Source organism: Myotis yumanensis, unplaced genomic scaffold (assembly GCF_028538775.1).
Source record: "Myotis yumanensis isolate MYYU_CA2020_CCGP unplaced genomic scaffold, mMyoYum1.0.hap1 SCAF_7, whole genome shotgun sequence".
In the NCBI taxonomy this organism is placed as follows: Eukaryota; Metazoa; Chordata; class Mammalia; order Chiroptera; family Vespertilionidae; genus Myotis; species Myotis yumanensis.
In genome coordinates this window covers 72040895-72267851 of record NW_027223758.1, presented here as the reverse complement: position 1 = coordinate 72267851, position 226957 = coordinate 72040895, and the positions used below count along the sequence as shown (strand labels likewise).

At 46.5% G+C, this 226957-nt stretch overlaps 4 protein-coding genes, 1 non-coding gene and 2 pseudogenes across 21 annotated transcripts in view; 2 read left to right on the top strand and 5 right to left on the bottom strand.

The window, feature by feature from the left end:
• Positions 1-840: 840 nt before the first annotated feature.
• On the bottom strand, positions 841-128106 carry ZHX3 (zinc fingers and homeoboxes 3). Of its 7 annotated transcripts, none has more exons than XM_070420967.1 (5): positions 86585-86966; positions 79656-79764; positions 62985-63104; positions 10005-13002; positions 841-8064 (listed from the first exon to the last, which is right to left on the bottom strand). In XM_070420967.1, exons 4-5 carry the CDS (start codon positions 12853-12855, stop codon positions 8054-8056), a joined length of 2862 nt encoding a protein of 953 aa, XP_070277068.1. In that variant the 5' UTR covers positions 12856-13002; positions 62985-63104; positions 79656-79764; positions 86585-86966; the 3' UTR covers positions 841-8053. The 7 variants fall into 7 exon arrangements, 6 of the variants coding, with proteins under 6 accessions (XP_070277068.1, XP_070277070.1, XP_070277067.1 ...); XR_011472197.1 differs by lacking the exons at positions 79656-79764; positions 86585-86966 and adding an exon at positions 110597-110788 and having other exon boundaries at positions 842-1403; positions 1766-8064; XM_070420969.1 differs by lacking the exons at positions 79656-79764; positions 86585-86966 and adding an exon at positions 127981-128106.
• Positions 37663-38979, bottom strand: LOC139013510 (U6 snRNA-associated Sm-like protein LSm6 pseudogene; annotated as a pseudogene).
• LOC139014818 (U2 spliceosomal RNA) lies at positions 99623-99784 on the top strand (annotated as a pseudogene).
• An 818-nt stretch (positions 128107-128924) lies between the features above and the next one.
• Positions 128925-145377, top strand: LPIN3 (lipin 3). 9 transcript variants are annotated; one of them, XM_070420951.1, is made up of 22 exons: positions 130768-130787; positions 131179-131290; positions 132536-132677; positions 132783-132981; positions 134119-134214; positions 135200-135480; positions 135668-135751; positions 136288-136408; positions 136577-136850; positions 137630-137729; positions 137867-138027; positions 138414-138507; positions 138600-138669; positions 140195-140287; positions 140365-140408; positions 141182-141320; positions 142237-142385; positions 142567-142653; positions 143158-143310; positions 143461-143575; positions 143652-143755; positions 143958-145377. In XM_070420951.1, the coding sequence occupies exons 4-22, from the start codon at positions 132790-132792 to the stop codon at positions 144100-144102; spliced, it is 2502 nt and encodes an 833-aa protein (XP_070277052.1). In that variant the 5' UTR covers positions 130768-130787; positions 131179-131290; positions 132536-132677; positions 132783-132789; the 3' UTR covers positions 144103-145377. The 9 variants fall into 9 exon arrangements, with proteins under 9 accessions (XP_070277060.1, XP_070277054.1, XP_070277055.1 ...); XM_070420959.1 differs by lacking the exons at positions 130768-130787; positions 131179-131290 and adding an exon at positions 128925-129054 and having other exon boundaries at positions 132536-132598; XM_070420953.1 differs by lacking the exons at positions 130768-130787; positions 131179-131290 and adding an exon at positions 128925-129082 and having other exon boundaries at positions 132536-132598.
• Positions 144726-151115, bottom strand: EMILIN3 (elastin microfibril interfacer 3). Its single transcript, XM_070420960.1, has 4 exons — positions 150949-151115; positions 149455-149577; positions 147999-148219; positions 144726-147720 (listed from the first exon to the last, which is right to left on the bottom strand). The coding sequence occupies exons 1-4, from the start codon at positions 151113-151115 to the stop codon at positions 145934-145936; spliced, it is 2298 nt and encodes a 765-aa protein (XP_070277061.1). The 3' UTR covers positions 144726-145933.
• A 27862-nt stretch (positions 151116-178977) lies between these two features.
• The window catches only part of CHD6 (chromodomain helicase DNA binding protein 6), a 178978-nt gene continuing 130998 nt past the window's right edge, over positions 178978-226957 (bottom strand). For 2 of the 3 annotated variants that reach the window (XM_070420947.1, XM_070420948.1), the window contains exons 24-37: positions 225922-226011; positions 223183-223286; positions 220619-220748; positions 218737-218797; positions 205048-205108; positions 204194-204410; positions 200927-201135; positions 198247-199827; positions 194571-194722; positions 193969-194175; positions 192540-192992; positions 190345-190536; positions 189308-189427; positions 178978-182278 (exon numbers count right to left, since the gene is read on the bottom strand). In XM_070420947.1, the coding sequence (XP_070277048.1) occupies positions 181382-182278; positions 189308-189427; positions 190345-190536; positions 192540-192992; positions 193969-194175; positions 194571-194722; positions 198247-199827; positions 200927-201135; positions 204194-204410; positions 205048-205108; positions 218737-218797; positions 220619-220748; positions 223183-223286; positions 225922-226011 (4474 nt within the window). In that variant the 3' untranslated portion in view covers positions 178978-181381. The remainder of the gene's footprint in view (positions 182279-189307; positions 189428-190344; positions 190537-192539; positions 192993-193968; positions 194176-194570; positions 194723-198246; positions 199828-200926; positions 201136-204193; positions 204411-205047; positions 205109-218736; positions 218798-220618; positions 220749-223182; positions 223287-225921; positions 226012-226957) is intronic. The other variant, XM_070420949.1, reaches the window with a different exon arrangement.
• LOC139014732 (U6 spliceosomal RNA) lies at positions 182842-182948 on the bottom strand. Its single transcript, XR_011472290.1, has one exon. It is a non-coding gene; the product is annotated as a U6 spliceosomal RNA (small nuclear RNA).

Below are 226957 nucleotides of genomic sequence, written 5' to 3'. Positions count from 1 at the left end.
GATGGACCTGGAGAGTATTCTGCTCAGGGAAATAAATCAGGCAGAGTAAATACCATATAATTTCACTCGTGGAATCTAATGAACAAAGTAAGCCAACAAAAATACTCATAGGTACAGAGAAGGACATGATGGCTGCCAGAGGCGAGGGGAGTTGGGGGACTGGGTAAAAGAGGTGACGTGATTAAGAAGTACCAATTGGTAGCCACCAAACAGGCACAGGGATGTAAAGTACAGCACAGAGGATATAGTCAGTAACTGTACGGTGCCCGGTGGGTACTTGAACTATCAGGAGGACCACTTTGTAAAGTATAGGATTGTCTGGCCACCATGCTGTATACTGGAAACTACTATAAAATAATATTGAATGTAAACTGTAATGGGGGGTGGAAAGGTGGTAGCGGGTGGGACTTAACCTGGGCTCTCCTGATCCATGTTTCCCAGCTCCAGATACTAGTGGACAGGAGAGAGCTTTCCTGATCAGTGAAGGGAGAGTCTGTGCTGGCGGTTAGGGGCGTCTGTCATCCTTGCTGGTGACAGCCTCTTTAATTGCCATCGTGCTGTCCCTCCAGTTCCTGAACACGAGCCTTTCTGGAGCACCCCTGCGGCGGCCTGGCCCTGGCTCTCCTGCGGCACTGCCTCTGCTCCCACTGCAACCTCCTGGTCCTGCTTCCTGGAAGGGACAGGACAGCCTCAGTCAGGCACATTCACACATCAGTCTCAGCTCAGATGCCTCCAGACTGACCTGATGGTTCTTGGTTGGCCCAAGAGGCCCAGCAAGGGATAGGGGTGAGGGGAGACCCTCAGTTGGGAGGGAATGTCTTACTCTCCAAGCCCAGGGTTGGTAGCTGTCTCCCTACACTGTGCCCACAGGCCATGTCCCTGCAGTCCCGCAGCTTGGGCTGGCTGGCTGCCTTCCACCCACAGTCATGCATCACCTGGGAAGCTTCTGAAAAACTGGTTTCGGGGACCCTCGCCTGTATTTTTCAAAAGCTCCCCAGATGACCTGAATGAGTGGTCAGGGCTGAGAGCAGGGCAGGAAGAGGAAGTCGGTGGTACCAGGGCAAAGGCAAGAAGATGTTCCTTTGCAGGGTCCTCTGCTCCTGGCTGGCTGGCAGACTAGGGACAAGTAGACGGTTCAAGTGGCCGGCCTTGACTCACCCGGTGGTCACATGCACACACAGCACCGCCTCCACAGTCAGACTGTCCCAGCTTGATCACAGGACTCGGGTCAGAACTCCTTGCTCTAAAGGCTGCCCTGGGGGGGAGGCAAGAGCCGTTTCGGACCTGCTGAGAACACTGGCATTGGTAAGGACCTGGGGCCATGCACATCCTGAACATCACCTGAAGGCTGGGGCTAGAAACTCACTTGTCTTTCCACTTGAGCCCATCTCGAACTTTCAGTTCTGTTGAGGAAAAAGTATAAGTCACATCAGGTTATCGCATCAAACTAGCTCATGGAACAAAATGAGGCCATGCTTCCTCCACATTTCAGTTACACAGTCCAGCCCTGACTCAGTCTGAGGACCCTCCTCACTGGGTCTTCTCTGATAACCTCTAGAGCACTCATGCCCAGATGTCAGTCGGGTTTTGTTCGCTGCCTGGAAACCCACAGCCACCCCTTGCTGGCCACCTCTCCCAATTCCATCCACAGTTGTGTCCCAAGCAAGCCATTGCCTGAGTCTGCACCCACCCTGGGGGTCAGCTGAATGGCCTCAGGTTCCACACCTGTGTGGTCTAGCTCCCAGGGTGCCCTCTCACCAGATACCTGATGACTCCCAGCTCCATTCAGCCTCTATCTGGGAATTTCTAAAATGCCGGATTTCTGCCGCGTAGAAGCCGAGCATGAGCAGTGCAGGAGAAACTTCTGAGTGGGTCCATCCAAGCTCACAGCCGGCCTTGCCCACAGAGTGAATCCACAGATGTGAAGTGTTTTTAGCTTTTTTTTTTTCCTGACTCCCCCACAAAATAAAAGTCAGCAGATGTGAAATGTATTTAAATTTTTATTTAGGAACAATTGAAAGATTTGAAGTACCATTTCGGCCCATTTCAAATTGTACAAGCAGTTTTTCCCTGTTGCCTTCTCTTATCCACATCCACAGATACAAAATCTAGGAAATGTGCAATTTGCATCTTAGAAATAGCAGCATCCCTACAGGGACCTTGTGAGCCTGGAGACGGCCCAGTGCCAGCCTCGCCTCGGCACAGCCATGGTCCAAAGGCAAGTCACAATCTCTGTTAAAAACATTCCCCTGTGGCAGAATCCCGTTCCACCCAGGCCTAAAGGACAAAGCAACAAAGCGCCCCTCTCCGTTTTCGCTCTCACAGTGGCCACCGCAGGCCGTGGGACCCCTCCTACACGGTTTGGTAACGTTTTAATCTGCCTCCGGACAAACAGAAACAGGGCAGCTGCCTCTTAGCACCAAGGTGATCACTTCTTCAGCCATCTCTGGGAGACAAGAAGCGAACCAAAAGCAAACTGGTCAACAGTCATCCCCTCCTCACTTCTCAGCAGCCCTCTGGAACAAAGGGTTTGTACAGAGTCCAGAATCTACCCGACAGTAGAAAACCTGGAATCAGGACCTTGAGGAAGGAATCTGCAGGCCTTTGGCAAACTCCCTGAGTTCCACAAAGACTGTGCGCAGTAAACTTTCAATGAACAATGGCTGGCAGGAGAGGGGAAGGTTGGCGTATTTTCTCTTTTTAAACTATGGCCCAGTCTGGCCCTCCTGACGCAGGTGCTCACCTCTCCCCTGGCACTGGCCGGCTTCACTGCGCAGGGCCGACCCTGCTGGCTCCCTACTGGGGGCAGGGCGGGGGCAGGCTCCCCTCCTGGCTCTGGGAAACCTGGGGCTCCCGTAAACTGCAAGAATGAGACAGCTGTATGGGCAGGAGCCAGGGGCAAGTGACATTCTCTCTCTTTAAACACAAATTGCAGGATTAACATGTACCCTGTGGGGAAGACGGAGCACTTGAAGCTTTTTATGTTCAGTGACTGAACAGCCTGTGTCATCCCAGAGAGTTCACTGCAGCCCCAGCTACACTGAGTACTTTTAAACCCTCCACTCGTCATGGAAAGAACAGGAGTTATAAAGCATTAGCAAAGAGAAGCTACTAACACACTCAAGTGCTCACGTGTGCACACACGCCACCAGAGCCACCTCCTGAAGGAAGAGGCACTAAAATAGGTAAACACTCCCTCTCAGGAAGCCTGGCTAACCAGCCGCCCCTAGTGGACAGCAGGAGAGAGGAGAGAACCACAGCCCCATCCTAGGGCCTGCCCCTGTGCTCACCTCCCTCCGCTGGGCCTGGCTCAGGCCTGAGCAGCAGCAAGGACCAGGTCCTGAGGGCTGAGAGCCTTGGGGCTGGCGACAAGGCAGGAACTACATGTTCTTTGTGGATCCTTGCAGTCCTGCAAACTAAAAGATCTCATTTTTAAACTCCAGGTTGCAGGTGCTTGCCCTGTCCATATGGTAACCAGGGTCTACCTCATCCATCCCAGACTTTGGGTCTCTACTCCTGCTCCAGATTTGGGGGCAGGTAGAATGCTTGGTTCCTGTGGGATCCAGACTGTCATGTCTCCAGTCTGATGAAGGACTAGGGCCCCACTCAAAGGAGAGGCCAGGTTTGCAGGCAGGTCACAGAACAGCCAGTCTTGACAAGTGAGCTCAGGACTAAAGAACCAGAGAAGCAGACTCTCTGGGACTAAATGCTCTGTGTCTGTGCTCCTCTCAGCTACGTGCAGATGCTGGGTCAACCCAGAGAGAACTGGGGTGAGCCCCCGGTTCCAGTGTGACCAGCACTGGGGACACATAGATTCTAGCAGAAATGAATTCGAACTGTAAGCCTCTGGACTTGCAGCTGAGCTGGGGAGCAAGCCAAGCAGCACCCACAAGAGCCACCTGCATCCAGTCACTCGGCCCAAATCCAAACCCACCACTTTTTTGCAAGGTCGCCCGCAGTCTCCTCAGCCCTGGTGCCGCAGGGCGCAGCATCATAAATGGGCCAGAGAAGCCAGCAGGGCGGGCACCTCAGACAAGCCTCGCTCAGGGAGGGGACTATGCAGAGAAGGCTGGGCCTCCACACTCCCTTTCTCAGGTGCTGGAGCTTTGCTGAGGAAGGTGCTCCCCGGGGCTGGGCAGGAGGCTGGGCGGCCTGTGCTAGGGACAGGCAGCGGAGGAAGCCGAATCAGAGGTCCCTGCAGAGGGAGGGCTCCAGGCTGGAGTGAGGAGAACTGAACCCTACTCACCTCCTGGCCCAGGCTGGCTGCTGGCTGTGCAGACCTTGCATATCTAGAGGATTTTTTTTCTCCAACACAACTGAGCCTTGCAAAGCAGTGGGATACATAAAGATTTAAATTTCACACAAAAGGTGAGTCAAATGATAACCTGCCCCAGGAGAAGTCTGAGCAAGGAAAAGGGGGAATACTTGAGGAAAAGCCCAAACTCCAGGTTTGGTTTTATTTAAGTTTTTCTTCTTGGCTTGTTCTCCTCTCCCACAGAGGGCCTTTATCCACTTGGGTGTGGTGTCTGAACTGACAAGCTGCTCCAATCCCCAATTTTGGTCCGAGAAGAGAAAGGAAGACGAGGCAATAGGGCCCAAAGAGGGCAGCACAAGCAGGAAGCCATGGGAGAGGATGTGCAGAGCAAGGCGAGGCCCAACCAGAAAGGGCAGTGCACCTGCACGGAAGGCAGCCTGGCACAGATGTCCGAGTCAGAGGAGTCACAGGACCACTGACCGAGCCACATCTCAGCCTGGAGGACACATTGAAACTCCCTGGGGGGACAGCTTCCCACGGCCAGCTGGGCCACGGCCATTAGTACACGTGGGAGCCTATAAGGCACCACCTAGCCCTCTGCTGAGCCCCCACCTTTTGTTTCTGAAGAGCAGGGTGCGGAGGCCTCCGGTCGAGGCGCTTTGGTCCACCTCAACAGCTGCAGGTCACTCGGCCAAGAAAGGAGCCCTAAGCCCCCGAATCTGCCGAAGCCCAGTGCTGGCCACCACCCCACTCGGCATTCTAGTTCAGGAACCCGCGACTCCTGGAGAAGGGACCTCCTCCCAAACCAAATGCTCCTCAAGACTCAAACAAGTAATCAAAATATGCAAACTATATGTACCATAAATCCAGATTTCCTGTATCAGGTGATGGTCTGGCTTCACCTCTTAAAACCGGATATAAACCTCACTGTAAAAATTATAATAAACCAAACATGGATAAGACATGGGCAACTAGAAAGAGTGAAATACTTGACTGCCTCTGACGAGTCCAAGTGCATGCAGAGGACCAGGGAAAGATTAGTCACCTTACAAAACAGGCTCTTCCTCTCAAGACACTAACCCCACCCCACCTTCAGCTCTGCAGCCCACAGACTGCCTTCTGCCGTAGCGGCGTCACAGAAGCTCCCCCTTCAGTCGTGTGCAAAACCACCGCGATCTGTCTTGTGGCAGGGCCACGTGCCCCCGGCACCGGGGTATAGTCCTGATTTCTGGGCTATTTCTCTGTGCCCAGTTGGCTATGTTTACGGTTCTGCACCAAAGCCTTGGGTACCTGAAATATCCTTTTAGGCACCTGCTTGATGTCCCGTCTCTCTCCCCATCATGTTTGATCTTTTATTCTTTCAAGCGTGAGGCCCACACCCCACTAACCACTCTGGCCCAAGAGCACTGGAGGGAGGCGCTCTGCTCACTCTGGCCCCTAACCTGGGCAGTCTTGTTATTCCTTGTGTGGCCCTGGTGGGTGGACAGGGCCAACAATGTGAGGAAAACATGCCAATTTTTCCACCTTTTAAAGGTGAGTTGGTGCTGAGGTTGGGTTGCTCTGTCTTGCATGAACTTGTCCATCTATGTACTTTATTTTTTCTGTCTTGCTATTTGGATTGTAAATGAAATGTGAATACAAATAACCAAGAATATCCTCTCTACAGACACACCCCTTTGGCCGGTGTGACAAGGTTCCGGGGGTGATGCCGGCAGGGTGTGTTACAGACACTTGGAGATGGCTTCGTGCTGGGCCGCCCACTGCACCCCATGTACCAGCATTCCATCCAACACAGGCTAATTCTCCCAACACCCATGTGCCACCAAGTTCCTCAAGTGTACACGTCAGATGTCCATTTCACGAGCAAAGCATCAAATGAGCATTTATACTGTATATGTGTATACATAAATTAACCTGCATGTACATAAACACTAAAGGAAAAATTCCAGGCATCTGTTCTCTGAAGGAAGGCAATAACTCGTCATTCTTGGCAATTCTATAAAGAGTGCTTTAGAGCTAAATAGCTTCACCCTCCAAAATGGAAAGTGTACAAAAAACAATAGGCTGCAAAGCTTGCCAAATACTCACAAGCCACCTGTTTGAAACACATAAGGGGTGGTACCTATTGGGACAGAGAGGGCAGAAGAAGACACTTCCAAAGAACAAGGTCTAAGGACTTCTGATTTGCAAGGCAAGCCCTCTCCTGGAAGGCCAGTGAAGAACCTGCCTGGTCCAGTTCCTGGGGAGGGGTGGGGGGGAGGAAGGACCATGCCTAACCCAGCACCAGTATTTCTTGCCCAAAGCCCCTGCCCTCTCTCCGGGGTCTCCTCATGCTGCTTGCCCAGCCTGGACCAGGAGGGCGTGCCCAGGAGGTCCCAGTGCTTTGGGAAGCAGGTGGTGTCCAGGTGAGCAGTGCTGCAAGTGACCCTTCTTTTGCCTGCCGCACTCTGTAGCTGCTGCTCTTAAAGCAGCCAGTCCTGGGGAGACAGAGTTTACCATTCAGTACAGCGTTGTAAGCAAGTTTCCCAATGCTTCAAAGGCATCTGTTCCTGTGATTTTTTTCAATAATAATATAAAAAAGAACACGATGGTTAGGCTAATGTAGACAGAGATCTTGTTTCCAAGTTTGCAGATATAAATATAGACCTTTAACACCATAAACCCTGCAAGGACCTGTGCAGTGATGCCCAGCACCCCTGGGCGAGTGCCCAGCACACCAGCCAGGCCCTTGGCATGGGGGCCAGGAGGACTCTGGGTGTTCAGCCAGGAACCCCCACATGCAGGTCATTGTGCCGAAGGCCACCCCAGTTCTGATAATCCCATCCGTCCTCTCACCCCGGGCAGGTGTGGGTCTCCCCTCCCAGAGCACAGGGGGCTGTGCAGTGAGAGAGGTCGAGGGCTCTGAACACAGGCGGTGACCATGCACTGTCGCTTTGTCCCCACTGCTAGTTCTGTTTTCAATTTCCTCTCTCTCTAGGCATGTCTAGATTTTTTTTTTAATGCGGACATATAGTCAGTACATTAGGCTTAATAGCAAATATTTCTTTAGTTGATCTGGAAACTAAAAAGTAACGGTCCATGATTCAAACTTCCATGAACAAAGCAGAATTACTACAACAGCTTAAAAGAGTGGTAATCACATAACCAGTCATTTCTTAAATGCAGTAACGGCAGGTCCTGCACCGATTATCCTGCCAGGCATGCGAGCCGGCAGGAGATTCTACTGGTCTCCACCTAAGGTAGCAGAGAGCACCTCAAAGGTGCTGCCTTCCTTGAGGAACACAAAGGGGCCCGGGCTCCAGATGTGGTCTGAGTGTGTGATTTCCCCTGCCTGACCTGGAAGGTGAGGGAACATGTGGCCCCAGCGATGTCCAGAGAGCAGACACAGGACATTTTCAGAGATGATGCAAAAGACAATGTACTGCTTTGCTAACAAAGTTTCTATGTAATAATAAGTGTTTATAATCCGATGTTTCATTAAATGTGTATAGGCGGACTTGTGTTAAAAATTGGATTCTGTGTCTATGACTATGAAATCTGAACTACTTTATCCACTGAAAGGCAAAGGACAGGTCCTACATTGTGGAAGAACTGACGGAAACTCTGCTCTCCCTCTTGCTTGGTGATGGCTGGCCGGAGGTGACAGGAGGGATCTGGGCTGTCTGTGAGGTTCCAGAAGCTCTGTGCGCCCAGAGGCCGGGTATGGGAATGGATGTGTCAGCAGAGAGTTGGGTGGGGCCCTTCCACGTGGCAGGCAGCATCCCCGACTGGCCAGTCCTTCACAGTAATCGGTTCAATTCAGTCTGTTTCTGAGGAGAAAGCACATGCCTGTCACCTCCATGTCAGCTGCCACGTGTGTAGCCCCCAAGGGCGGCATCACTGGCTTTGGTGACTTCTAAATTCCAATAAGCAATGCCTTCCTGCTAGCCACTCCCTCCTCTGCAGCCTGAGGGCGTGTGAAGAAGGCCTGTGGGTTAAGGACAGGATGCTGGCTAAATCTAGCAGGGACCACTGCCCAACCCCAGGCCTAGGAGCTGGTGTAGATGTCTTCTCTAGGCCCACCAATGTATCCCCTCGGCCGGCTCCCCAGGCCGCTGCCTCCTCGGGAGTCGTGTCCTAACCCGCCTCGTCCTGCCTGCTCCCTTCGGGCTCTCCAGAACATACTCTTCTAATGTAACAGCAGCTGGGTCTAATCTCTGACATGCATTTTACTGATGTCTTCATCTCTAACTTCCAACCCCACAGTCCAAGTCCGTGGGCTGTTCAGAGAGGTCCGTCATCCCTGCTGCTTTCAGAAGCAGCCTGCCTTGAGGCTGCTGACAAGGCCGGGAGAAGCCAGGGGCAGACAGACAGCCCTTCCTGCACCTGGTACCTGCCTTGGATAGAAGAGGACGATGCCACAGGTGCAGGGTCACCCCCGCCGCTCCTGCTCTGTCCCACCCAGGACACCAGCACTTCACTTTCTGGTGGAGTTAGTAGCTGAGGGGAGCAAATGCTTGCAATTCAAACCCATTCATCCCAGTTCCAGGTTAGCTTTCTTCAAAAGCGTGGTGAAATATACATAACAGAAATCCTATCACTTTAAGTGGCATTAAGTACAGTCACACTGTTGTGTAACCACCACCCTATTTCCAGCTGCCCAAGAATATAATTTAGAAAAACTTTAATTTAAAAAAGCAAAAGAAATAGCTTGCTCTAGTTCTCTGCTATCTATGCTGTTTTGTTGGTGAAGCCAAAGCCCAGGTGGCCATTTCCCAGGGGCAAGCCCAGTGCAGGAGATGAGGCCAAGGCAACCAGTCCTGTGAAGCTAGACCTGTCCTTGATGCCCACAACGCTCCCTGGGAGGCCCTCCCTCACAGTGAGGGGCCTCTATGAGGAGACAGAGGGGAGGAGAGGCCTTGGAAAATCAACACCCCATAGTGACAGCCAGTGTGACTTGTCTGTAGCTTCAAGAAACCTGTCTTAGCCCTAGCTGGTTTGGCTCAGTGGATAGAGTGCCGGCCTGCGGACTGAAGGGTCCTGGGTTCAATTCTGATCAAGGGCACATGCTGTGTAACTTTAAAAATTACTTAACTTCTCACCTGGCCAACATGCTCAGTGGTTGAGCATCAACCTATGAACCAGGAGGTCGAGGTTCAATTCCCAATCAGGGCACAGGCCCAGGTTGTGGGCTTGATCCTCAGTAAGGGGTGTGCAGGAAGCAGCCAATCAATGATTCTCTCTCATCATTGATGTTTCTCTCTCTCCCTCCCTCTCCCTTCCTCTCTGAAATCAATAAAACCTGTCTTAAATAAAATACTCTTGCAGAGTTTCCTGTCAAATACTAATACCATGACCCAGCATTTGATTCCATATACATCTAAGAGGGAAGATGAGTTTCCATTACTTCCACATCAGGAAGAACAATTAAAGAGAAAATTATAGGATTTTCATTATTAAAAAACTTCACCATGTATCTAAAGATAATTAAAGACTTTCTTTAGCTAAGAAATGGCTAGAAAAGTTTGGACCTTTGTAGGTTCACTATGTTCCTGTCCCTGCACAAGTTTTTAAGAAACATAAAATGAAATAAACAACTCTCAACCCTTTATCATCTTATGTTCTGAAGATGTCTGCTGCCAGTTACCCCGAAGCAGCTGGGCAACCTTTGAAATAGCAGATGCTCCCATGCAGTAAATCCAGTGCCCACCCATGGGTGCCCCCTCCCCATACCCACGGAGGACAGCCATGACTCCTATGGGCTCCTTACCCAGCTGACGACCAGCCTGGGGACTTGGTATGTCACAGGGCTCTGAGCTGGCCTCAGGGGCACTGGGCTCCCACGACTCACTGTTTTCAGACACCTCTGAATAGGTATCGCCCAGCTCTTTGTGCACTGCTGCAGGGTCACCAGGGCCCTGGTCCTCGCTGCCTGTGTCTGCCACTGCCCGGGTCTCCTCGCCCATTTTCTCAGCAAACCACTGCTTGACCTGCTGGGAGCTCATCTGGGTCTTGTCGCAGAGGCTCTGCAGGTCCTCCTCATACAGCATCTTGTGTGTCACGTAATAGTCTTGCAGCAGCTCCCTGTTGCCAGGGGTGATGACCAGTAACCCTGGTGGGAAGTTGCCCCGCTTGTAGTCTTCGTACCACTTGAGCTGGCCGTTCTTCAGGGCGTACCTGCTGTCGCCGAACCAGCGCACCACCTCTGGCCGTGGCAGGCCTGTCTGGGCCATGATGGAGTCGTAGTCCTGGGTGCTCGGCCACTGCGTCTGCACAAAGAGCTGGCGCAGCAGGTGCCGCTGCTGTGCTGTCTTTTTGCAGCTCACCTTGCCGGGCGGCTGCAGGGCCAGCTTATTTGACCCATCGTCTGCAGGGTCACAGGCGCCCAGCCCGGGTAGCTCGCTCTTGCCATTGGCTTCAGTGACCCGCAGGTTCTTCAGGTTGATCTTGATGGGGCTGACTTTGCGTTCAGCCAAGGTGTGGCTGCTGGGCACTTCTGGGGAGCCATTCTCCCCAGGGACCCTCAGGTCACCGGTCGCCTCCTCTGCTCCCCCCTCATCCCCAGCGGCCTCCTCCTCCTCCTGACAGGCACTCCCATCGGCCTTGGTCTCCTCGGTGGTCACCTTTTTCCGTCTCTCAGAAAACCAGCTGTCGATCTCTCTTCGGGTCATTTTGGTTTCAGTCCTCAGGCGGTCCAGTTCCTCGTCGAGAGGAAGGGGATTTTGTGCAAAACTGCTCTCCAGGGCTCGGAGCTGCTCAGGGGCTCGCTCCTTGTATTTGGTTGGTGTGAAGTCAGGGGTCTGGTGCCAGGACTGTCGTTTGGCAGAAGGGTGGGTGGCCAGGGTGGCTGCCGTTGGGATGCAGGTCCCCTCAGGGGCCTTGGACACTGGGGGGAAGGGCACCTCTGGCACAGAGTCAATGATGATGGAGCTGGGATCCCCGGGCAGCATGACCCGGGAACCCTTCAGGTTCCGGCAGTGGTACCTCCGGTCACTGAACCATTTCCTCACCTCCCTGGTACTTAGGCCGGTCACTTTGGTCAGATGCTCAACTTCACTCTGTCCCGGGAACTGGTTCCGACAGAAGCTGCCTTTCAGAGCGGACAGCTGTTCATGAGATTTCTTATTTTTGTAGATGCTGGCATCAAGGAAGGCTTGGGAAGTGATGCTCGGGCATGCTGTGAGCAATGACTGGGCTGCATTGACCACCTTCACTGCTGATGTCGTGTTTGAACACACAGTGTTAATGGGCGCAACAGTTGGCTGCTTGGGGATAGATGTTACTGCTAGAGGGAGAGATGAACTCGGTGCCTGCAACCCATTGGCCATCAGTGGCTGAGTGACCAGAAGTCCCCCTGCTGTGCCCTCCGGCTGTCCTACAACATGACCTGGGAGGGCAGCCTGGATGAGATGCTGGACGTTGCCAGCATTGGCAACCAGAGGAGTATTCAGAACAGTGATTGTGGGCTGAGGGACAGACTGAATGACTGTATTGAACATCTTTTTCCGGGCATCCTCGATCTCTTCGGGGGACCAACTGATCCCTTGTTTCAGCCTTTGGGCTGTGAACCAGATCTTGAGCTGTTCTTCTGGATACTTGGTAACCACAGTCAAATAGCAGAGCTCAGCTTTGGTTGGGTAGGGGAACTTGTGGAAAGAGTTCTTCAAGAAGCTGTTGGAGTCCATGGCCGCATTGTATGTTGGAATGCTGCTCAAGGGGATCATCACTTTGGGAAGGGACTTGGAGGTGGGCAGTGGCTGGTGGGTGTGGTGCTGGGCATGTGCTGGGGGCTGCTGCTGGAGAGAGAGAAACTGTGCTATACCAGCTGGCAGAACTGGCACTGTCCCCAGCAGGGGCCCATTGGTCGTATGGGGAGGCTTGGTGGGGTTGGTGGGTGCCTGGCTGACTGGAACCGCCCCATTGACAAAGGAGTGGTCCTCTTCTTTTGCCTCTGTTTCCCCAGCTGGTGGGTTTGGTAAGGTCTCACCAACAGGTTGACTGGGGGCGTTTTCCTTGAGCGTATGAATTTTTTTGGCTTCAGCTTTGCCTTTCATTATCTTCATGATTGGAGTTTTGGTGATGATGATTTCGGCTTGTCCATCGGTCCCGTCAGTGCTGGGCTCGCCCAGCGGGTCAGGAGTGCTGGTGCTCTCAGGGACGCTCTGCTCCACGACCACATGATTGTCTGGCTTGGCCACATTCCACAGAAAGCTGGCTTCCCCCGAGTGGCACTTGGCATTGTGCAGAGAAAGCCCCTCAGGAGTTTTTGCCAGAAAACTGCACTCAGTGCATACAAAGGTCGGGTCTTTATTAAAGTCTGTGTGCTTGGAGTTCATGTGTCCCACAAACTGGGTTATGTCCTGGGATCTGAAATCACAGTATTTACAGGAATACAAATAGCCATCCAAAGTGCTCTGATGGCCGTTGGCCAGCGCAGCGCTGTCGGTATTGCTGGAGGCCTGGGCGACCTCGCTGCTGGTGGCAGGCGCTTCTGGGGGCAGGTCCGGTGGGGGTCCTTCGGGCAGAGCCTCGGCGGGCTGGGCCTCTGCACTGGCTTCCTGCAGCACCACGGTCTTCACGGGAATCATGCATGGGGTGGTGGATTTCCGCTTGCTGGCCATGGCGACAATCGCTCCGGGTGATGGCTTGGGGACAGCTTGTCCTGTCAAGGCCTCACAGTACAAGTTCCAGCTGCTGCATGAGGGCCAGAGAGTTTCCAAAGGCAGCTTTTTCAGTTGTTTGCAGAAAGCAAGTTTTCCCTATTAAACCTGAGGAGGAATAAAAAAAAAATGATTAAGATCTCTGAAGCTCTGTCTGTTTCTCAGATGCCCAGACACACTCCACTGCTTGACTTCTATCACTCCTGCCACTCGGGGGAAGCCAGCGGGAAGTTCAGCAGCAGCTTGGATGTCAACTTGGAGTCAGGAGCCCCCCAAATGCTAACAAAATGGTGCCCTGAAGAATGACCTGGGGATGTTCCCATCCCACTTGATAGACTTCAGACATGTGTTTCTGTTTTGTATTTCCCTCTGCATCCATGCATTAAGTAACTCAGATTCAAAAACAAAAATGACAACAATTAAATAATCCTCTTTTGAACCTCCAAATTCATTCTGACCACGTCTGAGTGAGAACAAAAGATCCCAGTGTAGTTCTTGTTTAAATGTTTGGGCCAACCAGGGTTTTTCTTTTCATAGCCTTCCCACATATGAGAACAAGATGACGCCTCTGCCTCGCCCAAGCCAGGCCAAGGCCAAGTCAGCTGTAGGGGGGTGTTGGAGCCGGGCCTCTCTCCGTGCCCTTTCCCTGCCTGCTGCCCTATCAAACACACTCCAGGCAACAGAAGAGGGATCACCTCACAATTACTGGCTCTACCCGAGACTACTGCCACTGGTGAAGCCAAAGGCCATAGGGTCAGGGGATCCACAGACCCAGTCTGTGGCCCCGCCAGCTGCACATTCTCTTTCTGGGTGCAGCAATTTAAAGTGTGGCCTCACCTAGAGTGCACAAACTACACATGACATTGTATTGTGCTTGTTTCATTTTTATTTCTTTCAATGCCTACCTTAAAAATACAAACTCTGCCGAAACCGGTTTGGCTCAGTGGATGGAGCGTCGGCCTGCGGACTGAGGGGTCCAGGGTTCGATTCCGGTCGGGGGCATGTACCTGGGTTGCGGGCACATTCCCAGTGGGAGATGTGCAGGAGGCAGCTGATCGATGTTTCTCTCTCATCGATGTTTCTAACTCTCTGTCTCTCTCCCTTCCTCTCTGTAAAAAGTCAATAAAATATATTTTTTAAAAAAAATACAAACTCTTAAATCTTTGATCCATTTGAAATTTATTTCAAAAGCTGGGGTGATTGATTTGTTTACATGTAAAGTAATTATTATAATAACTTTCTTTTTAAATCCTCCACTGAGGACATGCTTTTATTGATTTTAGAGAGAGAAGAATAAAGAAGGAAAGAGAGAGAAACATCGATGTGAGAGTGAAACATCAATTAGTTGCCTGAGAAAGTGTTTTTGTGATTTCTATCATTAACATAATCCTATCTAATAATAGACAAACATGGTAATTGACCATACCTTCGCTACGCCCCCGTTGGCTAATCAGTGTGATATGCAAATTAACCGCCAACAAAGGTGGCGGCTAATTTGCATACTGCAGGCAGGGCGGGACAGCGCCATCCCGCCTGCCCTGCCATCATTTGGGCCTGCTATCTGTGACCCGGGGCAGCAGGCGTCCATGTGCGACCCGACCCAGGGCGGCCAGGCGGTGCAGCAGCGATCGGCCAGCCCGCCCGGGCGTTCCGTGTGTGATCCGCCCGGGGCGGTGCCCCAACCCCCGGATCAGCCCTGCCGTGTGCGAGACCCGGGGAGGCGGGGCAGGCACCGAGGGATCGGGCCTGCCATCTGCCACCCGGGGAGTGGGCCTAAGCCAGCAGGTGGTTATCTCCCGAGGGGTCCCAGACTGTGAGAGGGCACAAGTGGGGCTGAGGGACACCCCCCACCCCCCTCCCCTGCCAGTGCACAAATTTTTGTACACCGGGCCTCTAGTATCACTATAATCATCATTATCTTTCTTTTAGCAAATGATAATGCTAGCAATGATTAAAATAATAATAATTTTAATACCAAAAGCATGTTATCATCAGTGTTTGGATTTGATATAAAAGTGTAAAGAAACTTAAAATATCTCTATTTATATTCTTAGTGAATAAACACAACAAACTATTTTTCTGTTTGTAAGTCTAATGCTATGATGATAATAAAAAATAATTACTATTAAAAAATAGTGTGAGATAAGGATAAACATACACCCAGGATCTAATCACTGGTCACCATTTCCCCACCAATTTGAAATATCATGCACAAATTTTTTTATACTTAATTTTTAATTGTAAGGATAAAATATCAGTATTAAATGAAATTTAAGAAAATAAAACCACATATAATTTTGTATATCCTTCCATCTAGTGCAAATATTTCACACATTTTAAAACAATTTTTTCAAATTCTCATCCGAGGATATTTTTCCATTGATCTTCAGAGAGAGTGGAAGGGAAGGGAAGAGACAGAAACACCGATTGGTTGCTTCCTGCATGGGCCCTGACCAGGGCCAAGGATCAAGCCCGCAACCCAGGTATGTGTCCTTGACTGGAATTGAACCCAGGACCCTTCAGTCCACAGGCCAAGGCTCTATCCACTGAGCCAAACTAGCTAGGGCTCACACATATATATTTTTTAAAATATATTTTTATTGAATTTTTTTTTTTTTACAGAGAGGAAGGGAGAGGGATAGTTAGAAACATCGATGAGAGAGAAACATCAATCAGCTGCCTCCTGCACACCCCCTACTGGGGATGTGCCCACAAACAAGGTACATGCCCTTGACCGGAATCGAACCTGGGACCCTTCAGTCTGCAGGCCGACACTCTATCCACTGAGCCAAACCGGTTAGGGCTGCCCTGTTTGTTGTTGTTGTTGTTGCTGTTTTCTTAGCAGTTTTATAAGCTTCAAGTCTTATGTTTAGGTCAGTGATTTTCAAATGGTGTGCCATGGCACACTGGTGTGCAGTACTTGACTATTTAATCAGGGGCACTGATCTCTTTTCCTTAGATTGCCAAATTTAAAAAAATGCCAACACAACAATAGTCAACTGGTGTGAATGAATCAATATAATGCCTATTTTTTGTGAGGCGGAAAATATATTTTTTGTTAGTGCCACATAGTTTTAGTAATTAGTTTACACATGCCATGAGATGAAAAAGGTTGAAAATCACTGGTTTAGGTCTTTGAGTTAATTTTTGTATATGGTGTAAGGTAATGGTCCAACCTCACTCTTTTGTATGTGGATATCCAGTTTTCCAGCACCATTTATTGAAGCTACTGTCGTTTCTCCTTTGTGTAGCCTTGGCAGCCTGCTGAAGATCATTTGACTATATATGAAAGAGTTCATTAGACTCAATGTATTGGTTGAAGTGAGTCTATGGATATCTTTATATACCAGTGTCATAAAGTTTCATTGGTCTATGGATATCTTTTATACCAGTGTCATACAGTTTTTTACCAGGTGTACCGGTTAATAATTGGATTTTGTAATCAAAGAAAACATGATAATTTCAAGAGAAACATCAAAAGTGCTTTATTCAAAGTAATGTCCATCGCTAGCTACACATTTCCCCCATCTTTCAGGTAATTTGTGGATACCGTCCCAATAGAACTTTTCTTGTTTTGAGGCAGACCATTCAGAGACCCAATTTTCCACTTCTTCATTCATTTCAAAGTGCTGCTCAGAAAGTGCATGTGCCATTGATTGGAACGTAATCTGAAGGAGCAAGGTCTGGTGAAATCTGCGGGTGGGTTAATACTTCCCAGGCAAGATCTTGTAACATGTCTTTAACTGGTTTTGAAGTGTGTGATGGTGCGTTATCATGAAGCAAAATTACTTTGCCATGTCTTCTGGCACATTCTGGTCATTTCACGATCAAAGCGTGGTTCAAATTGATTATTTGTTGTCAGTAGCGATTAGTATTAATGAATTCACCTGGTTTTAGGAGCTCATAATATACCACAATGCAGAGTATTGTCTTCTTTCCAAAGCGATTTGGCCTTGCAGTCGATGTTGATGGTTGACCTGGATCAACCCATGATTTTGTGCATTTGGGATTCTCAAAATAAATCCACTTTTCATCGCCAGTCACAATTCGATACAAAAAAGACTTTCTTTGGTGCCACTGAAGCAACATTTTACTGATGACTTTATGGTTTTCCATTTGTCTTTTGTTCAGTTGATGTGGCACCCATTTTCCTTCCTTTAAAATCTTTCCCAGTGCTTGTAAATGATCAGAAATTGTTTGCTGAGCAATGTTTAATCTTTCTGCAAGTTGTTTTTGAGTTTGACAAGCATCTTCATCCAATAATGCTTGTAATTGTTGGTCTTCAAATTTTTGCAGTTGACCTGGACGTTCTTTGTCTTTCACATCGAAATCATCACTTTTAAAGCATTTAAACCAGCATTCCCAAGTATCTTGAGATGGAGAATGTTCACCATAAGCTTCCCAAAGTATATGATAACTTTTTCTTCAAAATAAAGTAATGAATTAAAACTTCCCACAAATGCCCTTTTTTGGGGGCATGAAATTCGACATTTTTAAGTGTAAAAATATCTATGATATTAACACCTTCACAAAATCTGACATATGAAGTTTTGAAGCTTGCTGTCAATACAACAAAATAGCATCCATATCAAATCGCATATATATCAACATATGTGTAACTCCATCTATTGAAAAAATATGCATTATTAACCGGTACACCTGGTAAAAAAATATTTTTATTGATTTCAGAGAAGAAGGGAGTGGGAGAGATGGAAACATCAATGATGAGAGAGAATCACTGACTGGTTGCCGCTGGGACTCAAGCCCGCAACCAGGGCATGTGCCCTGACTTGGAATTGAACCATGACCTCCTGGTTCATAGAGCGACACTCAACCAATGAGCCACGCCGGCCAGGTGTGTATCATACAGTTTTGATCACTGTACCTTTGTAATACAGGATTGGCAAAAGTAGGTTAACAGTTGTGAGTATAGGAAACAGTTATTTATTGTATTATATTCCATAAGAACTGTAAACCCACTTTTACCCACCCTTGTATATTTTGAAATCAGGATGTGTGAGGTCCCCAGCTTTATTTTTCTTTCAGAAGATTTTTTCTTTTCTTTTCAGGGTCCTTTGAGATTCCACATGAATTTTAGGATTTTTTTTTCTACTTCTGCAAAAAGAAATGCCAATGGGATTTTGATAGGGATTACACTGAATCTGTAGATAGCTTTGAATAATATGGACATCTTAACAATACTAAGTTTTCCAATTCATGAACATGAGATGTCTATTTGTGTCTTCTTTAAATTTTCAGCACTGTTTTGTAGTTTTTTTCATACAAGTCTTTTAACTCCTTGATTAAATTTATCCTTAAATATTTTATTCTTTTTGATGCTATTGTAAATGAGATCATTTTCCTTTTTGGATTTTTGACTGTTAACAGGTAGAAAAAAAATATTTTTGTGTGTTGATTTTGTGTCCTGCAATGTTAATGAATTCTTTTTTCTTACAGTTTTTTTTTTTTTTTTGGTGTGGAATTTTTAGGGTCTTCTACATATATGATCAGTTCATCTTGTGAACAGAAATAATTTTCTTTCTTTTTTATAGTTGATTTACTTTGCAATTATGTAAGCATATAAACGTACTAGAGGCCCGATGCACGAAATTCATGCAAGGGGCTTGGGTCCGGAAGTTCGTCCGGAAGTTCGTCCGGAAGTTCGTCCAGAAGTTTGTCCGGAAGAACATCCGGAAGGTCATTCTGCTATCCAGTCTTATTAGCATATTACGCTTTTATTATTATAGATTCTTTTTAAAAATATATATATATATTATTGGTTTTTTTTACAGAGAGGAAGGGAGAGGGATAGAGAGTTAGAAACATCGATGAGAGCGAAACATTGATCAGCTGCTTCCTGCACACCCCCAACTGGGGATGTGCCCGCAACCAAGGTACATGCCCTTGACCAGAATCGAACCTGGGACCCTTCAGTCCACAGACCAACGCTCTATCCACTGAGCCAAACCGGTTAGGGCTAGATTCCTTTTTAAACATCCCTGAAGATGAATGAAAGTTAAAATGGTTGATCATAGATCAGCAGCAAATGCAAATTGACAATCCAAATTATAAATAAAATTCTGTTTAGGATATTTAACTGATTCTCCAAGTATAATAATTAAGCTTAAAGGAAACAAATTTGTAGGCTTTTCTTTTAAACAAATGGAGATATTTTTCCTTTGATTCTTTAAGCTTTAATTAAAAACATTTCTCTCTGGCAGGAGTTTGTCAATTCCTTTCATTTGATATCATGATTACAGGATCAAAAATACTTAATTTACTTGCCATTCCCCACCTCATGTTATTCCCTACCCCTACTCAACATATAATTTTAATATTTTTAATAATAAAATACTATTTAGAAATTAAAATCTAATTGACCATTTGCAATAATTGTTTTTCCTATACTGTCTTAATAAATGTTTAAATCCAAACAAGTTTTCTTTACAACACGTTGATAATCACCAAGTTATATGTGAAAAATCTGGTAACTCTGACCTTTTTTCAAGTGTTTAAAAAACACACCAAACTGCCTGTTAGACTGCTAAGTGAAATCCTAAAGAAGACAATGAATGATGCCTTTAACTCTGTTCTAAACAGAGCTAAGTGCACAAATTACCAACATCTTCCTCCAGCAGCTAGAGACACACAAAGCCAGGTGCAGCTACCACCACAGTTCTTCCCCTTTCTTCTTCTTTAATAATTGCTCTCCTAAGACTTCCAGTAGTATGTTGAATAGAAGTGGTGAAAATAGGCATCCTTGCCTTGTTCCTGATCATAGAGGAAAAGCTTTCAGTTTTTCACAATTAGGCATATTAGCTGTGGGTTTTTCCTATATGGCCTTCATTATATTTTGATAATACCTTATATTCCTAGTTTGTTGAGTGTTCTCATCATGAAAGAATGTTTAATTTTATCAAGTGCTCTTTCTGCATCAATTGAGACAATCATATGGTTTTTGTCCTTCATTCTGCTAATCTGCTGTTTTATATTACATTGATTGATTTTCATTTGTTGAATCATCCTTGCATTCCAGGGATAATTTCACTTGGTCATGATATATAATCCTTTTAATGTGTTGTTAAATTCAATTTGCTAGTATTTTGTTGAGCATTTTTTGTATCAATTTTCATGAGGGATATTTGGTCTATAGTTTTCTTTTCTTATAGTATCTTTGTCTCGTTTTGGTATTAGGGTAATGCTGACCTCATAAAATAAATTTGAAAGTGTTCTTCCTTTTTGAATTTTGGAAGCATTTGAGAAGATTTGGTGTTAATTCTTTAAATGTTTGTTAGAAATTTCCAGTGAAGCCATCAGGTCCTGAGTTTTTCTTTGTTGGGAGATTTTTTTTATTATTGATTCAATCACTTTATTATTTACATGTCTGGTCAGATTTTTATTTCTTCATGATTCAGTCTTGGTAGGTTGTATGTTTCCAGGAATTTATCCATTTCTTCTAGGTTATCCAATTTGTTGATGTATAACTGTTCATAATAATCTTTTATAATCCTTTTTATTTTTGTGGTATTAGTTGTACTGTTGCCTCTTTCTTTTCTTACTTTTATTAGTGGATCTCTCTTTTTTCTTAGCCTGGCTAAGATTTCATTGATCTTTTTAAAAAAAAAAACCAACTTGTTTGTTTACTTTTTCTATTGTTTTCTTATTCTCTACTTTTTTATTTTACTTTTCAATTACAGTTTACATTCAATATTATTTTATATTAGTTTCAGGTATACAGTACAGTGGTTAGACAATCGCATACTTTACAAAGTGTTCCCCCTGATATTTCCAGTACTCACCTGGAACCATACACAGTTATTACAATATCATTGACTATATTCCCTATGCCAGTGATGGCGAACCGGTGACACGCGTGTCAGAGGTGACAAGCGAACTCATTTTTTTGAACTCATTTTTTTGATTGATTTTTCTTTGTTAAATGGCATTTAAATATATAAAATAAATATCAAAAATATAAGTCTTTGTTTTACGATGGTTGCAAATATCAAAAAATTTCTATATGTGACACGGCACCAGAGTTAAGTTAGGGTTTTTCAAAATGCTGACAGCCGAGCTCAAAAGGTTCGCCATCACTGCCCTATGCTGTACTTTACATCCTCATGACTATTTTGCATACTTTTGCTCTGATCTTTATTATTTCTTTCTTCTGCTAAGTTGGACTTTAGTTTTTTCTTCTTTTTCTAGCTCCTTGAGGTATAAAGCTAGGTTTCTTATTTGAGATATATTTTCTTTTTAAAATGTAGACATTTACTGCTATAAATGTACTTCTTACTACTGCTTTTGCTGTACCCATAAGTTTTGAAATGTTGTGGGGTTTTTCTTTCTTTTTTCTTTTCTTTTCAAGATGTTTTCTGATTTCTCCCTGACCCACTGTTGTTCAAGAGTGTATTGTTTTATTTCCACATATTTGAGAATTTTCCAGTTTTCCTTTTGCTATTAATTTCTAGTTTTGTTCAACTGTGGTTGGAAAAGATCATTGGTATGATTCCAATTTGTTAAGACTCGTTTTGTGTCCTACCATGTGATCTGTCTTAGAGACTGTCCCATGAGCACTTGAGGAAAAGATGCTATTGAGTGGAATGGTCTGTATATGTCATAAGGCCCAATTGTTCATTGGTGTTGTTAAGTTTAAATTCTCATTCTTGAAAAAATTTAGCAAATGAAGTAAATGAAGGGAAAAAGAAAACAACATCCTTAGATAAAGAATCTCTATCAGAAATCATAGCAAACATTGTACCTAATAGTGACACATTCAAGTCAGGAAGAAGATAAGGATTCCCACTATCATTATTTAACATTATAATGGGATCCTAGACAGTAAAACATGACACAAAAAAATAAATATGAGGAATAGACATAAAAAGAAAGGTGAGATAAAACAGTGTTATTTGCAAATGTGGAGATTATCTCCTGAAAACCTATTATAATAAAAGAACTGAGTAAGATAATGAGGTACAGCCCTAACCGGTTTGGCTCAGTGGCTAGAGAGTCGGCCTGCAGACTGAAGGGTCCCAGGTTTGATTTTGGTCAAGGGCATGTACCTTGGTTGTGGGCACATCCCCAGTGGGGAGTGTGCAGGAGGCAGCTGATGGATGTTTCTCACATCGATGTTTCTAACTATCCCTCTCCCTTCCTCTCTGTAAAAAAATCAATAAAATATATTTTTTTAAAAAGATAATGAGGTATATTTGTAATATACATTAACTTTCTCTTATGCCAAAAAATAATCAATTACAGAAGGAAATGGGATTGGGGGGCAGCATTCATATTAACAACCAAATCTGGAAAAGATCTCAAAATAAACCTTTTAAGACATGTGTAAAATCTATAGGACAATACTAGTAACTATAAAACTTTAATAAGAACAAAAAGACCTAAATAAATGGAGAGTCATAGCATATTCCTAGAGGTAAAATTCAGAATTATATGAATGTCAGTTCTCTCTAGATTAATCTCTAAATTCAGTACAATTATAATCACAATAAAAATGCCATTAAGTTGTAAGATGTTAATGGTAAAATCTAGGTGGTGAGTAGATGGATGTTCACTATAAATTTTTTTCAATATCTCTGTATGTTTTTTTTAACTTTATGCCTTCTATATTGTTTGAATAAATAAAATTAACAGTACAAATTAGGTGGCCAGCAAATGAAATGGGTGTGATTGCTCATTTAGCGGTGGGAGGTTTCAGTATGACATGAACCAAAGAGGTAGGAGAGGGGTCCTGATATACCCATAGATGCCAAGGCTTTGTCAAAATGGAGGCCCTAATTGGTATCACTATCATATCATTTACTTGGCAACCTTCTCTTGTTGAAGTAATTCAACTGGAACAATAAATAATAACCAGGGAGGTGGAGGGAATATGACCACTCACTGTTTTCAAATACAATCAAATATGTATGCAAGGGTTTTGTATCCACACATTCAACCAACTGGGGATCAAAAATGTTTTTTAAAAGTTACATTGTTGCTCACATGTACCCCCTATAGTTAGATCTACAATAGTTGTGCTATACTGAACATGTACAGAGGTTTTTCATGTCACTATTCCCTAAATAATACAGTCTAACAACTATTTACATAGCATTTACATTGTTTTAGATGTGATAAGAATCTAGAGATGATTTAAAGTATATGGGATAAAGATTAAAAGAGTATTTGATGATATTAAATATATATATTAATAAAGTATATGGGAGATGTGTGTAGGTTATATGCAAATACTACAGTATTTTATATAAGGGACTTGGATCATTTGCAGATTCTGGTATCCATGAAGGTCCTGGAACCAATCCCCCAAAGATACCAAGGGGAACAACTGTATCAATTTCAAATCATCAATGGATTTGACCACTTCAATAAACTCTTGACACCCTGAAATCCATAAGGGCACAATTTGATTGAGGCAGAATCCTCAGGAAATGCAAAGTTTGACCTTGAGAAGAGTCCTAGATAGAAACATCCTTTAAAAATGCATATTTGTGTGAAGCTGCATTTAATAGCTGAAAAAATTAGTGACTCCCATGCACTGGAAGTGTCAAAAAGTTGTTCTGGGACCATATGTGCAAAGAAACCATAACAAAGAATCCACCAGGTTCTCATGTGAATTGAATCAAGGCTGAAAGTGATAGAATGCATGAGTACCTTTTAGAATTGATTTCTGGCATGAGTCAAGTGATCTCAACAGTGGTAGTAGCTGGCACTGTGAACCACTGCCAAAAACTCCAAATTAAACAATGGGTTCCATCTCAAGAGACTTCTGAAGTATAAGATAACACCACGTACAAGTGGATCAGTTTGCACTGATGGCGCCACTGCTCTACAAAAAAATAAATCTGAGAAATTTCCATGACCAACCAGGACACTAGATTTTCTTCAATTCCATCACCCAGAGTGCTTCATGGTCTGCAAAGCACTTTCACCTCTTTTGATCAGGCTTCATAGCCTCCTGAATTGGATATTATTGTCCCTTCCCCCATTTTAGCATTGAGGAGCTACTGAGCAAGAAAGGGGAGGTGATATAACCAAAGTCACACAGCAGATTTGTAGTGAGACTGGTATTGTGACTTTAAGTCTTAAGTTCTTTTTCAGGCCACATTCACTCTGAATATCAACTGAATAAACCTATCACCTTTAATTATTTTGACATTTTTTACATGGGCAATTATATTATTTTGAGCCTTCCTACAGAGGGCTCAAAATTTTTAAAGCTCAATTATTCTAGTGTTGTTATTTTTTAAAAATTAAAATGACTTGACAGGGCTATCGTGAGCCTTATTATTTATAACACTTTTGTACAGTCTGAAGAGGGGATGTATTATTTACTATTACCTAGGACTAGAGAACTCTGGTACAGTGGGCCAAGTGATGAGACCAAGGTTAGTCAGCAGGAATCTATAACAAAACTAACACAAGGGAAACTATCTATCCTCAGGGATGTGTGGGGCATGACCTTGGCCGTCCAACAGATCCACTGGCTAGAATCACCAGATTTCCACTGAAACGAAGGCATTTAAAGACTTCAAGTCTGTTTCCAAACCCGAATCCTCAAGTGTCAAAGCAACGCCGAGCCCAGAGCTGGCCTTGTTTTGCTCTCTCAATAAGTAAGGGTCACAATACTTTCTGCACTTCGTAATTACCACTCAGCGGAGGGATCGGGGCCAGAGCTCTCCACTTGTTTTCCCCCCTCAAACAATTCTTGTTTCTGTCAAGTCACCAACAGAAATAGCCTGCTCCAATCAGATGTTATCACCTCTGTAGTGAACACTCATTTATTCTTTCTCAAGCCAGAAAGGTGATTATAATATAAATACAGAGGCCTCAGAACTAAAGGGACTTTAGAGACCACTTGAGATTTCAACCACTCATCTTTACATAAATTATCTTAAAATACCATCAGGTGGTTAGGATACCCTATATTTGAATATCTCTGAAGATAGGGAGGTCGGCACCTATTGAGATAGAAAATATGTTGGAAATGATTCCTTCTTTAAGCATCTCAAAAATTACCTTCCTGTAGGTTTTAATCACTAAATTTAATTTTTTACTCAAATAGAGTTGAGGACTTATTATGTGCTAAGTACTACTTGCTAGGTACTGGCTATACAGATATTTTTTAACAGATGCCATCCTGTAGTCAAAAGCTAATAGTTCGTAGTGGATATCAGGCCATTCATTAATATTCTGGGGTGGGCTCTCCTTTTGGACACATTGGATTTCCCTGTCCACCTGAACTGAAGTATATAACCATTGAAATGTAAGCAAATATGTTATCTCCAGGGGAAAGTTCTAGGAGAAATTTCATGCTTTGGTTCACGATTTACTCTCTGGCCGAGCAACTGGCAATGTCCTTTATTGTGGCTACTCTATTACCCTGGGTCCTAAAAAGGGAGAAAAAAGCTGACCCACAATGTACACACGGTGTGAGCAAGAAACAACCTGTTATTTTAAGCCACTGAGGTTTTTGGCGTTGCTTGTTACTACAGCATAATTCAACCCATCCTACCTGATACAAAGCATAAGGAAAGCCACACAAACAAATTACCCAAACTCAAACATTAAGCCGAGTGTTGTAGTGGAAACATGCACAAGATTCACGAGGGCAGGGAAAGACTTAGCACCCACCTAAGTTTTCTGAAGGGCTTGGGGAAGACCTCACAGAGGGGACAGCCATTGAATTAGAGGCTGAAGGATGAGTAGATACTACCAAGTAGACATGTTGAGAAAAGGGTGCTCTAGACAGAGGGAACACTTTATGCAAGGCCAGAAGGAAGAGAAAACATGTTTGGAAAGTTACAAGGAGCTCAATTTTGCTGGCAGGGGAAATCTAAATGCGGTGGATTTACCGTCAAGCTAATGAAACTGAACTTCCAGGACCCTACACCTTCCAAAGCCTGTATCTATATTTTTATAAATTTATATTTATACTCTTTATACTATTTTTTTTTAACCTTAGGAGGCGCTCCCTTCTAATGTTCAGGTTTCACAAAAGCTGGACCTGCTTTGGATGGGGTGGAAGGCAATAAGGAGGTGATTATAGGTCTATAGAGCAGATCTGTAGACCTCTTAATCTTCCACATGAGACCTTTTTTAACACTTGGAAAAAGGAATCGTGTTCCTTAAGAGTCTTCTTCCCCCCTCCAAGCCAATCATCCTCATTTCTGCATTTGGTGTCACGGTTGGAATGTCTGCACCATCCCACTGCTCTTCTCCAAATGTGCTCTTACCTGCCTATCGCCCTCTTAGAAGTGGTACCTGGATCTAAATCTAAGTCTCCAGATGTCACCCAAATGTATCTGTCACTGTCCTTAATGAAGTTTCTTGGGTTATACTTAACCCTTCCATAAGAGTTGTTACCCAAATGATTCCAGTTAGTTATACTGTGACATTCACCAGAAAAATATGGATCAGTGCTCTAGGATTTAGTTATATAACCAGTATCAGTATCAAAATACAACACATATTGTTTCAGTTTAGGTTTGGCAGACTTTGAGGAAAAAGTTTGGTAGAGAAAAGAAAGATATTTCATTTAACAAATGTTTACTAAGCGCCCATCCTATGCTAGGCCATTGTTCTACATGCTAGAATATGGGTGGGGAAAAAAAGAGCTATAAAAACTCTACCTTCCTGGAGTTTACATTTTAGTTTGAAGGAGAGACAATAAACTAAATCAGGGGTCCTCAAACTACGGCCCGCGGGCCACATGCAAATACAAATATTGTATTTGTTCCCGTTTTGTTTTTTTACTTCAAAATAAGATATGTGCAGTGTGCATAGGAATTTGTTCACAGTTTTTTTTTTAAACTATAGTCCAGCCCTCCAATGGTCTGAGGGACAGTGAACTGGCCCCTGTTTAAAAAGTTTGAGGAGATTACATATGGAGGAGGAATCAAAGATGGCGGCATAGGTAAACACCGGCTATGCCGCCGTAAACAACCACTTCAAAAATACAACTAAAAGACGAACGGACATCAACCAGAACCACAGGAAGGCTGGCTGAGGAGAGACTCTTCAACTAGAAGGAAAGACAACAGCATTCCGAGGCTCAGAGGAGGCGCAGTGTGGAAAATTTAAAGGTACGGTGGTGCGGCGGTGCGCGCGCAAAGCGGGCTGGTGGCTGAGGGCGCGGTTGTCGTTTTCAATCAGGAGGGAGTCTCAGACTCTGGGCTACAGATCCAGGCGAGTCTCTAGGGACCCAGACTCAAACGGGAGAAACGGGACTGTCTGGCTACCATCCCTCCGAGGTTTGCAGCGGTTGCGGGGACAGAGAGGCAGAGTCCCTGGGGACGGACTGAGAGCAGCCATAGCTGCTCCCTCCCCCCGCCCTGTTGAGCCCGCCCCGCCCAAGCCCTGCGCAGAGCCATTTGCCAATCGCCTCAGGCAAAGGCTGGATTAGCGCCTCCCCAGAGGACTGAAGTTTTCCACACAGCTGATTCCTACAGCCAGTCGGCCTGGTGGTCAAATCCCTCTAGTGTTAACTACAACAATTAAGGCTTGGCTAGAACAAGACTGCGCACAAAGACCACAAGGGGGTGCACCAAGAAAGCATAAAAGATGCGGAGACAAAAAAACATGACAGAAATGGAGGATATGGAGCTAAAAATCGCAATTTTGAGGGCTTGCTATAAACTTGAGCAGAGCCTCATGAAAACTAATGAGACCCTCAATGCTACGATAAAGAAATTAGAAAGTAAGCATACACGGACTGAAATAAAGAATATTATACCCAATAGCAGACCAGAGGAGCACAAGAATCAAACCAAAGATTCGACAAAAAACACCCAACTGGAAAAGCAAAATGAAAAAAGAATCCGAAAGTGTGAAGATAGTGTAAGGAGCCTCTGGGACAGTTTCAAGCGGACTAGTATCAGAATTATTGGGGTGCCAGAAGATGGAGACAGCAAGATATTGAAAACCTATTTCAAGAAATAATGGCAGAAAACTTCCCCCACCTGGTGAAAGAAATGGACTTACAGGTCCAAGAAGCGCAGAGAACCCCAAACAAAAGGAATCCAAAGAGGACCACACCAAGACACATCATAATTAAAATGCCAAGAGCAAAAGACAAAGAGAGAATCTTACAAGCAGCAAGAGAAAGAGACTCAATTACCTACAAGGGAATACCCATACGACTGTCAGCTGATTTCTCAATAGAAACTTTGCAGGCCAGAAGGGAATGGCAAGAAATATTCAAAGTGCTGAATACCAAGAACCTACAACCAAGATTACTTTATCCAGCAAAGCTATCATTCAGAATTGAAGGTCAGATAAAGAGCTTCACAGACAAGGAAAAGCTAAAGGAGTTCATCACCCCTAAACCAGTATTACACGAAATACTGAAAGGTATCCTTTAAGAAGAGGAAGAAGAAAAAGGTAAAGATACAAATTGTGAACAACAAACATGCATCTATCAACAAGTGAATCTAAGAATCAAGTGAATAAATAATCTGATGTACAGAATGAACTGGTGACTATAATGAATCAGGGACATAGAAAGGGAATGGACTGACTATTCTTGGGGGGGAAAGGGGAATGGGAGATTCGGGAAGAGACTGGACAAAAATCGTGCACCTATGGATGAGGACAGTGGGTGGGGAGTGAGGGCGGAGGGTGGGGCGGGAACTGGAAGGAGGGGAGTTATGGGGGGGGGGGGAGAGGAACAAATGTAATCTGAACAATAAAAATTTAATAAAATAAATAAATAAATAAATAAATAAAAATAAAAATAAAATAAAAAGTTTGAGGACCCCTGAACTAAATAAACAAGTAAATGAAGTGTGAAAGGGTACTAAGTGCAATGGAAAAAAATAAAGCAGGACAGGGGACAGTGAGTGTGGTGGGTGGGAAAGGGATGAGGCTGCAGGTTTAAATATGGTGGTCAGAATGGCCTCACTGAGAACGGGCAATGGAGCAGAGACTCGGAGGTGAGGAAGTGAGCCAGCTGGATGTGTGGGAGGGAGGAGCAGTCCAGGCAGAGGCACAGCTGGTGAGAGGACCTGGATGGGGGAGTGAGTCTGGTTTGTTCAAAGCAGAGCAAGGCCAGTCCAGCTGAGTAGCAGTGGTCGCAGAGAGAGCAGGAGAAGACAAGGCCAAAGAGGTGAGAAGGCTGACTGTGCAGAGTCACTGTAATGACTTAGGTTTCTCTGAGATGGGCAGTGCCATGTGAGGGCTTGGAGCAGAGGCCTCACATGACCGGATCTGTGGCCTACAGGACGCCCCTCCTGGCTGTATTGAGAATAGACTGCAGGAAAAACAAGTGGAGAAGCAGGAAATTTGTCAGGAGGTTATGGCAGCAACCCAGGCAGGAGATGATAACAGCTTGGACCATGATGACAGAGATGGCGGTAAAGAGAAGTGGCTGGTTTCTGGATACATTTAGGAAGTAGAGCTCACAAGATTTCCTAGGGGACTGATGGAGCGTGTGAACAGTGTATCCATAGGGGAGCTTTGACTGGAAGAGTTTTAACCTAACCAACTGAAAGCATGGCATTGCCATCAAACAAAATAGGTTTGAACCTGCTAAGTCAGGTCTGTGCTAAGACTGGATGGACCCTTTCTAGGTGAAAAACTGGACTAAGCAGGCTTGGTCAGAAGCATTTCAGAGGACTAATGGGTCAGGCTGCTAATAAGCAGGGGGGCTGTGCAATGCCAATATTCCCAGTGAAAAGACTCTGGTCTTTGCCAAAATCTGCTTGAACCAAAAGAGAAACTGCAGAAAGAGTGGTAGGGGGAAGGCTGGGAGCAAACTTAGGATACCTTGACCTTGAAGCTACACCCTCAGAGGTGTGAGACAGCTCCTTCCAAAGTCAAACACATTCCGCTAAAATGTATTTGCATCCTAAGTACAAAAGCAAAGTACTTTATTTAATTTAAAACTAAAAATTAAAAAGCAATATAAATGGTTTGTTCTGAATATGGTTTTACATCTGAATTACATTTGGTTTGTTTTAATTGAATTTTCCCAGTGTGGGCCAGAGAGTTTATAGGCTAAAATAGCTTGAAGGCTAGTGGGCCTGCTTGAACCTCCCAAGAACACTCATTGAAAAGGAACTCTGGCTCTCTTCTGTGAATACAGCACTCCTCTCCTTCCAGGCTCAGTTTGCATTGATGAACTTCTTCAATGGCCTCAATACAAAGCCCATTAAGATTTTACACAAGAGAAAGGATGCTCGATTTCACTCACAGTAAGAGAAATACTAATTAAAATCACTTTGATTCTCTTTCTTTCACTCACTTTGGAAAAGCTCAAAAGGTTTGACAATATACTTAGCTGACAAGGGTTTAAGGAAATAAGGCATTCTCACACACTGCTTGTAGGAGTGAAACTTGGTAAAATCTCTATTGAGAACTATTTTTTAAGAGCTAACAAAATTATAAATGCCCAATCTCTTTGATTCTGCCTTTAGGAATGTAGCCTACAGGTATACTTGTACATGTGTGCATTCAAGCATGTATAAGGTAAGCCACTGGCAACACTGTGAAAGCAAAGGCTTAGAAATAACCTAACTGTCCACAAAGAAGAATGAAATAGTATGCACCTGTGAAAAAGAACAAGTGAACACTTTTTATATTGCTATGGAGTCATCTTTAAGATATCTTGATATATTTTTAAAGCAATGTATACATGTGCTTATGTATATATACACTTAAAATATCTCTAAACAAATACATGAGAAACTAGTCATTGCCTCTGGAGGGGGGGTGGGGGCAGAGAGACAAAAGCTTTTCCTTGTGAACCTTTTTAAATTCTAAAAAGTTATAAATGTTCTATGTATTAAAAACAAAATTTGAATAAATATATAAATGGAAAAAAACATTTTCCAAAGTATGTGGGTTGTTATTACAAAGAGCAACAAGTGAGAAAGTGAGTGGCTAATGGAGTTGAAGCAGAGATCCTGAAAGAATATGTGACTGGGGTTGAATACTAGGTAGAACTTTACATCCAAACTTCTAATAAATACAGGTGGGCTTTGGGTTTCACTTCTGTAGTGCTGCATTTGGGCACTTCATCTACATCTAAATATAATCCCTACAACTAAATATATTCCTTCTGCCTTCAGCTTACAGACATAGTTTTAAAACAACATAAGAGACATCCACGATAGAGGAAGGGGACAATCCATGCAGAGCAATCTCTTTCCCATTAAAAAACCCTACCACAACCTGTTATCCAGTCTCCATTTGAGTGTCTCCATGGTCTGAGACTCATTATCACAACTATTACAGAGCTCCATTCTTACCTGGACCTGACTCCCAGGTTTAGATCTGTCTTTAAACTAACATAAAACAAGGCAACACTCTTCACTATGTGATCAGTCCACTCTCTTTCTATATATCAGCCTGTCTGTCACAAGTTGACGATCGTCATTTATCCTTCAGTATTCACCTCTGCATTGTAACCATTCTGAATTCATTCCACATTCTCTAGTGACCTGTTCTTTGAATATATTTTAACTTGTCCATGTCGCTCTCAAAATGTGGCAATTAGAACTGAACCAGCATTCAAATGTAGCCCAACTGGAGAGAATTCAATGAAAGCAGTGTTTTAATCATTCTACTACCACTAGTAATACCAGAAATCTATCTGGGTAGAAGTTCTATTTTCTTTTTCTCCCTGCACAGATGAGGAATTTGAGACCCAGTGGGACAAGGGAGCACTGCTGGAATTTGGCAGCACTGGGACTCTTTCATCACAGGGCCATGTGGGGACACATTTACACACACTCATTTACAATTCTGACAGAGGAGTTCTGGGCTTTCTTCCCCTTTGGCTCTTTGAACTCTACCTTCTTGTCTTAGGAGGGAATGTTTGTTTCTTGTTCTTTGTTATAGCCATGCCACAGGGGATCACTAGTGGCACACGAGGTTCTTGCTGACTGCAGAAGGCCTGGGTGGAGATGGCATCTGGGACCCCTCTATGTCTGTGACACCTCACTCCCTAAGTATCACAGCCCTTGTGAGATCTTCTTCGATCACCCTTGTTAAATGTCTAGGTCGGTCTCCAAACTCCACACTGATTAGTCATCCTCTATCACAATTCCCTGATTGCTTCTCTACAGCATTTATCAGAATTCATCACTGGATCTTTATTTGCTTCTCCTACTTACTGTCTGTCACCCCAGTTAGCTCTGTAAAGTCAGGGCCTATATCCACATTATCCTCAGCATCCAGCACAGTGCCTAACACATAATACAGTTTTCCCTGAATGAATTGTATTGATTTCAGAGAGGAAGGGAGAGGAAGAGAGAGATAGAAACATCAATGATGAAAGAGAATAATTGATCAGCTGCTTCCTACACCCCCCTCACTGGGGATAGAGCCCGCAACCTAGGCATCGGGAATTGAACTGTGACCTCCTAGTTCATAAGTTGATGTTCAACCACTGAGCAATACCAGCCAGGCCCATTTTTAAGTGTACAGTACAATAGTGTTAACTACATGCACAAGTCTCCAGAACGCTATTCATCTTGCAAAACTGAAACTCTATATCCATCTTAATATATAAAAAGCCAGGGGCCATCACGACCGAAACAACTGGATGAACGACCAAACAGCAGGCTGCGTGGGCGACAAGGCCAGCAGGGGGGTTAGTGAGGGACGACCAAACGACTGAACAGCAGGCTGTGTGGGGCGACCAGCCCAGCAGAGGGGGGCAGTTGGGGGCGACCAGGCCAGCAGGGGGGCAGTAAGGGGCAACTAGGCCAGTGGGAGGGCAGTTAGGGGCAACCAGGCCAGTGGGGGGGCAGTTGGGGGCAACCAGGCCAGCAAGGGGGACAGTTAGGGGCAATCAGGCTGCCAGGCAGAGGCGGTTAGGGGTGATCAGGCAGGCAAACAGGTGAGCAATTAGGAGCCAGAGGTCCTGGACTGTGAGAGGGATCCCAGATTTGAGAGGGTGCAGGCTGGGCTGAGGGTACCCCCCCCCCCCTTGTGCATGAATTTCGTGCACCAGGCCTCTAGTTGAACAATAACTCTCCTTTCCCCTCCCCCACTCCCTGGCAACCATCATTCTACTTTCAGTATCTAAGAGTTTAACTGCTTCAGATACCTCGTACAAGTGGAATCATGCAGTACTTGTGTTTATGTGACTCGCTTATCTACACTAATAAAAGAGAAACATGCAAATTGGTGTCACTCCACTATGCCCACCAGCCAATCAGGATGAGTATGCAAATTAACCCAACAAAGATGGCAGTTAATTTGCATATTCAGGCACGGAGTGAAGACTGAAGACGGCTGAAGACTGTAGAGGCTTGGCTTCTCTGCTGCAGCCAGAGCAAAGGCCTGGGTCCTAGGTGCCGGAGGAAAACCGGTGCTGGCAGCCAAGGGAAGGAAGGCCTATTGCACGAATCTCTTCATGCAATGGGCCTCTAGTTTCACTTATAATAATGTCCTCAAGGTTCATCCAAGTTGGACCATGTGACAGGATTTCCTTCCTTATTTTTTTTATAGAGCGAGGAAGGGAGAGAGAGCGAGAGAAACACTGATTTTTTACTCCACTTATTTATGCATTCATTGGTTGATTCTTGTATGTGCCCTGACCAGGGATTGAACCTGCAACCTTGGTGTATCAGGCCAACACTCTAACCAACTGAGCTTTCAGGCCAGGGATGGGAGAAGCCCTTCATTTAAGGCTGAATAATATTGCATTGTATAGACTACATTTTCTTTATTCACTCATCTGTTGATGAACATTCAGGTTATTTCCATCTTTTGGCTATTATGAATAATGCTGCTATGAACATGGGTGTGCAAATATCTCTCTGAGGCCCTACATTCAATTCTTTTGGTTATATATCGCATTTATGTTATGCTTCCCACCACCCAATGATGCCAGCAGAGCAGCACCAGTTATAGAAGTCATATTTGTCTTCAAATTATTTTTACTCTTGTCACCAAATTATCTCCCTCTCAAGTTTGTTTCCTAGTCCTTTCCAATGTTCTCCAGGTTCCTCTATTTTTAAGTGAATTCCACAGGTCAAATTTCAAATTTATCTCCTTGTCAAGAGGAAAGGAATCTATTAAACCTTTCCTTCTCCCTCTGTTGGAAAATATCCTAGGCCTGAGTAGAATGGTGCTACAGAAAACCAGGGCACAGTGCCCTGGGACGGTGCAGGGCTGTGGCACTGCCTCAGTTGGCCCAGGACAGTTTTAATAATGTTCACTTTATGAGTAATGTTTTGAATGTTGTTAGTATTCATCAAGAAGTTATAAGTTTCCCTTGACAAGTAAGATTAACTGGCATTCACTGGGTTTATCAGCCTTGTGACTTAGAGCTAGGATATTTCTATGCAAATCCACTTCCAATCTTATGATGCCCAACCAAAGGTACCAACTGAATTTGATTAAAAAAAAATTCCACATTTTTCCAGAACTCTTCAAGATCAGGGTCACTTTCACATCATTGTCCTGAGCAGGGCAGCAGAACAGAGGTGTTGAACACCAGATGGAAGACATGCTGGAGGTCTCTGGGGGTGCTCAGCTGTCTCATGAGGAATCTTAGGGTGCCAAGGTCACCCAGGGGTAAGGAGGAATAATAGACCTCAGCACCTGAGCCTTCTCTATTTTATCATATATAATAAAGAGGTCATATGTAAATTAACCCTCACGCGCTCACAAGATGGCTGCCTATGACCAGGCCAGCAGGGGGGTTAGTGAGAGACGACCAAACAACTGAACAAGTAGGCTGTGTGGGGTGACCAGGCTGGCAGGGGGGTTATGAGGGACGACCAAAAGACTGAACAAGCAGGCTGCGTGAGGTGACCAGGCCGGCAGGGGGGTTAGTGAGGGATGCTCAAACAACTGAACAGCAGGCTGTGTGGGGCGACCAGGCCTGCAGGGGGGACAGCTGGGGGCGACCAGGCCATCAGAGGGGGCAGTTGGGGGCAACCAGGCCAGCGGGGGGGCGGGGGGGGCAGTTAGGGGCGACCAGGCAGGCAGGCAGGTGAGCGATTAGGAACCAGCGGTCCAGGATTGTGAGAGAGATGTCCAGGATTGGGCCTAAACCGGCAGTCGGACATCCCCCAAGGGGTCCCGAATTGGAGAGGGTGCAGGCTGGGCTGAGGGGACCTCCCGCTCATGCACGAATTTCGTGAACCGGGCCTCTAGTAAACTGTAAAGTCAATCACTTCACAAAAGTAAGAGTAGCTATGATTGTGTAAAATATAAAATTTCAACAATTATTTCTTCATAACCATTGTCAAACCAGGAATAAAGTACACATATATCCCTATTCCCACCTTAACCCTCTCCCTACAATATGGGAGGGCACACATGCAGGCACACCACTGATAACACTCAGGAGAGTTTGGGGAGATGTGCCTTCTGGTTCAAATTGGTAAGCATATTTATTTTCTTTCTATGAGATTTCAGGAGCCTAAATAAAAAGTTCCTAAGTACTTCTTTTGATATGAGAATGGACATGATGCACCTACCATCATAAATTTGGTAAAAGTTATATTTATTTGTTTTTAAACAAAAGGAATGCTTTAATATTATGTGTTGTTTCTATGATAATCTTGGACAATAAATTTTCATTTGACTTTACTTAAAATACTACTTAATGTTCATAAGAATAGAAATCATCCTCTTTCCAATTTTAGTATATGTGCTGCCGAAGCGAGCACTAGAAATCATCCTCTTAACTGGCCCTCTCCCTTTTCACCTCCCCTCTCCCCCGCAGAGCCAGCCTCCACCATCCCACTTATTTAACTTCCTTGCTCAGTCAGTCTTTGGCACACTGAAGGCTCCATTTCACCCTCCCATTCTGCCCAAACTACTTGCACCAAGGTCACCAGTCAAGTGGCCCTCTCCAACTCCTTGGCGAGTCTCAAAGTCATTCAGGCCCCAAAGGAGGTTAAGACCCATGCCTCTAAAAGCTCTCTACAAGGGAGCAAACTCATCCCTGCCAGGGCTTTGCAATCTCCTGTACCCAAGTGACCTCCAAATCACCCTGAACAGGCTTGAATTATCTGCCAAGCTCCAAATCCATCACTTCCAACTGCCACTGGTCCCTGTAGGTTTTTAAAAACTACACACACAGTTTTTGCCTCCTTACTTAGGCATTCACCCCTCAAGAAAAATAAACCTAAACAAAATAAGCAAAACGAAAATTCAGCCACCATGTTCTACTGCCTAGATCTTCATCTCACTTCGCACCATGTATACAGATTTCCAAGCAAGAGATCCAATCTCCAAATCACTCATGTGTCCTTTATGCAGCCCTCATGTCTTTCTCTTATCCAGCTGCCATCACATCCTATAAATCTAAGAATGTTTCAAATCGGACCTCTCATCTCCATCCATGTGAGACACAGTCCAAAGGAGCCAGACAGGCCTGGTTTATATCCTGATTCTGCTACCTATGAGCTCTGGAACACAAGCACAGTACTTGTACCTTCTATGTCCCCCTTTCTTCCTCTTTCTAAGTGGAGATAATAGCCTTCATCTCTCAGAGCTCTTGCAAGAATTATGATACAGGTGTGAGTGCCCTGACTGGTGTTTCCCAGTGGTCAGAGTGTCAACCCGAACACCAAAGGGTCACAGGTTCGATTCCTGGCAAGGCCACAGGCCACATTCTTGGGTTGCAGAATCGTCCCCAGCCTCAGTCAGGGTGCGTGTCTTCCCAGGGAAGGCAACCTATGGATGTGTGTGTCTCCCATCGACATTTCTCTCTCCCCCCCTTCCCTCTCTTCCTTCCACTCTCTCTAAAAATTAATAAAAAACTATATTTGGGTGAGGATTAATAAGCAAACAGAAAAAAAGATATGGGTGTGAGGGGTGCAACATGCCTGACACATAGCAAGTACACCACAGGCAATGGCTATTGGCTTTATCCTTGTGTCTTTTACCATAATTCAGTCCTTTGTTGGTTCTGGCTTGAAGTCCTACAAAAACCCTTCAAGCTCCCAGCCCTTAGTTCTTTCTCCTCTTCCGTCCATCTCTAACATTATCAACAGAGTCAACATCCTCAAAAACAAATCTGTTCATGTCTCCTTGATTTAAAGAATTCCTACTTCCAATCAGAAGATTCTATTCCTATGCTGTTTGATACAATAGCCACTAGTCACATGTGGCTCTTCAGTAATTCAAGTGTGGCTTGTCCAAATTGAGATGTATGATAGGGTAAAATACACATTAGGTGTGAAGACTTAGTATGAAAAGGAGTGTAAAATATCTCAATAATTTTTTAATAGTACAGAGTTCTTTATTTAAAGAGGAGCAGAACAAATGCTGATCTGGTATCTTTTTTAAAAAAAAATTTTTATATTCTGCACACTGACATAGAGGTAAAAGAAAATGACTGAAACTTAAATATGAAAGAATTTTTTATAATTAAATCCACAATTTTGTACATTTATCTTATTCATGTGTCACTGAAAAATCAGCAACTATTATGAAATACAACAAATTATATCAAAAAGAACCCCAAAACTTTCATAACAAATTATATCAAAAAGCACCCCCAAAATTTCATATATATCCAAGTATGAAAAGCACTATATTCTTTTAAAAATATATATTTTTATTGATTTCAGAGAGGAAGGGAGAGAGAGACAGAGATAGAAACATCAATGATGAGAGAGAATCATTGATTGGCTGCATCCTGCAAGCCCCCTACTGGGGGTAGAGCCCACAACCTGGGCATGTGCCCTGTCTGGGAATCAAACTATGATCTCCTGGTTCATAGGTCGATGCTCAACCACTGAGCCACACTGGTCGGGCAAAAATACTACATTCCTGATGTTTTCACGTCCTTCTCTTCTGTGTGCTCATGTATCACACATTGTTTCCTCGGATAAATGCATCCCCATACTTATTCTTCAGTTGTCCATTTACATATTCTTCCCAAGACTATTTTTATGCAGCCATCCAGGCAAACCAGGCCCCTTCGATAATCCACTCAAGAATTTAGTTTTACCACCACTGGTCTTCAGTGATTTGCTTTAAGAAGTCACTGAGGGTTTGTTTCCACAGACTCATTGTGACAATCCTGATCAGAAATCTCCTGGCTGGGACCTGGAATCCCCACTCTAGGCGTCCCACAAGCCTGGCTTCTGCCAACAATGGGATAAAACCCTGCTCTTGTATTTTTTAGATCAGCTTTTTAAATCAATATGTGTGGGGGGCCACTGGCAAGCACATAGGCCATTTTTAAATATGTCGGCTGAACCTAGGGTTCAGGCAAAGCCACGCCCTGGAGGCGTTCCTAGCCCAAAGACAAGGACGTCAATCAGTCTGACCTTTCCAGCCCAGGTGCTAGCTAGGGGGTGGATCTCACTATGTCGCCAGAAACTCAAGGCCTAACCAGATGTGATATAACTTCCTGTTACTTCGAGTAAACTCGCGGTTCAGGTGCTGGCGCTCTGTTCATCTATCAGAGGTCAGATGCCACACCCAGGTCCAGCTTTTCCCTCTATTTCTGTCTCAGTCTCGTTTTTCATTCTTCCTTAACCCTCGTCGTGTTCTACTCAAGATTCTTGTACCCCCACGTTCTCTCTTTCGGCTCTGGTCACGGGAAGAGAGAACATACCCCCATAAATATGCTTATATTTTTTGGTAGTTTCTAATTTTTTCTTAGTCCCTTTACTCATGCCTCCTTTCTTTCTTTCTTTTCCCATCTGAAATTCTATGGTCTCAGAAGTACTTACATCTTTTTTTTAGAAGGAAGGGGTTTTTAAAAAAATATTGTGGCAAAATACATATAAAATTTGCTCACTTAACCATTTTTAAGTGGACAGTTGAGTGGCACTTAGTACTTTCACATTGTTGTGTAACCATCACCACCATCCATCTCTAGATCTCTTTTCATCTTGCAAAGCAGAAATTCTGTACCCATTAAATAAGAACTCATTCCCTCTCATCCCAGCCCTGGAAACCACCATTTTGCTTTCTGTCTATGAACTTGACTATTCTAGGTACCTCATGTAAGTGGAATCATACAGTATGTGTCCTTTAGCGACTGGCTTATTTTACTTAGCATAAGTCTTCAAGGTTAAACCATGTTGTATCAATTTCCTCCCTTTGTAAGGCTGAATAATAGCCCATTATATTGTATATACCACATTTTATTTATTCATTCATCCATCAATGGCCACTTGAGCTGCTTCTATTTTTTGGCTATTGTGAATAATGCTGCTGTGAACCTAGGTGTACAAGTATCTCCTTGAGTCCTTGCTTTTAATTCTTTTGGATATATACCCAGAGGTAAAATTTTACCCAGAAGTGGAATTGCTGGATCAAATAGTAATTCTATGTTCAACTTTTTGAGAACTGCCATACTGTTTTCATAGAAACTGTACCATTTTACATTCCTACTAACTAGGACAAGGGTTCCAATTTCTCCACATCCGTGCCAACATTAGTTATTTTCTGTTTGTTGTTTTTTATAGTAGCCATCCTAATGGGTGCGAGGTGGTATCTTGCTGTGCTTTTGATTTGCATTCCCCTAATGATTAGTGATGTAGAACATCTTTTCATGTGCTTATTAGTCATTTGTACAACTTCTTTGGAGAAATGTCTATTCACGTCCTTTGCCCATTTTTAAATCAAGTTGTATTTGGTTGTTGACTAGTAGGAATTCTTTATATATTCTGGATATTAACCCCTTATAAGATATATGATTTGCTGCCAAACCGGTTTGGCTCAGTGGATAGAGTGTCGGCCTGCGGACTGAAAGGTCCCAGGTTCGATTCCGGTCAAGGGCATGTACCTTGGTTGCGGGCACATCCCCAATAGGAGGTGTGCAGGAGGCAGCTGGTCGATGTTTCTCTCTCATCGATGTTTCTAACTCTCTATCTCTCTCCCTTCCTCTCTGTAAAAAAATCAATAAAATATATATATTTTTTAAAAAAAGATATATGATTTGCAAATAATTTCTTCCATCCTATAGGTCAACTTTCCACTCTATTGAATATGTCCTTTGAAGCACATAAGTTTTTAATTTTGATGTAACACAATTGATCTATTTTTTTTCTTGCTGCCTTGTCTTTGGTATTATATCCAAGAAATAATTGCCAGATCAAATGTCATGAAGCTTTCCCCTTATCTTTTCTTCTAAGAGATTTATAGTTTTAGCTCTTACATTTAGGTCTTTATCTATTTTAAATTAACTTTTGTATATGGTGTAAGGAAAAGGGCCAACATCATTCTAGGTTGCCTATAGTTTCTGGGCACTAGTTGTTGAAAGGACTATCCTTTTCTTATTGAATCTTGTCAAATGTCATTTGACTATATGTGTAAAGGTTTATTTCTGGGCTTTCTATGCTATTTCACTGGTATATATGTCCTCATTAATAATTTCTAACATTAATATATGTTGAAACAATATTTGGGATATATTGGATTAAATAGTTCTTAAAATTAATTTCATCTGTTTCTTTTTACTTTGTCAATGTGGTTCCTAAAATATTTTAAATCACACATGTGGTTTACATTATATTTCTACTGGACAGAGTTGCTCTAGATCAGTGGTTCTCAATGTTTTTTTGGCCATGCCCCACCTAAACATCTCTAAAATCCTGATGCCCACCCTGTGACATATAATTCTTATTATTCAAAAGTGACTTCCTATTCACGTGGAGGAAGCTTAAAAGGCCATTAACTTGCTCTAAACAAGCTTCCAAAGAACATGCCATCCATGAAAAAGAAAAAGAAAAGAACGAAAGGACAGCTGAAGTACTGCGGAAGAAATCACTAAGAAATTAAAATAATAATAATAAGAAGAAGAAGAGATATGAAAAAATAGCAAATAAAGTTTCAAAACATACAATAGAGAACTGAAATGCATATATATTTATATATTGCATATGAGGCCCTAGAACCATAAGAAATGCAAAAAATTCACTGTCAATAACTCATTCTTGAATTACCCCCCTTAAAAATCAAATTGCCTCCCTTGGGGAATGTACCCCCACGTTGGGAACCACTGCTCTAGATGCTCTGAACTTGGGCCATTATGCAGTGTGAACAACAACTGACACCGTGGGATTAAATGATAGTCTGTAAGCCGCCTTCCGTTTGTGTTACTACAGTGCTCAAGGAGCAGGAGAGTGGTGTGGTTGACAATTGAAACTCAGGTTTCAGTCTTCAAGACCTTTTCTGTCTAATACAGCAGCCACTAGCCACATATGCCTATTTGAGCACTTCAAATGTAGCTAGTTTAAATTGAGATGTGAGTAATATAAAGTTCAGACTAGATTTCAAAAAAACTTAGTAGAGCCTAACTGGTTTGGCTCAGTGGATAGAGCATCAGCCTGCGGACTGAAGGGTCCCAGGTTCAATTCTGGTCAAGGACATGTACCTTGGTTGCAGGCACATCCCCAGTAGGGAGTGTGCAGGAGGCAGCTGATCAATGTTTCTCTCTCATCGATGTTTCTAACTCTCTATCCCTCTCCCTTCCTCTCTGTAAAAAATCAATAAAATATATTAAAAACAAAAACAAAAAACTTAGTAGAGCCTGGCTGGTGTGGCCAAGTGGTTAAGTGTTGACCCATAAACCAGGAGATCACAGTTCGATTCCTGCCTGGTCAGGGCACATGCCTGGGTTTCAGACTCGATCCCCAGTAGGAGGCATGCAGGAGGCAGACAATTGATTTTCTCTCATCATTGATGTTTCTATCTCTCTCTCCCTCTCCTTTCCTCTCTATGAAATCAATAAAAACATATTATATATATATATATATATATATATATATATATATATATCAGCAATATGATTATTAAAACGACAATGAGATATCACCTCACACCTGTCAGAATGGCTATCATTAACAAATCAACAAATGACAAGTGCTGGTGAGGATGTATCGAAAAGGGAACTTTGTACACTGCTGATGGGAATGAAGACTGGTGCAGCCACTGTGGAAAACAGTATAGAGTTTCCTCAAAAAATTAAAAATGGAACTGCCATTTGACCCAGTGATCCCATGTCTAGGAATATATCCTACAAAACCCAAAACACCAATCAGAAAGAATATGTTCATAGCAGCTCAATTTACAATAGCTAAGATCTGGAAACAGCCCAAGTGCCCATCAGTAGATGAGTGGATAAAAAAGTTGTAGTACATTTAAACCATAGAATACTATGCCCATGTAAAAAAGAAGGATCTCTTACCCTTTGAGACAGCATGGAGGGACCTGTAGAGTATTATGGTAAGCAAAATAAGCCAGTCATAGAAAAATAAGTATCACAGGATCTCACTCATATGTGTAATCTAATGAACAAAATAAACTGATGAACAAACTAGATCCAGAGACATAGAAGCATGGAATAGACTGATGAATCTCAGAGGAAAAATGGGGGTGGGGAGTGGGTGGGAAGAGATTAACCAAGGAGCTTATATGCATATATGCATAGACCATGGACACAGACAATAGTGTGGTGAAGGTCTGGGAGGGATGGATGTGGGGTGGAGGGGGTCAATGGAAAAAAAGGGGGGCATCTGTAATATGTTTAATAATAAAGATTAATTAAAAATAATAAAAGTTTTAAAATACAATTTAGTACAAAAAGTTTTGTAAAATATCTCATTAATAATTTTACTATATGTTGAAATGTTAACTTTTGATAGTTTGAGTTAAATAAAATATATTATTAAAATTAAACTTATTTTGATTCTTTTTTTAGAGCAATTTTAGGTTCACAGCAAAATTGAGAGCAAGGTATAGAGATTTTGCATATCACCTCTGTTCCCACACATGCATAACCTCTCCTGTTGTCAACATCTCCTATGTGTGTCACATTTGTTACAACTGATGAACCTACATGAACACATCATTACCACCCAAAGTCTACAGTTTACATTATAACTCGTTCTTGATGTTGTACATTTTAAGGGTTTGGACCAATTTATAATGACATGTCAGCACCATTTTAGTATCATACAGAGTAGTTTTTAGTGCCCTAAAAATCCTCTGTGCTCCACCTATTCATCCCTTCCCACCCCTTAACCTCTGGCCACCATGATCTTTTTAATGTCTCAACAATTTTGCCTTTCCAGAATGTCATACAGTTTGAATTACAGAGTATACATAGCCTTTTGGGATTGGCTTCTTCTTTCATTTAGCAATATGCATTTAAGGTTCCGCCATGTCTTTTCAAGGCTTGATAGCTCATTTCCTATTTATTTTTATTTTTTAAAATGTTGCTCCTAGAATTATAAAATGACATATGCAGCTCACATTATATTTCTGTTGGATACCTATTGGCTTGACACGGGCAGTTTTTCAGTCTGGCACCAGCCACTCAAGTTCATGCTTGGCTACACCTAGTTCGCTGCATGCACCCTGGCATACCAGCCTCCTTACCTTCATGTGTACTAGAGTCACGTCACAAGAGCCGCCTTTTAAAAAAATATATATTTTTATTGAACTCAGAGAGGAAGGGAGAGGGGGAGAGAGAGAGAAACAGAGAGAATCATTGATTGGCTGCCTCCTGCACGCCCCCTACTGAGGATCGAGCCAGCAACCCGGGCATGTGCCCTTGATCATAATTGAACCTGGGACCCTTCAGTCCGCAGGCCGATGCTCCATCCACTGAGCCAAACCAGCTCAGGCACGAGAGTTTTCTTTAACTCCTTTATCCCTGAAGACTAATTCATGTTCAGACCCACATCAAATATGACATCTTCAAGGGAGCCTTTCTAAACTTCCACTGTACTTAAGTCACCCTTTACAGTACTCTGCACTCATTTTGTAATTTTTTAAAGCACGTGTTTGACTTTCCCTCTAGATTGTAGATTGTGAACTCCTTTAAGTAAAGAACCATGTTTTGTTTCAGTAGGCATTCATATATGTTGAGTGAATAATGAATGAAGGAAACACAACAAAATTCATATCCTCCAATAAGAGATAACACGTCCACTTACCAGTCAGATAGCACAGAAAACGATCCTAAATGTAACAAACTAGGCTGCAAAAGTATATCAGTCAATAGCTAGATTACAAGCTAAAATTTGTGTTTTATATTAAATCAATACCTTAATAATATTTATAAAGCATGTCACAATTAAGTGATAATAATTAGCCCCTTAATAGTTAGTAGATTCTGATTGCCTTGGAAATATGGGGATTGGCTACAGAAACTGGATGGTTAAAACAACCACATTCCATATCCATTAGCTGAAAGCCCAGATCCCACCAGAATAGAGGCACTAAAACTGAGCCTTTGATGTAGTTTCCAAAGAAAGCCACCAAGATGATTAAAGAGTTGGAAAATGAGATTTATGGGGAATAGCCACAGGAACAGAGACAATTCTGCCTAGACAAGAGAAAAGGCCGAAGGGTGACTTAATAACCATCTTCAATCATTGTTATTATACAGATGATGGTGACCATATGGTCTCCATTTCCATCAAAGAAAGAATACTGAAAATGGACTTAAGCTGCAGCATAAGAAAAGTCTAGTTTTAAAGAAAGAACTTAATGGCTAAGAACTAGTACACAGTTAAACACACCCAAGGAGTATGTAGTGGCCACTTCCAAATGCTTTTATCATGCTAAGAAGGCAGCAAATGGATAGAGTGTGGTTAGGCCTTCACAATCCTTTGTTGAGGGCATATCCTCAACTGGCTAATCTTCAAATGAATCAAGTAACATACAACCATAGGAATGGAAAAGAACTAAAGATATGAAAGTTGAAACACAGCACCCTCTGGTGTACATAACTTTCTTTCAAACAAGGAAGATTCTTAATATATATCAGTATTTCTCAAAATATAAGGTCCAAACCATGATAGAATCAAGAGAAATATATATACCAAGCTGGCCCTAGTGTTCATTTAGTTGCTTCATCCATCTTTATTAGGCATGTACTATGCATTTCCCCCTTTGGTACCAGGAAGGCTCTTACACAAGAAACCTCACTTCTGTAAACATTAAATATGGCTGCTTCCCCATCACTTTTTGAATGCTGCATTCAGTTGGCACATAAACATTTCATGCTGAGGCATGACAATGCTATCCACCAGATAAGTTCAATTTTGTCCTGCATTCAGAAGTACATTATATACAAATGTTAGGGGACACCTGAATTGGGTGCTCTTTCAACATGTCCCCCTCTCTGTCGTAGTGTATACAGCCCTTCCTTACCAATCTGGATCTCTTTGTCTCCTGAATGCCAGCAGCCATTCTCCTAAGCTATGTGCTTAAAAACTTTCTCCATCTACCTTTCTTTTATTTTTAAATACAAAAGACATTCCACCGGCTCAAAAAGACTGAGAATCAATCCAGAATGTTTTGCATTCCTCTCCATATCTTTAGTCATCTTGGTTCTGGGTGGGAGCTTCATTTAAGTGACACACATACTTCACTCATGTGACTCACTACAGTTAAGCAGCTGCTGTGTCCTAGATAAACACAACACAGGCCCTGTGTCTGAGATTCACAGTCCAGTGGGGGAGACAGAGATACAGGTGAAAATAGATAAGTTGAAACTCAGAGCTCTACATACTAACAGAGGAAAAGTAAAGGGCAGTGAAAACACCAGAGAAGAACTATCTTGGCTCAGGACATCCGAACAAGACATAAATCCTGTGGGAGCAGGTCTTAAGGCTGAGAAGATTGTCCAGGCAGAGGACACAGGAGCACACACCATTCTGTGTAAATACCTCAAGGCCTAAAAAATAAAGAATGGCCCCTGGCACATCACCATTTGGGACACTTCCTTCTGTCCCAAAAGTCTCCTTGAGGAGACATGAGAGACACACCTAAACAACCTGACTCCTACACATTATATAGAGAACACACCCAAGTGGCATCAAACAAACAAAAACAAAGCAGACCAGACCCTGGTCTGAGGGAGGTGAGAACAGGCTGGAGTGGAGAGCACTCGGAGACCAGTAGTCTGGCTGGGAAGCTCAAGCAGGTATTCCTCTAACATTGTCCTTGCCAGCTAATCAGTAGCCTTGCCCTGTGCCCATCTCCCTTGTAGCACTGCAGACAATGCATTAACTTGGGTACCATCTTCCCCTTCCACATGACGATGGGCTGAGGCTAAAGATGTATCTCTTTATCACTATGCCTCTATCACTTAACATATATGCAGCTCACACAAAATTTAATGAACAAGCTAAGTGATTAGTTCATATGCATGACTAGGATTTAAAAGAGCAGAGCCCTGGACCTGTAAATCCCTAACACCTTCCTCTATCTACTTCCCTTTGTTTTGTTCTTCCTTATAAGCTATCCATCTTCCTCTGGTTCATGCTTTCCTATCTTTTCACTTTCTCTTAAATCAACTCCTACCCTCTAATTAGGGAAAGATGGCAGATATTCTTGTCCCCAGTTAAGAGTGACCTATGGCAAAATGAAACAACCAAGCCAAAGAGGCAACAAGGAATTGGCTTCTCGCGTACTCAGAAGAATGTAAGATTGCTGCCTCTCCAGGGAAAAAGAGAAACCCAACCTGATTACAGAGCAAAAATAGGTCAGTGCTTGAATACAGCCCTTTCGGTCACTGGCAGCAAACGTTTTTTGCTTCTGACTCCAGTGTCACAAGAAAGTGGCAGCACAGTCTTAGAATAAGGTCTCCACAGCCAGCTGGCCACCTCAGCCTGGCCTTCCCACAGGCATTCTAGAAGCAGCATGCAGGGCCAGGCAACTGCTGGGGAGCCCAGTGAGCCTTTGTCACTGGTGACATGAAATACCAGCATTCATGTTTTGTTTTGAACCAACTGGGTGACAATTCAAGGTTGTCCTTATAAGAAGTCTCTCTCCTTTGCATTCAGCTATACTTTATTTAGGAGGAAAGAAGTGAAAAGAGCTCAGCTAGCTTGCTTATATCGATGTAGAGCCAGCAGCAGCCTCTTTTCCATGAATTACAACTATGAATTATTATAATGTTTTTCTTGCAGCAAATTCTGTGTGTGCATGGCTGAGAGGGATGTCAAAATTGTGTTTCTATGTCAAAACTCTGCTGTGTATTGCTCAAAAAAAATAGGCTGAGAATTACTGATCAAGAATCAGAGCTAGACTGCTGGTGGGAATGCAGACTTGTGCAGCCACTGTGGAGAACAGTATGGAGTTTCCTCAAAAAACTAAAAACGGAACTCCCATTTGACCCAGTGATCCCACTTCTAGGACTATATCCCAAGAAACTAGAAACACCAATCAGAAAGGATATATGCACCCCTATGTTCATAGCAGCACAATTCAAAATAGCTAAGATTTGGAAACAGCCTAAGTGCCCTTCAGCAAATGAGAGGATTAAAAACCTGTGGTGCATCTACACAATGGAATACTATGCTGCTGTAAAAAGGAAGGAGGAACTCCTACCATTTGCAACAGCATGGATGGTCCTGGAGAGCATTATGCTAAGTGAAATAAGCCAGTCAGAGAAAGATAAATATCACATGATCTCACTCATTTGTGGAATATAATGAACAACATAAACTGATGAACAAAAACAGATCCAGAGACAGAGAAGCATCGATCAGACTGTCAAACCTTAGAGGGAAGGTAGGGGAGGGTGGGGGTAAGAGCGAGAGATCAACCAAAGGGCTTGCATGCATGCATATAAGCATAACCAAGGGACACAGACACGAGGAGGGTGAGGACATGAGGGGGGGAGGAGGGAGGGACAATGGGGGGATAAAGACACATATATAATACCTTGATCAATAAAGAAAGGGGGAAAAAAAGAATCAGTGGTAGAATAGAAAAGGTAAGGAAACAGGCATTTGAACAATATGTTTTATTAGCAAATAGCATCCTATATAATAAAACCCTAATATTCAAATCAACCGAACGGTGGAACGACCAATCACTATGATGCACACTGACCATCAGGGGGCAGACACTCAACGCAGGAGCTGCCCCCTGATGGTCAGTGTGCTCCCACAGGGCGAGCACCACTCAGCCAGAAGACCTGAGCCAGGCTCTCAGCTGGTGAGTACAGAGGCGGTGGTGGGAGCCTCTCCCACCTCCACGGCAGCGCTAAGGACTCCTTTGGGGATGTCCACCTGCCCCGCAGGGAGTGGGCCTAAGCCAGCAGGTGGACATCCTCCGAGGGGTCCCAGACTGCAAGAGGGTGCAGTCCGGGCTGAGGGGGCTCCCCTCCCCCAGTGCACAATGTCGAGCACTGGGCCTCTAGTATTTCATAATAGCAATGATTGACATTTATTAAACATAAGGTTCCAAAGGGCTCTGGTAAAGTAATTCTAAGAAAGAGGTTCCAGAATGGTCTATTGATATGTTCTTCTATAAAAATAGGCCTGGCTCATATAGTGTCTGGTGTACATCTTTTCTCTAGATGCAAGATCTCTGAGGTAGGGCTCAGCGCCAGACTATTCTGTTTCTGCAATCGTGATATGCACACTGTGGATATATACATCAATTACACCTGCAGTGTTCTGCTTTACTAGCAAAAAAGGGGGGCTATGATTACAAGGTTCCCATCCAGTACCCATTTTGTTGCATGGGATTTAGTATCAAGTTTTGGTCCCTTGATACCAAAGCACTCAATACCCAGAATGTGTTTGCATGTGTGTAGAACTCATAGGTACAGGGTTTGAAAAGTTAAGCTGAATCTTAATGTTGCCATCTAAACAAAATTAATTAGAATTTATTTTATAACAGAGATTGAGATAAGGCTAAATAGAAAAGAAATGGGTGATAAATAGTTTAAAGAAAGGGAGAGAGAGAGAGAAAGTAAGAGGAGGAAAGATAAGGGGGAAGAAGGAAACACTTACCTAAGCAATGGCTTCACTACCAAAAACATTTTTGAAGAAATGTACATGATGCTTTTAACATCTGTTCATTGTAAAAACACGTAACAGAAACCTATAAATTCAGTAGTTTTACCTAAATTTGTATTTCATGAAGCAAAACCTTCAGATAAATATGAAAAATATTAATATGTAGGCAAGAAATACATAAGTAATTCATGCTTTGCCAAAATGGAGCTCTCTAACCCCTTTCCCCTCCTCCAAGGTAGAAGCTTAGTCCACAGATTAGAATCACTAAAGTACACAAAATAAAAGGAAATGTATCTCCATTTGAATTCTAAGGTACAAGTAATGAAAATCAATTCAAAATGGCTTACATAATAAAGTGGGTTTACCGGCATACATAAGCGGAAAGTCCATAGGTGGGGTCTGATTCAGTTGCTTTATAATGAAAGCAAGGGCCTGTGTGTTTTCTTTTGTTTTTCTCTGTTTCGTTAGCTGCCTCCTAGGGGTAGCTTCCCTAATCACTGCAAGATGCGACAGCAGTCCCAGGCTTTACGTCCCCACCATCCAGGACAGAGAGCGGGTTGACTTTGCGAAGACCTCTTAAAACACCTAGGAGCCTTCTTCCCAAAGTCCTCAGCAAACATTCTGACGGCCTGAACTGGGTCACACAGGCCAGCCCTGAACTAACTGACTGCTAGTCAGCCCTGGGCACTAACTGCTACTGGGTTAATCATTGTGGCAACATGCAGGAGTTATCTGATTGAGTTTAGACAATCAAGACCCATCCTGGAGCTGAGGGTGGGACCAATCCTTCTCTATCAGAAGACATACACACTGTCTGTCTGCTATGGAAGGGAGGGGGGAGTAGAAGAGATGTTGGGATGGGGACAATTATAATGTCCTCCACACCTCACCTGGTACTGAATCTGACTCAGATCTCCAGTATCAAGGGAAAATATGGAAGTGCATTTTGAGTGACACTTGATCATTTAACAAAGACTGATGTTTATTCTTACATAGAGGCAAATTTTCTTGGAGGTAAACTCAAGGAGAAATAGGTCTTGGAACTCTATGTGAGGGAAAATGGGTAAAGGTGAGGAGAACAGGCTACATTTGGAACTATACGTTGAAACACTCAAAAAAGCCATCCTTACGTTGATCCCCCGGAAGGCAGAGGATGTGACAGTAAACCTAAGCGCAGGGCCAAGATGAAATGGTCCAGATGCTTTCCTTTCAAATAATCTAATTTACTGTAAAGAACAGGCACTGACTTATCTTAGACTCCTTCTTATGTATCAAATTTCTAAAAATGAGCTCGTCCTCACATGATGAGTTAGTTGGGTGAGCCCTGTGAATGCTGATGTCCAATGGATCATTTGCCATCTATCCCCTGCCTCTGACCCATGACTTACTCATGTAGTATTTCTTCATTCTTTAGCTGCTGACAAAAATGGAAGGCCAATAATATTTCTGCAGGCCTTAGGACATAGCTGTCCCAAAGATGGAATTAGTTTTCTTTGATGTGCACAGACTTCCTCTCTGTTCTAAAAATAAAGCCATATGTAGGAAGTACGTTTGAAATTCTCTGGGCAAATCCAAGATGGTATTTGCACTGTTGGATATTTATATGGTTTTTATAAACCAGCTCTAGGAGTATATGAACATTGCCTTTGCCCACAGGATCAATAGTCACTAACCTCTAACAGTGTGGAAATAGGTAATATAATGTCTGAACAAAATGTAATACTACTCCCTCTGTGCTGGTCTCCACGTACCAGGAAGTCATGGCAGTGAATGGATGCAGTGTCCCTCTAGTGCAGCGGTTCTCAACCTGTGGGTCGAGACCCCTTTGGGGGTCAAACGACCCTTTCACAGGGGTCGCCTAAGACCATTGGAAAACACACATATAATTACATATTGTTTTTGTGATTAATCACTATGCTTTAATTATATTCAATTTGTAACAATGAAATTGGCGTTCACCACAACATGAGGAACTGTATTAAAGGTTCGCAGCATTAGGAAGGTTGAGAACCACTGCTCTAGTGCCTCAGCAGCCCCTTACAAAGCAGCTGACTCAGGGCATGGTTCTAGGGCCCCAGTGTTCCGAGAGGGGTAGAAATATCTCCTTATAAAACAGTGGGCAGTCAGAAGTGTACGGGATTTCCTCTGCTTCCATGGGATTAGGGGAAAGTCTCAACACTCCAGTACTTCTCCAGTGAATAGGATGTGCTACTGGCCTGGTGCTCATCCTTGTAAGGTGTAATGGTGAGGTGCTATCTGGAATTAAGATTGCTGCCAAGAGTGTAATGGGAAAGAACTCTGTTTTCAGGGTTACATCGGGGACCCTGGATTCATTTTTCAGTTTCAACCCACATTTGACTGACCACTGTGTGCCAGGTTCTGTGCTAACAAATCCTCATAGCTTCAAACAATTCTAGAAAATGGATATTTTTACCTCTATCTTACCTGTGTGGAAGCAAAAGCTCAACGAGGTTATATATCTATTGTCATAGAGCTGGAATGTTATATTTGGGTACCAGACTGAACTCTCTTGAAGTTTATTCCACACTGTGCCATTGACTCTCATAGTGCAGTGTTTGGGGCCTTGGAACATCTATATAATAAAAGCCCAGCGACCATTACAGCGGAACAACCAGAACGACCTGTCACTATGATACGCACTGACCACCTGGGTGCAGACGCTCAACACAGGCTCTAGGAGCTGCCCCCTGATGGTCAATGCATTCCCACAGTGGGAGCGCTGCTCAGCCAGAAGCCATGCTCAGGGCTGGCGAGCGCAGTGGCGGTGGTGGGAGCCTCTCCTGCCTCTGAGGTAGCAGCTAAGGAGCAGCAAGTCAATCGAGTCAAGCAGTAAGGAGTGAGCAGCTGGACGGTTAGGCGCAAGGGGTCCCGGATTGCGAGAGGGTGCAGACTGGGCTGAGGAACTCCCCCTTCCCACGAATTTTGTGCATCAGGCCTCCAGTTATTATATAAGTGGATGGGAATGGTCATCCTCATTATAGCTAAGCTCTTACTCTGCTCTCAAAAGAGATAGAATAAATTAGGTTAAAGGGGGCTATTGGAAGGCAGAGGGTGGTAAGTGTTGCAATGAATGAACACAAGAGGTTTGGAAACCCTAGGGTGAGGATCAGCTCTACTGGACTAGGGACAAGGAAAGACTTCAGACAAGTGAAACCATCCTCTGGGGAGGAAGAGCTTTTGAGGGCAAGAAGAGCCCCCAACACAGACATGAAAGCAGGCAAGCACATAAAGGGACGTATGGGAAATCTCTTAGATCAGGGTTTCTCATCCTTGGTATTGACATTTTAGACCAGATAAATCTTTGTTCAGGGGAGGGAGGGGCTGTGCAGTATAGGAAATTTAGCAATGTACCTCACCTTTATCCACTATATGCCACTAGCACATCTCACCCATCCCCTTGTTGTGACAATTAAAAAAGACTCCAGACATTTGCCTTAGACCAGTGGTTCTCAACCTTCCTAATGCTGCGACCCTTTAATACAGTTCCTCATGTTGTGGTGACCCCCCAACCATAAAATTATTTTCGTTGCTACTTCATAACTGTAATTTTGCTACTGTTATGAATTGTAATGTAAATATCTGATATGCAGGATGTATTTTCATTGTTACAAATTGAACATTATTAAAGCATAGTGATTAATCACAAAAACAATATGTAATTATATATGTGTTTTCCGATGGTCTTAGGCGACCCCTGTGAAAGGGTCGTTCGACCCCCAAAGGGGTCTCGACCCACAGGTTGAGAACTGCTGCCTTAGAGGAAGATGTGTGTGTCAGCATCTGGGGCCTGGCTGGATGTGGGGCCTGGGAAGACTAGTGTAAGAAGGAGAGTCTGTGAACCCCAGACAGGAGAGGGAACAACGTGTGCCCCGGGTGCCCTTTCATCAGCTCCCTCAGCTATGGACTCAGATGACATTAGGACAAATGGAGCCAAAGGTGATCCCACAATGGGGTCGACTGGAAGAATGCCCAGCAGGATCCTGGCTGGGAGTAAAATGTCCACAGGAGGAGAGAAATGACTCTAGGCCTAGGCCATTTGGAAAGGGCAAACTCTTATTCTCTTTTCTCCTTTCAGTAAATTGAAGCAAGAGAGAAAGACACGGGGAATGCTACAGGAGCCCGAATCTTCCAAACTTATTTGGGAGGGATTGAGGGGACCTGGATTAGGAAAAGTGCTGAGTGGACATGTGTCTAGGACTACAGTGTCACCCTTTCCTCCCACTCCTGCACCTCTCATCCTCAGCCTGCTTGCTGTTGCCAGGAAAAGTGGGATACTTACTCCTGGGAGGCTGGAAGGAAAAAGGAGAAAGGGGTGAAAGTGAGAGAATTTTGAGGTTCAAGAGAAGTTCTGACAAGAGTTTACAAAGGGGGCCTTGTTGCTCAGTAAAGAGAATAAAAAGTACAACTGGGCCTGGGGGTTTGAGGACAGTAAAGAGGCAGAGAAATGCATATTCTGGGTAGGGTGCACCACATGACCATTCATTCTGTTTTAGAGCTTCTTATCTACAAATGGTGTGGATATTATCATCTTTTTATAGTAGAGGAATATAAGGTATAGGGAGGCAAGTAATTTGTTTGTTGACAGACAAGGGACCTCCCAGTATGACCACAGGCCCCAGGCATGGTTGGCAGTTCCTCCCTGCTGTGCCTCCTCTGGGCTCCAGAGTGCACAATTTCCTGCTCCAGGTGAGCCGTAGTTGCTTGCTTGTCTGTCTGCTTCACTAGAACAGACGGTCAGGGCTGTGTTTTGGGTTCTGGGTGTCCAGCATTTCCTTATGTGCCAGGTCCAGCCCCCAAAGCCACAGAGGAAGCAAGTAAGAGTTAATACCGAGGAGAACAAAGGCCCGGCCAAGGCCCAGCTGTGTGGATTTACAGCAGAACTAATGAGCACACCCAGTTACATAAGTGCTTCTCCCACTCCACTCAGCAGCCACTGGAGCAAAGCAGGGCTCTTTCTTCCCTGTGCTATATATAATCTCTGTTTTGGCAGGAAGCATGCTACAGTTCCACAGCTCTGTTATAATAGATAGTAATTTTTTCTTCAAAGCCTAACAATTGTTTGTTGTTGTTGTTTTTACTATTGATGCCACAAAGTAATACTTCATTCAGACTTAGCTTAAGATTTAGATACTTTCCCCACATTTTCAGCATTTTTCTATCTCAAAAAACACTTTTTTTCCCTAGTTCCACTTTCAGAAGCAAAGGAAGGGTGAAATGAGATGCTGAAGAGAAGCTTGCCACATTCCATAATTATAGACTTTGATGCTGGAACCTCAAGGCTCCAATCCTAAATGGGATAGTATTTCCCTTTGGTAACTAAATAGGGACTGATCCATTGACCAGAAATATATTTTTGATACAGAGTAGGTCAGGTTTGTTTTTGGTTCTTTCCCATCTGTCTCCTAGGCCCTAATCCTGGAATTCATGACCCCATGAGCATAGAATGAATATTTCATAGGAAGAATCACTCCTTTGTCCTAGGACTTGTTTGAAGGTGGTTTTTGCTTTAATACATGTCTTTTGGAGCCCTGGCCAGGTAGCTCAGTTGATCAGAGCATCGTCCTGATATGCCAAGTACAAGAATCAACCAATGAATACATAAATAAGTGGAACAACAAATCGATGTCTATCTGTCTGTCTGTCGTTCTCTCTCTCCCTATCTTCCTCCTTCCTTCTAAAATCAATAAAAAGCATATCCTCAGGTGGGGGGGGGGGGGGGGAATAGTTTAAAAGCACACATTTACTAAAAATTACCATATTAACTAAAAGCTTTCTAATTCCTGAAAGTCATAGTTTGTTATTCTATAAACTGTTATATATACACACTTACTTGAACATTAAAAAAATTATACATATTTAAGTATATGCAGTCATTTATACTTTTTGCTAATTTGGTTGGGCCCTCCTCCACACCAATTTTCTGAAATGGTGAACTACTAATCATGTATTTGACATTTTCATGGGATGTCAGGTTAAGAAGAAAAAGAAAAATAGGCTTTAAAAATATGAATTGTATCAGCATTAATAGTAAAATCTAAGTATTAGATTAGTATTAGCAGTATTTGTAGGCATAGCTCTTAGAGAGTATTAAGACATTTTGAGACTTGCTAACACTAGTCGGCTCAGATGTAGCAAGTGCTGTTCAAAGTGGCTTGTCACAATGGTTGGAGTCAGATAAACCTGAGTTCCATCCCTGACCTGGCAACTTCCCAGTGCAGGTCACTGGGTCTTGGATGAAGTATTTAACCTTCCACAGCTCAGAATTCTCTATTTCAAACTGGTAATGGTATCAGTGTATACAGTGTAAGGTTCACTGTGAAAAGAAAATAAGATAGTATATGTGAAAGCATCCTTGTGGGGGCATGTTGAGAGTTAAGCAGAAGTCTTGGGCTTCCTGCCTCCTTCCTGGCCCCCTGCAATCCTCATTCACCTTTGTGGACCCTGTGCAAGGATCTGAACACTGTCCTCCTCTCGCATGCAACTGTGGCTGTGACTTCAGTGACTTCTACTGCCTGTAAACACACACACACTTTTCCTCATACAGTCCCCTGCATCACAACCACATGTCTTTTCAAAACACACAGATCATTGTCTTAGTGATTCCTTGAAGGATAAACTCTGCCCACTTTAGCCTGCTGTCAGGTCCTCAGTCCGGTGCTTTCTGAGCTCCTGGCTCTTTACAAACCCTCATCTTCCTACCCTACCTCGCCCAGGCCATGTCCCTGTTTCAAGTCCTAACACAGCCCCCAAAGCCCACAGCATAAACTTCAAACTGCTTTAAGTGGCATTTGAGACACATGGTATCCGGTCCCTGTCCCTCTCGTTTCACTGTCCACCACCCCTTTGCTTCCATACTTTATACCCAAGCAATTATACTTACAGGCTTGGAACTCCCATGCTGTCTCCTCACTCGTCCGTTAACTTACATATGCTCCTCTCTTTGCCCAGAATATCTTCTCCTCTCATCTAGTTGGCAAACTCCTAGACAGTCTTTACACTTCACTCTAATGACTGCACTTCTGTGACTGTCTGTAAAGTACCAACTCTGTGTCTTGTACATTCTAGTTATCACACTTGCCATACTGTAATTATGTTTCATGTTTTCTTATAATTCACTAGACCACCATAAGTGTCTTTTTGGGGGGATGGACCCAGGGCTCAGTCTTACACAGAGCAGTCACTCAGGAAATGGTTGTACTGTTGAACAGAAGAAGCTTCCAGCCTAGAGGGAATGTGGGAATGCGTGCTACAACAGCAGTCTGCGACTGTGAGATGGCAGAGGGAGAATTCTACCACATCCCCATTTAAAATGTTAAAATGTTGGGGACTGCTAGAACTCAGAAAAAGAAACCCTTTAGGTGGTTACAACTCTAATAAGTCAATTACATTTACCTAAAGTCCATGGAACTCAAAAACTGTATTTTTCTTCCCCAAGTGTCTTTTTTTTTTTAATAAAGTTTCCTGTTCTGTGGAATGATCGTGGGCAATCACTTTTGCAGTTTTTGGTGATGCCAGTTTATGGCTATGTTTTTCTGTTCACTGAACTGGCTCATTTCTTCAGGAGAACAAACTGTTCTGCGCTGAAGCAGGAATTGGCTGGGTTCTAACAAAAAGATTCCCCCCACCCCCTCTCCCCGACAGTGTTTTTGCAAAAGACCCAAGTCAATTTATAGCCAAGTAACAAAAGGTCAGAAAGGTTAGTCAAGCAATGGGCGTAATTCCTGTGTGTCACAGCCAATAAAGGAAATGGGTGGGAATAAATAGTATGCAATATTAACCTGAAATTATTTGTGCAAAGCTATTATTGTAAACTATACAAAGGGACCCATGGCTTCCAATATAAAGAATTTCCCACTCTGATTTTTTTAAGGCACATTTACTGTGGAAGAACTGAGATGACCTCGAATTTCTCATCTGTAAGTGGAAAATGTAAAAAAAAAAACTTTTCACACTAATTTACGAAAAATCTTGGTCATTGTTTTACAGCCCTGAAATAGAAATGGTCACATAAAAAAATAAATATTTCATAGTTAAATCACAGTTAAATACAATTTACATGGTGGAATTTAATATAAAATATTTGCCAAAGAAAACTGACCAAAGGGATACACTAAGAAAAGACTCTATAAATATGCTTTAATCACACTGAAAGAGTGACAACTACTGCATTATTCAACGAGCATAAGAACAACAAGAAATGCCTGCCTTTGAAGCAGATATAAAGAACTGACATCACCAGCCAAGCAAGCAGATGAATAACAGCCTGTACTGGGCAGCCAACCAGGCCTGTGGAGTAAGGAAGCCTTTCAGAATCCAAGGCTATTGGAAGCAACCCCTACTCCCACCCAACCCTAGTCGTGATGTCTACAGTACTCACCATTTAAAACAACCTAATCATCCAAAAGATGAATGGTTAAAGAGAACACTGTCATGGTTCAGACAAGATGATGTAACTTATTTCTCTCCTAGCCTCCTTCCTAAGTACAACTATAAATTCTGGAAATAACACAAGAGGCAACCAAAGGAGAAGGTAGCAAAGGGAAGGCGAACAGATTAGAGATCCCAGGAGTCGAGGAACAACATAGCAGCAGGGCATCTTATGACACTACCACCTCCCACCCCCACTCCATCCAACTAAAAAATGTAACCCAGGCCCAGTGTTTCCCAAGCCCCAACCTAGCAACGAAGGTAACCCAGGTAAGCATATCTTTCCCCATGACAGAATGGGAGTTCTGCTGACTATACCAGGCCAGCTGGAAGCACCAACAAGGAGGATAGATCAGGAGCCCACTGATAATAAAATAGGCTGAAAGCACTCTCCCTCCCTGCAGGCCTCTAGGAAGTACTCCTCATCCCAGCAGGATGTAGACTCCCTTCTCTCACCTAGAGGCACTAGGCAGCATTGTCTGGGGAAACTCCTCCCTCCATTAGATAGCATCAGCAGGGATCAGTGGGAGCCCCAGCTGCAACAGATAGCCAAGCAGACCAAAATAGTAAAGGCTCTGAAAAGTAAATTGGCATTGGAATCACAGCCTACAAAAGTAGATACAACCTGTGTGCTAAACTTAATTGGGGTGACTTCCTGCTGAAATAAAAAATTTAAATAGGACCCAGAGTCTCCTAACATAATGGACAAATGTCCAGAATAGAACTGAAAATCATCCAACATACCAAGAACTAGGAAAACCATCACTTGAATGAGAAAATATAATAAACTGATATCAACATCAGGATAAATCTGATATTGGAATTAGCTTACAAAAGATATTAGAGTAACCATCTTAAAAATGTTGCAACAAGTAACTACAAATTCTCTTGAATCAAATGACAAAATAGAAAATCCTATCAAAGAAACAGAAGTTATGAAAAAGAACCAAGTGAAAATTATAGAACTGAATGATACAATAAGAGAAATAAAAACTTGCTAAATGGCCCAGCCAGAATGGCTCAGTGGTTGAGCATAAATCCATGAACCAGGAAGTCAGGGTTCGATTCCCAGTTTGCAGGCTCCATGATTGATGTTTCTATCTCTCTCTCTCTCCCTTCTTGTCTCTAAAATCAATAAAAAAATATATATTTTTTTAAAAACCAACTTGCTAGATGGAGTGGAGATGACCGAGGACAGAAAGTGAACTTGAAGATAGATCAATAACACTTATCCAATATGAACAAAAGAGAGTAGACTGAAAATAAATTAACAGAGCCTCAGGCACTTGTGAGACAACAACACATCATTAGAGTCCCAGAAGGAAAGTAGAAAGAGAGGGGATGAAAGAGTACAGACAGTCTTTGGGTTACGTAGGACTCAAAGTACATCGTTTTGTGGTTAGATCACCATCTCCCATCCTATCTAATAAAGAGGGAATATGCAAATTGACTGTCACACCATCACAAAGATGGCGGCACCCACAGCGGAGGCCAAGTTCCCGTAACGAGCCTTAACGAGCAATCAGCAGGGACCAGACACTGCATGGCACTGGGCCAGGGCAGGGGACCTGAGGCTGTGCGCCCCGCCCAGTGGGGCTTGACAGGGGACCTCAGGCCACACCCCCGACCCCAGCACTGGGCGGGGGACCTGAGGCTGCACCCCCTGCCCAGTGGGGCTTCACAGGGAACCTCAGGCCGTGCCCCCCACCCCAGCGCTGGAGGACCTAAGGCTGCACCCCCCACCCAGCCCCGGGCCAGGGGACTTGAGGCTGTGCCCCCCACCCAGTGGGGCTTGATGGGGATCTCAGGCCGCATCCCCTGTCCGGCAGGGCTTGACGGGGGACCTCAAGGTGTGCCCCCCACTCCAGTCCGGGCTGGGGGACCTCAGGCCGCACCCCATGCTCTGGCCCGGGGAACCTCAGGCCACGCCCTCCGTCCGGTGGGGCTTGACGGGGAACACCGGGCCGGGGGTCCTGAGGGTGCGCTGGGGGACCGGAGGCTGCACCCCCCCATCCGGCGGGGCTTGACAAGGGTGGGGCCTGCCGATTCTTGATCTCGCCCAGTGGGGGTGGGGCCGGCTGGGTCTGGGTCTCACGTGATTTTGAGGCGCCATGGGTGGGCAGGGACTTGCTCTGGGTCCTACAGCATGCCCCAGACTCTGACAGGAGGAAGCTTTTCATATACATTTTACTAATTTTCTTTCATCTCTGACACTTCTATTATAGAGAAAGGGCAAATAGCAATATTAAAATAGTTCCTCTAATTAATCCCCTTTTATTATGCACGAATTTCGTGCACTGGGCCACTAGTTTATTTACAAAAAAAAAAGTTCCGTCATTTCGATGTATGTACATATGTGCTTTATGTTTTTCATTATTTATTTACCACAAGTAAAGGTCAGGAATTGTTATCTTTCTTTTAAATTTTTTTACTGTTTCACTTCATTACTGCTGTGTACGTGCTCCATGTGAGTGACATAGGTGCTTATGTAGGTCGTTCCGACTTACGGCAAAAATCACGTTATGTCACGCCATAGGAACTTATCTCCGACATAACCCAAGGACCTACTGTATTTAAAAAGATGATGGGTGAGAATTTCCCAAACCCGGTCAGGACACACACACACATACACACACACACACACATATTCCAGTGAACCTTTTCTTTTTAATACCACTTGGAGTCAGACACCATGGGCTTAATTAAATCTCAGCCCCACCATGCACTTCAGGCAAGTTACTTAATTTTGCATATTGATTGGTCAGCATCTGTTATTTGCAGATGGGATGAGCAAAATTAAATAACACTTTTTGGAAGAATTATTCAGTAAGGTAGAAATAAAAATTGTATGGCCTATATTTAAGAAAAGCCAGCTGAACACTGCCACGGGGAAGGTGAGGTCTCTCAGTGGACACCTGTAACTCCAGATGCCACATCTGGACCAAGGTGAAAATTGTTCATTGTTGAACTCCTTAAAAACTCCCAATCTCATCTGAGTCAGACACTAGAATTTTTTACATTCTGCCTCAAAAAACACCTCATCTGCCACTTCTCCATCACCGTTGCTACCACCTTGTTCAAGTTCCCATTGTCTCTCACCTGGATGACTGCCACAGCTGCTTTAAAGCCTCTGTGGTGCAGCCCACAGGATACAAACTCAAACTTGTTGGCCAGGCACTCAAGGCACTTGACCAACTGGCCCCAATATCCCTTTGTCCAGTCTCATCTCCAACCGCTTGGTACCTTTAGTTTGATGAACTAGGGCCATGGTCGGCAAACTGCGGCTCACGAGCCACGTGCGGCTCTTTGGCCCCTTGAGTGTGGCTCTTCCTAAGCCTTAGGAGTACCCTAATTAAGTTCATAACAATGTACCTACCTATATAGTTTGTTTAAAATATCTGGCTCTCAAAAGAAATTTCAATCGTTGTACTGTTGATATTTGGCTCTGTTGACTAATGAGTTTGCCGACCACTGAACTAAGGCAATGAACTTGGGTATCTTCAGGCTTATCCATTATCTCACAAAGCCTTACTGGTACAGTAACACTCAGCTCCCAGAATGCCTTCGCTTACTCAACAAACATCACTCCCTCCTCCCTCCCTGCCTCTGTGTCTCCAGGACACCTAACAGTCACATAGATTTTGCCATTGTTGATCTGCATGCAGGCCACCTCTTCACCAGAAAGGGGAGCTTGAAGGCAGGGACAGGCTGTCTTTATCTTTGTATTTCCTGCACCTAGCTCAGTATCAGTTCAGCTTGGCGTGAGGCCTTGGTGATTGTTAAATGAATCATAAGTAGCAAAATACTTATGACTAACAGGCTGATACTAACAAGAATTGATACACTTCATAGAACACATGTAAAACATGAAAGGAAAAAATAATGGGGGTAGATAAGGAATAGGAAGAGTGGATGCCAAAAGAGAGAGTAACTGAGTTTCCATATATGCAAGGAAAGGGAAGTTCCTGGTTTTGCTTTAATAATAGTAAATAAATGTAGAAACAAATGTTATTTTTAGCAGTAAGAGAATTCAAAAGTTTGTTCACATTTAAAATTTGTTTTAAAGTGAAAAGGAAAAAACATTCCATATAACAGAAAAGAGAGAGGAAATATCAAAATTAAGAAATGAATTTTATACAGAAAACATAACAATTGCACTATCAACCATAAGTTAAAGATGATAAATTCACACATAAGTAAATTATAGAATCTTCAAGATTGGTTGAACAGGAGAACAAGCTTTAAGTATTGACAAAAACATTAAAAAAAATAAACACACAACTAAATAATCTTGAGAAACAAACAACCAAAAAAACTTAGAGGAACTTTTTTAAAAAGAAAGGAATTAGATACTTGAAAGGAAAAACCAAAACTTTGGAAGGACCACAAGACACTGGCAGGAGTTGCTGCCTATGGAGGCAAGACATGACCTATGGACACGACAGAATGATGCCAGCAAGAGTGATGTCTCTGTCCAAGTGCTATGAGACAGGAGGCATGCATGAGTATTTAATAGAAGCTGAGGGGATACAGAATTACCTGCACATCTGCATGAGCTTATATGTGAGATAAATTCCTAGAAAAAATGCAATTGCTGAATTAAATGGTATGTACCTTGAAAAGTGAAAGATTAATCTACAAATATCTTAAAGGTGAAACAGAAAAAGCATGATGTATAGAATAAATAAAATGTCATACTTGATAGAAGTGGAATGAGAAAAATGAGGTAAGGTGGAGCTAGGCAAGATACTAGGAATAGACACTGATATAACAGAAAACTGGCTTTGTCCTTCCCATTAACTTTGCCCCCACAGCAGAAACCTGAAGGAGGAGGAGGACAGGAACCATGTGGCTATTTGGGAGGAGATTTTGGGCAGGACTCAGTATGATAATGAGCCTTAGAAAATGTGTGTACAAATTTACTTGCAAATAATCTTGTCTTCTGTTATTTTTAGTTTAGAGGACTAATATACAATGCCATGAAATACTTTTTAATTCAAGCTGCCAACTCAGTTAAAGAATGAGCAAGCTGGAATACATCATATATTCAACAGCAGCCCTACTGTAATCCACCATAAGGCAGAAAGTTCCAGAAGCTAGAATATCCCATGGGTTGGGTGGCCCCAGGCTTGTGGAGGAGTTGCCATGTCTAAGTCAGGATGCTGTGCACAAGCTTCCAGCACTATTACCACCAATGACTCTGACTCAATTTCCTCCACTTTCTTTCCCAAAATTTCTACTCAGTATACTGGAAAAGAGCCCTTAATGTTATAATGAAAAGTTATGTAATGGATTTCCTTTATTTAAAAATATTAACAACAACAAAAACACCTGAATCTTGGGAGTGCTGAATAACAGAATAAATTGAGTTCCCAACTAAATTAATAATAATAAAATTTTGTTAGGGCACATCTACTTCATAAAAGTGAAGGCATGTCTATTTACATTGATTGATTAGCCAGTCTGCTTTGTTTTCAGCATTAAATTTAGCATTGAAAAAAATGTTTACTGTTTCTGAGGGCATTGCTGCCCATCTTGTAGAATGTAACTTGAAAAACTAGTGTTCAAATTAGTGTTCTAGTTTTTCAAGGCAGTTATTTAATAAAACAAAGGTATAAGTTCTACATTTGGATTTAAAGTTGACCTTGGACTAAATCTGCATATCACAGAGACACAACTCTACCTTTATAATACCCAATTGTCAACCTAAGATGTAACAGGTTCCTAGGTGATCCAAGAAATCATATAAATTGCATATTTAATACAGATTTTTAGGCTAATTCAAAACAAATCATGTGGTCAAAGCGCTCAGCAATAAAAATGGAAGGAGGATAAAATAACAAAAAGTTTAACAGCAATACAAGAACTAAATATTATGGCAAATATTATAGCAAGAAACGTGCTGAAATTCAGAAGCATACTATTTACCTGGGAAATATACTTTTTTCTTACTTCATTGGTTTCTTCAGTATCTCTCTTCACTTTATACAGTCCCGTGTGCATCTTTAAAGGTTCACTTGTTGTTGCTTCTGCAGTTGCAATTCAGTCCTGTAAAAGAAGCAGCATATCATCACTCCATGAGAAAAAAGATCAAGTATATTCTAGGAAGCTGAGTTATCCAGTCTCATCAATCTCTTTTCCTAATTCATTTTCACCAGAACTACATACAAACAGATAAGCCAAGGTGGTGGAGAGAGTAAAAAGAGGTCATTAAAATACAAACTAGACAGTTAAAACTACTTAAAATGCTAGTAGAAACTGAAAAATATAAATGGAAATAAGGCAAAGTTAATTGTCTCTTATAATAGATCAGAATAAGATTATTCATTAAAATCTGTAATTTTAACACTCTGCACCAATGAGTTTCCCTCTCTCCCTCCTAGCTAAATTTGAGATGGCTTAGAAGAAATGATAAAATTGACATGTGGCTTTACAACTTCAAGGCTGCACACCTTCAAGGATATGTTCTTTTTCACCACTTTTCCATTCAAAGCTCTGGGGTTTTCCTGGCATGGAATCTAGAGGTACTACAATGTTCTAGGTTGTGTGTTCTAGGCCAAAAAGTATGTTATCTTTATCTTTGTTTCTGACCCTTACCCCTACATTTTCACTTTCTGCCCAGGGCCAATGAAGAACACACAGTGTAACTCTTGGAATAAAAAATAAGACAGCCGAACCGGTTTGGCTCAGTGGATAGAGCGTCGGCCTGTGGACTGAAGGGTCCCGGGTTCGATTCCGGTCAAGGGCATGTACCTTGGTTGCGGGCACATCCCCACTGGGGGGCGTGCAGGAGGCAGCTAATCGATCTCTCTCATCGATGTTTCTAACTCTCTATCCCTCTCCCTTCTTCTCTGTAAAAAATCAATAAAAATATATTTAAAAAAAAAAAAATAAAAAAAAATAAGACAGTAACTATGTTTAAAAAAAAAAAAAAAAGCCCACCAGAGATGCTTCATGTGATCTTGTAATTACTTGGGAAACAGTAAAAACCAATTCTTTTGAGTTCTTTACTTCTTTTCCAAAGCATTTTCTTTGGTTGAAATGTCCACTAGCAGTATAATGGCCTTAAAGAGAATATGCCAGAGGATCTTAGACTTTCAAACAGAACAATGCATTGGTACACCAGAAAGGGTCAGAAGTATGAGTATCTGTAAATGTAAACAAGTTTGCCCCTCAAAAAAGCACCCCTCACCAAGTAGCTCCTACTTATCTTTCACCATCATTCTTACTTCTTTAACATATACATAGCTAGTTCTGATTCTGCCAGGCACTGTTCTAAAGAGCTTTAACTAAATTGACTAATTCTACCTTTATAACAACCCTATGAGGTAGATTCTAGTATTCAGATTGTCCAGATGGGAAAATTAAGGCACAGAAAGCTTAAGTAAATTGTGCAAGGAAATTCACTAAGCGCTGTTCACAGGCAGAGGTTCTTGGGCAAATGTAAGCAGTGTAAGCTGCAGTTTCGTCCACCTATTTCACTTTACTGCTGCCACTGTATGTAGCTCAATGTCTAGTAGAATTAGCTCTCATTGGAAATTTTTCCTAATTAATACTTTATTGAAAAACAACTTTTAACTCTCCACAGCTTAAAGACTGACGTTCTTATTTTAAAAAATTATCCAGTGCACATCACAAAAAGGAAACCATAATTTTATGGAAATCAGAAGCAATAACTATTTTAAGCTGAATACTCACATTCACCCACTACTTTAGCTTATTAGATTTATTCCAGACAGCTTGCTACGCTTACTAATTTCCTTCTAACTTTAAAGTCACAAGGCCTTGGCTCAAGCAAGGCATTTATTCTTTTACTCTCTAGTTCAGGTGATTGGGGTATGATGCTAATGATGCCAGAAGCTGTGGGTTCAATCCACTAGAAACCAATTAGCTTTGTTGGCTTCAAGTCTATAAACTTTTAGTCTGGATGGCATATTGTGGATCCTAAGAGGAACCAGGTGGGAGTGTGCAAGACAGCACAGATACTTCTGCAGGAGGAATGAGTCCACATATAACACTGGGGCAGGAACAGGACGGGGGGAGGGGAGGGGAGAAGCATCAACTTTACTCATAAAGAAAAGCTTCATGATCATATGGACAAAACAGTTCTACCCTTCTGAGTAAGAAGTTCTTCTCAATCTCAGACCTTTTGCCAGAATCTAACCTAAAGTCCCTCCTTCAAAAAACAGTTGTAAGATTTAAAAAAAAAATAAGAAACTAAGGTTTTTAGCTTTTGCACAAGCTCTGCTTGATTGATCTAAAACAGGATTTTCTTTTTCTTGAATTTTTATTTCTGACATCAATTTCACTGACAATAAAAAGTATTTGTGATAGTTTTAGATAGTCACAAAAATCTCTAGCAGTGCAGCATAGCAAATCATCAGAAAAATCTTACTATAATTCCATATGTATATCCTAGATTCTTTTTTTTTAATTTACTCTTAATTTTTATAAAACCAAAATCTGCTCCATCTCCAAACAACATAAAGTTATTTTAGACATGCTTTCTCAAATTAAATAAAGAAACCAACCAATATCAGTCAAGATCAAACTTTAAAACCTAGGGCCTGTTCAAGATATAAATTTTACCAGCTTCTACAAATAAAGATGAAAAAAACAAAACTATATTCCTTAATTGTTATTTTAAAAGAAACCCACTTGGGATAAGCCATCTTCCAATTTTCCTGCCCACAGGTGGAAAGAACTTTCCCAATGTTCTAATACTATAAAGCACATGGGTTCCTACAGTCACAAGGTAACTATGACAGCAAAGCCACAGTTATTTATGAGATCACAAAAACTTTATGATGCAATTTTTAAAAATTGAGGTAAAATTGAAGTAACATAAACTTAGCCATTTGAAATTATACAATTCAGTGGCATTCACAATGTTGTACAACTGTCACCTCTACCTAGCTCCAAAGCATTTTAGTCGCCCATTAAACTCATTAAGCAGTCACTACCATTCCCTATTCCACTACTATGTTTTTTGCCTCTATGGACTTATTTTCCATAATATTTCATATAAATGCAATCACACAATATGTGACCTTTTGTGTCTACCTTGATGACAGGTATTCAAACAAATACTTGTACACAAATGTTTATAGAGGCACTAGAGGCCCGGTGCACGAATTCATGCACGGGTGGGGTCCCTCGGCCTGGCCGGCAATCGGGGCTGTCTCGCCCAGTCCCTATCGGGGCCAGCTGGTGAGGGGGTGGGACTGCAGCAGGTTGGCCAGCCAGCTCGGGGGAGGGACCATGGCAGGTTGGCCAGCCGCAGGAGGTTGGCTGTGGGAGCGCACTGACCACCAGGGGGCAGCTCCTGCATTAAATGTCTGCCCCCTGGTGGTCAGTGGACATCATAGTGAACAGTCAACCAGTCGTTTGGTTGACCAGTTGTAACGGTCGTTTAGGCTTTTATATACTATATAGATTATTCATTTCTGCAATAAAGGCTACCAGGATTCTGGTAGAGCTTGCATTTCCCTGGTTATAGTTTATTTTCATCATCTTTAGTTCCTAGTAGAGGAATTGCTATCATGAGCCTTATATGCTCAATGATAAGAGTAAATTGTTTAACAGGCTTCATAGAATGGTATCATGAGTTATCTCTGATATAATTCAAATCCCTAAAACTGATTATGAGACACTAGCTACTTTACCAAAGACTGTGCTCAAACACACCTGCTAGAGCTTAAAGTGTCAACCATAATTGGGAGGGCTGGGAGGAAGACTCTAAAACTCTTTTCTCTATAAACTAGTGGCCCAGTGAATGAATTCATGCACAATTGAAAGGAAATTAGTTAGAAGAAGTATTTTAATATCACTATTCGTCCTTTCTCTAAATAGAAATGTCAACCAAATTCACGACTGACAATGACAGATTGAACCACACACATGCGATTGGCACCAGTGAGAGCTTTATATGTATCGCGCATATGTGAGTCAACTTAGCCTTTTATATATAGCCGTCTCCAATCTGGGACCCCTCCGAGGATGTCTGACTGCCGGTTTAGGCCCACAGGGATCGGGCCTAAACTGGCAGTCAGACATCCCTCTCACAATCCAGGACTTCTGGCTCCTAACTCCTCACCTGCCTGCCTGCCTGATTGCCCCTAACTGCATCTGCCTGCCAGCCTGACCACCCCCTAACCGCTCCCCTGCCAGCCTGATTAACACCTAACTGCTCTCCTGCCAGCCAGATCACCCTCAACTGCCCTCCCCTGCAGGCCTGATCTCACCCCCAACTGCCCTCCCCTGCCGGCCTGATCTCGCCCCCAACTGCCCTCCCCTGCTGGCCTGATGGCCCCCAACTGCCCTCCCCTGCAGGCCTGATCTCACCCCCAACTGCCCTCCCCTGCCGGCCTGATCTCGCCCCCAACTGCCCTCCCCTGCTGGCCTGATGGCCCCCAACTGCCCTCCCCTGCCAGCCTGGTCACCCCCAACTGCTCTCCCCTGCCTGCCTGATCGCCCCCAACTGCCCTCCCCTGCTGGCCTGATCTTGCCCCTAACTGCCCTCCTCTGCTGGCCAATTTGGTTCTGATTGGTCGGTTTCTATGCCAGTCAGTGTCAAAGCTCCGCCTCCTAGACAGCCATTGGCTCCTCACAGTTCACCCAGATTTGGTTCTGATTGGTCGGTTTCTATGCCAGTCAGTGTCAAAAGCTCCGCCTCCTAGGCAGCCATTGGCTCCTCACACTTCACCCAGATTTGATCCTGATTGGTCGGTTTCCATGCCAGTCAGCATCTCTGGGCCTATCAACGGGGTCTGATCAGAAAGGCAGGGCTGAGCAGCAGACCCAGTGGAAGCCTGGAGAGAAATGGAGGGCGGCTGCTAGAGAGAAAGAGAAAGAGAAAGGCTACGGTTGATCAACAGCTGCCACAGAGGCTGGGGATCAGACCCTGCTTCTCTCTTCAGGCCTCTCTCTGGGCCTGATTCGGGGGCCCCTCAGCAGTCAGTGCTGGGTCACTGCACCTGCAGCCGCAGCAATCAGTGCTTGGTCGCCACAGCAACCCAGCACTGACTGCAGGACTGACTTCCGGTTGGTCGAGCCTCTGGTCATGACGGACCCAGGGTTTTTATATATTAGGATAGAATAAACTTGCTTAATTAGACCTGCTTTCTGATGTAGCTGAACTTTTTCCGGCCCAGTGAAGCACCCCAACTTCTCTTTCAAGTAATTGTCAGCAACACAGCAGTAAATATCAACATGAAGCAAATTATTACTGTAGATCACGCACAGAGAACAAGGGGTAAAATATTTAACTGCAGCAGTGTTTGACTATATTCTGTGCAGTGAGAAAACCTGAAGTCATTTTCAAGGTCCACCATTTCTTATTTCTTTTCAGTCATGTCAAGTTTCTAAGCTTTCTAAATCTCCGTTTTCTGGCTAATGAAAAGAAAATAGGATTCCACCAAGTCTCCTATCTACCTACTCCAGGACTTCTGTGAGGATCAAATGAGATGAGGCACTGGAAAACGCTTCACAGACATTTGGTTAAAGTGTAAAATGTTTCCACCTGGCTATGAAGCAAGTTGTGTTCCTGGGCTGAAGAAACTGGGCTGAAGAAACTGCAAGGAGGCTAGTCACTAGGGAGAGAAAGCCGGGTGTTGCTACGTGACATCATTACCCGGCACCCACAGCCACCGTTTCCAGGCTGGACTGGGCTGCGGGCCGCATTTTGCACCATGGGGTTTCAGCAGCATTGGCTGTGATTTGATGGGCTGTCACTCTGGGGTGGTGGTGGGGCCTGTGTCCCACTTGGGGGAAGCCAAGTGTTGCTTTGCCAAGTGTTGCTTTGTCGGCGCCAGGTCCACATTGCAAATGGGCAGTGCGTGTCATGACAGCTCCTGCACTGAGCGTTGGCCCCCTGGTGGTCAGTGTGTGTGTCATAGTGACCGGTCAGACGGTCGGACACTTAGCATATTAGCCTTTTATATAGAGAGGGGTTTTTTTTGCTAAAGTCTATGAGAGTATAATTGTTTGAAGTTATAAATGTAAATTGGACTGGACACTATCTGTTCTTTGCTTGCACATCAAAATGACAACTAAAGACAACACAGTAACCCAGGAAAAATAACTGTGGCTTTTTCTAAGACTAGCAATTTCAAGGAAATTATATATTCCCCCAAACTAAAAGTCATCTTGAGATCAATAAATTATTAGTCTGAGGGGCAGTGATTGCTTCACTTCCTAAGTTTGGTGTCAACTTTTCAAAGTTTCAGCTTATACCACCTCTCAACACATGGGGCACATGGTCCAAGGTGATCCACTAATATAACAATGAGCTTTAAGAATCAAAAAGCTTATAAATAACTTTAATCAGAAAATACCATCTGGTGTTGAAATAAACAACTAACAACCAAATCCTGGGAAAAACAAATCTAACTCCATGCATTTTGTCATCTATAATGAAACTAAAGGCAATAAAAATATCTTCTGGCAGTTGCTCAGGGTCAGTGCCTTGGCAGAAAATGTTAACTAATGCAAAGTTCTGATGTCTGTTTTGTTTTTTAACCAGAAAGTTACAGTTGAAGAAGGCAAGAAAAAAGGAGGTAAGGAAAAAAACAGAGAAATGGAGGCCAAAAGACAAGCAGGTAAAAACCTGATGCAGTGAGGTAACAGACAAACAACAGTCCAGGGAGGGAGAAAGCTGGCCTAGGGTGATGAGTGGACTACTTGTTGGCTGAGTCTGCCACCGAGCATCAGAAGATCCTTTTGGTAGTTATCAGCAAAGCTGGTCAGTATCTATATCCTATCTAATAATAGATGAACATGGTAATTAACCGTAACTTCGCTACCCTTCCCATTGGCTAATCAGGGCGATATGCAAATTAACTGCCAACCAAGATGGCGGCTGGCAGCCAGGCAGCTGAAGCAAACAGGAGGCTTGCTTGCTACAGTGATGGACGAAGCCAAGGTTCCCCACCTGCCGCTGCCAGCCTCTGAGCTGCACTCTAAGAAACAATGTTGCAATTATAGAAGCTAAACAAACCCCAGAAACCTGCTTTCAGCCAGCCGGGCCTCAGAGCTGGAGTTGCAACAGTGTTTCAATTATAGAAGCCAAACAAACCCAGATATCTGCTTTCAGCAGCCGAGGCCTCAAGCTGGAGCCAAGCCTCAGAGCTAAAGCCAGCTCTCAGCTCCAGTGACAGCGATAGAAGGTAAATAAATCCCAGAATAAAAAAAAAAAAGAAAAAAAGGAGAGGTTGGGATCTTCAGTCACCCGCCAGCCTGAAAACGGCCCTCAGCCCCTCACCCAGACTGGCCAGGGACCCCAGTGGGGACCCCCACCATGAAGAGGGTGTGACCAGCTGCAAACAGCCATCATCCCCTCATTCAGGCTGGCCAGGCACCCCAGTGGGGACCCCCACCCTGAAGGGGGTGCGACCAGCTGCAAACAGCCATCCTCACCCAGGCTGGCCAGACACCCCAGCGGGACCCCCACCCTGATCTGGGACACCCTTCAGGGCAAACCAGCCGGCCCACACCCGTGCACCAGGACTCTATCCTTTATAGTAAAAGAGTAATATGCAAACTGACCCTAACAGCAGAACGACTGGGAATGACTGGTCACTATGACACACACTGACCACCAGGGGGTAGACACTCAATGCAGGAGCTGCCCTCTGGTGGTCAGGGCGCTCTCACATGGGAGGAGCTCTGCTCAGCCACAAGCCAGGCTGATGGCTGCCAGTACAGCGGTGGTGGTGGGAGCCTCTCCTGCCTCCTCAGCAGCGCTAAGGATGTCCGACTGCAGTTTAGGCCTGCTCCCCGCTGGCAAGTGGACATCCCCTGAGGGCTGCCGGGCTGCCAGAGGGATGTCTGATTGCCATCTTAAGCCCAATCCCCCGGGGAGCGGGCCTAAGCCAGCAGGTGGTCATCCCCTGAGGGGTCCCAGACTGCGAGAGGGCACAGTCCAGGCTGAGGGACCCCCCTCCCCACTGAATGCACAAATTTTTGTGCACCGGGCCTCTAGTATATATATAAAAGCCCAGCGACTGGAATTGTCAGCGACTGGAATGGTGGAAAGACTAGAACGACCGTAACAACCGGTGGCTATGACGCACATTGTGAAATCCAACAGACCTGATCCTGGCCCCAATTGGCCCCTCCACCTTGACTGGGGACGGGGCCGTCCAGCCAACCTCCTGCAGCCCCTTCCCCTGGCCGGACCCACCCCTCATAGGCCCTCCCCACCCTGATCAGGGGCAGGGCCGGCCAGCCAACCTCCTGTGGCCCCTCCCTCCAACTGGCCCAGCCCAATGGGCCCCCATTGGAACAGGCCAGCCAGACCCCACCTGTGCATGAAATCATGCACTGGGCCTCTAGTAACATCCATAATAGACTCCCTCTTGACATGAGCTTTGCCACAAATTCTTCTAGAACTGGAAAGCTCTTATAACATGGCAGGTGAAGAGGGTACCCTCTCCTTTAACCCTGCCACTGCCTAATGAGGGCCCTGTCTTCAGCACCCACACAATTTCCCATCCTCTAAGAGTGTTTTCAACATGCTGACTGAATAGCTGTATTTCTCCCTCCACACTTCCTCAGCTCTGTGTACTCAGTAAACCTGAACTCTGTGTCAAGATTCAGGGGACAGGTGGGATAAAGGCCATATTCTCCTTGGCTGGTGGTAGCACAAAGGGAATGTACTCCACGGGGAATGATATAGGGGGTGCTGTACCCTATTCTGTTTCAGAGGGAGACATCCTGGGTCTCACAATTCCTGCTCTTGAATAATATGCTGAGTATCTGAATGTATGACAACCATTTAAGGCTAGGGGGAGTATTTTTTCCAATTACCAAAACATCTGCCCAAAGAGGCCATGGGTTTGTTTTTTTTTTATGTAGCCTGTACTGGAAGAGCAGTGAGGGGCTGCATAGCAAATGCTTCAAGTCATCTGGTGCTCCTTACCCCAGATGCCCAGCAGAAGGAAGCCCAGATGGGCACTTGGTGACACTTACTGCAGAGCCAGCTGGGGAGGAACCATCCCACCCACTCTCTGTCATCAGCACTCAGCATTCTGAGTAACCCTGAACTGCTGTGATAGTTTTCTCTAGGTTTCTCTCTCTTTCTTTCTTTCTTTCTTTCTTTCTTTCTTTCTTTCTTTCTTTCTTTCTTTCTCTTTCTATAAAAGGAGGTTTCCATTAATTTGCAGGCTTGCCACTCTGTGCCCAGGCACTGAACTCCTGAGGCATCTGTCCTGGATTTGGCAGACCCACTTTAGTTTTGTTCTCTGCTCTCTGTGGTGCTCTTGGTTACAAGCTCTCTCCTGGAAACAAGCCCTTAACTGTCAGCAAATGCCTGATTTGCAAGCACTATTACACAGGAAAAGAGAAGCAGGGGGGCATGAAGGGATTTATGGCAAAGCTACAAATTAACCATCCCTGGGTTTAAAATAGTCCAAACCTGGCCTGGCTGGCATGACTCAGTGGTTGACCATCAACCTATGAATCAGGAGGTCATGGTTTGATTCCCAGTCAGGGCACATACCCAGGTTGTGGGCTTTGCTCTATCCCCAGTGGGGGCGTGCAGGAGGCAATTGATCAATGATTCTTGCTCATCATTGATGTTTCTCTCTCTCCCTCTCCCTTCCTCTCTAAAATCAATAAAACAATATTTTTAAAAAATAAAATAAAATAGTCCAAACCTGGGCACATCCTACATGTCTATAAACATGAGGATGAATAAACAAATGGTGGTATTCATACAATGAAATATCACTCAGCAATTAAAAAGAAAGAGTAGGTTTCTGATATATACAATATGGATGAATCTCAAAATTATGTTGAGCAAAAGAAAGTAGACATAAAAGAGAATATGTTATATGATTCTTTATATAAAGTTCTTTTAAAAATCTATGATGGTAAAAATCAGAATAGAGATTACCTTTGGGTGGTGTTTACATAAGTATAAAACTTATTGAACTATACATTTAAAATCTGCACATTTTGCCCTGGCCAGTGTGGCTCAGTTGGTTGAGCATCCTTCCATGCACCAAAAGGTCACAGGCTCAATTTCCGGTTAGGGCACATGCCCAGGTTTCAGGTTTGTTCCCTGGTCGGGGTGCATATGGGAGGCAGCCAATTGATGTTTCTCTCTCATATCTCACATTGATGTTTCTCTCTCTCTCTCTCTCTCTCTCTCTCTCCTTCTCCCTTCCTCTCTAAAAGTAAAAACATTTTAAAATAAATAAATAAAACATGCACATGTTGCTGTATGTATGTTATATCTCAATTTTTATGAATAAAGTTTGAAAGTATTTATAAAAATGGTAAAAAGACAGTTTTCCATCATGTTGTACCTGTGTCTAATATTTTGAGAAAGATGAATGATATTTGAAGTACTCAAATATACTTCTTTAGACAAAACAAAGATAAAGCTCTTTAAAGTAGTATAGAAATTTATATCAATGTATTCACTTAATTCTTAAAACTGAATTACATAAAGGATTTTCTCAAATTTCTCCTACTCTAACATCCAAGTTAAATATTTTAAGCACATATTGAGAATAAAAAAGTATGGTGTAAAGGGAAGGAAGGTAGGAGAGGGAGACGGAGGAAAGAAGAAGGAGGGAGAAACATCGATATGAGAGACACATCAATTGGTTGCCTCCCCCACGTGCCCCAATCGGGACCAGGGATCAAACCTGTAACCTAGGCATGTGCCCTTGACCGGGAATTGAACCTGAGACTCCTGGTCCCCAGGCTGATGCTCTAACCACTGACCACACCGGTCAGCTCTTTATAATAAAGTGGGGGACCACCCACCTAATTGCTAGGACTAGAGGAAGAAGTAATAGCATGACAAATGACAAGGCACACACACACCCAGAACCCTGGAGGGATATTCCAACTATTTAGCAGGACCAGTGATCCTGTATCCACTTGTGCTGAGGGAACTTGCTACAGTTACCACTCTGATCACACAACCAGGGTTCTCAGCCCAGGTTGCATGCACATCAGAAACACCTGAGTAGCTTTTTAAAAATACCAGTTAACATACAAATGGCCAACAGGTCCCGGAAAAGATGCTCAACACCGCTAATCATCAGGGAAATGCAAATCAAAGATATCACCTCACACCTGTAAGAATGGCAATTATATAAAAGACAACAGACAACCAGAATTGGCAAGGAAGTGGAGAAAAGGGAGCCCTTGTGCACTGTTGGTATGAATGTAAACTGGTGCTGCCACTATGGAAAGCAATATGGAGATGCCCCCCAAAATTAAATATAGAACTACCATATGATCCAGCAATTCCACTTCTGGGTATTTATCCAAAGAAAATGAAAACACTAACTCAAAAATATATATACGCCCCCATGTTCATTGCAGCATTACTTATAATAACCAAGATGTGGAAACAACTAAGTGTCCATTGATGAGTGAATGAATAAAAAAAATGTGATATCTATAATGGAATATTATTCAGCCATATAAAAGAATGAAATCTTGCTATTTGCAACAACATGGATGGACCTTGAAGACATTTATGGTTGTCCCAACTGAGAGAGCTGGGTTCTAGTGGGTAAAGGCCAGGGATGCTGCTGAACATCTCACAATGCACAACACAGCCCTCACAACAATGTATATCCAGCTCAAAATATCAATAGTGCCAACGTTGAGAAATTCTGCATTAGATGCCCCAAGGCATCTCAGTCTGCTCCCCAAAAGTTAAGAATTACTATTCCATGGTTTTATTTGCACAATAAAAGGCATAGACAAGAAGTGTTAAGCAGACTGAAAAAAAAAAGTCAATTTGGGATACAAGAAACAGTGTTGATCAAATAAATTATTAAAACTTATAGTTAAATCCTGACAATTATTGATCAAGTAGAATGTGAAGTGCAAAACAACTGCTAATAAAAATTCTTGAAAGGAAATAGGCATAATGTAGAAAATTAATCAGAAACTTTGTAAAACGTCTGGAAACCAAAGGATATGCTGCCAAAACCAAGCGCAATCACATAACTTCTCTTCTCATTAGACAGAATTAGGCTTTCAATGCCTCTAATGAGATCCACTTCTAAATGATAGCCAAACATAAACTATAGAAACCTAGTTCCATTACATGCAGTAAAACCAGGCAAATAAGCAATCTAACAAAATGTACAGCGTCTTATGACCACTTCTAATTAACATTCCCTGAAGATAACTACTTTGATCAGCTAGAGACCGGTACAGGTTATAACACTCAAAATTAACTGCATCACCAAAGATACTTCACAGTTCCTTAGATGTCCTATTTGTGTATGTGTGCACATGCACATGCATGTATGCGTGTGCACAAGCATGACTCATATGCCAATGATGTTCTATACTCTGGAAATGTGGTCTCCCCCTCTCACCTGCATCTGTCCAGCTATCGTACAGCTTGCAAAAGTCCATAATATGGAGCTTCAGTTATTTACTAAATGCAGTTGAATGACTTCCTATAAAAAGCAATTCACCCACTAGTAAGGGGGGTGGGGGAAGGCAAGTACATCTCATGGGGACGCAGTCAATGAACATTAATATAACTTATTCATGGTCACTGTGAGTTAATGACAAACGTGATGAATCACATTCTCCAATCTCTAAACTAGACTCTGTTCAGAACACAATTTTATTTAGAAACAGTACATGGGAAGTCATAGAAAATGAAGTCTTGGGTGGGACAAAGGTGAGGAGAGAGGTAAAAAGCACGAACTTAACTCTCTATACTTGCAGATATTTTGGCTGTTAATAAATATATATATGTTCGTATGTTACTTACATAATTTTGAGGGGGCTTTTTGTTAATCCTCACCCGAGGATATTTTTTCCATTGATTTTTTTAGAGAGAGAGAGTGGAAAGGGAGGTCGGGAGGGGTAGGGGGAGGAGGAGAAACATCTATGTTAAGAGAGACACATCGATTAGTTGCCTCCTGCTCATGCCCCACTAGCGCAGGAATTAAACCTGAAACCCAGTGCCCTTGACCAGGACATGAACATGAGATCCTTTGGTTCATGGGCCGATGCTCTAACCACTTAACACACTGGTCAGGGCTACTTATATAATTTTAAAAAGAAAAGTTATTACACAAAAAACTCCACTTCTCAAACATTTGTAATAGAAAAGTTAGTTCCCCCAAAGTAATGAGAAAATTGACTTGCTTCATAATGTTACAATTACTGAATAAAGAATGCTTATTACATAAGTACTTGAAAAGGGATACAGCTGTTGATCAAATAAATGAATTCATAACATTTATTTGGTACTAACAAGGTGCCAAGAATCAGGCCATCTGAGACTCTCTCCTGCTCTCAGACCACTCACTTTCCCATGCTGACCTCTGTTCCAAGTGCTGCAAGTTCCACCTTACATGCCAATGATCCTCAACTCCAGCTTCCTCTCAACCACAGAGGCACCTACCCACAACATATCTATTCTTGAATGACCCACTGCTCCCAAGCTCACCATGTACCAAACCAGGATGATCATCTCCCTCAGACCGGGTTCATTTCCTTTATTTCATGTTTGACTGCAGCTTTAGAGCCACTCAATCATGAATTTGAAATCTCCATGACGATATCAACTTTTTGCTCAGTGCTACCATCTAACATCCTTTTTTATCTAGAACAGCGACTAGCACACAATAGACACTTAATAAATATTTGCTAGCCCTAACCGGTTTGGCTCAGTGGATAGAGCATCAGCCTGCGGACTGAAGGGTCCCAGGTTCGATTCCGGTCAAGGGCATGTACCTTAGTTGCAGGCACATCCCCAGTAGGGGGTGTGCAGGAGGCAGCTGATCAATGTTCCTCTCTCATCGATGTTTCTAACTCTCTCTCTCTCTCCCTTCCTCTCTGTAAAAAATCAATAAAATATATTTTTAAAAATAAAAATAAATATTTGCTAAATAAATACATGGTTAGAATTGTGTGCTCTAAGAAACTGCAAATTTAGAAAACAAAAAAATAATTGGGGGATATTCCTCCAGCCAATGCCAAAGTTTACCAGAAGGGTGACGAACTGGAAGTTCATAGGCAGAAAAACTGGACTGTAGAAGACAAGTCTTAGATGACCATAATGATATTTGAGGGAAAATAAATTCTTCTTACAGATAGGGCCCCAAAGTTTCCCATAGATAACTACCACTCCTGTCTTACAACAGACAAATTCCCACCTTTACTGGTATATTATATGCCCATGACCTGTGGTCTTTAGTTAAACATTCTCCATCACCAGAGGTGTTGAGCATAGGCTTGGGCATTTTTGTACTGGAAGGTCAACTATCCTAAATTACCTTTACACCCCTTTGAATTTCAGGTCTTTATAATTTTGTTTATTTAGCTGTATGTATTTTGTAATTATTTAACATTAAGGTATTAAGTTGAATGGACACAAACATTTGCAAAACTTTAAGAAGACATCAACACGCTTTTTAGACATGCTAACTGGTAGAACCTAATACTACTGAATATATAACCATTTTCAATAATCAGTAGGTCACTGGTGAATGATAACGTAGTGTTAATTGTGTTGTTCAATGCAATTGTGCTTCCTATTTCAAGTTCATGAATGACTCCAAAGTCACAGTCAAACAGAAGGAAAATAAAGGAGGTCCTTGTTTTATCCCAAATTTGAATTTAAAGGGCTGATTACATCATTGAAATGGATACAGACTGATGTCTTCCTCAGTACATCTCATTTTATTCATAAAGAAGGCATCTATCTTCCTTTGGGTAACATATTAAGGATATGATCTTGTACCAATAAAAGTACTGGATATACCTACAAAACATTCCAAAATTTGCATTTTTCCTTTCAGTAGTTTTAACAATGTTTAGTACTATCACATTTTTGACACAATTCAAGGTGCTGATGAAAGCCTTTTTTTGCCCCCTAGATTACAAATGCCACAGGGAAATGACCTTTACTTGTTCACTGCTATATTCCTAGTGTTCAATAGTATGTTTTACAAATAGTAGGTGGTCAATAAAAGTTTGTTGAATAAACAACTATTCACCTCTATCCTAGTTGTAATTTGATCAAAAACACACTGGGAGGTAGAGGCTGGGCAGAGGGGAGCAAAGTGGGGGAAACAGGAGATATCTGTTAATAGTGTCAACAACAGAAAACAAACACACCTATAGACTGAAAACTGTAATAAGAAGTCCAAACACATTTTTAGCAAAAGCAACAATGGAATAAATAAGGGCATTTCAAGAGGACCAGTTTGAAAAGGGAACACTCAGGTTTGACAAAGTTCTGTTATGGTTGTTGAACAATCTACTAACTCAGTCCTCACCAACTCTGTTATTAAGTTACTAAAACTCCGTAGACTTCCTTTAAAAAGACTAAGTCTAAAAAGAAGTGATGGCTAAATTACAGTTTGCTTTATTGAGTGGTGATTATGTACCAGGTATTGTGCTTGGCACCTGACATTTATTTCATGTAATCCTCACGAACACCCTATGACGCAAATGCCCGTTATCTCCACGTTATTGATGAGGAATCAGACAGAGAGGCAAAGAAACCTGGCTTAGGTCATCCATTGGCAAGACTGTTGCTCTTAACCACTAGGCTATGCTGGCAGACCCAAAGTTTATCTGATCATAATATTGCCATGGCAGCTATGTGGTCCAAATGAGCATGTGGAAAAGTAGTTATAGGCACTCACTAAACATTAGTTGTTTACCTTCCTGTGTCTCCTCTCCCACTTTCTTCATCTAGGGGCCTCTGTCCTGGCTCCTTAGGCAATGTTCCCTAAGTTGTAATTTGGGAAGATAAGCAGTGACCCAATAATTTGCTTCCTCCCTGCCTACAAGTTTGGGGAGCTTTAGGATATTTTGAACAATTTGTGGTATTGTCTGATGCAGGCCACTGAAAAGCAATTAAACTTATTAGTCATGATTGGGGAAGTTAAGTACACTGCTTCAGGTCATGAAGTTAAGCCGTGGAACTAAGATCCGAAACCAGTTCTTTTCTCCCCCCATGTAGTGCTCCTGTCACTACTGAAAGGGGAGTCATATAACCTCAAGATGGGCTACCCACATAAACAAGGAAGATAGAGAACAGAATTCATATAAAATTTAAGAATATGTGGAAGTAGATGAGAGGAAGGCAAATCCAGAATAATACAAATGACTTTGCAAATGGAAGGCTATAGCAGCATCTGTAAGTAGGTTTTGTACTAAACCAAGTTAGTACAGGTTTGGAAAGGCTGAGTGGAGCAATTTTTAAAAATATCTTCTCTTTTAACCAAAAATGCAATAATCATGATAGAAATTACTACATTTTCTTTGTTAATAATTTAGCAAGCACATAGCATAAGTACTACATAAAAGCTGCAGTTTTATAAAAGAAATAAAACATTGGTTAAAAAATATATCTTCTAAACCTGTAATTCTTATATAAACCATCAATTAAAACTAAAATATAAGTTTTGAAAAAATACATTTTAAGCAATCAGGAAAATTTTAATATACTGAGTATCAGATGATATTAAAAAACTTGTTGCTATTTTTAGATATGTTAATGGTACTATAGTTACGGGGTTTAAGTTCTATTATTTAATCACTAGAGGCCTGATGCACGAAATTCATGCGAGAATAGGCCTTCCTTACCCGGGCTGCTGGCACCGGCTTCCCTCTGGCACCTGGGACATGGGCTTCCCTTGCAGCCCTGGCTTCGTCCGGAAGGTTGTCTGGAAGGTCGTCCAGAAGGATGTCTGGTCTAATTAGCATATTACGCTTTTATTATTATAGATTGCTAACACATCCAAGTCATTCTTTTCAACCTGGATTGAATATGAGCATGATTATTTTCACTGAAACTAAAAGCCTTATTATTATCAATGTCAAGACTTAGTTTTTTGCTGCTGTTGTTTTTCTACTCTGATTGACATTTCCTAATTTAATGTCTAGTTACAGGACTCAATTTTATTACATATTTGGAAGACATAGTATTTAGTATTTAGGAGTTAAAATTATCTAAACATATTAATGAACAATGGTGAAGTAATCAACTCACTGAGACTAATAATACTTGGTTTGGCTTATTGTCTTTTTTATGAGTTCTGTTTTGTTGTTTGCTTAATCCCTTCACCTTTTCATTTTTCTTTATGTATACTACTAGAGGCCCGGTGCATGAATTCATGCACGGGTGGGGTCTGGCCGACCCACACAGACAGGGGCCGACTGGGGCCAGGAGGGCAGGGGGAGGGGACTTGGGAGGGTGGTCAGCCGGTCCCACTCCCGATAGGGGTTGCGGGGGGGGGGGGGGGACAAACAGGGCAGGGCCGGCCGGGGGAGGGGCCACAGGAGGTTGAGCGGGCCAATCAGGCCCCGATCGGGCTGGTTGGCCTCCACAGTGCACGTCATAGTGACCAGTCATTCTGGTCATTCCAGTTGCTTGGCTTTTATATATATAGATAATTCAATAAAAATATTTATGTTAAGTTAAATACTGAAGTATTACAAATGAAATGCTAGGATATGTGGAATTTGTTTAAAAGATCAGAAGATGGGGGGTTGGAAGGGGAGATAAGGTGCTCATGACCTCCCTGTGCTGTGTTCTACAGAACTCACTTGCTAATCTATAACTGAAAGGCAGCCAGCTGCAAGAGTATCTTTCAGTTTAGGAATGTAATTTCAACAATGCATCCATTTTCTCCAAATTCCAATAGAACAAAAAAAAATTGGATGCTCCATAACATTTCTTATAAAAGAATTTTATCAGTAACACTGCACTTTCTAGCCAATGTTTAAAAAACTAAGTATTTAGTTTCTCTTTGGGTAACTTTCCGATATACAAAAGTACACCAGATTTATAATTTAAAAAGTGCTCAGTATACATGAGCATTTTATCAATGTCCAGATGACAAGAAACTTGAAAAAATATCAATTATGTTGGATAACAATTTGTTGGGCTGGAATAAAGGGTCAATCAAACATGCACAGAGAGGTCCACAACCACTTCAAAGCTGGTGAAACTGCAACGCTCATGCTTTCTTCATTTACCTAGTGAGATAGAAGATGAAGCTCTGAGTACCTGCATCACACAGTATTTGTTGGGGGCTCTAATGGGACAGCACAACTATCCAAACACTTAAGGGTTTGCACCAGGGGTCCTTAAACTACGGCCCGCGGGCCACATGCAAATACAAATATTGTATTTGTTCCCGTTTTATTTTTTTACTTCAAAATAAGATATGTGCAGTGTGCATAGGAATTTGTTCATAGTTTTTTTTTTAAACTATAGTCTGGCCCTCCAATGATCTGAGGGACAGTGAACTAGCCCCCTGTTTAAAAAGTTTGAGGATCCCTGGTTTGCACTAATGAACAACTGGACCCAAAAACTGTGCCTTACTGCTCAAAGTATGGCCTCATAGGCCTCACAGCATCAGCATCACCTGGCAACTTGTTAGAAAGAAGGAATCTCATGCTGTATCCAGACTTATTAAATCAGAACCTGCATTTTAACTAAATTCCTAGGTAATTTGTATGCACATCACAGTTTGAAAAGCATGTGATTAGGGGATTACTGTCAATTTGGAGGGAGATTTACACAGAGCTCTTCCAGGGGCCTCCCCAGTCCTCATTTATACTGACGACTTAACATGAGGATACTGAAGAGCTCTCATCAAATCCCAAATGATATTAATCTAGAAGGACAAAATTGCACAAGCATCTCTTGGGAGAGACCAGCTTGACAGCAGATCACGTGAAAAGATACAAGTAACCGGGTTTTGCTAAAGAAGAAAAGTAATACACATTTGAAAGCATTACTGCTAATCAGATAATTTCTAGAGAGCTGGATGCAAATCTGGCCACATACAGCAGGGCCTTGACTTACGAGTGTCCCAAACTAACGAGTTTTTTGAGATACCAGCTGTCTCTCAGCCGATTTTTTGCATTGAGTTGATAGAGTAATTTGAGTCAACAAGCTCCTTAATGAGCTCCTTAACGAACTCGGTCTCCAAAGAATTAAACTCGTAAGTCAAGGCCCCACTGTATTTTAACAGAGTAACTGACAGCAAACTGTGGTCACAGACAATGGTGAGAGAATGACTAAAAGAAAGGGATCTGGAGAGTCTATCCTGACAAATGGCTGAACTGGAGGATATTAAATCTGAAGAGGCAACTAAGTGGGGACATTGTAGTTGTATCCACACATTTGAAGGATTGTCTCAAGACAGTTCATGCAAATTAGTTTCTGAGTATCTGTTATGTGCCAGGCACTATGCCAGGAGTTAAGGACACAAAGAGTAAAAACCAGAACTGATCTCTGATTTTCTGAAGACTCCTGACTAGTGGAAGAAGCTTGTCTGTTGCTCCAGAAACCAGAACTATGGCCAGTGAAAAGCAAGTGGAAGGGCAAGGGCACCATACAGGGGAGCTCCTCTGGCCAGAGGGCTCCAGCTTTATAAAAGAGGGGCCAGGTCCCCCAAGTGAACAGAATGGATTCAGAAGGGAATGACCACCTCCCAGGGAGTAGCCCAGGGGACTACCTGGCCAATGCTAATATTACAGAGTTGCAGGATAATAGGGGCCAATATCATAAAGCAAATACAAGATCTGTTCAGAATTAAACTACGTTCAATTTAGCCAAGAACACATTTTTTAAAACTTAATTTAATTTATGATTTCAGTTAAATTTTGTGTGCAAAGATAAGTGATGTCCAATTTCTCTTTTAATAATAATTTTAAAAACAGGATTTAGCCCTGGTCAGTGGCTCAATGGTTAGACCATCAACCTGTGCACAGGAGGGTTTCAGGTCACATACCTCGGTTGCAGGGGGCATGTGGGAGGCAACCAGTCAATGCCTCTCACATCAATGTTTCTCTCTCTCTCTCTCTCTCTCCTCCTCCTCCCCTCCCTTCTACTCTCTCAGTAAAGCAATGAAAAAAATATTCTCAGGTAAGGATTAAAAACAAACAAAAACACACCTTAGGATTTAAATAAAAAATCAAGATTAACTTTTTAAGCTATAACTCTGCTAAATGACTCATTTTAATTATAATCTTGCTTCTCTCAGAAACTCCTAAAACTATTTTAATGTTCTTTTGTATACCTTTGGAGATGCTTATCCTATTTCTGAGAAATTATCCTTAAAAATAACAATTCCTTTCCCTTTGCCAGAAAGAACAAAAGAGGGAGGTGAGAAACTAGATACATGAAGATGCAAATAGACAATGTTTATAAAGAAAAATAATAAATAAACCATTTAAATGTTCAACAAAATTGCCAGTCTTTTTTGTGGCATAGAACAGAATAAATAACAACATCCAACAAATTGGAGAATATTTAAAGGTAAACTAACAAACTAAATAATTATGAAGGCTATATAGTAACATGGAAAAATACTCAGAATGACAAGATAGTATAAATTTGTACAGTTCTAGCCATGTAAAATTTATGCATGCATACAACAAAAACTAAAAGAACAGAGACAATTTTAATATTTAGTTTCTAGAGTGTTACGATTCCTCTCTTTTTTTTATATATATATTTTATTGATTTTTTACAGAGAGGAAAGGAGAGAGATAGAGAGTTAACATCAATGAGAGAGAAACATCGATCAGCTGCCTCCTGCACATCTCCTACTGGGGATGTGCCCGCAACCCAGGTACATGCCCTTGACCAGAATCGAACCTGGGACCTTTCAGTCCGCAGGCTGACGCTCTATCCACTGAGCCAAACCGGTTTCGGCCCTCTCGTTTTTAATTTAAAATTTCAACTTCACTGTTGATTGTTCAGTAAGTACTTTTACAATGAATGTATCAGGAACCAAAATAATTTTAACCATAAGTGTAATAATTTGTACATTAGGAAGAAGTAAAATAAAGAAAACATGTAGTTTGATCTTAATGTTCAATTGGTTCATTGTCTTTTATGAAGCTATTTAAGTTCATAAACAACCAAAATTAAAAGGTAATAAGATTCATGTTATGAAAAGTGCTTAACATTTGTGGAAAGTAAAAAGGACCTTGTACAGCAGCCGCCCATGAACTTTGAGTAAAAGCAAAACTAAATTTCTGGATTCTATTTTGCTCTTCACCTTATTTGATCTCACTTAACATCATTTGTGCCAAGTTGAGTTTTTTTCCTCCTCTTCCCCGTCTCTTCAAGTTCATAGATGTGAAGAAAAAAATACACAGCAGCTCTGAACAGTCCTCCCCTGTTCTCCCAGCAATGCCATGAACTGTGGCTTTCTGGAATGGACTCCAGAGAATGTCAGATGTGAGGGATATCTGGCTACAATCTGTCACCACAGAGATCACCAGAACTGAGCTGATTTAAGGCCAAGAGATTTGGATTCAAGTTTTCCACATCTATAACATGGAAATATTACTTACTCCAAAACATGATTGTGTCATAAGATTTTACTGTTAAGTAAGACCACTGAGATAAAAATATTCCATTAAATAAAACATTTTTGAAGCTCTACTCTAGAGATGGGTTTCAAGAGGAAGAGTGTCAACTGAGAATAAGTTTAACCAGAGACTGAGCCACCAAAAAAAGCTAACAAAACCTTGGGATCATCTATTAGGATCACAAGATATAGAATAAGGAAGGATGTTACATCTGAAGAAACTGGGTATCCAGAGTTTGGAGAGAAGGGCTTGGGAGATGAAAGGGAAGATGTTAGCTGTCTTCAAGTACTTGAAAGGATGTATAGGTTGTATAAGGTGGGAAAGACTCAGTAAATCCAATGGGTCAAAAGTCGCAAGACACAGATTGCAGCTTCCTGTGACAATGTTCTCAGGCTACCAGAGGTCCCCCACATACAAAGAGGAGTTGGCATCACATCAGGAGGCATTCTGGAAAACCCTATGTCATTTCCTATCTGACAGTCTGAAAACCTAATGTTTTGTTTGAACACCACAAATAAACATTTGTGGAATCAATAAAGTACAGCTCATGTGTGTAAGTATTTCTCACTCTGATAACAATAAACCCTTGAGAGAGTATTATGGAGGTCAAATGTAGTCCACTATTACACAGACGTAGCAGACTTATTTCATTTGAGAGATGTCTATAGTTAATAAATAACCCCATAGTGTTTTTTCTTTAAAAATAACTTTTCCCATATAGCTCCTAGAACAATGGAAACTAAGGAGAAAATAAACAAATGGGACATCAAAATAAAAAGCTTCTACACAGCAAAAGAAACCATCAACAAAACAACAAGAGAGCCACTGCATGGGAGAACATATTTGCCAATGTGATATCCCATAAGGGTTTAATCTCCAAAATTTATAGGGAACTCATACAACTTAACAAAAGGAAGATAAATAATCCAATAAAAAAAATGGGCAAAGGACCTAAATAGACGCTTTTTGAAAGTGAACATACAGAAGGCCAAGAGATATATGAACACATGATCATTTGCATAATCATGCGAGAGATGCAAATCAAAACGACAATGAGGTTCCATCTCACACCTGTCAGAATGGCTATCATTATCAACAAACCAACAAACAACAAGTGCTGGCGAGGATGGGGAGAAAAAGGAACCCTCGTGCACTACTGGTGGGCATGCAAACTAGTGCAGCCACTGTGGAAAACAGTATAGAGTTTCCTCAAAAAATTAAAAATAGAACTCCCATTTGACCCAGTAATCCCACTTCTAGGAATATATCCCAAGAAATCAGAAACAACAATCAGAAAGGATATATGCACCCTTATGTTCATAGCAGCACAATTTACAATAGCTAAGATTTGGAAACAACCTAGGTGCCCATCAGTTGATGAGAGGATTAAAAACCTGTGGTGCATCTACACAATGGAATACTATGCTGCTGTAAAAAAGAAAGAACTCTTATCATTCGCAACAGCATTAATGGACCTGGTGAGCATTATGCTAAGTGAAATAAGCCAGTCAGAGAAAGATAAATATCAAATTATCTCATTTGTGGAATCTAATGAACAAAAATAGATCCAGAGACACAGAAGCATTGAACAGACTGTCAAACCTCAGAGGGAAGGCAGAGGAGGGTGGGCCAGGGGGTGGGGGGAGATTGTAAGAGATCGACCAAAGGATTTGTATGCATGCATATAAGCATAACCAATGGACACAGACAGTAGGAGGGTGAGGGCATGTGCTGGGGGCAGGGGGGAGTGGCTGGGGAGAGGTCAGTAGGAAAAAACAAGATATATGTAATACTTTAAACAATAAAGAATTTAAAAAATAATAATAATCAGCCCAACACTACATCAAAAAGACTCAAGTGCCCTAGCTGGTTTGGCTCAGTAGATAGAGCATCAGCCGGGGGACTGAAGGGTCCCAGGTTCGATTCTGGTCAAGGGCACATGCCTAAGTTGCAGGCTCAATCCCCAGAAGGGGGTGTGCAGGAGGCAGCCAATCAATGATTCTCTCTCATCATTGATGTTTCTATCTCTCTCTCCCTCTCCCTTCCTCTCTGAAATCAATAAAAATATATTTTTTTAAAAAAGACTCAAGTAACCCTAACCAGTGCTGCTAAGTGGTTAGAGCATTGACTCACGTACAGAAGGGTTATAGGCTTGATTCCCAGACAAAGGCTCATACCTGGATCCCCAGCCCCAGTCAGGGCACATGCAGGAGGCAACCAATCAACGTGTCTTTCTCACATCAATGTCTGTCTCTCTCTCTCTCTCTTCTCTCTTCTCTTCTCTTCTCTTCTCTTCTCTTCTCTTCTCTTCTCTTCTCCTCTTCTTCTCTCTCTCTCTCTCTCTCTCTCTCTCTCTCTCTCTCTCTCTCTCTCTCTTCCTCTCTCTCCCCTCCTCTCCTTCCTCCCTTCTACACTCTCTAAAAATCAATGGGGGAGGGGGAAGGAAAGGCACAAGTACAACCAAACAAACAAAAAAAGACACAAGTACAATCTGTAGCATTTGATTAATGAAACTAAGGTTTTGTTTAGTCAAAGGAATCTCTGCTTTTCACTCTGTTAAGCTCAGAAAACTAAACACTGAAAAAAGAAATCAAGAAAGATTCTAAAAATCAAACCACTGAGAAGAAAGTGATTCAACATTTTCTTTGTTCCACCTGCCAAAAAAGATAAAGTGGTTTGGAACTGAGAGAAAGACAAAAACAAAGAATTTAAAAGAGTTGAAAAAGACATGTGAAAGAGAAGCATGAAAGTTTGCTGACATTAACCACCCAGAACCTTACTGAAATTCCAGATATGTGACATATAGTGCTAAGTGTATGTGTACTGCACTGTTTCTACATATTCTTTTCCATTCATGAATAAGCTGGTTAGCAGGAGGGAAGGCTATAAAAGCAGAAGCTCATCTTTCTTTCAGCCCATTTGCTGCTTTCCACAGCTATCACAATTCAGCCCAGGAGAACATTAGTGCTCATCACCATGGAGGCAATTGTAATGTCACAAGCCCAAAATTGTGGAATCACAAATCAAGGACCATGTAATACGTTTTGGAGTTGGAGTGAGGGAGTTGGAAACCAAATTACCAAGCAATACAGGTCTTTGGAAGCTTTTCTAAAGCAATTAATATTCTTAAATTCTCAGATTTTTTTTTCCTTTCAAAAGATGGAGACAATTACTAATTCTCTTGAGTTAAATTAATTCCTTTGTTCAAAGAATATATTATACCACAATTCACAGCCCTCAAACTCAGTGAGGAATGAATGCTCTACTAAAAGACATACAATCAAGTGTAGATACCTTCATTATAAAGTGAGGCTTTCATCTGAAATGGAGAAAGCAATCTTTGTCCTAGATCACTGGGTATTTCATTGTAATCCTATCCTTCAAGTACTATTAGACTGGGGAGACAAATAAGTAAACAGGGTGCTAAGGGTGATCATATCCACTTTATGCTCCAGGAGAAATGAAAAGGGAGGAGAAGCGGCGCCTAACCCAGTCTGAGGGGTCAGGGAAAACTTCCTGGAGGAGGGGGCATCTGAAATGAAGCTGGAAAGGCAAATAGTCTTTGGTCTGATGAAGAGGGGGAGGGTTCTTTTTATTCAGAGAGGCACAGAGGAAATCCAGGAGGACCAAGGTCAGAAGCCTGAGGAATGCTATCATTCAGGGCTGGCCAGAGGACTTGGGGTCCATAAAAGGGCCAAAGGATGAGGGAGCAGAGACACAGAGGGCTAAGGAGGAGAGCATTTCAAGGCAGGAACGGTTCACGTGACTAGATGCCAGTCAAGCCAGGCAAGGGCCAAAGGCCTAGACTTGGCTAACCATAAAGAGACTCAGGTGCCCTTTGCCCAAGACATTTCGGAGAAGTAGCAATGACAGAGGCCAGAGCACAGAGGGTTGAGTTGAGGTGAGGAAGTAGAGACTGTGGATAAAGCTACTCACAGGAAGCTTGTCTAAGAAAAGGGAGTGAGCTAACAGGAAATACAGGATCAAATTTTCTTCATCAACCTGAACCTCTCTGTTCTGAGCTCTTTTTCCCTCATCACTACATTCAGTATACTCTGTAGCCTTCCATACAACAACCAGATTGGTCTTTTCAAATTGTAAATTGTACCCTCTTAGCCCCCACTCAAAATGGACAACGGTTTCCTGATGCCCTTATGTCGTGGCAATATGTTCTTGTGTGATCTAGGCCTTGCTCCCCTCCCTAGCATCTTCTCATGCAATGCACCTCCCGCTCCTGCTGGTTGTGGACCAATCTGGTCTTCTTTCAGCCCAGAAACCTTTTCAGCACATTTCTGCCTTAGGATCTTTGCTCAGGCTGCTCCCTCAGCATGGAACGCTCCTCTCTTACTTTCCCTCCTCCAACAAAAGCTGCCAGAGGGTGAGTCACTTATAAAGAAACACACCATAGTTCCTCCTCCACCCTGTGCTCAGGGGTTCCTCAAACCAACTCCAGAGTCCACGTTTTCCAGCTCTCCAGGTGGGATACATCCTGGCTCTCACTACCAGGCACTTTGACAGCAAAAGACTCAAGACCTAGCTCATTTCTCTGCTGCCTATTAGTTGTGTGGCCTTTGTCAAGGCACCACCTAATCAGTTTTCTCATCTTGAAAAAGACAAGGAACGTCTGCTCCCCTTTCCCCACCTGATGTTATGAAGCTCATTTCAGAAGGTATGTAAACACCCCAGTTCTCACCCACCTATCTCCCCTGCCCCAAGGACTTCTCCCACATTTGTAACACTTGCCTTCACCAGAAACCAGTCCTAGGCCCTTCAGCCCTGCCCAATCTGTCCATTGAGGCAGGAGGAGGTAGCCTCTCTGTTTTGTCCTAAGGCTGCACCCCGCCCCCCCACCCCCATCATTCTGTGCCCACTAAAGCCCATACACCCAATGCATTTCCCATCTAGGTTTGGTGAATAAGAGCCTCTGACACAATCCTCCACTCTTTCTCTTCCCCCAATTGCTGGCTGGACATCGATACCCAGGGCAACCTTGGAAACCATGGTTTGAAGATGGCCTAGCATCCATCAGTTGGACCCCTTCTACTCCCACTGCTGACTGCATTTTAAATAAGCGTGAAAATGTCTTCGGTTTTAAGCCACCAAGATTTCAGCAGGGTTTATCTGTTACAGAAGGTAGCATTTCTCTGTGTAATACAGGCTGAATTTAGATCTTTTGAGGGAAGGGGGAGGACTTTAGTGGTAAAGAAGAAAGTTCACACAAAAGCCTGGAGCCAGAATTACTAATGGCCTGATGACACCAGCTCCATTTACATACTTCTTATCATCTTCAAAGTAATTTAAAATACATCTTTTCATATGATATAACCATCAGCATCGGTACTTTTTAAATTTTCATTATAACTAACAGTTTACAAATGAAAAAACAGACTTAGAGAAGTTGAGGTATGTCTAAGGTCCCATAGCTAGTAAATGGAGGACCAGAGCACTCCTGACTCTCGGTCCAATGGCATTTTCACTATAGCATCTAGTCTCTCAAAGCCACCTTCTAGTGCTACAGCAGAGGTACTCTTGGCTGAAATATAAGGGTGCTATAATGAAACAAATAAAATAGGTAGTCTGGCAGAATTGGTTAAAAGCTGGTTGTTGAGGACTTTATAAACGTCAGACTGTGGAGTATAACTTACATTCCACAGACAATGGGAACAATAATCAGCCTCCACTTTCAAGCCCCACAGCAGTAATTTTATACCTTCACCTCTGTCTTCAAAGACCTTACTGCACCATCTCCTCTTGGCTATCAGTTGCTGCCAATAGTTCACTTTCCAAAGAAAATAGGAGCTTTTATGAGGGCAAAATTTCCAGCCCCCTACTTTCTATAAACACTGCTGTATCCCCAAATGGCCTTCTTTTTTTCCAGGCCAAGTGAGAGAGGCATCCCTCCCCTGGAAATGCTCCTAAGCATCCCCTGTGCAAGTCCCTCCATCCATGGAGGAGACCTAGATCAACCACTGTCCTTTTTCTCCCTTGAGTCTGACTTCTTCCTTTCTTCTAGCTCCATTTCTTCAGACTCTGAATAGTCCCTTTTATCCTAAAATCATCCCTTCCTCAAGAAGCCCACAGGCCTCCTTATCCTACGTCATAACTGAGCTTCTTTAACAAACAGCAACAACAAACGCATCTTTCCACTTCATCACCATGGATTCTCTATTCCACCCTTTGTCATGTACCATGACACTGAAATAGTCACCTCTAACAATACCACCTAGGAGCTTAAGTTCAATGTACAGATTCCAACACTTCTCCCAACCTCTTCATGGCTGCACTCCCTCCTTCCTAAAATCCTCCCCTGTCCTGACTTCTCTGGCCCACTCTCTCCTGATCTTCCTCCTGTCTACTCCTTTTTGGTTTCCTATTGGCCTCTATTCCTCCACCTCTCCCCTAAATGTTGGTGTTTCCTGAGGTTCCACCTTGATATCTCCTCTTACCTTACATTTTCTATTCTCTAATTGAAATCATCCACAAACATAGCTTCAACTGATAGCTACACATTGGTGACTTGAAAACTTGTCTGTCCAGACCACTCATGTAAGTTCTCCATATCCTGGCTTCATTTGCCTGCCAGTATCTTCATGTGGATTTCATGGGCATCTCAAACTCAACGTGGCTAAAACCACACTAGGCATCTTGCTTACCATATTTATTCCTCCTTTTTCTGTACTGATAATGAGAGCATTTATTGAGTATTATATCAGTCTAAGTTCTCCAGAGAAACAGAACCAATGGGAGAATATATATATATATATATATATATATATATATATATATATACATATATATGATATATATGTGTGTGTGTGTGTGTATATGTGTGTGTGTGTGTATATATATATATATATATATATATATATAAAGATTGACTTATTTTAAAGAATTGGCTCACATGACTATAGGGACTGGCAAGTCTGAAATCTATAGGGAAGGCTAGCCAGCTGAAAATTCAGGCAAGAATTAATTTTAGGCTCGAGCTGATCCCCCACTCAAAAGGGCATTCTGGAGTCATGGTCTGGCTCTCTCCCCTCCAACTCCCCAGCATCCTACACAATGCCTGACACACAGCAGAAGCTCAAATATTGGCTAATGGCCAACCAGGTAGAAAGTGAAATGCTATTAAATGAGAACGGTACAAAAGGATGAGGAAGGCACTGAATCATAATGAGGAAAAATCGGGAAACCTGAACAAAGGCTGTGCTATAAATCAAGACATGACCTGCTGTGGCATTCACTTGCCAGAATTCCCTGACCACTACACTTGTGAATGAATGACGATTATCATGTAGACAGAAGAACTTCCATTCTGATACAGTCAAACCTCATTTCTCAATGTCTCCCATCTCAAACAATTCGTTCACAGAAAAAATGTCGGTGTGGAACCAAACTTAAATTAGCACAATTTTAAAACATAAAGAGGCCATTGAATGCTAATGTTGCTAAGGGTGTGAAAGAAATAATGATCACAGACAATTAAAGAGGTAGAAAAACTGTTGTTGATTTGGATAAACAAAAAACAGCCAGTGACAGCCATTTCAGAGGCAGTGATATATGAACAAGCAAAGCAACTGCATGAGGACCTGAAAGACATCCCTGGACCGAATGCTAGAAGTGATTTATTTAGAGCTAGTAGGGTGGTTCGATAAACTTAAGAAAAGAGGTGTTTATTTATAGATTAAATAAGAAAGGTTAAAACAGGGAATCATTTGGGGATCTGGAGTGGATTAATTCAATTTACATTCTTTCAAGGGGGGGAGCAGGGAAAGGATTAGGTTTTTGAACAAATCCCTTCTCCAACACCCATCTGGAAGGAATTAAGTTTGAGAACTGAAGTTCCACTGTACTTTATTTGAATGTCTCAACCACTCTGTGAAGCTAACATGGCAAAGAAAAGGCCACATTTCATGAGTAAACTGAGGTTCAAAAAGCTGTTCTTGTCTAGGTTGCTAGAGAAAACATCTACAATGAAAGGTCTTAGTTCTTCAGTAATATGCAGGTAAGAGGGGCCATAAAAATAACAGGTCAGAAACACAAGGGAACCATGAAATTCAAAGCTCCTTATGTACCTAAATCTGCAAGAACTAAAGATATCTTCTAGCATTTACAAAGGATACCTTTTATTTTAATTATGGTTCAGATCAATTTTTTGTCTTACTGCACTATAATTCCATGGTATGTATTATATTGTTAGCATTGTCATATTTTCATTGTTGTAGTAATAAATTTCTGGTTATAAAATAAATATCTAGAAGCACTGTTTTCTGAAATAATGCCAATATGTATTAAATCTACAGTTCTTTAGGGAAGACTAAATAGACTATTTTAATCGAGACACCCCAAAATAGCTGGTTTTCTTATTTATTAGTAAACATTAGAATTAGTGCAATATTAAAAGATTTAGTCCAAGTATTTGGTGATTCTCTGAAGCTACATGGCATTCTCTGAAGCCACAAAGTAGTACTGGAAACCCTCCACTAGCTATTCCAATTAAACAAGGCAGGGCTGATTCCCATCATCCCCCCACCACCACTCCCCTTATATTTGCGTCTATAGTAACTTGACTTTTTCAAAGCTCTTTCTACATAGTATCACTTAACTATTATAAAACTCTTATAAACCTTTTCAAAAGGTTTTATTCCAGTTGACAGAAAATAAAGGAAATGCCTAAGGACATGTAATTGATAAAAGGCAAAAGCAGGACTAGAGGCCAGGCCTTTCTGCCCCCTGGACAGTAGTTATGCTATACCAGTAAATCTATCATGGCTCCTGGCCATGGAGCCACCAGATTATAAGTGGCCTGAAGCCAGAGAGACCATGTCTGACTTGCTCCCCACTGGTGTCTAGCATAGTACCTAACACATAGTAGGCACACAATAAGTGCATAATTGGTGAGGAACTGAATTCATTTTCTTAAGAGCTGCATGGTAAAATAGGGCATATAGCATTGCCATATATATTGGCTTTTAAAATGCTATTGGCGCCAGTCAGAGAAAGATAAGTATCACATGATCTGACTCATATGTGGAATCTAATGAACCAAATAAACTGATGATCAAAAATAGACCCAGAGACATTGAAACGTTGAACCTCTGCCCTAGCCGGTTTGGCTCAGTGGATAGAGCGTCAGCCTGCAGACTGAAAGGTCCCAGGTTCGATTCTGGTCAAGGGCATGTACCTTGGTTGCGGGCACATCCCCAGTGAGGAGTGTGCAGGAGGCAGCTGAATCGATGTTTCTCTCTCATGGATGTTTCTAACTCTCTATCTCTCTCCTTTCCTCTCTGTAAAAAATCAATAAAACATATTTAAAAAAAGAAAAGAAAAGAAAAAGAAACGTTGAACCTCAAAAGGAAGGCAGGGGAGGGTGGGTGGGAAAAGATCAACCAATGACCCTATATGCATATATGCTATGTATAACCTGTGGACACAGACAATGGGGTGGTGAGAACCTAAGTTGGGGTAACGGGAGCAGGCTGGAAGAGGTTAATGGAGGACCTATATGATACTTTCAACAATAAAGATTAAAAAAAATAAGTATGCTACTGGCATTATCAGTAATAAACAAAAGGGAAAATACTGTATTATCAAAATACGTGATGATTTCCAAGATATCCAGAATTCTGAGCCAGAACCCCATTTCAGCACAAAATGTAGAGGTGGTATGTTTTCCATTTCCTGGAAAATTGTGTTGAATTGATGGAGCAAATGGAAGATTGAAAATAGAAAATAGATCCTTAACAGGAGAAGGGAAAAAATGCAAGATGTCAGGCATAACAACCATTTGCAAGGCTGGCACAATGGTCCAGCTGTAGCTAACCCACCATGGCAAGAAATGGGATTGCTAAAGGAGAGATGAGTCACCCAGAGGGCCACACGTCAGCAAGAGAGAATCCACTCTGTGGTAGGGAGATATAGCTTTAAAGCAGGACAAGCCCAGAAACAAGGCACACAAAGGCTTGGGGCGGAAGAGTAACTGTGGGCACAGCTTCACAGCCTTCCTGTAAACCCCTCTTGCTTAGCTAGAGTAAGGGAAACAAGGAGCTGGCCCCCTTCCGTTTATTATGGCCCCAGCCCACAGTGCTCTCCTGCCCTCACTGCCAACTATCCCTGAGAAAGATACTCAGAAATGAGATGGTGAGTGTTGAAGAGGCCTCCTACCCTGGCAGACTATTCCTTTCCTATGAAGGCCTCACCAACATCACTTAGAAATCCATCTTTTTCCAATTTCTAAACCATATATCCAAATATTACCTCCCATTATCATTCTGATTTTCTATTCACCACCATTTGAGACATTCACTATGGTCCCAAAATTATTTTTAAGGGCTTCCATAAAAGCCCTTCTCCATCATACTTTCCTTAATACTTCATATGTTAATTTTAGAGACAAGTTATCCAAAATAATTGAGGAATGAGGCATTCTTAATGAGTGAGTTATGTAGATAACTGAAAGCTAATTCATTAAGCACCAAAATAAAGAATGCATTAGTAAACAGAGAATATAAAATATAATAATTATATATTAAATCCATAATTAAAATAAAGGATTTTATTTTAAACAGAAAATATAAAATATAATCATTCAAAATTCTTGCTAAAATAAAGGATGCCTTAGTAAACAGAGAATATCTATATATATAAAAAGCTAAGTGTCCGTCCATCCAACAGGTAGCTATGATACACACTGACCACCAGGAGACAGATGCTCAACGCTGGAGCTGCCATGATGCGCACTGGCCATCTATAATAATAAAAGTGTAATATGCTAATTAGACCGGACATTCTCCTGGACCACCTTCCAGACAAAGCTGGGGCTGCGAGGGCCGAGCCTCTTGCACGAATTTTGTGCATCGGGCCTCTAGTTTAAAAATAAACAGCACCACAGACCTGGCGCCAACAAACCAACATTCAGCTTCTCCCAAGTGAGACACAGGCCCCGCTACCACCCTGGAGCGACACCCCACCAAATCGCAGCCAACGCTGCCAAGACTCCATGGCCAGCCCAGAAATGGTGGCTGTAGGAGCTGGGTAATGACGTCACGTAGCAACGCCCAGCTTCCTCTCCCTAGCCGACTAGCCTCCTTGGAGTTTCTTCAACCCAGAAACCAAACCTGCTTGCTTTATAGCCAAGTGCAAACATTTTACAGTTTAACCAAATGTGTGTGAAGCGTTTTCCTGTGCTTCATCTCATTTGATCCTCACAGAAGTCCTGGGGTAGGTAGATAGGAGACTTGGTAGAATTCAATTTTCTTTTCATTAGCAAGATGCAAATAGCAATCATCTACACTAATAAAAGAAAAACATGCAAACTGACCATACCTTTGCTATGCCTTAAGCCACACCCACCAGCCAATCAGAGCAACTATATGCAAATTAACCCAACCAAGATGGTGGCCGGCAGCCACGGAGCTGGAGCGAGCAGGAGGCTTGGTTGCCCCAATGATGGAGGAAGCCAAGCTTCCCACCTGCCGTGGGCGGCTCTGAGCTCCACTCAAAGCAACAAAGTTTCAATTATAGAAAGTAAATAAACCCCAGATACCTGCTTTCAGCCCACTGTGGCCACGGAGCTGGAGCGAGCAGGAGGCTTCCCTCCTGCCCGCCCTGGCTGGCTCTGAGCTCCTCTCAAGGCTACAAAGTTTCAATTATAGAAGGTAAATAAATCCCAGAACAAAAAATTAAAAAAATAAAAAGGAGAGGCTGGGAGCTTCCGTTGCCAGAAAACAGGCCTCAGCCCCTCACCCAAACTGGCCAGGCACCCCAGTGGGGACCCCCCACCCTAAAGGGGATGTGGCCAGCCTGAAAACAGCCATCAGCCCCTCACCCAGGCTGGCCACACCCTCATGGGGTGAGGGTCCCCACTGGGGTTGGGGGGAGGGCTTGACCAGCCTACAAACAGCCATCAGCCCCTCACCCAGGCTGGCCAGGCACACCAGTAGGGAACCCCACCCTAAAGGAAGTGTGACCAGCTGCAAACAGCCATCAGCCCCTCACCCAGGCTGGCCAGGCACACCAGTAGGGACCCCCACCCTGAAGGGGGTGTGACCAGCCTGCAAACACCCATCAGCCCCTCACCCAGGCTGGCCAGGCACCCCAGCGGGACCCCCACCCTGATCCGGGACACCCTTCAGGGCAAACCAGCCGGCCCCCACCCATGCACCAGGCCTCTATCCTATATAATAAAAGGGTAATATGCAAACTGACCCTAACAGCAGAACGACTGGGAATGACTGGTCACTATGATACACACTGACCACCAGGGGGCAGATGCTCAATGCAGGCTGCCCCCTGGTGATCAGTGCGCTCCCACAGGGGGAGCTCTGCTCAGCCACAAGCCAGGCTGATGGCTGCCAGTACAGCAGTGGTGGTGGGAGCCTCTCCCGCCTCCCCAGCAATGCTAAGGATGTCCGACTGCAGCTTAGGCCTGTTCCCCGCTGGCAAGTGGATATCCCCCGAGGGCTGCCGGGCTGCCAGAGGGATGTCTGACTGCCAGCTTGGGCCCGATCCCCCAGGGAGTGGGCCTAAGCCAGCAGGTGGACAGCCTCCGAGGGGTCCCAGACTGCAAGAGGGCATAGGCCGGGCTGAGGGAACCCCCCCCCCCCCCACCAAGTGCACAAATTTTTGTGCACCGGGCCTCTAGTATTAAAATATTTCTTCTAATTAATTTCCTTTCAATGTGCACGAATCCATGCACCGGGACACTAGTCAAATATAATCAATCACTCAAAATTCTACCCAGCCTTCAAGATGCAGTCTGATTACAATCATTCCCTGAAAGCATCCTCTGATCCACTCACCACTTCCACCAACTGCCAGAAATAACCTCTCTTTTGTCTGTGGCCCTACATTTTGATTGCATCTCCTTTGTAGCACACCGCATGGTCTGCTTGAGGTCAGAGATTTAAATGCACCTTCTGACTTTCAAAAAAATAAGTTCCTTGAGACCAGGGAACCTCTTTCTTAACCAAGGGGCCTAGTTCACAGCAAGCGTACAAACACTTCACAAATGGGATACTCTATCTAAAGTGATTCAAACACTATAAAGAACACCAGAACACAGCTGAGCCTTCAAGGGTTCCTGAGCGCTGTAGGGCAGGAAAGTGGGATAGATATTAGAGAACATGTTACTATCATTAAAATACTCATTGGCCTCTGGTTCAGTATTTCTCAGGTTTAGAAGAAAATGTTTTTCTAACAGTGAAAAAGTACTCTGAATTCCTGGGGTTTTTTTCTAAAATAGAATTACTTTTTTAAACACTCAACTTGCAAACTGAAAGTTCTGGTTGAACTGGCATTGCTAACCCTCCACTGCCACATTTTTTAGGTCTCAAGACGTGCATTCAAGTGGCTCCCTGCACTTCACCAGGGAGATGAGACAGCGAGTGGAAGGATGTGGTAAGTGACAGGAATATAACCAAGATGCTATGCCATGTTTGGCACTGCGTACACCAATTTGAAAGCCAGGCTTCTCAGGACCAGCAGTGCTAAGAGGAAATAAGAAATGGAACACATGATAGAGCAAATTAAGTTTTAGGCTCAAGGTCCATAGCAACCACTTGTAGCAGGGCTGACAACATTCTTTTCTTAAGCCCTAGTGTTTCGTTATGACACACAGAGTGGTAGGTATAGTTTAAGGATTCTAAATACTTCAACTCAACTCAAAACCTCCTTACTAGCAATAGGGGATTCTAAGTGGTCAGCCAAGGACGGCTAACTTTCAAGATCCCTCTCCAGCAGCTACTGTTTTGGAGGATTCCTCTTTCTTGTCATGAAAAGGAACTGAAGTTTCTTAGTGAAAATAGGGAGAATGGGATGGTAGGATTACTGGTATTGTGATATTAAGTATCTAATCATATACACAGCCCCTTGGGGTTTATAACTGCTCTTGTCTTTGGTTTATCACTGAGTAAATTTTTTTTAAATGAAGAGAATCTCAAAATTTGAAAATCCATAATTAAAATGAAACATTTTAATATATTTTCTCAGGAAATGAAAAATAGTATTTGTTAGCATACAACTGCCTTAGAAAATTTAATAAAATAGTTTATGAAACACCTACAGAAGTGTTCATTTGGTCAAAAAACCCCACTACTTTAATCACAATCAAACATAACTGAAACACACTGAGGGCTTACATTAAGCTACAAACGACAGGACGTGCCCAGTCTGCCTGAGAGAAGGAAGGGCTGGGTCAAGGCAGCCACAGCACAAGCAGCAGAGAAACTCCCATGTCCTCCTTCTGGATGCACTAATTGTAGAAGTCACGGTCAATCAAGACAGCACACTCACTAGCACTGTTAATGCATAATGCATAAGATGTTTCCTATACAAATCAGACCCTATATTGATACAATATAAAAAAGAGGGGAGTAAGTCAGATCAGTTTTCTGGTGAACACAGCGGGCTTACAGAAAAATCCAAACTCTGATGGATCTTTGATGTGGATCTTATGAAGAAACCAGTGGAAATTTCAGAACATAAATACCAGATAGCTGGTGGTGGTTTTGAGGATAGTCTTGATTGGAAGGTCAAAGGATCCGGATTATGGATTGGAAGATGGTGTTTCCATAGCTACTGTGTGTCTATCTATCTATTAGTCTGTACGGTGGCTCCAAAATCTGATTAATGCCTTCTTCATTTTTGCCTTCCAATCTCCTCCAAGTGTGGCTATAAATGAATTCTAACATGGAAGCATCGAGAAGGTGGATTTTGGAAAATCAAGTTCCTAACATTACCCACACGGGAGAATGTCTCCAACTCTAGATTTTGTTGGCCCATCACAGATCCCTCATCTTAAGTCAACATTTATTCACTAAATGCCAGTCAATAGGAAGGACAAAAGGCAAAGGGCCAAATACGAAAATAATAAAGTATGTGAAACTATATTCTTTCATAAACTTGTCATACATAAAATTTATTTCAATTATTTATTAGTACGGGAAACAGCAAAAGGCTCCTATTCTAAGTACCCGCAAAAAGGAGCTTTGTTAGAGCAAAAGGTAGAATATACATAATGAACTAAGGGTATAAAAGACTGCCACAAGGTCACTAGGAAAATCCAAATACCAACTGTCCTTTTTCAATACCCCTTTAACACAGAATAAAACATAAACAGACATTTAACCTAACTGCATATAAAATACATTTCAATTTACCTATAAATCCAACAGGCTTCAAAATGGAGAGAAAATATTATTAAATAGCTGTAGCTAATCGCTTCTCGGCCTTTTGGCTAAGACCAAGTGTAGTATCTGTTCTTATCAGTTTAAATAGCCCTAGCTTGTTTGGCTCAGTGGGTAGAGCGTTGGTCTACTGACTGAAGGATCCTGGGTTCAATTCAGGTCAAGGGCACATGCCGGGGTTGCAGACTCAATCCCCAGTAGTGGGAGTGTAGGAGGCAGCCGATCAATGATTCTCTCTCATCATTGATGTTTCTATCTCTCTCTCCCTCTCTCTTCCTCTCCAAAATCTATATATATTTTTAAAATGTAAATATCATTAAATGTTTTCAGAAAAAGCAGTACCTATTAATCTTATGTACTATTGTTGAAAGACAACTCTCAGAATTATCTCACATGAATATTCATTTCTGAAATTAGTAGAAATTCACAGTCCAATGATGTACTATGGAGGTTCAATAAACATTACATTTATAACATTAATAAGAACTCTTTCATGTTGAAAGTTTTCTGGCACATTATACACGCATTAATTTCTATCAAGCTTTCTCCTTGGTAGAAATTAATTTCTACTTCTTTACATTTCTATTTTTTTTTCATATGTACTGGTGTGGGCCAATTCAAGTCTTCCTTATACTGTTTACATTCAAGAGGTTTTATCCAGTGAGTCTTTTCATTGTTGGAAAGAAACTGGGATAACTTAAGCCTTTCCCAAATTCTGCAATTCTATTTGGTTTCTCTCCAGTGGACATTGTCACATGTCTTCAAAAATCTGTGTGATAAATGAAGGCTTTTCCACATTCCTTACATTCATAGGGTTTCTCTCCAATATGAGTTCTTTCACATTTTTGTAAGGAACTGGGGTCTAAGTAGGCTTTACCACCTTGTTTACATCAAAACAGTTTCTCTTCAGTGAGATTTCTTTCATGATTTTGAAGATCGCTGGGGCACCTAATGCTTCATTACATTTTTTAAATTAATAGGGTTTCTTTCCAGTGTGAATTATTTCATGTTTTTTTAAAGATAACTGAGACAACTAAAGGCGTCACTAAATTGTTTATATACATAAGGTCTCTTTCTTCAGCATGAATTATTTTGTGTGTAAGGAACTGTGATCTCTATAGGTGTCACCACATGGCTTACATTCCCAGGGGTTCTCTCCAGTTAAGTCCTTCTGTGTCTTTGGAAGGTGCCATAATATCTGTAGGCTATCCCACATTCTTCACACTCAAAGGGTTTCTGTGCAGTGGGATTTCTTTCATGTATTTGAAAACTTTGATAGCATCTGATAACATCTGATGGCTTTCCCACATTCCTTACATTCATAGGGCTTCTCTCCAGTGACTTTTCTTTCATACCTTTAAAATTTTCGATAACATGTGAGGGCTTTTCCATATTCTTTATGTGCATAGGGCTCCTCTCTAGTGTGAGTTCTTTCATGTGTTTGGAAACCTAGATGAGAACTCAAAGTTTTACCCTGCTGACATTCACAGGATTTCTCGCCTGTGTGAGTTCTCTGGTGGGTAAGGCACTCTAACACATGTAGGCTTTACCACATTGTTTACATTCATAAGGTTTCTCTGTAGTGTAAGTTCTGGCATGCATTGGAAAACAACTTTACTACTTCTTTACTACATTTTTTACATTCATGGGGTTTCTCTCCTGTTTGAGTGATGTGTTGGGAAAGTTTGATGATATCTAGTATAGATTTTCCCATATTGTTTACATTGATAGAGTTTCTCTTCAGTGTGGGTTCTTTCATGTATTTGAAGTGAAGTTGAAGAACTTAAAATTTTCCCATATTCCTTACATTGATAGGTTTTCGCTCTAGTGTGATTTCTTTTATGTTTTTCAAAACACTGGAGATAACTGAAAACTCTCCCACATATACTACATATATATGGTTTCTCTCTATAATTCTGATACTCATATGGCTTATATTCAGTTTGACGTTTGATGTGCATATTATGAGGTGAATAAAGACTTTTCCACACATACTGTGTTCCCATGGTTTTACTCCAGGAAGAGTTTTCTTATTCAGAGAAATTTAGAATAAGACTGATGTTTTCTTCACATTGACTACCCTCTTTCCCACCACACATTCTCTCTACTATATAACTTCATTTCTAGATTTCTCGGGTCTCCCTGAGTCCTTCCTACACAAATCACAATGAGAGAGAAGCTGTGACACAGCCACCAGAGCCACAAAGGGTGGGCAACGCGTAATCCTCAGCTCAGTTGGAGAGAGAAGGGAGTAAGTAGTTTTTTAACCGTTTGAGTCCCTTTCTCGACATAAAATAAAACAAGCGCTATCACGCTGTTTGGGTCTTTTCGTACTCATTTAGAGAAAGCGCGGTTGCGCTGTTTGGGATTCTTCGACAGTGTTTTTTCAATACCCCCTGGGACTCAAACGAATCGTATGTTTTCTCAACATAAAATCTCAGCAGTGCGATCGCACTGCTTGGGACTCAAACGGTTAATCTAGTGTCTTCAGAAATAGAATTGTGTCACATGAATTAATTTTGTGGATAACTGAAGCAATAAAATATGCAAGCTTATGTTGAAAAGGTTCCTAAATTGCATTACTTCCTTCTGAGCCTTCTGAACTAACCAAACCATAATTTGACCTATTATTGTTGAACAGGATAACAATTATGATTAATTACTGCATTCAGAGACCACTGAGGCTAACGAGACTGTTTCCTCTACAATGAATGTTCCCAAACTGCTATACTTCAAAATATTTCTGCCTCTGTCATCACCAGCTAGCTGTCTCTTCTTGCTTTTGTCAGTGTGTTTGCCTCTAAGGAAGGGCCCCTTACTTCATAGCTTCTGATATCAGATAGACCTGGAAAGACAGTCTATTAAGGGTCATAAGAGAAGGCTCATTTCCATGTCTGAAGCTTCAGACCCACACAGTCAACTTCCAGGCACCGTGCTCTTACCCACTACAGCTACATTTCCCTCCTTGACTTCAGTCACCTTCACTGGGTTCATTCACTTCAGTCATTCAGGCCAGTGGCAAAAACCAGGAGCCTGTCATATCCAGTAATTAACTGATCCAACTCTGAAATATTCCACTCACATGTCCCTCCCTAACCACATCCTCCTATTACTCCATCACTCCAATGCACCCATTCCTCTACTTCATCAATACCTCTGGTCCTTTTCTCCTCCACATCCAGCTTAGACATTTTTACCTTATCATGTTAATCACTCCCAGGCCAATGGCCTCGGTTCCTCTGCTCTACTGTCCTTCTGCTGCTCACCCCCTGCAAACAGCTATCCTGGCTCAATCCAACTGTATGCCTTCTTTGCTCCTAAAATCAGGCAGCTGCGTGCTATGGTGTCCCAATCAATCCAGGGTCTCCTACCTCAACGGAGCCCTACACACTACCCATAAATAATGGTTGTTACCCTAAGGTCACTCTTCCTCTTCCTGACCTCAGTTATAAGTCAAATCTCCTTGTTTTCTCTCTGAACTCTTCCCACTTTTAGCAGAAAATCTCACCCTCTGTTTCACAGAGATGAAGGAAGCCACCACACTGGCACTTGCTTATAAGCCCAGAAAATGCAACTGTGCCCAGATATTCCATCATAAGGTCTGTCAAATCCACTGCATCTGTGCCAGGTCAACTGCTTGCTTGGGTATTTGAAGTAAGCTCCCGGTGATTATCATCACTGAAATAAGTAGCAATGATGGTGAGTACGTTTGTGGTGCAAAGTATAAAAATAATCAACCTCTCAAAAATAGCCAGCCTCTCTAAAGATCTCTTTACCTTGAGAATGTAGTTTAAGAGAGGAAGGAGTTTAATAAGGAAAGAAGGAAGGAAGGAAGGAAGGAAGAAAGGAAGGAAGGAAGGAAGGAAGGAAGGAAGGAAGGAAGAAAGGAAGGGAGGGAAGAAGGAAGGAAACTGTTTTAACTACAAACATTTAAGAAGTTTAAATCCAAACATAAAGTTACCATGCAGCAAAAGAATAATTATAAATCCCAAGGCAAATCATTAATTCCCTGATAATTTTAATAAATTCAAAACCAGAGTCAGTGAGATAATATTGTTATGATCTTTTTGTCACACTTACCCAAACTGTAATTTGTTGATGGGGCTACACAAGTCTTTTTTTTTTTGGGGGGGGGGGGGGGCTTTTTTTCCCTTCTTATAATATTAATAGCTAACACTGATTGGGTTTTTTGTGTGTATAATTATGCTCCTCACAATGACCCTGTGAGATAAGAATTATTCTTTTTCTCCATTTATAGCTGAAAAGACAGACTTAGATATGTTAAGTAATTTGCCCAAGGGTTTTCAGCTGCAAAGTGGCAAAGGTAAAATTAAAACACAGAGCCTGAATACAAACTAATCTATGTGCTTTGGCAGAGTAGTTATTATCAGAAACTTCCCAGGAAATGCAAAATCCCAACCCAAGCATTCTTATTTTTTATACTCCAATGTATGCTTAGAAACAAAACGACGAGGAATCATCAAATATTAAGATTATGGCATATTTCCTATTCATTCATTTCTACTCCATACATATTAGAAAGCATAATGAGTGAGAGAGACATTTCTATAGTCAGATTATGTAGATTCAAATCTTAGCTCCAGCACTTTGTTAGCTATGTAACTTTAAAAATTACTTAACTTCTCGCCTGGCCAGCATGGCTCAGCGGTTGAGCATCAACCTATGAACCAGGAGGTCGAGGTTCGATTGCCAGTCAGGGCACATGCCCAGGGTTTTGGGCTTGATCCCCAGTAGGGGGCGTGCAGGAGGCAGCAGATTAATGATTCTCTCTCATCATTGATGCTTCTATCTCTTTCTTCCTCTCTAAAATCAATTTAAAAATATATTTTTTTAAATTAACTTCTCTAAGCTCAATTTTCTCAACTAAAAATAGAAATGCTAATGTAATAACCATCACTACCTTAGTTAAGGGTTCTCTCAGATATTTAGAGATATGCATGAACACACCTTAGTAATGGACCTGGCACAAAGTAAGTCTCAAAAGAAGTTAGCTGTTATAATATTAATATTGTTCAAAAGGTATCAAGGTCCTGTATCTACTGGATTCTAAGCAGGGCACGGGGTGCCAGGACTGTACCATCAACAATCCAAGGCTTCCCCTGCCTATTAGATCTTGTGTCTATCAGGAAGTAGACAATAAAGAAGAAAACACACATATAAATGAAACTAGAGGCCCAGTGCACAAAATCATGTGCGGGTATGGTCCCCAGGTCTAGCCTGTGATCAGGGCCATCTTCCCTGGCTGCCAGCAGCCACCCACTCGGGTTCTCCGTTCGCCATCCAGCAATGGGAGCCTGACAGCTGGGGGAGGGACCGAGAGGTCAGCCACACACTGGCCCCACTCCCACTGCCAGTGGCCCTCTGTGTGTGGGGTGATTGGCAGGGCGGGGGCCTTGACCTGGTGCCACCCGCATCCCCTGCCACCCACCCCTGGTCTCTGTTCACCATCGGCGATCAGAGCCTGCTGGCCAGGGGAAAAGGACCAAGAGGTGGTCAGTGCACCTCATAGTGACTGGTCAAGCGGTCATTCCAGTCGTTCTGCTGTTATAGTCGCTGGGCTTTTATTATATAGGATACTTGGAATTTTGGCTAAGCAGGAAATGCACATGTACTGAGAGAAGGGACAGTGGGGAGTTACTATAGAAGCAGTGATCAGGACAGGCCCCCCAGTGTTTGAGAAGGCTCTATGAGAAGAGGGGGGCGGAGGAGGGAGTGCTGGACAGAGGGAAGGGTCTGTAGAGGGACTTGGCATATTTAAGGAACTGACAGTACTCCAACCTGATACAAGCATGGCAAGCTGGAGAGGAGGCAGAGCGGGAGACAAGGCCTGACATCTCTGAGTAAGAAGTGTGGATGTGGGCTAAGTGCAGTGGGAAGCCACTAAGCAAGAAGCTAATGTGATCTGGTTTAGATTTTTAGTAGGATCACCCTGGCTGTAGAGGGGAGAATGGGGTAGAAGAAGGTAAAAGTGGAAGTTAGGAGAGACCAGATAACAGGTAGAGGCAGTCACCCAGCTGAGAGAAGATGGTGGATAGATTAGGAGGGTGGAGGGAATAGAGGATTTGCGCTATTCTGTAGACTAGGCCACGAGGCCACACGGATGGATTGAATGTGGAGTGAGGAATCAGGAAGAATCAAAGATGATTTTCTGGCCTGAACACGGAGTGAACAGTAATGACAATGAAACAGGGAAGGCTGGGGAGAGGGGAGGAAGGGGCCAGGAATGAGGAATTCTAATTTGGAAGTTTAAGAGGAAGACTGAGAGATCAATGTTGGATATATGTGAACTTTGAGATCACTGTGAGGCAAGCAAGTAGAGATAACAGGAAGGAGGTAGTTGAAAATGCAAGTCTGGAACCAGAAAAAGGTCCAGGCGGGGTGGGGGGGTGGGGGGGGGGTGTAACTGAGGGAGTCATCTGCATCCAGAGGGTATTAAATCCTGGGAACAGATGAGATCATTTAGGGAGAGAATATGATCAGAGAAGGGAGGTAATCAAATGAGAAAAGAGAAGAAATAATAAATCAGGTTGGTAATCTAACACTAATCGTAGTAATGTTAAAAACACACAGAAAAATTAAAAATAAATTATTAACATATTACCTTTAGGCTTTTAAAAGAAAAAAAATTCATTTTGGATTTTTCCCGAAAGTTTCTGTATATTGGAAGCATAAGAAAAAAATTTTTAAGCTCTCTGTTTGGACTATATTCAGAAAGATCCTTTTCCTTAAGAGCAAAAATAAGATTTTTTTTTTTTTTTCAAAAACTCACTATTTGAAATTCAAGGCTTTAAAAAGCTTACTCTCACACTGTGTCCTCTCTGTAAACGTTCTACCTTAAGATACAATTTTTCCCATCCTTATAATAAAAATGCAATTATGTGTTTTACTATCAATGTCTTTTCATCCTGAAAGATGAAACTGGTCCTTTCAAACAGTCCAAGAGTCATATGAGAGGTATAAAATGCTCAAGAGATCAAGAATTTATTTTAAAATGTTAAAAAACTTAAGTGTACTTTCCCGGCCATCCAAAAACCGATAAGCAAGGAGCTGAAAAGGATAGAATTCCCAGGAAAAATATGTAAATATAACAGCTACTCCTCAAATGAAAACACATAAAAGCTGTAATTATATCTCTGGGTATTTGTTAACCCAAAAAAACTCACCATGCTCTTGAGGCTTATACTGTCACTAAGAACTATCAAATTGAAATCATAGTTGTAAACATAACTGGGATATTTTACATGTTTAAAAGATTTCCAATGTTTCACAAGGGATGATGTATAAGAAGGAAAGTCAGTAACATTTGCCAAAACTGTTCCTTCCCTCATTGTGAAATTAAATCAAGACTGAAATTCTTTTTTACAATCATAAGACTCACTTTGTAAAATTCTTCTGTTCAGATAAGGAGAGGACTAGCCTGACTTGTAAGGAATTGTTATTCCATTTCATGATGTAGCTATGTAAAAGCCTAGGAGGCTACCAGGAAGGTCACATGAATTGATGGATAATGAGCATTCATTCATTCATTCATTCATTCAACAAAATATTGATTAAGCACCCATAAGTGTCAGGTGCTATTCTGGGCCCTGAGGTTACATCAGTGAAAAAGTCTCACATTTAGGGGTTAATGGGGGAGCCAATAAAACAACAGGTAAATACATATGTATTTGCCAAGTGGTGTAAGTGCTATGAAGATAAATAAGTAAAGTGAGTTGAAGGAGGGCTGGAGAATGAAATGTATATTACCCACAATGATCAGGGAAAGCCTGATGGTTATACCTGAGCAGAGACTTGAGGCCAGCACCATGATATCCAGGGAACAGAGTTCTAGATAGAGGAACAGCAAGTGCAAAGTCATTGAGGCTAGGGTATGCTTGAAGTTTTTAAGGCATAGCAAAGAGAACCGTCCAGCATGGCTGAAAGTGAAGACAGGGAGATAGCCTGACAGGCAAGAACTTCAGATTTTACTTTAAAATGAGAAGCTGCCAAAACCGGTTTGGCTCAGTGGATAGAGCATCGGCCTGCGGACTGAAAGGTCCCAGGTTCGATTCCGGTCAAGGGCATATACCTGGGTTGCGGGCACATCCCCGGTGGGAGATGTGCAGGAGGCGGCTGATCGATGTTTCTCTCTCATCGATGTTTCTAACTCTCTATTTCTCTCCCTTCCTCTCTGTAAAAAATCAATAAAATATATTTAAAAAAAAAAAAAAGATTAAAAAAAAATAATAATAAAATAAAATAAAATAAAATGAGAAGCTATTGGAGTGCTCTAACAGAGGTTCTAACTTTTTAAAAAGATCACAAAGGGAACACAAGTTCTTACTCATAAAAACAAAACAAGTAGATAACTCTCAATCTATTTATAAGTTTTTAAAAAATACAATAAAACAATCTTATAGTATGGTAGCATTTTGTAAAAAAATACTCACACATAGGAACAAAAAACTAAAAAGATAAATACTGTGATTTACTATGGTTTGTGGGATTGTGATTTTTTTTTCTTAGGTTTTGGTTTTTCTAGTTTTCTGCCTTACACATGAATTACTTTTGAAAATTTAAATGTTATCTTAAGGGGGGGAGCACTCCCACTGTGAGACTGCCTTAGTCTGAAATTTTAATTATGGGAAAAAAATAAATAAATAAAGCATGGGAAACATTTTCTCCAAAAATTACTCGACTTTCTATTCAATGTTTGCCTATAATGAAGCACTGCACAAATCAAGCGCTGTTCAATGTATCAAGGTCACAAAACCAACTTGGTTAATATGTTTATCATTACACTAGAGGCCTGGTGCATGAAATTCGTGCATGGGAGGGGGGCTGTCCCTCTGCCAGCCTGCACCCTCTCCAATCTGGGACCCCTCAGGAGATGTCCAACTGCTGGCAGTCGGACATCCCTCTCACAATCCGGGACTGCTAGCTCCTAACCACTCACCTGCCTGCCTGCCTGCCTGATTGCCCTGTAACCTCTCCTCTGTCAGCCTCATTGCCCCCTAACCTCTCCTCTGCCAGCCTGATTGCCCCCTAACCTCTTCTCTGCCAGCCTGATTGCCCCAACTGCCCTCCCCTGCAGGCCCGATGGCCCCCAACTGCCTTCCCCTGCTGGCCCGATGGCCCCCAATTGCCCTCCCCTGACAGCCAGATGGCCCCCAACTGCCCTCCCCTGACAGCCAGATGGCCCCCAACTGCCCTCCCCTGCCAGCCTGGTCACTCCCAACTGCCCTCCCCTGCCGGCCATATTGTGGTGGCCACCTTGTGGCAGCCATCTTGTGACAATGTGAGGGTGGCCATCTTGTGATGATGTGAGGGTATCCTGTGAGGGCACGAGGACCACCTAGGCTTTTGGCTTTTATTAGTATAGACAGTAGCTCTGTCCTCTAAAGCAACTTTGATTACCATCTTTCCAGGGCAGCAATAGAAAGCCCTTTTCATTAATTTCTTAAGACTCTTTGATACTATTTTGCTGCTTCTGGATTTTTCCACTGTATGTCTCTTAGAAACAAATTAAGCCAGAATAAGTTGTTCCAGCTAATAAAGTGTACTTTGGGTTCTTTCCCCGTGATTGAGAATTCTCCAGCAAAATACCAAATTGTTTTAGGACGCATTTTCTCTGCAATACTAGGTTACTACAAATAAAGAGCATCAAGATAACAATATACAAGAATGTGTATAGTCCTAACTGGTTTGGCTCAGTGGATAGAGCGTCGGCCTGCGGACTGAAGGGTCCCAGGTTCGATTCCCGTCAAGGGCATGTACCTTGGTTGCGGGCACATCCTCAGTGGGAGGTGTGCAGGAGGCAGCTGATCGATGTTTCTCTCTCATTGATGTTTCCAACTCTCTATTCCTCTCCTTTCCTCTCTGTAAAAATTTCAATAAAATATATTTAAATAAAAAAGAATGTGCATAAATGGAAACTACAGGAATCCTTTTTTAAAGCAAGGATAAGTGGGGGTCTCATGAGTAAATTACTATGTGTCCACATAATTTAATACAGAAAAGAGTATATGCCCTCCCTACTCCTTTACACACACACACACACACACCCCCATCATTTAACAGTTTCTCCCAGGGCACAAACTCAGGACAATCACTCCTCAGAAATGCAAACCACTCAACTCAAAGTGACTCAGGCTCTCAAACACTTTGCACCTGAGCGCCACATCCCACCCACCACTCCATCACGTTCAACAGGCTTCTCTGAATGAAAATCCCAAACCGGGAAGGTCTAACTGGCCCCCAACACCGCTCACACGCCACGCGCGGCATCCGGGAACGCGGCGCCCGGGTTTCTGTCTTCCCGAGGCCCAACCAGGGTTCCAGGATTCAGGATCCTACTGTACCCCAACGGGTCGAGTCCGGATTCGTCTGCCTCCCTAGTCGAACTGGCGCTCTTTAGACCAGAGGCAGTGGCCGGGCCTTCCCCGAAGGACACGCGGGCCGGCGGGAGTCGGGGCAAGTGGCTCTGACCTCCCAGCATCTCCGCCTCCCGTCCCGCACTCCCCTCCCTGCTCTCGGGCGCACGTGTCGCCCCCCGGCGCACCCTCGGACACGCACCCTCACACGGGCGGGCGGGCGGGCATCTGCGGACCCCCACTTTCCCTCCACACCCCCCTCGTTGCTCCTTTCGCAACTGTCTGGGCGACCTGAGCTACACTGAACCCTAGGAGTGGTGGCACCCCACGCCCCCAGGACGCCCGAGCCTGAAGCTGGGGGAGGGGGTGATGACAGATGGGCGAAGGGCGGGGCTTCGGGGGGAAGGGGCGGAGCCTCCCAGCATGGAGGTGCTGGCGGCTGACAGTAAGAGTGGGGCAGCAGGCGGGAGGGGTGCGCGGACACTGCGGGCAGGGCCGGGGGGCCAGACGTGGCGGGAAGGAGCTCGCGCAGACACAGGGGGCTGACAGGCAGAGACACACACAGACACGGGAACTGACAGTCGCGGGGACACACGGGCCGGCGGGCCGGCGGGCCGCGGCAGGCGCTCACCTGGCAGCGGCGGCGGCGGCGGCGGCGCCCGCGGCCGGGCGGCTCTCACCGCGCTCCGGGCCTCTCTCCTGGCGGCCGGCCGGCCGGCCGTCGCAGGCCCGGCTGAGGCGGCGGCGACGCTGGAGCCGCAGACTGCTGAGCGGCGGGGACGCAGCTGCACTAACCGACTCCCGGCCGCTCGGCTCGGCTCGGCCGTACTCGGAGACGCTCGGCTCCGCTCGATCCCGCTCGGCTCAGCTGGGGGCGTGGCCCGAGGCCCCCCGCCCAAGTCGCCTCTGGCGCCGGTGGGCGGGGCTTCCATGCGAGCGCGAGCCCCCTGACGTACCCGAGACCAGACCTTGCCCCGGGCGCATGCGCGGGCTGCGGTCCTGCTCTGCCCCGCGTGGAACTTGAGGGGGTTGGTGAAGAAGGGGACAGGGGCGGATGCTGCGGCCCCAGAGGTTACCGGCTTTTGTATTCCATATCCTGGTCTTTCTGGAGGACCAGCTAAGGAAGGCCACACCAAGCTACACTTTGAAAAGGATGTGGGCAGGGGCCAGAGGCCGTCCCCGCCCTCTCCCCCACCCCCGTCCAGTGTTTCCCAGCTCGCGTCACCGTGGGACTCCGTCTTTCTTTCATCCCACCAACAGGCGCGTCACTGCAGTTTTGAAACTCTTCTGTTTCCTAAACAGGACAACAACTCCTCATAACTGCTTTCCTAACGTTACATTTTCAGGGACTTGAAACTTGAAAGCATCAATTAGCCCCCTCATAGAATAATGCTGGCCCTTCTTCACAGCTTCTGTTGTGTAACCTGTAACACCTGGGATGGGAGTGGGTCTTTTCCTGAGTTTTCCTCACATGCTCCAGGCACCGTGTTTGTTATAGAGCCCAAGTCTGCAGCAAATGTGCTCAGGAAGTGGTCCCCACCTCTAGGATCTAGTGATTAATAAACAGCAAGAGCTCTGCAGCCTGACTAACTGGGTTGGAATCCCAGATCTGCATTATACCAGCAGATGAACAGTTGGTGGAGTGACTTGGGACGTGCTACTTAATCTCTCCTCCGTAAAGGAGCTATGAAAATATTAGTACCGAAGCCAATAGGAATGGTTGAAAGGATTAAATAACAGCACAGGTAAAGTTTTCCACACAGTGCCTGTTGTTGAATAAGTAAGGCTGGCTTTAACTTTAGTTTACTTACAATTTTCAGAGCCTGAAAACCAGTCGACATATACGAAGGTGGGCCAAAGTAGTGAGTATGCGAAAATTTATTTTTGTATTATGTATTTTTCTATATGAACTGTAAACCTACTTTTGCCCCCCACACACACACACTCACAAGGGCTGAGCAATATGTCAAACTTGACATGTACAATGCCAAACTGAAAACTGCTCCTCAACTTGCTCCTTTCACAGTCTTCCCCACCTCAATGAAATGTCAATTCCTCCTCCTGGTGGCTCAGGACAAACCATTGGAATCATCCTTGACTGGTCTCTAGTATCACATTCCACACGCAATCTAGCAGCAAAGCTTGTCAGCTCTCCCTACAGTACCCTCATCTTCTCTTTCCTGGAGTATTGCAATAACCTGCTACCTGCTCTCCCTGAATTCATTCTGCTCTCATGGCTGCTTGTTCTCAAGCAGCCAGAGGGATTCTGTTGAAACCTAAGTCAAAACATATTTCTCCTCTAAAGCCTTCAATGGCTTCCCACCTCACTCAGAGCAAAAACCAAAGTCTTTTTTTCAAGGACCTTCAAGATTCTATGTGACTGCACCCCTCCGCTCCCCAGCACTCTGTGTCTCCATCCAATCCACCCCCTCACTCCATTCCAGCCACACTAGCCTCTTTCCTGCTCCTAGAACATGCAGGCCACCTCAGGACCTTTGCCCTTGGTATTTCTTCCCCCCAAGATATCAAAAAGGCATGCATCCTTACTCCAAATATCTACTCAAAAGTCATCTCCCCAGGCAGGCTGGTGTGGCTGAGTTGGCTGAATGTTGACCCATGCACCAAGAGCTCATGGGTTCGATTCCTGGTCAGAGCACATGTCCCAGTTTTGGGCTCAATCCCCAGTAAGAGGCCTGCAGGAGGCAGCTGATAAGTGTTTCTCTTTCTTAGATGTTTCTATTTCTCTCCCTCTCCCTTCCTTTCTCTCTAAAATCAATTATATATAGATATAAATCAACTCCCCAGAAAGACCTCCCAGACCACTCTACTAAAATATCAAGTCCCAACCCCCATCACTCTCTCTTTCCTCATCCTACTTTATTTTTCCTCATGGCCCTTATGACCTGAATATCATCTGTAATGTCCCAAGGGCAGGAACTTTGTGTTCTAGCATCTGGAGCATGGCCTGACATGACCTGAATATCATCTGTAATGTCCCAAGGGCACGAACTTTATATTCCAGCATCTGCAACATGGCCTGACATGCTCAAGCACTCAATAAATATTTGTTGAGTGAAAGTATATATGGAATGTGTTGTTCCAAAGGACTCCATTTACTCAACCAGCTTATCTGAGCATGTGCTCTGACCCAGGCCCTGTGGGATGCAGAGGTAAAGGAGGCACTCTCCCGACCACTGAGAACTCAGTATTTTGGAGGAGACAGACATGTAAAGAAGCGCTTCTGGAAGAAAGTATGTCACGCTCTATGGATATGCCCACTGCTTTGGGAAGTAGAGAGAAGGACATAATTAATACTACATAAGAGAGTGTGGAAAGGCTTCCCAGAGGAGGTGACATTAGGCTGGTTCTAAAGAGATGAGGAGGAGGAGACTCCAGGCAGAGGAAACAGCATGCACGTAAAACCAGTGTTGGGAGGTTTGTCATAAATCTCATTTACCAAGAAGGCAAATTATTATTTTTTAAATAATTTAAGAAGATTCCAGGTGGTTCCTATAATGTCACCTGCACTCACTCACATTCTGATGAGCTTTCTCAAGCGGGAAAGAAACTGTCAGAAGTATAGTTGAGGCAATAGAGTTACAACCTGAGCTCCATTTTATTGGAGTGAGCTACACCTGTGACTTTTTTTAAGGTCAGGGTCCAGAGGCAAAGAGCATGTATCATGAGACGTTTACTGGCTGCAAGTACCAGTTACCGATCAGGCCAGTTTAAGGAAAATAAAAGGAGAACTTAAAGCTTAGGGTGGGGGCAGGAGGGTGGTTCTCTCAGGCCAAGGCCAAGAACCCAGCTGGACTTCTGAATGAATTAGAAGCAGAGCAAGGGTTACCAGTAGGACCATCTCTCTGCAAACTTGTTTTCTCTGATTCATGATAATAAAATGGACATATGTCTGCCAGCCACTCCCAAGTACATGACAATTCCAGAGAGAGACTAAAAATCCCTAATTGTTCCAATTTCCAAATCCCAGAAAAGAGGTTCTCATTGCCCCAACTTGAGTCAGGTGCCCCCTCCTAGTTCACCAGGAACCCACCCCTGTGGATCAGGACCACAAAAAAGGAATTGTTTGGGGTTGAGGAGATATCTTAATAGAACTCCCTCATAGAACTATTAATTTCACATATTGGAAAAACATCTGGGAGACATTTGATTGTGACACAGGAGATGATTATTGAGTTTCTGATTTCTGCTTAGTAGGGAGGCCTCTATAGGCAGCAATCAAAGCAGGAAGTTGTTCTTTTCCCAACAAAAAGTGGACAGAAACTGGGGTGGTCTCCATAAGTCCTCTGTAGTGGGTATTCTGATGGCCTCCTGTGGTAGTTGATATTAATACCAGCCACCAAATATTTTAGGGTTCGCTTGTGAAACACCTGTTAGGATTGTACTTCTTTACATCTGGGAGTCAGGAGTGGCCATGTCACTTTTATGATGGTCAATAAAGTATGAGTAGAAGTATATCACTCCTGGATCCACATTTTAGGAGCTAGCAGGCTATTTTTTGTTTTCTCTTTCCCTCAGTAACAGCAAAAGACAATGCTTGAGATAGTTGTAGTTCCATCAGCCGAGGTCCTGGAGTGAGAAAACGTGGAATAATGCCCCTAGATGACCCATAGTGGATATGTAGTATTAGCAAGAAATAAACCTTTGCTGTTATAAAAAAAAATCGTGCTTGTTTGTTATCACAGCAAAACCCAGCCTATCCTGAGAGATGCATCTTCCTAACATCCAGTCTATCTCACCCCCCATTGTACAGCAAGACAATCTGAGTGGGAGGGACCTTCATCTCCCACATGGGTGTGGACCCTAAGCCAGTTGAAGTAATCTCATGCACCTTGTATTGGTTGCTCCAGAGATAGCCCTCTTACCCTGGCCTACATCTATCAGTACCCAATATTCACCTCATTGTACTAGTTGCATAAAACCTCCACTGTCTCCCTGGATGTCAGTAAGGAGCGATTTGCTGCTGGCAGCTACTTTGTGACCAGGAAGAGAGTCAGCCTAACGATGACACCAGTGCATGGAAAAGGAAAGGGCAGATGAACTGAAGAGAAACAGAGCTGGGGTGCTGATCAAGGCTTACCTGAATCCATCTACCCAATAAAGTTACCTAAGTCAATAAATTCCCTTTAGCATTGATTCTCATTTGACTTGGATTCTCTTATACTTGAAACCAAAAGCATTCCAACTGTGACTGTTCACTGCATACTTCTGAGCAGTAGCCAGTGCCATTAACTCACAGGTGGGAAGGAGTCTGAGCTATGAACAAGTGCAGGAAGAGAAGCTGAAAATTCTACCTGATTTATATGCCAGTTCCTTATCAAGAATGAGTATCACGACGCAGGCACAGCACAGAGAAGGACCAGGATAAGGCCTGATGTCAGAGCCTGTCTTCTGCTAGCACTCACAGCTGGGGTTCTGCTGCCTCTATGGGCAGCCCAGCCCAGAACCCCCGTCCTAACACAGGGTGGGACCTGGAATCACATCTTATTTTCTAAACATGCAGTTTCTGCTGGACCAGAGATGAGTTTGAATGTCCCTGAGCTCTCCAAGCTCAAGGCAGTGTCTGTCCCCACCCACTGCTCTCCAATAAATATGTATTGTGCACCTACCATGTCCCTGACCCTCTGTTAGGTTCTGGATATGCAACAGTGAATAAAACCAGAGACCTTCATGGAGCTTACAGCCTAATAAGTAGGGCAGATATTGGTCAAATAATCAACAACATAAATCTTACATGGTGCCGTGTACCATGAGATCCGGTGGGGGGCGGCGGGGGGGGGGGGGGGGGGGGGTGGAAACCTTGGAGAATTTAATGCTGGCAAGCCTGCACTACCAGATTTTCAAGTCAAAGAAAAACAATTCTAGGTGGAAACACAGAACTATAGGACAAAATGAAGATCACAGGAAACAGTATATATGTGGATAAATATGAAAACTACTTTACTTTATTTTTTTATTATTTTATATATATATTTTATTGATTTTTTACAGAGAGGAAGGGAGAGAGATAGAGAGTTAGAAACATCGATGAGAGAGAAACATCGATCAGCTGCCTCCTGCACATCTCTTACTGGGGATGTGCCCGCAACCCAGGTACATGCCCTTGACCGGAATCGAACCCGGGATCCTTCAGTCCACAGGCCGACACTCTATCCACTGAGCCAAACCGGTTTCAGCGAAAACTACTTTAACTTTTAAAATAATTACTATTGCCGAAACCGGTGTTGCTCAGTGGATAGAGCGTCGACTTGCGGACTGAAAGGTCCCAGGTTCGATTCCGGTCAAGGGCATGTACCTGGGTTGCGGGCACATCCCCAGTAGGAGATGTGCAGGAGGCAGCTGATCGATGTTTCTCTCTCATCGATGTTTCTAACTCTCTATCTCTCCCTTCCTCTCTGTAAAAAAATCAATAAAATATATTTTTAAAAAATAATAATAAATAAAATAAAATAATTACTATTTAAAGCAATAACAATGTATTTTGAGATTTGTAACATGTAAAAGTAAACAATATAACAGAAATATCATAGAAGGTAGAAGCAATAAAGAGAATTATACTGTTATGAGGTTCTTACATTGTCGGGAAAATTGTAAAATACTAATTCAAGTTATGCTGCAATAAGTAAGGGTGTATATCATAATCTCTAAAGTAAGCATTAAAAACATAAAAATGGTTTATCTAACATTCCAGTGGAAAAGAAATTGAAAGCAAGGCTTCAAAGAGATAGTTGTACACTCGTGTCCATAGCAACATTATTCAAAATAGCCAAAATGTGGAAGCAGCTCAAATGTCCATCAATAGGCAAATGAAAAAACAAAATGTAACATACTCATACAGCGGAATATTATTCAGCCTTTAAAGGAAGAAAGTTCTGACATATACTACAACATAGATGAACTTTAAAGACATAAAGCTAAGTGAAATAAGTCAGTCACACACACAAAATAAAAATAAATAAGTGAGTCACAAAATACAAATACCCTATTGCTCCATTTATATGAATTACAGGCATACCTCAGAGAGATTATGGGTTCAGTTTCCGACCACCATGATAAAGTGAATATAGCAATGAATTTTTTTGGTTTCCCAGTTCATATATTTACACTATCCTATAGCCTATTAAGTGTGCAATAGCATTACATCTAAAAAACAACAACAATGTATATATCTTAATTTAAAAATACTTTATTGCTAAAAAAAAATGCTAACCATTATCTGAGATTTCAATGAGTCAATCTTTTTGCTTGTGGAGGGTCTTTTAATTTGTAAAAAAAAAAAAAATGCAATATCTGCAAAGCACAATAAAGGTATACCTATATCTAAAGTAGTCAAATTCATAAAAACAAAAAATAAAATGGTGGTTGCCAGGGGCTGGGATGGGGGGAGGAATGGGCAGTTTTTGTTTAATGGAGATAGAGTTTCGGTTGTGCTAGCTAGATGAAAAGTATTCTGGAGACCGACTGCACTGAAGTGGGAGTTACTTAAAGCTAGTGAACTGTACACTTAAAATGGCTACAATGGCACATTTTCTTATGTGTATTTTATTTTTTTATGCTTTTATTGACTTTAGAGAGAGAGAAAGGGAGAGGGGGAGAGAGAGAAACATCCACGAGAGAGAGAAACATCAATTGGCTAGCTCCTGCTCACTCCTTACTGGGGATTGAGCCCACAGCCTGAGCATATGCCCCCCACTGGGAATCAAACTGGTGACCTCTAAGTGTATAGGACGACACTCATCCAACTGAGCCACATTGGCCAGGGTTTGTTATGTGTATTTTACAACAGTTTTTTAGAAAAATTAAATGGAGCCCTAGACAGTTTGGCTCAGTGGATAGAATACTGAAGGGTCACGGGTTTGATTCCTGGTCAAGGGCAAGCACTTTGGTTGCAGGCTCAATCCCCGCCCCGAATGGGGTGCATTTGAGAGGCAACCAATTCATGTGTCCCTCTCACATCGCTGTTTCCCTCTCTCTGTCTCTCCCCTCTCTTCCACTCTCTCTAAAAATCAAAGGAAAAAATATCCTTGGGTGAGGATCAACAAAATAAAACAAAATCAAATGGAGAAGATAAAATGAAACAATAATATATCCAAAAGAAGTGAGAAAAACAGGAACAAACACCAGGTAGTACAAATAAAAGACAAATAAAATTATAGCGGAAAATGATTTGGAACCATACCTGTAATTATGTTAAATGTAAGTGGACTAAATACTTAATAAAAAGAAAAAGTTTGACAGGCTGAATTACACAAACAAACAAAAAGACTCAACTATGCAAAATTTATAAGAAACACACTTTAATTTAAGGACGTATAGGTTGAAAAATTAAAAACGGAAATATAGCTAACATTTAAATAAGAAATATTATCTACCTTATACAAATTCTATAAGAAAATAAGGGAACAATTCCCAATTTATTTTATAAGGTCAGCATAATCCTACTACCAAAACTTGGCAAGAATATGACAAGAGAAAATACCACAGTCTAGTATCTTTCATGATCATAAATACAACAACCTTAAACAAAATGTTAGCAAATCATATACAGCATAAATAAAAAGGATAATAAATAAAAACCAAGTGGAGTTTGTCCCAGAAATGCAAATCCGTTTAACATTTTAAAATCAACCAAACACTTTAACATAATAAAATAAAAAATAATTTTTAAAAAAATATAGTTTATTGATTTTTTACAGAGAGGAAGGGAGAGGGAGAGGGATACAGAGTTAGAAACATTGATGAGAGAGGAACGTCGATTCAGCTGCCTCTTGCACGCCCCCTACTGGGGATGTGCCCGCAACCCAGGTACATGCCCTTGACCGGACTCGAACCTGGGACCCTTCAGTCTGCAGGCCGACGCTCTATCCGCTGAGCCAAACCAGTTAGGGCTAAAAAAATAATTTGATCATCTGAATAGGTAATTTTAAAAAGTACTTGCTAAAATTCAATACCTATTCACAATCAAAAGCTTTTAGCAACCTAGGAATAGAACTTCCTCAATTTGATACAGGAAATATGGGGGGGGGGGGGGGGGGGACAAAAACACCAAAGCTGGAGCTAACATCGTCCTTAATGGTAAAATATTGAACACTTTCCTCCCTAAGGTCAGAACAGAGCAAGGATATCAGTTGTCACCACCTCTAATCAACATTTTACTCTATGTCCTAGCCAGGACTGTAAGGCAAGAAAAAAAAAAAAAAGTCATAAAGATAAGAAAAAAAAGTAAAACTGTCTTTATTCAAAGATAATATGATAGTGGAGATAGGAAATCCTAAGAAATCTTAAACTTTTAGGACCAGTAAATGACCATCTTAGACTGGCTGCTATCATGAAATACCACAAACGGGGTCTTATCAACAATAAAAATGTATTTCTCACAGTTCTGGAGGCTGGAAGTCTGAGATCAGGGTGCCACATGGTTGGGTTCTGATGAAGGCCCTCTTCTGGGTTGCCAATTCAATACTATCCCAAAATCAACCTTATTTCTATCGTCCAGCAAATGTCAGAAAATAGTTTTTAAAAAGAATAGTCAAAATAGTTTTGAAATAACAACAATAACAAAAAATGCCAAGTACAGACAAACCTCAAACAATTCACTTCTCGACCCGACAACCCTTTCATGCTGATTCCTGTATGACCAATCATGCATGTCTCAGGCAACAACAAAGGGGAGAATGCACAGGTATGAGTCAGTTTACCACTAAACCTTATGTTGTTAGCATCTCAGGAAATTGTGCTGTGAATATTTTTGTGGGCTTTTTTCCCTTTTGTTGCTGATTATTGTTAAATTTTCATTTTTTAATACATTTCATTTTCTTTCTTTAAAATGTATTTTTATTGATTTCAGAGATGAAGGGAGAGGGAGAGAGAGATAGAAACATCAATGATGAGAGAGAATCATTGATTGCCTCCCCATGCCCCCTACTAGGGATCAAGCCACAACCTGGGCATGTGCCCTGACTGGCAATTAAACCTTGACCTCCTGGTTCGTAGGTCAATGCTCAACCACTGAGCCATGCCAGCTGGGCCGGTTGAACTTTATAAAAACTGAACATTAGTTGTTAAATATCTGTTCATTTTAATACACATAGATCTACTTCACACTTGGAGAGAAGGGTAATGCATATATTTATTATCTTGATTGTGGTGATGGTTTCATGGGTATCTTCACGGTGTGGGGAGCAGGCCTAAGCCATCAGTAGGACATCCCCTGAGAACTCCTGGACTGTGAGAGGGCACAGGCTGGGCTGAGGGACCGCCCCCTGCTCCAGTGCAGGAATTTTTGTGCACCGGGCCTCTAGCCATAAATAACCTCCTCCTTGTCATCATGTATCTAAGCAAACTTTCTTCAAAATACAGTTCAAGGAATGAGGTTGCTGAACAACATGCCCGAGTCAGGTTTCCCCATGCAGCCCGCTGCAGGGGGAGTCCCAGTTTCTTCACTTGAGTTTCTGACCCTTTCCTGCTGCAACAAGACAGAGGGCAAGGACTTAGGTCCATGGCATCCCCCTTCAATTTGGTAGCGTCCTCATGGTTGCTGACAATGAATTCTTCAGGCACATGGCTGTGGCCATTCCGCAAGTGTGTAACAAATGAAATGTCTTTATTTTTTACTTGTTTTTTTGTCCTGTTTTGAGGGACGGATGCAGGTTAGAGAAAGGAGCTCTATAGCCTGTCTTTCAGGGCACGCCCTGGCGGCCTTCAAAGGTCCACCTACAGGAGGGAGCTGGGCCTCAGGGCTTAGCCAGGGTTTGAAGCAGCCAGGAATGCAGCGACCCAGCTGGTCGCTCAGGAACACCTCAGTGAGCAAGGCTGCGGGGAAGGAAGTCATTACACAGACAGCTGGGCTACAAAAAACAAAAATACTCCACACACCAAACTCTACAAAGCAGTGTGGCTGGGTGCCCCATGACTCAGCGGGTTGTCTGCCATGTGGCACACAACCCTCACCCACTGCTGGCCACTCCTCTGAGCAGCTTGGAAATGACTGGGCGGGGGCCCTGGGGAAATCCATGACTGTCTTCTCTCTCCACCCTCTCTGCTCTGCCATTGCTACCCTCAGCAGCTCCCTTCTCCTCACCCCTTCCTTTTTCACCCTTTGGCCCCTAAAATAAAAAATGGCTGGAATTTAGTATTTCACACCTGATGGAGACTTTGTGGGGACACTGAGGTCAAAACACTGGCAACCGCCCTAGCTGGTTTGGCTCAGTGGATAGAGGTTCAGCCTGCGGACTGAAGGGTCCCAGGTTCGATTCTGGTCAAGGGCACATGCCTGGGTTGCAGGCTGGATCCCCAGTGGGGGGCATGCAGGAGGCAGCCAATCAATGATTTTCTCTCATCATTGATGTTTTTATCTCTCTCTCCCCCTCCCTTCCTCTCTGAAATCAATAAAAATATATTTTAAAAAAACACAAACAAAACACTGGCAACCTACTGATTCAGATAGATACCAGCAACAAGTCATACCACCTGGGCAGGGGCCATATCACCTGGAGAGAGGCCGAGGAAGACAGACGGCAGCAAGGGAGACTTCAAGCCAGAGGCAAGACCATCAGAGATGCAGATATTTACTCACTAATCCTGACTGGAGACCTACTCTGTGCCAGATACAATTCTGAGAATAGAAAGGTGCAGACAGATCCAATGTCTTGTCATCCTGAGAGCTACATTCTCCTGGGGGAAGACCCACAAACACCAAATACCATAAATTAGTAAATTAGGTAGCATCTGAAAAGGTGATAGGGCTACCAGAAAAGATTAGAACAGGGAAAGGTGGATGGGAGGGGTCAGGGTAGAAAGGTGACATCTGAGTCATCTGGAGGTGGTGGGGGAGTGAGCCATGTGGGTGTCCAGGGAAAGAGCATTCTGGGTAGAGGAAACCACCAGGGCAGAGGGGGCAGTGTGCCTGGTATGCTTGAGAACCAACCAGGAGGTGAATGTGGCGGCTGCAGGCAGTGAGGGGGAGGTGAGTGGGAGATGAGAGCAGAGAGGTGGGAGACTGGGAACCACTGGTGGGTTTTGAGCAGAGATCTAACCAGAACTGACTTTGGTTTTAACAGCGTCCCACTGTCAGGTGGCTCTGACCTCAGAGTCTGATGCAAGAGGAATACAAAATGAAACTACTGAATGTGGCAATGGTTTCCATGGGTATCTACACCTGTCAAAATTCAAATGCACACTTTAAACACGTGTGGTTTACTGAACACCAGTCAGACCTTAATAAAACTGGGAAAGTATGGAGCTTTAAATCTGTTACTATTTTCCCCACTTGATTCCCTAAATTCTATCCAGGCTGTTGTGTGTACATCTAAGTCGTAGCTGCTCACTGCTGTGTAGAAAGAAGTCTTGCCAAAGACATAGAATTGTATGAAGTCAATGAGAGTGATGCTGGGAACAGCTGGAATCACAAAGCATTGGCAGTGAGGGACTGGCAGTGTTAGAAAAGGACATCTCAGGGCAGGAGTTTCCAAAGAATGATTTAAGTAAGAGATAAGAGAAGCCTTTGGAAAAACCAAAGGAGCCCAGAATTATTTTTGGATTGTTATGCTTTTGAGAAAATACAATACTACATAAAGGATGTTATACCATGCAATCATACAATTGCTCCTTGCTCCCAAATTATTTAAATTATTCTTGGGTCACACTAAAAATTAGGATAGGGTGGCATGCATAACCAAAATTTTATTCAGTATAGGCTAAGATTTTGCTCAGCATATTTTTAAGTATAAGTTAATAACTGGTTTTCTTTTCTTCATGTATAACAATGGTTCCTACTTCACCAGCTTGCTTGTTATAAACTTCAAATAAGAGCATTCACTCACTTACACATGCAACTAATGCTAATTGTGGATCTCCTTTTGTGTACCAGGCACCAAGTGAGGCTTCAGGTTACAGTGATGAGCAAAAAGTGCTCTTGTGAAGACATAGCTTTCACTGAATGGTATATATAAGACCCACATAAAACACTAAGATGAAAAGACACATAATTCTATGAGAGCCTATGTAAGGGAAAGTCAATCAAGCCAGAAGGTGTGTTAATTAGCTATTACTGTGTAACAAATCACCCAAAACTTAGAAATTTTGAACAAAATACATGTACTAGAGGCCCAGTGCATGAAATTTGTGCACTCGGGGGGATCCCTCAGCCTGCCTGCACCCTCTCACAGTCTGGGAGCCCTCGGGGAATGTCCGACTGATGGCTCCAGGGAGCAGGCCTAAACCATCAGTCGGACATCCTTAGTGCTGCCAGGAGAGGCTCCCACCACCACCACTGCACTCGCCAGCTGTGAGCCTGGCTTCTGGCTGAGCCTTGCTCCTCCTGTGGGAGCACACTGATCACCAGGGTGCAGCTCCTGTGATGAGCATCTGCTCCCTGGTGGTCAGTGCGCACCATAGCAACCGGTTGTTCTGCTGTTCGGTCGGTTTGCATATTAGCCTTTTATTATGTAGGATTATCTCACTATTTCTATGAGCCAGGAGTCTGAGCATGGCTTAGTTGGGTCTTCTGCTTTGGGACTCACAAGGCTGCAATCAAGGTCACAGCCAGGCTGCATTCTCATTTGGAGGCTGAACTGGGGAAAAATTGCTTCCAAGCTCATGCAGGTTGCTGGCTGGGTTCATTTCCTTGTGACTATAGGACTAAGGACTCTAGCTTTTTGCTGGAGGCTGCCACAGCTTCTAGAGACCACCATAGCTCCTTGTGAGCTTCCTACACCTGGCTGTTTACTTCATCAAGTCAGCATGGAGAGTTTCCAGAGCTAGTCTGTAACATAATCACGGGAGTGACAGCTGACACCCCTGCCATATTCTATTGGTTAAAATCAAGTTACAGGTCCCGCCCACACTCAAAAGGTAGGGATCACACAAAGGCATGAAGACCAGGAGGCAGGGATACAGAGGGTCACCTGAGAGTCTGTCTGCCACTGAAGGCTTCCCTGAGGAAGTAAGAATGGAGCTGGGATCTAGTACGACTAGCAATGTTATGTCGCTCTCCTGATCAACAACCATCAGTTGTTCCTCAATGCCCACGGTTTTGCCCCAGATTCCAGGCCAGGCAGGCTATCTGCTTGTACTCACTTTCACTCCAGTATCCATGCCTTCATTCACCACTTCCACCCACTTAGGCTGCCGCTGGCTCTCTTGTATCTCCTCCATCTACTTAAAATTCAAGGCTGAGCATAAATTGATCCTCCCTAAACAATATTTTTGAACATATATTTCAACGAAGAGCACCATGCTAGACCCTCCTTGAATTGGAAAGCATAATGACGCATGATCCTGAATGCCAGACGCAGAGTGGGGAGCAGAGGGTAACCTCAAATAAGAAGAGGAAGAATAGAAGGTTCCTTTGCTGAAGGTCAAGTTCATGGGGCAGTTGGTAAGTCCTACGGGGACGTTAGATGCACAGAAAGCTCCACTTCATGCAATGCTTCATGATCTTTCCGTATTCTTCCCTAGGCTGGAAATCACCAGCTGGTTCCAAAAGGTTTCGGTCAAACTGACGTTTTTCTGGGAAGGACAGTTGGAGCCAGGAACTGCCCACCCGCAGCCCAAGCTGCCAGGCAACCTGGCCAGGCTGGCACCGGAGGCTTCTTTAGAAGGAGTAGGGAACAGCACAGAAGTCTCCTGCCCTCCAGCCCAGGATTCCCCGGCCTGCGGCCCAGAGTCTGGCTTCCTCTGGCCTGCGGCAGGGGGCGGGGCCAGAGGGGGCGGCTCTGCTTCCTCAGCCCTCAGAATATATTAGCCTTGGCCCTGCGACTCCAGCTTTGGACCCACTGCTGCGATAGGGGTCTGAATCTTTGCAGATGTCGTGAGGGCAGAAGCAGCCTGGATCTAGAGGTAGGGGAAGGCCTGGCTCCCGGAGTCCCCCTGCCCACCTTCCCCCTGCCCACTCCACCTGGAAGCCAGAGGGCTTTTTCTCAATACCCATTAAAGCTTCATTTGCTCTGAGCACCTCAACACCATCAGAATCCTTCCCCACCCCACACTCCCACCCACCTAGCTTCACTTTCCATCCTCAACAGTGAACTATCCCCAGGACCTTGTACAAACTAGACCCTACGACTGGAACATTGTTCCCACCTTTCTTCACCAAACAAATGGCAATTTTTTTTTTTCAGGCTTAGACATCTACTCAGGTGTGGGGCGCGGTTACGGTGTTTTGGCCAGGTTCAAACCTCGGACTAATGAAAGGACAGGGTCCTCTCATTGCCACGTGCAAGTCCCAGCTGGAGGGCAGAGCCCTCCCAGCACAATCATAGCCAACGGCTGTGGTTGTAAGCTTGAACCTATGGTCCAAACACGTAGCCCCACATGCCTTGTGCTAGAGTTCCGGTGCATGTAGTTGAGTGAGGTTGAAACTCACGAGAATGCTGTAAACAACGTGATCACGCCCCTACTTTGCCTCGTGGCATCTGCTATAAAATAAAGACACGGCTTGTGGGCGCTGTCCTTGTCTCATCAGGGAGGCAGCGTCCCACTGAGACCCAGCTTTCATTCTCTTGTCTGTCTTTCCTTAATCCTTTCACATCACCCTTGGTCGTGCTGGCGTGGCACACTCAGGAAAGCTTGACTTGACCCCTCCCATCCTGCTATGGGCTCCAGGGCTTGGCCCACCACAGCTCTCATATTTTCACATCATAGTCACCTGACTGCCTGTCTATTCTTGTCTTTCTTTTCCTTCTTCCTCTCCTTCCCTCCCCCCAAGCCTGTCCTGTGGCTGCAGCATCACCGGTGTCTGGCCCAGGCATGGTACTGGGTAAGACCATAAACACCTTGCCTGGTGGTCCTGTATACCTCTGCCTGGATTGGGGAGACTCCGCAGCCGCTTCATGTCTTAGAGCAGCGGGTCTCAAACTACAACTGGCATCTGAATCGCCTGGTGGTGGGTGGGGGCGGCACTTATAAAATACAGATGGCTAGGCCTCACCCCCAGAGTTTCTGCTTCAGTTGGTCTGGAGTAGGGCCCAAGTTTGCATTTCTAAGAAGTCCCCAGGTGTGGCTGCTGCTGCCAGCCCAGGAACCAACTTTAAGAATCACTTTTCGCAAGCGTGTCAAACCCACCGGCTGCGAGTTTGACATGCTTGAGAGCATCAGTTTCCCCATGGCTAGAATAGGATCACTGCTGTTCCTCCCTAGGTTTTGTGAGAATCCAATGAGACAATGCAAATGAAGAACCCAGCATTGTGCCTGGACCCAAGAAAGTGTTTGCAATTGCTAATGGGAGAGGGCAGGAGACATGCCAAGCAGGGAAAACATGAGCAAGAGCAGAGGCAGGAACGGGCCCAAGCAGGGCAGCAAGGCTGACAGAAGGGCCAAGGCCAAGCACAGAGGCCAGAGAGTCCAAGTTGCACGATGGAAGCAGCTGGGAGCAGGTGGAGGCTGAATGTGGCAACACTGGGCAGGAGGCTGTCGCCGGCAGCAAATTCCACATGCTGGGTTCTCCTTGGCTATTTGGCCAGGCACTGGGTTGCCAGGTTTAGCAAATAAAAATAAAGTCTGTCTTTAAATTTGAATTTCAGATAAACAACACATAATTTTAGTATAAGTGCACCCCAAATATTGCATGGGACACACACTAAAAATAAAACACCTTATGTTATTTATCAGAAATTCAAACTTAATGAGGCATCCTTTATTTTTATTTGCTAAATCTGACAACTCTAGCCAGATACCAACTGCTTATCACCCAAACCCTGAGCCTGCATGCTGGAGGGAGAAGGTGCCAGATCCCTCTGCCTCCCTTCCTACCTTCACCAAGGCCATCAGGAGTGGTCCAAGCTGCAGGCCTGGGTGAGAGGGTCCTTTCACCTTATGCTGGCTCACCCAGCAAGAAAGCAGCGGGACACAGTAACTAATCCTTGGGCCTGACTTAACGACGCACAGAAGACCACCTAGTTCCATGGAGAAGGAAGTGCCACCTACAGTTATGAGTTAATTAAGAAACCAACAGTTGCCAGTAGCAGGGGCCCATCTGGTGAGTGTACTCTGAGAGAGGAGAAAATAGCCTCTATCCGTCACCCCAGAAAGGGGCAAACACAAGCACCCATGGCAGAGTGGGCCCGGCCTCATTCAGTTCATGTGGGCATTATTCTCCCAGAGGCCGCCTCCGTCTCCCCTGCCTCATAATCACCAAATTTCTGATTTATAGTTCCAGAAACAAGCCTGTCAGAAATACAATTTCTGCAACAAACTTTATATCAACTCCCTCCACCCAATCTAACAAGAAACAATGAAGACAATTTGACTTCCATCTTTTAAAAAAATGCCATAAACATTATTGAATGCTTAGTGTGTGTGCTGTGCTGTGTTTAGCATTTTATTTGGCCCAGTAGTTCTCAGCCTTGACTACACATTACAATCACCTGGAGAGGTGTTTTTTTTGTTTTGTTTTGTTTTTGTTTGTTTTTTAATTCCAGTACCCCAGACATCGGTACTTGCACTGGACACAGTGATTCCAATGGGCAGTCACTGACTTTATTCATTCTGTTTAATCCTCACAATACAATCCTGAAAGGGAGGTTTTATCTCCATTTTGCAGATGAGAAAACTGAGGCTCGAAGAGGAGTAACTACGCATCTGTAGCCACAACCTCTGACCTCTCCTTCCTTCCTCCCTTCCTAGGCTCACTGCAGGGACTGCCGATGTTTCCAGTATTTCACTGTTATATATAGTAGTTATAGCTAACGCTTCCACAGAAAGGTTTGTGGCATGGCACTGCCCTCTGGCCACTTTGAGATAGCTCTGCTCCCAACAGGCTCTTCTGAAATACCAGCCAAACGCTGCCTGGGTTCAGGACTGACACCAAATGACTTTTGCTAGAGCAAAGACAACGGAGGTTCCAGCCAGGTCCTGTCCTCTTGGGTCACAGAACCACGGCAGCCAGGTCTCACTCCGCACCGCCCAGCACTTCTAAGTCTGGCTCTTTGCCATTGTGCCCCACCCACCCTTCCAAGCCTTTCCTCAGTGCCGGACCCCTTAAACAGCAAATTCCCTCACCTCCTGAGCCTTCTGAGCGCATCTTCTTTGCAGGGCCCACATCCTGATAGGCTGTCGGAGAGGTCTTTTGATACAGGACAGACCGCGAACCACAGATCCAAAAGGAAAAAAGCGTTCCCGGGTGGCTCGCGGGCCGACGGATCTTTTCAGAAGTGCGCGCACCTGGGCTCACCTGTCCCAGTGGGTGGGGCTTGCCGGCCTAGAGACGATACTTAGCTGGGCGAGAAGGCTGGTCATCGCCTGCCCTCTGCTGGCCAGTAGCGGTATTGCGCCTGCTGCTGCTCCACAGTGCGTCCAGTAGGTGGAATGAAGGGGGGTGGGCATTCATTGAGCTCCTGTTGTATGCCCGGCACTGAACTGGGCGCTGGGGTGTAAGAATAAACGCGGAGTTCCAATTCAAAGGAAGAAGCAGACAATCATCATAGTCATTCGAGCAACTATGAAATTCCAACTGTGGGCTGTGTGAGCATATGACAGATGTGAGGGTCCTGTTCAGTCTGGGCTGGTAGAGGGGTCAGGGGAAACTGCCCCAAGGAGGTGACGTTTGAACACCAGGTACCTCACAGAGCCATTTCATTTAATGTCGAAAATCCTGCAAGGTGGCTCTCCCCTTGGACAAAGCAGAAAGGGGGCTCAGATTGGGGAAAACTTACCCAAAGTCACACAGCGAGCTGGCAGCAAAGCCAGGAGGATGTGAAGGGCCCCGCCTCGCCGGGGTTCCGGGAGGCGAGGCAGGTGGCCAGCCACCCGCACAATGCTTCCCGCAACTCCAGGGCGTGGGGCGGGGCAGGGGTGGAGCCCGAGGTCTGACCCCGCCCATACGCTATAAGTGCAAGGGCGGCCCTGGGCGTGGGGACTGGGCGTGGGGACTGAGCGGAGGTGGGGTCTTTGGAGGGGGGGCAGTTGGAGCCCGCCCTGTGCTCGTGGAAGGGGAGGAGCCGGGATCTCTCCCGGTCCTAGAGGAGCCGGAAGTGCCAAGCGAGTGCGGGGCCAAGGACGCTTAGCCGCTGACCCTGTGCACTCAGATAGAGGCGGCAACTCCGGGTCCCGGAGGTCCAGTGGGCAGCTCCAGAGGTAGGGCCCAACCCGGGCCTGCGAAGAGGTACCCCGCGCCCCGTCCCGCCTTGCCCCGCCCATCCGTCCTGCCATTCGAACCTCATTCCTTCCTGTTCTCGGGCCTGAGTCGGTCTCTAGCCAGAAGGGAACTCTCGAGGGCTGAGGAACTCAACTTCGTCCTTGTTTCCGGCCCAGCGGGGGTGGGGGGGCCCTGGACATCCAGAATTTGGGATCAGGAGATAATGAGATGCAAAAACCTTTCGGGGGAGGCCGGCCCAGCGTCATCCCAGGCCGACTGACCTTGGGAGGTAACCCACCCATTCTGGTACTAAGTAGTCTCAGTGGCAAAGCCGGGGTGACCTTGCCCGGCCGGCCCTGAGGCTGGCCAGGTGGGGAGGGTAGCTGTGAAGGCGGCTGGGAACCTGAGGTTGGGCTTTTCCCTTTCCCTTATCCTCCTGCTCCCTCTGTTCCTAGATAGAGAACCCTGCCCCTACCTCGCCCCAAATCTGGGAGCCCCAAAAGCTGAAAGCTCCCACCCAGGGCAGCTTGCTCTGGCTTCCCCGAGGTGAAGTTGTGTATTGGCTTGGGAGACCTGTGTGTGTTCCCAGAGGGGTCTCAGGCTTGGGCACCCTGTGAGGCCTGCCTGGAGCCCACCTGCTCACTTTGCAAACAGTGGGGTCAGCATATCATGCAGGGCCTTGAATGGTGAGTTAGGAAGTCTAAACTCTCACCTGTGAGCAGGGACAGTGCATTGGAGTCTGACCCGTAGTGTCGTCAGGACCAGCCTGGGTGAATGGGGCTGTCACGACGTCAGGAAAGATGCTGGTGCTGATAGGTGACATGTATGGGCATTTATTGCCTGCCAGTACTTTACTTGAGTTATGTCATTAATTGCTCTTGCATCCCTTATGTTTCCCCATTCCAGAGGCTGAAACAGGCTTGGAGAGGTGAAGAGACTTGCCCAAGGTCACAGCTAGTGTCGGGGAGGGGATTGGAACCCAGACAGTTTAGTGCCTTCCCCACAGTGTCCTGTTGCCATCTAGGATCTAGGCATCTGGTGATAAAGCCTTGACCTAGTTCAGCAGGAGGAGAAAGGAGGGACCAGATGAGCAGAAAATTGGGGAATGGGATTCAGAGGTTTTTGGGGGGAACCCATGAGTCCTGAGAGAAATTCAGCTGACCTGGTTTGGGGGGGAGGTGGAGTATTTAATTTTAGACTTTAGTTCGGGGTGAAGGGTGACATAGGGGAGCCAAGCAGAGCTTCCCTCCATCTGGGAAAGACTCAAGGCTGGGTGCTGGGGAGAGGGATGCCTTCAGGGATGGGTGCAGGTAGGGGAAGACAGCCAGAGCCTGGCTCACAGGAATCCCTCCAAATGCTGAGCAGACAGATGTGGGGGCCTCCACTCGTGGGTGGGAGAACAGACAGGAATGAATTCTAGGCTGAGAAGGGTTTGAGAAATTGAGGCCTTGTTTCATAGAAGGGGAAACTGAGGCCAGCAAAGTTCTTGCCTAAGGACATTGCGTGGGTGGATCACCCAGGACAATCCCCTGGGTGACATCTCTGCTGTTCAGCTCTTTCTACTGCCTTCAGTGGCTCTCAACCACGGCCAATTTTGATAATGTTTAGAGACAATTTGATTGTCACAACTGGAGGAGGTGCTACTATTGGTATCTAGTGGGATGCTGCTAACCATCCTACAATTCCCCCACAGCAAAGAATTATCCAGATTCAATTATCAATGATTCCAAAGGTGAGAAACCCTGTACTTGGTCCAGCTCGCGTTTCACCCCTCCCCTCAGCCTCAAGCTCCTTTGCCCTCAGCAGGGCAGATAGCTCAGGCTTGGGCCTCCAGCTAGGCAGACCTTTGCCCCCAGCCGGGGTCTGCCCCTCCCATGGTTGTTCCTTTATTTCTGGTGGCTTCTAGCGTCCTCTCTGCTTTTCCTGGGCACAGTGGTCTAGAGTCCTGCCCACTACATGTCTGCCTTGTCAGTTTGTCTGTCTCCCCAGGCCTATGTTCACAGAGTTTGGTGTTAGGTGGGGAGACACCAAAGTAGAAATTTTCACATTGTTGCGTTGTTGATAAAATATTTATTACACTTGAGTGGCATGCTCAGGGTCCAAAGATCTTCATTTTATCTCAGTTTTCACTTTAGCAATTGAAATTGTACCTTATGTCTGTGAAGCTCCACACTTCTCACAAGCTCCCAGGTGACGCTGGTGCTGCTGGGGATGGAGCACACTTTGAGTGGCAAGGTATTACAGGGCTGTGCAGAGGGGGCTGTGGGCCGGGCTGCTCTCTCCGCAGACAACTGTGGGCCGAGGAGTGGAAGGAACCATGGCATGGAGTCAGGAAACCAGGATATGAGTCATCACTCCTTCGCCCCATCTGTGGCCTCTTAGCTTAATAGAGTTTGGATAAATCACTTAACTTCTTTGAGGGCTGGTCTTGCATGGCAGGCGGTCCTCCAGGAATTCTGATTCAGGGTCTGAGAGAGGGAAGTGCCCTGTGGAAGCCGATGGCCTGTGTCCTGGCAGCCAGAGGGCAGTGGGCCACTGGCCTGGCCAGCGGGGAGGGCAATGAGCTGAAGTTGGCAGACGGGCACCATGCCAGCGTGGAGGCGGCTCTCACTGTGGCTCTGGTTTTTCTCTTTGGTGGCCACGACCTCCTGCTTCTAGCTCACCGAGCTGTGCCTGGTGTGAGAAAGCTGGAGGGACAGGTCTGGCCGGGGGAAGGAGGAGAGCTTTGGTGCCACGGGCCAGTCCTGGGCCTGAATAGCGGCCTGAGGACTGGGGGTCGGGCCTGAGAACGATGGCCTAGAGACACCGGGGTCAGCTGTGGGCCGTGGATGGACTTCTCATCCTCCTAAGGAACCTGGGAAGGACTTGTAGTTGGAGCCTTAATCTGGGAGCTCCCTCCACCCACAGCTATAAGGAGATGAACCCAGGAAGAGAGCTGGGCAGAGCCTTAGGCACCTGCGGCGCTCCCACCCCTGGTACCTCACAAATCAGCCACGATGGACCAGAAAGGCCCCTTCCAATTCCTAGGACCAGGAGGCAGCAACACAGCAGAACCCATTTCTCAGGTGGAAAAATTGAGACTCCTGTGTCCTTATTTACTGGGGGGATATCAGCCTTTAGGGCTGTTGCCTGTTACCCACAGGTGCCAGGGCCTGAAATATCATGAGGCCGCCCCCCATGGACCCCAGGGAGGGGTGCCTGCCTCCTCCTATTCCCACAGTTGGGCCACCTAGGGTTCTGGGGCTCAATCTCCGCTCCTCTCCTTCCTAGTTGTGAGATCCCGGGCAATTCACTCCGCCTCTCTGAGCCTCAGCTGGCTTGTCTGTAAACAGGAATAATGACACCCACTCGGCCAAGCTTGTAGTTGTTGTGAAGAGGAAATGCGCCCTGTCGCTGAGCACTGTGGTCATTATCATTACTCAGGGTATTTAGAGGCTCAGAGAACCCCAGGTTGCCTTACCCTGCGCCCTCATTTCACAGATGTGGGCATTGGCACCTGGAGAAGGGAGGCAGCTGTCCAGGAGCCTCATGGCTGCTCAGTAGGTGAGCCAGAGCTAGAACCCACGTCTACTAGCAACCCTCCCAGCCTGTGACTTCAAAGGCGCTCCGAGGGCGACACACTGTAAGCCAGGGCACCCGGAGTGGGGGCGGTGGTGTCAGGATGCAAAGTCTCCCCACGGAGGGGCCGGGACCAGGCCTTGGTCCCAGCACTGCCTCCCTTTGCCAGCCCAGCCATGAACTACGTGGGCCAGCTGGCAGGGACCGTGTTTGGGACAGTGAAGGAGCTGTACCAGGGCCTGAACCCGGCCACACTGAGTGGTTGCATCGATGTGCTGGTGGTGGAGCAGGTGGACGGCTCCTTCCAGTGCTCGCCCTTCCACGTGCGCTTCGGCAAGCTGGGCGTCCTGCGGTCCCGGGAGAAGGTGGTGAGTGCTGGCCGCTGCCGAGGGCCACGGCCGGGTGGGCTTTGGGCTTTGAGGCCGGGGCCGCCACCGCAGTCCCAGGAGAGCACCCAGGCCTGCCTGAGGTGGGGAGCTGTCCTCCGAACAGGCTTCCTGCCTTCTGTATTTCCTTTGATGGTTTTAGGTTAGTTTGGGGCTTTGGTCCAAGGGGTTCCTGTTTCCCCCTAAAAGCAGCGTAGTGGAGCCATCAGACCTGAAGCTGAGTAACCCTTCAGCGTACTCAGACCTTACCCGTGTGTTCTCGTAAGTGGCTTCCCCTGTGCAAGTGGTGTCTTCTGCCTGGTGATTGGATAGGAGGTGATAACACTGTCTCAAGTGTCCTCTTCTGAGAAACCTTCCCCAACTTTCCCTGGCGAGTAAGTCAGCCCTCAGACATTCGTTCCTCTCCCTTAGGAAACCTGCACTATTGTCACTGGGCTCTGGTGTGTGAAAGGGGGTGTGGTGGGCCCAGACCCCTTCGCACGACTATGAACTGTCCAGAGTCACAGCGTAACCTTGTGGGAGATAGAATAGTGCCTTGTGGTTAAGAACTAGGCTCTGGGCTCACAGCCTCCTTTGGCTGCTTCCCAGAGAATTACTTAGCCCCTCCCAGCCTCAGTTTCCTCATCTGTAAAGTGGGAATAATGACTGGAGCGGCTGCAAGGGGAGGCTGTGACGATGAAACAAGATGGTCTAGATAAAAGTGCCTAGGAAGCGGTCATTCTTACCATTGTTGGTCGAGCACTGCCCTGGGGCTGGGGACTCAACAGTGACAAGATGAATCATGTCCTTGTTCTCATGGGCTGTGGGAGAGAGAGGAACACAGAAACCAAAGCATAAACAAGGATACGGAGACCATGATACATGCATCAAAGCCTCGAGAAGGGAGAAGTGTGTTGGGGGAGGGGCACGGAGGCTCAGCCAGCCTCAGAGAGGGGAGAAGCCCGGGACACTATGGGCTGGGGAGACAGTTCCAGCAAATGCAGGGCTGGGGGAGGGGAGGCAGCAGGGAGCCCATCAACCGGACCCGCTGGGAGGACAGCGCCCCAGTGGACTGGAGTGTGGGAGTGAGGGCAGCTGGCGGGGATCATGCGTCCCATGGCCCATCATGCCCTGATACAGGTGGACATCGAGATCAATGGGGAGCCCGTGGACTTGCACATGAAGCTGGGGGACAGCGGGGAGGCCTTCTTTGTCCAGGAGCTGGAGAGTGATGAGGTAAGTACCTCTGTCCTTGACAGCACCTGCCCCTGCCCTGCACTAGTGCTCCCTGGGGGGGGGGGGGGGGGGGTGCGCCTTGGGGTTTGTCACTGTCAGCAGGGGTCCGATGCAGGGGATGGATGGGTTAGTGCTGGCACTCATGATCTGCTACTGGAGCCTGGGTAGGATTTGGGGGAGGGGGAGGGGACGAGGGCTGACTTACTCGCCAGGGAAAGTTGGGGAAGGTTTCTCAGAAGAGGACACTTGAGCTGGTCCCTGAAGGGTGAAAAGGAGGGAGCTGAGGCGTGGCTGGGGCTGAGGAGCATGAGATGGCTTGTTCTGGATCTGGGGCCGGCTCAGTGCAGCTGGAACGTGGAAGTGCGAGGGGGGAGGAAGAAGAGAGGGGTGTTTGCCGAGGGAGGCAGGCCCAGCACGAGCCAGCAGAGGTGTTTAAATAGTTTGAGCTTGACAAACTTTAACTGAGCCCTGTGCCAGACACTGCAGCGAACTCAGGTGAGGGGTGACCCCTACTTCAAAGGAGGTTCCCAGACAAGCCTGGGAGACAGACACATAAATAGTGGCTGATGAAACCCTTTAGTCATTACAGTGAAGGGGGTTGGAACCGCGGCTGAGAATAGTCAGGGCAAACTTCCTGGAGGAGGTGACGCCTGGCTAAGTCTTAAAAGGGAAGTAGGTGTTTACTGGGGTAGGTGTGGGCAGAGACGATGAGAGGCTGATGCCCAGGTCTGTCCAGACAGTTGGCCCACACCCTGGGCTGCCAGGGATGCAGGCAGCCCCTGGGGTTAGGGCTGCTTTACCTCTGAGGGAGCTCCGAGGCCAGCAGCAGTTACAAGGCCAGGCTGCTGCCACCTCTGTCCAGCCTCCATGCCTGTTTTCCTGACCCCAAATGAGCTCACTGCAGGGCCTGAGACACTGGCAGGGCTCAGGATGCCCCGTGACCAGAGCGGCCCCCCTGAGCTGTAGCCCCTGACCTTCTCCGCAGGAACACGTGCCTCCCCGCCTGTGCACGTCACCCTTACCTTGGGGAGGCCTGTCTGGGTTCCCCTCGGACTCCCAGCTGGGTACAGCCAGCGAATCCGAGCCCATCATCATGGGCGTGGCCTCCACGGGAAGGAAGAAGAGGCTTCGTAGGAGGAAACCCAGGTGGAAGGAGGACACGGTGGCGGACGATTCTAGTTCTGAGGAGCTGGAGGCAGGTGCTGAGAGTGAGCTGTCCCTGCTGGAGAAGCCGAGGCTGGAGACCACAGGATGTGTGGAGACCAGGTGGGGGCCAAGGGTGTGAGGATGCCAACCTGGGTTCAAGCGCTGTTTCCTCTGCTGGTGCTATGTGACCCTGGGCGAGGGCCTTGACCTCTCTGGGCTTTAGTTGCTTCACCTCCCCAAGCCCCTGACGTCCAGGCTCCCATGCCCTGTGCTGTCAGTGACCATTTATTTCCCTGTGGCCCCTCAGCAATATCCAGGTGGAAGAGGAGTCCTCGTCACAGCCTACAGACATCTACCCCTACTCCGATGGCGAGTGGCCCTCCCAGACCAGGTGAGAATCCAGGTGGGCCACAGGCGGGGGACTCAACACCAAGGTGGTTTCCATTTACATTTTTCTAATAAATAATGACTTACAATACATTTAATGTCTTTACCAGCCACTTGTATAGCTCCTTTGTAAAGTGTTTAAGTTGTTTGTCCATTTAAAAAAATTGTGGTAACATGCACATAACATAAAATTTACCATTTTGGTCAGAGTAAAGTGCACAGTTCAAGGGCATCTAATAAATTCATGATGTTGTGCCACCATCGAAGACAATCCCTATCTAGTTCCAGAATTTTTTCATCACTCCAAATGGGAATCCTATACCCATTAAGCAGTCACAAACTTGCCCCCCCCCTTTTTTTTAATTGGACTGCCTTCTTATTATTGATTTGTTGCTAGTTCTTTATATATTAATATATCCTTTATATATTCTGGGGATGCAACATAAGCATAAATATGTTTTGCAAATATTTTCCCCAGGCTGGGGGGGCAGGGGGTGCGGCAGGCTGGTTTGGGCGTCTCTGAATTCTTGTTTCCTGCAGCCTTTCGTCGGAAGGACTAACATCCCCTAAGAGTGACTCAGAGCTGGAGGTGAAGACCCCGGAGCCGAGCCCCCTGAGAGCTGAGTCGCACATGCAGTGGGCCTGGGGGAGGCTGCCTAAGGTGAGTTCCTCTGTGCCATCCCCCACCCCTGCCTTTCGGGGCTCCATGGCCCCTGAGGATGAGGACTGGAGTGACTGAGACTGGGGCCACCTTCCCAAGGCCCTGTGGGGTGTGGGAGGCAACCCCTGCATCGGCCCTGCCCACATCCTTCCCTTTGTTTGACTGAAGGTGGCCAAAGCTGAGAGGCCCATGTCCTCAGTGGTCCCCGATGGCAGCACTGGGGCAGCCTCAGCTCAGGGAGAGCCCAGCACCCCTGACCTTCGGCCTGACACGGAGGTGCCCGCTCTGATGGGTCCCCCTCTCCCTGCCCCGGAGAGAGAAAAAACCAAGACTCAGAGATCCGGGGATGCGGGTCTCTCTCCTGCCTCAAAATCATGGAGCTGGGCCGCTCTGGAGGGTCCGGCTCCCACCGGGCCGCCAGAGGGGTTCTCCAGGAGGAAAGGTGAGTGATGGCTGGACACCCCCCAGTGCTTCCCTGGCCTCGCGTTACCTCCGGGGTGGACTCTGGGACATCAGGCATGTTTTGAGCACCTACTGTGTGCCTGGCATTGTGTTTGACACCAGCCCTCATGGGGGACAGACAGATAATGCATACAAAAGCCAGGAAGAATGTTACAGGGATGATGTGGAATGTTACCATTCCCTGGGTGGGACGGGGCTATCTAGATCATGTGGTCAGGAAGGCCTCTGCAAGTGGGTGATGTTTGAGCTGAGACGTGAACAATGACCTAGGCAAGTGAGGATCAGAGGAAGAGAGTTCTAGGCAGAGGGAATAGCATGTTTCAAGGCCATGAGATAGGAGAGAGGTTTCATGTTTAGGAACGGAGGCAGCTGGTGTGTCTTGAGCGAGGCCGGGGAGAGGGTTGGCAGAGGAGGCCGGGAGATGAGCAGGGCTGGACATTCTCGGCTCATCAGCTGGGATTATTCTGAGTGCACGGGAAGGCACTGGGCAGTCACTGGATACACGTGGCTATTCAACATTACAACTAAGTAACATTTTAAAAATTCCCTTTCTCCAGCACACCACATTTTAAGTGTGCTGATGGTCACCTGTGGCTGTTGGCTACTGGACTGGACTTGCTGACATAGGACATTTCTAGCATTGTAGAAAGTCTACCGGACAGTGCTGCTTTAGGTGCTCCAAGACAAGGGGGCCTCATGCTGCTCACACGACTGAGCACGTGCTAGGTCTACAGCAAATGTCATCTCCTCCGCCCTCAGGCTCCCTGAAGAGAAGCCAGCACCTGGGCCCCAGCGACATCTACCTGGATGACTTGTCCTCTCTGGACTCTGAGAATGCAGCCCTTTACTTCCCCAAGAGGTGCCTGCGTTCTGGGTGCTAGTGGCTTGGGATCAGGACTGGTGGGGCCAGGGGTTGGCTGTCAGGGGCTTGAGAGGGGTGAGGCCCTCCTCCCAGCCTCCTTGTATTCATGTCACTGCTGACCCCTTTCCCCACAGTGACTGTGGGCTGGGGCCCAGGAGGTGGAGTGAACCCGGTAGCCAGAAGCCAATGGGGGACCCCAACCCCGAACAGGAACCAGAACCCACTCCGGACACGGTGGACACGATAGTGCTGTCTCTCTGTGGAGGACTGGCTGACAGCCGGGACATTTCCCTGGGTATGTCCGACCATGAGCCCTTCTAAGGATTGGCCCTGAGCCTGGGGGCTGGGGAGAGCAGGGAGGACCCCAGAGGGTGGGGCAGCCGAGTGGTGAGGCTGGGCCAGGCTCCCTGCGTTCTCTGCCCTGTGGAGCCCACATTCAGCCAGCAAGGATGGGGCATTCCCAAGGCCCCCTGAAACCAAGGCTGGATGCTTAGCTGTGGCTTATCCTGTGAGTCCAGGATGGCCGGTGCCTGGGTGGGAATAGCAGGTGTGAAACCACAGGAAGGGAGGCACCCTGTGGGAGGCCTGAGTGGTGGAGTGCGGAGGGACCCGGAGAGACTAGGGCAGTGGGTCATGCGGGATGTATCCGCCTCTCCCCTCACTCTCTGCCTCTGTGCCCAGAGAAGTTCAACAAGCACATAGTCTCCTACCAGGACCTCGTTCAAAACCCTGGCCTCTTGGACGACCCAAACCTGGTGGTGAAAATCAATGAGAAGTAAGTACCAGGGCTGGGCTGCTGGCTGCCACAGGAGTCACCCTGCCTCCTTCATGGCCCTGCAGCTCCTACACCCTGTTCTGTCCCTCCAGGCACTATAACTGGGCTGTAGCTGCCCCCATGGTCCTCTCCCTCCAAGCCTTTCAGAAGAACTTGCCCAAGGTAATGGTTAGAGCACCACTGGGCCTCCTGGGGAAAGTGGCCATGGCCTCAGGGCAGGTGGCCTTTAGCCAGGAAGTGGAGGGTGGGCAGAGATGGGCCTGGGGCTGACGGATGGCAAGACCCACTCTGGGAGAGGAGACCCCTGAAGCCTCCTCCCTTCTGTGTGGACAGAGCCACCCCCTTCCCTGGTTTCCTGGCGTAGCTGAATCCACCGGATTTGGACATTACTTCAAAGGCGCTCAGGACAAACCAGAGGGGGATAAACATTGGGCAGGGACATGCCTTCAGCAGGAAGTTTTCAGATCTGGGAGATGGAGGTCCCACTCCTCACCTGACCCTGAGAACCTCTGAGGCTGGGCTGCAGGTGTTTGCCCGCTCTATCAGCACACATTTGTTATGTACCTACTATGTGCCAGGGACAGTCATGCCCTCAAAGAAAGACAGTTAAAGACTCAGCCAGGTGAACGTAAAATTCAACTGTGAGTATTGGGAAGGAGAGGTCTGGGTTGCTTTGAGAGCCTCAACGGGGAAGTTTGCTGAGCAACTGCCTGCTGGGCAGAGATGGGAAAGATGAGTAAGCCTTGGCAGGAACAGCATGTACGGATGCTCAGAGGTGGGAAGGAACCCAGCCTCTTTAGTCCCTCCTTGAGCCTCCACCCTGTCCTGCCCTGCACCTGCCCCTTCTGCCCTCCTGGAAGTGGTCCAGGGCCCTGCCCTGGTCTATTGTTCTCCATTTGATTAGAGTTGCCCAAAGAACATCACTAACCAGACGTAAACAGCTGGTGCCTCCCTTTGGTGATGCTGAGCTCCATCCTCTGACTGGCTCTGGCTCTGAGCTAGTACCACAGCCTGTGAGAAGGAGGAGGGCCACGCTCCTGCTTGACTGTCCTCACCTGGACAGACCCACCATTGAGGTCCCTGGGAGACTGCCTCAGCCTGTTCCCAGCTCAAGTGGGCACCCTGGCCGACCCACGCCAAGCCCATGTCCTCCTGGCGTGGGTGCACCATTCTGTGTTTGTAGGAAGCACAGATCTAATCAGTATTTTCCACAAGCTCATGTTACCCCCACCGGACAGGAATGGTAACATACAGAGGGCGCATTTATGGGATAGAATCACTGACCTTACGAGTTGCCTGTGTTGGTCTTGGAGGTTTCGGGGAGGACTGGCCCTAGACTGTCCTTCCTGCTGTCACTTGGTGGCTTCATGCAGGGAGTACCAGATCTTGAGAAACTCCCACAGCACTGCCTTCAGCTACTCTGGAGAAACTGACCCACAAGCTTTAGAAGCCAGGCCGAGGCTGAGCTAGAGGTAGGGGTCAGGGCTGGGATGGAGTGGCCCTTGTCTCCTGTGCTTACTTACACGAAACCCAGGATGGTGGTGGGTATGCTTCCTCGGCCTCCAGTGTTGGCAGCACCTTGCTTGAAGGTCAGCCCCAGGCCCTGGGCTTATGGTGGCCCCAAGGGCAGTCTCAGGTGGATTTGTGTGATGCCGGGGGAAATGCCATGGCCTTTATCTGCCCACAGAGCACCGTGGACAAGCTGGAGAAGGAGAAAATGCCCAGGAAGGGTGGGCGGTGGTGGTTTTCCTGGCGACGCAGGGACTTCCCGGCCGAGGAGGTGGGTGGTCACGGTCCCAGGGTGGGGTCAGCCCAGGCAGGAGCTCACTGTTTACTGGATGGATGTTCTTCCCATAGAGAAGTGCCCCGAGGGAGAAGACCACAGCCAGGGAGGCACGGGGGTGAGTTGCTGTCTTGGCTGGGGTTGGGGAGGATTGCTGTTGGAGGGTCCGAGTGGTTCAGGCACCCCTCCCCCAGCCAGGGTTCTCTGTCACTCCCTAATCACTCCTACACCCTTTCTTTCTCCTGAGAAATGCCCCCATTTCCCAGATGGGAAAACTGACACTTCGAGATATACCAAAGGTCCCACAGCCGAGAAATGCAGAGCTGGAATGGGTGCCTAGACTCCTGGCCCAGACAAGGGGTTACTGCATTAAGGAGGGCAGGGCCTCTCCTCTCTACCAGGGGCCTGCTGATCTTGCTTTTTTACCTCTGAACTGAGCCAGAATGCCCAAGGTTCGGGGTGGGGGTGGGGGTGGGGGTGGGGGTGGGGGTAGGGGTAGGGGAGGGGGGCAGAGGGTGGCCAAGGTGAATCAACTGAAGCCAAAGCAGGTAAGGTTGGGCATAAACCCTAAAACACATTTCTGGGTTTTCAGGTAAATATCTCCAGGCAGGTCTGGCCTCCTGGCTGTGGAGAGGCACTGAGGGCTGAGTGCCCGGGCCCTGGCTCCGGCTCTGCCACCACCTTTCTGGGTCTAGCCTGCCGGCCCACATCCTTAGTCTGCTACCACCCCCAAAATGGGTGGCACCTAGAGGGAGGAGTTTCTGGTCCCCTGAGTAGTCTCTGGAGGGGCAGGGACAGGCCCAGGCTCCTTGTGGTCTGGGTGGAGGGGTGTCTACTGGGAGTGCAGTGCCTTCGGCTGGCGGAGGTGCCTGAGAGTTGCGCTGCCCACAGGGAGAAGACTGATGTCCTGAGTAGCGAGGATGACGCCCCTGAGAGCCCTGTCATCCTTGAGGCTCCCTCCCTGCCAACCTTGCCTCCAGCCTACTCTCCTGCCTACAAGAAGTCCCTCCGCCTCTCCTCTGATCAGATCGTAAGTGTGTCCATGTGGGATGGTGGGGGTGGTGATAACTCTGTCACAGAGCCCCACAGTCACTAAAGCCCAGAATCCAAGCCTTTGGCAGCCGAACAGCCTCTGCTTGAATACCTCCAGGGGCAGGGGCCTCACTTCTTTACTTGCCAGTCCATTTCTCTGTCAAATGCCCTCACTGGAGAAGCCCTCGCTAGGCCTACAATATCAACCTGCAGTGGGTGAGCTGGCTTCGCTCTAGCCCTTGGAAGCAAATGTTGATGACAGCCCTTCAGATTGGCCCTGGATTCGCGTCTTTGAGCTCAGTAACGGGTGACTCCTGAAATAAGGATGTTTTCTCTCTGAGTATGACTCCATGGCCAGGGAGGTGCCCGGGGGCCTGGCCGGTCTGGTACAGAGCAGCGCCACCTGTGTGGTACCAGGACTCACACCGGCTGTGGCTGAGCTGCCCTGATCCTTCTCTGTGGATCAAGGAAAGGGCTAGGGTCTCTCTCTCTGGGGATGTCACAGGTATCCTAGCCTCAGGCAGGGGCTGCCTGTGATGATCCCCACAGGGCCTTCCTACACATGAGGCGTCTCCCTGTCAAGGGCAATGCCAGCCTTGGGGCTGACCTGAGAAACTTGAGTGGGAGCCTCGGGCCAGGCTTTGTCCTCGAGCTTCACCCCAAAGGAACACAGAGGGAGGTTAGGGCTCCTGTGCCCGGCACTGTGCGGGCCCCACCAGCACTCCCTCACTGCCTCCTCGGGGCCACCCTCTGCCCACGTGGCTCTCTCTGATGGATTCAGGCAGGTTCTCTGAGCTGGGAAGGAGAGGGGAAGGAGAGGCCTGGGGATTGAAGGCCACAGTTTGGGGTGGCAAGGGGTGGACAGTGCCTGGCTGTGGCTGATCACAGCTCCCCCCACCTTTGCCCGGCCCCAGCGGCAGTTGAACCTGCAAGAAGGTGCTAACGATGTGGTCTTCAGCGTGACAACCCAGTACCAGGGTACCTGCCGCTGCAGGGCCACCATCTACCTGTGGAAGTGGGACGACAAGGTGGTCATCTCGGACATCGATGGTACCATCACCAAGTGAGGCCTGGTTGGTGGGGAGAGGGAGGGCCAGGAAATGTGACTCCCTCTGTGCTGGGGGGCAGGGGCCAGGGAGAGAGGCCCCCCAGTGCACCATCTTGGGGCTGGGAGCTGGGCCCCACACATGGAACATGAGGGCCACACGAGGCTGCCTTGGAGTGACCCCTCCTCTGGGATCTAGGTCGGACGCTCTGGGCCACATTCTGCCCCAGCTGGGGAAAGACTGGACGCACCAGGGCATCACAAGTCTCTACCACAAAATCCACCTGTGAGTGCTGGGGCTGGGGCTGGGGCTGGGGCTGGGGCTGGGGCAGGGCCCCGGGGAGGGAAGGACAGGACAGTTTAGGCCACCATAGCCTCGGCCCTGGGGAGCCAGGCTTGGGGACCGGCAGGGCCCAGAGAGGAAGAAGCTGGGCCGTGTCGCTGGAGTGCTGAGACCCGCCCACCAGTCCTCCTGAGGAAGACTCCTCCCCTGGGGTCTGGGTCTAACTGCTGGACTTCATGCTCCAGAGGAAGTCTGCGGACTTGCTCACACCCTTGTCCATCTTGGTCCGCCGGGGCCTTGGGACTCTGTCCATGCTCCCTCTCCCGAGGCCACCTCTCAGCCTGCCCAGCTGTTCTCCTGGACCGCTCCCTGCAAAGCCTCTGGGTTTAGAGGCTTCAGCTGAGCTGGCTGAAGCCAAGAGGGCAGGATGGGTGGTGCCACCTGTCCCTGTGCCGGGCCAGGCCCCCTGGTCCCTGATGGCTCTGTGCCACCTGTCTCCACCCCCAGCAACGGGTACAAGTTCCTGTACTGCTCAGCACGGGCCATTGGCATGGCTGACCTCACCAAGGGGTACCTACAGTGGGTGAGCGAGCGGGGCTGCGGCCTCCCTAAGGGCCCCATCCTGCTGTCTCCCAGCAGCCTCTTCTCCGCCCTGCACAGGTAATCCCCTACACGATACGAGCCCACAGCCCTGGGGGGGAGGGGGGTGTGGGCCCACTGCCAGCCCAGGGCCAGTGTCACCTGACCCTGCCGTCCTCCGATTGCTACCCCTCCCCGGCTGCCTTCCCTGCCCTGGCCCCGGCTCCCCAGGGAGGTGATTGAGAAGAAGCCAGAGGTGTTCAAGATCGCCTGCCTGAGCGACATCCAGCAGTTGTTTCTGCCCCACGGACAACCCTTCTACGCCGCCTTTGGGAACAGACCCAATGTGAGTGTCTCCTCCCCGAGGGCTGAGGCACCTCTCCCCACCCCGCAGCCCACCAGCCCCTCCTCGTCTCCCACAGGATGTCACTGCCTACCGGCAGGTGGGCCTACCTGAATCTCGGATCTTCACTGTCAACCCCCGGGGAGAGCTCATCCAGGAGCCCATGAAGAACCACAAATCCACGTGAGGCCAAACCCTGCCCTGTGTCCCCAGGCCCTGCCATGTCCCCACACCCCAGCCTCTGCCTGGGCCCCAATTCCAGCTCTGCCCGGGGCCTCTGTTCCTTGCCCAGGGCTCCCAGGCAGGGTTCAGGTGGCCTGATGTGACAGGGGCTGTGGCCTGGTGGCAGCTCAGACCCTCAGTGCCAGCCCTGTTTTGCTCACAGGTACAAGCGGCTCAGCGAGGTGGTTGAGCTCCTCTTCCCGCCCTTGGACCGTGGCCCCAGCACAGACCTGGCCAACCCTGAATACAGCAGCTTCTGCTACTGGCGGGAGCCACTGACCACTGTGGACCTTGACACCCTGGCCTGACACCCCTTCCTCCCTGACCTGGCCCAGAACTGACTGGGAATCGCAGGACATCGGGCGTTGGAAGCTGGGTGCCACAGGACCAACCGGACGTGGAGGAGGGGAGATAAGGGGTGGTTGGCAACCTCTCTCCTCCCTATCCTGTCTCTTGCCTCTGCCAGCGGAGCTGCAGGGGGTGGGGCAGCTGTTCCTGGCCTCAGCTGGCCTGTGGCAATTAAATGACTGTCACCTGGGCTCTTGCGTTCTCTGAGCCCTTGATGTCTCTGTCCCCATCACTCTGAGACTTTGCCTCAACTCCTGATGGGACAGAGAGAAGAGGGAGGCCCCACTGAGACTTGAGAGCTGTAGGCGCAGGGAAGGTTGGCGGCAGCAGTGGGGCATAGATTAGCATCTGGGAGGAACACAATGTCCCCCCACCCTTTCAGGGAGCCTCTGAGGCCAGACCCTTACATAGCCCTGGCCCATTCCCACAGCTCTGGGGCCAGACACCTCAGCATGTCCCCTGAGGATGCAGCCCCAAATCCTGCCAAGCAGGTGGGGTTGGCCTGCTGCCCTCTTCAAGTTCAGTGCCCACACAGCTGCAGAGCAAGCTCTTGCCCAAGGAGCTGTGGGAAGCAGGACTGACACCCACTGCAGTCATCCCTCCCACTGTCTTTGGGGAAGAAAGTACCTTAGTTTAGAAAGGCTAAAAGCTTTAATCCAGGCCCACCCTCCCCCAACAGCACCAAGTAGAGGGCAGAATTCCAAATGTCGAGAAGCCGGAAGGCAGGGCTACTGGAACCTGCAAAACAGCACAGGAGGGCCCCTGCTGCCGTGGGGAAACTGAGGCCAGGCGCCTCAGCAGACAGGCATCAGGGTCTCCGGGAACTGTGCAGGCCAGATGAACGCTTGTATTTTCAGATTGTTCCTCGGTCATGTTCTACCTGAATTCCTCATGACTTCATGAACATCCAGGCGAGGCTGGGTTTGCAAGGATTCTGGAAACTATGGCTGGAGCCCTCTCCCTCCAGCCATGGCCTTCTGCCCAGGGCTTGGCCTCATTCAGGCCATGACGTACATGAGAGTGGCCCTAAAGATTTCCCCACACACACGAAAAGGAGAGGACTATGTGGGGCCCAGAGTGCCTGAAAACATCTTTGGGGAAGAGAAGGAAGCGCATAAATTGCACGGGATCGCCAAACAGACCACCTGGGCCCAATCCTGTCCTCTGGGAAGCGACAGCTCCCTAAGCCCTCACCTGTGGGAGGGTCAAAAGGAATAAAGAGAACTCGTGCCTGAGTCTGTGCTTCTGTTCTGCCCGGAAGGACCTGTGGTGGTGGAAGCCTCTGGTCCTTGGTTCAGAAATAGCATCTGTGAAGCTGCCAGGTGTGAGGACAGTGCCAATGGGCAGCACCTTCCTGCAGATGACAGGGGAGAGAAGCTAAGGGGACAAAGGAACCAGGAGCCTCCATGGGCTCGGGCCTACTGCCCGTGGGCAAAGGGAGATGTGGACAGGCCACTGTCTGAGGATGGACCTGCAGTCTTTGCCCAGATGCCAACTCATGTCTGCAGAAGGGCAAGTGGCAAACTGGATTGTGAGGTCTCCTAGGTGCACCCTTGCCTGCAGGCATGTTGTACTCGCCTTGATCACTATCTGAACTGTCCAGCTGGTGCGGCAGTGAGCATGGGTGTTGATGTCTGAGACAGTCACGTGGAGCTGGACCAAGACTGTTCCTTCAGTAGCCTCTAAAATGGCCTCTGCAATGGCCAAGGGAGGCTGGGAAGCATGGTCTGGGCTCTTGGGTGATGTCCCCAGGGTTGGTAGGATCTGGGTGTTGGGTCCTGTCCAGCCTGCCTAGTTGGCCCGCCCTGGCCGCCCCTGCTCAGCCAGCTGGGCTTGGCAATCTAGCAGGTCATCCCGGAGGCGGGCGATGTCCTGTGCGTGCTGGGCCAGCGTGCGATTCAGCTGATCCACGTGGCCCCAGAGGCCCTCCCTGGGCCTGAGTGAATCAGTGGGCAAGCTGTTCAGGTCTGCAGCCATCGGGCCCAGCTTCCCACACACACCCTCCACTTGGGCCACCCTCTGATCGAAATGGCCCACTGCCAGCTGGAGTTCCTGGGCTGTGTCCTGGCAGCGGCTCAGCCCGCCAGCCACATCGGCCACACCGGCCTTGAGTTGCTCCAGCTCCCCCCGCAGGCTCAGGACCTGCCTGTGGCCAGCTCGAAGCCGTGAGCCTTGGCTGCTGACCTGCTCCTGGATGGCGTGGACCTCGGCCTCCACCTTGCGTTCCCGCTCATCCAGGGAGGTGTTGGTGGCTAAGAAGGCATCGGAGTACTGGCTGACGGAGTCGCTGAGGCCTGTGAGTGACTTGCTCACGGAGTTCAGATTGACCTTGAGCAGGGTGATCTCGCCCTGGAGTGAGCTGCCCGTGGCTTCTGCCAGCTGCCCCTGGACCTCGGCCACAGTGCCATTGAGCTGCTGGAGTAAGGCTGTGTGGCTGGCCACCTGGCGGAGGAGGACCTCAATCTGGCTCTGCCAGGCCTTCACCTCTGCCACGAGGTTGTTCAGAACAGCTGAGGTGGTGCTGGGGGTACATGAGGTCTCCAGCGAAACCAGCCGTTGTTCCAGCACAGCGAGTTCTGTCTGCACCAGGGGCCCTGCTGGCCTGCCTGGCGGGGTACTGTCACGGCTTAGCTCCCCAGCCAGTGTCAGCAGGCGCTCCTCCAGGCTGTGCACACGCTCTTCCAGCAGGGTCCTGAAACCGCCCCCGCCCCCTCCCCCCTCCTTCACCCCCTGACAGCAGCCCCTCCCTCCACTCTCTGTCCCGTTGAGAGTCTCCAGGCCCTCAAGAAATCCGTCCACACCCCCCTCGAGCATGGCAGCAGAGAGCCGGGTGAGCTCATCCCTGGTGCTGGGGCCATGGCCCCTTTGGACCTCGGTGACAGCCTGCAGGTTGCTCTCGAGGCTGTCCATGCGGGCACTGACCAAGGCCAGCTGGCTGCAGCAGCTGCCCCTACCGGCCACGCTCAGGCCCTGAAGCCGGGTGCCCAGCTGTGAGAGCTCCCGGCGCAGGGCCAGCTCCCGGCCATCCAGGCTCTGGTGCAGACGCAGGCTGGCCGCCTGACCTTCCTCGCACTGCTGCCGCACCTCCTGCACCCGCAGGTCGCATGTGCTCTGGACGCCTTGCAGCTTCTGCTCGAAGCCATCCAGCAGGCTCCCCCAGAGTTGATGCAGCCGTCGGTCCACATATTCGTCCAACAGGGCCAGGGAGGTGAGCGGAGATGGGGGCGCCTCCCGAAGCTGCTGCAGGCGGGCCTCGTGGCCGAGGGCCAGCCCATGCACCTCGTCCAGCAGCTGCACCTTGGTCCGCAGTGTGTTGCTCACCTCTGTCACCTTGCTCAAGATCTCATCCAGAGGAGGTGTGAGTGGCCTTCCAGCTCGGTCTCCAGGGTTCACAAACCCCTCGGGGAGGCCTCCAAAGCCCACCTGGGGATCGGGAGCTCTGGGGCCACCAGTCATCCTGTTGGGGTCCTCGTGGCTGGCCACCAGGCCGCTGAGGGTACCATACGCTTGCGCCAGGTGCTGGACATCACCCTCCAGGCGTTCCAGCCGCTCACCAAACAACCCCAGGCCTTTCCTTCCTGGGAAAGAGAAGGAGAGAACCCCCGGGCGGGATCACTGGCCTGGCTCCCTCAGCTTGTCCTGGTACCAAGCCACCTGAGAGATTTTCTATTCTAAGCCAACCTTGCTGGACATAGCTCTGTCACTTTGGGGAGGGGGCCTGAGGGCTCACCCTTTTGCCCAGCACAAGATGCACCCTCCCTAGCCCTGCCCAAGCTCAACTAGCTTGGGTCAGTCCCCTTCCCACCTCCCTTAAGAAACCCAACCACCTTGGTAGGGTCTCCATGGGCAGACTCACCGTAAGGGCTGGGGGTGGCTCTGCTAGGAGGGGGCCTGGGGCCTGGGCTCAGCTGCCCAGAGGGAATCTGGGGCTCAGGCTCCGACTGGGGTGGGGCGGCCCCGTGGTCTGTGAGGTGCTCAGGGCAGCCTTCTCCAGTGAGCCCAGGGCAGCAACGCCAGGAGAGTTCCGTCACCTTCTTGTAGCCGACCTTGTATTTGGGTCTGAGCACTGTGCGGTACCTGGGCCAGGGATGGGGAGAGGGCAGGGCTCTGTGTCTGTGGGCTGAGGCGCCTGCCTCCTGGCAGGTGACCTTGCCCCTGGCTGGTATTCAGGGCCACTCTCAGACACTTGGATACAGTCGAGGTGTCTCCCTGCCTCCACAACACCCCCAGGGGTTTCCTTTCCTGTGCTGAAGGCGATAGGGCCAGGGCCGAGGGATGGAAGCAGGCCTTGCCAAGGCTCAGAGATGGGTTAGGGGAGCGCAGGAAAAGGGGAACAAGAATTTAGCCCCAAGGCTCCCAAGGTCACCTGGACACCCTTGAGCTCATACTACCATCAGAAATTTCACTGTGGCTTTGGTGGGACCTTGAAGAATTCTGACAAAGGTGTACTGCCCTGGAGCTGAGCAAGCAGCTCCTCTCACTGCCCGGGGGCCACTCTAGGCTCCCATCAGCTCCCCCGTTCTCTCCACTCCTTCCTACCCTACTCTGGAAACTCAGCTCTGGTCATGGAGGCTGGTGACAAGGTACCGCTGATTTTGAGCACAGCGGTGAAGGGCCCAGGTGGAAGGCAGAGCAGGGGCCACTCCCTCACCTGTTCACCCACTGAAGGATGCCTGGGGCATGTGCCCAAGGATCCCGAGTACCCAGGCTTGTATTCAGACCTGCATTTGAACCTCTCCAAGTACAGACCTGAGCACCCCACCTATGTGGGATACACCACACATCCTCACTTGGCCCCATCTGGCCAGTCTGAGGCCCCTGGCTGGTACTCAGGCCACTCTCAGACACTGGATAGAGTCTAGATGTCTTCCTGCCTCCACAACACCCTGTCACCTTCCTTTCCTGTGCCAAAGGTGACAGGGCCGAGTGATGAAAGCATGCCCTTCCCATACCCTCACCCCTGGCCTGCCTTCTCCACATCACCACAGCCCTCCTTGAGTCTGCCTGGGGCCTCTTTGGCATTATTCACTACCAGGGTGACCCCTGCTCTCCCCTGTGCCCCCCACCCCCAACCCTTGCCCCTGCTTCTTCCTTGCCTGGTGCTGCCTCTCCCCTAGAAACCTTCCCCTGGTGCCCCTGTGGGCTCTGACCAGACCAGCCTGCCCCTGATTCCTCCCTGGCCCCCTCCACCCGGCTGGTGTGGGCTCTAAGAGAGTTGCAGCCCTTGTAGACCTGGCTGCTGCTCTCAGCTTAAGGCAGGCCTGGGGCATGGGCCCAGGGATCCTGAGTGGGTGGAATGGGGGTGCACTCACGTGACTGTCCCGGGGCACTTGGGCCCCCATCCACACTGCCGGTACTCAGCCTTTATGTAGCTCTCTGCTCCCTCCTGTAGGACACAGGTCACATTCCTGTGCACCACGTAGGCGCAGAGGGCCCTGCAGGGGAGAATGGCATCCTTGGAATATCTGGCCTGGGCCGGGCCACTGAAGCTCCTACACCCCCTCCTCCATCTGTGGCCTCAGCAGGAGATGTGACCCCCATCTTTTCTCCTTATTGCTGGGAGCCAGGGCCCTGGGCCTGGGGTCCTGCCCACTGCTGGTCTCGCTGGTTCCAGCCTCCCCATTGGGTTGGACACTGGGTTCAGCTCTGTACTGAACCAGGAGACTGGTGTAGCTGCCCTTCCCTGGTCTGACCTCTGCCCTCCCTGCCTGGAGAAGAGGACCACCCTGGATTCCCCATCGAGGGCTTTGCCACATTCCAACTCCTTCACTGGCTCTCACCTCCTCACCTTAGCTTTGGAGGTTTCTGAGGTCTCAATATAGTTCATGAGGCTTTTGAAATCATCCTTCTCTCTTCCTCCCCTGACCGACTCCTGGGGCAATGCACCCACCTTGTACCTTTCTGCCCCCTGCCTCTGTTCCGGTTCCTCATCCTCAGATCACTTCTTCTACCGCCTCCTCCAGGAAGCCTGCTCTGATGTGACCAGGCCCACTAAGTGTCTGCTATTGGCCGACACTCCAATACCTCTGAAATGCAGCTAGAGTTCAAATGCAGCTAGCACCCCAGGCAGAGCCCCTAACTCACCTGGAGACCAGTTGGCATGCCACTGCCTACGAAAGACCAGAGGCTGAGACAGGGGAGGGGCCACAAGGGCTGGGGTGGCGGCTGCCTGGCATAAACCAGCCACCTGTGGACTGCTGTGGAGCTCTGGAGCCACAACATGAACCCAGGACCCAGGAGTCCCAACTAGCTCTGTGGCCCACCCACGTTGGGGCTGCCAAGGGGCTGCTGGGGCCCAGCTGACCGAGGGACAGGGCGGGCCGCCGGGCGCAGGGCTCCATCTCCGACCTGGTGGGGCAGGGGAGTGGTCGAGGCCCGCGCTCCGAGTGTGTGTGTGTGTGTGTGTGTGTGTGAGAGAGAGAGAGAGAGAGAGAGAGAGAGAGAGAGCGCCCCGCGTGCGGACCGCCCGCCCTCCCTTCCCTCCACCTGGTCCGCTGCGTCCGGGTTTGCACACAGCGCAGCTGGAAAATGTTACTTCGCTGGAAAGGTTTCCGCGGGCACTGCCAGGATCCCCGCCGCCGCGCCAGGCCCCCTCGGCTTCCTTCTCTTTGCCAGTCCCGCAGCCTCCCGAGGCGTGGGGCACCCGCCCGGCACAAGCTTCGCCCCGGGAGCCGCCCCCTCCGCGCCGCGGCCTCGGGTGCCCGTGCCCTCCCGCCTCCGCGCGCGGTGGGGCAGGTGGGAGCGGCGCCGCGGGGCCATCCCTCCCGTCCCTCCCGCTCCCCGCCCGCCGCGCGGCCCGCGCTTACTTGTGCGGCCCCGGGCGCAGTCGCGGGCGCCATCCCGTCGTGTAGAGGCTGTAGCGGGACGCACCGGGCGGCGCGGGCCGCGCGAGGAGCGGGGTGCCCTTGGCCTGCGCCCCCGAGAGCAGCGCCGCAACGGCGCACAACCAGACCGGCAGGCGACGGCGGCCCATCGCCGCCCCCGCGTCCCCACCTGGCCCCGCGCGGGGCCCCCGCCCGTGTCCGCCCGCCGCGCCGCGCCGCCGCCTGGGTCCCGCCGCCGCTCGCGGCCCCGGGAGCTCGCTGGCTCCGCCGCCTGGCGCTCCGAAGCGGCTGCGTCCGTGGAGTGGTCGGCGCTGCCGCGGCTAGGGCCGCGGAGGGGAGGCGGGAGGCGGGCTCTGCGCGGATTAGCATAAACTTGGGGCCGCGTCGCTCTCCTCCGCCGGCCCCCTCTCTGCCGCCAGCCCCCCGCCCCGCTCCGAGCTGACGCGCGAGGGGCCGCCCGCAAGGAAGAGGTTAAGAAGGGAGCAGCCCTAGGGTGGCGGGGGCGCAGGCCGCCACGCCCTGGGAGGCCCCCCAAAGCTCACCCATCCACATGCACCGGAGAGAAGCAGAGCCAAACCCCCGGGCTGGCCTGGGTGCGGGGCTCTCGGGAGCCGCCCACCACCCATTGGTCCTTAAAACCCATTGTGCACCTGGGACCGCCTTGGTCCAGGGCTCCGGAGCTGAGATGACCGTGTTTTGCGCCCGCCAGCAACACCCCGGCAGCCACCGCCTTGGAATAGGCCCCAGCCCTTCCCCGTGGGCTAGCTCTGCCTCCAGGCACCCGTCACTGTCCGGAGGTGCCCAGGACACCTCATAACTCTGCGATGGCCTCCCCAGCATGTTGACTCCTTGCTAAGCCTCTGCAACCTCATCTGGTGGCTGTCCCTCTGGTTTCCTGGTGGGGTCCGTGTTATCTGTCTCCCTTAGCCAAGGATGCTCCCCTTCTTTTGGTGCATCTGAAGCTCGTGGCTAGCTGTACCACAGCACTGGCTCATGGTGAGCGTCTGGTCAAAGAAAACCTTCAGGTGTTTCTCACAAAGCTGCTGTTGAGCCAGGCTTCCTCCATATTTCCCTTGTGAAATTGACTCTTGGAACCCAGGCGTTAGCCTTTGTAGTCATCCTTATTCAACATCATCTTGTTGATATTTTAACCCACGCAGAGCGTGCTGAATCCTGCTTCTGTCATCCAACAGAGTGGCACTTCTTCCTGACTTTGTCTCATCCACACAGGTGACCACAGCCTCTGTGTCTTTAACAAGTGGCTGGTAGGTATGCAGAAGGCAAGGGACTCTGAAGCACACCTGGAGAGGCCTTGCTCCAACCTGACTTTGGGATGCAACCCATACCCTCCAGCTAAAGCAATGATATCAAGGGGCCCAGAATGGGGCAGCTCTGAAACACATCCATGCTTGTGCCCTCCCCCAGCCTTCCGGGCACGTGGGATCGTCTCCTGGGCTTGGGAACTGAAACACAGAGGCCAAGGGGACCCAGCTTCCGGGTGGGAGCCGTATTAACGTTTCTAGGGCTGCCATAACAAATTACCACACACTTTGTGGCTTAACACAACAGAGATCTACTCTCCCCTAATCCTGGAGACTAGAAATCTGAAATCAAGGCGTCAGCAGGGCCATACTGGTTCCAGAGGCTCAAGGGAAGGACCCCGCCTTTCCTCTCCCAGCATCTGGGCCCCCTGGCAATCCTCGGCAGTCTTTGGCTTGTAGCCCATCACTCCAGCGTCTGCGTCTGTCTTCACATGGCCTTCTCCCTGGGTCTCCACGTGGCCCTCTTCCCATGGCCTTTTCTCTGTGTGTGCCTGTGTCCTCTCTTCTTATAAGGACCCCAGCCATAGAAGTCAGGGCCCAGGCAAACCCAGTATGACCTAATCTGAAGTCATTGCACTGCAAAGACGCTATTTCCACATAAGGCCACATTGTAAGGGTCTAGGTGGACATAAATTATGGGGGCGCAGACATGATTCAACCCACAGGATCCCTGCGGGGTGGTGAGAGGACACGTCATGTCCTTCTGTGGCCATTCCTCTGCAGGAATTATGGGGAAGCTGAGGAAGAGAATTCACCAGGAGAGCAGGGCAGAGTTGAGAAGCAGTGGCCATCTGGCGATTGCCTTCCCCTGTCTGCTTCCAGTGACCCACTTCACTTGAGCTAGCTTGAACGGGCTTCTGATCCCGGCAACCAAATGATGCCCGGCTAAGACAGTCTTTCATCCCCCTCCACAAATCCACCGAATGTGTTATTTTAATCTCCGGCCTTTAACAGAGATGTCATGAGCCTTTTTGCTGAGGGCAGGATACAGTGTCCATAGCACGCGCTTGATCTGTAACCGCTGAATTTCCCCTCCTTGGAAAGGGGGGAGACGTCTGAGGGAGATGAACGGGCCCTGCTCCTCACCCTCGGCTGGGCTCAGACTGCCTGGCAGCACACTGCCCTGCGGCTCTGGAAGAAACCCCCTCCCCGTCCCAGAAACTGTGATCCTTTTCCAAGGGGTCCCGCCCCTTCCTCTCACTCCTTTCCCCAGCTCAGATGTGGGGCCCACGACTCACAGGGAGGAGGCTAGATCCTGTCTGAACTTGGAAAAATCCACATAACAAGGGGCTGGGAGGACAGCCGGACCCCGCTTCCCTTTCCCAGGTGGCTGACATCAAACCATGTTTAATTAGAACAGTCTCTTTCATTAGAACAGTCTCAGGAGCCAGCACTGGGGCCCCTTCCCGGTGGGCGTGGAGGACGTGGGTGGGGGAGATGCTCAGGGTCTCGGCTGGATCCAGGCAGAGGCTGGGGTCTCCCCCGCAGACGATGAGGCCACTTGGCATGTGCCAGACAGGAAACCTGGGCAGGCCAGAGGCAGGGGCGGGAGGCGGACTTGTCCTTCCCCTCAGCTCCGACTGGAGTTTCCACACCTGAATGGAGGCAGCTGAGGGGCCATGCGCAGGGTCACACTATCTGTTCATGGGGACATGCACGGCCATATCCAGACACATTCGGTCCACCCCACACCGATTCCCCATACACACACGCAGAAGCATACTTTCCCAGTCTCCACTCGCCCCTTAGGGACAGATGTGCCACCTCTCTCTTCAGGAGGGACAGGATGCCATCCGGACAAGATAACCCTGGGCAGGGAGCATAAAGTCTTGCGTTTGGGGTCCGTCAGTAAGTGGCACCGTGTGGGGCATGCGTAGGAGCCTCTGCCAGACCCTGCAGCGTCCTTCCTCCATGGGCTCTCGGGGCAGAAGGAAAGAGCTGGCTCCTGGGACAGAGAGGCAGGTTTGCATGGTGGTGACCCACTCACCTGGGATAGCCCTTCCAGGCCTCCGAGTACTTCCCAGAATGCCAGGCTCCTCTCCCTCCCCAGGCTCCTCCCACCTCACAGGTTGTTCTCTGCATTTTATGGAGAACATAAAATCAGTGAGAGCATCACAGAGTTTTATGGAAAGCAGGTCCCCTGAAAGAGACAGAGGTAGAAAGCGCTGACCCTGCTAACTTCCTGGCACAAGCCTTTCCCTCCACAGATGAGCCCCCCCAATGGGAGAAAGTCACCTACCCCGGAGTCAACTGGTGGTGGCACCCATCCTAGGATACAGGCTCCGGCTCCACCACCCCCACCAGCTCCTTTCTTCTGAGCCTGCGCAGTCACCTCCCTGCACATGGGGCCACCTGCGGAAGTTCTGTGCAGCCAGCTCTGCCCAGCTCCCTCTTTCCTCAACATAAACATCAGCACGCTCAAAGCCCAGTCGGCATTTTGATTACAGCCCCACGGCTTCAAAGAACGTTACAGTTAAATCCACATGCTGGCTTCTCCAGGACCCTGGGGTGTGTAGATGTGCAGCCCCAAGGTGAGGGCCTGGGAGAGAGTCCAGAAATCATGGACACTGGACTCTAAAGCCAGGATGGACTGCCACTGAGTTAGAGCTGCTTAGAAGGAACTTGAAACTTGTGCAGTGCTGGTGGATCCTCAATGTGGACACATGCAAACCAGATGCCATCATTATGCAAACGATATGCAAAATATATGTATGGGCCTCCCAACTTTCCCAAATGCCAGATGTGGCCCTTGGGGACCCTGAGTTTAGCTGAGCCCTATTGTGGGGAACAGAGATGACCTTGGACTCATCAGTCTCTTATGGTGGGCAGAAGGGGCTTAGCTCTGAGGCTGTTCATGCACTGGAGGAAGGACAAGGAGCCAATTGGACCTGGGTTTGAATCCCAGCTCCTCCACTTGCAAATTGCATAAGCTTTACGGAGTCACGTCACTGCTCTGAGCCTCTGTCTTCCCATCTTTAAAATGGTTACTATGAGGACTAAATGAGAACATTGGCTAAAGCTGCCATCTGCAGGGTCGGGCACTAAGAGACACTGACGAGGAGGCAGGGCTCAGAGTTCTTCTCTGAGAGGTGGACGTCTGGGCTTCTTTCCACTCGCTGAAGTGGTGGCTGCCGCGGGCAGGACCCTCTCCAGGGGCAGCCGCGTGGCTGTGGGCTCGGGAAGGTCAGTGCTGATGGACCAAGTATCCATCTGCTCCTCGTTTATCCAGAAATCTGCCAGAGTCCTACTCGCCAGGGGTGGGGTGGGTGCTCGTTGGTGCCCTGACAGACCCCATTGTAACCGACAGTGCACCCGCCACCCCCTCTGCAGGAGTGGTGACTGCTGATGCTCACAGCTACCCTTCCTGTGACTGCCCTCAGATATGAGAGCCACCTCCCCTAGGAAGTTACACACCCTCCCACCCACAGCCAACGACTGGCCGAGACACGATACACAGGACTGGCCTCTTGGCTGCAAGGGTTTATGTTCCAGACACCTCAGATCAGGCCACATCTAGGCTCCCCCTGAAACTGCATTCTTGACCTGCATGTGACACTCACTATGGCCGAGAACCGTAGGGGAGTGAAGGGTCCCAGAGGAAGTGCCTGGGGTTGGGTCAGAGATGTCTCCTGGAGCTCACCTGTGAGGAGAAAACATCCCAGGTGGCAGGTACAGTGAGTGCAAGGCCAGGAGGCAGGACACTGCTCGGTGTACGTGTGGAACCCGCAGAGCTGGAGGGGTGGGGGGAGGTGGGCCCTAAGAGAGGCTGGCAGGGACCAGACAAGAGGGACCTTGGGTACCCAGTGAAGAGCCTGACTGTACAGCAAGGGGACAGCATGCAGAGCTGTCGTGAAAAACATCCCCAGGTTGTCACTGCACAGAGCAGGCCCGGGGGGGAGGCTGCCAGGAGGCAGCGGCTGCTGACAGGGCAGGGGGGTGGCTCAGGGGTTGATCCCAGAGGCTCGTAGGGCAGAGAGCTGACAGGCCCTGGTGGCTGATTTGGGGACTATGAATGTGGGAAGGATTCTGGAAGGTGCCAGGCGGAGGGGAGACAAAACATCAGAACAGGGGCGCCCATGTGTGGGCAAGTGTGGGAGAGAGGAGGGCCTAATGAGCTGAGCAGGGCAGGCCTACATTCCCAGTGCCGGCCGTGGGCAGCCACAACCAGGCTGAGGAAGCTGAGCTTTGAGTGGGAGGCCTCTGTGAAGGCGGGTGCTGACAAGAGTGGGTGGCATAGCTGGCCGGATTCCAGGGGACTGGGAGCTGCTCCCTGCTGCAGGGGCGGGTGTAAGGCCCTGGGAAGGGCTCCCGCCCGCCCTCCTCTAACTCTTCTATTCATGGGCAGTGGAGTAAAAACCACACAGGATTACCACCGGTGACAGAGGAGCCAGGCATGCGATGGGTGGGGGCAGCGAGGCCAAGCCAGGCCGGGCAGGGGGCTGCCCTCCACTGGGTTAGGGGTGGGGGGATCGTTGCTATGGAAACTCATGCTTCGATAGGCAGGACCTGACCTCCACCCAGAACTGCCCTTACCTCAGACCTGCTCTGCCTTAATTCCTTAATTCCCAGGACATTTGCTGGGTGCCCTGCTCGGTGCTAGAAGCACAGACTAGGGGCAGGCAGAGGTGGCTGATAGTTGGGAGACATCCCAGGAGGGGTCAGGAAAGGAGCCTGGGGAGGGGACAGGGGCAGGAGACTCCTGGAACTGGTGGTGGGGTGGGGCACGCTCCAATGAGAGTGAAGTGGCTTAGGAGAGGGTGTGGCTGGATCGGGGAGGGGCCTGTGCAGTCCTCGGACTCAGGAGGCGGTGCACAGACTCACTTGGTGAACCCCCTCACCTGCCACTTCCTACCTGCCAATGCTGATGTCTTTCTGCATGGAGCTCCCTCCTGACTGACAGTCCTTGCTTGATGCAGGGGCCACTTGCTGCCTGTGCTTGCTGTGCGGATGAACTGTGGGCTTTAGACGGGTCACTCTGTGGTCACGGGGAGGCTGGTACCGGGACCTAGGCAAGAGATGCTGGGAATGAGACAGGGCAGGCATTTGGAGGGAGGGCTGTCGGGCCTCCAGGAGCTGGCTGGAGAGATGGGTCCGGGCCAAGGTCAGAGTCATGGGGCCCACACCCTGCAGGGTCACAGGCCTGTCTCCCCCATCTCATGCTTAGGGATAGATGGTATATTTAGCATCTATTTAAAGAGCTCCCTGCCAGGGCCAAACCACTCTGACCCCCCAGAGCAGCCCACCCACCAGGTGACCAAGGGGGCCTTCCCCAGGTTGAGTCTCTGCAGCCAGTGACTCCCACATTCCTGGCTATCCTGGTGTTGGCCGGCAGCCCCAGCTCCTTTGGGAAAGGGCAGGCAGGAGGCTCCCACGGTGGGACTTTATCCCTCCCCCCTGCCCGGGGCTGCATGGGGATTAGGCCATCCTTCCTCACCCGCAGTGTGTCCGATCCCTGCCCTCCACTGACGGACTGCCTCTGCAACCTCGGCTCCTCCTGCCCTCACACCCCTCCTCCCAGCGGGGGAAGGGCTCACTGTCCTTCAGCCACCCTCTGTGGAGTGCCTGGGTGCAAGAGGGGGGAGGGACAAGGAAAGGGCCGCCACGCTGGTTAGGAGGCTGTGCCGGTGCCCAGGGTGCAGGCCAGGCTGCTGCCATGTAGGTGCAGATGGAAGGGGTGGGAAGCACCCAGGAAGATTAGGAGAACGGGAAAGCCTTGGTGATTTTTGAGGGGCTCCCAGGTGCCTCTGGGTGTCCAGCTGTGGGGTCACTTTTTGCTGGGACAAGGAAAGAGGGGGACACACGCTGGAGGGAAGCCATGGAGGTGCCCGCAGATGCCCTGGAGATGGGTGGCCAGGATATGAAGGCAGCTTAGGTGTCCCATTTGCCCACTGCCCCTTTCCAGCTTGGGCGGCCGGCATGTGCCCGGCCTGGCCCCCTGGCATGTGCTCACACTCACCATCCCACTGGTGTCCAGGGTTCCTATCGAAGCCGCAGGGAAAGGGGCCAAGTTGTGGCCCTGGTGACCCCACTCCTGAGATGGCTGGCAGAGGCGGCTGTGCAGAGGGCATGAGGGCCTGGGCAGCTGCGGGAGGTGCTGGGCCCTTGCTGCCCCTGAGGTGGTGCTGCCCTTGTTCTGTTGGCTGGGCCCCTCCCAGGCTATGGCTCCACCTTTCAGCTTTGGGACCCTGGTGTGTCCCCATCCTTTCCCCTGCCTCCCCAGCCTCTCAGCCTTCCTTCCCAGGAACCCTCCTACCTCTCACCCCAAACCTCATTCTCTTCCTTGTCCCATAATCAGGAGAACCTCAATTGCTGTTATCTCTGGAGCCCAAATGGCCAGCGACAGAAGAAGGTTTCCCCACCTTGAGGGCTTGGAGGTCAGACATCGGGGCGGCCAGGTGGCGCTCCCAGGAGGAGGGAGGGGAGGAAAGTGTCTCCATCCCCCCGCCCCTGCTGCAGAGGGCCGCCTCTGCAGGCTGGGCTGTTGGCTCCTAATACAGGGGAAATAAAGGCCAAAGAAGAAGTTGGCGCAACCACAGTAAGTTGAAGGTTTAAATCCTGCCCCATCTGGTTGATCAGAAATTGGAGAGAAGTTAACTCACGGGCTAAAGTTAAGGCCATGGGAACGAAGCGATCTTCAAAGGGTCCCTGGGTGGTGGGAAAGGAAAGCTGGGGGCGTTCAAGGTGACAACACCGCGAGAAGGCAGTGCAGCCCTGTGCCGGGGGCCAATCTGGGCTCCAACAGGGTGAAGGATGGTGAAGGGGTGAGGAGCGGAGACAGCGATGGGGGCAGAGGGGAGTGGGGGAGGCAAAGGCAGATGAATGGAAGACAAGGGCAGAGGGCTGGGTTTCTGAGAGGGAAGAGCTGAGCATGTTTCTAAGCGGAGAGGAAGGAGCAGAGAGGGAGAGGTTGGAGACCTAGAGAGAGGGAAAGGCCCCCAAAGGGACTGGAAGGGAGGAAGAGAGGAGCCAGGAAGGCCTGGGAAGCAGAGCACCTGTAAGTGCCATGGAGGATGGAGGGGTGGCAGGAAGAAGAAAGGTGTTCTGACTTATGGCCAGGGCCTCTTGTGCTAAATGGCAGGAGAGGTTTTCTCCAGGGGCCAAGTGCAGGGGTGAGGAAAGGCTGTAGGGAGAGGGCCTCGGAGAGACCAGACCGGGGTGTGTGGTAGCTGGGTGGATGGTGGCTGTAGGCCCCAGTGTCTTCCCACTGACCACAGGACTTAGCAGCTTGAGGTGGGGCCAAACCATGGCGTATGGGCTTTCCCAGGGCTGTGAGTGCGGACCTGGGGAGGGCCTGGAGGACCTGGTGGAGTCAGAAGTAGGTGTTCCCCCACCCAGGTTCCCAGAGAAACACATTCAGGATCGGCAGATACCTGAAACCAGGTATCGAAGTGATTAAACGTAGCTCCACTGTTTGTTTTGTGGCAATAAAATAAATCACACCTTCCCAATGAGAAAGAAACGGAAAATAATGAATGTTTGGGAACAATTCGGCTAATGCTGGCGTTTCCGTGTGCCCTTCTAGCTGCCTGGTGTCACCAGCCTGCTCACCTGCCTGGCTCATTCCTCGCTCTGCTTGCAAACGTGTCCTGTGAGAGTTTTCTCTGTCTTGACCAAAGTTGGCTGTGGTTGCTTAGTAATTGTGATTATTTAAGCATGCTCTATTGCCATTTTTTTTTTTTTAAAACCAAGAATCTAGGGGCTTCCCAGGGGATTAAGTGACGGTACAGAGTTTTCCAGAATCATTAACATCTGGCACCAAAACAGAGCGACGGATACCATTTGGAGCCAGGTGTCACTGAGTGAAGGTGGGCGGGTTGACACAGCCCATGAAGAAGCACGGAGTTCTGTTCGAGCTGTGGGATTTTAAAGAGCCTTGGTGACCAGCAAGAGTTAGCATTGTGTGGCTTTTCCCATTGTCTGCCCTAAAGCGGAGAAGCCAAACCATTCACCAGGAAAAGCGCATCCTTGGAAGTCATTTTAGGAAGGCATAGTTTTGTAGTTGTTGGGGGTCGGAATAGGAACCAAAGGAGAAGAGCTTAAAAAAAATGTTTTTTATTGATTTTATAGAGAGAGGAAGGGACAGGGGGAGAGAGATAAAAACATTGATGAAAGAGAAACATAGATCAGCTGCCCCTTGCATGCTCCCAACTGTGGATTGAGCCCATAACCTGGGCATGTACCCTGACTTCTTGGTGCATGGGGACGACGCTCAACCACTGAGCCACACCGGCTAGGCAAAGAGCTCTTTTGGTCAGTGAAGAGGAGGGCTGATTTCTACAAAAGTGTACAAATTCTAAATAAATTGTTGGGCAAAAAAAAAAAACACCGAAAACCAAAAAAGTGAAATGTTGCAATTTGCGACAATAAATGTTTCCCTCAGCTTAAAAAAAAAAAAAGAGTAATGAACCCTGGCCTTGGTTCCACAGAGACTCCTTGAGCTATTCCCTCTCTTGTCGGGTGTATTTAGAAGTTTCCATAATAAAAGATTTTTCGAGTTAAAAAAAGAGAGGGGAAGGGATGGAACAATTGACAATAGAGGCTGGTCATTCCTCTTTTTCCCTTCTCATTCTGGAAGCTCTCCTGTATGTTGTCTTCCACTAACGTTGCCCTGCCCCTTCCTGGTTTTCATAGTGAAGAAACGTTCTGTGACTTGTCAACAAGGTGTCCATCAATTCCTCCCGCCGAGGGGCTCCCTCCCCTTCTCCCTTCTCCCCACCCAACGGAGATATTTAAAATGCTTCTGCTGGCTCCCTTTCCCTCCTCAGCGCCTACCTTTTGCCAAGCCCGTTCAGCACTTTTAGCTGCAGGCTAGCAATAGGTCCTTGGCTCACCAGGGATGGGGTCCTCTTTCCTTCATCTCCCTTGTCTCCAAGCCCATCCATTTATTGCCTGAGTCTGCACTTCCCTGTACGGGGAGATTCAATGGACCCTGGTATTTCTTCTCTCCTGGGCAGGTGGCTAGCACCTCAGCCCGCATGGGATGCTTTGCTCTTTTCTAGCAAAAGAGATGTGCGGTTCTAGTCTTTTTCTCTTTTCTTTCCGTGTAGCTCGTTCATTTGGGAAGCTTGTAAGACTTTCCCCTTTAATTGTGGAATTCAGGAATCTCCCCAGGCTGTGCCTGCACGTCTGCCTTTTTTCCATCATTCCTGCCTGGAATTCAGCGAACCCTTTCAAACCCCATCTTTCTTCAAACCACGGAAACTTTTCTTTCTCGTCTTCAAGTTATTGCCGCCCCTCCATTTGTTGCTTTTTTCCTTCTGGGTTTATTATTCACACAGGATGCCTCTTGGGTCTTTCTCCTCTCAGGCTCCTTATCTCCGCACGGGTTCTGCCTTCTGCTTTTTGCTTTGGGTTTTGCATCATCTCGTCCCCTTGGTTTTCCAGCTCTCCATCCTCTCCTTTAAAACCCCGTTTCCTAGTTGAAGAGAGCGTTTTCTCTTGCATCTGACTTTTTAAAAGTGCTCTCGTATTGTTTGGTTTTCTTTTTCCTGTGGCTGTGAAGGTCTCGGTGTGTCTCCTCCCGCGCTTCTGTCAGGCTCTTTCTCCTGGCGGTTGGGTTCCCTCAGTTGCCTATTATTTTCACTTTGTCTTTTTCTCCCCCAGAATATCGATATAAATGTTATTAAGTTCCAATTTTCCTCCAGCTTTATTGAGGTATAATTGACAGGTAAAAAGATATTAAGATGTACGCCATGATGTTTTGCGCTAAGTATACACTGACACACTGTGAAATGCTTACCAAAACCAAGCTAATTAACACATCCATCACCCCAGTCACCTTTTTTTTTTTTTTTTGACAATAAGAAAAACTCTCTTAATATAATACAGTCCATTAACTGTAGCCATATTGTTGTACATCAGACCTCCAGGCCGTTTCATCCTGCATAACTGAAACTTTGTAGCCTTTGACCAACATTGCCGCTGTCCCCCCGCCCCCGCCCCCCCAGCCCTTGGCCACCACCACTCTACTCTCTGCTTCTAGGAGTTGACTCCTTTAGATTCCACATACAAGTGAGATCACACAGTGCCTGTCTTTCTGTGTCTGGCTTATTTCACTTAGCGTAATGTCCTCTGGGTCCATCCACGTTGTTGCAAATGGCAGTATTTCCTTCTTTTGAAAGGCTGAGTAATATCCCATCCTATATACAGGTGGGCAAAGGTAGGTTTACAGTTGTTTATATGGAAAATAATACAATAAATAATAATACAAGAACAAACTGTGTTTTGTGTACTCACAACTGTAAACCTACCTTTGCCCACCCCTGCATGCACCACATTTTCTTCCATCATTCATCTGAACTCACTCCAGGTATCTTTTCCGACCACAACAGAATGACACTGGGAATCAGGAACAGCAAGGGAACAGGAAAACTCACAAACATGTGGAAAGTAAACAGCGCACTCTTGAACAACTATTGGGTCAACTAGGAAATCAAAAGGAAATGGAAAAAAATATCCTGAGACAGATGGAAATGCAAACACAACACAACAAGACTTATGGGATGCGGCAAACGCAGCTGCTAACAGAAGTTTATCCTTTGCCTTCTTGCGGCTCTAATCACCCCCGAGCCTCGGGTCCAGCTGACAGACTGGCTTGTGCCTGGGGTGCCCCAGGAGGGAGCACTCTGGCTCCCCATCTCCCAGGGACAGGAATGGGTTCTGAGGGTCCTCCCAGCAGCACCCAAGGCAGCTGGACCAGCTCTCGGATGGATCCCTGCGCTGAGCTCTCTCTGTGCTGTGCGAGTCTCTACTGTCTGCCCAGGGGAGCCAGCCCTCTGGGTGCAGGGCCCCGCCCAAGCGGCCAGGCCTGCTGCTGGCTGGCCCTGGAGCTATGCTAAGTAGCAGCCTGAGAGCTGGGAAGCAGGCAGCCCTCGTCCAGGAGGCTGCATGAAAGAGAGATTCTCGGGGTTCATGGATGTTGAAGAGATGACTGGGATCAACCACCTCATGCAGGGTTATAAAAACATATCCGTGCCCTGGCCAGTTGCTCAGTGGTTACAGCATAGGCCCTTGGACTGAAGGGTCTCGGGTTCGATTCCCGGTCAAGGGCACTTACCTTGGTTGCAGGTTGGATCTCCGGCCCCGGTCGGGGCTCGTGTGGAAGGCAACCAACCCATGTGATGTGCCTTTTTCACGTGGATGTTTTTTTTTCTTTATCTCCCTCCCTTCCTCTTACCCTCCCTTCCACTCTCTAAAAAATCAATGGGAAAGATATCCACAGGTGAGGATTTAAAAAACAAACAAACATATCAGCAAAATAAACAAATCCTGTTTTCCTTGCTGTTACTGATTTCCAGTGTCATTCTGTTGTGGTCGGAAAAGCAGCAAAGTGGAATTGGCAAATCAAATTGAAGAAACTTTGAGGAGTTCTGCATATCTGTTGATCCTGAGAATAACGAAGTTTTATGAGGGGAGGAAAGGACCTCGAGGCTCTCAGTTCTGTTCTTGGCACAACGCGATGCACCTACCAGGGAGCTCTCCAGACCTCTGGCAGCGGTGCAGACGGAGGTGCAGGAGGCACGGTGATCTCCTGCCGACACCTGCAGCGGTGGGAGGTGTCCAGGTGCCATCAGACCACAGGACGTGGCGGCAAAGGATTCTTCTCATCCTGCAGGAGACCGGTGGTCCACTTGATAGCCCTGCTTCCAAATTTAAATTTATCGTTTGTTTTAAATTTCTTTACCACATGGTAAGTGTCATGGGAATTTTTTTCTAAAGAGCTTCAAAGGGAAACTATAGACATTTTCTTTGTCTTTAAAAGCTAGCAAGGATTGTCATCTGAGAGAAATTATGAACATCGCAAAGCCGCTTGGGACAGAGTGGATAAATTATGCCAAAAAACAATTCCTAAGGACTTCAAAGTTGAAAAATATTTCTTTCCAAAGAAAAAAACTTCTGAAATAAAATAAATGGTGGCAATTCAGAGTAGGCATTTCTTCTGCATTGTTGGAAGAAAAGTGCTATATGAATAACTGTTCTGCAGGAGGGGTCCCTAGGTTATTGATTTAAATTTACACTTTCCTAGAAACAGTCGTGACAACGTGAAACAAATTTTTGAACTGCCCCATTCAGATGGAATGAAATAATAAATAGGAATGGTTAAACATGAGCAACTTTTGTTTGGCAACTTTTTTCCCCCAATTCTCACCTGAGGGTATGTTTTCATTGATCTAAGAGAGGAAGGGGGAGAGAGAGAAAGAGAGAGAGAGAGAGAGAGAGAGAGAGAGAGAGAGAGAGAGAGAAGAGAGAGAGAGAGAGAAACATCGATGTGAAAGAGACACATTGATTGGTTGCCTCCTGACCAGGGCCAGGGATAGGACCTGCAGAATGTGTCCTTGACCTGGAATCAAACCCATGACTCTTTGGTGTGTGGGTCAATGCTCTAACCACTGAGCACCTGGCCAGGGAAACCACGTGCAACTTTTGATCCCACAATTCAGAGCATGTTTTATGAAACTCTGAAAGTACTACTTCTGTTGTGATTGCCTCAGCCTCATGGATCTTCGTGGCTTGCTGATTGACAAGGTCTTCACCACCCTGTTCCTTCAACTCAGGAACGTGCAGAAAGCTCATTTTCCACTCTTTGTGGCCTGGATGTCCACTTTTGCTGCCCAACCATGAGAGAGGTACTGACTCTGATGGTTGCCGAGTAGGACGAATCCACAACAGTGAACACTTCCTGAGTCCTTACTTCCTCCAGCCACAGAGAACACCCTGAACTCATGAGTTCATTCCGTCTGCAAGTAATCCCTCGGGAAGGGATTAATGCTTCATTTCTCAGGTGAGGAAAATGAGGCTCAGAAAGGGTAAGGAAGGTCACACAGCAAGGAAGCCTCAAGCCCAGAGCCCCAGACACCAGAGCCAGTATAATCACTATGTTATCTGTGAGCAAACAGAGGCGGAGCCGGGGCATGGAGTCTTCTGCAGTAGCTGAGATAAAGATGTGCTACCACTTTAATCTCATCTCAAAGAACTTTCCATTTCAGGAGGCATCCTGTGTTTCATGTACATTTCTGGGTGACCAGACATTTTCATAGAATTCTGAAGCTCTGCTGAGCAGCGGTGGCTCCGGCACACCTTCTCTGATGCTGGGATGACATAAAGGACATACGTTACAGTGAGATACAATGAAAACTTCCTCTGCCATTAAAAAAATAAATTTCTCTGGCTAAACAAATGGTGCAATATTTACATAATGGAAGAGTACTCAACGATGAAAAGGGGCACAGTACTGATTCATGCAGCCACATAGATGAATCCCCAAAGCCTTGTACTGGGTAGAGTAAACCAGACACAAAAGAATAGATACTGTATGGTTTTATCTATATAGAGGTTTAGAAAAGGAAAACCTAGTGTATCAGTTTGCTAGCACCGACTGCCATAGATGGGGACGCTAAACAACAGAAATTAATCTTTCTCACAGTCCTGGAGACTAAAAGCTCAAGGTCAAGGTGTGGTCCTAGCCAGTTTGGCTCAGTGGATAGAGCACTGGCCTGCAGACTGAAGGGTCCTGGGTTCTGCTCCGGTCAAGGGCACATGCCTGGGTTGAGGCTGGGTCCCCAGTGTGGGGTGTGCAGGAGGCAGCTGATCAATGATTCTCTCTCATCATTGATGTTTCTCTCTCTCTCTCTCTCTCTCTCTGTCTCTCTCTTTCTCTCTCTCTCTCTCTCCCTTCCTCTCTGAAATCAATAAAAATATATTTAAAAAAAGATTAAGGTGTGGCCAGGGTTGGTTCCTCCTAAGGCCTCTCTCCTTGGCTGTAGATGGCTGTCTTCTCCCTGTGTCTTCACAGGGTCTTCCCTCTGTGCGCCCACATGTCTGTCCCAACCTCTTCTTGTAAGGGCACTGGTTAAACTCGATTAGGGCCCACCCATGTGACCTCATTTTATCTTAGTTACCTCGTAAAGGTCCCATCTCCAAATACACTCACATTCTGAGGTTCTGGGGTAAGGGCTTCAACGTGGGAATTTTGGGAGAACATGATTCAGCCCACAACACCTACTCTATGGGAAACACACCAGAACAGTAGTTGCCTCTGGGAGCAGCATGGGATAGAGGTTGACGGGGCCACAGTGAACTTTTTGGGGTTGACGGTAAACTGTATACAGTGACAGGAGTTTGGGTTACACAAGTATCTGTGTTTGTCAAACTTACTGGAATAATACACTTAAGACATATGCATTTCACTGGATGTCAATCTCACCTCCAAGAAAACCATAAACAAATATTGAACTCTAGTTAATGATATGCTTGCATAGTGTCTAGAGGCAAAGTGTAGTGATGTCTGAAATTGCTTTTGAATTGACTGATGTGTAACTAGATGGATAGATACAGCAGCATGTTCACAATTGCAGAGTCCAGGAGGTGGGTTTATGTGGGTGGGTATTCATTGTATAATTCTTTCAATTTTGTTGTATGTTTGAAAATTTTCATCACAAAATGCTGGGGGAAAATATTTTTAAAAATAAAATTTCCACTTAAAAAATGTTAGCCAGACATTTCTCATGAAGTCTCCTTGATTACTAGATCAAGGCCCAGTCATGGAGGGAATGACCAGGACTCTTGCCGAGTCACTGGTGGGTCAGCGCCCACAGTGTTTAGCCCCAGGGCGCCTGTGTCCAAGGAGGAAGGGTAGGAAGGCGATTCAGGGAGAGGCCTGAGGGTGGGAGGGAGTTCCTGGGACCAGCTAAGGTGTGCAGGCTCAGGGTCAGAGGAAGCTGAAGTGCACTGTGGTTTGGAATCCAGGGCAGTCTATGATCTGTTTCCTTAAGCCATGATGACTCCATTTAGGCTCAGTGAGAGTGCTGGGGTGGACATGTGAATGATATGGAGTTAACAGCGCATAGTAGGCACACAAGTACTGAATTTAAAGAGATTGGAAAGGGGCCTTCCCAGGACATAATCCTCAGGAGACAGTGAAGTTGCCTGTCCGGCGGGGGAGTCGATCTCTGCCTCTGCCAGGCCCACCTCTGGCCTGGCCTGCGATGCCTTGAGGAATGGGCCCCGGAGGCTGCTGGGTCTCTGGGTTCCTGGACAGCCAGGGCGAGGGCGCCTTGCCACATTTTTAGGAGAGAGCACATCCAAAACAATTTCTTTTTCTAAAAACTCGGCGCTAACGGGTTCCAGATGTCCGTTTGTTATATAATGGGGTTTGTTTTAATAGCGTCAACTTCCAGATGTGCAGCCTGGAATCAAGAAGCCCATTGGCCCCCTGGGGACCTGGTGAGCCAAGCCCAGAGCTGCCCAGGGAGAGAGCAGACGGACATGCAGAACCAGGCACGGGAGAGGAGCTGGTGGTGCCCTCCTGCTGCCCACTGGGCCGTTCACCTGCCCAGCAGCTATCTCCTGACTGGGAGAGTGGGGTGGAGGGGGTCCGCCTCCTGCCACTCAGTCCTGACTCTGAGCAGGGCTCCCAGTGGACAATCACAGAAAGACCGCCTGAGGGGTGTGTGCTTGGGAATCAGGCTGCACCAGTGTGGCCTGGTGACCTTGGCTAGGTCTCTCGTCCTTGCAGGTACAGTGGATTAACACCACGCTACCATACGGATCCCTGTGAAGAGTGAAGCAAGGCGAGGGGCACAGAGGAGGATTGGGAAGCCTTGGGCCTTTCCCCTTGGTCCGTGGAAGAACAATCCCTTGTAACCCAGCACACCCCCAATGCCCCTCCCCAAGCCGGGAGCCCCTGGGCGGCACAGGCGACCTTTTCCCTGGACGCTGGAAGGGAGCCAGTGATGCAGCGCTCAGCACCCGCACCCCCAGCACCTGCCCCTCTGCCCTGCAGCTCCCACAGACAGAACCTTCTTCCTGGCCGAGCCAAAGGCAGCCTCTGGGGGACCCCCAGCTGGTCGGAGCTCCGCTCTCTGCAGCCTTGCTGACCGTCCACTCCCTCGCCTACCTGTGGGTCCTCAGGTGCGGGAGGCAGTGACCAGTCTCCCGATCCTCTTCCTCTCAGCTGGCTGCAGCTACAACATCCGGTGGACTCAGGTGGTGGTGCCCTAGGAGGGATGTGCAGGTCCGAATGAGAAAGAGCCCAGAACCTAAGTGTAACCACAGGAGACAGACTCACCCTTCCACGCCAGGAACACTGCTATGGTAAGGACGATAACCATCCCAAGTTAATGCGTGGAAACAATGCAATTCCAGAAAACTCCCAACCAAACTGGAGGGTGGGGGTGGAGGGTGGGACAATATAAAGGTGACACGAAAAATAAGTGTAGAGTAGTCATTGTAAGGGACTGAATGGTTGTCCCCCCCACCCCCCAGTTCCTATATTGAAGTTCTAATCCCCAAGGTGATGGTATCAGGAGGTGGAGACTGTGGGAGGTGATTAGAGGGCAGAGCCCTCATAAATGGGGTTAGTGCCCTCATGGCAGAGACCCCCAGAGCCCTCTCACCCTTCTTCTGCCTCGTGAGGACACAGTGAGAGGTGGGTACTCTGCCACCAGGAAGAGAGCCCTCACCAGAGCCTGACGATGCTACCACCTGAGCTCAGACTTCCAGCCTCTGGAGCTGTTAGAAATACATTTCTGTCGTTTAAGCCACCCAGTCCATGGTATTTCGTGATGGCAACTCAAAGGGACTAAGAGAGTCATGATGTCTCTGTGAAGGAAGAACAGTAAGGGAGGACCTACCCTCCCAGCTGTTAAAACATATGGTAACACCTGGCAGGTGTAGCTCAGTGGTTAAAGCATCGGCCTGTGCACCAAAGGGTCATGGGTTCGATTCCCAGTCAAAGGCCCTGGTCAGGGAGTGTGCAGGAGGCAACCAATCAATGTGTATCTCTCACATCGATGTCTCTCTCTCTCTCTTTCCCTCACTCCCTCACTTCCACTCTCTAAAAATCAATGGGAAAAATATCCTTGGGTGAGGAGTAACCAAATACCCCAAACATATGGTGAAACTCTAATAGTTTAAACAGTATGGCTCTAACACCAGAATAACAGTGAAATAAATGGCACATAGAACTAAAGGTCCAGAAGTAGAGCCATCTACAGGTGAGAATGTGGAATGTGGTAAAGAAATTCATTTCAAACTAAAGCAAATAGCAATGCTAGCTGGTGTGAGAGATGGTTTATTTTTCATTTTGTATCTTTCGAAATGTCTGACTTTTCTAACTTCATACATGTAATACTCTTTTTTTAAATGTCAACATATTTTTATGTCAATATGTTAACTAGAGATTTTGGTTCCTTTGGGTTTTCTCCTTTGTACATCTTTGTATTTAAGAGAAACCTAACAGGTATTGTAACATTAACAATAAAAGGACATGTGACACCCTGTTGCTGGTTATCTCTGGGAGGTGGGCCCCAGCCAGGCTTTTCACCTCCTATGCCATGTATTTCCATGATGTTTGGACCGCTTCTCATCCTCCCCTTCTCTCTTTGATTCCAAGTATGACTTTAAAAATCAAAAAGAGGAGGAATGAATTTTGAACAAAATAAACAAACGAGTGCAGAAATGATGGATTACTCAACAAATGGTTCTGGACAACTGGCTAACAATTTGGAAAAAATAAAGTTAGATTCCTACCTTATACCATAATAACCTCATATGGCTTTAAGATTTCAATGTTAGAAGTAAAACCATGAAAGAATCCCGAAACGTGCCCTGGCCGGTGGCTCAGTTGGTTGGAGCATTGTCCGGTACACCAAAAAGGTTTCGGGTTCGAGTCTCAGTCAGGACACATACATACCTAATTTGCATGTTCGATTCCCGGTTCAGCACATACGGGTGATGGCCAATTGATGTTTCTCTCTCACATCCATGTTTCTCTCTCTCTAAAATCAATAAATGTACCCTTGAGTGATGATTTAAAAAAAGAATCCTGAAACATATATGATTTTAGATAGGCAATGATTTTTCTAAGAAGACCTCAAATGCATAGATTGATAGATTTGATAACAAAATACATAGTATCCCCCTTTCCATCAAAACAAAATATAATAAAAGTCAAACTGAGCAAAAAAGACAGATAAGAGTCCTATGTAACAAAGAATGAAGAATTTCAGTATATAAAGAGCTTTTACAAAAATTCCTGCCCCTCATTTCTTTTCCAAGCCAAAAATAGAGGGAATTTGACCACATTGAGCCCTGAGTTTCCTAGCGCAGCTGAGGCTCGGGGGTGGGGCCGTCCAGAGGGTTCAGAATGGAGTGGAGAGCTCATGGGGCACTCCAGGGCCGGGCTGGGTGCCCTCCATGTGGCAGGGGTTCCCCAGTCTCCCTGGCATCCACAATCCCATCTGGTGCCAGCTTCTCCAGCCCAACCTGACACAGGCCCCTCCGGGCACATCTAACATGTTCCCATTCCTTCACACACACCAGGCACTTCCCGTTTCCATGACTTTTGCAAACGCTGGTCTCTCTGCTTGGCTCACTCTCTTTACCAGATAAAGATCCAACTGCTCCTTGAAGGCTCAGCTCAAATGTCCCCTGTTCTTCGAAACCATCTTTACCCCCAGCCCCCCCCAGCGGAAGTCCCCTCAGGCTCCCGCAGCGCCTGCCCATCGTTCTCCCACCCAGCTGCACTTTTCTGCTTATCTGGTCCCCCAGATGGACAGGGCCTCATGGGCTCCCCTTCCCCACTCCAGGTCTGGCTCAGGGCAGGGTTTAACCAATTCTGCATGAACAAATGAATTGCCTTGTGACTGACAGAGCAGGGCACTTGAAATGACATTCCCCATGTTGGCTGGTTGAGCTTTAGGGTCAATCAAGTTATTTCCTAAAACCATATAATTTCATTCACTATTGGACATAGGTTATGTGACTATTATGTAATGAGAAATACATTAAAGAGAGGTGCCCAGTTACAGTACGAATGAAAGTAAAAGAAAGAAACGCACCGAGGGGCAATGGTATGTGAACACACTTGAACTACAGATGGCCATGGCTGAGACCCACAAGCAGAGCCTGATACCTGGCTCGGTGCCAGCACACCCTGCCCTAGAGATGCCCAGCCTCTCCAGGGAGAAAGAGCTACGACAGCAGCATTCCCAGGTTCGGTGCTGACACAGAGAAGGAAGGGAAGCGCCTGCAGTAGGATTGGAGCTCTGGGGACAGACGTGGGGGAGCGTGTGCTACACAACCAGGTGAGCCCAGTGGTTCCCTCCCAGGCAGCGGTTTTGTCTCTTCGTCCGTCCCTGAATGCCCAGCATCTGGAAAAGCACCTGGTGCACAGGAGGCCTTCAGTGAATGTTTGTGCACCGAGTGACTGGAATGAGTCGGGCACAGTGCCTGCAGAAGGGGCTGAAGTCACCTCTGGGGGGCCTCCCCAGGCTGAACACTCCTGAGTTAGAAAGTGGGGCTCTTCTCACTGGAAGTTTGGCCTCTAGAGGACCCAGCTCTGAGGGAGCAGAGGCTGGGGCAGGGGAGGAGGGACAGGTGCCTCCAGCGTGATGAGGAGGCTCAGAGGGCACGGGGCACCTGTGGGGCCGAGGCAAGGACCACAAGGTGGGGGTAAGGGAGGAGGGGAGCCCAGAGCAGGAAGCCGGGGGGGCTGGGCCTGGACCCCGCTCCCTGGGACAGCAGGTTGCTAGCAGCCAGGCCCAGAGGCGAAGCCTGCAGAGAGAGAAGGCTGCCGTGCCTGTGGGCTCAACGATGAGGATGTGACCCCGGGTGGTGAGAACTGTATAACAAGGACTCGAATTTGAGGCTCAAAAAGGCCAGGTCTGTTCTCAAGGTCACCTGCTAGTGAAGGACGAGCCAAGACTCAATTTCACATCTTTCTAGTTCCAGAGACTGACCTTTTTTCACTCTGCTGAAAACAGCAAGGCCACTGGCACCAGACAGGCGTGGTGCCGGGGACGGAGCCGGCCTCAGTCTGGGTCAGTGCAGCACCAGGGCTGGGGGTCAGTCTGAGGTCAGGGCCAGAGTGGCCAGGCCGGAGAGAAACTGGCTTTCGGGGCCCTGTGTAGCCAGTCAGGAAACAGTGTCCCAAGGGTGGTGGCAGGGTCCGCCAGAGCCCACCTCCCTCTCCCTCTATCCCCGGCCTCGCCTGACCTTCCTCCCCTGGGTGAGCAACTGGCCTGGCCCTTATCCTGGAGGAGGCTGCAGCTGCTCCCACAGCCCTGGTCCCAGCAGACAAAGGCACTTTCTTTCCCAGCACAAGGTCTCGATTGCATGTTGCCCTGAATCTGAAAGCTCCTATGAAGCAAGTGGTTCCCTCCCAGGCTGTGTGTGTGTGTGTGTGTGTGTGTGTGTGTGTGTGTGTACGTACGTGTCTCTCTGGGCCTGTATGTATGAGCATGTTTGAGCATGTCTCTGCAGCGGCATGTTTGACTGCCTAGATGTATGTATGTTCCAGTGCACATCTCTGTGCACACCAGCACACACCTACACGTTTGCACACCTAGGTACCTGTGTAGCTATCTCTGTACCCAAGCGCTTGGGTGTGTGGGTATGTTTCACATGTGTGTCTACATGAGGTCCCTGTGCCCTCTGGCTGCGCCTCCCCATCCTTCCCCGCCCCTGGCTGCTGCTCCCAGTGCGAGGCCTCCTGTAGTTGTCCCTTCCTCCTCAAGCTCCACCCCCCACCCCTCCCCCCCCTCCCCCCACCCCGCCTCTGCATTTGTCTGGGAACAACCTGGCCCGTTCAGCTCTGGGAGGAAGACAGGTTTGTACAGCTTGGCCTGGCCCATACACTTTCCAAAAGTTCCCTGGCTGCCTGCCGAACTCTGTGCAGAAAAGACTTGTGGGGAATAGTCTAACAGGAAGGTGGGGACCCTGTCGAGGGGGCTCAGGACCCCGTTCCAAACCCCAAGATGAAATGGGAACATCAGTCCGTGGAGCCTCACCAGCGAAGGGCCCTGTGCCCTGAGGCTGAGCTCCATTTGAGGACCCTCCACCCCCGAGGAGGGGACACGGCATCTCGGGGCCTCATGCCCAGATGGCAGAGCACAAAGAAGGTGAGGCCCCGAGAGGTGCTTCAGGCCTTCAGGGGGCTGAGCCCTTCCCGGCACCCTGCTGCCCCGGCCCTGGTGACCTTCCAGGGACAGCCTGGGTCTGCCCAGGCCAGGGTGCTGCCACCAGTGCCACAGCCTCACGGGAGGCGCTCTGCCTACACAGAGCCCCGAGCCTCCAGACTCCAAATCAGAAAGTCAGTGTCTGAGCAGCACCGATGTCACAGGGCGGGTTCTGTCCAGCACCCGCCGGACCTGGGCCTATGGGGCCCTCCGGCTGGTTTCTCCCAGCCCCTTCCGCACCCCTGACCCGAAGCACAGGGGTGGGAGCTTCCCGCACTGCTCTCCCCACTGATACCCGGGGCCCCACCCCTAATGGCACAGGGGTCTTGCAGGTGCCCCAGGCTGTTGGAAGGAGGGCTGTCCAATGGGGTGAGAGCTGTTCCGAGTGAGGCTCAGGGCACAGGTGGCAGCCACACACCACAGGACCCGGGCGCTGCTGCTGGCAGAGGTGCCACAGCCATGTGAGGAGGGCAGGCCCGTGGGCACAGCGGCTGCTAGAGTTGAACAGGATGTGCCTGTGAGGCTGGCTCCTTCCAGTCCCCATGGCCTCCACCAACCGCCCCCTCTCCTTTTCCCTCCAGAAATCCTTTCCTCGCTGGGGAGGGATGTACTGGAAAGCATTGCTCTTACCTGGCATGGGTGTCCAGGCCAGGGGTTTCTTTGGAAACTCAAAAGCCAGCAAGAAAATCTTGCCTCTCTTTTTCAGTGCCAGCTGTCCCTGAGAAGTGAGCGTAGACTAGCTGACGGGGGCACGAAGGGGAGGGGGAGCCCATGGTGCAAGGAGTAACCGAAAACCGCAACACACAAGGCCAGGAATTGAGCAGTCTGTGCACCACAGTGACTCCGAAGAGAGGCACTTGAATGGGTGTTTAATCTCTTTGAACCCCTGCTCCTTGTAGAGGCTGGATGGCCGGGCCGGTGGGGCCTGGCCATGGACCGTGGTCCCTGACCCTGGGGCCTGTTTTGGGTGCTGGGTGTACACAGAGAGTGCTGTTGGAGGGGCTCAGAACCCTCCTGTGCTGCTCCCTCCCTCTCCCGCCCCCAGTCCATGGAAAAGGCCTCTCCACCCCCTCCCTGAATGGGATGCTAATGATTTCTAATTGACCTGGGGAGCAGAAGCAAGTGGCTGCAGGAACTTAGCCGGCAAGAGCACCCACTCCCCTGGCCCGCTGTCCAACTCTCTCTTACACGCGCACCCACACGGGGAGCACCGGAACTGAGGGCTCTGTTCCTTACGGACACACACTCTGCTTCTGATGGGGAAATCCTACAAGGGGCTGGGCTGGGCAATCTCCGCAGGCCCCTCTAGTCCACCCGACAGGCCTGCGTGTCCCTTAGCCCCCGCGGAAGGCACTCACCCGGGCCTTGGCAGCCCCTCCGGTCTGGCTCTTCAGTGGCCTGGAAAGTTTGGGATCTGTGAATGGAAAAGCCTGGGTCAGAGCTGGAGTGGGGATGGGGTGGAAGGGGGGGTGGTGGGAGCAGAGTCTTGAGTTTTCCTGGTCTGGCCTCCTCCTGGCCCGAGCCAGGAAAAAGGCTAAATACCTCAGCAGCCCTGCTGGGCCTGGCCCCTCAGGTCCCGCCCTCCTCCCCCACTGCACCTGCAGAGGGGCCCTAGGTGTGATCCATAGGCTGGAGGCCCCAAGGATTCTCAGGGAACCTGAATGTGCTGGGACCGAGATGGGTGAGGTTCAGGCATCATCCTGAGGGAGCGGTACAATAGACTAGGCCGTGGTCGGCAAACTGCGGCTTGCAAGCCACATGCGGCAATTTGGCCCCTTGAGTGTGGCTCTTCCTAAGCCTTAGGAGTACCCTAATTAAGTTAATAACAATGTACCTACCTATATAGTTTAAGTTTAAAACATTTGGCTCTCAAAAGAAATTTCAATCGTTGTACTGTTGATATTTGGCTCTGTTGACTAATGAGTTTGCAGTCCACTGGACTAGGGTAATGTTGGCAAGTGCCCAGCTTTGTCCCACATGGGACTGCCACACCTTTCTGGACACCCCCTCTGGGGTGGAGCACTCACCCCTCGGGGGTGCCCGCTGCCAGCATCACATCCACCTGAACTCCTGAGCCTGTCCTAGGGTTCTGCTCCTGAGAGCCGGCTGAACATCCCAGTGAGGGACGTAGCCCTGGGAATGCAAGCTGACTGTATTCTCAGGTCGCCTGCTGGTTGTATCAGGAGCCACGGCCCACGGCTATCCAATTACTCAGGTAGCAAATGTGTGCTCTGTGCACTAGATCCAACCTGCAGGCAGATATGTGTCTGTTCAGAGGATTTTTTGAAAATCTGAATTTATTGCACACATTTAAAAATCAGGGGATTTTATATAAATATCTGACTTTCCATCCTCTGTTGGAAAAAAAAACATCAGGGTGTCAGGCAACACAGGGCCCACATTTCCGAGTGGCCCCAGCTGGCTGTGGCTGGCAGCGGCTGTCCCTTTAGCAGGGCACCCTTCTTAGTGCCTTACATCTGGCCCAAGACTCATGGACGTCACCTGCCTCACCTGGTGTGCGTGCGCGTTCACGAACGCTGCTATATATGGAGAAAAGGGCCCAGTGCCACTGAGGTGTGCCCAGATGGACCCAGACCCGTCTCTCAGTTCCTGTTGGGTCTGGCCATTCAGGCAGGGACAAAATCCTGCAGCTCTCCACTCTGCCCATCACCCTAAAAACCACCTGGAGCTGCTCCCTTCACCCAACAGTGGTCACAAAAGGGGATGGAGGTAAGTCTGGCTTGACTTGTCCTTGGCACAACCCTTTAAAAAAACCATCCCTACAATTTCATCCACCAGGGTTGATGTCAAATTCACAAGGCTGTAGTGAGCTGAATTGCCTGTCTTCCTTTCCTGAGAATGGTGGCACTTCCTCCCACACCTCGGCCCTCACCCACGACGGCTCAGAGGCCGACACCAGCTCCATCCGCGGCCCTTGCTCCCTGCGGAATCCACACTGGCCGCGGGAGACTTGAGTGCAATCCATTCCATGTCTGGTGCGGAGTCAGGAGAGGGTAACGTCTAGCAGATTTCATGGCCCCTGGATTGGTCATTCCCCCAACCAGACTCTGAGGTGCCTGACAGGGTGGTGTCTGCTCTGTCTCCCTGAGATAGCAGGAGAGACTGAGTCCTCGGGGCCGTGTCCAAGGGCTCAGTGCCATGGGTTGGGCCTGACGGTGGGCCTGCTGCCCTCAGTTACAGGAGTGAGACAGGAAAAGATGGGAACTCACTTTTTCCTGCATAGACTTGGTCCCAGCTGCTCTTTCCTGTCTTCCTTTGAACTCTGCTTCCAGGATGTGGCTGCCTGGGCCTTGGGCTCCCAGCCACTGCTTCCTTGCACTCAGCTCCCTCACGTGGCCTTCCTGATGCCTTAGCTCCAGGTGGGAAGGTGACCAATATCTGCTCATCCTCTAGGCCCGTTTCCTGGGAGGCCTCCCTTCTGCTCATATGCAGGTAACCGGTCCACAGCCCCTGACTGATGAGGACGGTCTTGCTGGCCCCTTCCCAAAGCAGGGGCAGTTCCGCCTCCTGGTCCTTAAACCCACATCCTGCATCTCCTTCTGCCTGTGCCCCCTCCCCTTTCTGGGTCTTCTCTCTGAAAACGACCTCTTCTCTCTCACCAGCAGCTTCAACCTGTCCTTGGCTCCCCTTCTTAATCCCAAACAGGATGTGGTGTGAAGAGAGAGGGCAGGGCAGCTCAGCTTTCCCTCCCAGGTGAAAGGATGCCCTGCGGGTCTGGGGTGGGGGGTTGGGGGGCCCTCAGAGGAACTCCCAAGTCCAGGGCTTCCCTAAAGTTTATTTAACTTAAGAGTAGATGTCACTCGTATACTAGCGTGTGATTGATATTTCTACAAAACCATTTTTGAGTTGATATAAAAATGCTTTAAATAACTTAGTTTTTTCACTGAATCTATGAATAAAATTGATGCTGTAAAACAGGGATCGGCCCACTTTTTCTGTAAAGGGCCAGACAGTAAACCTCTTCGGCTTTGCAGGCCGGACAAATGAACAGTAATCCTTGCAAGAAACTATTTTAAGAAACTTGGTGCAGATGAACCAGCATAAAGTTTTCCAGGGGGTGTGATCTGACTGTTCCACTTTTCCCAGCCTCAACTTCTCTGAGTGCACTCCGGCTGGATCTGGTTTCTGAGGCTGAGGGGTCCCAGATTATCATAAAAGCTAGTGTTCCAGCCTTGGCCATGGAACTGAGGGGTCTAGCCCCAGCTCTGTGCTCCATGACTGATGAGGTAGCTTTGCAGCCTTCTGTTGGCTCTCATTGGGCTAAAAGATCGATGCCCGTGTCTCTACCCAGCAACCAAGATAGCATGAGGACAAAGGAGGTCACTTAGGGCAAACACACATAAAACACTAAAGACTGCCCCAGTGTACTGTACTGGGGGCTACCTGTACTGCTCTGCTCTTGGCCAATGAGGCATCTACTGGGGCAGGCTTTGAGGTCACAAATGAAGCCTTTCCTACTTATTCTGCATAAATCATCCCTCACCCTGGCCAGGTGGCTCAGTCAGTTGGAGCTTTGTCCCGTACACCAAAAGGTTGCGGGTTTGATCCCTGGTTGGGGCATGTACGGGAGGCAACTGATTGATGTTTCCTTCTTTCTTTCTCTAAAATGAATAAACGTATCTCTGGGTGAGGATTAAAAGAAGAATTATTCCTCTACCCAGAGCTCTCCAAGTCTCAACTAAAGATCTACAAAGCCTATAGTAAATCCTTACTTTAAAAATGGTAGCAGGACTGTAAAGCCTTATAAAACAACTAGAGGCCTGGTGCATGAAATTCGTGCACTCGGGGGGAGGGGGGCCCTGCACCCTCTCACAGTCCAGGAGCCCTCGGGGGATGTCTCCGCAGGGAGCGGGCCTAAGCCATCAGTCGGACATCCTTAGCGCTGCTGCGGAGGCGGGAGAGGCTCCTGCCACCACTGCTGCACTCACCAGCCGTGAACCTGGCTTCTGGGCTTCTGGCTGAGTGGCGCTCCCACTGTGGGAGCGCACTGACCATCAGGGGGCAGCTCCTGTGTTGAGCGTCTGCCCTCTGGTGGTCAGTGCACGTCATAGTGACCTGTTGTTCCGCTGTTTGGTCGATTTGCATATTACCCTTTTATTATATAGGATGCCCCACCATCCTCCAGGCTAGTCATCCATCACTTATTGGTACTCAGTGGGTACTCAGCAAGGGAGAGGGAGGTCATCTCTTTTCTGACTCACCAAGACGTCAGCACTTCCTGCCAGCCTTGTGGACAATTTCTGACAGACTTTCTGGGGCCCGAGAAGTGATGCTTCTCAAAACGAAGGACTCTGAAATTGGCAATAAGCCTAAGAACTTCAGCTACCGAGGCATCCCTGAGTTTTATGGACCTGCTCCAACCCATAGGTCTAGTTGCACCCTTAAGTTCCAGCTGTGCGGTCTGAGGTGGGATTTCGGGAATGGCGCCCAGGAAAATGCTTTACTGAGGCATTCAGGCCCTGAGTCCCAGAATCTGTGCTGCACCCCCTTCCATGACATCTCCTTTAACCAGGTGCTCTTGGCAGGTCAAGTCAACCCTCCTGAGTGAATATTTAACGAGCCCGCAACAGGGTGCACCCAGGAAAGACTGAATTCCGGCGTGCAGATGATTCCTTCAGAAAGTGCCCAGGAAGCAAGAGACACCCAAGTGCCACTGAAGTCCTCACGTACAAATTTGACTTTTCAACTTTTTTTTTTTTTTAAATCCAGCATCAAGACCACAGACAATTTATTATGTAAGACATGGGGTGAGGAACGATCAAGGGAATTTATGGCTGTGAGTGACATGGAATTTGATGAAAAGGCTCAAGTTGGCTGAAGAGAGTTTAAATTTGGCTTTTGCTCTTGATAACGTCAAAATAATAAGAAGCACTTATGCCTTACAGAAAAAATAATCCACAAAGTGTCATTTTCATTTTGCAAACAGGGACACAATAGCAGTCAAATATCAGCCTAAACGCCCGGAGAGCTAACATACAGGCTCGGGAAGTGGTAACAGGGGGTTTCGCATGCTGGTGGGTTTCAAAAGCAAATCCATACTGAACCCTGTGACCCACTGGAGGTTCTAAGTGGAACCTGGGGAAGCAGCTTTTCCGTACAAAACAAGGACGACGACGACGACGAAGAGCCCAGGCTCTGCTGGATGTCTATAATACTCATTTGCAGTAAGGCTTTCAAGATACATGAATTTTTATAGCATTTGTATTTTAAGGATTTAGGGCAAATACATTTTTTTTCTACTTGATAAAAAGAAAATTAGTACTTAAAAGGTTCAAAAATATATTGATTGAGTGATTTCTTTTTTTTACATAAATAAATTATATTGATTTTCAGGATTTAACAGCTGAAAAAACCCTTTCTGCTTCCACTGGAGGCAAAACTGAACAAAATGTTAGTTAAATAGAGAGAGCAGCATTTCTAAGAAATCTGTTGTCAGCATTATAGACCATCTATGCTACAAAGATGTCATTAAATAGGATCTGTTCAATTACTGGGTTCTTTCTTCTTATACGATCAGTTATAGATTTTCTGATTTATAGCTTTGATTCACAAAACTGGGACTCCACTTTTTGAAAATACATTTGATTCTTTTCGGTCACAATTTAACAGACTTCTTTGAGATGCTCATTTTAACATTTACATAATTTATAATCCCAATGTATAAAAGACAATGACAAAACCATCATAAATAAATAATGCAAACTGAAATAGTTATGTCAAACTTTTGGACCTTCTGATAAATTAGCAAAACGGTAACAGAAAAAGTAAAAAATACAGTAAATTGTGACAACAAAAAGTGAAACTGGTACTAGTAACACTTCCGACATTTCCAACGGTCCTGCGCCGCCCTGTGCCCCCAGAGTTCTGAGCCATGAGCTATTATTTCAAGTCTCAGAGTGTGGACTGTCAGGAAAGGGTAAGGTCATCGGAAGGTTTGGAACACAAGGGGGAAGGTCAAAGGAAACGGGCTGAAGTGCTGCTCGGGCAGGAAGAAGGAAAAATAATGTTAATTTGCAACAGTCTTGAATAACTTGATGATTTGGAATCTGGGTCCAACTGTAAAACCGAATAGAGAAAAAAATGGAGAATATAACTTTTCACAGTCATTTTATAAAAGGTGGCACACACGTTTTGACAACCTCAGATGACTCTGACAAAAGGACCTAGGCAAGTGTAAAAGTGTTGAGTGACTGTTTTCTCGCAAGCTCCAGAAAGAGCCTGATTCTTGGTGGACGAAAGCACAAAATAAAAACCCATCAGGCCCGGTGGTGGCGAGCGCAATTCTGGAGAATGAGGGGAGTGGAGTGCTAGTCATGTGCTTGTGAGCAGCGTGCAGCTCCACAGAGGGTGAGCCCCTCACCCACCCCCGTCGCCAGCAATAACTCAAGGTGTGTAAAGTGTCCTCATACTGGGAATCATCCTTTAACTTGGGAGAAAGCATACATATATAAAATAATGCCTAGTCAGTACTTCTTCTTGCTGCAGGTGCTGAAAAACCATAAAGGGGGAAGTTAACCTACTACCAATAAGGATTTTGTTTCATAAAGAAATGAATATATGCATTTTCAATCATTAGTTATATATTTCTATCTATACTACTCATTTAGTAATCATGATAAAATAGGGAAATACTTTAACTAAAAAATGTGCACCAGCACTTCCTTTTCCTGTGCTTTTTGGTTCCCCATTACATTCTTTCCCATCCAACACAGCTCACGGAAAAAGAGCTGCTCTGTCTGTCCTTCGGCCCTTTAACGGTTAAGTCCCTAATAGCCTTCTTATGCCATTTTTCCTCCTCAAATACCTGGGAAACTTGGAAGAGAAGGGGGTAGGGCGTGTCACCAAGTACTGTATTAACTACGATTGCTGGAATGAACAACTGGATAACAGAGGGAGAATTCTGTGCCTCCTAGACTAGGTCGACAACACTTATCTAATGAAGTGGCAAGACCCTGCAGCTATTGACATCTGTTACCATAGTTCTCAGACAGGAAATTAGGTAGGTAAATATTACTTATGGAAACACAGGTTCTTATGAAGGTGAAGGGAGGGAAGTAACAAACCTTTATGGGATAAGAAACTTACAAGTCACATCATTTCTTAAATGAAAAAGTTCTAATTGGTGTCACTGTTGGAGTCTTTGAGGCCCCCGTCCCCGGCCTGTGCCGCATGTTCTCTATCTGAGGGCACAGGTGCCCTGGATTCGGGGCAGTTCTGGTCATTGCCCGGCTCCCTGTCCGACCCGGGAGCAGGCTCTGGGTTGGGGGTCGGGTTGTCCCCTTTTGTTTTCTTCTTCTTCCTCTTCTGGCTCTCCAGCCCTGCTATCTCAGAGTGTCTGGCCTGCTGCATGGCTGGCAGAGCCATGCCCATGCCAGGGGAGAGGAACATGGGTGGGTAGATGAGTCCAGGAGACACTCCTGGGATGAGAAACGGGTTAAAAGCCACAGGACTACTCGTAGTTATTGCAGGTTCGGACTGATCGGAATATGGACTAGGACCGGGCTTGTCTTCCGCAGACATGTCTGTTTTTCCGTCACGGCTACTTGGCTTGTCTTCTGCAGTTTGTTCGGTCACTGATGTGCCACTTTTTGTTGTGCTTGACAGAGGCGCTGGAGCAGTTGAAGTGCAGGTAGTTGCCATGGGGGCATTGAGGAGGCCCCCGACACCGAACATCTGGGGCATGGTGGCCATTCCCGGCAGCATCATGGGCAACATGCTCAGGGTGCTCTTGACCTCTTCACCTGTGGGCATTGTGGCGAAGCCGGCCGGGAACCCCACCAGCCCTGTGAGGGGGATGCCCGGCATATTTCTCATGTTCTGAAGTCCTACCAGGTCCATCCCAGCAATCAGTCCATTCATGAACAGTGGCCCCATTCCAGAGGGTGAGTCCGCCGCAATGGTGGGAGCTTTCAGAAGCTCACTCCGAGGCCGCCTCCCCCTCCTGCGGGGGCCTGCATCGCGAAGAACAGGCTCGGTCAGGGTGTGATTGAACTTGTTTTCTGGGAGAAACCCCTGAAAAGGGACAAAGAAACATAAGATGGTGAAGGTTACTGGATGACGTGTGATCGATCATCGGTCCCAGCTTGCGAAGGATCCCCGATGGCACTGCCTCCTGCCGACCGCTGGAAGCAGGCAGCTCTCCTGACTCACTGCACCTGAAGACTTTCTCCCTCCGAGGCCAACAGACAGCCTGTTACCACCAAGCAGTGCCATCAACATGCTCATTGTGCAAAAGCAGCATCCACCCTGTGGAGAAGCTGACAGTGCTGGGAGCTAGAGACCAGTAGGAGATGCCCAGGTCTTAGTCAAGACTCTTTTAAAAAATTTTATTGAAGTATAACTGGCATAACATATTAGTTTTGGTTGTACAATGTAAAAACCATATGGAATACTGCAGGAATTTGCATGTCTTTTTTTTTTTTAAAAATAGGTTTTTATTGGTTCCTGAGAGAGATAAAGGGAGAGGGAGAGAGAGAAAAACACCAATGTGAGAGAGAAACATGGATCAGCTGCCTCCTGCACACCCCCTACTGGGGATGGAACCCACAACCTGGACACGTGCACCAACTGGGAATCGAACCTGCCACCTTTTGGTGCAATGGACTGTGTCATTCTTGTGTAGGGGCCATGCTCATCTTCTCGGAATCGTCCCAAGTGTAGTATATGTGCTACCAAGGTGCGCAGTCAAGACTCTTGTGGTTGCGACTCCTTGACAAATGATCCCAACATTTGTCTTCCTCATGACTTTTCTTTTTAAAAAATTTTTTTTAAATAATTTTTTACAGATTTCAGAGAGGAAGGGAAAAGGAGAGAGAGAAACATCAGTGATGAGAGAGAATCATCGATCAGCTGCCTCCTACATGCCCCATACTGGGGCTGAAGCCTGCAACCCAGGCATGTGCCCTGACTGGGAATCGAACCATAACCTCCTGGTTCATAGGATGATCCTCAACCACTGAGCCACCCTGGCTGGGCACAGGAAGGTTTTCAATCAGCCACAGAGCATAGGCAACTGAAAGTGAAGTGTTTAACACATTCCCCGGCCCACAGGAAGAAGTCTTGCTAAAGGGACACTATTAGCTGTGTGTGCCCCACTCCCCTCTGGATCGTGAGCTCCTGGAGGGCAATGACTAGCACACCTATGTATTTGCCGAGAAAATGAAAGCATTCTTGACTATCATTGGGGAAATGCATCAGAAAGCAGCGGTATTCTGGTTCCCCTTCAAGGAGACGATCTACTTTCCTCTGTTCAGAGGTACTCTCCAGTGTTCTTACTTAGTGGAGAGCTCCAGAACTCAGCACTCTGCTCCATGTGGACTGAACTGTGCCTGTGCCTGGGACTTACAGCTATGCCTGCACACAGGTCACTGGCACCACACGTCTGGATGATTTAGCTACAGAGAATCACAGAGGAGGACCTACTGCCTAATGTATCAGTGAGCGGCAGGCAGATGGGGGGAGAAAGCACCCGCCTAGAGTGGGTTTGCTGCAGCCACACGTGCTTCCTGTGACTGTGGCTCAGGAGCTCTGGGGGGAAACGATGCAGTCAGAACCTGCTCCCCCAGCGCAGCAGCTACAGAGAATTATACCAACCACTGCCATTACAATATAATGGACTCTGAATATGTTTCAAAAATGGCCAGAATAACCCCATGTGCAGGGAGAAATGTTTTCCTCACGGAAAGGGCGACATTTCTTCCAGGACTAGTCTGAAATGCCTATATCCTCTGGGTGATGCCTACGCCCCGTACTCTTCACAGCTATCATTAGGCTTATCGAGGTGATGCACGTCCACATATTAAAGGCCACTTATACTTCTGTTGTTAAGCAGCCTCAGTCTTCTTTGCTCAGAGGAGCATAAGGAACAGCCCTGCCCCTGTGGGTTCCTAGGGAGTCATTCATCATCCCTTTCTGAGCGAGTGAGAGGAAGCATCTCTAACTACTCTGGCGTCTCCTCCTTGCGGTTCCTGTCACAAAGCGGGTGTTCTTGTACAACCTCCTCGCTTAAAAAAAAAAAAGTATTGACTTCAGAGAGGGAGAGGGAGAGAGAGAAACATCAATGATAAGAGAGAATCATTGATCAGCTGCCTCATGCACATCCCCTACTGGGGATCAAGCCCACAGCCCGGGCATGTACTCTGACTGGGAATGGAACCATGACTTCCATGGTTCATAGGTCAACACTCAACCACTGAGCCATACCAGCCGGCTACAACCTTCTCTTTGATCACAGCAATGGTAAGGCTAACAAATGTTCAGAGTGGCCTTGTGGGATCTGTGACCCTGGATTCGCCCTGGGACGCAGGTCAGTTAGGGTTGGGGTGTGGACACGTGATAGGTTTAAGAAGCTCCTGGACTGGGTGGGAGGTAGGAGGGCTCAACAGTGAGGCTTCTCAGCTTGGCCTCTGAATGCTGGAGGAGCCACGCTTTCTATGATGGCTGTACTGCCTTTCCAGGATTCTCAGGCATCTGTGTAAATGCCTTCCCTTCCTGTAAGCCCACTGAAGCTCAGAGGCAGGGACCCAGTTGCACTCCTCAGTGGAGCACTCGGAGCAAGAAAGGAGGGACAGGTTTCACCAAGAGATAGCAGACGGACCAGAAAAACATTGTTAGGGCTTGGTGATTGTGGATAAAGAAGTCAGAGCAGCTAAGCACATCAAAGGGCTGAGGCTGGTGATCAGAGCAGTTAAGAAATCTCTTTACAAACTTCCCAAGGACACCTCCTTTGAACTTTAATTGAGTTGCTCTGGTGTTTCCATTTGGTTCACTGCCTCTCCTCTCCCTTAACCAGGGGTCCTCAAACTTTTTAAACAGGGGGCCAGTTCACTGTCCCCCAGACCATTGGAGGGCCGGACTATAGTTTAAAAAAAAAACTATGAACAAATTCCTATGCACACTGCACATATCTTATTTTGAAGTAAAAAAACAAAACGGGAACAAATACAAGATTTGTATTTGCATGTGGCCCGTGGGCCGTAGTTTGAGGACCCCCGACCTTAACTGTTAAGTCAAATCCTTAGAAAGTCCCACAGATCTTTGCTTAAGGGGCTGTTGTAGAGACAGGGTGTGCTAGTGACACCGGGTCAGGTTCTCCATGAGCCTCGAATACACACGTGTACGAGAAGCAGCTGAGATGCAAGGGACACTGGCTGCCAGGTGCTCATGCAGGCGGAGCGGATAAAAGGAGCAGCAGCAGCAGGAGTGCTGACAGTAGATTAAATAAGCACTTACCCATGTCAGGTACTATGCTTAGTGCTCCATCTGCATTATCGCAATTAATCACCACACCAACCCCACGGAGCTAGTACTGTTATCTGAGCCATTTTATAGGGCGTTTACAAATTCATAGATACGTGAAAAACGTGCACTTGAATGTTTCCAACTCCCCCAAATAATGTTAATTTTGAAGTCTCACATCTGTTTCCCAAAAAATATGAAAGAAAACCAGGTCACCATAAGCCAGGCAAAGAGCATTATGATGGTCATCTCTCAAAAGCTTTGGTTTAGAAGAGCAGAAACCTCTGACACTGTCGTGCGTGGTCCCCCATCTTCCTTACAAAGTGAGGGGGCAGGGATTTGACGCTGGGGCACAGTTGGTCAGGCCTGGTGGCCCTGAACCACACCACACTGTCTCTTGTCCCCACCCGTGACCAGCACCTGTGATGTGCACGGCTGCTTTGCCCTGGAGCGTGCTGGGCAACGGCTCACTCTGGGTCTGGGGATGCTGGGGGAACAATTCCTCAACTGAGGTAGTAGGACTTGATGGACTGGGGCCAGGCTACAAGCGCCATTTCTCATGAGTCTGTCTTGAGCCCATTAAGGAAAACTGCCTCATTCTGGACTCCACCACAGTCTCAGGTCCCTGTTGGGCACAGCACCTCAGCCCAGGGCCCTGGCAGGGTAACCACAGCTCAACCACAAGGCTTTTCCAAGCCCTCTTTCCTACAGCCCACCCACAGCAAGAGCCAGGGAAAGGTGCCGGTGGGTCTCTTTCCTTTATACCCACAAACGTTCCCCTTCTCGCTCTCCCTATGACTCTCCTGGGGGAAGTCTTTCTGTGGGAAGCAAGCAAACCCAGAGCTCAGTGAATAACGCCCTCCATCTCATTTTAAAACAATTTGCTATAAAACAGACGTTCTTTAACATACTTGATTTTGAGCTCATCGGGGCACTTAGGACTGGACAGTGCACCTAGGACAGCCTGCATCCTGCAGGACCAGTGGGCTCTCTGGCCCTGCCCACTAAGTTCACGTCGCACTCCTCAGGCACCAAGATGTCTAAAAATATCCCTTCCCTACCCGTTACGAACCACTGATGCCAAGAGAACGCCGGGGCCTTTCAGAACTGGGAACATGCCAAGAAGGCCCAGGCTGGCCACTCTCTCCCCTTCAGACTGAGAGCAGCTGCAGAAAGGCCCCAGGCGTGACGAGCACAGTTCTCACCTACAGCAAAGCCAGAGGCGTGCTGGCAGAGGAAGTCGGCTCTCACCACTTCCTGTGGGAGGGAGAGTCGCTCCAGCCACCCAGCTGCTGCCCACCCTCATCAGATGCCCCTCCCAGCAGCTCCGCGACCACACACAGCGGCAAGTCGGGCTTTGGCAGCGCTCCCTCCTGGTAATTATACCCTGGGAGCAAACCTGCTTCCCTTCCAGGGGAGGCCTGGGGAGAGGGCAAGGAGAGCGAGGAAAGGAGAGGCAGCCATGAAGCGGCACTGGGGCAAAGCTGCCTTTGCAGATGATTACAGGGGCCTCCCACCCGAGAAGCACGTCGTCTTCATCAGCACTTGGTAGCACTTATTCCAAAACCTGCAGATTCCAACTCTAAAACTCAACTCCTGGGCAGAGGAGGTGTAACGAAAACTTCCCTGCTCCTCCCAGGAAGGTTAGCAGGTTCAGCCCACAAATATCCAGTGAGTGGCAAGAGACCTAACAACTGGATGCAGCATGTGGATCCCAATTTTAAAAATCCCACAAACAAAACAAAATAAAACGAAACAGAAACTAGCTCTAAAAACATTTTTGGGACAAATGAAAAAATCTGAATCTGAACTAGATATTAATACTCACATGCGCAATAATGGGAATAGTTACACAGGAAAACGCTGTTAGGAGATGCATGCTGAAGTATTTAGAGGTGACGTGTCATGTCAATGGCCCAGTGAGAAACAAACAGCAAAACTATACACACGTGTGCATATAACATGAAACAAATGTAACTTACACATATGAAATATATGAAGTATGTACGTGTACACACATACATCTAATGAGCAGTCACTGTGTACTGGGCCTTCTGACGCTGAATCCCTGGCCTTACTGCGCACCAGTGAGCCACAGCCCACAGAGCAGCGAGAAGCCCCTGTGGGATGGGAGCCTGTCTCTAGAAGGGTAGGGTCTCCTGGGAGAGAAGAGTGCAGTGGACCAGAGGGCTCCTCCCCAGGAGGAGCCGTGTGAGACATGGTGACATGGTTGAGAAATGGGCCCTCCTGGAGCCAAGCAGAGTGTCGACGTCAGAGCCAAGCCGGCTCTGCCCGTGGGAAGGCTGCGCAACCCTGAGGACCAGGTGGACAAGCGCTTCCTGTTCTTGCTGAGCTGCAGGAAAGGGCCTCCGAGGCAGGGACTGTGTTTATTTAACAAAGCAGGGAAAGTGCATCTCTGGTAAGAGGCTGACTTGCAAGAACAGCTTAGAAATGGGTTTTCTGGCAAGGGGTCAGTGTCTGTAGGGAGCGAAGAACATTAATTTCCAGAGAACATGAGGGAAATTGTTAGACATGTAGAAAGACATGAGAGGGCCAAGGGGAAACCACATGGTTTTTCTGACAAGTCTCTAAACCAAGAGCTCTGAGTTACAACAAAGCAAGAACTGGAGGTCTCTACGGGACAACACTGCTGAGTGCAGAAGGTGGTAGGCAGCGTGAGGGCTGGAGAGAGACAGATGGGGTAAGAACCGAAGCTGAATCAGCCTGCCCAGCACAAGCCAGTCTAAGAGGGCGGGAGGGACATTTTCTGAGAAGAGAACAAGAGAGTTGGAAAAAGGGCCCCTTTTCAACGTGACAAACTTTCTAAGAAGCAGGCCACAGGGGCGGGCCAGGCCTCCCTCCCCGAGTGGCTGCAGTGGATGGAGATGAGAGAGCAGTTATGTTTGCCGAGTTGCTGGAGAGAAGAGGAATCATCCAGGTGACAAATCAGTGACAAGCTTGGAGAACATTAAGTAACAGCTTCTTTCTGCACAGAGGAGGAAATGACTAGGGTGGGTGGTCTTTTGGAGCTAAAACAATAAATCACCTCCAGCAATCTCACGAAGAAGGGAATTTGGATCCCAGGACTGCCGCGCTGGCCGAGCACTGAAAGGCACTCAGGAAGGCTGTGAGCGTGGGGACTCCCAGGAAGAGCAGGCCCCCGTGAGGATCTTCAGAGGCTTCCCATTTGAGCAGAATGCACTTTTAGGGGGTTAATAACACATTTAGGAATAATTTTCCCAAGCTCAATGCCTTTTCAGGTTGCAATGATATTGCCGCCCTCTAGAGGTTATGAATTTTCTATTCCAAATTTGTACTCATCTGTAAACAATAATTAACTCATATTTGTTACACTAGAAGTATTTTGCAGATGTCTTTGAAGTCTCTTCCAGGCTCATGATTCTGTAATAGAAAAAGGGCTGAGCTTGGAGTCAGCTGTTTCTCATTGTCAGCGAGGACGGACTAGGAGGAAATATCTTAAATGGTAGCCAGAAAAGCTTAGCTTAGAAAATTAAAATTCCCAAAAATGAAGTTTGTTAAACACTGGAAACAGACTGCTAATGAGTTAAGGTATCTTTTCCCTGAACTCTACAAATGGGGGAAAATATCAAGCTTTGGTAATGGGTTAAATACATAACTAAAAGTTTTGCAGGTGAAGGCTGAAAACAAATGACCACAGCACCTACAGATGTCCTGTGCTGCCCCTTGTCCTCTGGGAACCGCCTGGGAAACCCGCTTCCCTGCGGCGTTCTCTCTCTGAGTCTGCAAGGCTGGGCTCTGCAGGGACAGGCCCCTCTTCCTTACCCTCAGTCCTGGCTCCTTGGGGGCAGCAGAAACCCTCTCTTCCCCACTCAGAGAGTTGACATCTAATTTCCCAGGTTCCTTACAGCGTGGCCTCCTCTGCTTTGGTTTGTCTGAAAAAGTCTAGGAGACAAATGGAAATCAACATTACAGAACATTCTGTCACAGAGTCTGAGGAGGGTGGTGCATGTCAATCGGTTTTGCTATTTTCTCATTAATGGCTCTCTGCAAAGGACCCAGCCAGGGCATGTTGAAGGAAAAAGCTACCTGGCCCCCACCTAGGCTCTCTTCTTGAAGCAGCAGCAAGCTGGAAAACAGGCTGTGGGGGGCCAGACTAGAACCCCTCGGCTGTCCAGACAGTTTCCCAGGGCACTGCCTAATCCCCAGCCCTTTCCTTGTCAGCACTTTCTCAGCTTCTCTCCACTGCTACCTACCCAGAAGCTCTGCCTGTCCTTTGAGGGTATGCATCTGTGAATGCATTCCCTTTCTTTTCCTGTGAGCTCTCTACCTCCGTTTCTTATTAGCTAGATGTACCCAAAACACAGATGGTGGTGGGTAGACGGGCAAATAAGGAAAGAAAAACCAGGAAAAGACATCTGTGTTCAGTAGCCCTCTGAAAGATTTAGGGCTACGGCAGTAAGAGGACTTGAGGAAAAGTCCCAAAGCAAGAACTAGATAACTAAGAACAGACACACTCCTATAAAAGGATAATGTACTAACGTGAAAGGAACACACAGAACATTTTCATGAAGTGGCAGTGTTTATGCAACCTAAAGATTTCTCTGTGAACTTATGATATTGTGTGGTAATTCTAGGGGGGCAGGGGCTGAGCGTAGGCTAGTTGTCTTCATATTTTGCATGTCTATTTGGCATAGTGTTCTGACATGGGTTATAACTTTTTCTTGACTTTAAAATGATGTCCTTAGTTGACAGAGATTTCTCCAAAACTTGCTGGTCTCCCTCAGCATACTCCTTATCAAAACAGCACCAAGTAGGCAGGAAGTAAAACAGCAATCCCAGGCAGTACCAAAAGCACTTACTGCTCCAAAGCCAGGGACGTCTAAGGAGTAGTCAGCCTGCTGCCTCAGCCAGTCAAGCAGACTTTTGCTGGGAATGGTCTTCTCCGCCTGGCTGCCAGCTGCTGGGGCCGGTTCCGGGGTCGAAGGGGCGGGCACTGGCCCTTCAGGGTGGGAGGTGCTCAGGGAGGCCTGCCCTGAGTCTTCATGGACTTCCTGGATGAAGGGAAAATAAGTATGTGTGGTTAATCATGCCAGAATGAAAACTAGTGTCTAAAAGGAAAGTGTGCAAGGTATGCTTTGAATCTTTCTGTCTATTTTTACCTGAACATTACCCTGCTGGGTGCTCGAGTAAGAACCATACACACTACTTACCCACACAGACGCCACTTCACGTGAGGGGCGTTCCCTCCACCTGAATAAGCCTCTCCCTGTCTTGTCTTCTTGGTAAACTTTAATTCCATCCTATCTGCTCCGGTTCAGGGTCACCTCCCCTGTCACCGTCACTGGCAGTCCCCACTGGCAGTCCCTGGCAACACTGGCCACTCCTGTCCAGTTCCCCATAGCACTCTTCGCAGGCTTTCCATGCCTCACTGCAACTTGCTTACCTATTTCTCCCTTTATCGTTCGAATACCTCTTTTACTCATCTCTGTATTCCCAATGCCTATACTTGGGATTGCTGATAAAGTACAATGTCAATGCTAAATAAATGTTTGCTTAATAAATTTTAAAAAATACTCTCAAGTCAAGGGGAAAATTTCATCAGTCATTCCATTGGAATTTCACCATCATTACAGAGAAACTATGGCTTTGCACCTCTGAAAAATTAGGCAACCATCCCAAAAGCTTGCAGGGTTGGGCAGGGAAAGAACCTGCCACTTCAGCTTCCCAAATGATACAGAAAGTCTAAGAGGAAGACACATCTCAAACAATATACCTTAGCAATAAGCTGCTTGAGGAATAGAGAAAGAAGTCCTTGGCTTGGTCCCCTGATCTGCCACTTACTAGCTGGATAATCTTAGGCTAATTATTTCATACTTGTAAGCTTCAGTTTTCTCATCTATAAAGTGGCAGTAATAATACCACCTTCACAGGGTTGTTGTAAGGATGACATAGGACAATCATGTAAAACCTTGAACACAGTGCCTGGCACATAGTAAGTACTCAACAAATACTGGCTATTATTATTCCTTTTAAAATAAGAAGACTTGTTTGGCTGAGTCGCTCAGTTAGTTAGAGCGTCCTCCTGATACATCCAGGTTGCAGGTTTGATCCCAGGTCGGGCACATACAATAATCAACCAATGAATGCATAAATAAGTGGAATAACAAATCAATGTTTCTCTCTCCAGCCCCCTTCCCCCAACCCTCTCTCTCTCAAATCAAGAAAGAAAGGAAGGAAGGAAGGGAGGGAGGGAGGGAGGGAGGGAGGGAGGGAGGGAGGAAGGAAGGAAGGAAGGAAAGGAAAGGAAAGGAAAGGAAGGAAGAAAGAAAAGAATAAAATAAGAAAACATAAAATGTGATCCCTGTTTTGGAGCTCAAAAATCAATAAATGGAAAAAACCAAAATATAAAGAGAAGTCAGCGGTCTCTGACACATTAAACGAAGTCTAAGGGGGTCTCTCTCTTGGCTGCTGAACGTTTCCTGTTCTTTACAATGATCTCCTTTGAGTTTAGAACGTCTTAGTGTGATCTCAGTGAATCCTCACAGCGACCCTCTGCGGGAGATGCTGTGGCCCCCACTTCACGGAGGAGCAAAGTGAGGTGGTGACGTGCCTAATGCTGACCAGGAAGTCGAGCAGTAGAGCCAGGATCAACCTGCAGAAGTCCTACTCCTGATCCTTCTTCCAACCCCAGCTCCTGGAAAGCCACTAACCTGGAACTACTGGCCACAGACTCCACCCTGCTGTCTTGCTTTGCTCATTCATTACCAGTGGCTCTTTCGAGACACCCGAGGATTTGGGTTGTTTCCATTTGAAATGGCAAGACCTCCTGGCTTATTTCTCCAGGATGCCTGCAGATTAAGGGCCCTTGGTGGATTAATACCATCTATTTCTAAAAAAAAACTGAGGGTAACTTATAATGAAGACATAATGAAAGTAAGCAGGACAACTGAAAAAGGGAGAAAAGAGCCACAAACCAAAAAGTTTTATGCCTGAGGAAGAAGGGTTTATTGCTCTGTGTAGAAAGGCCAATGTTTTTAAGGCCTTGTATACCCACCAGGATTCCTGCCTGAAGTGTCTGCTCCTTCAAAAAGATGAGGTCCATCCCTCCTTCAGCATGTTTCCGCCTCCCTCTCCGCCTCCTCGCGGCAGCATCATCTCTTCTGAGGCTCCCGTTGACAATCTGCCCGGTCACTGGGTGGATCAGGCCAGCTTGCAGAATCCCAGACAAGTCCATGCCAAGGGCTCCTTGAAGTGAACTGATAGCCCCAATCTTAGGGGTGCTGGCACTCACTGGGAAAGGGGATGTGGCTCCTGGGGACCCCTCAGATGTGCAGGAGAGGTCTATTGCTGACTCCCCATGCCAGCCATTGAGGATGATGGGGGGGTGCCCATGGGTGGCAGAGAACTGTTCCAGGTTCCGAGCCTTTGCATCCCGCTCCACTTCAAACTCGTAAGGACGTCTGTGCTTTTGCTCATCCTTTGCGAAAACTGGAGCCAAGAAGCTGTCCTGTGAACACACACATGTGGCTGAATGCCAGCCATTCCTTCAGGCCTGACTTCCTTGGGCCGAGTATGATTTCTAATCATCTTCTAGCTCAAGCCTTCTCAAACTTTAGTACCAGATCACCTGGACAGCTTGTTAAAATGCAGATTCCACTTCAGTGGGCCTAAGAGTCTGCATTTCTAACAGGTTGCCATATGCTGCTAACACTGCTTGTCCATGACCTACACCTGGAATTGCAAGATTTTAATTTAGGGAATCTCAACTTCGGCTGTACATCAGGATCAACTGGGAAGTTTAAAAAATACTCCAATACTCAGTACACACACACACACACACACACCAATTAAATCAGAACCAGCAGCTCTTCAAGGTCCCCAGTGGATTCCAATGTGCAGTTGAGAGGGTAAGTGTGCTCATTAGTGTACCTCCAATTAATCTTAACTTTTAAGTTTGAAGTTATAAAAATAAAATAAAACTCATTCCTGCTTTGATTTTCCTAATTTCTATCAGCTGCCACCCTTCCTTAGTCCTCCATGTGTTGAACACACAAATCCATTCATGCCCCTCTTCCTCACATGCCTGCCAATTTCCTTGCCTTTCTTTGTATTCACTCTGCCATTGACCTAGTCTAGAACCTCACCTCTTCTGCAGCTCCTCACGTGGCCTCCAGCTGCTGAGACACCCCTCTTTCCTGACCCCAGCCCCCGTGAGCCTGCACACCACTCCAGCTGACCTGAAAAACCCTGCCTTCATCACGCATTTTCCTGCTCTAAAACTTGTAATGGCTCTTCGCTGCCTACAGGATAAAAATCCAAATTCTTCAATTAACACTAATGGTTGTACCAATCTGCCCCCCCCCCCCCGCCCAAAAAAAAACCCCTATCCATTCAGTAAACAGGTTGAATGGATGACTCAGCTGAGAAGTGCAAAGCGTCCCCCACTCTCTGTTTCATGGTCAACACCATTCTTGCGGCCTCACCTTCTGGATCTGGGCCACCAACGCTGCACCGTTGCTGAAGCTGTGCTCCGATGCTTCAGGCTCCGAGAGGCTGCTTCGAGAGCCAGCAGTGCTGGTTAACACAGGGGCGGTCAGGGTGCCCGAGGGCTCATACTGCTGGCTGGAGGGCCACTTCCCATTCAACACCACGTGGCAGATGTTATCTAGGCGGTTGATTATCACTCGATCCTGTAAAAAAAAAAAAGGAAAAAGACAAAATCTCTGAGGAATAAGTACCAAGTTACCCAAGTTTGAAAAGTCCCCTGAGATCAAGTTTTCTAACCAGAACAAACTGATTAGAAAGGAGTGCTCACTTTATAATCCTTAAAATAAAGTTCATAGTCTGGACAATAAAAATCAAAGCCACAGCTGCTGTAAATACGAAGACAACTTAACACTTTTGTCTTATGGTCTAATTAGTCAAGTGCATATACCTCCAAGTGTTCAAATGTTACAATACTAATACCTTTTCCAGATATTAAACCTTTCTCTGAATCTGTTACTCAGAAATACTCTGGAAGGTAAATATAAAGAATTCAGAGCTGAGAATGGCCTGGAGGAAGAGGGAAGGCGCTGGGAGAGACCTTTGGCCACTCCGAGAAGGAGTAGAGGGTTTTCTCCTGCAGCAGCTGCGCGATGGTCGGGGCCCGGGCTTCCTGCAGGTCGTCTCCGATGTCGCCAGTGAGGCCTGACGTGGAGCTCTTGCTCTCCTCTTCAGAGTACTTCCCTGGGTAATCTGGGAAGAAAGGTTAAAATTTAGATACTTGAGAGACAGGAGTGATCTGAAAGATCAGGATAGCTGATCTCTTTTTAAAATTAGCCCATTCTGTGTTATTTTAAATTGAATATTAATTACCATGCCTTCTATCTCCAGAAGGACCACACAGGTTAAACTGTAAAGGTAGATGTGCTCTAGGGCAACCCATACAAGTCATGAGAAGAGTTGCATCCACACCCCAACAAAAACAACAAGAAAATAGGAGAGAGAGGATGTTTTCCTGTGGACCCAAGAGTGAGAGGAGTGAATGACCACAAAGAGGCTTTCATTTGGGGTAGTAGATAAGAGGAAATCAAACATTATAATCCTTAGATGCATTTGAAGGGACAGTCTATGAAATGCATCACAGCAAAAAGCTGATGCTTTGTTTTGTTTTTGTTAATCCTCACCCGAGGATATTTTTCCCATTCATTTTTTAGAGAGAATGGAAGAGAGGGGGGAGAGACAGAGAGAGAGAGAAACATCGATTGGTTGCCTCCCACACGTGCCCTGACCCTCTATCCACTGAGCCAAACCGGCTAGGGCCGTGGTCGGCAAACTGTGGCTCGCGAGCCACATGTGGCTCTTTGGCCCCTTGAGTGTGGCTCTTCCACAAAATACCGACTTCTGCGCATGGGCCACAAAGTTTCAATCGCACTGTACGTGCGCGCCCACACGTGGTATTTTGTGGAAGAGCCACACTCAAGGGGCCAAAGAGCTGCATGTGGCTCGTGAGCTGCAGTTTGCCGAGCCACAGTTTGCCGACTACTGGGCTAGGGCAACAGGCTGTTAATGAAAAGGATGAAAAGTCATAAAACCTACTGCAAAGGTAAAACAGACACGATTCGTGTAAAAAATGATGCATAGGAACCTAGGACATTTAAATTACTTCACTGATACAAAGAAATGGAAATGCAACTTATTCTTTCAAGCTTCAGTGGATCTTTAAAGATCCACTTACCAGGAAGGACAGGGAGTGAATCAGAGGGGGTCAAAATGCCTTGGGCAGGAAAAGTTGTGAACCTCTCTTCCTGGTGAAATGACAAGGAATGTGTATCCTCTGATAGGTACAGATTTAACTTTAAAAAAAATTTTTATTTTTCAATTACAGTTTACACTCAATATTTTGTATTAGTTTCAGGTGTACAACATAGTGGTCAGACAATCACATACTTTACAAAGTGGTCCCCCCAATATTTAAAGTGCCCACCTGGCACCACACAGAGCTCACTTTTGACTGTACAAGTCTCTTGGGGAACTGGAGAGACCCCTTACCATGAGCAGGGCCTTGTTAGGCCGGGGATTCAGGGATACACAAGAGAGATGTGGCCCTGGCCCACAAGGATCGTACAGTTTCATGGGGAAAGAAAGGAAAACAGCAAATAAAAAACCACCACAGCAATAATAAACAAATAACTACAATTATGAGCCATGGTGAGTGCTAGAAAGGAAAAGAAACAAGGTGCCATGCCGGCAGGGGGAAGGCTGGTGGAGAGGGGATCCCACTGGTGAGATGAGCAGGCAATGGGGAAGGGTGCTCTGGACATGTGGAGGAACTGAGACACATCCAGGGAAAGACACAGGGATGAGGCTGGAGGGGCAGACTCCTCCAGGTCATGCTGAGTTTTTAGGCCATGAAAGTAAGTGCCACTTTTATTCTAGATCCTACGGGGAGCACCACTGAAAGGTGTTAAGCAGAGGAGATGGATTTAAGTTTTCAGAAAAAGCAAAATGATGTGTGAGAGAAAACCCTGGAAAAGGAGCCAGGAGATCTGGGAACTGGCCCAATAGCCGTGCCAAAGACTGCTCCTTCAGCTGTAGAATTCCAGTCTCAGAAACAGCGAACCCCGCTGCCCCACCTAGTCCACATCACACACGTGTGAGGGCCCTTCAGAGGGCTGCAGAAGCACTTTTAGAAGCATCAGTGCAAAGAACTTTCACCCACAAATATGCGCAAGCTTATCAAGTTCACTGCCCCTTCCACCTCCGCTCAGCAAGGCTGCCACTGCCCCTTCCACCTCCGCTCAGCAAGGCTGCCACTGCCCCTTCCACCTCTGCTCAGCAAGGCTGCCACTGTCCCCTTCCACCTCAGCTCAGCAAGGCTGCCACTGCCCCTTCCACCTCAGCTCAGCAAGGCTATCACTGCCCCTTCCACCTCCGCTCAGCAAGGCTGCCACTGCCCCTTCCACCTCCGCTCAGCAAGGCTGCCACTGCCCCTTCCACCTCCGCTCAGCAAGGCTGCCACTGCCCCTTCCACCTCCGCTCAGCAAGGCTGCCACTGCCCCTTCCACCTCAGCTCAGCAAGGCTGCCACTGCCCCTTCCACCTCAGCTCAGCAAGGCTGCCACTGCCCCTTCCACCTCCGCTCAGCAAGGCTGCCACTGCCCCTTCCACCTCAGCTCAGCAAGGCTGCCACTGCCCCTTCCACCTCAGCTCAGCAAGGCTATCACTGCCCCTTCCACCTCCGCTCAGCAAGGCTGCCACTGCCACCAAAGGACATCAATGCACCGCAGCTCTCCTGTAAACCATACTCGTCTATACCCTGCACTTGTTTGACTGCCTGGGTTTCAAAAAGCAAAGTGGGTTTTATAATTCACACATGGCAGCCGACCTTTGTGGCCTGGGGTGAGGAGGATGGGCAGGTCAGACTGGCTCCTCTGAGTCAGCTGGGTCCACAAGCCACTTTCAGCTCAGCTCCTCTGTCCTTATCCTAGCTAGTGGGCCAACTGTAATTTGGGTTCAGAAGATATTCCAAGATAATCACATCACAATAATTAAAACCAAAGGCCGGGAAATCACTGTATCTATATCCCTGCAAGGCATGAAAAATCTCAGGGGCATCTAGATTCTTAATATTTTAAAATTCCTTCTAACTTGAACCCTCATCTAAGATCCCCCTATTTAAAAAAAGATCAAGTATGTCTGTATATTTGTTGAGTTACTTATAATTTTATTTTAATTTCTGCTGAGTTACTAAAACGACTCTGCTGAGTTACTAATGACCCAACATTAAGTCACAGGGTTTCAACAATGAATGAATCTTTCTTCACCTTAATAAAGAACACATTTATTTGTATTTTTGTGGAGTGCCTGAAAAATTCCATCTATATTGAGCTGCAGGTTCCTAAGGTTCCCCGGCTGTTATGTTCTACTTAGTTTGAAATGCCCGATCTAGTGGAATAGCCAATTATTCCCCTTGATGCCAACCCTATCATCTATCGGATAAGAAGCACACAGCCTCTGCCCCAATCACATGGCTGATGCGGTAAAGGTGCTATGATCATCTACAACCCTCCTCGCTTTTCTGGAATGACCAGAGTTAAGCTACTGTCTCATTTTCAGACCAAGGCCTGGGGGACCTTCAGTTTTAAAAACATGGTGAGTGCTGGTAGACCTGTTTCAGAAGCCGTAAAACTCTTAGCACTCTCCATTTCCTCCTCCGCCCCCTCCCTGTCACGTGAGAACTGGCTTATCCAAGATACCACAAAGTCCCACATACTGTACCTTGACTATGGCAGTTTCCATCTCTGTCATAGTCATCTTTACTCTCGAAATCCATGTCTTCTGACTTGAGCTCACTTCCTTCAGGAGGATACGTAGGGAACCCTTTCTTCCCTTCTGCACTTTCTTTCCAAGGTTCTTTTACAAGTTCATGCTTCACTTTAAATGGCTCCAATGGAATGGCCATGAGCTCACCCTCCATTGTGATGTTATTAGTTTTGCTTTTGTACAGGTCTGGGCTATGACCCTTGGGCTTCTCCACTTCAAATTCATCACTCTCCAGGCCGCGTGTCCACCTCTCCAAGTGTTTGCAGTGGCACTGACAGGCCACTTGAGGAAAAGCTCCCTGCAGCCCGGCACTCCGGCTCCCGGCCCCCAGGCGGCCTTTCTGGGCTTCCTCTGCATGGAGGCCTCGGCCCTTCTCTCCTGGAGTACTAGCGGTGGGCTCGCTCAGAGGCAGAACCTCTGGCCTACCCCTCCCGCCTGCTGCTACGTCCAAGTTTTCCTCCTCATTTTCCTCCTCTTCCTCCTCCTCATCACTGTGGTTCTGATTCAGTATCAAATCAGTTTCTAAACTCTTGTTTTCTAGTAAATCAATTAATTGCTGCTCTGATGACAGGTTTCTTTTGGAGTCACAGACACTAAGGTTACACATATCAACAAACCCACTTTCATTTCCTTGATCCAAGGAAGGGGAAGCCAAGAACTTGGCTTCCAGCTGCCCGACGCTTTCAGGCCTTTGCTTTGGCTCATTGCAGCAGAGCTCCTTGTCTCTTGCAAGAGACATCAAGTGTTCTCCATTTTTAATGTTCATTTGAGCTACTCCTGCTTCCAAACTATCCATAAGAGAGGGGCCTGCAGCTACTTCTGCCTCGTGGCCATTGGGCCGGCAGTTCGCACCTCTGCTTGCTGACATGCCAAGGGCATCTGTTCTGGATTCTGTGTTGGTATGTGGGCTCTCCTGAAAAGAGCCCGGCTCTCGGCTGAGCCCCTTCTTACCATACATCATGCTCTCCAAGGACTCAGGCAGCAGACTTTCCTCATGGGTGATGGAGATGACGTCCTGAACTTTAGAAATAAAGTTCTCACACGTTATGTCTGATAAGCTGCCCCCAGGTGGACCAAGATGATCATCCCTACCTTCTATTTGTCCTAGATTCTCAGGTTCAGTTTCAAGGGACTCTGAAGTCCTGCTCATTTGTGTGTATGTAGGAGATTCATAGAGTTTGGAGTTGGTCGGGTACAGGCAATAGAGACTCTCTGGAGCCTGGCTGTCAGGTCTTTTATGCTGGGCGTAGTTTCTGTAGGCGTCCAGGAAGGACAGCTGGGGGTCAGTCATGACATAATAGTCAGTGCGATTCAGCCCATGTTTGGCGGTGCCGATGAGCAGGTCCCGATCGTGCTTCCCACATTCCCACCACACTGGGAGGTAGAGGCTGGGCCTGCAGAGCTGGAGGCGTTCGTGCAGCTGGGGACACGTTAGCACCTGCTCTCGGACCTTCCGTAATAGTTCAATGCGGTACAGAGTTCTTGCAGCCCGTTCCTCAGTGATGGGTTCAACACAGATGGTGGGATCTGGGGGACCTGGGAAGGTAAACAAAGAGCCCATCACTTCAGGGAGCCCTCGGTTACTTGCTGCCCACCTGAGTCCCTGCTCTTTGGTCTTACAGTTTAACTCCCTAGTTCCTCAGCACGGCAGTCTCAGTGTGTGTGCCCCTGCCAAAATGAAAAGCTAAAAGAGAACGGGAGGTTTTTTATGAAACAGGACAGACCCAGCAAGAAAACTTCAGTTCTGGAAGTAAGATTAGTTCCCCTGCAGTAAGCATGTACTATGTGCCCTCAACACTAGGTGCTTTACACCTGTAAGTTCTCACAGAAAGTCTAAGATGCCAACACCATCCTGTTTTAAGGTTAAGGAAACATGTTCAGATAAGCTAACTTGCTCAAGGTGACAGAACCAGGACTCTGATCCAGGTCCTGTCAGTGGGATGCCAAGGTCCAGCTCTTCCCACTCTATCCAAGCTCCTCAGCTTTAGTGAAAACACACTAATCATGCCACCCAGGGGCAAAAGTTGGGGCATCTGTATGTGCTGTCAAACAGCTCAGCACCCAAACTGAGTAGGCTCAATGTGTGTTTTAGCTTTTCTAAAATATAGCCACATGGCCCAGAACAAGTTTATCTACAAGGATGAGGCTGAGGAGGACCTCGGAGGAACTGCTGCAAATAATTCCAAGCAGGAAGAAATTTCTCAGAAGAGGTCTCTATCAGACCAGATGTTAAATGACAGTCACTTCCTTTCTCTAGCTACATGTCAATACATGATAAATGAAGTTAAGATTTAATCTGCGGAAGGTGCAAAGTTCATAGCAGGATAAATCTATGAGACTTAACGAAGTAAAACTATACCTTGGAAAAGGTGATTAATAGTAGTCTCAATATTTCTGTGAGGTTTTAATCTGAATTTCAATTTTTGTTGGAGTTACATCATTTTGGGAGAAAGATTTTATTTTATGAGGGTGGACCCAATTTGGAGTTCATAAATTTGTGAAAACCCACTTGTTTTTACCTGAAATCTTCAGGTAGACTCCACTTTTATAATTATACCTAAAATAATTCTGAACCTGGAAAATAAGCATGTTCTTTCCTTGTCTCATCTGGGATACCATGACAGAGTTTTCTCACCGCCATCTTTCCACGGGGGCAGACGGCAGACGTGCCGGCACATGGCCACAAAACTATAAAAATAGTGTTCCAGGCTCTCATCCGATTTCTTGTCCAAACGAGAAATGATGCGGAACTGCGTCCAGTTGAAAGTTTTCTTTTCTTGATCATAAACAACACCAAAGGAAGACACCGTTCTGTAGAAGTCAGCTTGCTCCCTCCTTGTCCACCTGAGATTTAATCAGAAAGGGAGGGTGAGCAGTTTCCCTTTCTTTATAAAAAACCAACAATTAACTTATTAAACACCTACCTAAAGAGACTGTGAAGTCAAGAAAGCAGGTAGGGCTGGTTTGTCTATTTTATTGCTTATTTTTATGTAAGTTAAATTGGGCTGAGAGACTTATAATGAACACAGCCTACCAGCTGACCTGCACTTGCACACCTTTCAGCTCTCTCCTGGTACTTACCTCTCCATTTCTAAACCCTGTGTGCCTATTTGTGATCTCCTGACTCATCAGTTTGAGAAATTACCTAGTTTATTTCCTCTTGTGAGAAAGATTTTTAGAATCTTCTGTATGCTTACACATTTTGCCATATTTTTTGCCCCCGTTTGACATCCTAGAATCATAGAATCCTGGAGGGACCTTCCAGACCTTGAAATTCACCTCCTTCGTTTTACAGACGAGAAGCTGGTCCAGAGAAGGAAAGCACCTCCCTCAGCCACACACATCCCGACTCCTTACTGCTCATTGGCTTTCTTCCTGGTTACATATAGGCAGGTTGCCCATATCAATTATTTTCTCTAGAACACAAAGACTCTCTAGTTTTTATATCCTGTAGGATTAAGATAATGACTTAAGGGGTTGGATGATTAAACTCCACCATAGTCTTTTTTTTTTTTTTTTTAATATATTTTATTGATTTTTTACAGAGAGGAAGGGAGAGAGATAGAGAGCTAGAAACATCGATGAGAGAGAAACATCGATCAGCTGCCTCCTGCACATCTCCCACCGGGGATGTGCCCGCAACCCAGGTACATGCCCTTGACCGGAATCGAACCCGGGACCCCTCAGTCCGCAGGCCGACGCTCTATCCACTGAGCCAAACCGGTTTCGGCAATCCACCATAGTCTTTGAGGGGCTTTGGGCACTGCATTCTTCACCCCCAGAAGAAGTGGGGTACGGAGTGCAGCAAGGGGATCAGAGGAAGAGTGGGAAGCGGGAAGAAGGGGCTCTGGCTCTTCTCCTCAGAGCTGCAAAAGACGGAAGAACTATTTCCCCCGTATCACCCGATTTCATAAAGCCAGGAGTGCAAAGAAGTAATTGAATGTGTTATGTGGTGGTGCTTTAACTCACTGGGTGTTAACAGCAGAGGGATGGAGGTATATAAAAACTCAAAGAATTGCAGCTTTGTTAATTTTTCTGGTGGTATCATTCCTAACCTGGCTTTCTGTAGCCATTTTTAGCTTAATTTTCAGGCAGGAAAGTAACTCCTGCCAATTAATATCTTCCTCCTAGGCTGGCTTTGTTAAAAAAAAAATCCTGCCCTAACCGGTTTGGCTTAGTGGATAGAGTGTCAGCCTGCGGACTCAAGGGTCCCAGGTTCGATTCCGGTCAAGGGCATGTACCTTGGTTGCGGGCACATACCCAGTAGGGAGTGTGCAGGAGGCAGCTGATCGATGTTTCTCTCTCATTGGTGTTTCTAACTCACTATCCCTCTCCCTTCCTCTCTGTAAAAAATCAATAAAATATATTAAAAAAAATCCTTACATGAGGATATGTTTTTTTTATTTTTTGGGGGGTGGGAAGAGGGAGGGAGGAAAGGAGGAAGAGAGGGGGAGAAAAGGAGGGAGAAAGAAAGGGAGAGGGAGAGGGAGAGGGATGGAGAGGGAGAGAGAGAGAGAAAGAGAGAGAGAGAGAGAAAGAGAAAGAGAGAGAGAGAGAGAGAGAGAGAGAGAGAGAGAGAGAAATATCGATCAGTTGCCTCCTATATGTGCAGCAACCAAGATTGAGCCTGTAAGTGGCCCTGATCAGAAATTGAACCCACAACTTTTCGGTGCAGGGCAGTGGTCGGCAAACTCATTAGTCAACAGAGCCAAATATCAACAGTACAACGATTGAAATTTCTTTTGAGAGCCAAATTTTTTAAACTTAAACTATATAGGTAGGTACATTGTTATTAACTTAATTAGGGTACTCCTAAGGCTTAGGAAGAGCCACACTCAAGGGGCCAAAGAGCCGCATGTGGCTCGAGAGCTGCAGTTTGCCGACCACGGGTGTAGGGGATGATGCACAAGTCAACTGAGCCACCATACCTGGCATTTCTTGGTATTTATTGTTTTCAAAGGCTTGACAAGGACTGGCAGCTATAATAAGACAGCTTCAATGCACACTATTCACTTTGCTGCTAAAAGAACATCTGATATATGCCCTTTGTCACTTCTTAAAAAATTTTTTTTCTTTATTGATTAAGGTATTACATATGTGTCCTTATCCCTCCATTGTCCCCCCACCCCCCGCATCCCCTCGCTCATGCCCTCACCCTTCTGGTGTCTGTGTCCATTGGTTATGCTTATATGCATGCATACAAGTCCTTTGGTTGATCTCTCCCCCTTACTCCCACCCTCCCCTACCTTCCCTCTAAGGTTTGTCGGTCTGATCGATGCTTCTCTGTCTCTGGATCTGTTTTTGTTCATCAGTTTATGTTGTTCACTATATTCCACAAATGAGTGAGATCATGTGATATTTATCTTTCTCTGACTGACTTATTTCTCTTAGCACAATGCTCTCCAGTTCCATCCATGCTGTTGCAAATGGTAGGAGTTCCTTCCTTTTTATAGCAGCATAATATTCCACTGTGTAGATGTACCAGTTTTTTAATCCACTCATCTGCTCATGGGCACTTAGGCTGTTTCCAAATCTTAGCTATGGTGACTTGTGCTGCTATGAACATTGGGTGCATGTATCCTTTCTGACTGGTGTCACTTTTATCCAGCAGGTGTTTTTAAGCCCCATCCCCAGAGACTGGGGTCCCATTTAGGAAAGAGGGTCAAGTTGGAAAATCATAAACATCTTGGAATTGTGAACAGAGGCTCCTAGATCTCATCGGACTCCCAGTCAGCAAGACAATAATAACATCTGGAGGCTGGCTCTAATTAATTTTGGAGACCCCCCTATCTCCATGAGAGAACATGAAGTACACTTCCCTGTGGCTCTCAGCTTTCCTTTTTGTCCCCTTTCCCCAGCGGGCAGCTCAGCACGCCCTCTTGGCCACTGGTTTTTATTTTACCTCTTTTGGGCTTCCTTGTTGATGAGGTCCATTTCAGAAGTCCTCCTGAACATCTCTTCCTGGACCCAGTATCCTTGGTTACCTGGTCCCAGAATTTCAGGCCGGCAGAGTTCCTTGCGGTTGCAACGCTGGTAAATAGTGACCAGTCGTCTAAGCCGAGCTGTGAGTGCAGATGAAACTGGCCAGGGCGATTTGTCTGGGTCGGAGCCATCCTGGGCTTCAAACATCAGTGAGGACATTAGTATTTACAAACAGAACCCAACAGAGGTGACTGAATAACTGAATGAGCTCAAGTGTTAAGCCTAGCTAGTGGGCTGCAATTTTGCTTTAGAAAACAGCTTGGTGTGGTTGGCTGGTCTCTCTCAAATACAAACGTGCCTGTCTGCGGGGGCAGAACTGATTGAGAACCTCGTTCTAAGCCAGGAACAAGCAGACCCTCTGAGTCCTCCCCCATGGAGAACTATGGGCTTTTGTGTAGCTGGGCTTTTCAACTGCCAAAGACTATAAAGTGTGAATTCAGAAAAACAAACCAAAAAAAATCCAAACCAAACCAAACCCTCCTAACTTTTCTCCCCCGCCAAACATTTAAATAAAAAAAAAAAAAGAAAGGAAACCGTAATTCCTTTGTTTCCCTCAGACTCCACCTGATGTCAGAGACCATCAGTGATTTCAGTTTTGAACTTCAATGACAGGCGGAGGAGGCTGGCCAGGGCCAAGCTGCAGCTCCGTGTACTACTCCCAGGGAGTTTGACCAAGGCCCACTTCCGTGGCTTTTTAAAAGACCCTCCTTAAAAAAAAACATTTTATGAACCGGGACCTTACTTTTCTTTGCCTTCAGAAGGTCACAGTCTCACCTGCCCGGCTGTCATCCTTCTTCTCACCAAAAATGCCATCCCCTCCGTCACTGGAACTCTCCTGGGGATAAAGAAAGCCATCAGCAAAGCTGCAGCTCAGAGGAAAGCACCCAGGCAGCCCTTGTTCAAAAGGAACAAACGTGCAGAGATCTGCCCAGGAACAGCTCCAAGGCCACGGCCCCTGAGAAATGAAGCTCACTGAGGCACAATTGTAAAAGAGCCAGAAAGCAGTTTATTTAAAATAAGCACTTTTCCCCTGAATTGTGTGGAATGCAGAGAATTACAGCTCAAAGAATGATGAAGTTGAATGTTCTCCCTGGCAGTTACATTTTACAAGCACTATTTTAGCTGTGAATTTAAATATTTGCTTTACCATGCAATGTAATAGTCATTTCACAAAGGTTGTGCCTACATTTCTGCTGTGAAAAGTATCATGCTCATGTTCATTATGGTTAGCTTACTTTAGTCACAACAAAAAATGCTATTTCCCTGAAACACGGCTGCTGCAGGCTTGAGACTGATGGTGCAAAGTCCCAGGAATTTAAAAATAAATTCTCGCTCTGAGGCTCTGGTTGAATCTGGAGTAGTATCACAGGCATGAAGCTTATCCAAGTTGGAGCATTGTTCAAACTGGCACTAATGGATTCCTTCAAGAACTCCTTGGTTTCAGGAATGGAACCTTAAAAGCTCCTTGTATATAAGGCATATGGAATTTGGGGGTGGGAGGAGAGAGTGCTGTTTTTCCACTGGACTCCATTTTTAACATGAAAACTTGTTTTTGACCAGTATCTGTCGATCTGAATGATAGGAGAATGACCCCAGAGCGAAGACTTTGGCCATGTTAGAGCACAGGTCAGACGAGAAAGGTAGGCCAGCTAACTGTTCTGTATAGCCTTCAAGGTAAGAATGGGTTTTAGATTTTTACAGGGAAGAAGAAGGAAAAGAAGGGGAAAGGGAGAGGGGGGAGAGGGAGAAGATGTGTGACAGACTGATGTGGCCCCAGGCCCAGATATTTACTACCTGGTCCTTTACAGAAAATGCCTGCTGCCTCTGGGATGAACACACAGCACAGGGGGCCAGTAACCCAGGCATAGAGCAATGGACAGACACCTATGATGGACAATAGTTAAAATTCAAACCACTCTCACCCTGGCCAGTGTTGCTCAGTGGTTGGAGCGTTGTCCTATACACACGAAGGTGGAGGGTTTGATTCCTGGTTGGGGCACATACCCAGGTTTCAGGTTTGATTTCCGGTTGAAGCGTGTGTAGTAGGCAACTGATCTCCCTCTCTCTCTCTCTCCCTCCCATCTCTCTTTAAAAAACTATTTCAAGCCACTCTTTTGGGAGGCCCTGAAAGAAAACACTCTGAAAAGGCAACAGGAGTAGGGGTGCATTTTCTGAATGCATTTGTTTCTTACTAGAATAGTGAGAGGAGTTAACATTACTGAGAATTATGTGTTACTTAAAGCACAGTGGAAAACCCTTTACATGATGTCTCATTTAGTTCTCAGAACTGCTTTACGGGGGAGAAAGTATTACCAACCACATTTTACAGAAAACAAGTTGTTCCAAAGGCTCTGTAACTTGCCCAAGGTCACACAGCCAGTAAGTGGCAGAGCTGGGTTTCAAACACAGTAGTCTGAGGCAGCCTACACTTTCAGCCACTGGCTATGAAAAACAAGGGACAAGAGGGTCCGGCTGAAACTTCTGTTTTGGAGAATGAAATATACTTAGAATTGGAAAACAGTAGTTTAACCTCTTTCTCAGCCCAAACTGTTTCCGGCCATCTAACGTTAGCGAAAAGGAGAAAATGTCAAGCTGGTCTGCCGTACCCGTTTGAAGTAGCACTTAAACATGCCATCTCATCCCCTCCCACTACTTAGGTAGCTAAAAACTAGGCAAAAAAAGCCCACAGCCATGCCTTATAGCCTTTCCTGCCATCAAGAACATTTTTCAGTTTCCTTAGTATCCACGGAGATCCTCTGAAAGCTGAAATTTGTAATTACAAACACTTTCAGACCGAGGAATGTTCTACAGCCTATACAATGCGGGAGTCAGGTGCCGGAGCTGACACGTTCCTTATTATGACGCATGGGAGGCTGCTGTGGGCATCACCATACCCCACACAAATGGGGTGGCTCCCAGCTTGGTGTGAGGCAGGCACACACGACATTAGGTTGCCCTTCCAGTCAATCTAACGGTTTCTGTTGCTGCAGTTATACACCAACCACCCTTTTCTGAATCCTGCCCTCTCTTGGAGGCATGTCCCCTCTCCAGAAAGGACAGAATGGAGAAATATGTCATAACCTTGGTTAATAGCCACCTAATGGGAGTGTGTGGTGTGGACAGCAGTGACAGGGGGGTCACACAAGCACACCCAAAGCCCAGCGGCTGAACTAGTTATCTCAGGTTCTGCTTACAAGGAACTATGGAAAGAAATGTTCACCTTTGAAGAGGTATGAGTCAATCATTTCAGAGGGAAGGGTCCCAGAGAGTGCTGACAACAAGAATGTCAAAACAAAGGAAACTGACTACAACCGGCAATTTCTCCATCTTGAGCACGCATATGGTTTGGAGTCTGACAGTTCATCTGGCCTTGGGCAAAATATTTCCATCTCTCTCAGGCTCAGTTCTTCATTTGTAAATGGAGATAATACTTTTATTGGGTGACTGTGGGGTGTAAATGGGTTGATTGTATAATGCGTTTAATCTGCTGGTACAAAACAAATGTCCAACAAATGGTAGCTGGGACTGAGGAAATACTAACAGTCCCAACTACAAGGTAATCACTCAGTATTTCTTTTTCAACTAAAATGTGTACTCTTGCCTTAACTGGTTTGGCTCAGTAGATAGGGCATCGGACTGCGGACTGAAAGGTCCAGGTTCGATTCCAGTCAAGGGCATGTACACTGGTTGCGGGCACATCCCCAGTAGTAGGTGTGCAGGAGGCGGCTGATCGATGTTTCTCTCTCATCGATGTTTCTACCTCTCTATCCCTCTCCTTTCCTCTCTGTAAAAAATCAATAAAATATACTTTAAAAAAATAAAATAAAATGTGTACTCTCAGGAAGGTTTCCTAACATAATAAAATGGCAACAATATCAGCAACAGAAGTCTATTGAGTTAGATACTGTACTTTATATACATTTCCGTTTGTTTATGAGGGGATTTTAGACAAGAGGAAATTGCGGAGTGGGGAGGTTGACAATCTTGTCCAGTATTACCCAGCGTCTAAGTGGTGCATGGGATGCAAACCTAGGTCTGACACGACTGGTGAGCTCTAACCCTTGTGCAGCATTACCTCTGGGGGGTAGAAGGCACACTGCACTGAATCCAAAGCCTGGTCGGTACTAAGCGTAACTTAATTCCAGGCCATCACTTCTCTGAGGGTGTGGGGCTCTGTTCTGATCTAAAAACATAAGGTCTAGTCTCCCTAGCTCGTGGCTGCTCCTCCAGGCCTGGCTGCCTCCCCTGTTTGGTCTGGGTGGAGGTGGAGGTGGTAACAGTGGCAGCACAGATCCTGTGGGACCTGCAGACCCAGAGAATTCCCTCTATGCTCTCATTAAAGGCTGGCTGAGTAGTCTTCTCACATTTAGCAAACAATGAGTGTCTCGAGTGCAAGTAACTGTGCTAGGTTCTGGGGCTACGACAGTGGGAAATATGGAACCCTGATCCTTCTGGAGCCCGTGGTCTGATGGCATGACAGACACATTATGCTGGCCATGCAGTGTGATAAGTGCTCCTAAACACAGTGGACAAACAAGAGTCACCAACTCTACCAGACCCAAATCAGGTCAGGGAAAGATACCCAAGAAGTGACTTCCGAGCTTCACACTGAAGAACAAACAGTTCACCAGGGGGAGAAGACAAGAGCTCTCGGTGTCAAGGCAACAGGAGGTACAATGACGGAGTTAGAAAGATCCCACAGCCGTTTCCATTTTGCAGGAAAATCAAGCACCCTTCCACTCCTGCATAAATTTCATACGGAAAGTAAATACACATCAAAGGTCAGTAACATAAAATGGAGAGATCATGGAATTTAGAAAAAGATGTGAGCAGGGGAGACACTGCTTTTGTTCTTTAACTTTTTTTGAAGCGGATTAAAACTGAGCTTCCTCTTTTCTAGAACGAGGATAAGAGTAATGCCTAACTGAAGAGGACCGCGCTTGTAAGGCTGGAAGTATTCTACATCCAAATATTACTGTTGTGTTCAGAGAACCCTCAAACTCTTAACTCAGAAGAAAAGGGTGATTTTTCAGTTCCAAACCGAATTTTTCTTACAATGGGATCAGACCATTAGGCATTATATTTCCCTGTAAGAATCTTTCTCAGGCTCACTGTGGAGATTTCAGAGGCACTTGGAGTAGCAGCAGCTAGGTATATGAGAGGAGGCTGTGCCACTACTCACTCCTATTTCTGTTCTAAGAGATGTTAATCTCCCTACATAATGGGTTTGGTAAAGAAAGACTCCAGGCCATTCCAAACACAAGTATACTTTTAGACCAACTGCTTTTGAAGGTCTCTGTAGGTTCATGGACTCCAGCTGCATTTGAAATCTGTTCACCAAAGTTCTTCTGCTATTAAACAGAGGGAGAGATTGGGGAAAGGGAGTACACTACATCAGCGGTCACCAACTGGTGGTCGGTGGACCACTGGTGGTCCATGAGGTCTGTAAGGTTGGCGACTGCTGGTTTAAGGAAACCTTTGGAGCAGCGGTCACCAACTGGTGGTCCGTGGACCACTTGGTCCGTGAGGTCCGAAAGGTTGGTGATTGCTGCACTAGATCATCTCAAACGTCCCTTCTAACTCTAACATTCCATGATTCTTCGTCTGCCACATTTGAAGAGGACAGCTGTCACAGTGTGCTCTGGAAGGCACCAGAGTAGTGAGGGTCTGGAGACGATGTGATATGAAGAAAGGCAGAGAAACCAGGGAAACTGCCCCTGCAGACTTAAAGAGATTAAGGTTGCTAACTGGCCTCAAGAATTAAAATCCGCCGAAACCGGTTTGGCTCAATGGATAGAGCGTCGGCCTGCAGACTGAAAGGTCCCAGGTTCGATTCCGGGCAAGGGCATGTACCTGGGTTGCGGGCACATCCCCAGTGGGAGATGTGCAGGAGGCAGCTGATTGATGTTTCTCTCTCATCTATGTTTCTAACTCTCTGTCTCTCTCCCTTCCTCCCTGTAAAAAAATCAATAAAATATATTTAAAAAAAAAAAAAGAATTAAAATCCTACCAGAGAGGAAAGAAAGAAGAGTTTTGTTCTTTGCAGCACCAAAGAAAACTAGACACAATCTATGGAACCAACTGGGAGCCAGATATCTGGGTCAGTGTAAGGGAGCATCACCCAATGAAGTGGGCTTCCCTGGAGGGCAGCACATTCCTCCTCTTCCCCCATGGACTCCTGGAAGTACCTGAACCTACCTGAATGACCCCCTGACACTGAAGTTGCCGAGGGGATGGACACTCAGACGTTTGTTAGGGCTTCTTGCAATGATAAGAGTCTCCCAATCTATTAACTGTTAACCTTTCTGCGTCCAGGGGTTTAATTCAGAGGAATTACTCTAGGTATGGATGATAGGCTCGTTGGGCTTCTTGAACCCTGCTTGCTGATCTGCCTGAGGGGAGGGGAGTAGGGGTTGGGCAGCAGGCTTGCTTCAGATGTTGGCTGTTTTTCTGCATTTGTTACTTTAGCACATGAACTAGAAATCAAGCTACATAATCTGCCCACCTCAAAATCTGGGGGAAGCCACTCTCCATTCCATCTGCTTTAGATTATACTGTATTTATAGCCCAGGTTTTAGAGGTTTCAAGAGCAAAAGAAATAATATAGGCATCAATTTTATAAATGAATCAAAATGTAGTTCCAAAGGAGTGTTACCTTATTATAAGAAAACTTAAGTTATTTTATCAGTTTTGCTGCAACCCCTTCAGTGCTCAAAGCTCTCCAAGATCAAAGACTGACCAGTTAGACAGGTAAACTTTACTGAACAGCTCTCACCGGCCTGGCCTGCAGGAGGTCTGGTGACTGCCTTTCCATAGAAGCGCTGCCGGGACGACGGCGCATGTATGCACAGCTGAAATACCTTCTCCCTTCTTCATTGTGAAAAGAATACTTGATTGGAAAAGAGAATACCAGAATATCGAGAGAATACCTAGGTTGAGCTCTAACATCTAGTAGCTGAGAGAATTTGGCCAAGTTCTTTAATTTCCTGGGCCTACATTTGCTCAGCTCTCAAAGGAGGGCAGTAATATCTGAAGTGTTTACTTCACAAAGTTGAGGTGAGAATCAAAGGAAACAAATGGAAAAGGTTCTTTGGAAAGAGTCAAGTTCCACATAAGTATAAGGTATTGCTTTCATTTCTTTGGCAACAGAGTTGTTTTCTATGAAAAACACACCCCAAATTCCAGACAAAATAAGTAGCAGAATAAGCTATGACCAAAATGGCAGAATTTGGGATTTAATTGTCAAGACCAGTACTCAATTTCCCTCAGGTCCAGGGTCTGAAGCTTCATGCTGATTTGCTTCAATCTACCACTCCCCAATTCACCGTAGGGAGACATGAAAACATAGCTTTGAAAAATAATTATTTCCTATTCTGGGAAAGTGATGTCATTATTACTATTACAGGAATCAGAGCTGATGGAAGCCAAAGTAAATATCACACATTCTCCAAGCTAGAACCAAAAGAAAAGAGTTGATAACTTTTAGGTAGTGACCAGGAGAAGAGGAGAGATTATTTAGGCAATGAAGTAAGTTGGGGACAATGCTACAGTAGCCTGTGGGATCCAGAATTCATGAAATTAGCTCCACTCCTCAAAGCCAGGGAAAAAATAGTAAATGGTGCCTAAGTCCTGGTAAGGTTTTGTTGTCTTCTGCAAAGTCCCAGAAACTCATTTGTAAAATGCAATGCACACTTATGCTTCTGGGAAGGTGCACATTTCTTCACTCCTCACTCTAAGTATAGCTAAAACCCCTGGACATTATACATAAAACAAACATAAGAAAACTCTTATGCAAAGAGAATAAGGTAGACCACCTAGGGATCATGGACCTTAGCATATCATTAGCATATTACGCTTTTATTGGTTGAACGGCCGATTGGTCAACTGGGCACTTAGCATATTAGGCTTTTATTATATAGGATAATAAAATATCTAGAATAACTACTAAAAAGCAATGAAATATAGATAAATCAAAAAGTAATCATTAAAAACATTCAAGCAACCCAGAGGGAGGCAGGGAAAAGAAAATAGAGCATCAAAAAGCAGAGGAAACAATAAAGTGTTTGTAAATGGCTTAATACACCAACTAGAAGACAGAGGCTGGCAGAATACATGAAAAAATATGACCTAACTATATGCTGTCTGTAGGACTCACTTCAAATACAAATGATAAAGGCAGGTTGAAAGTAGAAAGGTAGAGAATCGAAGATGGCGGCATAGGTAAACACCGGAGATTGCCGCCGTAAACAACCACTTCAAAAATACAACTAAAAGACGAACGGACATCAACCAGAACCACAGGAAGGCTGGCTGAGGAGAGACTCTTCAACTAGAAGCAAAAACAACAGCATTCCGACGCTCAGAGGAGGCGTAGTGTGGAAAATTTAAAGGTACGGTGGTGCGGTGGTGAGGTGGTGCGCGCGCAAAGCGGGCTGGCGGCTGAGGGCGCGGTTGTCGTTTTCAATCAGGAGTGAGTCTCAGACTCTGGGCTACAGATCCGGGTGAGTCTCTAGGGACCCAGACTCAAACGGGAAAAGCGGGACTGTCTGGCTACGGCCCCTCCGAGGTTTGCAGCGGTTGTGGGGACAGAGAGGCAGAGCCCCTGGGGACGGACTGAGAGCGGCCATAGCGGCTCCCTCCCCCCGCCCTGTTGAGCCCGCCCCGCCCAGGCCCTGCGCATAGCCATTTGCCAATTGCCTCAGGCAAAGGCTGGATTAGCGCCTCCCCAGAAGACAGACATTTTCCGCTCAGCTGATTCCTACAGCCAGTCGGCCTGGTGGTCAAATCCCTCTAGTGTTAACTACAACAATTAAGGCTTGGCTAGAACAAGACTGCGCACAGAGACCACAAGGGGGTGCACCAAGAAAGCATAAAAGATGCGGAGACAAAAAACATGACAGAAATGGAGGATATGGAGCTAAGAATCGCAATTTTGAGGGCTTGCCATAAATTTGTGCAGAGCCTCACGAAAACTAATGAGACCCTCGATGCTACGATAAAGAAATTAGAAAGTAAGCATACACGGACTGAAATAAAGAATATTATACCCAATAGCAGACCAGAGGAGCTCAAGAATCAAACCAAAGATTCGACAAAAAACACCCAATTGGAAAAGCAAAATGAAAAAAGAATCCTAAAGTGTGAAGATAGTGTAAGGAGCCTCTGGGACAGCTTTAAGCGGACTAATATCAGAATTATTGGAGTGCCAGAAGATGAGAGACAGCAAGATATTGAAAACCTATTTCAAGAAATAATGGCAGAAAACTTCCCCCACCTGGAGAAAGAAATGGACTTACAGGTTCAAGAAGCGCAGAGAACCCCAAACAAAAGGAATCCAAAGAGGACCACACCAAGACACATCATCATTAAAATGCCAAGAGCAAAAGACAAAGAGAAAATCTTAAAAGCAGCAAGAGAAAGAGGCTCAATTACCTACAAGGGAATACCCATACGACTGTCAGCTGATTTCTCAACAGAAACTTTGCAGGCCAGAAGGGAATGGCAAGAAATATTCAAAGTGCTGAATACCAAGAACCTACAACCAAGATTACTTTATCCAGCAAAGCTATCATTCAGAATTGAAGGTCAGATAAAGAGCTTCACAGACAAGGAAAAGCTAAAGGAGTTCATCACCGCCAAACCAGTATTATATGAAATGCTGAAAGGTATCCTTTAAGAAGAGGAAGAAGAAGAAAAAGGTAAAGATACAAATTATGAACAACAAATATGCATCTATCAACAAATGAATCTAAGAATCAAGTGAATAAATAACCTGATGTACAGAATGAACTGGTGATTATAATAGAATCAGGGACATAGAAAGGGAATGGACTGACTATTCTTGGGGGGAAAAGGGGTGTGGGAGATGCGGGAAGTGACTGGACAAAAATCATGCACCTATGGATGAACACAGTGGGTGGGGAGTGAGGGTGGAGGGTGGGGTGGGAGCTGGAAGGAGGGGAGTTATGGGGGGAAAAAAGAGGAACAAATGTAATAATCTGAACAATAAAGATTTAAAAAAAAAAAAAAAAAGAAAGTAGAAAGGTAGAAAAAGATATACAAACATTAATCAAAGGAAACCAGGAGTAGCTGAGACAGAGAGGGACGTTATATATTAGTAATGATAGCAGAGACAATCCACCAAGAACACATAATTATAAACGCGTATACACCAAACAACAGAGCTGCAAAATACATGAAGCAAAAACTGATAGAACTGAAAGGAGAAATAGACAAACCCATAATTACAGTTGGAGACTTCAAGACTCTGCTCTCAAAAACTGATGAAACTACTAGACAGAACACCAGTAAGGATACAGAAGACCTCAACAACACTATCAACCAGAAGAATCTAAGTGACATTTATGCAACACTTCACCCAACAACAGCACAATGCACTTTTTTTTTTTCTCAAGTGCCTATGGAGCATATACTGAAATAGACCACATCCTGGGCCATAAAACAAACCTTAACAAATTTAAAACTGAAATAATACAGATCATGTTCTCTGAACAAAATATAATCAAACTAGAAACCAAAACAAAAAGATATAGGTAAGTCTCCACTTGGAAACTAAGTAATACCTGTCTAATAACCCATGCTTCATAAAGGAAGTCTCAAGAGAGTTTTTTTTGAAATACATTAAATTGAATGAAAATGAAAATAGAACATAGTAAAATTTGTGGAACATAACTAAAGCAATGCTAAGAGGAAAATTTATAGCACTGAATGCATACAATAAACAAGCAGTCAAGTCTCAAATCAGTAATCTAAGTGTCCATCCAAAAATCTAGAAAAAAAAGAGGAAAAGAAAACAAAAGCAAGTAGAAGGAAGGGAATAATAAAGAGCAAAAATCAGTGACATTAAAAACAGAAAAACAATAGAGAAAATTAATGAAACAAAGAGCTGATTCTTTAAAAAGGTAAAGCAGACAAATCTCTAGCAAGATGAGTAAGGGAAAAAGAGAAAAGACACAAATTACCAATATCAGGAATGAAACAGGGAATTTCACTACAAATTCTGCAGACATGAAAAGGAAAATAAGAGAATATTATGAACAACTCAACATATACATTTGACAACTCAGATGAAACAGATCAATTTCTTTTTAAAAAAAAATATATATTTTATTGATTTTTTACAGAGAGGAAGGAAGAGGGATAGAGAGTTAGAAACATCGATGACAGAGAAACATGGATCAGCTGCCTCCTGCACATCCCCTACTGGGGATGTGCTCGCAACCAAGGTACATGCCCTTGACCGGAATCGAACCTGGGACCCTTCAGTCCGCAGGCCGATGCTCTATCCACTGAGCCAAACTGGTTAGGGCCAGATCAATTTCTTAAAAAACACAAACCACTGCAACTTACGCAATATAAATTCACAACTGGATTTATAATTTAAAAACTCCCCCAAAAGGGCTCTCCAGGTCCAGATGTCTTCACTGAAGAATCCTACTAGACATTTAAAAAATTAATTCCAAGCCTGGTCGGCGTGGCTCAGTGGTTGAGCATTGACCTATGAACCAAAAGATCGAGGTTCGATTCCCAGTCAGGGCACATGCCTGGGTTGCGGGCTCGATCCCCAGTGTGGGGTGTGCAGGAGGCAGCCGATCAATGATTCTCTCTCATCATTGATGTTTCTATCTCTCTCTCCCTCTCCCTTCCTCTCTGAAATCAATAAAAAAAAATTTACAAATAAATAAATAAATAGATAAATAAATAAATAAAAATAAAAAATTAATATCAATTCTAGACAACCTCTATCAGAAAATAGGAGGGAAGGAACATCCAATTCATTTTATGAGGCTAAAATTACCCTCATATGAAAACCAGATTAAAGATGGTACCAAGATAACTACAGACCAATATTCCTCATGAATAGAGATGAAAAAATCCTTAAGGAAATATTAACAAATAGAACTCAATAATAAAAATCATCCACCATTACTAAGTAGCATTTATCCCAGTTTATCCATGGATGTAAGGCTGGTTCAATATTTGAAAATCAATCAAAGTAATCTACTAATATTATAGGCTAAATAAGAAAAATCACATGAGCATATTACTTGGTACAAAAATGTATTTGACAAAATTCAACATTCATTCATGACAAAAATTCTCGGAAAACTAGGAATACAGGGAAATATTCTCACCTTCAATAAAGAGCATCTATAAGAAATCTAGAACATTATACTTAATGATGAAAAATTGAATGCCTTCTTCCTAATATCAGGAACAAGGCAAGGATGTCTGCTCTCATCCCTCTTATTCAACACAATGCTGGAAGTTTTAGACAGTACAATAAAGAAAAGAAAAAAAGGAAATACATGGCATATAGATCAGAAAGGAAAATATTTAAGTATCCCTATTTGCAGATGACACGTTAGTTGATGTAGAAGATCTCAAGAAACCTACAAACACCTCCTAGAATTAACTCCTAAATGGAAAGATATGTGGTAAGCTTCAATATAGTAAAGGTGTAAATCTCCCCGAAGTGATATGGGTTTAGTGCAATTCCTATCAAAATTCCAGCAAGAATTTTTGTAGATATAGATAATTCTAAAACTTACATGGAAAGGCAAACAAAGGAACAAGAAAAGCTAAAATAATTTTAAAAAAGAAATGAGATGAATCAGTCTACCCAATTTAAAACTTATTATATAATAATCAATATATAAGCTATTGGAGGAGGAATATATAAATAGATCAATGGAAAAGAACAGAGAACCCAGAAACAGAGCCACACAAATATGCTCAACTGATTTTTTGGCCAAGGTGCAAATGCAGTTCAATGAAAGAAAGATAGCTTGTTAAAACAAATCGAGCCAGAGTAATTGGATGTCAATAAGAAAATGAACCTCAACCTAATTTTCTTCTTTTATATGAAAATTAATTTAAAATGGATCACAGAGTTAAATGTAAAACTGAAGAACTTTTAGGAAAAAAACAGAAGAAAATCTACATCTAGGCAGAGTACTCAGATTTGAAACTAAAAACGTGATCCATAAGAGAAAAATATTGGCAAGCTGGACTTCATCAAAATGAAAAATGTTTGTTCTGTGAAAGACAATGTAAATAGGATAAAAAGACAAACTACTAGTGGGAGAAAATATTTGCAAACTATATATTTGACAACACTAGTATCTAGAATAAATGAAGAACTCTCAAATATCAACAGTAAGACAAAGAAACAATGCAATTAGAAAATGGGCAAAGGACATAAAAAACATTTCACTCAAGAGGTATACATTTGGCAGTTAAGCATAAAAAAATGCAAAACATCATTTGTCATTTGGGAAATGTAAATTAAAACAAAGAGATATCCTACATACCTATCAGAATGGCTCAATTAAAAAATAGTGACAGTACAAAAGCTAGTGGGGATGAGGACACATTGCTGGTGGAAATGTAAAATGGTATAGCCATTCTGGAAAAACAGTTTGGTAGTTTATTAAAAAAAACTAAACATGTAACTACCATATTACCTAGCAATTGTACTCCTGGACATTTATCCCAGAGAAATGAAAATGTATGTTCACACTAAGTCTGTATGTAAATGTTTATAGAGGTATTTGTAATATTCAAAAATTGTAATCAACCAATGTCCTTTAATTGATGAATGGTGAAACAAACTGTGGTACATCCACACCATGGAATACTTACTACTCAATAATAAAAAGGAATGAGTTACAACAACCTACAGGAAATTATGCTTTGTGATAAAAGCCAATTCCCAAAGGTTACATAGTTTATGATTCCATTTATATAACATTCTTTTTTTAAAATATATTTTATTGATTTTTTTACAGAGAGGAAGGGAGAGGGATAGAGAGTTAGAAACATCGATGAGAGAGAAACATCGACCAGCTGCCTCCTGCACACTTCCTACTGGGGATGTGCCTGCAACCAAGGCACATGCCCTTGACCGGAATCGAACCTGGGACCCCTGAGTCCGCAGGCTGACGCTCTATCCACTGAGCCAAACCGGTTAGGGCTATATAACATTCTTAAAATGACAGAATTACAGAAATAAAGAACCGGTTAGTGGTTGCCAGGGATTAAAAGGAGGTGAAGGCAGGAGGGAAGTGTAGGTAGCTATAAAAGGGCAACATGATGGATCAATGTGGCCATGGAAATGTTAAGACTCCATCAATGTCAGCATCCTGGTTGTGATCTTGTACTATAGTTCTGCAAGATGTTCCCCGGTGGAGAAATGGATATGAAAGGTACAAGGGATCACTCTGTATTGTATCTTAAAATCACACCTAAAATCTACAGTTATCTCAAAATCAAGTTTCATTAGAATGAAAGTACAATGTAGTCTGTATGTTGACAATTTTTATAATAAAATGTTGGGGAAAATGCAATGCAATCAAGTTCCCCCAAAGCACCGCTAAGATGGGGTTTTCTTTCTTCATATGGCAGATCATGGGGATTACCAATACAGCACATATGACTCACCACTTGTTTCTGGAGGCCATCTAGTTTGTCTTCAGTGTTGTCATCTTTATCCGTGTTGCTTCTAAATAAAAGTAAGAAAAAAAAAGAAAAAGAAAAAGAAAAAAAAAAGGCATCATATACTACCTAAGGGCTATTTGGCAACCAGGATGCTTATAAGAAAGCCTCCTAAATCACAGATCAAAGGGAATATTAGTAGATCCCTTTCCCCACAGGCCTCAAAATCTGGGTCTTTCCAATGTCATAACTTCCAAGGGCAAGGCCCCCTGTCAGACTGAGACTCCAGCATCTACTCAGTCAAGTAAGAGGCCAGCTATTCAACAATGATTCTATCATAACCCACCCAGGGTTATCTGGATATGAGGCTTTGATAAAAGAAGACTAGAGACTGAAGGCTGTGCAAACTGAGCCAGTCCTGATGTGCCAACCCCTGTATCACAATAGGATGATCTTCACACAGAATCACTCACTGCTTCGAAAGGAAGCTCTGCCGACACTTCCAAGAAAGGACATTTTGCCCCCTGTACCACCAATCACTTGCCTCTAGGTTAGCTGCCTAATGTCTTCTCTCTTGTGAGCTTAACTACTGCTGGTGTCTATCTGTTTTTCATCATTCCTTTTAAAACTGCCTTTGAAGTATTCCTGTCTCAAATATTCGTATCTTTGCTGCTCAGATTCTGGAGGCATATGGATAATATGGTAGTTACATGTTTAGTTTTTTTAATAAACTACCAAACTGCTTTTCCAGAATGGCTATACCATTTTACATTTCCACCAGCAATGTGTCCTCATCCCCACTAGCTTTTGTACTGTCACTATTTTTTAATTGAGCCATTCTGATAGGTATGTAGGATACCTTCACTGCTTAACCACATAAAGAACAACCAGCCCATAAGAAAATGAACCTCATGCCACATCCAGGTACCTCACTCACTCAGGCAATGTTTTCCCAGACCCAGTGAATCTAAGAGCCACATTGGTCACCTGGGCATTTGTTAACATCTCTCTGACTGCATCTACTTTCTGCTAGAGGAAACACACATGGATAGGGAATGTTATGGTAGCTAAAATGTTAATCAGGAGTTAAGAACAAATGGAAAATGCATTTCACTCTTTTCTCCACCACAGCAGATAGTGAAGGGCTCCACGCAGAGCCACACCCTCATGTCCAGGCTTGGCCACAGCCCTAGGCAATGAAAAGCATATCTGCCACTTTGGGGGAGAAGATCAGGTCAAAAGCTCACCAAACACAAAGTAAGACATATATGTTATGTTATTTTAAATGTATACACATGTATTTTGGAGAACTAGTTTTTGGTTACTTAGCTTTCCTATAAACTTATACATTTGGAGGTTATGCCAACAGTAAAATTCAGCCAAAGAGGATACCTCCGTACTTTTTTTGCATACCCAGGGATAAGGCTCATATACCACGGCTGTCAAGCAGTGTGGCTCCTAAATCCACCTTAGTCACAGACCATGCAATCCTTAAATAATGCTGGAATTTCATCTGAGGAATGCCGAGGGCAGGAAGCCTGTACTCGTTGTGCCTCTTCTTAGCTTTCTGCCAGGTAGGAGAAGTCTGAATTCTTCCTCAAGAATCCTCTGACCAGGTAAGCGATGAGGATGATGAGCAGCTTAGGGAGCCCATGTAGGACAGGAATCAGTACTTGGTTCAAAGTGCTTAGAAGTCAAAGAAAAGGCCTGAGGTGTAACAGGATGGAACCAAAGCGGCCATTCTAGAAGGCCGCTCCAGCGTGGCAAGGCTAAGGGAGATGCCACACTGTGAGGAGGAGACTGAGTGTGCTGGACATGGATGGGAGGGGTCATAGATTTGTGGCATGACACGTTAGTTACGGCACAGTTGGTCTATGCAGCTTCTCACCTTTCAGGAATGTCTGAGGTCCCATCCGTAACACCCTGTTCTGCAGAAAGGGACTTCTCATCTGGCATCCCAACTTTCTCCAGGAAACAAAGTGCAGGGTCTGCTCGCATGGCATTGTACCGCTCATACCCTGATCAGGAGTAATGAGAAACGTCAGAAGTCATGTCAGAGCTCACACAATCTGCCCTGGGCTCTAGATGGTCATGTTGTTTCCCTTATTAAGTAAAAGCAAAACAAAGATACTTATTGAAGATTAACTGGATCCTTTAAGATTTCCTATCTGGGAAGAACCTTGAGCTAAAGTAGACACCTCTGAGTATAGTGCTAGGCCAAAAATGAAAGCTTAGTGACTGCCATAGCAGGTTTTTGTTTTGGTTGTTAGTATTTGCCCGGAATATCTTATTTCGCTCCTTAGATGTCAATCTCATTCTATCTTCCATCTGGTCTTATCTCACTTCCAGCACTGCTTCCCTGGGCCAGTCAGAGAGCCATTTCTTGCCCTCCTTCCCTGGAGGGGCTTGCTTCCTCGTTCAGTGTGGGTATTAAACACCCAGACCGCCTGGTCTGTTGTCCTATTGGCTCCTGAGCTTGCAGCTCTGGCTGTAATGTGTAGGATATCTGGAGTGACCTCTTCATTTGGGGCTTTCCTTCATTTCTTTCAGGTTCAGCTATAATTCACCTCAGCATTCTGCATGTCTGTGGTGAGTGTCTTGGGTGGGGGAAGGGAGAGGAAGCATGTGCATCTGCCTGCCACACTGCTGGGGCTGCAGGTGTGTCCTCCTGACAGCACATTGGCTCCATCAGGGAGTTGGCAATGTGCTTCACAGCCACCACTGAAGACACGGTCAATGGACTCTCCTGCACACACCAAGCTCACATGCTCTGGAATGTGGTTGCCTGCAGCAGCTGGTCTACTTCTGGATTCTTTCCAAAATTAGATTAGACCAAGTTTCAGTTACACTGTGGACCCTTGTGCTTAACAGGGAGGTCACATGCTTCTCTTCTCTCTTCAGAGCTGAGTTCCAGCCCTGTACTGTCCAAAAGAGGAGCCACATGTGGCTATTTTAATTACAATTACATAAAAAATACAGTTGTATTAGTCACATTTCCAGTGCCCAACAGCCATATGGGGCTCCTCCATAGCTGACTTCCAGCACAGAAAAGGCATTTCCATAATCACAGGAAGTCCTGTGGTAGCACTGTTCCAGCCTAACCCAGTGGTTTGACAAAGAGCTCTCAGCAGCACTGGACCTCCTGAAGCCTGCTCTGGTAACACCAGAATCCAAGTTTTTTTTTTTTTTTAAATATATTTTATTGATTTTTTACAGAGAGGAAGGGAGAGAGATAGAGAGTTAGAAACATCGATGAGAGAGAAACATCGATCAGCTGCCTCCTGTACATCTCCTACTGGGGATGTGCCCGCAACCCAGGTACATGCCCTTGACCGGAATCGAACCTGGGACCTTTCAGTCCGCAGGCTGACGCTCTATCCACTGAGCCAAACCGGTTTCGGCCAGAATCCAAGTTTTGAGGGACTTCCTCATTAAAATATGCACAGTCATCCCTCAGTATCCAGGGAGGATTGGTTCCAGGATGCCTCCGAGGATACCAAAATCCAAAGATGCTTAAGTCCTTACATAAAATGGCACTTTATTTGCATAAAACCTGTATTTGCATATAGGCTACAGAGGGTATCCCTACCCAGCACTCCAGTCACATGGATTCAGTGTAATGTTTGGCATATGGCAAATTGAAAGTTTGCTTTTTGGAACTTTCTGGGACTATTTTTGGGAAATATTTCTGATCCGAATTTGGCTGAACCGGTGAACATGAAACCCGCAGATAAGGAGGAAATGCAACTGGTTATGGCCTGTAAGTATTTAAGAATCCTACTCATAAGGCATGTGTTAGTTTACTTTCCAAAGGCAGAGTAATAAGCAACAGTGAAATAACGCCAAGCATCTATTACGTACCAAGCACTGTTCTAGGCAGTTTACCTATATTGTTCTAGTTAATATTCAAACAACCCTCCACATCAGTTGTTTTGATGGCATTCCCCTTGTCTAAATAAGGAATTAGATGGTAGATGTTTATGAAATGCTTCTCAGTATCTTTTAGTCTCTTGCTTACCACATTAAAAAGAAAGATGCCCATGCCATCTTCTATTCTCAAATTTTTATACCCAGTAGGGCAAACTAGAAATGTGTAGGATATCTGGAATGACCTTAGAATTCTATCTACATATGAAATGCTAAAACCTTAACATTTTCCCCAACTACCACGTGCCAGACACTAGGCCAGATATTGGGACAATAGGAATAAATGAGTGTGAGGCAGTCCCGGCCCAAGCATACAGACAGGCTAGGTGGGGAAGATACAAGGTCTTTATGGCCAACTCACTCTCTTGAAGTTCCTCACTGATACTAACATCCACTGTAATTTCATGACTCCACATTCCTCTGGTTGAAATTCTGAGAGGACAGAGGTAAGGCTCTACTTTCTAAGACAGACGTGCAATAGGACGGTGGAGTTTTCAGGAAAGGGGGAAACACTGAAACACACACCATGTTTGAAAACGCCAATCAGAAGGGACTTGTCGGCCTCAGCATCCCACCAGTCCACTGGAATCTCCACGTAGTCGATGTCAGGCAGAGGCACTTCCAGCTCCCTGTGGAAGGAAGGGCATGGACTCAGAGTTCCTTCAACAGACAGAAAACAACGTCAGAGCTACTGGCCGGACCCTGGTATTAAGCCACATCCTAGTTGCAGGCTTAGACACGAAGTAACAGGATGCAGGAATTGTGGGCCAAGGTTCCTTACAGGGCTTTCCCAGTGAGCTATCTCTGCATGTGTACAGTGGGGCCTTGACTTACGAGTGTCCCGACTAACGAGTTTTTCGAGATATGAGCCATCTCTCGCCGATTTTTTCCTTTGAGTTGCGAGCTAAAATTCAGGTTATGAGCCAGCTTCAGATACCCCACCACTAGTTGGTGCAGCGAACGTCACAGTGAACGCCACATCAGCCCAGTATCACGTGTCTCACTCGTTCACTTCAAGATTTGACATACGAGTAATTTGAGTTACGAGCTCCCTCACGGAACGAATTAAACTCGTAAGTCAAGGCCCCACTATACTTGACTCCCAGGCTCCACCCTAGACTGACTGGCAAACTTTGTGGAGAACTCACTGTTGGTCTAGAGTGGAGCCTTAGGATCTACACGCATGAGGTAGTTCTGATGTGCACCTTCAATCGAGAACCACAGTAAAATCCATCTATATACCATTCATTGAAGGTAGAACACCTCTTAAACGGTTGAATTTATACATGATCAAATGTCGAGAAGATGAGTTTCCAAATCGTGTAGAGATCTCAAGCTCAATTCAAAAACAAGATGATGTGCTTTGGAACATGCAGGGATATGAAGAGAGCCCTTCGGAGGACATGGGCCACAATAGGTGGCAGTGGTCTGCTAATGCTCTGTAGGGTCAAAAATGACCACAAATTGCACTGCTCCTGGCCAAAGTAATAACAATGACATGTCCTAGGCCGTGGTCGGCAAACTGCGGCTTGCGAGCCACATGTGGCTCTTTGGCCCCTTGAGTGTGGCTCTTCCACAAAATACCACGTGTGGGAGCGCATGTACAGTGCGATTGAAACTTCGTGGCCCATGTGCAGAAGTCGGTATTTTGTGGAACAGCTGGTATTTTGTGGAAGAGCCACACTCAAGGGGCCAAAGAGCTGCATGTGGCTCGCAAGTCGCGGTTTGCCGACCACTGTGACCTAGGGAGTAGACATGAGGGGATTAGCAGGCCTGTACCATCAACCCCTCTCTGAGGTTCTGTCCACGTTCTGAGAGCTCACATGGATCCTCAGCTCACTGTCTTCATTTGTCCTGCGCTGGGAGAGAACTTCTACCTCCATGGCTCCTCTCCCACCTTTCAGCTCCTGGATGGTTCCTCTGCTGCATTTGAAGTTTCTTACTGCATCAGGCTCATTTTACTGTGACACAGGGCTGATGCCCTTGCCAGGCCCAGCTCCCCTGTGAGGATGGTGTCCCTAGCCCCACCTTTCTAGGCAGCTCCCTCTATCTGGCTCCCCTGAAGGGCCCACTGCTCTGCCTGTGTGGTGCCATGGGCTGAACAACTTTTCTGGGATGAACTTTTATGTACTCCTTATGGCAATCTCTACAATAAGACATTACACCTGAATAGGACGAGGGAGAGCCAGGATTGAGGAAAGCAGAGGAGAGGAGGAAAAAGTGTGGTGAATGGACTGGCACTCTCCACGTTCTGCCTAGCCTCCATCTATCTACATGTCTACAAAAGCAATGATGGGGATGAGAAAGTTCAGATAGATTACCTGTGGCATGTAACACCTAATACAAACGATCAGTTGAATTCTACTGCATCTATATGACTCAAAAATTGAACCTTTTTTTACCAAACACTCATCTTCCCTATTCCTTCTAAAAATAACTACAGTAACTACAGAAAGCCTACCAAGTAACCATGGTCACTGTGATGATTGCTCTGGATTGCAAATTGCCCGTGAACAGGGCTGTCAATGTCCTTCATCCTTCTCTTTCTTCAGTGCTGCTTCGATTACTAAACATTAGCATTGCCCAATGGAAAAGAAGAAAAAGAAGAAACCATAGCCCCAGGTCATCTCAAGGCAAAGTTCAAATACCAACCCTACTGGTGACTTCTGGAAATGATGGGCATAGCACAGGGCTAGAGCCAACTGCACGTGTGGGGCAGGGGAAGGGGGCTGCCTGGTGATCCCACCTACGAACTGTGACCATCTGACAGCTTCATCAAGTGGGAGCTGGGAGCTGACAGCTTTATTCTCCCAAATCTCGGGAGGTTCCCACAGAATTCTACAGCTTCAGAAACACTACTTCACAAAACCAAGGTGCAAGAAATCAAACAGGTCAGAGGTGGCAGGATTAGCAAATAAAGGAGAAGCACTCAAAGGCCAAGAATGGGATTCTGGGTAAAACTTCTGGTGTATACCCATCAGATCAAGCATATGAAAGTAATTAACACTCATTCTACCATGATTAAGGAAGAGAAATGAAAGAGATTTTGCAAAACTGTTAAGACAAAAACACTAACTTAAAACCTCACTGAAAGCTGTGTTTCTAAGAAAGTGTTTTCTCTTTGAACTGTCCTTACTCCACCTACCTGCTCTCTCAACTAAGTAACTGATGGGTGAGGTGGGAACATGGACACATTGGCCCATTTCCAGGAAAAGGCATTATAGCAACTCTTTACCTCAGAGAGGCAGGATTGACTCATTTTACCTGGCAGGAGTTCCTTCAAATGCTTTATCAGCTGCTTCTCCCAGTATTTCTGCTTTTAGGTAGTAGAGCATCCGAACTCGCAAAAGTACCCTATGAAAGGTGAACATATTAATGCAAACACATTAGAACCCAGAAGCTGCCTAGGAACTGCCACCCGCAATTGACAGAGAAATTCTGGGCATTCCCATGTCATTAGTGAAATGAAGTAACATATGAAAAAGCACTAGAAAAACAAACCACTAGGCACCAATGGCAGACATTACTGTGATCATCCCATTTTACACAAGAAAATGCATTTCATCAGTCATCTCTAAGTCACCCTTGTGAGCCATGTGGGGCGAGGGGGACAGCAGAAACAGTTCCTCTTGGTCCCTAAAAGAGTTCTCATCACTCCTTTTCTATGGCCTCAATGGTATCTTTGGCAGAGCTGCCTTCCAAGAGGCTGGTAACCAGTTTATTGAAGAGTGAGTCATGGTGAATGGCACTGCTTTCAAACAGTTCCACTTGAACATCATTAAATGAACCTTTTAAAGTCCCGTTCATGGCAATACTATCAGAGAGTAACGTCTTTCACTGTGATTCTGTAAGGACCACACTCCAGCCCCATGGTGAATACACCAAACATGGTTGAGACAAGGCAATCAAGGAAGTATCTGCTGGGCAGCACTGTGTGCCATGCACCATGCTGGGTACTGTGAGGTACATAACGGAAGTAAACAATTTCACCCTGTTCTGGAGGAGCCCACAGCAGTCTAACTGTAAAATGACACCAACCAAGAAAGAATCAGAGCTCAAAGGGTGACAGTGGGGTCAAGAGAGGGAAAGGCTCACTGATGCAAAAATGGTAAAAGTAAGGGTAGGCACAGAGAAGCCAACCATGTTCCAGAAAATGCTTCATATTCATGGCTAAGCTGCAAAGAGGTATAGAAGAGTACCCGTAACTTGCCAATACTAGCCAAGAGTAAAGGTTATCTATCTATAATAATAAAAGTGTAATATGCTAATTAGACTGGGCAGCCAAACGACCTTCTGGACA

Bases quoted from the DNA above. Each gene is read 5' to 3' on its own strand.
- ZHX3 (XM_070420969.1), bottom strand. From the start codon at position 12,855: ATGGCCAGCAAGCGGAAATCCACCACCCCATGCATGATTCCCGTGAAG.
- LPIN3 (XM_070420959.1), top strand. From the start codon at position 132,790: ATGAACTACGTGGGCCAGCTGGCAGGGACCGTGTTTGGGACAGTGAAG. The intron at 138,028-138,413 runs GTATGTCCGACC...CTCTGTGCCCAG, and splicing joins CAGCCGGGACATTTCCCTGG to AGAAGTTCAACAAGCACATA. The intron at 141,321-142,236 runs GTAAGTGTGTCC...GCCCGGCCCCAG, and splicing joins GCCTCTCCTCTGATCAGATC to CGGCAGTTGAACCTGCAAGA.
- EMILIN3 (XM_070420960.1), bottom strand. From the start codon at position 151,115: ATGGGCCGCCGTCGCCTGCCGGTCTGGTTGTGCGCCGTTGCGGCGCTG. The intron at 149,578-150,948 runs GTAAGCGCGGGC...TCTCCCCTGCAG, and splicing joins CTGCGCCCGGGGCCGCACAA to GGCCCTCTGCGCCTACGTGG. The intron at 147,721-147,998 runs GTGAGTCTGCCC...TCTCTTTCCCAG, and splicing joins AGCCACCCCCAGCCCTTACG to GAAGGAAAGGCCTGGGGTTG.